Source organism: Chelonia mydas, chromosome 25 (genome assembly GCF_015237465.2).
Source record: "Chelonia mydas isolate rCheMyd1 chromosome 25, rCheMyd1.pri.v2, whole genome shotgun sequence".
NCBI lineage: Eukaryota > Metazoa > Chordata > Testudines > Cheloniidae > Chelonia > Chelonia mydas.
This window is the reverse complement of record NC_057858.1, coordinates 10589167-10848297: the sequence shown is the minus strand read 5'-3', so window position 1 is coordinate 10848297 and position 259131 is coordinate 10589167. Positions and strand designations below refer to the sequence as shown.

At 49.1% G+C, this 259131-nt stretch overlaps 6 protein-coding genes and 1 non-coding gene across 15 annotated transcripts; 2 read left to right on the top strand and 5 right to left on the bottom strand.

The window, feature by feature from the left end:
• Positions 1-17614: 17614 nt before the first annotated feature.
• Positions 17615-71091, bottom strand: PTBP1 (polypyrimidine tract binding protein 1). 2 transcript variants are annotated; one of them, XM_037886014.2, is made up of 15 exons: positions 70935-71091; positions 65330-65360; positions 47518-47593; positions 46317-46489; positions 44597-44743; positions 34842-35012; positions 32795-32905; positions 32215-32389; positions 31055-31129; positions 29194-29342; positions 26368-26401; positions 25777-25869; positions 25101-25317; positions 21317-21394; positions 17615-20852 (listed from the first exon to the last, which is right to left on the bottom strand). In XM_037886014.2, exons 1-15 carry the CDS (start codon positions 70940-70942, stop codon positions 20720-20722), a joined length of 1671 nt encoding a protein of 556 aa, XP_037741942.1. In that variant the 5' UTR covers positions 70943-71091; the 3' UTR covers positions 17615-20719. The 2 variants fall into 2 exon arrangements, with proteins under 2 accessions (XP_037741942.1, XP_037741943.1); XM_037886015.2 differs by lacking the exon at positions 47518-47593 and having other exon boundaries at positions 70935-71055.
• LOC114022461 lies at positions 57406-57512 on the bottom strand. Its single transcript, XR_003566554.1, has one exon. It is a non-coding gene; the product is annotated as a U6 spliceosomal RNA (small nuclear RNA).
• On the top strand, positions 70584-103143 carry LOC102931274 (uncharacterized protein KIAA1958). 3 transcript variants are annotated; one of them, XM_037885983.2, is made up of 4 exons: positions 70584-70783; positions 95457-95548; positions 96211-97432; positions 101471-103143. In XM_037885983.2, the coding sequence occupies exons 2-4, from the start codon at positions 95546-95548 to the stop codon at positions 102316-102318; spliced, it is 2073 nt and encodes a 690-aa protein (XP_037741911.1). In that variant the 5' UTR covers positions 70584-70783; positions 95457-95545; the 3' UTR covers positions 102319-103143. The 3 variants fall into 3 exon arrangements, with proteins under 3 accessions (XP_037741911.1, XP_043391831.1, XP_043391830.1); XM_043535896.1 differs by lacking the exon at positions 70584-70783 and adding an exon at positions 71220-71553; XM_043535895.1 differs by lacking the exon at positions 70584-70783 and adding an exon at positions 78518-79965.
• A 4771-nt stretch (positions 103144-107914) lies between these two features.
• LOC102944255 (mitotic spindle positioning) lies at positions 107915-126660 on the bottom strand. Of its 2 annotated transcripts, none has more exons than XM_043535893.1 (5): positions 126586-126660; positions 113726-115970; positions 112137-112354; positions 111124-111162; positions 107915-108687 (listed from the first exon to the last, which is right to left on the bottom strand). In XM_043535893.1, the coding sequence occupies exons 1-5, from the start codon at positions 126643-126645 to the stop codon at positions 108598-108600; spliced, it is 2652 nt and encodes an 883-aa protein (XP_043391828.1). In that variant the 5' UTR covers positions 126646-126660; the 3' UTR covers positions 107915-108597. The 2 variants fall into 2 exon arrangements, with proteins under 2 accessions (XP_043391828.1, XP_043391829.1); XM_043535894.1 differs by lacking the exon at positions 126586-126660 and adding an exon at positions 116200-116338.
• A 7513-nt stretch (positions 126661-134173) lies between these two features.
• PALM (paralemmin) lies at positions 134174-202801 on the bottom strand. 4 transcript variants are annotated; one of them, XM_037885868.2, is made up of 9 exons: positions 202506-202801; positions 171781-171829; positions 165855-165935; positions 163108-163238; positions 152020-152137; positions 150426-150447; positions 149514-149576; positions 144215-144346; positions 134174-140914 (listed from the first exon to the last, which is right to left on the bottom strand). In XM_037885868.2, exons 1-9 carry the CDS (start codon positions 202508-202510, stop codon positions 140295-140297), a joined length of 1221 nt encoding a protein of 406 aa, XP_037741796.1. In that variant the 5' UTR covers positions 202511-202801; the 3' UTR covers positions 134174-140294. The 4 variants fall into 4 exon arrangements, with proteins under 4 accessions (XP_037741796.1, XP_037741797.1, XP_043391826.1 ...); XM_037885869.2 differs by lacking the exon at positions 144215-144346 and having other exon boundaries at positions 202506-202800; XM_043535891.1 differs by lacking the exons at positions 152020-152137; positions 163108-163238; positions 165855-165935; positions 171781-171829; positions 202506-202801 and adding an exon at positions 150857-151977.
• An 8149-nt stretch (positions 202802-210950) lies between these two features.
• PRSS57 (serine protease 57) lies at positions 210951-215815 on the top strand. Of its 2 annotated transcripts, none has more exons than XM_043536066.1 (5): positions 210951-211149; positions 211978-212149; positions 212527-212671; positions 213981-214241; positions 214916-215815. In XM_043536066.1, exons 1-5 carry the CDS (start codon positions 211107-211109, stop codon positions 215066-215068), a joined length of 774 nt encoding a protein of 257 aa, XP_043392001.1. In that variant the 5' UTR covers positions 210951-211106; the 3' UTR covers positions 215069-215815. The 2 variants fall into 2 exon arrangements, with proteins under 2 accessions (XP_043392001.1, XP_007072254.2); XM_007072192.3 differs by having other exon boundaries at positions 210952-211149; positions 211996-212149.
• A 15920-nt stretch (positions 215816-231735) lies between these two features.
• FSTL3 (follistatin like 3) lies at positions 231736-256616 on the bottom strand. Its single transcript, XM_007072083.4, has 5 exons — positions 256043-256616; positions 246517-246702; positions 240069-240284; positions 235202-235429; positions 231736-234283 (listed from the first exon to the last, which is right to left on the bottom strand). The coding sequence occupies exons 1-5, from the start codon at positions 256116-256118 to the stop codon at positions 234231-234233; spliced, it is 759 nt and encodes a 252-aa protein (XP_007072145.1). The 5' UTR covers positions 256119-256616; the 3' UTR covers positions 231736-234230.
• Positions 256617-259131: the final 2515 nt, after the last annotated feature.

The following is a 259131-nucleotide window of genomic DNA, read 5'->3' as shown; positions in this document are numbered from 1 at the left end:
CCAACCTAGGACAGTTAGGAGCTGAAAATCCTTTGTGGATCTGGGCCTAAGAAGTCCTACAGGGGGAAGCAACAAGAGATTCAAACCTCTGCAGACCAGGCACTAGAGGGGGACAGAGAGCACACGTACGGTGGTGTCCTTTCGACACTGCCGATGGTTTTACGTCTTGTGAGTACGGCAGTGGCTAAAAAGGCGGATGCGTGCGTGCCGGTCCTTTCCACCTGACACGCGTCGCTCACTCGCTCCGGAGGAAGGGATTACCGCCTGCGCCCGCTGAGCCTGCTGCGGTTTACAACTCAGCCACTGTGCCTCAAGATCCAGACGGGGATTGATCTCGCAATGGGCAACCCCGCTTCCGGCCACCTCCTTTCCAGTTATTCTTGCCCGCTTTCACTTGGCCATCTCTCGCCAAATGGCGTTCCGGCGTCATCCATCCTCAGTACATGACCCGCCCCATGTAACTGTGATGGGCTAAGCCTGGCTTCAGTCCCCGTGGCGTGACTACGGTCCAGAACCTCGTTAGTGGTAACTTTTTCCTGCCATCTGATGCAGAGTATGGCACCCAGATCCCGCAAATGGAACGTAGCCAGAAGCTTAGCAGGATGCCTGTAGCAGGTCCAGGTCTCACACCCATACAACCAGTTTACAGGTTTTTAGCTTGGTTTGAAGCTTAACACCACCTCGCTGCCAGGGTCTGCCTGCTAGGTGGCCGGATGATGAACTGGCTTCGTTGATACGACTTGTCAGCCCCTTGTCTAGGGTGAGTTCCTTTGACAATATACCACAAAGGCAGCAGAAGTCTGCACCAGCATTGCGCTGAGTGTTGCTGATTGCGACGTTCGGTTTCGTTTCGGGTGTCCTGGGAGCTGGTTGATACACGACCTCTGTCTTTCCCAGATTGTCAGCCCGTACTTTTCTGCAGACCCTGCAAATCTGTCCCTAATCAATTGTATCTCGTCTAGAGTATGTGCCTGGAGCGGGCAGGTATCGGCATAGGGCAGCTCATGAGCACTAGCTTCAGAGACCTTCGTGGAAGAGAGCAGCCTGCGCAGTTTAAATCATTTTCCAGAGGATCGGAAACATATCCTGACACCAGCATTCGGGCCTCTTGGAGCATCATGGAGCACTGCTGCTCAGGGCTAGGTCGAAGAGATTATACGAGGGTGGACCAGTTACGCAGTCCTGCTTTAGACCGTTAGTGACAGGAAACGGGTCAGACAGGACACGCATAGCCCAAGGTCAGACAGGAAGTCTGTGGCCGAGCAGGGAAGTGAACCTGGATCCCTGGCTAGTGTCCTATCCACTGGACCAGTCTTCCTCTCTAATGATAACAATGTTCACCTACTTCCCAAGGCCTGCTGCAATGCTTAATCCATGGATGTGGTCGCGGCTTCAATGTAGGTACTATACAAGTGCAAGTGATGATTTCTCTCTCTGTCTCTCTCTCTCACACAGACACACAACCATTCCATATGTTCACAAAAGGCATATACATCTGAAGTCCCCTCTGTTGTCTGACAGGCCAAAGTATTCATCTCTATCTGTTTAAACTCTTGTGTAGCGCTGCTGGACACTGTTAAACAGCTGCTGTGTTTTACCCCAGAGGTGGCTGCATTTCAGCAGTGAGCCAAGACGCTCATAGCACTAGGAGTTTGTAAAGCACCTGAGGATGAAAGAAATGCTGGAAATACAAGGTCACAGAGGGCAGCAAGCTCCCCCAAGGTGATCTGACGCTGCGCTGTCTGGCAGTCTGCAGCCCCAGAGGCCGTGCTCCTCAAAGGCATTTTAGTTTCTAACTTCCATTTAAATCAATGAAAGTTAGGAGCCTACGTACCTTTGTGGATCTGGGCCATAGAAACCATGGCAGTGGTTCTGAGAGAGGCGTGAAGTGTCTGCTTTCGTGGGTGTTAACTCTGAAGCTTAATGATGACACAACAGCCACACACACCCCCATCCTGCAGACACATACACAGAAACAGCACGCTAGCAGCACACTGGTAGGCACGCAGTCCATACGGGCACAAACAGCTGCATGTGGCCTATGTTTATTTGTATTATAGCAGACCCCAGCTGAGATGAGGGCCCCGTTGTGCTAGGCACTGCACAAAGTGTAAGACGCAGCCCGTAGCCATCTAACAAGGCAACGGCAAGGAAGTATCAGCACCTCCAGTATACGAATGAAGAACTGAGCAAGAGTCTAAGTGACTTGTCCACCCCACGCGGTGCGCAGGGCAGGGCAGGTAATTGAGCTGCAAGCTGTTGAGTCAGACCAGTGCCTTAGCTACAAGACCAGCCTTTGGCACGGTAGAGCTGTGGCTGCATGCAGTGGTCAAGTCTGCCTTGCCTGCTGCTGCGGTTACTCTCTGCTGCTCCTTCTCCTGGGCCCGCAAGCCTCCACCCCCACTGTTTCCATTCAGTGTCCCACAGGCTGGGCTCAGAGAAAGAATTTCCCAGAGACGAATTTGAATTCCACGCAGGCTACCTCCATTTCCCTAAAGCGCCTCTCGAAACCGGGGCTGAAAAACTGAGTCAGACCCCAGCCCCGACACACTGGAGCATCTGCTCCCATTTGCCGCAGTTTGTAATTCCGCCCAGGGGGCACGGGCTGTTCCGCACAATATCCAGCGTCGTCCTTGGGGCTTTGCAAACAGGGAATGAGACGAGCCAGGAAATGAAGGGAGTGGAAAACCAGCCCATGACACTGGGGAGTAGAGCCAAATTGCGATTTATTCTGGGTCCCTCCCAGGGTGTGAAGCCAGATCTGATCAGATCCCAATTCTGGGCCAGCATTAATGTAGCCATATGTCTAACCAGCCTAGCGCTTGGCTATCAGAGAGTGAGACAGGAGTGATAGCTGGATGGGTGTATATGGGGATGTATAGAGGGTGTGTGTGTGTGTGTGTATATGGGGATAGAGAGACAGATAGGGGGTGTATGGTAAGAGAGCGATAACACGCAGGATAGATTTTTGTCCTCAGCCAGTGCGGCCTGGATGGGTACCAAAATGAGATGACAAATCCGGAGATCAAAGGGAATTCCAATCGTTCCGGAGTTATTGGCACATGTGAATTTTTTTAATGCCAGTCAATCCATGAGCACAGCAGCCGCCCCCTCCCTGGCATAGCTGCCCAAGTGCCTCGGTGCAGGCGGGAGAGGGGGAGTGGCGATAGAAATAAAACTAGCTTCAATTCCGTCTGGGGCGAGCTCCCCAGGGCTGCCCTTGGCCCAGTGTTCTCTCCACTTAGAACACGAGCCAACCGGCCTCCAGTGCCTGCCCCTCATGGGCCAGGCCCCACTCTGGGACCAGGGTGTTGCACCCCTACAGTGCCAGTTTCCATCAAGTCCCCTATCCTGGATGGGCGCCGATGACCCAGTCTGACTGTGGGATGCGGGTCAGCCCCCGAGCCGTGTGGTGGCTGAATGACGTGGGGTGAGCATGGGGGAAGATTATTACTGGGTATCGAGCCCCAACTATTGCTCAGCATTGTAGGAAGTGTGCAGGGCTTTAGTCTCAGTTATACCAAGCCCCTTTATGCCACTCTGGCAGTGTAAAAGGACCTTACAGGGGTGGGAATGGTGCCCTGAGCATCAACACTGACTGTGGTAGAAGTGGGATAAGGCCTCTCCTCCCAGGTCCTGGATCAGTGGGGATTGGATTGGAGGCACAGATAAAGTGCCCTACACCTGGTCTATTCTCTGCTTCCCAGGGCCCATAGCATAAGTCAGAGCAGCCCTGAGGCTGCTCTAATTTATACTAGGGTCTAGGCAGGCACCTACACAGCCCCAGAACATAGGAGCACAGAGGCAGCTCAAAGCCAGTTTCACACTCCAGCTGTTGCTCCCCAAATGTAGGGATGATGCAACTGTGAATCGGGGCCAAAAACGCAGATGGGCCATGAGCCAAAATACATAAAACCTAGGAGATCGACTGGAGGCAATGGGAGACATTTCTCCTGAGAACGGACCCCAGCCTGGTAGGGACTAAACTAATATCATACTAAGCTACTCTTGCCAATTGGCTTAGCAACAAATACCCCAAAGCTTCAGGCTTGCAAACATATGGATTAACCATCACAGCCCTGACTCTCCGCACTGGAGAAGCCGCGTAAGGACTGAGGGCGGTGCCTGATGGCGTGGGTGGGCACCAACTCGCATGGCTTTGATCTTGCCTGCTGCATGAGCCGGCTGGCTGGCTGCTAGGTGAGTTTTTTGGCAAGGGAATGGGGTGCATAGTTATGCGATGCTTCAGCTGGTGGCTGAATTGACTGGATGGCTGGGATAGCAGGTGCCTGTTTGGTGGACTTGTTTGATTAGGTGGCGGAGAGCAAGTTCTTGGCTTTGTCACTTAACTGCTGATGAGAAGAGGTGTAGCTAATACATCAGATATCAAGGCGGCCAGGAAGCTCTCTGGCCTATAGATATGTAGGTTGAACATTTCAAAAGCAGTCACTGAATCTGGGTGCCTAATTTGAGAGCCCCAAGGCTAGTAGATGCAAGAAGCTCACCCCCTGATTGTTAAGAGGTATTTAGGCATCGCTTCAGTCAGCATTGCAAGGCCTAAGTGATTTAGACACTGACTTTCAATAGGACTCAGTGCCTAAATCACTGCAGAAAATGGGGCTTAGCTTTGCAACACTGAGCAGAGCTACGTCTCACAGCCGGGCCTCAGCTCCCACGCGGGCACCCAAAGGTGCATCTACACTGGGTGCTGCCTCAGCCCGATTTTCAGCAGTGCAAGGCCCAGGGAAGCCAGCGGGAGCTCTGGGGGAGGGGCTCCGCGCTTCTGAAATATCAGGCCCCTGATGTCTCCGATCATACAACAGCTCAGATCACCCGACTGCCAACCCGACCCCGATTCTACCACCCCCCCACTACTCAGGGTGCAACTCTGGACAAGAGGGGAGTAACCCCCCCGCCCCCACGTCTTCATCTTTCACCTGGTCAAAGGTCAGGACCAAGGCGATGGAAAAAGAAACATTTCCTAAGCGAACTGGCCAGGCCACGCAGCCGCCCGTGAACATCCTGGAACAGGGAGAGGTTCTGACTCCCGCACCGCAGCTGCCCCACGGCAGCGTGTGAAACTGACAATAGCGGCTGGGGATGGGGAGGCCCACTGCTAAGCCTGGGGGCTAGGGGGGGAGAGGGGGAAGTGGGTGTGGGGTGCTTTGGGGGGTACCACACAGGGCTGGGAGCTTCCAGCTACACAGAGCGTTAGCAGCACAATCCCCCAACCCCCCGGATCCCTCCTGACGGGGGGGTGAGACACACACAGAGGCTACTTGTTTTGAATGGACTCCGGGTGTGTGGGGTAGGTGGAGGGGGATGGGATGCTGCTTCCCTCCCCCTCCACAGAACGGTTCTCACCCCTCGTTAAACTGATTAATGGTTTCACACACTGCTTCATGCTTCTCTGACCTCGCAGTTTCCATAGCAACAGCCATCCCCTGCTTTAATTCCTCCCCCCTCCTCCTCAGCGTGCTGCATGTATCCTCCTGGCCTCCCCCCAGACCCTGGGCTGCTCAGGGCGCCGGGGTCAGTGTCACACTCCGCATAGCCATGGGGGCCAGGTCAGAGTCATGCCTCGGGGGCCAGGGTGACAGTAATCCCCCTTCTGCAGAGGCCTCTTAGCGAGGCGAGTCAACCCACCCACCACGGGGGCAGGTGCCTATTCTTCACATCCCCATTTTACAGATGGGGAAACTGAGACCCAGGGAGGGGACGGGCAGAGCAAGGAGTCAAAGGGAGGAATCCTGACACCCAGCTCCTTGCTCTAGCTACAACTGCTACCAGCCCTGGAAATAGACCCAGGAGTCCAGACATCCAGTCCCCTGCTCTGACCCCACTCCGCTTCCGGAGGTGGGAAGAGAACCAGGAGTCCCCTCCCTCCTGCTTTAACCATTAGACCCCACTCCCCTCCCAGAGCTGGGAATAGAACCTGGAGTCCTGAGGCCCAGCCCCTGCTCCAACCACCAAATCACACCCACGTAGCACTCCGAGCACACAACCCAAACCGGGGAATCGTACACGACATTCTCATTACCCTTTGTCCTTGGGGGACACGTAACTTCTGCCTTCAGTCCCACCTAGAGCCGACTCCTTCCCCTAGCTGAGGGGAAGGGGCAGGTCATGCAATAAACCACCCGCTCTGCCCCTGGCCCGAGCTCCCTGCTGTTGCTGCTCCAGCCAGAGCTGTGGACCAGAGATCCCCCCCCACCCCAGGAATTATTTTAAGGACATGCTTTGGCCTGCGGTCTACACGAGATCTCGGTGGGCAGTTCTGGCCTGGGGATGTAGGACACTCAGGGCACTACACTGCAAGCAAATATGTGATTGTGACCTGCCTAGGGTAGCTCTAATGTAGTGCAGGTAATTGGCACAGCGTACGTGTTGCAGCATCAGCTTCAGCACACGCTAGCAACCAGACCACCCAGCCAGGACCCCGGGTGAGCTGGTCCTCTGGTTTCTAGCGCATGCTGAAGGCCCTGCCATCTCACCGACACTGCTATTGTTACCGGGCGAGCTAAAGGAGAGAGAGCCAGTGATGCTTTGCTTGCACTGCAGACATACCCACCGGGCACCAGCTCCCCTGGTTAGTTAGGGTGAAACGGAGCGTCAGCTGCGAGACACACATGGTCCCTTGCAAGGAGCGCCACCCTGCGAGGGGAGTGGATCCATCTCCATTTATTCAAAGTAGAGTTCACCTGTGAACGTGGACGCTTCCCCCTCTCTTTAGCCCCCTTTGGCTGAGGCAGGGAAGGTAATGAAGACAACCTCCTCGGGGCATTGATCAACCCGGACGTTCTTATTAACCCCGAGCGGAGGAGCGCTGCTCCGGCTGCCAGGGGGGTTGGAGCGGACAGGGCTGGAAAGAGCCGAGTGGAGGAGCCGGCACAAGGGACTTGCTCTGTGCTCAGTAAATGGTTTCGACTGAAATGCCAAGAGCCCTTTAAGAGCATCACAGAGCGAGAACGGATTGAAGGAGACCACAATGAGGGGGTAAAAGGATGGAAGGGGCCAGATTCCTTTGGGCCTGGGCCCTGAGCCACGTCCAGTGTTCCTGCTTATGTGGGTAGGGAAGTCTGAGCTGGGAGCATTTTGTATCCACTTTGCCCAGGTGTAGTCGCTAAAAGCAAAGCCCCAGGGAAGACAGGCCCTCAGACTTCCCCATGTGTGACAGGAATCACACCTGAGCTTTAGCACCTGTATAATCCACCGGCTTTCGACCCCATCAGCACCGTAGACTGGATCGGGGCAAACATTTTAGAACAGCTGTTGCTGGCTGGACTGGGATGAGAGAGACCTCCGGGCTCTATTCCTCGCTACAGCCTGGGCCAAGTCCCTGTGTCTGCCCATTGTGCTTGGGTCCCCTCCCACCGTTTAGCTGTCTTGCCCCCACAGATTCTACAGTCAACCCAACAAGGACCATCTCACTCTGTAGATACACACTGGGGCCCTCTTCTTGCCTTGTCTAAGTCTTATTTAGCTGGGGATTGGTCCTGCTTTGAACACGGGGTGGGACTAGACGACCTCCTGAGGTCCCTTCCAACCCTGATATTCTATGATCGTACAAATAAATGATCAAAAAGTGCCCATAAACCCACCCGTAACCACATGCCACTGCCGATGTAATGACCTTTTCCCCCCCAGCTCCATTTGCTGGCTAGAACACATCTGCAGTAAGACCGCAAACTCCTCACAGGAGGTCTCTCTTTGGGAAGCAACCAGTATATTTTAACAGCCCCCCCGCCGGTAGGATTCACGTCAAGAAACAAATTGGTTTGTTCTTGTAGACACAAAATTTTTGTGAACATTGCAGACAAATCACACCTGCCCTGTGGCTTCCTAAAGCATTTCAAAGGCTGCTGCAGCCTAACTGGGTTGTTCCATGTTGCACTAGTTTATTCTTACAGTTAGTGGCTAGAGCCCCCGGAGCCAGACCCCTTTGTGACAGCCCCTGCCACCAGAGAGCTCAATCTAGACTCCGGCTGTACTTCAACACAACAGGTGGAGAGTCAGCCCGGGCTGGGGTGGAGAACAGGGACCAGTAAAACAAAGGTCCCAGTTCTCCTTTAACCTGACCCTCATGCACCCACTTACAGCAGGGCAAAGTGGGTAGAAAATGCAATCAGCCCAGGATGATAGCAGCATTTACACCCACTTTACCTTGGTGAGAAATGATTACAAGGTGTAGGACAATGGAAAATCCAGCTCTGTGTCAACAAACCATGTTATGACCAAAATGAAGCCCTTGGCAGCATAGAGCGTGGATTATCCAGGCTACCTTCCAGGTAGGGGGTGGATCAACTAGCAACAGGGGATGGATCACTTGCCGATCCCCTGTTCTGTTTATTCCTTCTGGGGCACCTGGCACTGGCCACTGTCAGAAGACAGGACACTGGGCTAGACGGACCTTTGATCTGACCCAGTCTGGCCGCTCTTATGTAGGTAGTGTCTGGTCTATACCAGAAAAGTAACATGGTTGCAAACTCCCAATGCAGATGAGCTTCAATTGGTTTAAACCTCACTTCTGTTGATTTAGTTTAAAGCAAGAAGATACATCTACTGAGGTCAGCAAAATTAATGAGGTATAAACTAGTTGAAGTCTGCTTGTGTTAGGGGGTTGTGTCTATGACCCTGGAGCAGCTAGCCTGTGCCATGGCTTTGGTCCTATTGTTAGTTGTTTGAAGTCGCTAGATCAAAGCTGGCTTGCCTTTGTCCATAAATGCTGCATTCACCCCTCTGATTGCACGGCCGACACACCCATAGTGACAGTCACAGCCGTGAAACGCTCACAATCGAAAGACAGATCAAGGATGGGTGGGGAAAGAGGCACAGAGCAAGGTGATTTCCCCAAGGTGACACAGCAGGTCAGTGACAGAGCCAGGAGCAGAACTGAGGTCCCTGCTCCCAGTGCAGTACTCCAAATCCAGCTGGGTGCATTCTGCCATATACACAGTGGCTGCAGTTGCTCTGCTGTTGGGTCTGTTCAGAAGTTCACCAGGGAGGTTCCTGTCACCTGAATCCTACTGTCAGACCCTACTGTTGCCAGCTGCGATTTTCAAAGGAGCCCAAGGGATGAGGCCCATCCCCTCACATGTCTCTCTCTCCAGTGCTTAAACTCAAAATCCAGACAGCCCATAGCTACATTACAGCATTCCACGGGAAGGGGTGAAAAGAGATAGTCATCTGGATCTCCCACAGCTTTCTCCAACCCCCTTCCTGTCCCCCTGCCTTTAAGATTCTACAGTAGAACGGCCCTATTAATTCCTTTCTCAAATCACAGTGACTGTTCCTGGAGAACTTGTGGCACCTTAGAGACTAAAATTTGAGCATAAGCTTTCGTGAGCTACAGCTCACTTCATCGGATGCATTCAGCCACTGAATGCATCCGATGAAGTGAGCTGTAGCTCACGAAAGCTTATGCTCAAATAAATTTGTTAGTCTCTAAGGTACCACAAGTACTCCTGTTCTTTGTTCCTCGAGAGAACTTTTAAAGGGTTTTGTTTTCCCGCACAGAGTCAAGGCTATTGCATATACAGTCCAGTAATTCTCAAACATCATTGGTCCACACCTTCTTTAAAAATTGACATTTGAAGTCCCATTTGCAAATTTCTTTTAGTACCCAATTATTTTGAGCCTTAATAGGCTTACCTTAAGCATTTCCAGATAATTGTAAAATAGATGCTGTCAAGGTTCCTTCCCCACTCTGTACTCTAGGGTGGAGATGTGGGGACCTGCAGGAAAAGTCCCCTAAGCTTATTTTTACCAGCTTAGGTTAAAACTTCCCCAAGGTACAAATTATTTTACCTTTTGCCCCCGGACTTTATTGCTGCCACCACCAAGCATCTAACAAATATATAACAGGGAAAGTGCCCACTTGGAAATGTCTTTCCCCCCCAAATATCCTCCCAAACCCTACACCCCCTTTCCTGGGGAAGGCTTGATAAAAATCCTCACCAATTTGCATAGGTGAACGCAGACCCAAACCCTTGGATTTTAAGAATAATGAAAAAGCAATCAGGTTCTTAAACGAAGAATTTTAATAGAAGAAAAAGAATCACCTCTGTAAAATCAGGATGGTAAATACCTTACAGGGTATTCAGATTCAAAACAGAGAATCCCTCCAGGCAAAACCTTAAGTTACAAAAAGACACAAAAACAGGAATATACATTCCATTCAGCACAACTTATTTTATCAGCCATTTAAACAAAACAGAATCTAACGTACACTTAACTAGGTTGCTTATTAACCCTTTACAGGAGTTTTGACCTGCATTCCTGCTCTGGTCCCAGCAAAGGCAACACACACAGAGAGAGAGAAACCCTTTGTTTCTCCCCCCCTCCAGCTTTGAAAGTATCTTGTCTCCTCATTGGTCATTTCGGTCAGGTGCCAGCGAGGTTATCCTAGCTTCTTAACCCTTTACAGGTGAAAGGGTTTTTCCTCTGGCCAGGAGGGATTTAAAGGTGTTTACCCTTCCCTTTATGACAGTTGCTTAAGGAAGCCTAAAATGTTTGATTCTGAGCATCTCCAGTTTCTTGTAAAAGGAACAATGAAACAGCCATTGCTACTACTTAGGTCTTTTGTTGTACACAATTATTTCTTGTAATTTGAGTGTGCCATAAATGACGTCAGTATATTTCAGTGGGTGCGGCTGAACTACGTCAATGGCTTGACTTTTTACCTTCTTCAATTTAAATTCAGCATTGCTGCTAATTGTATCTCGCTTACTGCTGAATATGAGCCAGGATCTTGGCTAGAAGGGTGGAGACTTTACCTGGGCAGCCGGCAGCTTCAGATCCATGTGCCCTCTTGCTCCTTCGGTAGCTCTGGACCCTTGGATACTGGCCCTCCAGTGCTGGGCAAGCTACATTGGGGCTGACCCAGCTGGAAAGGGGTTTAAATTCCAGCAAGTGAGATTTCCTTAGTTTGTAGGCAGGCTTTTATCCAGCATTGCCAACTGTCATGAATCTTGTGAATTTTGGTGTGTTTCTTAAAGGCCCAGCTCCTGGAATCAAGGAATTTGCAGGAGGATCTCAGCTTTCATTAAGGAAGTGTGTTTCTAGCCCTCAGGGTTACAGAAAAAGCTTGAAAACATGAATTAGGGCACATGAAAGGCTCAGAAACCAAAGAAAAAAACCCAATTTTAACAATCTCATGATTAATAACCAATAATGATAATCATGATCTTTGGGGGCCTGATTCCTGATTTTTGAATGCTCCAGGTTGGCAATACAGCAAGCCTACTCCTCAACAGACACAGGAGGGAGTTCCCTATGTCCCTCCCGGCTCCCAATCTTGCAAAGGCCAGGATTCAGCCTCTGCAGGAAAGGGAGCGGAGGGGGAGCTCCTGCTCTGCAGCAACTTCCTGCATGGGTGTAGGTGTGCGCTTCATTTCAGGGCTCCCTGCAGCTGCAGGTTTTACAGCCACTCTGAACTAGCCCTGAACACACGTGCCTTGGTGCTCAGGTGACACGATATGGAACTTAGAAGCCAGCCTCAGTACTTCGAGTCACAAGGCGGCAGCAGCTCACCTTGAATGGGGTGACAGGTTTGGGGCTGGGAAAGTGCACTGAGGAACCCACTTCTGTACAATGGGCAGCAGCCCCTGCTCTGTAAGGGAAACAGCCCTCCCTCCATCCCTGGTTACGTGGCTCCACCCAGCCCAGCTCCAGCCTCTACCTCCCGGCACCCCCATTCCTCCAGCTGAGGAGTCCCGTCTACCTCATCTCACACGCTCCCTAGGTACAGTGGACATACAGCAGGGGCAGACCCCACAATATTGCTACTGTGGGGCTGTCAGTCCCTATTGCTCCCCACTCAGTTTGCATGGTGCAGCTCAGTACAAACACCTACCAGAACACTACCCACCTGCACAGCCCCCAACTCTCAACACATCACTACACAGAACGACTACGCCGGCATGTTTGGACAGTTCTGCACCACACACACACTTTCCTCTCCTCCATTTCTGATATTTGAAATCAACATGTGTTTTCGTTAACTCCCCTTCCTCAGGGGCCCAGCTTCACAGTTGTCAACCCAGGAATGTTCAATTGCTCCTGCCGAGCCAGGCAGGAGCAGGTCTTTTTTAAAAGCGGTTTCTTAACAAAGATCCCTGGTGTACTTAAGACGTGGATTTTTTTTAGGTCTCAAAAAGACCAGTGGATTAAAAACAATCCAGCTGTTTAGAATCCTGCATCCTAAAATCATAGACATTGAGATGGAAGAGACTTACTGATCCAGTTCAACTCCCGGTATAGAATTCAATAAGACTGTTGGAAGGGTCATGGAGGAAAGTATCATTTTTGAACTAATCTGGCAAATGCATTGGAATATAATCATTTTTAAACAGTTTTCTGACCTCACTATCAGAAGATTTTTATAGCCTGCACAGTAATAAGCCTGTACTGAAAGGTTAACACTGGAAATCTAGCCTATGCTTTCAATTAGCATCCTTAATTCTTTAAAACCAGCAGGAAAGGAGAGACTACAGGGCCAAAAGACAACCCAATCAAAGACTGAACCAAGAGATAAGGGGCTTGTGGCAGGAAAGGCAGAGGTGGAAGACTAACAGTAACAGATAATCCAGCGCCATTTCTACGCATTTAGAAATGCGGGGGGTGGGGGGGTGGGGTGGGTTAAATCATTGACGTCACCTTGTGGATCTCTTAGAAGGATGAAATGCTGTAAGATAGTCTAACCTCAGCACAGCACGCTGCTCAGGCCTTTCCAAGTCCACCCGGGGCACTATGGCGGAAAGGAAAGGTTACACTTCCCCTCAAGCGCTTAGGTTTCTTCTCGCTGGTGCTGCGAAGAGTTTTGTGAACAGCAGAGAGCCTGCTGAGAAACGTGCTCACTCCTGGGTCAAGGGGCTTGTAAGCCCTACAGCAGCGCTTTAGGTACATCTGCATTTAACCGCTTCTGAAGACAGAGCTCAGTGCCTCACGAAAGTTATTGATGCAGACAGGTTTATCCTTTTGTTGATATCGCAGTCTGCAATCGACGCCGGTGGGAAGAAATCTTGCTGTGAGAGGCTGCACTAGCAGCCGCCGAGGTGCCTCCATAGCCGTCACACTCCACATCGGTGTGTTAAGACAACGATACATTCCACTTTTCCATCTTCAGAGAGTTTCACAAGCAAGGCCTTGGCGACAAGCTGACCGTGGGGCATTTTGTCTTTGCCAACATGGGTTCGACTGCACTGGCATGAGCAACACTGGAAGTGCTAATGTAGAATAGGTGCCAATGTTTCAAACATTGGATCAGACAGACCTGCTCGAAGGAGGCTGAGGACACCATTTACAGCCCTGTTGATTGGTTGAAGTTTGCAGTTTCCTTACTGTAGGCTAGACATACACAGACGCTTTGGGAAGCTGAGTTTCTCACACTAGTGCTGGATTGTGAAGTTTATTCAGACTGCAGGGAGAGAGATGCCCACCAGAAGGAGGTCAGAGCAGATTGCACCTCTTGGATTGCGCAACTGGTTAGATCAAAGCTTTAGCACAAACCACACGTGTATGACAACTCTTACACACTTCCCCTCATCTCTCTCAGCCTTAGTCACACCTGGTCTTATACTTCACCTGGGCAGCATATTTGTGTTGGAGTCTCAACTGGCAGGTGCAGGGGTCTTAGCGCTCTTTGACTCTGAGCAATCTAAAAGTCGCAAGAGACGAGTGGAACTTATTGCACAATGGTACAGAGGGAGTGACGGTCCAATTACGAGCATGTGAATAGGAAAAAGAGCTAATTCTAGGGCTTAGACACAAACCTGGAATAGAAACTTCCATCATAGATACACATGGGTTTATGCCCAGACCAGAATGCACATCTGTTCTCAAGCAAATGCATTGTCCCCTTGGCCTCTCCTACCCTCCACCAGATCAGCATGCCTCAGCAAGCTAGTTTGAAGATAACACCCCTCGAGCTGGTGCCAGGTAACAGCTACAAGCTAGATAAACATCAGCCAAGGGCCCTTTAAAGAATCCTCCTCACCCAGCTCTCTGCATTGTGAAGCTGTGCATGCCCTGGGCCCCAGCCAAGGAGTTTCCATGGCAATGAGCCAGGCTGCTTAGCTGCATGTGCAGCGAGAGACAGGAAGTGTGTGTGTGGGGATGGGATGGGACGGCTGAGGGGAGCTCAGGAGCCATGCGTTCGGACAGCCGCAGCCGTCTCCATGGAGATATGGTCCCAACTGTATGCTCCTGCCTGTCCCTTCAATCGATATTTGCTTTGCCCAGAGAGGCAGATCTGGGAAGGCATAATTACTGCACCAGACAGCTGATAATTAGCAATTCATTACTGTCCAAGGCTGAGAGGGACAGGAATGCAGGACAAGCCCCGATTCCTCCCCTCCTAGGCAATCTGTCTGCTCTAGGAAGCTCGATATTTCCCTGTCTGCTCTACGAAGCTCGATATTTTCTGAAGGGGGGAGATCCCCGAACACCACAGACCTCAGACCAACAAGCCATAGCAGAATGTGGCTGGTGGGATTACAGCACAGCAGAAGGGCCCTCCAGGAATACTGACCAACTTCTCTAACTGGAAGGAAGAACTAAATGGGAAAGGAAACAACTTTTCAAGACACAGCAGGACCCCGTGGGGCTTATATGTGCCTGCTGCGCCAGAGGTTGGTCCTGGCAGAAGTCACCAGAGTCTGAGACCTCCTGGATTACGACTGGGGAGACTGGCTGGATCCCCTGATGCTCGCTCAGCGCATGGGGCTCTCCAGACCTCGTACTCTCCTGCGCGTACTTCAGGAGGTGAGGGCCACTTTGCTGCCCACTGCTCGGGTTCACCTCGACCAGGTCCTAAGAGGGCATGCCCCGCCCACCCCCCACCCAAGGCCCTCCGGACCTTTTTATCGTGTCCCTGCCCTGTGGAGCTGACTGACCCCCCTGCCCCTTCACTGTGAGCCAGCTACACGAGCTGCAGCCAGTCCATTCCTGGACCACGCCAAGAAAGCATCTATACACGCTTGTGCTCCACACCCTTCACATCCTCACCCTCACGTCCTGCCCCAACACAAAGTGGCGGGACCTCCTGCCACCTCTAGAGGGTGAGGAGCCCTGGTGGGCCGGCCTATATTCCACCCTGGTCTTGAGGCCCGCCGGGGATATCAATTGGTGGCTCTTTCACGGAGCCATGAGCATGGCCGTGTACTTGGCACGGTTCACCCTAATCCCGGACACCTGCCCCTTTTGCAGCGTGAGGGAAACCCTGGCGCATGTATACCTGGAGTGCCCCAGGCTGCAGCCCCTATTCTGGATCCTCACAAATATTTTAAGATTTTGGTTGCACTTTTCCCCTCACCTCCTTATCTATGCACTCCCTATCCATGGCCCCACTAAGTCACAGGACCTCCTGGTCAACCTCCTCCTGGCCCTGGCTAAAGTGGCCATCTATAAAACCAGGGTGAGGAGGTTGGCCAATGGAGTCTCTTGTGACTGTGGGGCCTATTTCTGATCCTCCATCCGTTTACGCCTCTGGGCAGAGTTCCTCTGGGCAGCGTCCACTGACGCCTTCGAGGAGCAGTGGGCGCTGTCCGGGGTTCTCTGCTCAGTGTCCCCATCCGGTTCCCTTCGTTTGACCCTTTGACTGCACTCCTGTCCCTGTTGTTCATTAGTTGTCCCCCGTAATTATTTGGTTTTCCAGGCCCTGTGGAGCCCCCTCTTAGGCTGGGGGTGTGTGTGGGGGGGAATCCTTTAGCAGTGGGCAGGCTTTGCCCACCCACTTCCAGGATCCCAATAAGGTGGCACAAGTGTTATCCAAGGGCCAAACGTATGTCTTTGTACCACAAACGCAATTTATTCAGCATGGGTCAGGATCATATGGGAATTACCTGGGCACAGTTGCTGTGCTCCATTTGCTATTCAGGAGCACTTTCCTCTTCTACAGGGAAGGTCAGGTCATAACAGACTTCCTGACAGTAATTAATGGCAAGGATAGAGGATCTACTCTGCCTAGAGTCAGACAAAACTATCCTTTCTAGTTAACTAAATCTTTTGACATTTGGCACTGGGCTACAGCCCTGGTAACCCCCTCATCAAAAGGAACTTCTCTTGCACACTACTTCCATGAATAATGATTAGCTCACTGGCTCTTGTGGGTGATGCTGCTTATGGCTTGCATTACATTTCCAATGCAGCATGAGCACAGGTGGGGGAAAAGAGGCTACTGCAAATCTCATGACACCTTAGGGGGGAAAAATAATCTTTTCCTTCTATTAGAAAAATGAAAAATTAGAAAAATATCAGCTTGGCAATGCTGGAGGCTGGTCTTACTGATCTGTCTACAGAACGGACACAGGCAGAGTGATGCAAATGTGCATTAAACCTCCACTAAAAAAGGTTAAAAAACTGCAGAGACCCAAATACGTATTTGAACCTAGTTCAATGAGCTTTTCTACCACCATGCTTCCTGCCCCTGGGGAACGACTAGTCAAAAGCAACTGTGTTTTCAATCATCACTTACTAGGGTCCAGTGCACAACAATGCAACCCATTGGCCTGCACTAACCCTGCCTTCCTGTTATGGACAAACTACTGTAGTGACAAGTCTCTGGCCATTTACAGCACAACCTATGAATAAAAATGACAGTGCATGTTTTTCTCAAGCATCTCTCAGTCACGGTACTGAGAGTCCAGGGATGAAAGTTTATTGTCAAAGAACTTAGGCGAGATGTATTAACGGAGCAGCCATCCTTCACACTTTCATAGAAATGAGAATACCCATTTGCCCATGATATATCAACACAGCTTTGTTGAGTACAGTCTAGTTTTAAGTGTTTAGATTACCCCAGCTTCCCTTGGGAAATTCACTAACATTTTTAATGAGATAAAAACATTTCTCTTTTGTTGGGTTTACACTTTACATCCTTAAGCCTCCAGATGAACTGGTTAATGTTTACCTTTAGTAAGCCGGAATTGTTAATTCACTGAGTTGTTCAATAAACAAATTCTTATCTGTCATTATCATAATCACCAACTCAGAGACCCAGAATTGTGTCTGTCTGTGCAGGTGCACACTGAAATCACATGCAACGATCAAGAGCACCTCTCATATTACCTCTGAAATGTGCTATACTGGTGTGACTGGAACAGGAGTCTCACTTGGTTAGAGACAAGAACATAAGCAGTGAATCACTCACTGCTTTAATACCAAGCTAACCAAAAAGTTTACAGACATCTCTAGAGCAGAATACTGCAAAGGCTATTATGTTTAACTTGAAGGTTAGGTTATTCCATGGATATTAGCTAGAGTATATGGAAAGTTTAGGAACATGAAGTAAAAAGTGTTGGAATGTGACAAAGGCAGAGCATCAGTTAAGGACCCTGTAACCTCATACCTCTGAACTTCACCCATTCAAACATGGAAGGACTGGAGTGTGAAGAGTTTGGAGTGGATTACTTAAATGTGTTATATTTTCCCTTTCTGGCTCTTAATCTGGCTCTCATCACCCTTGACTCAGTGTAGCCAAAGATGCGAATGTAAACACTCCACCAGCCCAGAGGTATGCGAAAGTCAAAGTTATATAAAATGAGGCAGCTGAAATTACATTAGAAGGAAAAATCAGAAGCAAAAACAAAAAAAGCACAATAAAAAGATAGGAAAATCAGAAGCAAAGAATACAGAAGAAATTTATTGAAAGCACAAGTACAGACTGGCCAATAACTGCTTTCTACAATCTGAACAGTAAATAATAGATCTACAGAAAGGTACAAAGTTTGTTATAAAATAGTTTTAATTTCAATTCTTTTTGCATTACAAACATTCTTTGAAAGAGGCAATGGAATTTTGATGTTGTGTGTGGTCACCCTCCCACAATACTGAACCTGTAATAGCTGTTATCAAAATATACAATACATCTGTTCACCATAAAAAACTGGGTTTTGCTGCCCCCTCATGTCTTACAACAGGTATAAAAAAATTATAAATATTTACACCCTTTTGTTACTCATTCTTTACATGCAAACATAGGGATGCAAAGGATAAACCCACAGTTTTCTGGGTTCTGGGGTCACCTCAATTCATTTGCTTGCATCTTACAAAATATATAGTCTGTTTGCTGACCGATCCATGTGAGCAGCCAGCAAACAGGTTTAATTCCAATAACCCTCTCCCCAGTTTCTTGGGTGAGGTTGATTGAATGCATTTAAAAATTAAACTGCAGCTGTTCCACTTGGGTTGCGCATGGATCTCTCTTCATGGCAGAATGCTGCTTGTGGCATGTTCAAGGGTGCACGTTCAACAGCCAGTGTCCCCTAGCTACAAGGGAAATTGTTTTACTGTTTTTGATTTGAGGGAAGGGAGATTAAGCAAATTAACTCTGGTTGATAGCAATTACGAGAATGACAGTTAATTTGCTCTATTGAGTGCAAGATGCTGGCCAAGGAAATCCGGAGCTTTTCAGATAAGGAGATCATAAGACTTTTCTGTAACAAGCTTATAAGGATCTATGGTAATTGGAGCCGGCATCTACTTGTTAGCTGAGCCCTTTTTTCAAGCTCAAAACTGTGGGCAACACTATTGTTTCATTTAAGATGGCTTCTAACTCCTTTCAGCCACAAGCAAGGAGAAGATGAAGATAAGGCAGGCCAGTACTACCAAGCTCATGCCAGCAACCCAAGCTGAACTCTCACTCAGACATCACACACTTCTCCAGCATAGTTCACAACCACAAGAGCTCAGAGAGGAACTAAGAAAGGTTAAGACTTTGCCAACCCCTCAGTGACAGGCAAGTCAGGAGCTTCCATGCTAGGCAAGGAAAACAACTTGCAACACAAAGAGAGACAATTAAAAAACAAACTTTGGTCCACTATTTGCAGAAAAACCCTGAAAAAGTATAAGATTATTGTTATTTTTGCATCCAAACAGGTTGCATGTTAAAGGGAAATGTAAGGCAACATTGGATTATACAAAATAGAAGGCAGAACGGCACGGGAAAGAGTTGTAAGCCAGAGGAATGGTGTTTCAGTTTAACAGTGGTTTTATCATTGGGAAAAAACCAACTTGCCGCATTCTTCTACTTTTAACAAATTTCCTTCCTATAACTTAAAAAGATCTGGGCTTATAGGTTTAAAAAAAAAAAAGTAAAAACTTTAGCCTGGTCCATTTACTCAATCGAAATCAGAAGTCACTGGTGCTCACTACTTTGAACACCTTTTGCTTTTTAAAAAAGCTCTGCTTAGCTTAACATGTTTTATCGGTTTCATTACATTACTCATCCTCAGTCATGACCTCAGCCTGAAACTAAATTCCTGCCCTACAGTTTCAATTACAAAAAAAGAATAAAATAAGTACAGTATACAAGGGTAATACCAACAAAAGGAGTAAATTTAGATTACGTTTATATCATCTTATTGATCTATAAAAAAGTTAAACTATTTCTTTTGCATATAAAGAGATTAGAATATTTGGTCAACTGGAAATATTGCTAGGCACAGATGACAGCAACTGCATCAAAAAGTATAATACAAGGATTAAAACAAAAGCTCAAACGCTGAAGACGTGCTACAAGAATGATGGCGGAGCTACACTGGTCTTGTTAATTGCCAAATTAGGGGCATGAAGGTGACTCAGATGAACACCTTTCTAACCATGGGATATCCAATAATTCTTCAAATCCTAGTCAAGTGTTTAGATATATGTACAATTCAGACAAGCTCATACTCATTTGTTTTCTTCACAAGTGTCCAACAGCGGTTAATTTTATAGCTTGATCAAGGCTCTTGTGAAGAGGGAGCCTGTCAGCTTGCTACCAACACTGGAATATAATGAGACCATAGGAATGTTTCCCCACGCAGACCTTTCTGCTTAGTTTGAATGAAATAATCCAAGCATTTTAATTAACTCCCACCTAGAAGAGTATACAGACGGAGATAAAACCACATGCGGACTAGAAAAGTAGCAAGAAGATACATGATACTATGCAGATTATTAGACAGTTCATGGACAGTGGGACAATCAATTGCCTAAGGAATTAAAGCCAAATATTTTCTTTATCCACTCTGCCAGCTTTACTTGTCCTTCATTACGAGTTGATCCAACAACCAGAACTCACTTGTTCTCCTCAACTCCCCCAATCTAATCCTTACAGTTCAGATGATGTTCTTTCCCAAATAAACAGAATTTAAGGCACAGGATAGCAGATGCGCAGCTTAGAAAACATTACCCTAAAACCCTTTGCACTGGGTGGGTTAGGATCTCCTGCACACCATGTACTTTGCAAGATCCTGAGTCAAAGGCGCTAATGTGAATTCACACAGTGGTTTCTGGGTCTTCCAAGGCTTGCATGGGTAAAGAAAATAAAAAAGGCATCAGTGTGAAACCTGATAAGCTTGTTAGGATCCATTTGTTTTTGTTTTTAATGGGGGGTAGGGGGAGAGACAGAGGGAGGAAGAGGAAAATTCCCAGAGCAGTTTCCAAAGTGTAAACTTTAACTTGTGATTTTTTTTGTTTGAACAGCCATCAAGATTGTTATCCCATCACCGCAAGGTTAGCAATATGAATTAGATTTAATTTTTTTAAAAACCGGTAAACTGATTTCTCTTTAAAAAAATAAAATCTCTGGTCTTTAAGGTCACTTCAGCTGCATTTTTAAAGTGGCTTTTTTTTTCTGGAATGATGGAAGTTGTCTCCTAGCATTCAGCCCTTGAAGGTCAGGGCTGAACCCATGAGGTTTTAGTCAGGTCCATTCTGTCTCATGCCTTCCAAAGCTTTAAATGGTAGACTTTGAGAAGGACACACGCAGGTGGTGATTCTCACCAAGGTCATGATTATGGAGCTCGATGAGTGACTGAATGGCTTCTTCCACAGAGCCCATCTGGATTAGAGCCATTTTACGGTCCTTCCTGCCAAGAAAAGTCAGTTAGTTATAGGACACGTTTGGTACTGTCTCTGTGTAGCCTTGCTCTTGCTGACTCAATAGAAGTTTTCTTGTCTGATGCTGAAGGCCAAACAGACATCTCAGCGGGCAAAACTGCTCATTAAAAGATTTATTCCTTTCCTCCCACACGACTGAGTAGTCTCTACGATGAAAACATGCATCCAAGCCACCAACGCAGTCATCCTAGACTAAATTTCATCTCCAGCACTCTATGTGCACTTATTATCCTTGCCCCCATTCCCTCACCCAGATATATCAAGGAATGACCGTTCCATACAACCAATAATTCAGCCAAGCTAAATTTCTGCTCTGAGACCGTCACTACCCAGCGCCTTTCGCGCCTTCAAATTTGTGGAGAACTCATCGGTAGATTTCATTTAGCTTTACCAGTTTTCCCCCAAGAGGACAGTTTTAAAATCTTAGACTTACTGGAAGAATTTGAATCCCTTCACCATCCCACCATTGCTTGAGAACAGCATCTTAAGGTCTTCTTCAGTTATCGAAGGTCTAAAAAAGTCAAGAAATTAGTCAGTTTTCTAGTCAGCTGGCATGAACTAGGAATTTATGCCTTAACTATACATTTTATGAGTTCCTTTTCTAAACTCTTTTCTACTGTCGTCCTTGCACTGGCATCTGAGATGTCAGACTGTAGAATGATGGATAAGCATTTCTTCTTGCTACACATGGAAGATCGCAATTCCCTTACTCCTCAGTGAGTGAGTTATTACTTTGTACTATGAGAAGCATTCTGGTAACATTACTGGAATTTAGATTGGGGATAGGTTTCAGAGAGGTAGCCGTGTTAGTCTGTATCAGCAAAAAGAATGAGTACTTGTGGCACCTTAGAGACTAACAAATGTATTTGAGCATAAGCTTTTGTGGGCTAAAAACCACTTCACTGGATGCATGCAGTGGAAAATACAGTAGGAAGTGTGACGGGGCAAAGGCCAGATGGCTATAGAAAAGTAGTGGGAGATAGATATATTAGCTCCAGGCTCCACAAATCCCTGGTACCAGGATAAGTGAAATGGCAGCTGCTCCAGGTCAATTAAGACACCTGGGGCCAATTAAGAACTTTCCAGAAGGCAGGGAGAATGCTAGGTTGATTGGGACACCTGAAGCCAATCAGGGGCTGGCTGAAACTAGTTAAAAGCCTCCCAGTTAGTCAGGTGGGTGTGCATGTCAGGAGCTGTGGGAGGAAGTTGTGCTGTTGGAGAGACTGAGCAGTACACACCATATCAGGCACAAGGAAGGAGGCCCTGAGGTAAGGGTGAAGTGGAGCTTGAGGAAGTGAGGGCTGCTGTGGGGGAAGTAGCCCAGGGAATTGTACATGTCATGTTTCTAAAAGGTCAGCTACCATAGCTGATACTATTAGGGTCCCTGGGCTGGAGCCTGGAGTAGAGGGTGGGCCCAGGCTCCCCTCCCACCCTCTGATTAATCACTGAGACTGGGAGACAACAGAAACTGTGCAAGGAAGGATAACTTCTCCTCACCTCCCTCGCTGGCTTATGATGAAAATGGCTAAGCAGACTGTGACCCTTGTCTCTAGAGAGAAGGGTTACGTGGAGGGTCACAGTGAGCCTCTGAGGCTAGCGAAATCCACCAGGAACGCGGGACCCACAGAGGCAAGGACAGAGCTTTGTCACAGAAGATACACACACACACCCCATGAAAACAATGGGTGTTACCATACCCACTATAAGGAGAGTGATCAGTTAAGGTGGGCTATTAGCAGGAGAAAAAAAGCCTTTTGTAGTGATAATCAGGATGGCCCATTTCCAACAGTTGACAAGAAGGTGTGAGTAACTGCTGGAAATGGGCCATCCTGATCACTACAAAAGGTTTTTTTCTCCTCCTGCTAATAGCTCACCTTAACTGATCACTGTATTTTCCACTGCAAGCATCCGATGAAGTGGGTTTTAGCCCACGAAAGCTTATGCTCAAATAAATTTGTTAGTCTAAGGTGCCACAAGTCCTCCTCGTTCTTTTAGTTGGGGATATAATCAGTCCAGACTCTTCAAAAACCTTAGTGACATGGGTTCAGAGAAAAGTAAGTGACTACCAAGAGGTTATAAAGCAGAGCTAGCAGCAAGCTGCACCCTGATAACTCCACTCAGTCCTTTTAGCTGTAGAGGCAGGGAACATGGCATTTGCTACTTGGGCACCTAAATAATCTCATTTATGGGGAGTGCCACCTGAGAAGGCCCCACAGATCCAAAGACATGAACTAATCTGAGCCCTCCTGAACTACTTTCAACTGTACATCTAGGGAGGAAGTCACCCTCTTTAAGAGGTCCTGATGAGCCCCGTAACAGTGGGGGAGGGAAAAGGGGGGAAGAGAGAAAACACTGCCTGCTATTGCCTCCTCAGACGGATGAGGCAGAACCCAAGAATGGCTGAGGTGGACCTCCAAAGAAGGAGTCACTAAAGCAGACTGCCCATGTTTGGTACCGAGCTTGGGAGTGACTTCCTGCAGCTCTTGCTGCAGAGCTTAGTGATATCTACTGGAGGATGTGCAGAGGATCTGGAGGCACGAGGAAACTCCCATGGGTTCCAATATGGCCACTAATATGGTGTCAGAGCCCAATTTCTTCCCAACCATGGCTCCCTACAAGCAGACTAATAGAGAGATTCTGCTGGATACCAGGGGTGAAAACCCTTGGGAGAGTGATGGCTTATGCAATGCAGCTGTGACACAAGATTCATCTTCCAACTTGAACTATGAACTGGAGTCATCTGAGCAAGGAGTGGTGCTGGCAGTCCGGAGAGGATGGCATTAAGGAAATCATAGGTGGCTTGCCATTTAACAGCACCGTACAAGAGGTACCAGAGTGGCCAGAGGTGCTCCTGGTACTTGGCACTGAACCCAAGGGGCTGGCAGATCTACGAGTGTCTGCTGGCACCATGCAAGAGGATTCTTGAACCGCTGGCAAAGCCAGTGCCAAGAGACTTAGACTGGGTGCCATAGTATGTGTCTCAGACATTGATGGCACTGGGAGATTCTCTTGCTGCTGCAGCAGCAAAGAGACAGACTATAGCACCACTCAACTGGAAGATGCTCCCTTAGAGATTGGTCTCCAAGGCATCAGTACCCATGCTGGAGTTGAAGACCCTGCCGGAGGTGCACTGATATATGCACCAGCGTCTCAGCACCAAGCACACACTACCCTCCTTTCCAGCTTGTTCACTGGACTCTGGTGCTGGGGACCTTGATTTCCTGGATGCCAAATACCAGGGTGCAATCTTCCAGTCCTCATTTTTCAGTACTGGAGAAGGAGACTGGCACTGAGACTCTGCCATGACTGGAGCAGTACTCCTAACTGAAACAGAGGCATTCCATGCCCACCCCAAAGGGAAAGGAAGTATAAGATGCAGATGTGGCACCTGCCCTGGTGTGTGCTTCTCCTAGACACTTCAGGCATCACCCTCTTGCATCTTTCAAGATTTGAAGCCTGGGGACCAAAGCATACCATGGCACATGTGTTGGTACCTTGAACGGGCAAGAACCACGAGTGTACACTAAGTACACTAGTACAAAAAGGAAACCTACTGGCGTAGAACTACAGTATGACTATAAACTATCAACTATTAACGAGTATCAATAATATACAATAGAAATGCTAAAAAAAGAGGGAAACAGAAGCAAGGTAGAACGCTCCAACAACTGTCACGTGGTAAGAAGGAACTGAGAGGGGGTCGGGGGCAGTTCTGTCTTTTATATCACCAAGCAGCAATGCGAGGCAGAAGCGGGCGCATGTGCCACTCCAAGGGTACTACTAGGGGAAAAATCTGACTCAAGTTCACTGGACGCATGCACACCTGAAGGAGAATGGACATGTGCAAATCACTCGAAGAAGTGCCACCAATATCAAATTATTTTCTAAGTGAACAACCATAGAAGCACAAACCTACTCAAGGACTGATGACTAATGGGACCAACTTAGACAGCTGGTGTCTTCAGGTTTCTGGAAGAAATGGACCTTAGAACTAGAACCGCTGTGGGGAAATCTAGATGAGTTGACATAATGCAAGTTAGCTCTTGCATGTGCACTGACAGCCCCCAGTTTAAGATGAATGCAGCCAAACTCAGCTACACCTAGAGAATGAAGATCTTAAATTAATGCTCCACAGAACCTGGTACCCAATATCCTCTCCACTTGCAAAGTGTGTCCCTTTTTCAGAGCATATGTACATTCCTTACATGGGTACTTACGGGATATTGGAGAGGTGAAGGGTAGCAGAAGGCGGGAAGATATTCTGGAAGTTTTTGGAGCCTGGTTTCTTGAAACGATGTAGAGGAGAGTTTCCATAGTCTTTAGTCAATCCTTGGTCTTCCTGTCCCTCACGGGGAAGCTGTACTGTCTGATGCTTGGACAGGGTGATACGGATGGGTTTCCCATGAAGCTTCTGACCATTTAAGTGACTCATTGCTACAACAATTAAAATATAGCGTAAGGGAACAGAAGTTGAAAGACTAGTTCAGGCGGATGTTTAACCCAAACCTAAAATTCCAATCAAATCCACTTCCCTATACAGACTGTCCAAACACCAAGACACCTATCAGTATTACTGTTTATCCTGCTCCTTTTTATATTCTTTGCCCTCTCTCATTTTACAATTAGCATACTGTCCAGCATAAGAATATCTACTTGAGTGTAACATCAAACCCCAGCCTACTACAGAGGAGCAATTCAGCGAATGGACACTTATTCTGCACCTTTTGAAGAGTAACATTAGTACTGACTATCACTCTTCCACAGAGGAGGAATTTATTGCTAACTTGACTGCCATAACAATATGATCCATAGTTGGATGTTAAACCTTTAAACAAGCAGCAGTGCTATGAAAGACTGCTATGCTACAACAGTGATGCAACAGAGCATGCTTACCAAGCTGGGCCTGGTTTCCATCAGCCATTTGAACTAAGGCATTCTCCTTCTTATTAAATAAGATCTTCACCCTTTGCACATCACCATAGACTCCTTCAGAAAGTGAGGAGACAAGGAAAAAAGTCTTTAGGCAGGAAAAGAAAAGTCTCATCTAACTTTAACAAATCAATTCAACACCAAAATCATCCACAACCAGACTGATCTCATTCCAACCAAGTTTACTTATTCTGCTCTACTTAGGGGGAGAAACTTATGCAGCAGAATAATAATGGAACAATACATTAAAGAAAACAGATACTGGGTTTCAGCAAAAAGAAAAAATCTAACTGCCAAAGGATTGAACTGGACAATATAGCATGCTACCACAAATTTTAAACTCCTATAAAAAGACATGCAAAGCAATAAACCATGCATAACTGAACATAAAAATAAAGGCAAACTAAACTAAACAGCAAACTATGTAACAATGTAAAAAAATGAAATTATGCATTCAAAAATGGCAAACTGCAAACTGTACATTTTTGAAGTATCAAAAAAGTAATCTCAAATAAATGAAAAACAAAGTAATAAAAAGTGTGAATAATAACATACCGAAAAGAATAAAGAGGCATTGGGGTGTAACTCTCTTTAGAGAACAGCAGAGCAAGGCAGCGGAGGGACAGGGAAGAGGTAAGGAATCGAAGGGGAGAGCGAGGTTGCACAAATCGTCCACAACGAGGAAGGGCAGAGTCCCCGCAGGAAATGGCGAAATTGGTTGATGGATGATGAAGTTTTCAAGATGGTTAATATTGAAGGGCAGGTTGGTTTCCGAAGAGCAGGGTTTTTTGGAGGGGGGATTTTTTTTTTTATTTTATTTTTTGTTTCAAGCAACAACAGGAAGCAGAAGTACCGTGCAGTCAGTTGGCAAAGAAATTCCGGATCAGGGGAAGAAAAAAAAATTCAGGGATGGGGAGAAAAGAAAAAGTAGCAAAAAACACAGGTCAGTAAATACATAAGGAATATGTAGTGTTCCATCAGTCAGATTTACAGATTTCTACATACAATACTTGTTTTACAAGAATAGTTAATAGGTTTTACCTAGTGGAACACAATGATAAAGAAAAGCATTTTTACTTAAGATATACATAGAAGGTAAGAGACAATATCACTGCGGAGTGACTTCTAGAGCGATAACATTAATATCCCAACTGTCCTTCTCTCAAAGCAATGGTTCAAGACTTTTTTGGCCTCTAGAAGAGGCTGAAACCTGTACTAATGGTCAAACTAAAAACAGTGTGACGACACTCTGAAGTATCTGCTTAAACACAGGAATGTTTAGTGGAGATGATTTGTGTTGCACACTTCACTGCAACTAAACTAAAGGAGTGCAGTCTCGACATGAAGCACTGCTTTCAAAGCCAAAGATTAACTAGAATAACTTCTGAACCACTGCTAACTATATATCAGAATGAATTGCTAAACGAGAAGTGTCTGCTGTAAGGGGACACTACCACAGGCACCGGAGGGGAACTGAGATTTCCACATACTCAACACATTAATGAAGCAAGTATCTTACTGCAGAGGTCAGTGTGCCAATACTAATCAGCGAGGGCAGTAAGCAGGAAGAGCCTGTCCTCCCAAGGCACAATGATAATTCAACATGCAGGCAAACACCAGCACACACAGTCTACAATAAACATTGAAAAACAATGCAAATGGAAGAAATCTGGACCTCTCCCTACCAATCCCACATTAGCTCTTAGGATTTAGAAAGAAATTTCACATATTACTAGAGGGAGAGAGAGTCACTCCAGGGAAATACAGTCTCTTAACTGTCTAGTTGTTGCATAGGTAAGTTTCTAAAATACTGATTATACAAGCAGTGAAAAAAGTTTAAGTCTGTTAGTTCACTATAGGTATCAAAGTCTCTCTAACCCAAAGACAAGCTGGATGGATAGTGAAGAGGTCATCAAAAAATGCAAGGCATGATGTAATTGCTTAATTCCTACATTCAGGCAAAAACATTTGTTCACGCTGTTCAGAAATGGTTCTTTAGAAGCCTAGTCAGCTCACAAAAAAATCAATCAGAATTCCAAATTTTAAATGCCTACACAGAAAAATGGATTATGCTGTGCCTGTCATTGACACCTGGGCATAGCACATAACATCTGGAATCAAAGTGCACCTAATTTCACAATATTGATCTGAAAATGATAATGCCAGACCTTTGCCAGTTAAGGGGCTCTCCATTTGTTTTGTTTAGGAAGTCACTGTTAACTCCTGAAGCATCATAAGAATTTCCACTCTAGGGACAAGTTCTAGCCTGTAACCAGAGCATCCTGACTGTGCCACTGGCATTATCTCATGCCCTGAAGAAAACAGTAATGATAGTCAGGTGAATAGAATAGTCTGAAATTTGATAGATTAACAAATTTAATGAATTAAATATTTTGATTCCTTATCTCATCCAGGCTTCCCTTTTGAAGCAAAAGAGGTTTTACGGGTACTTTGACACGTCTGATAAAAGTTTTATAATTACACGTAGTAGGAATTAAGTTTTATGGGCAGTCTTACCAGATACAGTAAAGCATTATTTTTCAGGCAGTATAGACTTATCTTCTAATGCACACAAACTGAAATACAGTCTACACTTTCAATCCAACAAGCAGCCAAAAGTTGACTTAATAGAAATACATTTAATTCTTAGCAAATGATCTTTTATATTTCATCCTTTTTTATTAGGAAGGATTATTCCAATTTTACTTGCCTTCATTTAAAAAAACCAAAATATTTTCAACTCTGAGAAAAGTTAAATGGAATTGAAAATGTAAATTTGAGAGTTAAAAGCATAAATAAAGAAAAACTTCAAGGAATCTTGGAAAGGAAAAAAAATACATGTGCGAGCACATGGCAGAGGAAACACTGCACAGGTACAATGAAGCTAAGCTGGCGAGGGTCAAGACATTAAACAAAGAGTAGAGGGCAGAATGAACTCTGTAGTTCTGAATTAATGTATAAAATTAGAACATGCCAAGGAAGGAAGGGAGGAACTTTGCTATTCTGTGACCCAAATTACATGAGATCCATGGGAGTGAGTGGGAGATTGTAAAATAAATAAATAAAAACACAAGGGAGGGACACACTGTAGCTTTATGGGACAAGAGCAGACAGGCAACACCCTTGGCTATCAACCAAGGAAGAGCAAAGATTTCAATTTAAAAGATAGACCTTCCCATTTCCCTTTAGTGGCTAGAGTATTGATCTGCTTTGAGATTTAGGACTGGCACAGCACATTTCATCTGCTTTTCTAGTTTTGCCGTTTCCGTTAGGACACAGTAAGATTTCACTTTCAGTAAGTTCCACCACAATCTTAGTGTTCAGAAAGTGAAAGCAGAGGTAACTGGAAGGAGAAAAAAGTGAAATTACAACTCCACTAACCTCAGGGTTCAGATTGCTAACCAGCAGAACGGAGTTCCCTGCCCCAGTGAGGCCGGGAATGCCCATCCGTCCTGCTGCAGCCGCTGCAGCTGCTGCTGATGGGATAGCCAAAGGAGCAAGTGCTCCGTGAACATTTGGAACTGACAAGCCTGGAAATTAAAGAATATTAGCCAGTAAAGAAATTAACAGCATGTACTCTAATGTGTCTGCTGCACTAGAATGGAGTGCTTCAAACCCCACCAATCACAGTCCAAAAGCATTTACTCTAATAATGACAAGTGCCTCCAATTCTGGTACTACTAAGAAGGAAATAGTCATCGGTTCTTCTAACAGTGTATTTCGCTCTCTTGCGGTGCCGGCTGCATGACAGATGTCTCTGGATGCGATCTGGCTGGTTTTAATCTTTCACATGATCCACACGCTGCAAAATTGTATGAGCGCAAAGCCTCAATTCTGTGGGTTCAGGAAGGGTACTACAAGCAGTGCATTTGTAACACTATTCCAAACAATGCATGCTACAAGTGCTTCACTCTGTTACCATGCATGTAATGAAAACAATTACACACTCCTACCAGTTATTCACTACTAAATCTGAGAAAGGATTAGTAGTATGTACAGGCATTTCTATGGGGCTCATTGTAGGTACGCGATGCTCACAATATCAAACATCCATCACAAAGTCTCTAAAGGTACATCTATGCTGAAAAAACCTGTGTAGGAGCAAGTCTCAGTGTCTGGGTCAACTGACTTGGGCTTGTCCTAAAAGGCTAAAAATAGCAGAGATGTTCTCCCTCAGGCTGGAGCCTGAGCTCTGAGAGACACCCCCCTCACCAGATTTTGGAGCCAAGGACAGCTGACCCAGGCTCTGAGACTCTGTCGAGGTGTTTTTTTTTTTTTTTTTTTTCAGCATAGACACCTTTCAATTTAGAGCTTTCAATCTTTAAGTACTGATAGAGCAACTGGTTAATTTCTTTCATAAATGATTCACAACATTTAAGGGGCATATGTACAACCTCCTTAGAGGGATGTGACATTAAAGAGGAATTGATGGTCAGACAGACCACCTGGCTCATGACTAAATTATCCCATAGACATCTTAAATTCTACTTAGCTAAGCAGTTTCTACAGTTTATTGGTAACTTATTCCAAAGTTTACTATAGTAAAAAGGAGCCAACCTAGTACTTAGCCTACTAATTGAAGTTGAATACAAGTATTTACTACCCAAGGGTTTGAGAATGACATTTATTAAAACTGGCACTTCAGTCATATATGCATCATTTTGATATCTGCAGTGAGCCCTGAACTTCATAGGGCTGTCTATTTACCACACTTAAGTTTAAATATTAACTTTATTCAATTAAGTAGTATTAAAACAGAATGGAAAGTGGTTTCCAGTTTCAGAAGAAGCTTCCATAAGTGCCATAAAGTTAAAATTCCAGTGCCACTAACATACCAAATGTTCTATGCTTGGTCGAGAGTTCAGAAACAGATGCAATTCTTTATTTTCAAAATACTACTCAACTATTATTTGCGTCTTGCCTTCTTTCCCCTCCCACTATGTTGATTACTTCATTTACTACAGTCACACTTGCCCGTGAAGATGGCTTCAAGGACTTCAGTATCTTCCATTTCCCCATTTTGTCTACTTATTACAAAACCATCTCATTCTATACCCTGTAGTCAGCACACAGACTTAACAGTTCAGAGGGAATAAATATTTTTTTAACCTAATGATTTTAAGACAACTTGGGTTAAAGTGGCTGTCCAGTGACGGAACGTTTAAAAAGGCACTGCTCTAGTAATGGCCAGGAACTGGAAGGCAACCTAAGGAATTCAAGTTTAATGTTTGAAATACAGTACCTGCTTGAGGAATTGCAAAGGCAGGAGGGAAGCCAGCTCCTGCATATGGAGAGGCAGAAATTATTCCTGGAGCTCCTGTGAAAGAAAAAGTAAGACAGTATGTCTATGAATCTAATTCCAATAGACAAGACAACCCCACTTCAGACAGCCAGTTTGTCTCGTCACATCTTGAAATGCATGTAACTGAGGACAGAAAGGATATAGACTAAGCTCCTAGACACATCACAACATTAGAACAGTCTCAAACCCAACAAAGTTACTAAAAGTTTCTTTTGAGTGTCACCGCTGAATGCCAAGAACCAGTTTCCTATTCCAAGTTTAGCTTTAAAGACACTTTCCTGCTTTGAAGCAGCAATTAAAAACTGTTTTCTCTATCTTTGCACTTTTGAAAAGCCTGTTACTTTGTCCTAGGTCATGTCAGTTTCAGTATAACACCATTCTCAAAGAGCCAGGGGTAGAACTAGTAACTCCAGCCACTCCATATCATTGGCAGAACAGCAGGTGGCACTAACAGCACAGCAAATAGACAAGCATCTGCACGTGTTCTTGGTAAAGGGAAGCGAGATGGCTTATCAAAGATGCACGTTAATTTTTTTTTTGGTACAACCATATTAGTGTTCCATGTTATTAGCTTAAGCCTTATATGCCACCAAAGAGACTAAATGGAGATTAAACTGACTGATCCAATACAGCATAATCTGTTGGTTAAGCAGTAAATCCAACTTTGGACACAAGAGGTCTTGGTTACCACGCAAATCAAACCAGCAGAAAAGAGACTCAAATACTATCTATGGGGGTAACTTCTGAATGGAGGTAAGGAGCTGTTGCTAAAAATGCATTAATGGGTTAATGCCAACATTCCACTTTGCAAAATGCGGTTTCAGAGGTAACAGTTAATTTCACTAGAGGGGGTCATTACGAAATGAAAAGGAGGAACCAGATGTACTCCACTAAAAACTGATACTTAGTATTGTTCAGGGAACAACAAAACATCTCATTCTGTACAGAAAGTGGTCTGAATCAACAGTGCAATGAGCAACTATGGTCTGTGAGGTGTCACTCAGATTTCTTCACTACTCGACTCAAGTTCTGAATGTTGAAGCCCACAATACACAGACTTTTAGGAAGAAGTCAATATATTCTTAGAGGGGCTTTCTTACCAAAAGCAGCTGCCATGGTTTGATCGAGAGAGGGCTGGCTATCCCCAGAAGGTAAATCTGGCCGTGTGTAATCTCTGCTCTTATCGTTGTTGTATTTAACATTGAGGCTTGTGAGTTTGGAGAAGTCGATGCGCAATGTGCAACAGGCATTGTAGATATTCTGCCCATCTAAAGACTGCAGAAAAACAAACCAGAGCTCTTTTACCTTGTCAAAGGTACCTTTATGCTAAAGAACAAATCTGACTAACCTGGAAAGTTATTCTGACATCTTAAAGCTGTGAGAATAAGTGCAAATAGCTTGCTTAGATAACATGCTATAAAATTATTTAACAATATCCTGACAGACTGTTAAAATTTCACTTTCAATGCACTTTTATTGGTGAAATTCTCTCCCAATTACACACAGAAACCTCAGTGAAACAGTCGCACATGTGTAACTAAAGGGCAGGATTTGACCCTGTACTATTATAAACATTTCCAGCGTGACAGAAGCAAGAAACCCAGCTGTTCCTGTTGAACCCCTTTCTTTACAAGTCATCCCTTAACAAGTTCAGGTGTGTGGATCTGCCAGTGTACTCACCAGTTTGGCATGCTGAGCACTCATAGGGTCAGCATATTGTAACAGGGCCTGGAACTGGTTGTTCTTGGTGAATGTAATTATTTTCAGCACTGTGCCAAACTTGGAAAAAATCTGCAAGATAAAGTTTGCATACCATGTCATCTGATGTTTCTAATAGTTTTTTTTCTCTTTGCATCTCCACTTTTCACAGTAAGAAACTGCAAATAAAGCCACTTTCATCTTATTTTTATACAATGGAATTATAAGGACTACATTTCAATCGTTTTCCTTTTCTAACTTTAAACTTAACCGAGTTTATAAACAGTATTAGAGGCACTCATTTTTTATAGTGCTCACACAATATCTAAAATTAAAGATCAGAATGGAAAAGTAACATAGGAAATAGGGTGTTATAACATATTTCTCAACTATGTTCTGATTGTGTTTAATGAATGGCTTGTGGATCTCTGTAAAGGCTTACTGAATTTGAATGTCCAAAGCTGTATTATGCATGATTTTAGCTTTCCCGTGTAAAAAACTTTAGTACGACAATGCTGAAACCCTACTAAGAGAAATACTTTAGTAGTTTCCCTGAAGAGTTACTTACTTCCACTGGAGTTAAAGATGTTTAAGCAAAGGCACTTGCCTGTTTTGTCAGATTAAAAAACTGGTAACTTTTTAATTTGCATCTTTGTCTTGCAGTCAAGGTGACTAATACCATGTATGACAAACAGTTTAATATGGATTCTTCACAAAGAGACCTGAATGTTTCCTCCAATGAATAGAAACATCAATGGCAGTTTTAATAATGAGGAGTTCTTGTGGCACCTTAGAGACTAACAAATTTATTTGTGCATAAGCTTTTATGGGTGCCACTGCACACATTCTTACCAGCATGAGAAAAATATAGTGCATGCATAACTAGCTACCTGTTAAAAGATACAATTAGGTCCTTTCCCTTTCTGTCTGAAACATGACCCGCTACTATTCTGAAGTGTGCACATCTGATGGCACTTCTCAAAATTACTTTAAACTCAACTTCTAGCTGGATAACTTGTACTGTTAAAGCATGTGTTGTAGCATTTGCACTTAGTGCATTTTGAAATGAGGGTCTGAAGGAAGAGGATGCTTCACATACAAAAATCAAACTTTGCATTTTAAACTGAAAAGACACTGAACATAGCAAAATTATTGTCCCTGGTGCCCTTTGCAACTAAAGAAATTAGCCTGGTTTAGTTGCACAAGAGTAAAAATTAAAGTTTCTATTTTAAATGTATGCTTTTGTTGCACTTGTGCTAAACTAGTTTTTTTGTAACGGTTGACAGCATCTATAAGAATTTAAATGTGGCACATTTTACTAGCATTATATGTAATGCCCATCAACTAAAGTTTCCTGGTTTAAGCCATGACACTATTTCATTGACACAAACTCCCTAACTTCACCAGTAGTCTCACTGAGACAGTTTTGCCCAGTGTAGTCTGCCTTACTGCTGCCTACACTTCAAAGTTTTCCTAGACAGAATTTTCGACCTATTCTGTAGTCATTTTTTGCTTCACTGCCACACATCTTGAACGCCTATCACCGCAATAGGCTTCACAGAACTAGATTTCAGATGGGGAGTGAACACTAACAAACGAATGCAATGCAGTCCAATATTGTGAATGTAACTTGGCAATTAAAAATGAGGAAATACTACAGGAAGTGTTATTAACTGAAATGCCTCTATATTTAATATCTATCAAATACTTCTTCATTGCCAGCTGTTTTTAAAGCTGAATAGTCAATGTGAAAATTTTGATGTGCCAGCCAATAGTTTATACGGATTCTCTGAGATGCTTCTGTGTTTTACATTGCTAAAACACATTTATGTATCACTGTAAAGCACCATGTACATTTACAGTCGTAAACATTCCTGGATGCAAGGACTTAACCTAAGACAAAGGAGAAAAACATTGAAGGGATGATCACATGAAGGTGGTTTTGGATAAAGCAACACTGCTCCATGCAAACTGCTGTTGCCATTTCTTCCATATTGATCTGCACGAGGCAATTTGAGCATGATCTCACCTGATGCAGGACATCCAGAGTGACAGGATAGAAGAGATTTTCCACAATGATCCTCAAGACAGGGCTCTGACCAGCCATTGCCATTCCTGCATCCACTGCAGCAGCAGAGGCTGACAGTGCCAGGTTTCCAGACTGAACAGAGTTCACTGCTTGCAGAGCTGCCTGGGCCCGCTGTGGAAACAAACATCCTCTCAGGTTAATAATACTGCAGGTAGAAGTACTCAAGGTTAATTTTTTTGTTGTTGCAAGTTTCCCACTTGGAAACTACCACAGAACACAACACTGATCGCCACCACTGGAGATTAGGAGTCTGTATAAGGAAATTTACAACTAAGAGCCTGTTCACGTAACAGTACATTTCAAAGTTTCTGGCAGTGGTTGCACACTTCAGAGCCAACAAGAGCATTGCAACATGAAAATGCGAACTGGAAGTTCACATGCATTAATTGCTTACAGGAAAAGACAGCTAGAGTTCATACGTGCTACGATCCAGTTACTAGTGATTGCTTCCCCTCCACCCACCCTCCCAAAAGCCTGAATTGAGTGATCTTGTTCAACATTTGTTGATGCAAGGTCTGTGTCATTCCATAATAAAAAACTTCAGGCAGAGCACACCCACACCCTAGATGGAGTCTGGATTACTAGTCTCATTACTTGGATCCATGCCAAACAGGCAGCACTAGTAACATTACACATTTCATTTTATAACTGTTATTAGGGTCATGCTAGAAACATATGGAACAGGAGTGAGGAAAACAAACGGCATGGAGACAGAACTATCCTAAAAATAACACCACGACATACTGGGGCTTCACCCTTCTAAATGTGCAAATACTCCCTCATCCCCAGGACTGAGAATTAAACTAGAATTAAGGCTCTTTAGTTATGGTGCTTGCAAGTGTCTTCTGCTGTAAAGTAATGCTGCAACTGGCAAGTCAGAGCTGAACTTCTGACAAGCCACAGAAACTGACAAAACAATGATTAATGAGCAACTTTTTAAAAAAACTATTTAGGAATTTTAAACAAGTTTACAAATCCTTGATGTTTTAAGGACAGTGAAGTTAAAACAAACTTGAAAAAAATATTTTCATAAAATGGAGACAGTCTCCCTTTGTGAGGTTCCTGTTCTGAGCCTGTTTATAGAACACACTGGAAATTGGAAAATGCACCAACATTACTATTTATCAGATACCCGGGCTCTCAGAATCATATCTATGTTCACTTTACTTAAGAACATAAGAACGGCCATATTGAGTCAGACCAATGGTGCATCTAGCCCAATATCCTGGCTTCTGACAGTAGTCCATGCCAGATGCTTCAGAGGGAATGACCAGAACAGGGCAATTTCAAATGATCCATTCCCTGTCATCCAGTCCCAGCTTCTGGCAGTCAGAGATTTAGGGACACCTAGAAATTGGATTACATCTCTGACCATTTTGGCTAATAACCATTGATGGATTTATCCTCCAGGAATTTATCTAATTCTTTTTTGAATTAAGTGATCATTTTGGCCTTCACAACATCCCCTGGCAACGAGATTCACATTGTGCAAAGGAATATTTCCCTATGTTTGTTTTAAACCTGCAGTCTATTACTGTCATCGGGTGACCTCTGGTTCTTGCATTACATGAAGGGGTAAATAGCACTTCCTTATTCACTTTCTCCACCCCAGTCACAATTTTATAGACCTCGCTCATATCCCCACCAATAATGTCTTTTCCATGCTGAACAGTCCTACTCTCTTAATCTCTCCTCAAATGGAAGCTGTTCCTCACCCTAAATCATTTTTGTTGCGCTTCTCTGCATTTTCCAGTTCTAATATATCTTTTTTTTTTTTTTTTTGAGATGGGCGACTAGAACTGCATGCAGTATTCAGGGTGCGGACATACCGTGGATTTATAGAGTGATATTATGATGCTTATTGCCTTATCTATCCCTTTCCTAACCGTTCTTAACATTGTTCGTTATTTTGACTGCAGCTGCAGCCTCAGCAGATAGGTTGAGAACTATCCACAACGACTCCAAGATCCTTCTTGAGTGATAACAGGTAACAGACTCCATCCTTTGGTATAATTGGGATTATGTTTTCCAGTGTGCATTACTCTGCATTTATCAATGCGGAATTTCATCTGCCATTCTGTTACCAGGCATCCAGTTTTGTGAGATCCCTTTGTAACTCTTCATAATCAGCTTTGGATTTAACTATCTTGAGACATTTTGTATCTGTAAGCTTTGCCACCTCAGTTTACCCCTTTTTCCAGATCATGTTGAACAGCCCTGGTCCCAGTACAAATTCTTGAAGAAAGCTACTATTTACCTCTCTCCATTGTGAAAACAGATCACTTATTCTTCCTCTTTGTTTCCTGTCTTTTAACCAGCTACTGATCCATGAGAGGACCTTCCCTCTTACCCCATGACTGCTTACTCTGTTTAAAAACCTTTGGTGAGGAATTTGACAAATCCAAGTACACTATGTCCACGGGATCACTCTTCTCCACATGCCTGACAAGAGCCTCAAAGAACTAATAGTTTGGTGAGGCATGATTATCCTTTAAAGAAAGCAGTATTGACTCTTCCAACATATTGTGTTCATCTATGTATGATAATTCTTTACTTCAGTTTCAACCAATTTCCTGGTACTGAAAATAGGCTTACCGGCCTGTAATTGCCATGACTGCCTCTGAAGCCTTCTAAAAAAAATTCCATGTTACATTAGCTATCCTCTAGTCATCTGGTACAGAGGCTGATTTAAGCAACATTACATACCACAGTTGTTAGTTCTGCTATTTCATATCTGAGTTCCTTCAGAACTCTTGGGTGAATACCATCTGGTCCTGGTGACTTAACTGTTTAATTTGCCAATTTTTTCCAAAACCTCCGACACCTGTTTAGGACTCTTCCTCAGACCGGTCTCCTAAAAATTATGGCTGGGTGTGGAATCTCCCTCCCTCACATTCTCGGCAGTGAAGTTCAATGCAAATAATTCATTTGGCTTCTCCTCAAGAGCCTTGTCTTCCTCGAGTGCTCCTTTAGACCTCAATCACTCAGTGGTCCCACTGATTGTTTGGCAGGCTTCCTGCTTCTGATGTTCTTAAAAAAATTTCCTGTTAGTTTGTGTGTCTTTTGCTAAATGCTCTTCAAATTCTTTTTTGGCCGATCTAATTATAGGTTTACACTTGATTTGCTGGAGTTTATGTTCCTTTCTATACTCCTCAGTAGGATCTGACTTCCAATTTTTTAAAGGAAGACTGTCTCTCTAACCTCCTCTTTTACTCTATTGCTTAGCCATGGTGGCATTTGTTTGGTCCTCTTGCTTTTTTATACTTGGGGGGGAGGGGAAATACATTTAGTTTAAGCTTCTATTATGGTGCTTAAAAAGTTTCCATGCAGCTTGCAGGCACTTCATTTGTGACTGTTCCTTTTAACTTCCATTTAACTAACTTTTCCTCATTTTTGTGTAGTTCCCCTTTTTTGAAGTTAAAAGCTTCTTTGATGTTTTCCACTCTACCAGGAAGTTTAAATTTAATTACATTATGGTTGGAATTACTGAGCAGTTCAGCTATATTCATATCTTGGGCCAGATCCTGTGTGCCACTTAGGACTAAACCAAGAATTACCTCCCCGCTTGTGGGTTCCAGGATTAGCTGCTCCAAGAAGTAGACGTTAATGTGGTCTAGAAATTGCGTGTCTGCATCCCATCCTGATGTGACATGTACCCAGTCAATATGGGGATAGCTGAACCCCCCATTATTGTTTTTTCTCTTTTTGTAGCCTCTCTAACACCCCTGAGCATTTCTCAATCACTATCACCATCCTGGTCAGGTGGTTGGTCCTCTACTCCTATTGCTATACTCTTAAATTAAATCAAGCATAGAACTTCTATCCAGAGAGTCTATGGTACAATTTGATTCATTTAAGATTTTTACTATATTTCCACTCCCCCACCAGCATGACCTACTCTGTCATTCCTATATATTTTTTACCCTGATATTACCAGGTCATGTTGAATATCATTGTTCTGAGTTTTTGTGATGTCTATTATATCAATATCCTCATTTAGTATCAGGTACTCAAGTTCACCCATCTTAGTATTTAGACTTCTGTTTGTATACAAGCACTTAAATTTGTCAATATTTAGGTATCCGTCTTTATGTGATATAACTGAACAGGACTCATTTGACTGTTTCTCTTCAGTTCCTACCTGTACTCTATCAACTTCTATCATCTTCTCTTTACTAGGATACAGACTGTCCCCTTTAATAAATCCTCACCTAAGGGATGACTGTGCACCTCCACACCTGTCTGTTTCCCTGAGCCCTTAGTTTAAAGTCTCCTCTATGATTGGTGGCACATAAAATTAGAACAATCTGGTTCTGTTTTGGTTTAGCCTTGCTGTAAAGGCACCTCCTTTCCCCAAAGTTCCCCAGTTGCTAATAAACCTAAATCTCTCCTTTTAGCATCATCTCATCTATGCATTGAGGCCCTGAAGTTCTGCTTGTCTAACTGGCCCGGAATGTGGAATGGGAAGCATTTCAGAAAATGCTACCATGTTCTTCACCCCCTATCATTTCAACTGATAATTTTAGCAGTTCATCTCCCAGAGAATGCAGAAATGAACAGCATTAGCTATCTGAGAGCTGCACCCCCAAGCTTTCTAGATTGCAAAAGCTGTTAATTTCTAGCTCTATCGGTTTAAGTTAGCCACTTAAAATTATCAGAAAGTGGAGGAAAAAGCAAGAGGGCAATCAAAAACGTGATTCTAAGGTCCAATTTCTTGCAAAATCTACCAGGACTAGAAGTGATTATGTAAGACTACTGGAGACCTGTCCTGTTTATTCAAGTTATCATGCCTTGGAGGCTGCCATGTCAGCCTCAGTCTAGGGTCTTGTCCACAGTAGGATATAAAGGTGGGATAGCATGTTAGTAGAGAAGGACTGGCAGTGCTTTAGCATTAATCCAGGACTAAATTTATCCAGCCTGAGCCTCAGACCAGCATAATTTTCAAACCCTTTCCCATATAATAGTGCTTAAATAATACACAGTATAAAATTCATAAATTTAGCCCTTGCAGATCCTTGAGCCACAGCATTAGCGGCGCATCAGGACCAACAATGAAACCAAATGGATAGTTAAGAATGGCCATAGTGGGTCACACTAATGGTCCATCTAGCTTTCTACCCTGTCTGACAGTGGCCAATGCCTGATGATTTAAAACAGTGGTCTCCCACCTTTTTTAGGCCCAAGATCACTTTGAATTTAAGGGCAACCCAGCATCTACCCTGCCCCTTCCCCAAAACCCCACTCACTCATCCTCCCTCTCTCCATCGGTCGCTCTCCCCCACCCTCACTCACTTTCACTGGGCTGGGGCCGGGGTGTTGGTGGACGTTCTGGGCAGAGCCTGGGGCAAGGTGTTGGGGTGCACTATGGGGCTCTGGGCTGGGGCTTGGGGTGCTGGCTCCAGGCAGGGGTGTGGCCCCCCACCGGGTGGTGCTTACCGTGGGCAGGCTAATGCAGGCTTCCTGCCTGCCCCATGCTGCTCCCAGAAGGGGCCAATGTGCCCTTGTGGCCTGGGGGAAGGGGAGGACAGCATGTGGCTCTGCACAGTGGCCCTCTCTGCAGGCACTGCCCCTGCAGCTCCCATTGGCCACATATATAATACGCCCTGAATTCCTTTTTGCTACCCTCTGGGTAGCAATAACAGTGTCTTTTGATCTGTCTGCGAACAAAACAAAGCCTATGGGATTTACTAAATGGTTTAGTCCTATTATATATATATTAGAAAGATAATGGCCTTCTGATATCTAGAGTATGGAGCACTGTCTTCATGTTGGATTTGTGAAGTTTTTGGAAAGAAAACTGGCAGGTAAATGATCTGATTCAAATGAAACTCAAGACACTTTAGGAAGGTCCCCAGGATGCAGGTAAGGACACTAGCCACATAGAAAATTGTGAAAGGAGGGTCTGCCATGAAGGCCCCAATCTTTCTGAATCTACGGGGTGAAGGTAATAGCCACTAGGAAAGCTAGTTTAAGAAAAGGAACCTCTGCCCCTACACTGCGAAGAACCATCCACCAGTCTAGGGAACGCTTCACCAGCTGGGAAACTGACACCTGTTTCTCTAGGCTGTGTTTGTTTGGTGAATAAATTGATCCAAGCCACCCCTGGAAACAGCAAAAGGTGTAACCTCACCTGTTCTGTCTTAGTGGTATAAACTACCACATGACTGAAGTCTGGGGACTCCCTTGAATAATTCTGACAAGGTCGGATAATGTCACAAGCCTGTCCATGGGAAGGAAGGCCCGGTCTGCTAAAGAATCCACGAATATCCCTATAAATTGTATGTTCTGAAGGGGTGTCAGTGTGGATTTTTCCACATTCAACTGCAGACCCAAGTCTAAGAACAAGAAAAGTGTTTTTGCTATGGCAGATGACACCTCTTGGTATGACCAACCCCTTGCACAGCCAGTCATCAAGGCACAAATACTATGACCACCTGATGATGCAGGTAGGCAGCCACCATGAAGAGAACCTTTCGAAACACCAATGGAGCTAAGGAGAGATTGAGCAGGAGCACCGATACCAAATATGAACCTGGCCTACGACAAGGTGAAGGAACCGTCTGTGAGACAGGTATATCACAATATGGAATTATGCATCTTGAAGATCAATGGCTGAAAATCAAACCCCTGAATTTAAAGAAGGAATTATAGCTCCCCGAGTCACTATCCTGAACTTTTTAGGTTTCACAAATTTGTTTGTGCCTTAGATTTAAGATGGGTCTCCACCCTCTGTTTTTCTTTGGTTCAAGGAAATATCATCAGTAGAAGCCCTTCCCCCTGTGCTGAGCAGGGCCCTGACTATCGCTCCTAAACAAAGGAGAGAGTTTATTTCCTGTCCTAATAGGGATTTGTGAGAGGGGTCCATGAAGGACAGAAAAGGGGAATGAGGCAGCGGGAGGGAGGTAAAATGTGTGGTGCTGCCAGATATTACATCCATCATCCATTTGTCCGAGGTGATTCCCATTTCCAACAAGCCTAGGAGTGTGAGTGTCTCCAAAGGGGGAAATGGGGAAAACACTGAAGTTGACAAGTGAATGGAAGTCTGAGGTTTGAACCCTCAACCACCCGGTCAAAATGGATGCTTTGATGAAAGACTGCTGCACAGATGCATCAGATAGGTTCCAGAGAAAAAGATCTAACCTGTGTCTTTCAAGAGGTTCCCTCAGCCTCTGAAATGGAAAGAATTGCATCACAAGAACTTTGAGCCATTTGTGATCTAAACTTCCTTTTGTTTGTAGGAGTGTAGATACCTAACAAGTGTAATGTGGCCCTGGAATCCGTAAGGGTATGCAAAAACTCATCAGTATTTTCCGCAAACAGCTGCAGTCCATCAAATGGAAAGTCCACCACCATATTCTAGACTTCTCTGGGGAAGCTGTAAGCATGAAGCCTTGAGCATCACCACTGCCACAGAGCTGAAGTGGGCTACAGTATCTGCAGCACCCAGAGCTGCTTGAAGAGACGTCCTGGCCAGTAATTGTCTGTCAGCAACAGTAGCCTGCAATTGTCCCCTTTGGTTTGAAGGAAGGTGTTCAATAAACTATACATGTATTTGTATTTTGCCATCAGTACCCAGTAATTTGCAATATGGATCTGTAGGGTTGCTGATGAATAGGATTCTCTGCCCAGCAGGGCCAGGCACTTCTGGTCTCCATCATATGGGGAGGACTTACAACAGTGTTGCTTGCCCTGTTCATTAACTATATCAACCACCAAGCGTTAGGTGGAGGGTGGGAGAATAAGACCTCCAAGTCCTCTGACATGTGGGCATTACTGTAGCCGGGGTTTGCCAAAAGGTTTTAGAAGGTTCCAGGAGAGCCTTGTTGAGAGGAAGGGCAACTCTGGATTGTGCTGCAAAGCACAGAATATCCAGCAGCTTGTGTTTGGATTCTCTGACCTCCTCAACGAGGTATCTAAGGATTCTGTCACCCACCTAACAAGATCCTGGAACTGCCAAAAGCTATCCAGCATAGATGGAGGAGGCATTACAGATTCATCTGGTGAGGATGGTACAAAACTATAAAGTGGCAGCTTAAGGACTGGCTTCATCTGCCCTAGTTTCTTGGGATTCATATGTTTCTTCCTCTTGCTGGAGAGAAGCTTGAGTCTCCCTTTCATTCCGATGGAGAGGGCTGGGGGCCTGGAAACTGTGATAAAGTGCCCAAGGATTCCATCACCACCACTGAGAGGAAGAATAGAGGAAGAGATGGCACCCAGGGTTGCTCCCACCAGGAGTTGTGAGGTCCTTGAGTTCCGCTCCTACCCCTCTGAGAAAGGAGGTCCATATACGGGTACCACAAGGCAACCCTGTACAGCAATCGATGCTGAAGGGAAATAATCATCCTCTTCTTTTATTGTTAGATATTCAACTGAAAAGGGGGTGAAAGTACTGGAAATGTCTGGAGCTCTGAAGACTGAGTGACTCGCAGTACCAAAAGGCACTCTAACCACCAGCAATGAGGACTCTGGTTCAGCAGTCACTGATAAGTCCTTTGTGTAACTAAAAATCTTGCAGTTCTGAATGTTGCTACAGCATAAATAGATCAGTATGCTTGTCCATGCTAGTCAGTACCGATTGTTTAGAATGCTGATGTGGCTGGAGGCTTACAAGGTACTGAAGAACTCCATAGGGGAATGGGGAAAGGAGTTAAGTCCACCAGTTCTGTTCCTCTGTGTTTGGTCTGTGCATCTCCAGTAGATAGTACTGGGGCCTTCAGAGAACCATGACGGGACTTAAACTGGATTTCCTGCTTACCAGCACTGGAAGTTATTTTTGCCTCCACGGTACGGAGCCTCAAAGACATTGTCTCTGAGATCATCGACCTGGTGAGGGAATGAGATCTCTGAGGAGGGTTCTTTGGGAGGGAATTAGCGCTCCTCCTCTTAGGATGTTTAGAAGAGGACTCTGAGGATCTCCCCTTTCTGGAAGAGTGCTGTGCCGAAGGTGAAGGGGCGCCAGAGGCCCCCAGGGAGTGATGTACATGGGAGTTCACCCTGATTTGGAGCCAGATCAGGAGAAGGGAACGCTCCACCATCAGTAGTCACAGCCTCCTTTCCGAGTTCTTCCAAACCCTACATTAGAGGGCCAACCAGAAGTGACACTTCTGAGGAACACGCGACTCTCCCAGGCAGCAAATGCACTTTGATCTCCAGCACTGATCGGAATAGCTTCCCTCTACATGAGGTGTAACATTTAAATCCCAGTAAACCGGTCATGCCCCACACAGGTAGGATTTCCCAAGAGGAAAAGAAAAAAACTCCTCCCCTCCCAGCAAGAAACTACAAGTTATGATTACAAATTAAGAACTAACTAGGCTAGCTAAGCTGGGATAAACAAGCACTGCAAAAGCAAAGGCAAACACGCCAAGCTCCACCTCAGGTGAAGATGGCTGAAAAGGAATTGAAGGCAGTTCACTTGCACAGCCTGACATACCCTCAGTGCAAGACATGAGGATATTAATGGCACATGTGCAGGCTGGACAAACAATACTAATTAAAGTCTCCAATCAAAAGCACATGGGGCACATGTGCACATGAGGCGGAGCACCCATAGGGACACTACTCAAAGATCAAGGCAATTTTGAATGATTTGTCTTGTCATCCAGACCCAGCTTTTGGCAATTGGAGGTTTAAGGGTACTCAGTGAAGTGCTAGGCAATTGTTATTGAAGGACAATGTAAAGAATTACTACTCACTGCTTGGTTTGGAGAGTTGTCTGTTTTGAGTTCCTTGTGGTTGGAGAACTGAATGTAGATGGGCTGGCTTCGAAGGACTGGAGTGACTGTGGTGTAGTAACTTACCATGGTGTTTGCTGCTTCCTCAGTGTTCATTTCTATGAAAGCCTGCATAAGATCACAAACGCGACATGTTCCGGTTATTACCAGAGCCGCTTACATTAAGGTGGCAATTTGAATGTTGGATGGTACCATGATGTGAACGATGGAAGGTCTTCTGTACAGGATATTAAGTGAGATTCAGCAAGATGTACAGCAGTAGTGTGTTCTGAGTCTCTGTTTACATGCAAAAAGAAAAGGAGTACTTGTGGCACCTTAGAGACCAACAAATTTATTTGAGCATAAGCTTTCGTGAGCTACAGCTCGCTTCATCGGATGCATCCGACGAAGTGAGCTGTAGCTCACTGAATGCATCCGACGAAGTGAGCTGTAGCTCACTAAAGCTTATGCTCAAATAAATTGGTTAGTCTCTAAGGTGCCACAAATCCTCCTTTTCTTTTTGCGAATACAGACTAACACGGCTGCTACTCTGAAACATGTTTACATGCCAGCTTTCAAGGCCACATGCTTGTACAACAGAATTGCAAGAAGTTTTCATCTAAGTCTTGTTTTTAGAAGGGACTAACCATATTGAAAACAAGTGAGAGTTTTCACTGGGCAGTTATAAATACCAGGTTTATTTGCTTGGGTCTCATTTTTAGGACTTCAGATCGCAATTTTTGGCAACAGATCAGTTATAAAAACAGTTTGCAAAAGAATTTCAATAATCAGACTGAAGAGACCATCAATTGACAGTGCCAAAGTGACAGTGACACTAGCGCAGACTGAAGTGTTATCCCAGATTTCAGCCTACTTTCACCTTTTGCAGATATAAATCAGGCCTTAATCTTGAATATTTTAAATTTACTAGCTAAAATCTCCCACTTTTTTACAATAGCATTTTAAAAAACTGCAAACAATAATTGAGTGCATGAAACCACATGAACACATGTAACGTAGAACCTCACTAATTCTCTGCTAATCTTCAAATCTGCTTATTCTTATGATCTCATACTACTTCTAACAAAGATGCAAATGTGCTGCAGTGAGTCATTACTTTTAGGATACACTGCATAAATACAATTTATGTACTATGAAATATCAAATCAAAAGAGCTACTACACACTTTCATACTTGCAAAAAATCAGAGAATAAACTGTAAAACTGTTTGCTTCTTTGCTTTCCAATTTATAATCCACAATGGATTTCCTAGTCACCATGAATTTGTGCTAACCTACTATATTGTCCAACTGGGTTTTGGCTTTGACTACTTGTTAAATTTTTAGGCATCCCTTAACTTCAAAAGTTAGAAGACCAAACAGGCTACTAGGCCAGCATGACTAAGAGCTAGTTCATCAGTCTTGTGTAAACTACTCTCCTGCTCTGTAGTTTACAATCAATTATAACAGAAAAGTGACTGCATGCAAGCAGTGTTTGAAGCCCCTGAAGTCAGAAAAGAGGGTGTTTTTGAATAGCTCTTACATTTTCTGTTGTTCAAGATGACTTTATCTGGAAGTTATTAACTACTATATGGCAGTTGTGAAAGTTATGTGAGCAACGTACATCTTATTTGCTGATGCCATGACAATGGTTTCAATCAAATCTCCCATAAAATCCCCCCTTTCAATTGGTGGGACAGTACCTGATTTTTCCCTTTCAGCATTAGAAGGTTGGTGACTTTGCCAAAAGGTAATCCCAAAGAAATGACTTCTGCCTCCGTGACGTCACTGGGGAGTTTGCGGACGTGGATTACTCGCGAAGGGACCCCTGCACTTCTACTGTCACCTTTGAATTTTTTGCTGTCGTTTCCATTAGCTGAAAAGAATGAACAAGCATTGTTGGTTGTTACAGTTCCAATTGATCTGAGACAGGGCATCAGGTTACCACTTTGTCTTGCACTTTGCCTCCCACATTCAGTTTCCAACTCCCCAAATTATAGAGAAATTCCATGCTCTAAGGCAACCCAAATAAGACACATGGTTCTACTCATTTTTTCTAAGTGAGCCAAGTGACATAGTAGCAATGGAATCACAAGTTAACTCTCAAGTGGCCATTTTACCATTTATGTTTACAGTATGTCACAGCCCATATTTCTACTCTGAGGTTTGAGACATTTTTAGTCTGCTTTTTCCTTTTCACTTTGACTAGTATTATTGGAGTGAAGTTGCTTTTTGAGGGGGCTCACACCTTAAATAGGCAATATCAAACAGAAAACATGGCAACTCTAGACTTCATCTTAGCTCAGCTGGATTCTGCATCATCCGATTGCTAGCCATACATTGTTGGCAGTATACTAACATACACTAGATGATATAGCTTGGCAGAAAGGCCGGAAGTTAAGGAGAACATAAGATAACTGGAGGATTGTGTTAGCTCAAAGCTGCAGAATTTGAGGCAAATAAAGCAAACCATGAAATGCAGCATTCTGCACTCAAATACTAATGAGTTTATCTAGAGCAGGATTATGAACTCACCTCCATACTGCGTAAGACTGTTTCAATAATACCCATCATGGTGACTACATATGTCCGAAATCAACCTAAGCATCAATTTATGCTTAACTGCAGAGGTTTATAGTATGAACTATGGGGTCTAATCTCTTAAAGGGCCATTTTAGTAGTTGTCCTGTGATACCAATTTTGTTCAAGCTCCTAGGCCTTTTTAGGATGTAGGACAGCAGCTAGTCAGATATTTTGTATGGTCTTACACAAACCCTAACCAGAACAAGCAGTGAGAATGAAAGCAGAGATTTTAAACCAAGAGCAAGTGGAATAAAGTAGCCCTGCTAATTGTACCTTCAACACTCATCATGGGTTGCTATACTTTTTTGCTAGCAATTTTACCTGCAGAAGCAGAGTTGCTGCTCATGATAAAGGGTCCGTTAGTAACACAAGTAGAGAAAAGCTCGTCAGATCCCCGCTGGAAGAGAAAAAGATGGAAAAGGGTAAATTGACAGCATTTTTCTAAATTCTGCTCAGGTACTTTGAGGACAGGAGGACAATTCAGAAATTAAGATGGTAGAGAAACTGAGCAGAAGTGTGTAAGGAAAAATACTTTGACAGTAGATCTACTTGGCCTTTCATTCACCTGTATGTAATTTTAAATCAGGCAAATGTGTAGAGCTACATAAATTTGGTGGTGGTGGGGGGGGGGGGGGGGAGAGTAAAGTGTGAAGATCATCAGGAACAAAAACCTCTGGACTCCATACCTTCCTGAACTATTAGGATAACAGGCACTGAAAATATAGTGGCAGAATTACCTATACCAGACAAGATATCATCCACTCTTCAGTTTAAAAAAAAAACCAAAAAACAATACTCCAGTCACACTGGCAGCAACATTAAACCAACCCACCCTTCTAAATATTTGCCTTAGGTTATAAAGAACAAGTCAAAAAGCTCTAAATGCTACTGCTAGTTAAACCTTTGCTTATAAGGTCTAAAACCACGCCATCTAAAAACAGTGTGTGACTTAATGTCATACAATAATGTGAGGTGCTGCTAAACAAGACATATGATGCATGTTTTTCAGTGGCAAGGAGAAGACGCAGGTTACAAAGACAGATCAGGAACTGAAAATGCAATGCTACAAGTCTTTCCCCAGATAGTTTTTGTCAATTATTTGATATTGTCCTATTATAAACCTAAGGGATGTTCCACATTATTTTATTAAAGTATCTCCACATATCTGAGTCCAAGTATACACTTCCAGCAAAAAGTATTGTGGCCATTTGTCTGCCATCTTACAAATTAAAGGACTTAAAAGTATCTTAGGAGCTAGAGTCTAAAGAGTAACAAAGAGCACCCTAATTTCCATATAAAATAAGTGCCCTGGAGAACTAGACTCGAAACACTTGGATAATGTATAAGTTTATTCTAATAAAAATGCTGAACAGACTAAACTATTCTGAAATACAGACAATATTTATTACCAAAGCACTGAGCCAGACTGTGATACTATCACTTTGCACAGTACCTTATGCCATGAGTAGTCCCACTGAAATCAGCAGGGCTACTTGTTGAGCAAGTAACTATCCAATGAACACAAAGGTAGCAGAACCTGCAGCCTCTGAGTAACTCATTGTAAAGTTACATTTCTATATGGGACAACATATAAATTTATTTCTATAGCAGATTTTTAAAATCAGTTTGGATACAAACTATTGTTGCTTTCATTAACAGAAATTGTGTTTCTACCAGTGAGACTACATAGACAAACTTCTGATTGCTACTCTAAATTTAACAGAGACAGTTAAAAATGCCACACTTTTCACGTATCACAACTATGACAATTCTGACCCTTGACTCTAATGCAATTATAATACTGAACAGTCTGGTACTTCATCTCCCAATACCCTGCAATCCACAGTCAAAAGAACATCGCAAGAGAAACCAGACAGATCTGTGAAACAGTTGGCAGTGACTGATGTAAGTATTCAACTGATTCAACCACCTAGTTTAGTTCTCTTGATCAAGGCCAATCTTACTTAAACAGCATTAGCGGCTCACATTTTTTACTAAGAAAAAAGCAAAACTGCATATAACCTCAAACTCATTAACTATCAGCATGGCTTATATTCATATTGGTGTATGAAGTTTTAGAACAAGCTAATCATCTCCCTAATTTTAATTTAAGTTAGTGCTACACAGCAAAACAGTCTCAACGCTGAAGTCTAAAATAATTATGGAGAAGATTTGAAAACTCAGAATAAGTAAGCTGGGTATTATCAAAAAGGGCATTTTTTAAAGCTGTAGGTCAATTATAGTTTTATCTTGATCCGCACATGAAATTACTGCACAACAAAGACTTCCCCTGGTAACTGAGAACTTGGTTTATCTACTTCTATAGCCTCTGACTCAATCAAATGGGAAGTTGTTCTGTTTTCCAACATCTTGATGAAACCATACTCCTTTATCATCACACTCCAATTACTGGAAACACTATCTCTTACCATGGCAGCTATCTAGTGACAACTGAAGCAGTAACAGTATCTGTGTAAAGACAAAAGCACTCTGCTCACTGCATCTATGAGCAGGTTAAAAAAAAGTAGGTCATACAAGCAGCTCAAAATGAACTGGAGTTATATTCTAAACATATTTTATCTATTTGCATCTTGCATTTGGCTTTGGAAAGTAGTTAGCAAGTCGCCCAACAGGATATTCAACACTGGTGCACACCACAAGATAACTTGGGAACCTGATCTAGTTTGTGGTCTGTGGGTCACTGGTCATCTGCAAAGCATTTGCTGGGGTCTGCAGAGAGTGGACTGGGCACACAACGTTGTCTCTCCTTGTTTCCAACCAATAAACTGCATTAAGAGAACGTCACTATTAAGATGCAGTCCATCTTGCGAAAGTTTGTGAACCCCTGCACTACAGCAATTGGAACTGAAGTATTACACCATTTTAAATTTAGAGGTTTCTTTTTAAAAAAATGAAAATAAGCTTTTGTAAAACCTAAGAAAGTTGTTCCATGAAATTCCTCTGCTGTACCTAAACCCTGCAACATTGCTAGTGTATGAGAAACTAGGAGTCAAATTGCAACTGGTTATTAAGAAGTGCACCTAATTAGTCTCTTTTCATTGTTCAAACAGTGAAATACAAGCTAAAGCAGCATAATCTTGGTTCACATTTCACTGTTTAAGTGTCCATCTACTATGGCATTCATAAGATTTATTTATTTAAAAAGAAAAAAGAATTTTGGTTGGGATTTTCAAAATCTAAGGGAGGTTGACTGCCTCACTCCATGAGATGCTCTTGCAAATCCCAGCTTTTAACCCAAGTATCTTTTAAAAAAATCACCATGATTGCTAAATTTTCTATTTAAACACCAGGCAAGGTTTTATGGAATCAGAAGTCTCCAGTATCAATCTGATGGCATGCGGAGACTGGTTCTGCTCACACAGTAAGTCCTCATGATATATCTATAGAAACACTAGAAGAATAAGCCACTTATTTGCCCTCTGTGGGAGGTAAGGTTAGGAAACTATCAACTGGAAAAACAAACATTCGTTCTATGTCAGAAAGAATTTGGCTCCTCCAAATCTGCCAGATTGAATGATGCTTTTGTAGTACTTTGAAGAGTTACACCATTTTCTTCTTACACTTAATATGTCAAGTGTATATAAAGCAAGAAATGCTTACTGCTGCTAGTTTTCTACACTTCAGGGTTTCTTTAATCAACGTGTAACTTCACAAATCCACACCCCTCTTATCTTCAAGACATTCTAAATGCCTGTTGTGACAAGAGCCAGAAGGTAGAGGGGGAAGACTGTTTTACACGGAAAGAAGCAGCAGTCTATTTGTAAGCTTCCCAGCTGGAAACGTGAGCTAATGAAGAGGGAGAATTGAAGAGACTGGAAAACCACAATTACACTGTCTTGCCTACATGGGGAATTTACAGAATTACTGTACAAGTATAACTCTGTGTATACACTCGTTCAGAATAATAGTGGCCTTTTTCAATTTAGCGTAAGCTATACCAGCATAAACTTCACGTTGTACTAGTAATTTTATTCCACAAAAAGCAACTTCAGGAAGCCAGACAACCAATTTGCTGCTCTTTATAGTCTCCTGCCATCAAAAGACACAAGGAAAGGTTCACCCATTTCTTACGTTTTGGGACCAAGGAATGCAGTTTATAGTTAAAGAGCAAGTATTAAGAATCACTCAATGCTGGATGTCTGAAGACTCAGAAGTCTACATGTGTTTTAAAAAACTAAAAAGCTTTGTAAACTGATTCCCCTTTTACTTCCTGTTAGGGGTGTCAAGAGATTTAAAAAATTGCAATTAATCGTGCAATTAATTTTTTCACGCTGTTAAACAATAGAATACCATTTAAATATTTTTGGATCTTTTCTACATTTTCAAATATATTGATTTCAATGACACAGAATACCAAGTGTACAGTGCTCACTTTATATTTATTACAAATATTTGCACTGTAAAAAACAAGAAATTTTTTTCAATTCACCTCATACAAGTATTGCAGTGCAATCTCTATCATGGAAGGTGAACTTACAAATGTACAATTATGTACAAAAAAACTGCAATCAAAAATAAAACCATGTAAAACTTTAGAGCCTAAAAGGCCAATCAGTCCTACTTGGTCAGTCAATTGCTCAGACAAACAAGTTTGTTTACACTTGCAGAAGGTAATGCTGACTGCTTCTTGTTTACATCACCTGAAAGTGAGAAAAGGTGTTTGCACAGCACTGTTGTAGCCGCATCGCAAGATATTAAGATGTGCTAAAGATTTAGATGTCCCTTCACGCTCCAGCCACCATTCCAGAGGACATGCATCCATGCTGATGACTGGTTCTGCTTGATAACAATCCAAAGCAGTGTGAACCGACTCATGTTCATTTTCGTCATCTGAGTCAGATGCCACCAGCAGAAGGCTGATTTTCTTTTTTGGTGGTTTGGGTTCTCTAGTTTCCACATCAAAGTGTTACTCTTTTAAGACTTCTGAAAGCATGTGTGACACCTCACCCCTCTCAGATTTCAGAAGGCACTCAAGATTCTTAAATCTTGGGTTGAGTGCTGTAGTTATCTCTAGAAATCTCACAATTGGTACCTTCTGTGTGTTTTGTCAAATCTGCAGTGAAAGTGTTCTTAAAACGAACAACATGCTGGGTCATCCGAGACTGCTATAACATTAAATATATGGCAGAATACAGGTAAAACACAGAACAGGAGACCTACAATTCTCCCCCAAGAAGTCCAGTCACAAATTTAAATAACACGTTTTTTTAGAGGAGCATCATCAGCATGGAAGCATGTCCTTTGGAACGATGGCCGAAGCATGAAGAGGCCTATGAATCTTTAGCACATCTGGCAGGTAAATATCTTGCCATGCCAGCTACAACAGTGTCATAGGAAAGCCTGTTCTCACTTTCAGGTGACACTAATTAAGAAGTGGGCAGCATTATCTCCTGTAAATGTAAACAAACTTGTATCTCTTAGCGACTGGCTGAACAAGAAGTAGGACTGAGTGGACTTGCAGTTTTACATTTTGTTTTTTATTGCAGTTATGTAGCAAAAATAAACTTGTAAGTTGCACTTTCATGATAAAGAGATTGCACTACAGTACTTGTAGGTGAACTGAAAAACACAAATATTTGCAGTGTAAAAATGAGTAATAAAAATATAAAGTGAGCATAGTACAGAAAAACATCCAAAAATATTTAATAAATTTCAATTGGTATTCTATTAACAGTGCGATTAATCATGATTAATTTTTTTTTCAGTTAACTGCGTAAGTTAACTGTGATTAAGCAACAACCCTACTTCTTGTAGATCTTATACCATAGTGCATTCTTCCCCTTCTAATTGCTGCATTATCACTTTTTACAAGAATATTGCAATTTTGTTCCCAGACTACTGTCCCAAAGGCCCAGGATTATACTCTATCTCTGCACAAATAGCTCTTCAGATACTGAAGTTAACATTTATGATGACAGGTAACACCACATTATTCATCTTGCAGTGCAATTTCTGAAAGCCATCTCCCTTACGCACCTGCTATTTCAGAAAAGAGTAACCAAACTGCCAATATGAGGAATGGTGTTAATGTTCGTGTAAGAACCCTATTAATTTGTATTTTTTATTATAGCTACTGAAATATTACTTTTCTTGTTGTTTGCAGAAAACAAAGCATAGCAAGTGCATTTAAATATAACGACAAGTCTTGTCCAGGGTAGCTATATACCTTGTCTTTGTAGTCCAAAAAAAAAAAAATCACTGATTAGCTACATCATAAAATATTAACAGGTTAAATACTGACTGTGGGTGTTTCTATGGCAGCAGCCTGCTTTTTGTCTACCACACACAGCACTACCGGTTTGTTGCTCTAGCAGCATAAATCTAATAAAATTCACCTATACACCATGTAGTCTAGCTGTACAATATTAACTTCAAATAATTCCTTCCTCAAAATATTCCAAAAGGAAGGTTTATACTCCCAAAAGTGGAAGTTGCTGTGAGATTATATAAACATTCACACACGTTTTCTAAATTATAGTTTTGAATTCTCAAATGCCAGCTCCCATTTCCCCTTCTTGTAAAATAAAGACAGCCTTGTCTTCACTAAGAAAAAAGTGTGTGTTAACTCAAGGTAAAAGACAAGGCAGTTGGCATTTTTCACATAAGTTAGTGGGTCAAGTTAAACACCATGGTGGAAACCCAATCTAATTCAACCTGCTAACTCATGTGAAAATTACAGACTGCCTTGTCTTCATTAGAATTTTACTTCCAATTAGCTAGCTTGAGTTTCTGAGCAAAGAGAGTGCTTGCATGAATACAAACATCTTAGGGTAGGGCCTTGTCATGTGTCTCAAAGCACACCTATGGAACTCCATAAATTTTCAGTTGATCTGTATAATCCTTCATCTACTTAAAAACTAGTCACCCATAAAAAATAAATTAGTTGCATTCTGTCTGAGCTAATGGCTAGAAAGCAATCCAAGCTAGATAGACTGTTTAGTCATGAATAATTTAAAGACTAAACCTAGTGATGTTACATGGTGGCAGCTAATTGAAAACCTGAATTCCAATGTGCTCTGCATCAAAGCTACTAATGAGAGAAAACTAATAAAGCTTTAGCAAGCATTTAGACAGGACATGAAATTGTGGGACTCCTCCACATTTTCAAGTTATTACACAGAATTAAACCCATACTTCCAGAATACTGCATTACACGGCCTGTCAGTGGGGGCAGAGGGAACATTTAAGCTATGACAAGAATTCGAAAAAAGACTACTCTGCTGGTTTACTGGCAGTATAAAATACAGATATACAAACTCAATTTAACTCTGGGTCAAACAGTGGTAAATACTGTAAAGCAGCCGTACACCCAGCCCTTGGATATGAAGTGCCTCCCACTGCTCCATCAACTCCATGTGAAGATGGAAGGAACAGCATCTGTTAACCTGCCTCTCTTTAGGATCCCAGGGGGAAAATGTTCAAAGGCACAAAAAAGCAGGTAAGTGCTTAATTCCTATTGACTTTCAATGGGAGTTGGGCACCTAACTCATTTGCACCTCTGAACACCACCCCCCCACACACACAGACGAAACTGTCAGCTGGTAAAGTCAACATGTTTGACTGGATAACATTTAACAATCAGACAAGAGAATCCCTGATTAAGGTTTTTGTCCTTTACCACTGTGACCAACCACAACTTGGATATTTTCATACTCCATTTCCCTTCCATAAATGTCTGAAGTCAAAGTTGTACACAATATGAAGAATGGTTTCAGAGTAACAGCCGTGTTAGTCTGTATTCGCAAAAAGAAAAGGAGTACTTGTGGCACCTTAGAGACTAACCAATTTATTTGAGCATGAGCTTTCATGAGCTGTAGCTCACGAAAGCTCATGCTCAAATAAATTGGTTAGTCTCTAAGGTGCCACAAGTACTCCTTTTCTTTTTGCGAATATGAAGAATGTGTCCTTTTATACAAGTATGCCGCTCTCAACCCCTATGTTGTTTATGCCAATGAGACAGTACTGACACCAATTTAAAAGGGCACAGTAAGATGGTTTGCTACTGCACCACAATGCTTTACCTTCCTATGAAAGTTACCCCAAAACTCCTGAATTGATAGAGACATCAAGGCCAGGTCTACACTATAAATTTATATCAGCATAACTACATCGCTCAGCGGTGTGAAAACTCCTCACCCCGAGTGAACAGTTATACTGACCAACTCCCTTCTCCTCCCAACCCCCAAAGGATAGACAGCACTATGTCGACGGGAGGGCTTCTCCCATTGACATAGCTACCACTTCACACAGAGGTGGATTAACGACACCAACGGGAAACACTATCCCATTGGCATAGTAGCATCTTTGCACAGCTGCACCAGCTTTTTAAGTGCAGACCTGCTGCAAGGCTTGCACTGAAACTGCCATCCAACTGTGGTACTGAGATCCAGAATTACTGCTGTGAGAACAAGGGAGACAGACTAAGTCAATGCCTCTCCAACAGCTTCCTCATATGTCACATACACTAAAATGAATCATACTTAGATCTTAAGCTTTCTGGGGCCATCCTTTTGTTCTCTCTACAGCACTTAGCACAATGGAGTTCTGGTCCACGACTAGGGCTCCTGTGCACTAAGGTAGTACAAACAAAAATAGTTAAAAAAAATCAGATGCCCCCTGCCCAATGTAAAAAGTTTGAGCTGATAGCGCAGGCTGAAACAATGTTACAAAAACCACGACAGAGACCATGCTCCACCATCTTCCACATTCTGTAACACACTGGATATCTATGCTAGCTAAACAGCTTTCAACACTAACTGACGGGGTCCCTGGGGAGACTGTAGCGGACAGCCATTGTCAACAGGTCATTTTCCTTGCACAGATAGGAATTTTGTCTATAGGCCCTGTGAAATTAACTGATTTATCTGGTTTTTGAAGGGTTAAGTTAGACTTTCAAGATAAGAGGGATCCATGTCAGTAAAATGAGACACTAAATTTAAATTGTAATAGCTCCCATAGCTTCAGGTGATCTAGTACATAGCACACAAAACAGTGAGCTCTTCAAAACTGTTTATCACTGTGGGAACTTTCGAAGCAATCTACCAAGAACAAATGTTGAAACACTTGCTGGATATACATGCTGTTTAATGGGTATTTTTAGAAGCTTCTTTATGAGGTAGGAAGGACAATTCAAGGGTTGTCTCAGCTAGCTAAACATTTTTCTTCCAACAGGGATGATTCACCCCCTCCTCTTCCCCCCTAAAAAAACACTCCACCCTCAAAAAGATCACTGCTAGAGTTTTTTCATTAGACAATTCAAGCGAATGTGCATCTGAGACTTGATTTCACATATCAGATATATTAGAATGGAAGTTGACAGGACAAATGAATTCTTAATGCCATGAACATGAATTATGATGCTGTTATATGCCAATACTCTTTTTGTGGAGTTAGATTCAAGAGTGAGTTCACCCAGAAAAAGGAAGTGTCTGAATTATTAGGGTAAATCTCATGTCTGTTTTCCTCATTTCATACAGGAGATTGCCTCTAGTAAGGGACTGGCTCCTATTCCCATAGTCTTTCCCTCCTACCTCCCACTAATCTACAGGCAGGTTGATCAATGTCCCAGGAAATTAGAACAGTCTGGGTCACATTGAAGCAGCAATGTTAACTGATTTATGTGAAAATGCACCAGAAGAACAACTGGAATATAGAATTACATCCTCCCTGAGCTCAAAATTGAAAGAGACGCAGACCTTAACATTAAGAACATCAGAATGGCCACACTGGGTCAGACTAACAGTCCACCCAGCCCAGTATCCAATCTTCCAACAGTGGCCAGATGCTTCAGAGAGAACGGGCAAAACAGGGCCACTACTGAGTGATCAACCCTGTTGGACAGTCCCAGCTTCTGACAAAGTGGTGCAAGATGATCTTGCGCCAAGCCTAAAGATTGGAATCTCAGCATTGGATGAGTTCACCTATCAGTGTGGCATCAGATTTTACAAATGAACTGTGATGATAGTACAGGTTGAACACCTCTAATCCAGCACACCCTGATCCAGCATAGGTGCTGACTCTGTGGATGCTCTCCCCTCAGACTCATAGACTATCAGAGTTGGAAGGGACCTCAGGAGATCATCTTGTCCAACCCCCTGCTCAAGATCCCTAAACGGCCCCCTCAAGGACTGAACTCACAACCCTGGCTTTAGCAGGCCAATGCTCAAACCACTGAGCTATCCCTCCCCCCAAAATATGGAACGCTTCACGAATTTGCATGTCATCCTTGCGCAGAGGCCATGCTAATCTTCTCTGTATCATTCCAATTTTAGTGTATGTGCTGCCGAAGCGAGCACTACAAGAGTATCTTGGGCATCAGCAGCCTCGCTGCTTACCAACTCCTCCTCCTCCCTCCCAGTGCTTCCGGAGCACCGTAATCACAGCATTCAAGCTCCAAGAGGGAGGAGGAGGAACTGGAGCCAGCAGTTGGGACCCTGGGCGAGGGGCCGGCGGCCACGATTCCGGTCGACAGCGGGGCCCCTGGATAGCGCGCCATGCTGGGCACAAAGCCTGGGGCAGCTGCAGCACCCCCTGCATCCCTACTCCCCATGCCTATGGAGACCTGCTGGCACTCTGCATTGACCTCCTGTGGTTTGGCACAATCTCTGGTTCGGCACTGGTCAGGTCCTGGGGGTGCAGGATTAGAAAGGTTCAACCTGTACATGAAAGTTGTCTATTTAAAACTTTAGACCAGTAGTTTTAAAACTGGTTTGCTGCCACGATTGCAAAGCATGTGTCAGTCTTCAAACAGTCAAACATCTAAACTTCAGCTCAGATGTTTCTGGAGGCTCTTCTGACCAACTGAACTCAAAACAAGTGCTTGGCACTCTCTGTAGCTGCTCCGGTGATCTTCAAATTCATCCATGATCATGTGTGTATCGTAACTCAAAGCAAGCCTAAACCAATGGTGGTTGTAATGCCTCTTCACTGTTGGCTGCTCGCATGACAGATGTTATTGGCATACAAGTGGTACCACATGGACCTTATTCTTTTAGGCAAAAAAGATTTTTAAAAAATGCTCACTAGTCCTATTTGAAACACTAGTTAATACTACCCTAAGGCATATGTAGATTAGGATAAAAGGTTGGGGTTTTTTTTTAAAAAAAACTGTAGCTAAAACATTAACACATTTTTAAGACTTGTACCTTTGTCTAGAGAAACCCTTACTGTAGATACAGTTTAACATTAAAAATGGAGTCTAACTCTAGGCTACCTCTAGGGTCCTCTCTGATCAGGCTAGCCCAATTTTGAAGAGATTAAACCACCTATATTAGGTTTTAAGATATATAAATATTTATAAATTATTTAGCTAGTAATTTTAAATACATCCTTTTCATAGTTTAGGCACTGCTATGGTGGTTAGAGCATCAAATTTCTCTAGTGAAGGTCTTAGAGTTCCTTGAGTTTCTACTTTAGTCACTTTTAAAAAATTACTTCAGATGACATCTTGCAATTGCTCAAACAAGCTGACCTGAGGTCCTGAATGCAAAACAGTATATAGTTAACAAGTAAACCAAAGCTTTAAAGGGTTTCTGCTTAAAATCTGTTACAAGATTAAGTACACACAGCAACTTGTACAGCTATTAGGGTTTTTTTGTTGGTAGTATCAAAGTATACCTTTTGTCATGCTCTTTACAGTGGTACCACGGCTACTTGCTGCTTCTGCCCCCTTTTAAAATTTAAGCCCCTATTCTATTCCTGTCTCAGTGCAGAAAGTCTTTAGCTTATCACTGAGCTAACAGGAAGTCCCTGCTCCTCAACCCTCTCATCTAGTCTGCCTCTCCCTAACCTTCGTTCTCACAAAAAATAGTCTCGACACCTACTATGGAGACACCCTGCAAAACAAACCTGCCCTTTGAGCAAATAAAAGGTGTGGCCATTTTAACTGGCCCAAAATTCCTGTGCTAAAAGTAGCTATGTAAGGTAGTCATTTCTTGCTCTATAGGGTAGTACACACCCCAGCTAATAGCCTTCAGCTATTATATCATGTTCCAGACCACCTACCTAATTTAACCACTTAGTCTTTAAACATCTTGTTGGTCACAATTTGAGAGTGCTTAAAACCAAAAGGTTGTGTTTTATATAGCATTAATAGTACACGCTTAGTACAATTAGTGCTTTTCTACGTGCCAGAAAATAATTGTTAACTGAATGATTCACCTTGCTTAGCAAAAATAAGGAATCACTTGGGAGAGCTTTAACATCTTGTGACTACATGAATTACTCTATAAAATGTCACCGTGTACATACAGTTTAAGGAATGCCTACACAGTTTAGATCAAAGACTAACTTAAAAAGTGCAATTACAAAATAGTGAGAAGGTGTGTCAAAAACATGCTTTGGTAAATACTAGGCAACCGTTAGGTCAGAATTTCTATAAACAAAACATTGTTATGTTAGAGATGAAGATCAACTTCAAATCAGATTGTGATTATGAAGCTGGAAAAGAAGCTGATCACTTTGGGTATCTGTTAACTTAAAATTAGATAAAGCCCCTTTATCCTGGTCTAAGTACACTGATCACAGAACTAGGAGCCAGGAAAACTCATTACTTCTCATTCTACCACAGACACTGACTCCTTTTGTAGCCTTTGGTGAGTCACTGAATATCTCCTCCTCTGTTTCCCTACCTATTAGTGAAAATGATAAATCACAGGAGTGAGGAGAATTACTCAATGTCTGTGAAATACTGTCTCAAGTATTTCTAACTATAATCGCTAGTCTACAAAATAAAATTCAAGTTTCAGATCTGGAGAGAAATGTTTTCATTTCACCATTTCATCACACGGGGTTTTCTTAAGAATCTCCTTATGGAAAAATAAAGTTAAAGTAGGAACCAGAGCAGGAGCTTAAGCAAGCTATGGATCAAGTCATTCTAATTAATTTCTACATAAGAATGAATGAGTAATTGAGTGTAAACTAAGGTTTAGATGGGATTCAAGGCACTTCACAATGATTCACTGGCAGATGAATATGTGCTACCTGGAATCTCTTGCTTACAACCCATAATGCAGGTTGAAGGAATATGTGCAATTGATTGTTGCAAATAAAGCAACAATGTTTGAGTTCATATACTCTATTAGAGAGAGTTTTCCATTTGCTCATAAAGATGAATAATCTATCCATAAATTGAAGTAGCTGTACATAAAAATTGTATCAGATGACATTCGATTCCTTATGTTCCTTCCACAAAACATGTTACCATTCCTGTTACATACAGCTATTTCCCCTCAATTTCTGATCACCATGCCATTGGGATACTGCTTTTCCTGTGTCCATATTAAACACATGTGGCTTACATGTGTGATCACGCCTGTAACAGCAAGTCCACAAGAGCCAGCTTGATGCAGCCTTTGAACTAGAGCCATAAGAGGGGACTGGAATTTCCTCACAACATTCTTGGCCTACTGCCTGAAGCCATAATTACTTGTTCCCATGGCAAAGAGCCTGGCTTGACCACAAAACCACTTCTATGCAGTCAGCCTGTATCATACTCTAACAAAAGTTGTTCTAAAATATTTTAAGAGTTAACTTTGCAGATGCCACTTTTCTGTTTTCAAACTGTATATTTATTTCTAAGGCCACGTGTCTACACTAGGGAACTTACAGTGACAGCTGTACACTGCACCACTAAGATCGCTCGTGTAGCCAGCCACTCTATGCCAACAGGACCCGGAGACATAATAAAACCACCTCAACGACTGGCAGCAGGTATGTCAGCAGGAGCAGCTCTCCTGCTGACACAGCACTATGCACATAAGCACTTATGCCAGCGAAACTTACGCTGCTGAGAGAGGTGTTTTCTCACACCCCTGAGCGACAAATGGTAGTGAGGACATGGCCTCAGGGTCTGGTACTATGGAGTTTTGTGTTTAGGCCTATCCACTATGGAGCTTTACATTTAGGATTATCCAATGGGTAGATATTTTTAAAGCAATTCATTGTTATGAAATACAATACCATTTGTTCTCTTCCCAAAGAATGGTGCATTGGCACAAAATATTAAATCGCCATCATTAATTATCTGTATTACTGTAAGGTCTAGAAATGCCAATTGAGATCGAAGTCCTACTGCACACACTTAAAACAATCTAAACAGACAAAACAGAGAGGCTATATTACCCCCATTTCACAGATGGAGAACTGAAGCACGAAGAGATTAAGTGATTCACCCAACATCGAACAGGGAGCCTTTGACATGGCCAGAAAAATAATCCAGCTTGCAGTCCAAATCTAATGTCTCAACCACAATGCCATCCCCTTCCTTTCTTTCCAGATAGCGAGTCAGTTAGGTGAAACAGGAAGTCTTAAGTAGATCACATGTTTATGGCTGCAGCACTATTTCCAGCAGGGTCTCCAATAATTGCAGGGCTTTGTGAGCAACAGAACAGTAATAAATTTCCTAAACTAGCTGTATCTGCATATTAAGATGTGAAGAAACCCAGAGTTAGGACACGTGATATGCATATTTTAAACCTCTGGACTGGCTAACTTGGACTATGATCCAGAAAATACTCAAGATTATCCAGCACCGCACTAAATCACAATAAAATTAGATTATAGGACTATTATTCTCAAGACTGAAATACTGCTTAGTGTTCTCAACAGCAAAATTACTGAAGGACAATATTTCAAAGACTTCAGAATAATGAAAAAAGAGCCCACACAAGTACCTAAAACAGATTAATTAAGGGTGAAGATGCTTATTCAATTACTGATTTCAGAGTAGCAGCCGTGTTAGTCTGTATTCGCAAAAAGAAAAGGAGTACTAGTGGCACCTTTGTCTCTAAGGTGCCACTAGTACTCCTTTTATTCAATTACTGTGTGTCTGTTGGGCTGGATGAAGCACAGCACACCAGTCTAATCAAAGCACCTGATTTAAAGAACATGAAGTGCGAACACTACAGAAGAGCTGCGTGTAAACTTCTAAAACTTTAGGACTGACAACCTAAAAGGAGTCCTTGTGGCACCTTAGAGTCTAAAATTTATTTGGGCATAAGCTTTCACGCCCAAATAAATTTATTAGTTTCTAAGGTGTCACAAGGACTCTTTTTGCTGCTACAGACTAACACAGCTACCACTGAAACCTAAAAGGAGACATCAGGAAAATAACTTGTAACATTTAATTCCCCTATTGTTTTTCCCTCCTTCCACATTAGTCTGCTGGGTTTGTCTTCACTTTTTTCCAGTATATTGACTAACAGTATAGTTCAAGAGATGTTTACCATTCTCTCTCTACAGTGCTGCTTAACAAAAGGACCAAGACTGTCTGGAAAAAAAGTCACTACAAATCTATGATCGTTCAAGCTTATAATGAACTGAAAGGAATACGGTTTCTGCCATCTCTGCTCATGCATATCCTTAACATAATTTGGGATGATGGGGAGGGAAATCATTTAATACTTCTGATTTAAAAGAAACATATGTATCTAACTCTAATACCCATGCCAATTTAAGAGCACAGCCAGCAAACAATCTCTCAGAACAGTTTTCAGGAATGGATGCTAGTGGTGTAGCTTCTTTCATTCCCAAGTGAATCTTATTCCTATTTTAATCTTTTACAGATTCAATAGTGGTAAATGTCTCAACTGCTGTTCAATTTTATAATTATCCAGTAACTTACAGTAATAAAGAACATCTGTTTTTGAAAGGAGGAAAAAAATGTTGTTAATAAAGTGATTGCTAACAATGGATGCCCTAAGAATCACACTTAACAGCTGCAGCAAAGAACAGAGCTTAAACGTTCAAAAAGTATTTCGACAGAAATCCTGCTGAAATGCTTCCAGACTGTATAGAAAGTTTCCTCTGCACAATATTCAGTAATCCAATTACTCAAAAAAACTCACAGGAAGCTAGAATGAAGTGAGGACACTAGTAAGAGCAATTGCAAATGCTGTTGTCAGTTCTTTTAAAGGTAAGTGTGAACTTATTTTCAACTTAAACTATTCTCATACAAGGTTATATGGTTTTTGAGATCTAATGAAATGACTCATTCCTTTGGACATGCTAGTGTGGAATTAGAAGATTACCTATAATAAAGCTGGGGCAAGAGTGGCATTAGCCACAGAAGAAAAGCATTCCATTGCTCTAAAAATAAGACTTTAGAAATTAAATTTAACAGTAAATAACCAAGCACTTATTCTAAAGTCAAAGGCATATTTTGGTGTAATACTACTGAATGTATTGCATTATTTGCTGTGGAAGGTACCCTTCAGACACAACTTTAGGTATGACACTAAACTTATCCACATAGAGGGTAATTTCCAAAGATTTATGAGCAGACAACTTCCTACCCTAGCTCATGTGATTCAATCCTCTCCTCTGCTCCTGTCATCTTCTAAAACCTGAACTGGCTTTCTAAAAGTGGGGTGCCTGACTGACAAGAGGTATTATTTCTGGTGTATACATTTTCCTCTTGTTCTCATCCATCTCTCATGCCCCCTAGCACTTGCAGCATAAAAGCGACAGTAGTTCTGTCTTGTGCTAGAAGTGGAAGTGCTGACATGTGACTTCTTCCAATCCCCATTTAGATGACAAACCATACCCTCCCTCCCTCCTTAAGGAATTAAAATCATGCAACAGATAAGAACGGCATGCCCAAAATGTAACAACACATCCTGAAGTTCTTGCCATCACTGGAGCTTGAAGATCAAAAATTAACATTTCACAACCCTTCTGGGCAAACGCTTTCCCTTGCATAACTAGAGAGCTTCCTTTGGCTGGAGCATCTTAAATACATTTTAGCACTACAGTAGAATTACGGTGACATTACTAAAAGTTCTACTACATGGAAAGATCCTTCAGGGGTAAGGTAATTGACTGATTCCAGGAAGTCTAACCTATACGATTCTATTAATCTAATTATAAACCTATCTTGTTAATGTCAAAACTCAGTTTTTTCTCCCTTGCCCATAAAGCAGCATGGCAACCTATTCAAAATGTGAACTCCTCCCTGTAGCAGATAGACTGAAAGCCAGGATAAATTTGGTCACAGCAGAAACTAGACACTGCCATTTTCATACTTTTTAATAATAAAGTTTTAAATACTGTAGCACAAGTAGTAACCTCTCCCGTATAGATGTTAAACTGATCTCTTCTCCACCTGTCTGCTGCTCAGTGGAACCACACAGAACTTTAACAGACTTGCCCACAGTTATGGCATTACTAGTGTTTAGTTCTGTTCTTTGAATATGAAAGACACTACGCTTTAATAGCTTCCCTGTAGTGCTTTTAGATTTTATGTAGCAAAAATGGCCCTGTGCTTAAGGCAATATATAAAATAGAAAATGAAGTAACATAAGCTACCTGTCTCACCATGAATCTTTAGCTCAGTTTAAATTCTTAGTCCTGTCCCAAATTGAATCATTTCACCGACAGTTCAACTTTTCACATTTGCCACATCTGATGAATCCTTCCAATTTAACTCTTTAAACAATTAAGATTCTGGCAATGAACTAAGATGAGGAATTCTAGTTTATCCTGAACATTCCAGTTTAGCAGTTCTCAGGAACAAAGTTTCCTCCTTGAGCAGCAGCCTATTACCATACTCCATTGATAAGGAGGCTCCTCCTGTCAGCACTTTGAGTCTCAGGGTTAGGGCTGCACTTTCAAAACCAGACACTAGCAGGGTAAAGGTCATATTTACTGTACTCCCAAGAGATAAGAATCAGTGGGTAAAATGCTTTTTATTTTAGCAGTAAAAAGATTATTGCAACATCCAACTGAACAGGAGAGCCACAAAAACACAAAGTAAGTTGAGCGTTCTCAATCCAATGAACTGCCAGTTTCTCTTTCAAGATGTATTACCCATTATATGGATACAACACAAGTTTGTCTGAATACCAACATTATTTGTGTTTTCTGTTTTTAAACATTTCATCTGATAATTACAAGTGTCTTTCTGCCCTCCAACAGCAGAGTAAAAACAAGGCCTTGATTTGAGTAGTAAATACATATGAAAATTAAATAAGCCTTTGGTTAAAAACAATTGAGATGTAGTATAAGAAACAGACCCTTTAAAATTGAAGAGTTAACTTAGATAAGTTTACAACTAACACTAAACTAGGTCAAATACTGAGCAAGTGCAAAAAGAGAAAAAGCAAGAAGTGCCTACCTTTGTACCAACTGTTATATCTTGGACAATGCTGTGGAAAAAAGAAAGAAGAGGATTAAGTTACATAGGTTTGCCACAAATATCCAGCAGTAAGAATAAAGCTAGTCAAAATGCACCCATCTTCACAAGTGAGCCAAAGACAGTTCATACAAGAAAAAAAAATTGAAGTTGCGGTGAAGACCCAACACCCCAAAGTGTTTAGTTCTAACAGTGGAACTTTCACCTTTTTGCCAGTGAACCACAGAAAGGAGTATGCAGGTACCAAAGCCAGTATTCTTCACAGGAACATAAGAAACAGCGTATGACCAAGAGCCAAGTCACAGCAAGAGTGAAGTGTCAAAATTAATCTCCTACAGTCACTAGTATTAACCTATATAGTCCATACAATCCATATCTAGAGCATTCTTAAAACAAAACTTTATACTTAGACTATCAAGCTGGCACAAATATTCAGCAGAATAATTCAAGGGAGCTGACCCTCAGGGGGCTACCTCTACAAAGATGGGTTAGTAACGCTTCCGGAATTCGCCCAAGAATGGTGCAATACCAATGATGTGGAACTGCTTGCACAGACTAGACAGGCTTTTATACCACTGCCTCATCTAAACCTGAATAAAACAGCCTGTGCATGGTTTACAGTAGCACTTCCACCATAGTGCAGCTCCACTGGTGACTGCAATTATTAGACTAATAGCAGGACGACAGTTAAAAGTGCTTAGTGAAAACAAAACCTTGGTGACCCCCACATACACCCAAAACAGGATACATTTCCTACAATAACTTCCACCCAGCAAACAAAAACCAACAAAGGTGATTTCCCAGGGTTATATGGATATCAAGAATATTGAGTGTGATAACTGAGGGTATGTCTACACTGCCCACATTACAGCATGGCAGCACGACTAAAGTTTTAGCACTGAAAGTGGCAGTGTAGACAGCTTAAATTTTGTAAGGAACATTAAACTTCATGCATCAGGGCATAAGTTCTTTCAGTATGTTTGAGGTTCTCTAGCACAGGGCTTTTCAAACTTCATTGCACCGCAACCCCCTTCTGACAACAAAAATTACTACACGACCCCCAGAAGGGGGACCAAAGCCCAAGCCCTGCACTGCAGGGCCTGTAACCTGAGCCCCGCCATACAGGGCTGAAACCCTGGGGCTTGGGCCCCAGCAAATCTAACACCAGCCTTGGAGATCCCATTAAAATGGGGTAGTGACGCACTTTGGGATCCCGACACAGTTTGAGAACTGCTGCTGTAGAGTAACTAAGGTACTGAGCTGTAGGAAGTCCAAAATATGGTAAAGTAGTGATGTAAAGGTGGGTGGCACACGCCCACTGACTCTGTAGCCCCATGGTTCCCAAACTAGGGTTGTCGCTTGTTCAGTGAAAGCCCCTGGTGGGCTGGGCTGGTTTGTTTAGCTGCTGTGTCCGCAGGTTCAGCCGACAGCAGCTCCCAGTGGTCGCGGTTTGCCATTCTTGGCCACTGGGAGCTGCAGGAAGCAGCCTGGGCTGAGGGACGTACTGGCCAACGCTTCCTGCGGCCCCCATTGGCCTGGAGCAGTAAACCGCGGCCATTGGGAGCTGCCATCCGCCGAACCTGCAGACACAGCAGGTAAACAAACCAGCCTGGCCCTCTAGGGGCTTTCCCTAAACAAGCAGCACCCCTAGTTTGGGAACCACTGCTGCAGCCCTTCAGGGTACACATCATGCCATGAACCTTGAATTCTTGTGTCAGCCTTCCCCAGTACAGGGTACATTGTACAAATACTTGGAATGAGAGAGGATCCTGCAGACACAAGCCAATAGGTCTGCAATAACCTACTACTGAATCACAGAAAACAGCTAAAAGTTGGGTTCTACTAAGTCCTGCACAGCAATATGAAAAAACTAACCATAACTGCATAAAGAAACGTTTTACCACTCAAAGGGATTTAATTCTACCACAACCTACATTTGCTACATTTTCCCTTGCATGTTAGTAATTTTTCAGGTAATAGACACTGTTCACACTTATTACAAAACCATTCAGGTTCCACCAATTTAAACAATCCCCGGTACTAGCATAAGCCAGCTCAACTTCTCATACTTCTTCCTCAGAACCAGCCTGCCATGTCACCATAACCCAGCAATTTAAAGCTGGAGTCACAATCTACTCCAATGGCTGATGCCAGGAAACTACACTATGGTTTCTCTAGCTCAGACTGCTATTAAAAAAAAGCTCTGTATGAGACTGCAGGATTTTACAATCCCACTGGTGTTCAGAGTCACCACTGAAGACAGATAGGTTTTGTTTTATCTTGAGGGGGAGAGCTTTAAAGTGGAGTAATTAAACCCATCTGTACATCAGTGGAAAATCCAACTCAATGCTGTGCACGTAACCACTCCGAAATTATTTAACATACTGGTATTTCTTCAGTTTAAAAAAATACCATTTCTGCCATTCATTCAGAGTGCTTCTTGCACACCTGAATCAAAGAAAAACCGCCCAGAGAGGCAGAAAAATAGTGAGGAGCATCTAAAGTTTCCAAACCTCTCAAAGTTATCCTTGAGCAATTTCTTTTGCTTCCTGTTCCTCTTGAGGGCCTCACACACAGGAAATGTTTTACATAAAGTAGCCTTTACAGGGAATGGTATTTAAAATTATCCAGCAAGAACAGCTTTTTTATTTGCCAAAAACTGTTCCGTTCTGGAACATTTTTGTAAATCTGATAACTAAGGTCACATGATACACACAACATAACGACTTCTTTTAAAAAAAAATTGTCTAAAAGCTAATTTTCAGTTTGAATATACTCTTAAACAGCCATTTCTGAAGCAAGTTTCACTGATCCTGGCAACCAAGCCTAAGTTACCAAGTTTTCTCCTAGTTTTTAACAGTACAGGCCACCAATTCCAGCAAAATTTAATTTCACATAGAAAGATTAACATTTCCTTTGGAATGATGGACAGAAAACTGAAAGTAGTGATCTGGGATGACATTCTTTTGGGCCATTTTCTAATATGCAATCTTTGCCATATCAATCTCTCTTGCACGTTTAACAAGACAATTTATACCAAAAACAATTTAAGAAAAAGAATGCAACTAAGCAGGATTGTAAGCATGAGAAATACTGATGAAAGGTCATGGACAGTTAGCTATGCAGAAATGGAACAATTTCCAGAAGAAACAAACTCCCCACATCTCATCACGAACCCAGCAAACAGCAGCTAGGCTCTGAAAGGAAAGTGAACCATGTCCTGGGATCTTTAACCAACATGGAATAATTAAAATTTTAGGCTTCAGCTCATACTGCCACTTCCACTACAGGATGAAAAGCTACAATTGTCTACATAAATATTTTAATTTAGATAACCAAGCTAGTTTTGCTACGACGTACTCTGATTAGTAGAAAGAATACTCACAAAAACAATAGCATTTTTTCAAATTAGTTACAGCTGTAAATTATTAAAGTTATAGAAAAAGTTTTATCCCAACTCAACATGTTGAGCAGTTATCTGTTAAAAGTGTAACAAGCTGAACTGAAGTTCCTGAGCAAACTAACGTAGTCTTCATATAAGGAACCAGACTGTGATGCCTTTCATATACATTGTTGTGAATGAAACTTTTTACGAAGCCAGTCATTAATTCAGGCTCTCTAATTTAAGGTTTTGGGATACATAAATACTGTCTTTGGAAGTGCCAAATATTTTGGGTTGACTGACAACATTCTTCTCTTTAAAAGTCAGCACACTGCTGTAGTTACTCTTCCAGACAAGGTAAATAAGAAGGCCTCATTTCTGTTAAGTCATGTCTTCAATAAGCACCACATTTTGAAGTGCCTCTAAAATAGATGGGGTGGTCACTAGAGAGAAGCAACATTACTTGGCATTCAAAAGTTGAATCCAGCAAAACTCCAGGAGCCACATCATTAGCAAGGCAAGTTTTATCTGGGAAAAGGTTGATAGTTAAACAACAGAAGGGCAAGGAAACACTACCACAAGGCTTGTTGTGTTGTTACAGCTTAACCTGACAGGTTTCAGAGTAGCAGCCGTATTAGTCTGTATTCGCAAAAAGAAAAGGAGTACTTGTGGCACCTTAGCGACAAACCAATTTATTTGAGCATAAGCTTTCGTGAACTACAGCTCACTTCATCAGATGCATTCAGTGGAAAATACAGTGAGGAGATTTATATACACACAGAACATGAAAAAATAGGTGTTTATCATGCACACTGTAAGGAGAGTGATCACTTAAGATGAGCTATTACCAGCGGGGGGGGGGGGGGGGGGGGGGGGGGACGGGGACCTTTTGTAGTGATAATCAAGGTGGGCCATTTCCAGCAGTTAACAAGAACGTCTGGGGGGGGGGGGGGGGGGGGGGATAAACAAGGGAAAATAGTTTTACTTTGTGTAATGACTCAACCACTCCCAGTCTCTATTCAAGCCTAAGTTAATTGTATCCAATTTGCAAATTAATTCCAATTCAGCAGTCTCTTGTTGGAGTCTGTTTTTGAAGTTTTTTTGTTGAAGAATAGCCACTTTTAGGTCAGAAATCGAGTGACCAGAGAGATTGAAGCGTTCTCCGACTGGTTTATGAATTTTAAAATTCTTGACTGAGATGCCCAGGTAGCAGGGCAAGGGGAACCATACTTCCACTAAATTCCCTAACTATGCCCGAAGGCATTCAAGCTCCTCAAAGCCTAGCGTGAGCGTGTATACGCCAAATTACACTTCAAAACGCGTTTGTGAAAGGCCAGGACAATGGCAGCGTAACCCATTACTGAGGCAGCTCTGGGTGCGCCCAAAGCCACAATCTTGCCGCCTGCGAGAGTCCCCGCCCGGCACAATCTTGAGCGATTGCTACTCCTAAGGTGAGTGGGTGCATGTTGCAGCGCTTCCCAGGCACCTCCCCAAGCAGACGCTACGGCCCACACCCAGGCAATTTACAGGAAACATGGCAACCCTCCTCCCACTCCGCGACCGCACGGGGGAGTCTGGATTCTTTTGGGGAAGGGGAAGGGGGGAGAGAAGAGTCTTCCCGAGGGGCACGGAAAGGGGGTTCCACAAGGGGTGAGCGCGCGTGCCCGCCCCCAGGTGCGCGGACCAGGGCAGGGCCCAGCCACGCGCAGACGGGGAAGCCAGTATCATGCGCCTGTGTCTTCGGACGCACTGGGGGGGAGGGGGGGGGTTAACGCCCGGGCAGCTGAGCACGAGGCGGCTGGAGACACCCGGGGGCGGAGGGGGGGGGAGAGCAGGGAAGTTCCGAGCGCGCGCGGCTCCGAACGCCGGAGTGGCCGCACGAGGCCCCGCGCGCTCCCCCCGGCCTCGCCTCACTCTCGGAGCGGAGGCAGCGGGGGGGACCGCCCCACCCCCTTACTGCGGCCCCACAGGGGCCCGGGGCGGAAGTAGGAGGCGGCGGCGACGGAGGGGATCCAGCCAGGCACTCCCCCCGGGCCACAACGGACCCCTCTCAGGTAACCCTCCCCCCACACGCTCGCCGCCGCCCCCGCAGGTAACGCCCGAGCCCCCTTAGGAGGTCCCGAGTTCTCCCACGGCCCAGTGAGGGCTCAAACAACTCCCCTCCTGTCTCCGCCCGTAGCAGGGCCCGGCCCAGCGGGGACTCACCCGTCCATTGCACAGAGAGGAGACCCGCAGGGAACGGAGTGGAGGCGCCGGAATAGCAGGAACGAACCCAACGGCTCCGTGTTATAGACTCACAAAATGGCGGCGCCGTCCGGCCCGCCTCACCCGCGCCAACACCCCATTGGCTGCCGCCGTTGTCGGCCTGACGACACAGGCGGGGATCACTCGCCTCAGGGGGCGGGGCCGGGGGCGGCTGCTGCGAAGTCTATTGGCTGCAAGGGAGGCAGGGGGCGGGATGAAGAGTGGGTGCGCGGCGAGATTGGATGAACGGCCGGCATTGTGAAGGGAAGCCATTTTGAGAGCGGGTAGGAAGCCCAATGGCCACACTGAGTAGCCATCTTTAATAGGGTCAAAGAACGGAATAATCACGCTGGGCAGCCATCTTGAATATGGGCAAGATCTCCAACGCGCCTGTTGGGTTGTCATATTAAATATGGGTACGCATGCAGTGGGTGGCCATCTTAAATATGGGGAAACAGTCCAAAGACCGCGTTAGCAGCCATAGTGAATGTGGGCAAGGAAGCCCCAAAAGGCCTCACTCCCTGGACAGCCAGCCTGAGTGTGGACAGGAAGCTAGAAGGAACATGTGCTTGTTATAAAAGTACGTTGTAACTACTTAAATATTTAGCACATTTTGTCATTTGGGGATTTTTTTTTTAAATACAGTTCATTAACATTTACGAATACATCAAATTGTTTTACTTTTTAAAAATGATATAATAAAATCAACCTTATTTTAACTGGAGTTGGTGGTTTGGGCAGAAAATTATTCTGTGTGTCTGTGAGAGCACAATTATATTTAATGAAAGAGATAAAGAAGTCTATCTGCTCTGTCCAGACGTTAGGATTCTCTTCATAAGAGTCAGGATCGCACCAGCTTTCTTGACCAAAATCTCCCCTATTGTTACCCCCACCCACCCATCCATCCATCATGGGTTGCATGGATTAGTTCAGTGGTTCTCAGACTGTGGGTCAGGACCCCAAAGTGGGTCACAACCCTGTTTTAGTGGGGTCACCCGGGCTGGTGTTAGACTTGCTGGGAGCTGGGGCTAAAGCTGAATCCCAAACCTCACCGTGCAGGGCTGAAGGCCAAGGGCTTCAGTCCTGGGTGGTGGGGCTCAGATTACAGGTCCCACATCTGGGGCTGAAGCCGTTGGGCTTCGCCTTTGGTGCCCCCGCTTCGATCGGTAGGGATCAGGCTCTGGCTTAGGCCCCCCTGCCCGGGGCAGCGGGGCTCGGATGGGCTAAGGCTCGGTTCCCCTCCTGGGGTCGTTTAGTAATTTATTTTTTTGTCAGAAGGGGGTTGCGGTGCAATGAAGTTTGTGAACCCCTGAATTAGTTGATGCTTTCTGCTCCAGAGGTAGCTGTCTTTCAGTCATGCTGTGTGTATGCAGGCCCCACTCCTTCAGAGAGATTCATGCAGATAGCTGCTTGTTCCCAAATGGAGTCCCACTATAAGATTTCTAGGACAGGCATTGTATTTTTACTTTGTCCCTATGCAGCTCAAAGGGGACTCTAATCAGGTCCTCTAGTGCTTACTGTAATTCAAATAATAATAACTCCTCTTCCCCCTTACTAACCTGTTTATGGTGCACCATAGTTATTTGGTTTCCTTTCTCTAGCTTGTTTTGCTGTACAGCAGTACGCTTCCTTAGACACAATGATAATTTTCTGCTTAAAATGGATAAGGTCTGTTCATCTGGAATTCTAGCAGCAATTCACTTTCATTGTTCTTATTTGTAATAATCCCATCTCTTAACCACTGCCACATCCTTCAGTAAAGGCTCAGTGCTCACTGAAAACCCCTTTTGCAGCACTGAATGAAATGCTCCATCCACCCTGGGATCAGAGCTGCACTGGTTACAACTGTGTTTGAAAGGTTGTTGTAACTTACAAGTTTCTGATCCTGTAGACAGGATCTTTAGTATGACATGTTTCCTTCTCTTCCTGGGCCCACCATAGAAATTTTTCTTTAAAACTTCCCACCTTTGCACTTCCACCAGCATAGCTTCATTGGTGGTAGCAAAATGGAAGCACCTCGGTAAAAGAGTGCAGGTGACACAGTGGTAGAAACACCTAAACCCTGTCTACAGTAGCCATCCCATCATTGTTACCACTGGTGGATCTGTAATGACAGAAGATATATAGATATAGATATATAAAAATAATAGACTAGCATAGATTTGGAGGCAAATCCTTCAGGCTACTGATTCCACGTAGCTTCAGGCAACTTGATCAGATATACCATAAGTGCATTTCTTAGGCTAAGGCTTTACTGCTGCCAGATTGAAAGAAAGGTAAAAAAAAGTTGTGAAAGTGTTGGAACATACCATCACTTTTCCTCACACATGGATCACCGTGTTGATTGCTGCTCTTGAGGTGGGGAAAAGGTAAGTTCTTACCTTTTCATACTTATTTGTATTAAATAATGCCTAATGGCCTCAACCAAAATCAAATCCTGTTATGCTAGGTGCTAAAAATAAGAAGCACAGACTGTGCTCCGGAGAGTTTACAATCTAACATGACAAAGGCCTGATCTACATCTAAAATGTAGGTCAATCTAGGTTACTTCACTCAGAGCTGTGAAAAATTTCACGCCCTATGCAATGTAGTTAGGTCAGCCTGACCCCCACTGAAGATACAGCTACGTTGATGGAAGAATTCTTCCAACTTCCACCTCTCTAGGGTGGTGGATTTATTACAGTGACAGAAAAACCCCTTCTATCTCTGTGGTGTCTAGACTCCAACACTGCGGCTGTGCCACTGTAGTGCTTGTAGCATAGACATATCCAAGGGATGGGGGGAAAGAAAGGATTATCATCCCCATTTCACAATATGGAAAGATGTGGAAGCAACAAATTAGCAAGTGAAATTTAATTAGCACTAAATCCACTGATTAATTATAAAAAATAAACCCAATTTACTGACAACTATTAAAATTACAAATCAATTTATAGCATATGCAGATATCCCACTTATTTTGAACAGAAATAGGCACTCAACATCAAGGAACTATTGCTTGTGCAAGCCATCTTTCGTATGGTCGTGATGTGGTTTATAAAAGACAGAAAGAATGAATGAAATGTAACTGAAACTTATTATTTAATGTCATGCACACCTCTTCAGATTTCCCGTAAATATATTAGATAAACAGATTTTCAGATTGAGCAATATTTTACCAGATTTCTTCCTACAGCGCTTGATTGTGGACAACATAAAAGGACGTCTGATTTTGAAGTGTCCTAGGTTACTCAGCTACTCATTTGTTCAGTCCTGTGTGCACTGGTAAGGGTGTTGCTCAGGTAATAAAGTTACTCAGTTAATTTTTAAAAATTCTTTTTTTATCATGTCTTTTCCTTTTGACAGAGAAAATTAGTGCATTTAGTAAATATACCATCTGGCAATATACAATTTTTCTTTGGAGCGAACATGATGCATTTAAAAAAAAAATCCATTCCCTTGGAAACAATGGAAAAAGGACTTGCCTCACCTTCCTTCCACCAAAAACAAAAAACAGCCACCCAACTGAAAATGGGCTAAATTCCAGCATGATTCAGCCTCTTTTGTACAAGCTAGCAGGGAGCCCTGCCTGATTTACAGAGCCTCTCCCTGACCCCCAGCCCTGCAGTTGAAGGTTCTTTGGGAGACACACCCAGGTTTTTTTCCCCTTTTAAAACCTTTACTGTATGTCAGGTTTCAGAGTAACAGCCGTGTTAGTCTGTATCCACAAAAAGAAAAGGAGGACTTGTGGCACCTTAGAGACTAACAAACTTATTTGAGCATAAGCTTTCGTGAGCTACAGCTCACTTCATCGGAGAAACTTTCCCTGCCTCTCTCTCTGTGTATTTTTTAAAATGGTTTTCAAGCTGAAAATGCTTTGTGCAGGTAATTTTTCCATGCAGTTCTTTTCTGTGAAAACCAGCAGCCCTCATGACCTTGCTTTCCTGACAGCCTCTTCTGCTTTTCAAGATAAATGAAAACAAACAATTTTTCTCTCTCCAAGAAGGTCGTCTGTGTTCAAATATACTGTATACAATGATAATAATATGCTAAATAATTTTTTATTGAAAAAAACAGTCACTTTCTATTTTTCCTTGTTTATAATAGTTTCTTGGGTCCTGATGCTGCAAACATGTATTTGTATAACTTTACTGCTGTGACTAGTCTCATTGAAATCAATGGAACTAGTCACAGTAGTAAATGGGGGTGGGAGAGTGTGCACCAGTGCGGATGCGTGTTTGCAAGTGTTTGAAGGAATGAGGCCTTCGACTTTTTTTAAAATCATCCCCAAGGCACTTCTGTCCTTCTGCCAAATGGCAAAACATAGTCCCCTTATTTTTTAAAAGTGACCTGCAATTAACATGGCTGTTTTGTTTTAAACAAAATTTGCAACTTTTGCAGCAACTTAAGATGCCAGAACATTCTCTTGTGCATTGTTCATGATATCACAGCGCAGCTCTGGAAATCCTTAGCCTAGATAGACCTAGTGGAGAGAGCACTCCCTGTTGTATAAGTATCTTTGTATTGCTGTCAGTCCTGCTAAAATTCCCCTTGTGTTTGATTTTTTTTTTTTAACATATTTCTCAGATACGGATTCAGAAACAACCTAGGTAGTTAGAAACTGGAGGATTTTCCCCATTGGTTCAAACAGTTTGGGGATACAGAAGCATTAAAAATGAAAATAAATTCAATTAGTGGGCTTGCATTCTGTAACTGTATCTTACAAGTAGCAACAGTGTATTACTAAATAAATTGCGTTTGGAATTGAGACCTTTAAATTGATATTAAGTTTCAATGAGGAGTGAATTTTTTATAACCAGGTTAAGAACTTCCTAAAATAGACTTTTATAATGGAATTGCTTTGTTGGCACAGCCAAATGCTGGTACTTCCTGCTACTTGTCTTTCAGGGATCAGTTAATAATAGCATTGCTAAAGCCCAACTTAACTTGCAATATTGTGGAAATTGTGGATTCCGCAATATTAGGCTTCCACCGCAATTTTGACAGCAGGAGCCCCTGCCAGCTGACAGTGGGAGCCCTGGCCACCCGGAGTCTGAAAGCGGGAGCCCCTGTTGTCAACCCCAAGCCCCCACTCTCAGGCCTAGGCCCCCACTCTCAGCCCCAGGTGGCTGACAGCAGAAGTCCCCACTCAGCCCTGGCTGCCCAATCTGAGCCCTGGGCAGCCAACAGCGGGATTCCTGGCTCTCAGCCCCAAGCGGCCGACAGTAGAAAATCATAGAAAAGTAATAATAGACTTTATTACCCCAAATAATAAGGTCCATTATTACTTTTCTCCAATTTTCCAAGGTTTGTCCACAACTCAGCTGTAATTTTTTGACAATCATCTCACAATTCAAGTAGGGCCTTAAGTATTGTACTACCCAAGCACTATTCATGAAATGTCTGTCACTGTTTCCATTATAAATTTTGGTTTTTGGATTTTAATGTGATAACTGTGTCAAATCAAACCTAGATATAATTTGTATGCATAAAACTGAACGAATGAAAATTCCATGTTTAACTACAGAATTTAGTGATTATTTCTCTTTCCCTCTTTTTAATCTATAACAAACTGAGAGAGTGCTATCTGTCTAAGCCAGTAGTTTTTAACCACGTCTAAGGGGGCTATGAAAGGCTGTCATTACCACAGAACAGTGGTTTTCAATCTGTGGTATTCGCAGACTTTGTCTATGATTTCCAAAGGGGTCCGTACATTGATACAAAATATTTTAGGGGTCTGCAAATGAAAAATGGTTGAAAACCACTGGTCTATGCTATTCCAGTCTTTATCAGTTCATGTTGTTTCAGCTCTTTCCTGTCTTCATTGCTCCTCTTGGATGCATTTGGGTGACTCATTTCCTTTGCAGAATGAACCAGCCATTTCCTGGTTATTGAATTCAGGAACTTCTTCTACCACTCAGCTCTAAGTTTCTGAGTGGGTTGATCTAATGTTTGGTCAGACCCCCTCCAAGTTAGGTTGGAACTGTGAATGTTGATTTCAATGTTATGAAAGGGTAATATTGCCAGACTGTCACAATGTTGCTTTGGGATCATTAGTATGCCCTCTTCAGTCTGGGTTTCAGTATCCTTTTTTGTGTGTTGAAATTAAAATAATTCCATAGATCCAAATTTAATGGTACTATTCTTTAGTGCACTAGAACCAAAACCTTTTCTTAATTTCGTCCAGTAATTTTCAATGCATGCAAATAGGACATTTAAAAAGATATGATGTGCCAAATTCATCCACAGGATAATGGCATTGAAGAAAATGAAATTACAGGAGGTATCTGGCCCAATGACTTTTTGATTATTTTAATAAATGGCAGCAAGGTTATGTGCACAGGAATTAATTTTGTTATTGACTAGTCCAGATCATAGAGATATTGGTTTTCATATTAGATATGGACCAGTATAACTCTTCTGTTTGACATTGTTCTTTTTTTTAATTTTGTTTTCATAATTTTAACTCATCTCCATCCCCACACCCTTAATTTCCTGCAAAACTATTTCCCAGTTTTTCATCTTAGTGGAACCCTGTAACTGTGTTGTGGAAAGCTACCTTGGGCAAAAAAATGTCTTATTCTAGAGGCTGGCCTTGCGATGGTGACCCAATTTACAGTAGTGTTCTCCCCAGCCTGCAGCGTCTCCACTCTTTCAAAAAATACCTTGTTGCTACAAAGCAATTTGCTCCTATGTATCCTTCTCCCATGATTTTGTTTGAATAGTCCTGTTTACTTGCCTGTCATACATCTGTTATGTGCTGAAGGAAATTAAACAATAGGATTGTTGGGTTAGGGATATGGCCCCTTTTGAGTTTGCATATAGCACATGCTGTGTGGATTATCACTGAATAATTCATACCCTTAATGCTGGATACCTCTTCTGTGACTTTCCATTAACTGTAATAGAATATATTGTACAAGTACCCACAGCAGCCCTTGCTTTCTATTCATTAGCACTCAAAATGTGGTATATATCAAACATACTTCAGCTACTTAGAGCAGGTGTGTGTGCGCAAAACCACTCCTTTACTATTTAGTAATATTTGTACTCGGCCATGAATGGGAGCGCATTCTGCTCCAGTGCCAGACCTAACCAAAGTCAGGCCAAATAGAAGGAACTATAATATTTTTATATTATATACACTATATTCTAATTCCCGGTCTTTCTTCAGTAAGGAAGGTGGGTGGGTATTTCATCACGCCCTTCTCAATGGTATAACTGTGAAAGGTGCGCTAGTAAGGTTAGTAGAAAATCATGAACATAAAAAAAAACCTGTGGCTTCTGTGATTTTTAAATTGTGGAAATGCCTTTCAGCAGAATTAAATATTTTGTCTAAAAAAAAAAAAAATTTTTAGTTTCTGCCTTTTTCCATTCCAGAGTAACAGGTCCTAACTTGGCCAATATAAACACAGCAATGTGTTGCTTCCCAGCCTTGCAGGAAATTCTCTGATCAAATAGCAACAGCATGAACTCATCCATTCCTTGCCTTGTTCAATGCAATTGGACTACTCTTAGTAGTAGTTACTATCCCAGTAGAAAGTGTTTGCAGGATTGGGCCCTAACTCCCTAGGAATCCACTATCCCTTGCACATGATTTAGACAACGCATCTGAAGTCCATTTGTCCACGAAGCATGAGATATGAAGTTGTGCTGAAGCTAGGTTTCCCATCCCACAACCAGTACAACCACCGTTAGGTTGATCTGCATTAAGTTTCTTAATTGTTTACCCTTTAGTCCCCTGAAAAAGCATGACTTTTGTTCTTGGAATAGACCCCACAGCATAATTAAAAATGTCAAAAATGCTTGAGAAACTGTTCTAAGTTGCTAAAAATGAATGTGAATGTCTTCCCTGCAATCCCTGTGTCTTTCCCTTACCCTGGCCTCAGCTTTACAAAGTGGTTTGTTTCCAACCCCGCAGCATAGTTTGCATTCCACAGTCAAGAATGAACATTTATTTATACAAACATCCATCCTTGCAAGCACATCTCAGTGTACTATCCTAAGGCAGAGCAATAAACATCATTTTTCTTTATGTTCTCCTTTGCATAGCTGCATTGCTAGACATTTTATCAGGAGGCAATTCTTCAATTAAAGATTAGCACAGTTCAGTCACTTCCACATGGCTGCAAATCTGTTAAAAATGAAAGAGCATTCTGGTCCATTTCCCTACACCCATTATAGTTTTAGTACCCTCTAATGATGGTGCCAGTTTTTTTTTGTTTTTTTTTTAAATAAAGGAAAGTCTTGGTGCAGGTTAGGATCCCAGTGTCTCTGTGTATCTTGCAGAAACTCAAGCCCCAGAACCCTAGGCTTGTTTGTTCTCAGTCATTCTGAGAACCCAGTTTTCCCCAAACCTCTTAGCAGGCCATGGAGGTGTATTAATTATTTCAACACTTGAATGCACAAGCTGACAGTGTGAAAGTGATCAGAGTGGTAGATGAAACAGCATCTGGCCACCACTGAGAAGGATAACCCAACTCAGAGTTAAAGCTCATACATTGTTTCTTCGGGTTCTCCATCTCTCACCTGTCAGATGGCAGTATCATTCACCAAAATGCTAGCTCATCACCTGTGTGCTTGTGACAGCAGGTCAGCACCCATTGCATCTGCTGTTTAACTGGGGATTACACGGATGCTAGATGACTACAACAGGCGAATTTCAAGATCTGAATGCAGCAAATGTAAATGAAACTGGGGCCCTGTACAGAGAATTTCTTTATTTTTTGCCTTTATAGACAAACATATCTGCAAGCTACTCACTATCTTGTGTAAAGATGTCAAAATTTGCCCTGACCATGAGCCAAATTCTGCTCTTAGTTGAACTAATTAAGAGAAGAACTTGGTTCCATCTCTTTTAAATTTAAATCCTCCAACGAATTTGATCAATCATGGCTTGATTGGGAACTTTCTTATCAGCATTTCTGAAGCAGCCTTTGAAAACATTATGTATTTAGGATTTTTTAAAATGATGTCTCAAGTATGTAGGCGGAATATTGTTAAAACGCAAGAGGTAAGTGAAATTTATTTTTAAAAATACACGCTTGATACTGTCCTTTCAGAAGGAGAGTACTGGCACCTTTCTTAATATGTTTCACAACCAGAGACTGATGAACTGTTCTAATGAATGAACTCTGAGGATAAGTTTTCTCTGACTGTATTCACTGAATCATTATTGGTCTTTTTATGGATGTGATTTATTAGATTTTCAATAACTACACTGTTGCAAGGCTTGCAAATGCACATTCCATTGCTGTGGTATTAGGGCTAAATCCTGCCCTTCCTTATCCTAATTACATTTTTATCATAACTCACCCATAACACGCAAGGCTGCGTACTGTGGTCTGCAGGGGTGTGGTATGCAGGAAAACGGGTAGGCTAGGTTCTGACTGAGTAGATCATATGCTGCCATCAGCAACAACATGTGTTCGGAGACATCCTGCCCTGGTGGGGCAGAACAACTTCATGCTGAACGTGTAGCTGGCAATTCACCACTACCCCCCCTCCACCAGATTCATTCTGGGTAGGATTTAGTTCTAAGCTTGCAAGTTATAATGCACGTCCTGGAGCACACACTACATAGTTACACAGCTGTGTGAAGAGTTCTCATATGGCTATTTAATATTTGCCATGAAATTATATCAACAAAGTTACGATCAGACACTTTAGTTCCATCAAAGGAGGTCTCCCATTTATCTAAGGTACTTATATGCTCTCTCATCACCATAGTATCTAAGCACCTCATAAGTTACTGAATTATGTAATGCAAGACACTGAATCATCCTTATGTTGGGTGCAAAAACTACACTCCATCAAAATGAAGTCGGATCGCCTTTCTCTTAGGGATAAATACTGACAGCATCTTTTGCAAGAGTAAATGGCAGGGGTGCTCTGTACCCCCCCACACTGGGGCTCTGTACTGCCCTGAGTAATCCTGAGGATGGCTAGGCAGGCATAGAAAGGGCATGGAGTAGACCCATAAATTCCTGGATGGGGTGGGGAGCTCATGCCAGTGATCTCCCATGCCCACCTGATGACTGGGATCCTGGTGCCCTCTCTCTTCCTTGTACAAGTCCTATGGAGGCTGCTCTAAGCCTGAGGCTGTAGTAACCCCTGTGGAGCTGCCATGGGAGATAAAAGGAGAAATTAAGTGGTCCCCACAGGGAGTTGTGGGTGGGGTGGTCTATGCCAGCCCCCTTCATTCTGTTGTCCAGGCTACAGAGAGGTCTTCGCCCTGTTTGGAAGCAGTCAGCTGGCACTGTTGTGAGAGTTGTATAGCTCTTTTAAGCTTCCCTGCAGAGTCAGGGATGCTCAGTGCATGTGCTAATGAAACACAAAGTATTATTGTAATCATCTCTGTATTGACGTAGTAACATATATACTCAAGTATGTCCAAAAGAGTAATAGAGTTCAGACACCAAACCCTTGTGTATACCATGCCTGCCATGAGTCCTGCATTGCCACACAGGCTAATCAAGACATCATTTTCCCAGATCTGAAGCTCTATTAAACATCAAGCTCCAAGTGATTTCCTACTTGGATCAAAGATGTGTTTGTTCTAGTGCCACTTAAGTTTAAAAGGCAAGAATACCAGGAATGAATTAAACCTCCCCAGTGGCAGCTGCTGAGGTTCCATTGGTTTGTCAGTGCCATAATTATGCAGCTGGAGTCTTCTGTTTGCCGGCCCATATGTTCCTGAAGGATGTAATGTCATGGAAAAACACAGTGGTGCTTCGTTCCCAAAGCTACGCGATGTTTCTGTTGTACCGTGAGGATTTGCTTATGTTTCAGCTGAAAAATGTTGAGAACTAATGTTCCAGTCTTGGTCTGATAATTAAACTATCATTATTCTTACTTGAACTATCTACATGGAAGCGCATTAAGAGAAATGGCTTGTGTCATAAATAAATTAAACAATGGGTCTAATGCAAGAGAGGCTGACCATATATTCACATTAAATTATTTTCACATTTCCAGCTCGTCTCTGAAAGTGAATGCTGCTGCTTGCCTCATGCCAGGAATCATTGCTGTTATTTAGTTTATGTTGAATTTTCAACTCATCCAAAGTTAGTGTAGTGCATATTTCCAATTCTGCTGCCTATTAAAAACATTTAGAGCATTAAAAGAATATTGAGGACAAAAGGACTGATCCTGCAAGATGCTAAAGTCAGTGGGAACTGGGGGCACTCAGACTTCAAACAGCCAAAGGAATGACAAACAACATAATATCCTTTCAAATGTTTAAGATGCTTAGATACTATGGCAATGAGTATAATGCAAACATAAAGACAGATAGCACCATGCAGGAGGTACTTAATACCTTACAGAATTGGGCCTGAGATATCAGTCACAAGGGCTTAATCCATGTTCGCAAAACTAGGTAATTGCATCACTAAATCTGGGTACGTGTATGCACAATTGTCATTTGTAAGATCAGCTTCCTAGTTTGCATACACCATTACATGCTTGTGCATGTTCTGCAGGCACAGCATAGATCAGTGAGATTAAACTTTGAAACCATAACTAACAATTTAAACCAAAAAACCAAAATCGTATCTTTAATACAGTGTATATCTGTCTTTGACTTCATATTACCCATGTATTGCAGGTTTCTCAGAAAATGATGCCCTTGCCAATGCTACAATATTGCTACAATATTTCTCCAGGAGGATGATTTAATTTTAGTTTATTTTAAATGTAGTTTAATTGAATTTCCTTTCTTTAATGACTTTAAAATCAGACCATAAGAGTTATATTTAAATAGTGCTACATTTTATAATAGCACTACATTTACTTCTGTACTTGTAAGCTGGTCAGATACTTCAGCAACAATAAAAAGTCAGTCAGCAAGATTCTCTCTAGGCTTCATACATGAGGACTTAAGTTCACAAGTGGTCATAAAAGAAACAAAAAGGTTTAGAAGAGCATCCCTCTGATTACAATCCAGCCCCTCTAACAAATAAGGCCTGTGTTTCTAAAAGCAAATAGCCTTTTCAGCAGAGTGCCCGGGTGATTTTTGAAATTGGTTTTTAGTTGTGCCATTGTTATCGGTGAGCCTGTTGGCTGAAGCAGTCCAAGTGGAGGGTTGGGTGGGTTTGTGGGCAGAAGAATGAATGGCCAAACTGTATTTTCAGAAGGGCCTGGGACACTGAAGGGCTGGTGCAGGTGCTCAAAGGCAGTCACGTCAGAGACACAACTAAGGCCTTGTCTACATTGGAAGATTGTATCTGTTTAGCTTAAATCAGAGTTTCAAAAAGTGATTTAATTAAAGTGGTGCAAATCCCTGTATGGACATTAATTTAAGTGTTTTCAAGTTTATTTAAACCTGCTCCCAATCATCTTAAGCTAAACTGAAAAAAACCAAAACCCTCCCAAAACATTAAAACCAAAATAAGAGTGCCCACACAGGAGTTTGCACTGATTTAACTCCATTAGTTTAAATTCATCTCATGATTAAACTAGTGCAACTCTCTTCTGCAGACAAGCTCTAAATCAGGAAATGCAGGTTAAGGTTCTTGAGCAATAGTCGCTCATTGGCTACTCTGCAGTCTGTGCAAAGCTGAAAACAGACATTACAGTGAGAGGACCCTCTCCTTCGCCACCCCACCCACACAAGAGAGGGACAGACGTGAATGGACAAAGACAGACAGACTGGATTTGCTGAGGAAGTTGTAGATTAGCTCAGGGAACGAGAGGCAGAGCTGAGATTCAGATAGAGCTAGAAGAGGCAAGGGGTAGGCGGGACAGTGTCTAACCACACTGGGGCTGAGTATCATGAGACATCTCAGGGAAAGTAGATGGCAAGCAAAGGATCAGAGGTAGAAGAGTTTGTACCCTCCTAAGAAGGTCTTTCAGTTTCATAGGACATTCTTCACCCTCACTGAGGCATGGGTCATACAGATGCATAGGCTCACACGTGAAGCCATCCACCAGCACATCTGTGGTGAGCTGAAGGTGGAAGATAGAAAGGCAGATCTTCAGGAGCCTTGCTCACCACTGAAGATCCAGGCCTAATTGGCATATGTAAGGTGATTAGTTACCTAAGTGAATATGCACCTTTGGTTTGAATAGAAATGCCCCCAAGCATGGAATTTCTCAGGGTACTTTTGAAAACCGCATTCAGATTATGTACTCACAATTTTGACACTAAAAAGTCTAACTAAAATTTTAATAACTAAAAATTCCTGTTAGGGCAACTCCCCTCACACTTTTGAGAATGTTGGCCAGAGTTTGGAGAAGCTGCCTTCTTTTCTACTTCCCATTTCACTCCTGCATCATGCCAGCAGCACATGGGAAAGCTGCTGTGTCATTTTTAAAGGATAGTGACCAACCCCCACCCCCCCCTTCTTCCCTATTTATTTCAAGGCTTTCCTATCACTCCATGTGTTATGAGGCCATTGTACTGTTGTCCAAAGGCTATGGTTGCCCTGTGAGAGGGTTGCTGAAGCATCTTGGTGATCTTGGAGCAATGCCCCTCTGCCATGTACATTGGCCAAACTGGACAGTCTCTACGCAAAAGAATAAATGGACACAAATCTGACATCAGGAATCATAACAGTCAAAAACCAGTAGGAGAACAAAAAGAAAAGGAGTACTTGTGGCACCTAGAGACTAACAAATTTATTTGAGCATAAGCTTTCGTGAGCTACAGCTCGCTTCATCGGATGCATTCAGTAGAACACTTCAACCTCTCTAGTCACTCAGAACCAATTTAAAGGTGGCAATTTTGCAACAGAAAAGCTTCAAAAACAGACTCCAACCAGAAACTGCTGAACTGGAATTAATTTTCAAACTAGATACCATTAACTTGGGCTTGAATAGAGACTGGGAGTGGCTGGGTCATTACACAAATTGAATCTATTTCCCCATGTTAAGTATCCTCACACCTTCTTGTCAACTGTCTGAAATGGGCCACCTTGATTATCACTACAAAAGTGTTGTTTTTCCCCCCCTCCTGCTGATAATAGCTCATCTTAATTAATTAGCCTCTTAGAGTTGGTATAGCAACTTCCACCTTTTCATGTTCTCTGTATATCTTCTTATATATGTTCAATTCTGTGCATCTGGTGAAATGGGCTTTAGCCCATGAAAGCTTACACTCAAATACATTTGATAATCTAAGGTTCCACAAGTACTCCTGTTCTTTTTGCAGATACAGACTAACATGGCTGCTACTCTGAAAGATGTGTTTTGTATTTTACAATTTAGGTGGCAAAGTCTCACTGAAAAAACAGAGGTTTGTTACAAGGCACATCTTCCCCACTAAATAACTAACAGAACACTCTTTATTCAAAGCATCTTAAAATGGTAGGGTATCACCCACAAATTACATATAGGGAAAGTGAAGCACAGAGTGGGGTGGAGAAAAGTAAATTTGCCCAATTGCTCCCACTCTAGTCCCCTAACCACTGGAATGTGTTCTCTCCAATATAAAGCACTGTTTAATTTTTTTAATAGATTAGTAGGGAAGTGGCCTGTGTTACTTCACTATTTTTAGATGAATTTTTGAAAAAAAAAATTTGCTTAGCAATACCTGGAATTCTATATAGATTAGAGAGAGAAAGAGAGAATTATATATACACACACATACTATCCCAATTCAGAAGGGATTTTTTTAAGGGACAAAATCTGCAGCCTTAGACTGAGGAAGTTTTATGCCAAGTTTCAGCCAGATTCAAAAGAACTATGATACAAACCCATCACATACAAGGATTATAAATGGAGATGTTTCTGTATTCAGCTAAAATAACACTATTAGTCAACCTAGAATTGCACTGTAGTTTTAGCATTAAGATTGCAAGAAGCTTGCAATCTTAATGCTAAAAGTCAGCATTGCTGAGCAGCCAGGAAAGCTAAGTCTAGGACTTCATATTAATATAATGCTATTTTTGGTGTGTTTGGTACTTCATGTGTGTAGTTGGGTGGTTTTTTGCAGCTATGGAGAACAGTATTTTAGGAGGGTATTTTCACCCTTGCAAAGTTTACGTTTAGCGGAAGAGTGGACCACGGATTAGTAATAAGATTTTCTCTGAATCAGAATCAGGACATTGCTTTCCTTGTTAGGCCTATGCCAAAGGGAGATGTGTAAACACTCTTTTAAGTCAGCCTACCCTGCACAAAGGGAATGCTTTCTGTCTGGATTGAGTGAGAGACTAAAATAGGACTGAAATCAATTGGCTCTTCCTAGCCAGGTTTCACTATTATTATTAACAATGTAGCAGCCTCTGGTGGAGATCTGTTAATTTACAGGTTTCTTCAGCTGTAAATTTCAGCAAGACTTTGCCACCTAAATTGTTAAATACAAAACACACCTTTAAGTTAAATTTAAGTCAGAAAACAATTACTAAGTTAAATTTAAGTCAGAAAACAATTACTACTGCAGGATTGCCAACCCCAGTATTCAAGAATAATGAGTCAAGCCCCCAAAATGCATCATTTTTTTTAAATCGTGATTTTGGGGTTTGTTTGTTTTTTGTCTTTTGAGCTCAAGCGTTTTTCTGCAACCATAAGGACTGAAATTTATTTAAATAAATTAAAGCTGAGGACACGACTCCAGAAGCTGGTGCTTTAAGGAAGATCAAAAATATCATGAGATTTTTGAAAATTTTGAGAGTTGACAATACTGCTTTAATATCTTTGAGAAATGCACTTTGACATCCTGCATCCCTCTTCCAGTTCTTCAGTAATGGAAAATGGATTATTGCAAGTACATAAAAGGTTGTTAAAAGGCTGTTACAAGGAGGAGGGAGAAAAACTGTTCTTCTTAGCCTCTGAGGATAGGACAAGAAGCAGTGGGCTTATATTGCAGCCAGGGTGGTTTAGGTTGGACATTAGGAAAAGCTTCCTAACTGTCAGAGTGGTTAAGCACTGGAATAAATTGCCTAGGGCGGTTGTGGAATCTTCACCATTTGGAATTTTTAAGAGCAGGTTGGACAAACACCTGTCAGGGATGGTCTAGACCAGTGGTTCTCAAAGCCGGTCCGCAGCTTGTTCAGGGAAAGCCCCTGGCGGGCCGGACCGGTTTGTTTACCTGCCGCATCTGCAGGTTCGGCCGATCTTGGCTCCCACTGGCTGCGGTTCGCCGCTCCAGGCCAATGGGGGCTGCGGGAAGGGCGGCCAGCACGTCCCTTGACCTGCGGCGCTTCACGCAGCCCCCATTGGCCTGGAGTGGCGAACCGCGGCCAGTGGGAGCCAAGAGCGGCCGAACCTGCGGAAGCGGCAGGTAAACAAACCGGTCCGGCCCGCCAGGGGCTTTCCCTGAACAAGCGGCGGACCGGCTTTGAGAACCACTGGTCTAGACAATACTTAGTCCTGCCTTGAGTGCAGGGGACTGGACTATATGACCTCTCAAGGTCCCTTCCAGTTCTGTGATTCTATTTGCATATATGGGTCTGAAGAACAAAGTCAGGCCCTGATCCTGCAATGAGCTCTGCGGGGGCACACTCATGTACAGTACAGGATTGGGGCCTAACACTCCAAGAGTGATGCCCAGAGAAAATCTTATGCAAAAAAAAGGCCCCAGTTTGGCAAATTTACATAACACAAGTTGTTCCCTTGTACAACTACTCATATCCATGGAGTTACTCACATGTGTAAGTGTTTGCAGGATCAGAACTTGAAGTTATTTTCTACATTTGAGAGTTTTTAGTAAAAGTCTTTGACGAGCTGCTCCATAATTTGTTTCCCATTAACTTCTGTTTCCCTCATGCTCTTCTCAGTGTGATAAAATATGAGACTCTGTTTATATAATTGGATATTTTGTAATTAATTTTCCCCTCCCATACATCTGTTTTTAGTGTCTGATTACATTTTGTTGGATCCAGGCACTACTCTGCCAGCTCTGTCATACTTAAAAAATAAAATAAAGTAATAATAAAAAATAATAATTGCCTCAGGGAGCTTAGTCACGGTGCAAGAATAGTGGCTCTGTAACAGACACCTGAGAGAGGGGATGTAATTGAGAGCAACTGTGAGGAAGATGATCTTGGATCTGAAGGAAGTAAAAACAAAATAGTGCCCGATTCTGTGAAGATGTGATACATGAAGTCACATAATGAGGTTTCTGTGGAGTAGCACTTACCAGCAGAGTGAAAAGGAGTACTTGTGGCACCTTAAAGACGAACCAATTTATTTGAGCATAAGCTTTCGTGAGCTACAGCTCACTTCATCGGATGCATACTGTGGAAAATACAGAAGATGTTCTTATACATACAAACCATGAAAAAATGGGTGTTTACCACTACAAAAGGTTTTCTCTCCCCCCACCCCACTCTCCTGCTGGTAATAGCTTATCTAAAGTGATCACTCTCCTTACAATGTGTATGATAATCAAGGTGGGCCATTTCCAGCACAAATCCAGGTTTTTTCTCACCCCCCCCCCCCACCACACACACAAACCCACTCTCCTGCTGGTAATAGCTTATCTAAAGTGACCACTCTCCTTACAATGACAGGTTTCAGAGTAACAGCCGTGTTAGTCTGTATTTGCAAAAAGAAAAGGGGTACTTGTGGCACCTTAGAGACTAACCAATTTATTTGAGCATAAGCTTTCGTGAGCGCTGTAGCTCACGAAAGCTTATGCTTAAATAAATTGGTTAGTCTCTAAGGTGCCACAAGTACTCCTTCTCCTTACAATGTGTATGATAATCAAGGTGGGCCATTTCCAGCACAAATCCAAGGTTTAACAGGAACGTCCGGGGGGGAGGGAGGGGGGAGATAGGAAAAAACAAGGGGAAATAGGTTACCTTGCATAATGACTTAGCCACTCCCAGTCTCTATTCAAGCCTAAGTTAATTGTATCCAATTTGCAAATGAATTCCAATTCAACAGTTTCTCGCTGGAGTCTGGATTTGAAGTTTTTTTGTTTTAATATTGCGACCTTTAGGTCTGAAATCGAGTGACCAGAGAGATTGAAGTGTTCTCCGACTGGTTTATGAATGTTATAATTCTTGACATCTGATTTGTGTCCATTTATTCTTTTACGTAGAGACTGTCCAGTTTGACCAATGTACACGGCAGAGGGGCATTGCTGGCACATGATGGCATATATCACATTGGTGGATGTGCAGGTGAACGAGCCTCTGATAGTGTGGCTGATGTTATTAGGCCCTGTGATGGTGTCCCCTGAATAGATATGTGGGCACAGTTGGCAACGGGCTTTGTTGCAAGGATAGGTTCCTGGGTTAGTGGTTCTGTTGTGTGGTATGTGGTTGCTGATGAGTATTTGCTTCAGGTTGGGGGGCTGTCTGTAGGCAAGGACTGGCCTGTCTCCCAAGATTTGTGAGAGTGTATACACATTGTAAGGAGAGTGATCACTTTAGATAAGCTATTACTAGCAGGAGAGTGGGGTGGGAGGAGGTATTTTTTCATGCTTTGTGTGTATATAAAAAGATCTTCTACACTTTCCACAGTATGCATCCGATGAAGTGAGCTGTAGCTCACGAAAGCTTATGCTCAAATAAATTGGTTAGTCTCTAAGGTGCCACAAGTCCTCCTTTTCTTTTTGCGAATACAGACTAACACGGCTGTTACTCTGAAACCTACCAGCAGAGTGTCTCCCACAGCTGGCACATGCAGTGAGAACCTGCTGTCCCTCATAGGACTAAGTGGACAGTGCTCTAAATCCTGTTTTTTCTTACTCTGATTGTTCCAGTTTCCTGTTTTGTCCTGTCAGGAGGTGGAACTGCTCCCAGTCTGTGTATTTGCTTTCCTTATTCCTACCTCTTGAACTAAACCTGTGAAATAGACAATAAAAGACCAAAGAGAAACAGAACCAAGACTATTACGAAAGGAGGGAAAAAAGGAACTAACACCAAAACAAATGTCACTTAAGGCAGTTTCTAAGATCCATACAAATGCAAGAAGCATAACCAAATAAAGAAAGTACAAGTCTCTGTTATAGGAGATTTCAAGGATGTATTATGAACCATTATGACTTTGCCATCTAATTATGAAAGTGGAATAAATCACATAGTTTCACATTTTCAAAAGTGATTGATGATTTTGGGTGCCTCAGTTTTTGAGGTACCTTGCAGGAGACAGATTTTCAGAAAGCACTGAGCACCCACCCTGTGAAATTCAGGCCCCTTTGAAATGTGTTGAGTTGGTCACACATGCACACGCACACAAAATCACTAGCCATTTTTGAAAATTTAGATCAAGAAATGTTTAAGGGTGAGATTTTCAAAACTGGTACCCTAACCCTTTTGAAATTCAACAGAGGCTGGGTGCCTAGCTCATTTAGAATCATAGAATACTAGGGTTGGAAGAGACCTCAGGAGGTCATCCAGTCCAACCCCCTGCTCAAAGCAACTAACTAACCAACTAACTAACCAACACCAACTAAATCACCCCAGCCAGGGCTTTGTCAAGCCGGGCCTTAAAAACCTCTAAGGATGGAGATTCCAACATCTCCCTAGGGAACCCATTCCAGTGCTTCATCACCCTCCTTGTGAAATAGTGTTTCCTAATATCCAACCTAGACCTCCCCCACTGACAACTTGAGACCATGGCTCCTTGTTCTGTCATCTGCCACCACTGGGAACAGCCAGGCTCCCTCCTCTTTGGAACCCCCTTCAGGTAGTTGAAGGCTGCTATCAAATCCGCCCTCATTCTTCTCTTCTGCAGACTAAACAAGCCCAGTTCCCTCAGCCTCTCCTCATAAGTCATGTGCCCCAGCCCCCTGATCATTTTCGTTGCCCTCTGCTGGACTCTCTCCAATTTGTCCACATCCCTCCTGGAGTGGGGGGACCAAAACTGGATGCAATACTCCAGGTGTGGCCTCACCAGTGCCGAATAGAGGGGAATATTCACTTTCCTCGATTAGCTGGCAATGCTCCTACTAATACAGCCCAATATGCTGTTGGCCTTCTTGGCAACAAGGGCACACTGCTGACTCATATCCAGCTTCTCATCCACTGTAATCCCCAGGTCCTTTTCTGCAGAACTGCTTTTAGGCCCCTTTGAAAATGCCAAGCCTAAATTATCTTACATAAGAACAGTAATACTGGGTCAGACCAATGCCAGGTGCTTCAGATGGAATCATCAAGTGATCCATCCCATGTCATCCACTCCCAGCTGCTGGTAAACAGAGGCTAGGGACACTCAGCCATATTTAATACCGAGTGGAAAAAGTTATCAGATAAGAGACTGACATCTTGACTGTTCAATTATTCAGAGCAGGACTGTAAGAAAGCAGACTCTTATAGCCGTAAGAAGGTTCATTCTTTATGTAAATTCATTTCTTGGTGAGGGTGGGGTTTATTTAATTGTAGTTGTAACCCTTGCTCATTTCATCTGAAGAGAGCATTTACCTTAAAACTTTGGAATATCCTGTTCAGACTCAAGTCCATCATCAGATGGAAGTGCTTGCTGGAATATCATTAAAGTGCCCCAGTATTCACACAGACAGAGATACTGAAGCAGCAACTGCTATTTATAAAGATTAAAAAAAAAAAAAAAGGCACTGGGCCAGATCTGAGGTGCATTGGGGTGACTCTATTGGCTTTGATGAAGCTATGCTGATTTATACCAGGTGAGGATCTGACTCATTTAGTAAATATTTCACTGTAAAGGCAGAGCTCTCTTCTCAGTTACACTGGTGTAAATCCAGAGTAACCCCATTGACTTCTATGGAGTTACTCCAGATTGACACCAACATCAGAGCAGAACTGGACTCTGAAAGTACTATAGCTGGTCACTAGGAGCGAAGTATCAAAATAAAAGGACTTTTTAGGAGAGATCATGAAAGGGAAGACATGCTTACAGATAGAGGGAGATCAAAAGGGCCAATTTCAAGAAGGACATGATAGCAATCAAGAAGGTCAGCTGCCAAGTTATAATTCCATGCTTTATGACCAGGCAAAGCTTCTGTTTCTATTACCCTTGCTCCACAGCAATTGTAAATGCCAAAGTATTGACGTGGAAGTTCCTTTTGCTCTGTCCAGATAGTGCAGCCCTTTAGGGGGGAAACTATTCACTAAAGTCAGTGTCATAACTCCCACTGACATCCATGGGAGCAGGAACAGACCCATAGGCAAGAATGGGACAAGGATCATGGTTGGCTCATTGTAATGCCTGCCATAAATTAAGACAGGCCCTGGGTTCAGCGTACATTAGCTGAAGTGGTATGAGACTCAGTTTAAACATGGTTTCAGCTAAAATGTTTTAGGCAGTACTTTTCAAAGGAGCCAATGAATTTTCATGGGGATGGGCACCTAAACTCCCTCAAGCGCCTTTGAAAATCTTAGCCTTACATGTGGTTCAAATGCCCAGCATAGTTAGAAACAGCATTCCAGGCTAAAGCTATCCCGATCATCATTGGAAAGCCATAAACAGGAAAAGCTGGAGAGACACACTAGTGACATACATTTGTGCAAAAGAGCTTTACAAGGGACCCAGTGGGGCAATGATATAGCATTGCTAACATACGGGACTTTTCACGCCTAAGCAGGAAGAGTTCTCCTGATTATTACCTATTCCCTGTTAGGTGGTAAAATAAATTTGGCAAGAGAGAATTTGATCTGGCACTGTCTCTTTAAATGGGACACCCTGTTATGTGACCCAGTGCTGGGGAGGTGCAGACAGGCACCAGTGGCACTTTTGTTTCCCTTCCTGTTAGAACTGTCGTTACCTTGCTGAGCTGCTGCAAATTCATTCAGTGTTCCTCTCAGGTATCTGTCATTTGGTTATTAACCCTAGTCCCCCTCATCTGGAACAAGATCTCCCTCATTATTTTTGATTAATTGTTTTAGGCCATTTTTAAAGCCGGCTTCCCCCTTGTGATGATGGGCTTTCGGCACAGTATATTTAAAATTTCTCTCACTGTTTTTGATCTCTCCCTCATTTAGGCCCTGAATTCAGCAAAGCACATGCTTAATTTTTGAGTCACTGGGACTTAAGCACATGCTTAACTTTAATGTGCACTTCAGTGCCTTGCTAGTTCAGAGCCTTAGACTGCGAGAGCATCAAAACCGAGTTATTTGGAAGTTGTACATTGGTAAAGTGTGTCTCTATTACTCACTCTTTTGAGGTGCTTGGCCCCATAGGATTTGGGCAGCAATTAAAAAAAAAAAAAAATTGGTTAGGAGTTTGGTAGATCTCAGTCCAGTTCCCAGCGGGCAGGTGCCCATATATCACAGAACGCTCATCCTCGCCAGCACTAAAGCCCCTTGCTGGGCAGTCCCAAGGGACAGGCCAACGACTGAATAAGATGGAGCTACCCCCTCATCTTCCATGGGCTCCCTTCAGGTCATGCTTGAGGCACATTTGCAGGGTATTGTGGGGAAGCCTGCACTGCTGTCACTCGTGCTGGACCTGTTCCCACTCTGCGCCAAATCTCAGGCCGACAGCATGACATCCATCCCATGTGGCGGCTCCAATGGCTCCTCCCCAGAGCTTGGTGTCAGCTCGGCGCGCTCCCCCGCAGTTCCTCCTCCTGCCCGCCAGGGGCTGCTGTGACAGAGGAATCGCAAGCATCTGAGCTGGCCTCCTCGCCCCCGCTTCCCCGGGCTGGGGCCAGCCAAGCCAGCGTGGAGGTGCAGGAGGCTGGCAGGGCAGCATGTGCCCCTGTGAGGGAGGTGAGGGGCAGAGGGGAGGAGGCCGGGGCCAGGCAGCGGGGAGGGAACAGGGTGACAAGGGGGAGCAGGATCATCCAGGGTCACTCTCCCAGTAACCCTCTCGCCTCCCCCAGATGCCCCAGACTCCCTCCAGTTGTCCCTCTGTCCCCAGCTCCTCTGTCTGTCTCTGCCAACCCCACCCCACAGAGGCCCTGGCTCTCCCAGCCCCCTCCCACTACCTGCTTTTTGTGGGCACAGGATGTCACAACTACAGGGCTAGCTGCACCTCTGAACCCTCTCTGAGGGCACACCCACAGCTGTCAGGCCTCACGCCTTTCGCTTGCGCGCGGTGGAATCATGCAATTCTGCCACTCTCAGAGCAGGCCCTGGGCTACTGTACTCTGCACCTAGACCATGCTTACCCAGCAAGTCCGACTGGGTTCGGACCCCTTCAGGAGTCTGTGAGCACTGGGGAATACAGTGACCCCGCCGCATTCTTACCCCAAAGTGTGTTGTTTAATCTTCACAGAAGGAACCAAGCATCAGAGAAAGAGGCTTTGTAAAATAGTCTATACACACACCTGACTTACCATCTCCATCCTCCAAGGTGAACGTAGGACAGCTTACCCTCTTCAGCCCCCCAGCGGGTGTGTGTCTGTGCCGGTGTGTTCCCCTGAACAGCCCCCAAAACCTTTATCCAGCCAACACCCCTTGGTGTCAGTTTTCCAGCTCTGTTTGCCCTGCTGCCCAAAATCAGGCCAGTGAGTTCAGCAAGGGGCCAGAGGTAGAACATCAAAGCAAATGGCTCGTTTCCCCCCCAGGCGTTGGTAGATGGGTGGCTGTCTGAAGCCATTGTAGAGACAAGGTGGGTAAGGTAATATTGTTTATTGAACCAACTTCTGTTGGTGGGAGAGACAAGTGTACATAGAGCTCTTCTTCAGGTCTGGGAGGGCCATTGTAGGCAAGACAGAGTACATGAAGACAGGCTCTTCCTGAATAAACTCTCTTGACCAGGGGTTCTCGAACTTCATTGCACCGCAACCCCCTTCTGACAACAAAAATTACTACATGACTCCAGGAGGAGGGAGTGATGCCTGAGCCCGCCCAAGCCTCACAGCCCTGGGCGCGAGGGAGGGGCCGAAGCCCAACGACTTCAGCCCCAAGTGGGGGGCCATATAGCCTGAGCCCCGCTGCCCAGGGCTGAAACCTCAGTGGTAGGGCTCGGGTTTCAGCTTTGGCTCTGAGCAGTGAGGCCAGGACTTTGGCTTTAGCCCCAGGCCCAGGCAAGTCTAACACCTGCCCTGGCGACCCCTTTATAACGGGGTCGCGACCCACTTTGGGGTCCTGACCCAGAGAGTTTGAGAACCACTGCTCTTGACTCTACAACCACATACATACTAACAGTAACTTTGACTGATTCTCTTCTCCATCCCACCACACAGGTGTTAATTAATTAAGGCTAGGATTTTCAAAAGAGCCTATGTATAGACAGAAGAATCTTTTAAAATTTGTACCTAAGTCTATTGAGATAAATAGGAATTACACAGAAAATTGCTCACTTGTGTAGCTAGCAACTTTAAATGTTAATTATTTAACTTTTAATAATTTGCTTTTCACTGTTTATATTTCTTTTTCTGCTTTTTCCTCAGCTTGAAGAATTAAACAAGACCCATCACAGTGCTATTATGTTCAGGTTTCCAGTAGTACAGAGGAACATTTAAATTTTAAAAATTCTGTTTTCATAATTAATATTTTGTTTCCCTTTAAACTGGCATGAAAAACTCCTCCTGTGTGTAGTCCCATTAAGCTCAATGGTACTGCTCACATAAGTGAAGTATTTGCAGCCTGGGACCATTTAGTTTGTGCTCAGTGAATATTGAAAAGTTTAGTGGAATGGAACTTGCCTCCAAAAATAAAAAAGTAAAAATCTATATGATACTTATTTTAGGTTCTGTGAAAGAAAGGACTACTTAAATAAAAGGAGACATTTATCCTTTGAACCCCCATTGAAAGCATATTCCAAATAAAAACAGCAGCATGGTGAGTACACTTTAAATCACATCATAGATAACTGGACATTGAACTGTGTTTGCTTAAATATATATTTATGTGAATGCAAAATGAACTCAAAACTACTTACAAGGATAAACAGCAGGGAATTTTTACGTAAGAAAACGGGCAAAGGATTTTTGTTTATTAGATACATATTATATAAAACAATTATGAAGTTATGGTACAGGGCCACTGAACACCTTGGTGCATGGGGGATGATTTATAAATTAAGTTATTTTTTAGTTTTGAATGGGTATAATTATTTTCAGAATGGCAAATTGGCTGAATGCTATCCTGAATGGTTTCACCCAATACATGCATGTTTGGAAACAGAGTCTTCCATTCATAAGATAGCAAGCTTACAGCTGAGGGTCAGATCATAGGATACACGTGCAAGCTGTATGTTGTGTCTATTGTGAAATTCATCAAATAAGTTAATAAATACATCCACAAATTCCCTTCCATCTCTTATAGCTGAGCAAAGAAACTGTTCAAACAAATCATTTGAAAAGTTTCACAAGTTTTATCAAGCTAATTATTCTAATATTTAAAAATTTAAATAGATGGGATTGAGAACAGCTCCCACTAACTGTTGCTAAAATCATCCTGTTTTTCTTACGTGTCTTAAGATAATTCTAACCCTTTTGCAGAACGAGAACATTTGTGATGACATGTACAACAATGTCAGCTCAGTTGCCATGGATCTATCTAATTTAGTGACTTGGGCACATACTCATGGAACTATCTGCAGTCAAATCCCAAGCTTGGAAATTATACAGAATATGGGACATCCCACCAGGGACAATTCTGTTTTGTGGATATGTGAATCTGGACATGCATATCACTGGCCCTGTGGGGCATTATACTTCAGAAGCCAGGAGGAAAGGGAGGAAGCTGCAGAACGGAAAAAGAGGTCCAGAAGCTATGACTCCTGGTCAGTGGAACATAATTTAAGTGAAAAGAGATACAGGGTAGCCTCACCTTTTGAAAAAAAGAAAGCTGACTCAGTTAACATGGGATCATGTAGCAGATCCCCCGAAATAATGCAAAAGAAAGAGGACACATTTTGTGTAATGTCTGATATAACAATGACAAAAGAAAAGCAGAGTGGAGTAGTTCCTCAGAAAGACAGCTACTCCATGAGGTCATGCTTTGCTGCAGAGCTGAGTCTTCCATCAGCTGACTATCATGCCAAAACTGACCATGGTAACGAAGAGGCAGAAAGCAGGGAGGACCTGCAAGACATCTCTGATGAAGAAGAATTTGAAACAGATACAGGAGACCAAATATGCAGAAGTAATTGTGATTCTGAAAGAGTATTCCAGAATAAAGAAGGATCTGCTGAGGAAGAACTGCAAATGCACGGAGATAGTAAGGTCATTAGCAAACGAGCAGCCAACCAGACATCAGTTTCTGTCTTTAAAGAAAAGGCTGCAGTAATTCCCTGTTTACAGGAGACTTTAGAAGACAGCCATCATAGGAGCCTGGAAAGCAACTGCTTGAAGTTAACAGCTCTTCATCCTACAAAGTCCAAAAGCAAAACCTCTAAAGCAGGGAATTCCTGTGAATCAACAGCATCCAAAGAACAGTTAAAGCCCTTTCCTGCCTCCAACAGGGAAACAAAGGCCCAGTTGGAGCCACCCTCATTCCTGGCTTTCTATGACACTGCATTCGCTGGAGCTGTCCATCAGCAGCTCCAGCTGTGCCCATCTGTGTGTGCCACATCAGGAATGGGACTAGCTGGGAACCGTGCTGAAATACCTACTGAGGAGAGCAAACAGCCAGGACCACCGAATGCTGCAATTTCTTTAGCCCTGCCTACTCTGGAGAATGAAAACTCTGAGGACAATCTGCCTGTGTCTTCAAACAAAAGTAAGGATTTCTGGAGTTTTATTCCTGGGTGGTTTTTTTTTTTGGTATGTGTCTCTTTTAGCCAGAATATTACAGTTTGGGTGGCTCCATTTAGCCACCTAAATCCATATCTGAGCACCTAAATAAAAGCACCAGATTGCCAGAGATCCTGAACACCCTAATCTCCCACTGACATAATAGGAGCCTTAAGCAATCAGCGCTTCCGAAGATCAAGCCACTTATTTAGGTGCCCTATAATATACATTTGGGTGGCTAAAGCCAACTACCTAAATTGGAACATTTTAGACTTTGATTTTACCACAATAGCACCACACACTGTACCTCTTAATATGTGGTCCCTGCAATAAACTGTAACCAGGGTTATGAACTCAGGTCTCCCCAGGAAAGAGAAAGAGGAACTGATCTTTAAAACAATTTAGTGCAGTTAACTGCAGGGGAATTCTGGTTCCATTGAAGTAAGTAGCAAAATTCCCATTGACTTCAATGAGCCCAGAATTTCACCCCTTTTCTTAAAAGCACTAAAGATATTAAAGCAATTTGTTAAAAAAGTCTATGTCTTGTGTATCCTGTTATGATTTGGGATCTTAAAAATTTTTGGTAACTAAAAATAGACAGACTTTTTTATTTGTAAAATAAATTCACTTCTTGCCATTCATGCCATGTGTCAGCATAGAGCACATTTTTACATGAGAATGTCATAAGATTCCTCATTAGAATATGCTCTTTGATGAATAACTAAAGTGTGGCATGTGATTATAGTAGCTTTTAAAACAGTTCCTGCCTTGTGCACTGTACATCATCCATTTTCTTCTTGTATGTACTAACTGTTAAACTATCCTTCTTGCCAAATATTGGGAACCATTAGTGACTGGATCTGCTTCATTTTAGAAGTGATGTGGAGCACAATTATGATTTTAGCATAGGTGTGGCTAATGGATTTTTAGTGCCAGTTACCTACATACTGATTTAATTTAGTGATTAAAACCATCAAGTAAGCAGCAAAGGGCCAAGTTTTTAAAGAGGATTCAGTAGAGCAAATACATTTGCATCTGATTTTCCTTTGCTTGCAAGCGGTGCTTCATATAAATATCAGGCAGCTGGATGTCTACCTGATCTGTATGCAAAAGATTTTTATGCATGCAAAAATGCAGGTGCAAATATAGAGCCATCTTTTGAAAGTTCAGGCAAACAGTCCCAAAATTTGGGATTGTAGGTTTAATTAATTTTCCACAATTGTTTGGTGTGATGACTCCTTCTATCTGACTGATGGCTCTCCAGAGACATGTGAAAATTCAGGGTGGTGCTTACTAAATGTATATCTAGATTTTGTGGCAGATCCAGAGCCCCTTAGGATTTCATGGTTGCCAGTAAACTGCACATTGTGACTGTTGAGATATCACAGTGACAGCAAGCCATGATAGAACATGGATAGTTCTTGAGTTACAGATCCCCAGCCACCTGAGCTAAAAGAAATATAGTCTTTAGCTCTGCCATTGTTAGGGCTTATGACATGACTGAATGATTCTCAGTTCATCCAGTAGAGGGTAGATGTCCATACTGCTAAATTAGCTAGTACATCAAAGACAGAAAAAACCTGCTGTTAGATTCTGTGATGCAGAAGATTGGATACAATTCTTCCTTGACTGAACAGAGTACTGGAATAGTGTTTTAAGGCTTGTCTACTCCTGAGAGTGAATTTGGATTAAGGTCGGGTGTTTGTTCAGACAAGCCTTTACACAACTAAAAATCTGCAGCATGACTACACTTGGTGAATACATTGTTAGAGTACTTTTGAAATTGACTTGATAGTGTATCTCATCAAGAGTCACTGTGAATTCACCTGGGGACATTTATGCAAGAATTGTTTTTGCTGAACAATGAGTCATAAGCCATTTTATCTTAATCTCAGGCTTCGCTTGCAGTCTCAGTGCTTTTTGATTTACAAACCATTTCTTTTTTCAAGTAGACCACGCAATAGTTTTCATAAAAAAGGAGCAGCCACATTTAGGTTTGTAGATCCATACTCTCTGTGCAGAAACAATAGTAATTAAACCAAAAATCATGTACCAAATGACTCAGTGCCAACAAGAGACATTCACAGCCATCAGCTCCAGAACCCCGCTCAGCACCCACATCTTCACACCTGGAAAAAACCCACAGGAGAGCACATGGACCTTTGCAGCATACCCTGAAGGCAATCAAACATAGCCTGTGGGAAGTGAAGTCATAGGAGGAGAGAGAAAGGTGGGTGGGAGCACAAACCATTTAAGGGCTGCCCAGGTTTGAAAACCCACCTTAAACTTCACCTGGAAACCACTGTGGCCAGTGTAGTCAATGGGGCTGAGGTGTAGTGTGCTACTTATGAGAAATCCCACTCAGTAGGTGGGCATATACATTCTGCACTAGCTGCTGTTCCCAAATGGTCTTAAACAAAGGGTCATCCTCAGAGCACATTACAGTAATCCAGCTTGAAGTTAGCAAAGGTGAGGATGACTGTGGTGAGGTCCACATCTGAAAGAAAAGACCTCCTTGCCAAGTGCTACCTAAGGATCCAGCAGCAGCGGAATTCCAATAAGCCCCCTAGGATGTATGCCTGTGTAACTGATGGCAGGCATTCTCTCTCCCTACTCTTCAAGCCATTTACATCCCACCTTGAGGGGTTAGGCCAGTGGTTCTCAAACTTTTGTACTGGTGACCCCTTTCACATAGCAAGACTGAGTGTGACCCCCCCTTAAATATATAAAAAAAGTGTTTTTAATTTATAACACCATTATAAATGCTGGAGGCAAAGTGGGGTTTGGGGTTGAGGGTGACAGCTCGTAACCCCCCCATGTAATAACCTCACGACCCCCTGTTCGAGAACCCCTGGGTTAGGCAATGGGACCTTGGGATGGCCCTCTGCATAGGGGTGAATTTCACCATAAGTGATTCTCTTCCTAGGCTACATGGAACTATATAGATGTGACAACTCTATAACAATTTGAGAAATAAACCCCGCTGGAATCCTAGCACTCCTTTTTAAGAGATATTTTTACTTGTTCCATTTTAAACAGAGTGGGCTTTTCCTGATTCTCAGCCCCTAGAACAAACTTTCAGCTGACATTTGTGTTCCATGACTAGAGCGCTCCTTTTTAATAAAGAAGCGTCGGTGCTGGAGACCACTTTGAAGTATATTCTGTTTAATGGCTTGTGCAGCACATCAAACATGTAAAATAAATGCAGCTTAATATTGGGCCACGTCCTGAGATCTGCACACAGGCCAGCTCCTGTTGATTTCCCGGGGACTGCCTGAGCATAACAGAACAAAATTTGACTCATTACTGTGCCTTATTTAACTATGAAATATACGCATGACCATAGTTGCAATCTGAGGAATTTTTATATGCACTATCCCTTTTTGGATTGCTCAAGTTTCAGAGTCCACATTTCAGGTCCAATCATGCAATCCTTAGTGACGTGACTAGTTCCATAAGGAAGAGCTGCAGATTGTGTCCTTAGATCTAAATTTTTAGATGATACAGGGTGAAATTCACCCCCTTCCCAACACACAAGTTAAAGTCCCACCTTAAGCCCTATTTTGAGGTCTTAAGTGTGGCATATAACTTAAGATGTCTCTCTGTATAGGGATGAATTTCATAATTTCAGTGAGTGGTATAAAATTTCATTAACGCCTAAGCCTGCTCCCCTTGAATTATGAGCTTTTAAATATTTGATATGTTATCACCTAGGAATGCCAGTTAAGATCAGGACCCCACTGTGCTAGGCACTGCACAGAAAAATAACAAAGATGACAGTTCCCTGCACCAGAGAACTTATAGCGGAGGCATCAGACAGGATGCAACAGGTGGAAAAACAGTGGGATGGGTGGGAGAATGCGATCACAAAAGCAAAACAAAAAACAAAGGGAGCAGGATTATAGTAGTCCCAGAATGTTTGAATGCTTTAAAAAGGAAGGTGAACATGGTTCTGCATCACCTTACATGCCTTTGATAGCCTCTGTAGTTCTTTCTATCCACAGAGTTGTCTCTTATCTTTTAGAGACATTGAAGAAGTCGGAGAGTAAGAGAATTCGTAATATTGGTGATATAAAAATGTTCAGAGACTGGTTGGCTTCACATTATCCTTCTGAAACGCGTGAGATCTTCACACTGCCACCTCCAGACCTTGATAATTACCTAGCCTCCTTCTATACTAGAGTGAGGAAGCAGAATGGCACAGAGTTTTCCGCCAACTCTTTATTCTTCTTTCAGAGCAGTATAGACAGATACCTCAAGGAACACAAGTACGAGTATAGTGTGATTAAAGGGTCTGAGTTCACAGCATCTCAGGAAGCTTTAAAAGTAAAATGCCAGCATCTAGCACGGAAGGAGAGGGAGAGAGATTGGAATATTTTGGAAAACCTGACAGATAAAGATGTAGAGGATCTTCGTAAAAAGGGCATACTGAGTCGAATGCATCCCGAAGGATTTCTGCACCTAATGCTTGTAAACATCATCCGAGGCTTTGGGACAAACACACACAGTCAGACTCCAAATCTGTGGTGGGGGCAGATTGTGTTAAAAGAGAATGAGGAGGGATTAGAGTACTTGGAGTGGAAAGATGATCTGAACACACAGGCAAGCACAGAAGAGTCAGTTCTATGTATTTATGCCAAACCTGATAATCCAGGCAACTGTCCAGTCAGGGACTATAAGGAGTATGCTAAGAGAAGGCCATTGGATATGCATCATGACCGCGATCCATTTTACTTATCTCCTAAACCTTTGTGCTGCATATGGGACCAAATATGGTACTGTAGAAAATCACTGACAAAAACCAAAATGGAGAAAATGATGAAAGTCATTGTCCAGCAAGTTAAAGGATCTGAAAAAAGGTCCATGAAATAAGAGTTACCAGTTTGATTTCTGCTGTGCCTATTTTGGTATAAGTATGATTTAAATCAGTTTTGGAGTTGTTTAAAATGACAGCAGTTAGTATAGGTAGCGAGGGAACCCCTCTTTCTCAGCAGATTGCCGGAAGTACTTACAAAGTTTTGTTGTGAAATTGACTACCACCTTCATTTTCAACATGGAAGACAATAAAAAGACCAAGGATAAAATTCATTCTTACATTCTATTTACTGAATTAAATCTAAATCCTGGATTTAAAACATTGTTGATGTTCTATTGAATTAGCTCAGTAATGTTAATGTTGAAAGGACCTGTGTTTGAATACCCTGGCTGAGAATTACAGGTACGTTCAGTGGGGGTGGGGAGGGGAGAAATTGATCTGGTTGTAAACCAAGCTTGTGGTCTAATGTGTAATTTATCTGTATCTTTTCATTGTAAAGAGAGAAACAGGTGGAGCTGGCTTTGGGAATAAAGAAGAATGATGAAAGATCACCAGTAGTTGCCAGCTACTAATCCATAGCTAATCAGAATGTTTTATACATAAGTGTTTAGATCAATTCTTGTTTTTCTAAATGAGGAAGAAATTCTTACATTTGAGACATTCTGAATGTGTTTTAGTAAGTTACCAACTCCCCAAATGCAGTTAATAGCATTGAAAAGTTTTATAGCAGCTATTTTCCTCTGTGCGATAACCATAGTCTGTAGAGGATTAGAGTCACTAGTCAAATTCTGTAATTCAGTTCAACAGTTGTTTAACAGATGTATTTTCTTAATGTCCAGTCGTAATTGTTGACATTTCATAATAAACAAAATTTTACTTCATTACTGTCAGTCTGTTCCAAGAAGGTGAAACCAGTAACCCAGAACAGGTATCATTTCATTTCTATTGTTCAAATCGCTATGATATACTATGATTATACTATTATCAATATATAATAGTATAATCAGATATTGACTTTTCTTCAAGTGACTAACAATTATTTGTACTCTGGAGCTGATGCTGCTAACGAATCTAGCCACATGAAGTTCATCTGACTGCAGTGGGATTCCACACAGGCATGAGGATCTGTGTCGGTGAATCCCATTGTAGGACCCAGTCCTGTACATAGCAGTTTTTAATCCATAGATCTCAAAGTAGTTTACAAAGCGGAGTAAGAATTTTTCTTCCCTTTCTACAGGGGTTGAAAGAGAGGACTAAACTAACTTGCGCAAAGGTACATAACTAACCAGTGGCAGAGCTTGGGGGTATATCCCATATTTCCTGACTTTCCTACGCTATAGAGCTTAGCCTGCAGTATTGATGGGAGAGTCATTATGGCAGAATCTCCACCCCTTTAGTTTTGAAAAAAAGAGTGTGGAGCATTTTTAGTATAATTGACATAAGTGTTTATATATAGATTCTGTAGAAGTGACAGCATGACCAGGGACCTTTGCCAAACTCCTCTGCAATCACAGTGTGAAAGCCAAACTCCCCCGTTTTTCAGGGGAATTTGGCTTTATTAATAAAGTAAAGCCAACAACAAGATAAAGAGCATCTCAAAACTTTTCCCCAGGCTCCATAGCCACGCCCTAGAGAGTGGAGCCACTCCTACCTCCATTATATCTAGGTGGGGCAATGAGTCATGAGAACCCACTTAACCCTTTCTCAGCCAAATCAATACTTAACAGTGTAGGCTGTTACAAGTCAAAACACTGCCAGCCTGTACAGGTAACCGACTAGCAGATTTATTTGGGCATAAGCTTTCGTGGGTAAAAAACCCACTCCTTCAGATGCATGGAGTCATCTGAAGTGGGTTTTTTACCCACAAAAGCTTATACCCAAATAAATCTGTTAGTCTTTAAGGTGCCACCAGACTCCTCTTTGTTTTTGTGGATACAGACTAACACGGCTACCCCTCTGATAATGAATTCCAAGTCACTCTTCTAGCTGTTTTGGCTCTGCAGGCTAAAGGGAGTAAGAAGTTAAGCAAAAGGAATGCATTTGTCTATGTAAATACATCCAATTCTGAATACACAGAGGGACCAAAATAACATCATTCCTGTGTAGATTGTTGCACAGATGTTCTCAATTACTCTATCCAGAGTAAATCAAGTCAGATACTGTATCTCATACCTAAGAAACCATTATGCTGTTCAAACCATCTCTTACCTCCAGACTTTCCACCACACTACTCTTTAGGGCATGATATTCTACCCTTAGTCCATTGACATCAAGGGGATTTCTGTGCACACAAGATAGAATGTTTACAAATGGTTACCTGCATTGGAAAGTAACATCAGTTGTCCCCATATTGGTTTCCTAAAGCTTTTGAGGGGAGGGGGGAAATATCAGACACCAGGCAGTCAGGAGAGGTAGCCTCTGAGCTATACACAATATGTGGGAAGAGCTGTCCTCATGGCAAGAATCAGAATACTTGGATAACAGGTGATTTGGGTATCCTTGTGATCCACTAACAGGATTGCTAGAGGAATTCCAGGAGGAAATTTAATTTATTACAGGGGATTTTTTTTCCTGTTTCATTGGTGGATGAAAGTTCATCTTTTTGAGGGGAACAACGAGGATGCAGGTTTAAAGGGACTCACAGAGGGTTATGAGGCCCAGAATTAAATTTACCTTCCTTATTTTCATTTAAAAAGTCTGTGTAATTGCTTCTAGTTCATGTGTGTTTAAAGAAACAAAACACAAGTCACGGAAATGCTCTCATCTAAATGACAAGAGGCAATACTGCTTGTGTGCCAAGTTGTACCCAGTTGCCAATTAAGGTGGCTGAATTACAAATGTCTCAAAAAATATTTTTAGGGCACTGACTCCCTAAATACGAATAGTGGGCCGTCCTACTAATAGTGCCAAAGAAAACCTTTGTTGTGTTGCCGCTTTCTAGTATTTCCACCTCTGATCTGCAAATGAGCCAGTCATCCACATACTGGAAGGCTGTGATCTAGTCATTTCTCTCTCAGGATACACTGTGATCCCACATGAACTGATAGGCTTACAGACAAACAAGCTGCACCTGTTAGCTGCCCACCTACTAAACAGAGCAGATTAGAGATTTGTAGTGATACACGGTTCTGAGGAATTGTCACTACTTCCGGTCTGTATAATCACATATCCAAAAAGGAAACAAGTGTTATAATATTGGACTGTAAAGGAAATTGGGAATGTTTACAGTAAATTAGCTTTTATATGGTGCTTTGTCATACAGAGATCTCAAAGCACAGTCAGTGTCATTCTCCCCATTTTACAAATGTGGAAACTGAGGCACAGAGAGGGGAAGTGACTTGCCCAAGGTGACAGCATGTCAGTAGTAGACCCAGAACGAGACCCCAAGTCTTGTGATTCCCCAGCTAGTTCCCTAGCCACTGGACTGTGCTCCCTCCCAATCACATGGCTCAACAATGTGGTGGAGAAAAGATCTGTGTCACAGAGCCTCCTGCACACATGGCAGAGCAGGACTCACACAGTGCTTTCCTAGCTGCTGCGTGGAGAACAGTAGGTGGTGGCGCAAGATATAAACAAGGCTCGACACCCCCTGCTGGTCACGTATTCCTGGCTCAGAGGAGAGGCGAGCCCTGCTGAGTTTAACATTGGCAGAATGGAGACAGCAATTTCACTCTTTGCAGCAGAACACCCAGAAGTTCAGGCAAAACTCAGCTTCCCTTCCTCTTTTTGTGTGTGCAGCTTTTAATAAAACAATGCCTCCGTGGCACCACTTTTAAGTCTTGCAAAAAGAAAAGGAGTACTTATGGCATCTTAGAGACTAACTAATTTATTTGAGCATAAGCTTTCGTGAGCTACAGCTCACTTCATCGGATGTAGCTCACGAAAGCTTATGCTCAAATAAATTGGTTAGTCTCTAAGGTGCCACAAGTACTCCTTTTCTTTTTGCGAATACAGACTAACACAGCTGTTACTCTGAAACCTGTCATTTTAAGACTTGAGAAGCAGAAGAGGAAGTGAAAGAAGGGAATGTTTGCCCTCAGTGGTTACACAAAGTAACCCAGCTACATGAGTCTGTTCTTCCCTGTCACATTTCTGCTTGACTTCAGAGCTGAGGTTGATAGCGCTGGCTTAGACCAGGGCTCGTCCAAGCAGATGGTGTGCTGGCGTCCCCCGCCATTCGTTTCTACTGTTGACCTCCAAGGAGCTCCATCCAGAGCCTGGGCTTTTCTTAAATAGAGACAGCGTCGTGCTGCATGGTGGGTTTGAGAGAATGGAGCAACATTGATTTGAATGAGAACTTCACGCTCATTTCACTTGTGATGTACGGTAAGATGAGCCTAAGTCCCATGTTCAAAAGCTGCATAGGCTCTTAGAGGGTATTAGGCAGCGACGTCCCATTGACTTCAGTGGGAGCTGGCGCCACAAATACCTTTGAGGATCTGGGCCCTAGGAGCCCAAATCTCATTGAAAACCAATGGGATTTAGGCTCCTAAATCACACAGGTGCTTTTGAAACTGTTACCGCTAGTCAGAATTTGGATGTAGATCTCTAGCGGCGACAAGCCGGTGCTTCAGTAGGAGTTCTCTTGAATTCTCCTGCCTGTTCCACCCTCTCCCTTCCCTGGTGAGACAATTTGGCGGAAGCTCCACAGGCCCCATTTTCCATTACTCTCAGCCTTGCGTAGTCATTTACATCAGCTCCAAGTGAGAGATTGAGTCTGTCACTGGGCCCTCTCCACCGAGGTGAATTTCAACCTAAGGAAGGGTACTTTTGACTATTGCCCTTCAGTTCCCTATTGTGGCTGCTTCAAGAAATGTATCCTCCTTCCTGAAAATCCTGCTTTTGCTGCTGCTCTGGAGCCCCCTAGTGGAACGTTCATAACACGGACTGGACCACCAGACTCGGATCCTTCTTCTGGAAGATAGACGTGCCGGGGGGTTATGTTAGTATTAGGGCTGTCGATTAATCATGGTTTACTCATGCAATGAACGCAAAAAAATTAATCACAATTCATCGCACTGTTAAACAATAGAATACTACTTGAAATGTATTAAATATTTATGGATGTTCTTCTGCATTTTCAAATATATCGATTTCTAATGCTACACAGAATACAAAGTGCATAATATTATTTTTGAGTACAAATATTTGCACTGTAAAAATGATCAACAAAAGAAACAGTATTTTTCAATTCACCTCAGACAAGTACTGTAGTGCAATCTCTTTAACATAGTCAAAAATAAATAGAAAGTGAGCACTTACACTTTGTATTCTGTGTTGTAATTGAAATCAATACATTTGAAAATGTAGAAAACACCCACAAATATTATTGTTTAGTCGTGCGATTAATTGCGCAATTAATTTTTTTAATCGCTTGACAGCCCTAGTTAGTACCCTGAAATTTGCTTATATTTTCCCGCTCCTGTGAGCGGGGTAGCCCCTCCGCTTTTTGAATGCCTGGGGCCAGACATAAAAAGACCTCCTGGGAATTCCTACTTTCCCCTTCCTCCAGGAAAGCTTGTCTCTGCAGTTCAAGGGTTCTTTCCCCTACTTTTCCCTCCCCTCCCCCCCTTCTCCCTAAACACGCACACTTTCAAATCCCCAACACAACCTCACCTGAACATCTCTACTGACAAGACAGGCTGGAACGAATGAGGGGAGCAGGTATGACTCTTTAATAAATTATTAGCAAAATAAACAATAGCATTAATATATATATTTTATATACCACTGCATCTCTGCAGATCATATTGACTTCTTCTGCATCCAGTGAAGTGAGCTGTAGCTCACGAAAGCTTACGCTCAAATAAATTGGTTAGTCTCTAAGGTGCCACAAGTCCTCCTTTTTGCGAATACAGACTAACACGGCTGCTACTCTGAAACCTGACTTCTTCTCTGTTTCCCATTTCGATGCTTGTGAAGATCCAAAGACATCTGTATATCAAGGGAAATTCTAATGGTGTGGCAGGTAAGCACCTAAGACAGCTTCAGAAATAACTCCTTTTGCCAGCTACAGGGACACAGCTCGGAGTTAAATTACAGTCCATGTTTCATTTTATCTAGCCATCTGCTTGCAGAGAAGATTAAAATAAAGTGATCCATTTTTCCACCTTAAAAATATTCCTTTGGCGGGTGGCGGTACAAGCCCAAGCTAAAATTTTTAAACAGTTGCCTTTTGAGATTTAAACATATACAATTTGCAAAAGTCCGTGATTCTTACAATCATCACGTGGAGAAACAATTGGATGATTTGTACTTAGCGTAGATTGAATCCAAAGCGGAGTAAATGTAAATACAAAGCAAAGTCTGCTCTTTCCTTGGCTGCTAGAGCTTCGTCAGGCATTATCTTTGTTGAAGAACTGTCCTGATTCCCAGCGTTCGGCCATGGCATTCTTGTGGCGAGTCACTCGGGTGCTTTCTAAAATCTAAAATTAAACACAAAATTATAAACAGATTCCTATGCACTGGCTTTTTATTTTTACAAGATTGTGTTTGTTCCTTGACCTTGCCTTCCTCCCACTGTCCCCACGCTCCCCCTAAATCTTAGGCGTAAAATTTTCAGCAGCAGCCACTGATCTGAATTGTCTTAAGTTCTGAGTGCCCAATTTGACAGGTTTCTGTCTTGATTTCAGAAAAATTGACCACCCGCAGCTCATGGAAAATTTGAGTCGTGGTGACTCAAGTTGGGCACCTGAGAATTAAGTTGGAGGCCACTTCTTAAAAATCAGGCCCTTACAGAGGGAGGTGGTGATAAGGTACCAGGCCTGCTCTCATTGAAATCGGTGGGAGTTTTTCTTTTGAACCAGGCACATCTGCCAGACTGACCCGCTAGTTACACATTTCTACATGCACAGGGTTAATCCCAATAATTTTCCACCCTGCTATTAACTGTCACTGCACAGGACAGATGGACTGACAGCAAGCAAGTGAAATCAGAATCACTGTGACCGCATCTATAAACCTCTGGACACAGGAAGTTCCACTGATCAGAGACAGATGTTGCAGGGAAAGTGCCTTAAACAAGCACTGAGTAGGGCCGGGCTGCTGATACACCTGTTCAGCCAAATCCTGCCCCCCTGTGCAGAACGAGAAAGCAGGATCTATCTATTATACTTACATGGCTCCCATTACTGTAATGTCTAAGCTTTTCACACTCTTTAACGTATTTATCATCCCAACACCCCCTATGAGACAGGGCAGTGCCATTATCCCTATTTTACAGATGTGGAACTGAGGCAAAGAAAGACTAAGTGACTTGCCCACGGTCATGCAGGAAGGCTGTGGCAGAGAAGGAAATTGAACCTGAGTCTCACTTAATTATTTCCCTGCCATTGTGAGGGCCTCAGGCTCCTCCTTCTCTGTTATGGCACATAACATCTAATCTCCTATAAGCTCTAATAGTTTGTTCTCATTTCGATTGTTGGGTTAGTGAGCGAGTGCTGGGTGGTGTTGCCCTGTGATATACAGGAGTTCAGACCAGTTGATTTAGTGGTCCCCTCTGGCTTTAAACTCCATGACTCCCAGGTTGCAGGCTACTAAGCACCAGACTGTCCTTCCTCTTCTTTTCCAGGAGCGTTCACTCTTGGAGGTGTCTCTGGCAGCCCACTCCTCTCTCCCATGAGGCCCCGCTCTCATGCTTGGAGACATCTTTGTTGCCTAAGTGCTGTGTTTAGTCAGCCCAATTCAGCTGTTTGACACTGAAGATGCTCTTTATTAATACATGAAGTTTGGAGAAGAATTTTCTATCCCCAGCAGAGACCAGCTCTCTGCAACGTTCCAGCGTATGCCAGGCCTAAGCCATTGTGTGGACAGGCACTGAACACTACAGGCCTGGTTCACTGCTGCCCATCACCTTATGCCATCTGCGCCAGATGGGTGTAATCTGCTACCATTCCGGCTCAGTAGCCTTTTACATCCCTTTGGCACTAGGGTGACCAGACAGCAAGTGTGAAAAATTGGGACAGGGGGTGGGGGGCAATAGGTGCTTGTATAAGACAAAGCCCCAAATATCAGGACTGCCCCTATAAAATCGGGACATCTGGTCACCCCTATTTGGCACAGATGTCAACGACAACACAAGGTGCAGAGTAGCAGAGAGTCAAGGCCCTGTCCGTTTCAGGTATATTTTAGTAACGTTCCTTTTCCATCGGATGACTTGAAACTTTAGGAATTTAACATGGTGCATTTGGGATGTGTGCCCAAGAGGATGAATAAATGAAGGCTCCCCACAGCCTGAGCTCACAAAACTAAACATAGAGTTGGCTTGAGACTCAAATCAGGACTTCCCAAAGTTGTTCCAAGACCCAGGCTCAGCCAAGAAGTGTCTCAGCCTCCGGGAGCTGGATTCCCATCTGATCTTCCCCAGTGCTGGAGGGTGTTTGGATCAGGCCCATTCCTAATGAACTCACTACTAGTATTAACCCCCTGGAGTGTCCCTTCACCCCGCTGAGGTTGGCTCCTAGCACAGTCTGACCTTGGAGTGAGAGACTGTTTAGAAAAAAAACTTCTATTCCTCTCACAATGGAATAACTTCCTCCATGCAAAGCCAGACAAAGCAGCTTCACTGTGCAAGGATAGGCTTGTTATCCCTCTCCCTGCCAACCACCACGCCCTGTGCATTCCACAGCCACACATACAGGTGCCCTCCCAGTTCTCTTTCATGAAGTGCCTGTTGGAATGGGACTTGACATTCGGAGCCCTGCTCAGTGATTGAAATCTTTCTGGCTAGAAGGGGCCATGGAAATGGGTGCCAGCGAAATGCAGACGTAGTCTGAACCCTGTGGGTATTTGCAGGGAGGGAGGTGGGTCAGAGAAGACAGAGGAAGTCCAGAGGCAGCGCTGAAGAGTCTGATGTACTTTACCTCTGTGTTGACGTCATCGCTTGCTTCAATGCTTGCATACTGCAAGAGGGGGAAATAAAAGGTCAGATGACAGGAACCTGGCAGAGAAACAGGGTGGGTGATCAAGAGAAACCAGGCACGAGGGGCAGACCCCCTACAGAGGTGGATTGTGCTGGCTCTGCATAAAGTGTGTGTGGAGGGGAAGGTTCAAGGAGGCGAGGCACGATGGGGCTGTGGAGCACAGACCCCACACACTGCCAGCCGTCCCAGAGTGGGTGGGGAGGAACATGGCACAGGCATAGCTCCCGCTGCAGAGCTCGCTGGGTGCGGAGGGGAACCCACACCTCCGCAGTGGCGAAGGGCACGTCAACGCTGCCATCGGAGGCGTGAGGGCAGCATGCGTGGCCGTGGCCAAGCTAGCACTGATCTACCTAGTTCCCAGAACAATAGCAGTGAGGTGGCAGCATGGGTCCAAGCCCACCCGGCCCCTTGGGGACGTATTCAAGCGGCTAGCCACAGCTTCACTGCTATTGCTAGCGAAATCCAGGCTTGCGTGGGGAGAGCGACATGTGCAGTCGCCCTCTGATTGCGGCACAGGCAGCCCCTCAGTCAGTGCAGCTGCTGCACCATCCGGCCAGCCTCCCTCCCTGCAGGACCTGGGCACCTGCTGACGAATGTATCCTCCCCACAGGCCCAGGAAATAGGCAGGTTTCACAGGCGGGGAGCTGAGCTGAGTCACACCCGGGGAATCTGCGGCAGAGCCCGGAATAGACCCCAGGTTGCCTAAGCCCTGGCCAGGTGCCTTAACCTACAGCTTTGCCAACCATCCAAGTGGCAGGGCTTCCAAATGACACAGGGCAGCATGGGAGGCTCAGCCTCTCCTCTCACAGCCAGCACCACCCGCAACATCGACAACAGTTCATTGCCTTTTATACCTGAGCAACTGCACGGCCATGCTTCCCACCCCCCAGCCTGCTGCTAGAAAGTGACTGTGATCCAGGCCGGCCCCAAGGCTGCCAGACTGGAGCACTCACCTTCCTGTCTTCCTTCAGCTTCCTCTTCTTCTTCTCATCCCACGGGGGCCCCGTGGGACTGTCAGGGGCTGTTTCAGAGGCGTGTCTGCCTGTGTAGCCCTGATAGGGACTGGGCACATTAGGTGGAGGGGCTGACCCCAGCGTCCCTGACTGGTGCGAGGCAGGAGCAAAGACGGGAGATTTGGTCACCCAGTAGCTGTCAGTGGTGCCCGAGGTAGCTTAAAGAGAAAGATACACGTGCAAAGGGAGCCGGTACCAGGGATGTGTTTTCACAGGTCATTGGGCCCATAGGATATAAAAACAGGTGCAAGGTCTCAGGAGTTTTGCTTTGGCCTGGGCCCAGAGTTCCGACCCGCAGCTGAGCACCCCCAGAATCCAGAGGTGTCTTGGGTCTGCTGTCCCTGTTCTGACCCATCCCTAATTCTATTAAGACCATCCTCTATGCTTTCTCCACCCCAACACTGCCTCCACCCAGGCAATCTGGGTTGGAACCAAAGCCCAGGGAAATCGACGGAAAGACTCCCAGGGATGTCAGTGGGCTCTGGATCGAGCCGCTCTGTGCTCCAGTAATGGAATCCCTGCCTAATGAGGATTAAATGTAGTAGAGACACCAGGCATTGTTTGCTAACAGATTCAGGCATCCTACTGGAGAGCTGAGCAAGTCCTTGCAGGGAGGAGTTTCTTTGCCCCCGCACCAGCACCCAGTCCTGCCTCCAGAGATGTTTGCCCCAGAGGTGTGGAGGGGATGTGGCATTTTTAACCTTTACTCTGTTTGTTTGGTTGCAGCTGGGCAGCTTGCAAGACGAGACTGGATTCCAAGGGGTGTGGGAGGCTGATACGGGAGAGGAATGAGCAAACAGGGGAAGGTGCGCTGGCGTGGCATCGGCCTGAGTCAGACCGGGAGGCGCTCCTTGGGGAGATGCTTGTTCGCTGGAGATGGGGCTTGAGCCATGAACTCTGGATCTGGATTTGAATTCAAACGTGGGAAGCGGCAGGGTGGGGTAGGGGAGCACGGATTTGGGGGCCCAGCACTTAACCCCCTTGTGAGCCCTTCTCTTAGGCTGCAGGCTCCTTGGATATCCATTGAAGGCAAAACTCCCCTCTGCTCAGAGGCCAGCACCAACTTTGTGCACCATCTAAAGCCTAAAGGCCTGGTTCTCAATTACTCCATTCCTGGGCTTAGGACAAGCATGGGGGGAAGGTGAGGTAGGCTGGTTGTGCTCCCCCAATTCTGGGCCTGTGCAGGGACCTGCCCAATGGTTCCCATGGTCCCCTAGGGACCTTTGGAAGCACAGAATAGCTCTTGGCCATGGCTCCAACCCATCTGCTATACTGGGAACTGGGCCAGCCGGGGAGGCTGCCTGAGTGTGTTCAGGGGAGAGGGGGGCAAACATTGTCCCGGGGCTGTTTCCACTCACTCTAAGGTCCCCCTTTATGCAGCCAGGGCAGATAAAAGGGGCCCTGCTGTCACCAAGAATCCCGGGGCATAAGGACATTGGTGATGCATAGGACTCCTGCTGGCCCTCTGCAGGGGGCTGAATGTCACCCCAAGGGAGTGAAGCCCCATAGTTCTGTCTCTCTCTCCTCACCTGAACTCTGAGATGGAAGCTGAGACCGGAAGCCCTTCTCCCGGGCAGAGCCGTCATCGCTGGCTGGAGAGGAGCTGTCAGTCAGCAGCCTATGCCTCCACTGCTCCTGCAGCTCCTGTTCCCTCTGCAGAGCCCTCCGGATCTCCTCCTCGATCAGCCAAGACGTCTGGGGCTTGCCCTTCTTTAGGGTGTACTGGTCCTCCTGGGTGCCCACTGGCTCCAGCATCTTTTCCTTTCCGAGCAGGCCCTGCGTCCCCTGGTCACTCACAAAGGAGATCTTGGGTTTCCAGAACGGAGTGGCGAAGTATTCCTTGTGCACCCTGACCCTCTCCTCCGGACTTGCTGTGGAATCTGTCCTTTCTGTAGGGCTGGGGCGCCTTGCCCCAAAGGAATCCTCATCCACCAATTTGCTGCAGCTGCCGGAGGGCTGATTGCATGACAGCAGCCCATCCACCGTGCTTCTCTTACTAGTGTTTAGCGTGGAATGTGGCTGATAAGCCTGGAAGCTTATTAGATTCACGTTGTGGTTAGGGACTCTCTTTCCATCTGTGGTGCTCTCCGTGGGACCGAAGCTGCCATCCACGGCTTGCTGTAGTGGAAATTTGCTGTTCAGGGTCCCCCTTAGGTCCTCTGATTTCTTTGCAAACGCTGGTTTGTGTGGGGCCGGGAAGGCATCCTCCTGCTCAAATACTTTCTTGCGCTCACCCAGTTCCTGCTGCGTCCCCTTGTCGTACATCCCCAGTAGCCTCCCTTCCTTCTTCAGATCTTCTTCCCGCTTGGTTTCCTGCTCGATCTCCCTCTGGACGTAAAAGGAAACACGGCCTTTGTCTTTTGCTTTCCTGGAGGAAGATAAAGAGAGAGAAGTGGAGAGGAGGGGCTTGGTCTGGATTTCCACCAGCTCATTGCTGCTCCTCAGTCTCTGGATCCCTCTCTCTTTCCATAGGCTTTCCTCCCTCTCCATTGCCAAGCGGATTTCCCGTTCAATGGGCGTCTCATCCCTGGCCTTCAGCTCTTTGGCAGGATCCTGGTTGCCGGCCTTCAAATCCAGCTGAGTGTCGAAGATCTCATTGGACATGCTTCCATCGCTAATGTAACCCACGCTGGACTCATTGGACATTTCACCCAAGCCGGAGTCCAGGTCATCTCTGAAAGAGGCTTTGGTCAAGCTGGCCGTTCTCCCATTGGGATCTTCCCTTTCTATACCAGTCTTTTTGGGAGCATACAGCTCCTCCGCCATGGGTGTCTCGTATGCCACATCATACCCGTTGATCTCTCTCTGGCTGGGTGCGTCAGCATCGTCATAGCCCATAAACATCTTCAACACGCCCTCAGCGCAGTGCCACTCTCCCTCAGAGGTGTTCTGAGCTGGTTCTGGCTTTGGAGACATAACTTTCTGCCTCGGGCTGAAGACCGTGCTTGGGTTAGTCTTTTCCAGTGTGAGGAACTGTTGCCGGGCAGCAGCAAAGTTGATCTGCTCCCTGTCTATGTTTTCAGGGTCGACGGGTGTCCTCACTTGCTCTGGGGAACGGCTATAAAAGCAAAGGGCAAAGCTGGTGGCATAGCCTCCTCCCTGCTTCGCCTCACCTCTACCGGCTGAGCCCGTGCTTAGAGAATCCAGCTCCTCTATGGAGTTCCACTTCTCAGCCATGGTGGAGCTTCTCCTCACCACCTGGCTTTGGATTACCTCTTTCCTCTCCTCTTCAAGCTCTTTTGCTTTCTCGGGCGAGATGTCCAAACGGGTGAGGGGGTAATTCAGCTCTTCCTCATCACCCGAGTACAGCTTGGATGGCTTCCTCTCCTCTTTATAAGCCCTGACATCATACAACATCCCTGATGACACGACCTCTAGCTTGGACTCTCTGTCTGGAGGTGGAGTCCAGAGATCCCTTCCAGCATCCAGGGAGTTTGTTGCAAATTCAGATCTGTCTTCTGGCAGATAACTGGGTCTCCAGTCGTGGCCATTTTCAGCCTTCCAGTTGCCCTGGCTGTAGGGAGCAAACACATCATCGCTGCTCTCGGCTCTCAGTTCTGCAGACAAGCTGCCTTGGTGAGTGTTGTATTCAGGAGTCTTGTGAGGGAGATGGAAGATCAGGTTTCTGGTGACTCTGTCCATTTCCTGGGGCGATTCCTCAGGCAGCTCTTCAGAAGCGTCTTCCTGGCCTCTGAGCTGCTGTTCAGCTGTGGGATTAATCGCAGGTTCCTCGTACACCTGAAGGCCTTCTGCATGAAAGATGTTTTGCTGTCCCTAAAGGGGGAGAGAAGTCACATGTTAGAGAGAAACACAAGAAGCAGAAGTCACAAATGAGTCTGAGAATGCTGCTCATTCTCCTGACCCTAGTGTTTCATTCTGACCCTCTGCCGATCAGTAGCTGATGTCCAGGGCCCTGCAAGTCAGCTTCCTAGTGAAGGAAAAATCAGCGATGCAGAATATGGATATATTCTAAGTGTAACTTGTTTTATTTACACATATATACCAGTTCTGGAGCAGAGGTGGTCAAAGAGCATGCAGGGCAATCCTCCAGGAATCTCAGCCCAACACTAATGTCTGCTTCCCCGGGAGAAACTCTGCATCAAGAATTGCCTCAAATCAGAGTCCATGGCAGGCAGTAAATTCTCGTGCTGCTCTCACGGCCCCTCCTGAAGCGGCCCCTACACAAAAACCTTGCATAAGCCACAACTAACAACAACACTGCATGTCTTCTTAAGAATCAAAACTTGCTCACACGCTCAGAACTTGGAACAGCGCCACCTGGTGACAGCTGCCATAACCCACATAATGCTGTGGAAGCTGTGGGTGGCACCACACCTGGGTGCTGTACACATTTTGGGGCAGCATATGATGAAAACATATTGAGGCAGTGGCTGCTGTGTATGTAACATCACTGCCTTCTACTGGAGAGAATCAGGACTGCTCAACTGTGTGTCATAGGCCTTATATTGCTGGCACAAGGGATTCTCCTTTAACTCAGTGCTACACACCTGTGTGCCTGGAGCAGGAGGATCTGAGTGCTACTGCTATAAGTGGTATATGGCTTGTGAGAGACCCAGGCCAGTCGGGTTCAGCAGAGGAGCAGAAAGCAGATATACTGGCCACTGGAGAAGCAGTTTTCTGTTCCCTGACTGAGCAGAGCAGGGGCTGCTCCAGGCTAATGAGAACACCTGACTCCAATTAACCTGCAGAATCAGGTGAGGCCATTCATCTAATGTGACTACCTGACTCTAATGAACGCCCCTCTGATAATATAAAAGGGCTCGCTCCAGTCAGGCAGAGAGGAGCGGAAGTGTGGCTGAAGGGCTGGTTAATGAAGACACCCTCAGGTCATTAGTAAGGGGGGGGAGAAGCAGGAGAACTGCAGGGAAATGGACCAGGGAAATGTAGCAACTCTGGCAGTAAAAGGTTGGCTGCCAACAGCTGCTACCATTAGGGTCCCTGGGCCGGGACCCGGAGTAGAGAGCGGGCCCGGGTTCCCCCCAACCCACCACTACAGAAACACCTCCTGGGAGGGGAAAACAGGCCCCCGTCAGGACAGGAGGCTAAACTGTTTTGGCATGAGGCTGTAGGAGTAACAGAGACTGTGGGAGTTCTCTCACCAACCTCCATCGCTGGCTTATGATGAAAAGGGCTCAGTAGACTGTATCCCTGGCCTTAGAGAGAGAAGGGCTACGTGGAGGGTTGCAGTGAGCCTTTGAAGCTAGCATAAACCTCCTGGAAGCGCGGGACCCATGTGGACAAGGTCGGAGCTCTGCCTCAGGCTATAAGGCTGCGGTGCATAGCACAATGATTATGTTAGCCCATGGGTGCGTTATGGAACAGGATGTTCAGAAATGAAGGGAGTGGGATCATATTTAGAGAAGGCCTAGGCAGGGAAAGACAACCAAGCTCAGACAGAAAAGGGGAATGAAACTGTAGCTGGAAAAAGAATGTCATTTAGCAGTCACATTTTATAGCCCTTGCAGATTTCCCCCTCTCGAGCCGGGGAAAGATAAGCGCCAGCAACTAGGACATATATTTGAAATGACCGAAAGGGTGTGGATCATAAACGTAGTTTCATGGCTCATAAAATGCAGCAAACTTTAACCCAAGTATCGTGCAAAACCGAAATAAATTCCAGCCCTTGACCTTGGCTTTTATGCCTTCTCATGCCAATTGTTCATTATGAAACCTGCTGAGGGTGGTGATGGCAGGAGGAGGATCTATGCTAATCCTCCGGTGACTATAAACCAGTTACCTCCTGTGTTTTTTCAGGAGCTATATTGCATCCTGGGTCGATCAGTGGAGCACACAATTCTCAGGGATGGGGTGCTCCATAGAGATCTACGCAGTGGATTCATTTATGTATTGGGGCGTGGCTGGGATGCCGATGTACCTATGTAATAATCGTTGCCACACACGTCAGCAGGAATTGAACCTTTCAACACCAAAACCAGAGTTCTCTGTTTGAACTAAAGGGGACGCACCATCCAGGGGTCGTAAGTAGCCACGTGTTATAGTAGCTGGGGACACTAGAAGGAGACTTGATTACACATAACAAGTAAGAGCCTGATCCAAAGCTCACTGAAGTTAATAGAAATAGCTTTAGGAGGTTTTGCATCAGGCTCAAAGTAAGTATATTGCACCTTGAACATAAGAGCGGCCAGACTGGGTCAGACCAAAGGTCCGTCTAGCCCAGTGTCCTGTCTTCCGACAGCGTCCAATGCCAGGTGCCCCGGAGAGAATGAACAGAACAGGGAATCATCCAGTGATCCATCTCCTGTTGCTCATTCCCAGCTTCTGGCACACAGAGACTAGGGACACCATCCCTGCCCATCCTGGCTAATAGCCACTGATGGACCTATCCTCCATGAACTTATCTAGTTCTTTTTTGAACCCCGTTATAGTCTTGGCCTTCACAACATCTCTTCACAACCTTGACTATAGGTTCACAGGCTCTTGACACCATCAGGCTCTTGACACCCTTACGATCATCTAGTCTGACCAGCTGTATAACTCAAGACAGAGAAACTCACCCACGATTCCTGGATCAAGCCCATAGCTTCTGTTTGAGGAAATCATTTACAAAGATACCCAGTCTCGCTGTAAAGACGTCAAGCGCTTAAGGATCCCCCAGCACCCTAGATCAGTTGTTTCAATGATTAATGCCCCTCACTTTTAAATATTTGCACCTTATTTCTAGCCTGCAGCTTCAGCTGCCAACCACTGGATCTTGTAATGCCTTGTACAGCTCAATGAAAGGGCCGCTCTGATGCAGCTGCATCTCTCCCAGCTGTGATGTTGCTGCGGTCAGTAACCTGGTGTCACCTGCTAAGGCTAGACATTGCATGGGGTTTAAACGCATCCGGCACGAAGAAGTGACAAGCCCCATGTTTGAGTTATGTGAGGGACAGCTCTGCCAGCCACTAGAGAACTTTGCACAGCTGTTCCTCCTTTGCAAATACAGTTAATTCAGCCTCCCAGCTGGAGATTAGGTAAATATTATGACACCCCATTTTATAGTGGGGGAAACTGATTGACAGATTAGCGCAAGAGACTAGGGTGTAGAATGGAACTCGTCTCCCAGAGCTGAGAGTAGGGGCCAGGAGTCCCGAGTCCCGCTCCTAATCACGACCCACCATTCCCTTCCCTGAATGAGAACCCAGGAGTCCTGACTCCCCATCCCCTACTCTAACTGCAACACCCACTCTCTGGCAATGGTATCTGCAGCCCTTCCTACTGCGTGACTGGTGCAGAACATCTGCTCCAAGCAAAAGAGTCCCCTGGAGCTATTTCAGACTCGTTCGGAAGCCGGTTCTGCAGACCTTCTGGGCAGAAAACTGCCCCCAGCTGAAAGGGTCAAATTCACACCTGGAGACAGCAGGTGCAAAGCCACTGGCACTGAAGCCATCTCTGCTCATAGCAGGTCTGAGTGGCTCCCATAGGCTTTTCACTGCACGGACACTGACCTGCTTAGAGAGAGTCACTGGGTCAGCAGGTGTAAGGTGATTGACTCCAGGGATGGATTGGGCCCGTTGCACACTGGCAACCGAAATCCAATGCAGCTGCAGTTCCCAAGGGTTTATACTCAGCTGAATTCTTATGACTCTCTCATTTCATACTGGTGGGTAATTATCCTTCCTTTATAGCTCCTGACTACACAGAGATTGGAAATTTATCACCCTCCTGCAGCTTATCTCCTGTCCAGGAGTCGAAAGTCCCTGCTGGGAGTGGCTGTTGTGGAATGTGGGTGGGTCACAAGCGGTGAGCACTGCACACGTCAGTGTGCCCCAATGTGCCCTCCACGTTACTCCGACGGCTCTGCCATGGAGTGAGCCGCCAGCTGGAGCAGGCTCCTGGCACTGGATCGGAGTGGGAACGTTTTCCAAAGCCCAGAGCCTCAATAGGAAGTGCGTGGGAGTCAGGCACTTCAACCCTTTTGAGGATCTGCACTTCCGGGGGTAAAGTTCTGTTGAAAGTCAACGGGACTTAGACTCCGAAGTGGGCCTTTGAAAACATTCCCCTATGTCTGTGACGCTGCCCCCTGCACTGTTGCAATGTAGTGTCGGATGGGAAAGGACCCTAGGGACTAGCGATTTGGGTTGACTCCATTTTTGGGGTGCTCAGCATGAGACACACTAAAGGAGCCCGATTGGCAGACAGCGCTCAGCAGATCAGGCCCCTGTGAGGTGTCAGAAGCTGGGCACTCGGAGACCAGAGTCACTTTTGGAAGTCTTGGCCCCGGGGGCAGCGTGGCCAAGTGGGTGAGACATGGGAGGGGCAGGCAGGAAATACATTCTGCCCAGTTCTACCACAGACCAGCTGGCAGCGCACAAGTGACGTCCCAGCTCAGTGCCTCAGTCTCCCCATCTGTAAATTGGGGATAATGATACTTCCCCACCTCTCCAAAGTGCTGTGAAGTCTACAAAGTGAAGCCTCAACAAAGAGCATGAGAGTTTTATGCTGCTTCTGGCTCCCTGCTTCTGGCTTTTGTGCAGTGGGGCGGGCAGGCAGGAAATATGTCCCTGGATGATCCCCCGCCCAGGATTCACGCACAACTCCCCGTACGTCACACGTGCACGGGATCCACACACGCAGCACTCCGTGCTTTGAGAGGGGACAATGTCACAACCATACTCCTGATCTGCGCCCTCTAAGACCCCTGAATGAATGGTCAGGTTCCTAAACTTCCTGCCCCACTCCCAGGGAGCCCGGGGAGCGGAGCATGAGAAGAAGCCCTAACTCCTGGATGGCCATGATCCAGTACCTACATCCAAGTAAGGCCCACACCCACTTCCATTGTCTTTGGAAGCGACAGGTTCTTTGTTAGTCAATTTCATGCCAGATTTCTCAATTACAGAGGGAGGAAGGTTGTGAGGGGAGCTGGTCAAGCAGAGGATCAGGGGGAGGGGGCTGAGGGAGGGATATGGGTTAGTGCTGACAGTAAGGGACAGTGGCACCAGGACTCCTGGGTTCTATTCTCGGCTCTTCCTATGAGAAAAGGGCCATGGGGAAGGGGACAGACAGCGAATGGGGCGTGTGTAAATGTGAAGGGGAGTTTGGTGATGCTGAGTGGCTCAGCGGATGGTGGGATTCCCCAAGGAAGGTCCCCCACCCTGGGGATTCCCATAGTGGTCACTGGGTAGCATTGTGGCTCCAAACAGAGCTGGAAGAGGATTCTCTATGGGGAGCAGTAAAGCAGGTGGCCGGGGAAGGGAAGGTTTGGGGCAAGCCTCTGCCAGTTGTGGGGTTCACTGCCCTGGAGTTTGGGGGTGAGAATGAGCAGAGCACTGGCGGCCTAGGAGTGGAGGAGGGAGGGGATGAGAGACCAGGGACAGCCCCCACACTCAGCCCACAGCAACCCGCACTCTCTGTAATAATTTCCTCAGCAGTGTATTGTTGCCAGCAACATGGACAATAAAAACAGGACCTGAATTACTGCTTCCCAAGCCTGGGAGAGAAGCCAAGGAAGCAATGGGGCACCACACCAACCCTCCCCAGACCCTGCTCCCTGCTCCTTACTTCCCCCTGCCCTCCAGTTCGTGGCCGGTAGCACGACTGCAGGGAGAGGCCAGAAGTAGCCCCGTCACCTCGTTACTGTGAGAGGAACGAGCAGGGAGCGACCCGGCAGGGCGCTGGCATTTCTGTAGCATTCATGGACTGCTCAGGGTCTGCACCGCGAATCTTAAAAAGGGCACCGAAGTCCCTGGGGCCATTGCCCAGAGCAAGCGCCGCACACGCTAGTACCCAGCAGCCCCTGGGGCCTTTGCCTAGACCCAACATCGCCTCCTCTATTCCCCAGAAGCCCCTGGGGCTTTCCCCAGACCAAGCACCACAACCTCTATTACCCAGCAGCCCCCGGACTTTCCCCAGACTTGACACCACATACTCTACGCAAACACAGCGGGCTTGGTTCTTGCTCCTTTTATGCTTGAATCCTGACCAAAACATACACACCGAGCACCCACAGGCAGCCGCACGCAGACACGCACTCCCACAGGTGCACACACACACAAACACGCACGCAGACCCATTCACACACATGTGAGCATGTTCACACTCGCGGGACTGGCGTACAGACGACGCATCCAGTGCAGGGTAAGCGTTTGAGAGTCCTGGCTACACGCGCTATAGAAGAGCTAGGCTTATTATTAGTAGCAGTAGAAAGTTATACAGGAGCGGCAAAGGCTAACGAGGCCCCACCCCTGATGCTGCCCTCCCACCCCACCCCGAGCACAATGCACGTACTGTCAAAGGGACCCTCCAGCGTGGGCGTTCCGGTTCCCCATGGCCATGGAGACCTCTTAGGGGGCATTCGGCTGGGCTGGTGTTGGTGAGCGAGCGTGTTTTTGAACTACGCAAGTGGCGGGCTGGGGGCAGGGAGGGGTGACGCTGCCGGAGCAGCCAGGAGACCACGGGCTGCATTGCCCTGATAAGCTCCTGGCCCCAGGTCAGTGGAGGAATTCCAAGAATTCGCCTGGGCTCGCTGTTGGAGGCCAACGGTTGTTGAACCCGAGTGTAGTGCCCTGCTCCCTCCCCCAGCGTGCACCTCATGATGACCTGCCCTTTGCAGCACCCTGGAACTATCCAGCACCACCCACAGGCCTCAGCGGAAGGGAGCCCAGGCAACAGACCTGGCCCTTCCCTGGCAGGCCTAGCACTGGCTGCATCGAGAGGTGGCTTTTGATCCTTTGTCCTGCAGCTTGGAATGCACTGAGACATCTGCTGGGACGCTACTCACTGCCCTGGCAGAGTCACGGGCTCCACGATTTAATACATTTTACGCCATCCCCTACCATCCGTCACCTTCTCTGTCGGCATCAAACTAGACCCTCTTAGATCCCGACACGAGGGAAGCCCTAGATCTGAACCATCCTGAAATTTGAAGGAAATCTTGTGGCTAAAATACTTTTCCTACCTCTGCCACAGGTTTGCCTTGTGACTTTGGGCTTGTCACCTCCCCTCTCTGGGCCTCAGTTTCCCCATCTGTATAAAAGGGATGATCCATCGCACGAGTAGGGTTATGAGGGTGAGTTCATCAGTGCAGAGCAGCGCATTGCCCAAACCAAGCGCTACATTCTCTAGTACCCAGCAGCCCCTGGGGCCTCTGCCCAGCCAAGTGCTACATCTCTCTATGTAAAGTGCTTGCCCATGTAAAATGCTTGGAGCTTCTCCGACACACGGCACCGAAGGGCGATGGTTGTCTGGATCCAAAGCTGGATCTGAAATTTGCCACCTGCACCTTTGTAACTGTCACCCCTGTAATATAAATTGCCCAAGGGCTGGGGAGATCATACAAGCTCATTGCAACATCAGCCGGTGCGTGGGAGACACTGGATTAGTGACTGTCAAGTAGAGATGCTAGAACAAAGCCCCGATACCTGAGTGTGGTAGTCAGAGCTCTTTGCCTGTGGCTTATTGCTGAGGAGGAAGCAAATTCCTGGAAAGAGCAGGAAAATGCCCAAGAGCCCTTGCAGGGTACCAAGCAGGCCTCACTCAGCAAACACTTCAGGAGGAGGAGGTGGGTTCAGGCACACGCACGGTCCTGTTTACATTATGGGCGCCTCTCCCCAGCCAGGATTCCTCCTGTCCCAGCTGTGTATGGTGTCTGATAACCCGAGAGTTTGCTCTTGCATAGCTGGGATGGGAGCTCTCGCCAACCTCTTGGTACCCTAGCCCCTGAACACTCAGCTCTGCAGCTGCAAAGCCTCCTGGGAGAGGGCTTATCCCTCGGGAGTCTCTCATTGGCTGCCCTGGTGCTTCCAGCCCATGCCATCCTGGGGATCTTGGGAACCAAGCTCTGGCCTCTCTTGCCTCCCCGAAGGATGTTGCGCTAACTCGGAAGCCTCCCCCGGGGACTGGCGCCGTCACATCACCCTACTCTGCCAAGGACCAGTTGGCGGGAGGTGCTTCTGGGCTGCTCTTATGAAACCTCAGCAACAAATCACATCTCCTGGAGGCAAGACCAACAAGGGGAAAGGGGACGTCGGACTAAAGGGAGAGGCCTGCCCTTTCCATGGGCATGCTGAGGCAATCAATGCCTCTCTGCTCATCCGCTGCAGAGGACCCCTGTGCATCCTCCATCTAACAAGCCAGCAGCGGGGGCAGGAGAGGGGGTCCTTTAAGTTCACCGGGTGGGGGAAAGCCTGACGACGCTCACAGCACCACCTTCTGGAAGTGCCGCCCAGTGTGAGCAACTGGGAAACAGCAGCACCCCACGCCACCTGCCAATGGACAGTGGCACCGGACAATAGCGCCCCCGGATACATAGCGCTGCCTCCAGATAGTGCCATCCGGGGCCCCCTCCCAACAACGGCACGCTGCTTCGACCCCCTTTAAGGCCAGTCCCACCACTGTGCTTCTCCCAGGCCAAAGGGGCCTCCAGAGAAGCCCCACGTTCCAATCCCTTGAGGGCCAAGGGGTGCCCGGGTGGCTTGCTGTTTCTTAGCAGCTGACCCATGGTGGTTCCGTGGCCTCTTCCGCTGTTTTATAATTATTAATTATTATTACTTAGTATTTGTATTACGCCGGCACCTGGGAGCCCCAGTCAGAGCCCAGGTACCAGGCGCTGCACAAACACGGAACAAAAATCCTGTCCCTGTTTTGATTTCCTGCCCCATTTGGAAGCTGAACAAGAGAGGGGAAAACCCGCTTCCCATGGGGGCATGGCAGAGGAAAGGGAAAACAGCAAGTTCAGACCAGTGCCCGACACACCTGACCCTCTGCCGGGCCCTGGCCTCTCCCCCAGCCAGGCCAGGGAGCCTCTGCTGAGCATCAACGTGGCCTCTCAGCAGAGGGACAGGGCCAAAGCGCTTCTGAGTGTGTGTAAATGAGAGCGACTGAGAGCGAGAGAGCGACACAGCAATGCCCCCCTCCCAGCCAACCCCCCCATCACTCAGACTTCCGACAACGCGCCCAGAGCGCCCGGCCCCGATGCCGGCGTCAGATTTAGGCATCGCTCCCGGGCTAGGATCCAGCAGAATCCAGCCTCTCCTTTTCATCTGAAAGCGTTTTGCCTGGGAGAAGCAAATGCTGAAACCCTAGATCAGGGTTTGTTTACTAAGCTGTAGTTGAAAATCCAGGTGCTCTAGGCAAGCTCACGCCCTCTGATTGACCAGCTCTGCTGCGAGCCCAGTGACAAAACGCTCCCCTCCCCGGCCTTTCAGTTGCTCTCCTGGTGCCTCACCCAGCTCGGGCAGGGGTTTTTTTTTTTGTGAATGTCGCTCTTGTTTTTCACTGCCCAGCTGTGCAGAGGCAGATGTGTTCTGGGCAGGGAGCACGGGGTTTAGTTCCCCATGGATCTGAAACTAAGCCCGCTGTCTGTTAACGTGGGTAAGAAAGATTCCCCACGCGGAGAACGAGGGTGTGTCTAGTTCAAAATCTGGGGCTGGGATTTCTGGTACCCCTTGGCAGGTGTCACGGATGCTCGAGCTCTGGGTCTCAGAGCCCTGGGGCGTGTCACAGAACACGGACATTTCAGGCAGCTTTAAGTGGCGTGCAGCTACTTAACGCAGCAGGTGAGTGCAAACAGAGGACACCTCCCAGCTGCTGAGGGTTTCACAGAAGGTACCTGGTGTGTGGCTGAATATAGCACGTCCCTGAGCGGACCAGCTGCGTCTGCGTAGAACACACCTGCAGCAGGTAAGTCCAGGAAGGACGCTCCCATTTCGCTGCAATGCTCCAGGTAGGCGATTTAGGCTCTCACTTCCCCCTGATGTGAATGGGATGTTGATGTTTGCATAGTCCTGATCCCAGGAGGGCTCCCTGCACGGAGCTCTCCTCTTACACCGGTGAGCGCCAGGCAGCTGTTAAAAAGCCAGCAGCTTCCAGGGGAGCGGTGAACTTATCAGTCTGTCTGGTGACAGCCAGGGTCACTTGGAGGTAACAACAGCTGATGTGGAATGTAGCCAAGCACTGAAATCCTGATTTCCAGTCCCCTGCTTAGCCTGCTAGAGAACACTCGCCAAGAATAGAACCCAGGAGTCCTAGCTCCCAGACTCATCTACTCTAACCACTGGACCATACCCCAAACCAAACCCAGGAATAGAACCCAGGAGTCCTGACTCCCAGTCTGAACCCCGTAGGGCACACTCCTTCCCCGAGCTGGGACTAGAAAACACAGGCATCCTGGCTTCCATTTCCCCGCTTTTCTAATCACTAAACTATACACTGTACTCAAGGCATGAACAGAACCCAGGAGTCCGGATCCCCAGCCTAATGCTAGGACACTCTCCAGCCCAGGGATGGAAAGGCTGTAGGACCCAGGAGTCCTGGCTCACAATTCCAGCTCCCCCCTGCTCTAATCACTAGGTCACGCAGCCTTCTCTTAGTGCCGGGGTGAAGATTCACATGAAGAAACAGCCGAAGAATGTGTCACCTTTGCTCTTACCTGTGCCCTGGGCTCCAGGGAGGCACAGAGGACCTGCCACGGCGGGGTGTATTTGAACATCTTCTCTCGGCCCCTGGAATCACAGCTGGTGCCAGGAAGGCTGCCCCGCAGCACACAATGCTGGGTCCTAGGCGAAAGAGCCGCAATCCAGGGCAGACCCGCGTCCGTCAGTCTGTCTGTGATGAGGCTCCTAGCCTCTGCAGGTTACCGCAATCCATCAGTGCGTAGGACTGATTGGAGCAGAAAGAGAAAGGGGATTTAGTCTATTTACACCTGGCATGGGAGCGACCAGTTATTCTGGAGCCAATCCCAGCTGGCGAGCACTCCTCCTTCCACTTCCTCTCTGGGCGCTGCAGGGAGCTGGCTGCACCCTCTTAAGCAAGAGCCACACGACACGCAGCAGGAATGGGGAAGGCAGCCCAGCCAAGGACCCTGCAGGTGTGGGTCACGGGGGGTGGGGAGGAGAGGAAAAGCCAGGTGAACCTCATCGCTGCTCCCTTCCCTTGTGCGTCTGAGCTCCTAGCCAACCCTCGGAGCCCCTGCTGTCCTGGTTGGGGGTCCCCACCACTTTGTCTGCTTTAGGTTGTGTGTGTGTGTCTCTCTCTCTCTCTCTCTCACACACACACACCACACACTCCCTTGGGCTCACACAGCTCCCTGGGAAACCTGGACCCCAGACTGTCATCTCCAAAGGCAGCAGGCGGGCAGCTCTAAAGCCCCAGCACCCCACCTGTCCCCTGAAGGAGCCCGGGATGATCAGAAAGGAGCGAGTGTCCCTGGGAGAGGTGAACTGGCTGCAGGGGGCGGGTGGGAAAGGGGCGGGCGGGACAGGGAAACAGAGGGAAAAGCTGGGCCTGCCTCATCTGCATGCCCGGGGGTCAGGGGACAACGGGCTCCAGGCATCAGCCCTGAAGGAGGCGTCACTTACACCTGTTTCTTGTGCATGGTTCTGGGACCGGCCATGTTGAGTGCGAGCCCCCAGGCCCCTGGAGGGATGGGCGGGCAGCTGGGCTCCCGGGCGGCTGTGTATAACAGGGGGCTGCTGTGATCCTATGAGCCAGACACATACATGTGCTTGGCGTGCGTCTGTGAACATGTATGATGCCTGAGTGTGCGAGAGACAGGCTGAGGTTGTCTGATTACACGGCTTTCCCTGCCTCCTGCACGTGTCTGCGTCGTGTGTGTCCCTACGACACACAGAGCTGGATCTGGCCCCTGGTTCAGGGATAGAAATTGAGAAGAAAGCCCCAGAATTCCTGGGTCACTGGGATCCAATGATCTGAAACACCTGGTGGCCTGTCTGACATTCCTACTGATCAGATCTAATTTACCTTAATGTTGCTTCCTCAACAGCAGAGAGGTCCAGTGGCATCCGGAAATGAACCCTTCGGAAAATCACCTTCATTCATTCAGCCCTGGAAATCAGCTCCTTTCCCTGCGTCTGCAAGGAATGGGGGCTCCCCTGGTGGCTCAATGTCCCTTTCCTTGTTTCCCAGCCTGGCCCCGTCCCCGTCCCGTCCTGCCCCAGCCACGCCCTACAGCGCAGAATGTGGCGCTTGATCATGTCTTGTTTGCCAGGGCCAGGGAGAAATTGTTTCCTGGTGTTGGGAGAACGAAACAATCTTGGACGGTTGCCCTGAGTGATGGATTTGCTCCCGCCACCTCAGGCACATGGAGGAGTCTCTTCTTTCTTCCTTTGTCTGACATGCACAAGAAAAAAACCGGGGCAAGCCCTGGAACACACAGGCGCCCACGCATTGCTCCTGCATCCCGGTTGTGGCTGAAGTTAGCTTAGCTGAGGGGATATCCCCTCCGACTACTCCGGAAGGCTGATGGCCTTTCTCCTTAGGCTCATGCTCGTCTGCTATGTGACAGCTGCTCCCCACCCCACTAACACCCGAGACTCCTCTGCCCCGTGGCCACACTTGTAAGAAGAGATGGTGCCGAAGCGCAAGGATGAAATGAAGGGAGATGCCACTGATGGATTGCAGATGGCGCCTGGGAGTAAAGCAGTAGCCAGCATCTCCGGTGGCATTGCACTTTGGGTTTGGTCAATCAGCTGAGCACAAAGAGGATAATGACCTACTACTGCTACCAGCCAAGGGGGTAACTCTTGTAGCTCAGCTACAATCACATTATCCTAGTTCCAATCACATGGAAACCAGTGGGTAGACAGGATGGGAAAGCTCTGAATGGGAGCAGAGTCGCTCTGTCGGGGAGCAAAGGATCATGAGACCCTTAAAGGCTTGGTTACAACCAGCGGCCTTCTCTAGATGGCCCAGCAGGCAGACGGCGCTTGGATCGTGCAGCAGCAAGAAACAACTGGACGCGCTGTCACGCTTTGCCGTCATGTGATTTCGCCTGGCTGGAAACAAACGGACGAACGGCGAAAGAAGAGGGTGGGAGCAGCTGGGACTTTCTCATCCTCAAGCCAGTGGACGTCTGTTGACACCATAAAGCCACAGCAGAGCCAAGAGCGTCTGGCTCCAAAGTCCAGGGCTGGAATGGCCAGGGGGCCTGCTGGTCAGGACCGAGGTACGTTGGCAGAGCGGGACATGAGGAGCCCAGGACAATGTTGGGGTGGGGGTGGGAAGGGGCGTGAAGTTCAGGAGGATTGAGGGAGCTCTAGGGAGCCTCTGACCCTAGCTGAGAGGGGCCTTTACTCCTGGGGTCAGGGGCCGGACAGCAGGCCGAGCCGGCTCAGTACAAGGTACGTGCTGGACCCTTGGCTGTTTGCAGCCTTGCTGGTGCGGAGCGAAACCCAGAGATTGCACCCCTGACCTTTGCTCTGGGTCTGTCGAGTTACGGGGAATGCAAAGGCCTCTGGAAAGGGGTTGCAAAGCGAACCTGAAAGTGCTGGTGAGCAGCAGCTGGGCCTCTGGGGCCCGGGGGGGTCACTGGTAGGCCAGCCGTCCAGGGCGAGAAGGGAATAGAACTGAATGGAGCATGGCAAAGGCCGGGTCTAGAATCCAGCCAATCGCTCTCCCAGGCTGTTCACACGGGACTCCTATCACGGCTGCAGCCCGGCACCTAGAAACGGGCTGGGGTTTATTTGAGCTGTTTTTTCCCCTGATCATGAACCCAGACTCAGTAACAATGAGGAGGCCTCGTCTGTCATCCCTGTCACAGCGTGGTCGCCGGAGGGGCTTTTCCGGCCTCACCACCCACACCTCTGCTCTCCTTCCCCTCCACCGTGTTTTATTGTATTCTTCCAGCAGGTCCCAGCCTGTAGTGGGCTTACATCATGTGACAGGGCCCAGCCAGCTTCCCCACGTGCTTCGAGCCCAGGGCACAGTCCAAACTGCATCTGCTCTTACCTGCTTCATCCCATCAGTTTATATTCAGCCGTAGCCCTGCTTGGTTCATTGACACCCTCGGTCAGCTGCCTGGCCTCCCGTTAGAGCCTAATGAATAGACACTGGTGGGTGTGGGTGCTGAATAAGCTCCTGGTTCAGTACACCTTCCCCTGGCCTCAACGTGCTGCAGAGGGGCAGTTGCATTAGCCCATCCTGTAACTGGGGAAACCGAGGCACAGAGCGGGGCAGCGCATGTCCAAGGTCACCTGGCGGAAGTGCAGTGGATTGGCAGCGCTGCGCCCCACCCCATAGGCTGCTGGGGCTTGTGCAGTGCTCTGGAGACTGCTCTGGGATCGCCGATATCACGGCTGGCCCGTGCCACCAGCCATGTTGCTTTCCGGCTAGCCAGAGGCCCTCTTAGGCTCCAACAGGGGCAGGGGCCAGCTCTGGCTTTTGAACCCCCCTGATGTTTTCAGAATTGGGTTTGGCTTCTGAAGACAAGGGGCCATTTGCAAAAGGTGAAACTGGATTTGGGGTTCAATCTCCCCTCCCAAACCTGGGTTTGGATTTGGGCCATTGGGAAAGTCAGCGTTGGGGTGTTGCACACCCCCAGAGTTTGGGGTGAGGGGCTGGTCCGGGTTTGGCTCCAGGCTGCTCCCTGCTTAGCGAGGGTGACCACAGCTAAAAGCTGGGCTCCCCAGAACGCCCCTCTTCCCAGCCAGGCTAGGGCAGCCCCCTTCCCAGTAGCGCCCCTAGGAGCCCGGTGTCCTCGTTCAGTCCTGGCAGCGTCTCCTGCTGGCAGGGATCAGCCTGTGCGAAGAGGCGGCCGAGCTCCCCGGGCTGCCCACCCCAACAGCGCAGCTCAATCCTGTGGGGGTGCTGAGCGCCCTGTCGGTGCCCAGCCCCCTGCGGGATCAGGCTCCATGGACAGCTGCCTTCTGCAGTCCCTGGTGCATCTGGGGAACTCCAGCTCTTGCCGGACGATGCAGGAGCCCGGCGGAACTAGCCAAGGACGGAGGCGTCTCCCGTGCTGGGACAGAGGGGCTCTGACAACGCCCTGCAATGAAGACAGGAGCCAGGTCTCCCGGGCCAGGAGGTGGCAGAAGCCAAATGGAAGAGCTACTCACATACTTCTGCCCGCTCCCCCCGCATCCCCACCCCTGCGACCCAGGAGCAGCCCAGCCCAGCCGGATGGACACACCGGATCTTAAACATTTCAGAGAAGCGATAGCTCCCCCGCCCCGCCCTGCTGCACCGGGTAGTCACTCACCTGCTGTGGGTGCATCTCTGGAGATTCCCACGGGGGGGCAGGGGGTCGGGTGCCTCCAGGATCACAGCCCAGCGGCCCTCAGTCCACAGCTGCAGGACTCGGCAGGCCTGAGGTTCTGGAGCATCTGTCGGCTAAAGCCGGGCTTTACCGGGATTTGCAGGCAACAATGGCTGAGGGCTGGGCAGAGACCCAGGAGCTGACAGTGGAAATGCCAGCCCGGGTGCTGTAGGGAAGGGCAGACAATGGGGCAGAGGGGTGCTGACAGTGAGACCACGGGAATGTTGCTGACCAAAGGAAGGGCTTTAGCACTGACAACAACCCCCCGCCTCCCCCCCCCGGCTGGAACAAACAAAATCATCAGGATAAAAAGGGATGCAGGAAAGTTCTGCATCAGGGCAGGAAGAGCCAGAGTCCGGCACATCCTCCTTCACCCCGACCCCCCAAGGGCAGGGAAGAGCAGGAGAAGCTGGACAGGATGCCCCAGCCTAGATCACCCAAGGGAAATGATAATAATGTGCGTCATGAAGTGGCTAGCGCGTAGGTGGCACCATTGCCCTCTACTGGACAGAATCAGGGCTGCTTAACTCTTGGTGTGTGTCATACACCCTATACTGCTAGCAGCAATTAGGGATTCTCCTTGAGCTCAGACTGATGGGGGCCTAGTGCCTTCATAAGAGAAGGAGCCACGGTCAAGCCCCACTGTGATACACAGCGTAGTGAGAGCCTGGGAGCCCATGGACTTGTCACCACGCTTAGCATCTTTCTAGCGCCCTCCAGCCATGGAGCTCAAGTCATGGTCACGCTATAGAATATACCAGTGAAGCCTCACAGACCCTATCATGGCCATCCTCAGGAAGCAACAGATGGGGTTAACTTCACCAACCTCTGACATGCAGCCACCTCTGGGGTGGAGTGCAGCGGCCGTTGACCAGCTCAGCACAGGTGAGGGAGCAGCAAGCGATGTGGTGGGGAAACGCTTCCCTTCCTCTACCCAAAGCCTCAGCCCAGACAACCCCCCCCAGGGTCCAAGCCAGCAAGCCCCACCCTGCCAAGAAAGCTCCCCACAGAGCATGCTAAGGGCTTGCGGGATCTTGCAGATGCTTATCCTCCTTTGTCCTGAGCTCCCAGTTTATTCTGCTCCCCATTTCACAAGAGCGCGGACTGTCCCCCTCCCTTCATTTTTAACCAGAGCCCGTGCACAAGCGGCTGGAAATACCAGGATCGCTCCAGCAGAACTGCCCTCAGCGCTAATGGGGCTGTGGGGCGGCTGTCACTGCCAGCAGCCACATCCTGCAGCGATAATGGATAATGGCTGGTCAGTGCAGTTCCCCTTCTCCTGTGCCTAGATCGTTATCTGCACAGACAGGAGATTAAGGTCTGTATTATCCTTCCCCTCCTGGTGCCCACTTCCTTGACTCTCCCTTGTTAGAGGCTTTGGCACAATCACAGGGCTCGCTCAGGCTGGGGATCCCCAGGCTGGGCTAGCTCAGGCCTCTCATGAAGGTGCCGGGGAAGGCCCAGTGCTCCATGCGAGACCAGCCACGGTCCTTAGCAGGAGACCATCATGCGGAGACCCTCCAGGAGTCAGAGGAGGGGAACCAACAGGCCATTTCCACCTCAATGATCTGAGAAGGGGACGTTAGCTTGGGAAAGGGTCTGATCCATGGCATGAACCTCCCACCCCCGCGGGATTTGAACCCAGGTGCTTCAGCATGCCCCTCTGCCAGCTGAGCTACAAGAGTTACCCCCTTGGCTGGTAGCAGTAGTAGGTCATTATCCTCTTTGTGGCTCAGGATGCGGTGAGGTGTGTAATGGCCTGCACCAAAATCCTGATCCGAAGGAGGGGGCATGGTTTGAAATCCCCCCCCCACCCCTTTATCGAATCTATCTCCATAGACATCCCTCTATCTATCCATCCATCCACCCATCCCCATATGCACCCCTCTGTCAATCCACTCATCCATCCCCATACACGCCCCATCTATCCATCCATCCCCATACACGCCCCATCTATCCATCCATCCATCTCCATACACACCTAACTATCCATCCCCATATGCACCCCTCTATCAATCCAGCCCCATACATTACCCATCTATCTATCCATCCCCATACACACCTGTTCGGAGTGTTAGTATTCAGGCCTCTATATTTGCCGGAGAGAGAATTTTGGGTCTTGTTTGCCTTTTGATATTTTTATAGTCTTACTAATGTGTGTGAACCAGGACACTGGGCAGACGTGTTACATCTACCCACAAGCAGATGAGGGGAACAGAGATAAGAGACAGAGCTAAAGTGTTCCTTGGCAGAGTGGGAGGGTAATATACGAGCATACACTTGAAGGACAGTCCTGCCTCAAACTCCTCTCCCGAGATAAGGTCAAGCAGCCAGTCGGGCGGGGCGGGGGGAAGGTATAAGAAACGCTAATGGGCCAAAGAAAGGCCTGTCCCTGACCGAAGCACAACCTCACTCTTTACCCCTCCCGTGGGATCCAAAAGAGGTGGCGCGAAGCCCCCAGACTCACGACGCTCCAAAATGGCACAGGACCGTAAATGGTAAGGGGTGGGACCGAGGGCGGACACTCCAGGTGTAGTTATGCCTGCTAAGGAGGGGGGACCCTGGGGAAAAGGCTCTGGGTTGTCGTCAGAGCTATGCGTATGCTTGCTTGAAACTAACCCCAATGAACATCGCATTGCCTGCACTTGGACTTCTGGTCTTCTGCTTCCTGTCTGCGTGACAAGAACCAGGGAAAGGGAAAAGCCCCCAATCACACCCATCTATCAATCCATCCATCCCCATACACGCCCCTCGATCTAGAATACTTATATGGCCCCCCCTTTACCGCAGCATCTGTGCCCCTCTCAGCCTTTGATGCAAATCCCGAGATCGAGCCATCGGACGTGTCCGTGCACGGACCAGGGTGGCAAAGAATCCAGATGCTGCGCGGAGGAGCTGGGGTGATGCCCCATCTCCCCGCGTGGGCCTGTGGGGCTGGCCCCAAAGCAGAGGGCGGAGGCATCCACCTGATTAGTCACACAGTTTATTGGCTTAGTTCGGGTGTATTACAAACAATGGGGGCTGTAACGTCAAATGGCTCGTCACAATTAAAAAGCACAGGAGAGCGGGAAGTGCACTTCAGCCGAGTCACGCAGCAGGGTGGGGGCAGGGAGGAATGGCGGGGTGGTGGGGGTGGACTCACAGAGGGACCGCCCTGTACATACACCGGCTGGGAAGGGGCCAGGCAGATGGGGGGGAAGGGGCTATAAGAGGGGGCCAGACACCAGTCTCCCGTTCAGAATGTGCTGGGCTCCTGCTTTCTCCCCCTCAAGCCACCCCCACCCTGATCCGGTTGAGGAATCAAGGGCCCGATCCTGAGTCCATTAACAGCAGCAGCGGAAAACCCATCAGGAGCAGACTCGGGCCCTATGTGGCTAGACTCTGGACCCAAGTCAGGCTTAAACTGGAACCTGGGGGAGGTCTGCCCCGTAGCGTAACTCCCCATATGACCCATGCGTGGACTGGGGGACGGGGCTGCCCCCAGAACAGCAAGAGCTCCCGGGGCTGGACTAAGGCCGGATCCGTGGAACCCTAGGAGCCAGATCCCCGCCCAGCAGGTGACATGAAGCTGGCTGATTCTCAGCAGCCACCGGCCGTGGAGGAGAGGACACCGTCTGGCCCCACCCCAGGTTGGCATGGGACCAAGGAAGGGGCTACGGGAGGACAATGGCCACCTGGCAAGGGCAGCCAACATCACTCTTTGTACAGCCGGGTCACTCTCCCACCACCCCGCCACACCCCTCTTCACCCCCTTGAGAACCTCACAGCCAGCGAGCCACTTGTGGCCTCCCACTACGGCCCTCCCACCCGCGCCCTGTTTCATAGCCACGATTACAGAGAAAGCCCCAGGGTCCTTAACGTTATTCTTTGGCAAAGTTCTCAGCCATGTGGGCGAAGACCATCGGTTAAATGAAATAATTGAGGGGTGTGGAATCAGCTCCGGGCGAAGCTTTGTCAGCGTCCATCCTGGATTGCGCCAAACCCAATGCTGGGCAGTCGGGTGCCTCTTCCAGGGGCCACAAGGGGAAGCTAGTCTACACCCCAATCCCAGGGGAGAAGCGTGTGTGATGCTGCTGTGTTCGAAGGCCAAGGGTCGGAGGCTGAGCGCTTAGAGGAAAGCGTCGGCCTCCGTCGGCCCCTGGGGAAATGATTGTCACAGCCTGAAGAGAACTGGCCAGCCTAGTGGAAAAAATACAAGTGACTAACCAGGATCTGCTTCTCTGGGCCCGGCCCTCCACCCGCTACGAGAACCTTTGAACGGGAACTTGAGGAGACTGGAAACGGAACTGGGTGCAAAGAGGCGAGGGATCCCTGGTCCAGCAAAGAACACGCTCAGAGTTACACGCGGGCTTTCGTGCTTTGCTGGATCGGCGCTAGACGTGACAATAACAATTTGATTGTAAAATGTATTCCCTGTTGATCAAGGCTTCAGGGCGTGAGGTCTCTCTCTGCGTGCAGGCGTGTGGGCACATAGAAACCAAGAGGTTAAAAAGTATTTGGGTGCCAACTTCACTCCTGCCTCCCATTGGGCCCCTCTCAAAGTCAGTGGAGTGAGGGGGAAGAATGGGTCTGGCCCTGGGTGGGTTATTTCCATGGGCACGCAGGCGGCCCATGTGTTGTAGTCCAGAAGCTTTGCCACGATCCCGATTCCTCTCAGGGTGACTGACCAAACAAGGACTAACGCCAGGGATGAGAACCACCGGCACGGAGTGGAAGGGTGCGAAAACCGCAGCTGGGTGTGGCAGGGAGTAGCCACCGGGGCAACACCGAGCACAGGAACCTTTCAAGCTGCACAGCAGGGGAAATGCTCTAACAGCGAATGCTACACAAATTGCAAGGGGAGGGAGAAGGAGGGAGACCATTATGTGCAGTCAGGGGCCTGATCTTTGGTTAATCCTTGAGACATCACATTAGGGTGAAATTTACCCCTCTGCAGAGAAACAGCAAGTAGCCTTGGCATCAGCTGAGTCCAGTTAAGCCCACAGGGCACATGCTGTTAATCTTGCCCAGCGGTAATTTTCACATAACAGAGAAGCAAGGAGGACGTCCCCCTTCAGGACCAGCACGCCTGGGTAGAAGCGGCAGTTGTCAGTGGGCAACACCTGTGTGAGCTCAACCTCTAAGGATGACGTGAGAGAACAGGGTGAAAACCAAAGTTGCATGGCACCACCTCCCCACACTTATCACCTAGCCATTAACTGGCCAACCTGGAACCCGCTTTCCTACATCCTGGCGGAAAGATGGCGGTGATGGCCCCAATGTACCACACAGCTGGCGTCAACTGGCATAACGCCATTGGGCTTCCCATTTACACCAGGTGAGGATCTGGCCCCATAGCCTCTAGTGCCGGGCAAACATTTTCAACAAATAAAAAGCATTCATCCACTCCCGGGGCCAGGCCCTCCGAAGGCATAAATCCACTGGAGTCAATGGAACTGGGCTGACTTACACAAGATGGGGATCTGACCCAGTGACTCCAATGGAACCAAGTCGAGTCACCCCAGCTGGAGATCTGGCGCCCAGATTGACCTTGAGGGCATTAGGCGTGATTACCGCCAACATGCCCAAAAGCTTTCGTGTTCCTTTGTCTGCAAGAACGTTCCTGGGAAGCTCACAGCTCGCTCACGTGCGTGCAAACATGTGCTCCGTGCAGGAAGCGTTCCCGGGGCACCTCCTCAAATCTCTTCCCTCGTCCCCACTCGGAACAAATTTCAACACTCCAGCTGGAAAGCCGAGGCGATACCAACAACTCAGGTCCGCAACCTGATGCCCCGCTTAATGCCAAGCTCCCGGAGAGAGTGGTCTGCCAACATCTCGCTGGCGGAAGCTCGTTTTCACTGAGCATTCGTCGACTTGTTTCCAGTAACGAGCAAATTTGCAATCAGCATCAAAGTCTGTCTGCGGAGTGGGAAAAAGGTCTAAAGTCGTATCGATAAATGATTCACTGCAGATGAATGACCCAGCTCCAATGCATCCCTGACTCTGCCATCCCGAACCAAACACGAAGTGAGCGCTAGCTTCTCCTTGCGCAATGAGCGCTACACAAGCTCCAATCTCTAGACTGATCACCAACCCGACAGCATGTCCTATTTCAGCCCGTCACAGCAAAGGAGACCCGAGACCCGCATGCAGTAGCCCTAGGACACGATCCATGTGGTCTCACCTCTAGCTCCGAGCCTGCATTCAACTGGCACCACTGGGTCGTGGCCCATTGCTTGATTTGTTCTGCTGGATGGGGTTTATCCTGAACTCCCATTGCCTCCCCTATGGAACCCACTCTGCAGGAAAGGGCCGCCCACTTGGATGCGGGCCCAAAGGCAGCCAGCCAACAAGCTGCCTTTGGGGGACCTGCAGCATCCTTGCCAATCTGGCTGTGCCTCCCGGGTCATGCTCTGCTGCAGAACCTGGGGTAGATCCTCAGCTGGTGTCAGTGGGCTGGCGTCGCTTCACTGAAGTTGACGGCGCTCCGGCAATTTACACCAGCTGGGGTCTGGCCTGCAATTCATCGGGCGTGATCAGGGGAGCGAGTGCCTGGTCTTGCCACGCCCACAGCTCTGCGCTGCAGGGAAAGTGGGTGCAAGGAAAACGATTAGGGATCAGGGAGGCATCTGTTCTGAAGAGCTCCCGCGAGGTGTTCCCGAGAACAGACGTCAGCCTGGAGAAGAACCGGAAGCTCCCTGGAGGTGGCTGGGGCCCAGCGGCCAGCTACAAACTTGAACCAGGAGCAGCAAAAGAACTAAAGTTTCCCCTGCTCTGAGCCGAGCAAAGCATCGCCACTCACTTAGCTGCTTAAAAAACCAGGTACCCTCCTTCAGCATAACAGCATTAAAGAATAAACATATTCTGAGGGGGGGAACCTCTGTGAGTGACCCCCAGAGGAGTCCCCAAGCTCTGGGGCAGACCCACAGCAGTCAGCGGGTAGCCGAGAGGAGAATCCGGCCCCATCTCTTTACGTGGGAGTGGGGGTGGTTCTGCTTTCAGGTGCAGCTGGTACAACCCCATTAGTGTCAGCAGGCCTGCACAGGTATCAAGGAGGGCAGGATTGGGGCCTGGTTTAGGGGCGTCTCCAAGCAATTGTGGCAGCTGCCCAATTATGCACCCCTTCAAAGCCATTTGCTGGGCTCCTTGGCCACAAAGTGAAAACCCTTTTGCTTTGCCAGGGCCGAATATGCTGAACGAGCAACTGGCTCGAGGGGACCCATCAATGCCACTAGGTGATGCCAAAGGCAAATCATAATCCCCCCACCCAAGCAGCAATAAGGCACCTGGCTCACTGGCTCGAGTGAGGACAAGCCAAGGGACTGGAGGGCTCAGACTTTGTCCACACGAGCGTGTTGCGTGGGAGGGCTGCCCTGGACTGAGAAGGCGACAGCATTGATGCCAGGGGGCTGCCGGTGCTGAGTGGGTGGAGGTGCTGACAGGGCCCTACCTGTGGCTAACCAGGGCTCCAAAGGTTAATGACCACAAGCATGTTCAGAACAACCCTCCAGAACTCCCGACGAGCCGTCCCTTCTCCCGCTGGCCATGACTTGGGCCAACCTCCTCCAATTTCACCCACTGTCCAGAACTGGGAGCATCTCTGGTCATCAGCTCAGTGGCCGATGTCCTTACTGGCGTGGCATCTACAAGGGAAAAGTTAATGCCAGGGGAGACGCAGTCAACGTCCTTCCAACCACCTTGCCCCCTCACGGCCTTGTCATTCCAGCAGAGAAAAGCCAGCTAAGAAATGAAGGAGCCGCTCTTCTGTAGAAACCAGCAGAGGACATGACATCACAGGGGTGTGGGAGCTGATAGGCCCCGGTTCCGGCATTCAAACCAGCGGGGTCAATAAAGTACCTTAAGGCTTGTGGTCACCACTGTGAGTGATGGACTGAGAAGTTCCTTCAGAGAAGGAGTGACTCCGGAATGACTAATTCTGCTGCCTGGAAATCCAGCAGGGACCTGTTTATTTTTCACACTGCTACATTTTTCTGGAGCTGCACGTTGCACCTGGAACGGTCAACTTTAGGTGTTGAAACAACAGGTCCATCTCACAGACCACCCCCATGGACCTTGGCCAAGCTGTGTTGGAACGTCACACGCGCCTTGCAGAGGTCTCATCTCCAGGGAGTGTCCTTTTCCTTTTGCCGTGGAAACAGTTCATCTTGCAGCTGGTTTGAAGGCTCAGGTCAGTGCTTAAAAACTCTAAGCAGCAAGATCAGGCCAAATTTAAGTTCGGCCCAGCAGCTCACGTGCTGGCCGAAACCTCTGCTTCAAACTTCTTGTGGAGCTGTGGTTTGGGGCGCTGGGTCTGTGACACGTCGGGTTTCCCGAGACCCGTGGTCGAAACGAACCCGGGGTGTGGGGGATAGTCAAGCTGCCACTGGACAGGAGCTTCTGTCTTGCTCGAGCAGGTGGCCTGGGTGTTTCTAAACCGTGGCCCGTTGACGCCAGGGCGTGTGGAGAAAGAGCTGGGATGTGAGTGGTCTCCCTCCTTCCCCTTCCATAAGGCCGGAAAGAAAGTCCTAACAGCAGCCAGTTTTTGAAGAACCATCTAAGGAGGCTTCTTAGTCCGATGACCCTCTGCTGAGCCCCTCCCCCCACATCCGTGAGATCAGCTCCAGCATCCTTCGGATAACAGCGGAGGGTGTCATTTAACGAGGGGAAAAGCCATCAGTAAAATAAAAAAAACGGGAGCCCTACAGGCGGGAGAGTTCCATGATGGCCATCCCTGGTGGGCTGAGGATCTCTGAGAGACCCCACCATGGCACGGGGGAGCAGGGGGGAGAGACAAAGGCAGGGGGGAAAAAATAAGCGTGTGTAATACATATAATATTCAGTGCCAGTGGCATATTGCATGGAAGCGGACGTCAGACGAGCGATGCCGCGGCCGGGAGATGGTGCTGCCTATTATACACTTTACAAACACTGCATTTGATTCCCCAGTCTCTTAAGAAAAAGAAGTTGTGTCTGGTAAGTAAATAAAATACGGTGTCACTTGGAGTTTGTGGAACCTAGGGAACTAAGAGGGATGGGGTAACAGAAGGTGGGGGGCAGTCCTTTTTGGCTGTACAATGAGGAGAGGTCAGAAGGAGCTGGCGGACGTTTCACATCACCGTGCAGCATTTGCAACGGTGTTTCTTCATGTCTAGGTCCTGATCGGCTCCCTTGGGATCCGTGTCGTTGGCCCCTGGCTTCTCCCCGACCTGGCTGTCTTCCTTCTGCGGCAGGGCGGCCACGGGCTCCACGGTGCTGCCGTTGGGTGGGGCGTGGTCCTTGCCCGTGCAGTCTGCCGCTCCAGCTGCTGCTGGCTTGGTGTCAGCATCGTCAATCACCACCAGCTCGGCCTTGATGGTGCCCCCCAGACCCAGGACCTTTTTGGTCTCGTTCTCGTCCTCCACGTTCTGGTAGCCCATGAAGATCATGGTGACCGGCTGCTCTTTGCTAGGCTCTGCCCCTTCGCCGGAGGCCAAGATTCTTGGGCTGTCCACTGGCTTGGCTTGCACCCCAGTGATCTCCTTCCGGGGCGTGGTCTTCTGGCTGGGCAGGTTGCTCTCAGGACCCCCCTTCTTGGCCTCTTCACGCTCCTTGGTCTTGGAGTCCCTCTGGGAGACCTCGCCCAGGTTCGCCTCATCTGCCTTGTGGATCAGCTCGTCCACCTCAGAGGAGCTGAGAGGGTGGACCCCGTTCTCGATGGCTCCATCCTCCATGTGGACCGCGTGCACCACTGTGGGAGAGACAGAGAAGACAGTGAGGGCTCAGAGGAAGGCCAAGGGGGCATGTGACAGGCTGGTCTAGAGATGAGAGGTGGTGCCTAGATCTGGGATAGGGTGAGACTAAGGCTTGGAACCAAGCCAGGTCTGGGGGTTTAGGATTCAGACAGCAGGAATCTACGGAGCTAATCTCACATTATCGTTCCCATCTGGAGCTGGATATATCTTGGTTTAGGATCTGACCCACACCCAGAACTCCCCTTCTGGGTCAGGCAGCTTTTGAGCTCTTCAAAGCGGCAGACACGCCCCAGACTCCGCTGTTTGCTGGACCCTTGACCCAATCACCAGAAACAGCGGTTGTCATCCAGCGACACTCCCAGATCAGCACTTGCTACTGTCCAGGGAATTATTCCTTGGGCGATCCACAGCAAACCCCCATCTACAGCCAGGCGAAGAGAACCAATCACTTCTAAAGCAGTGCTTGGGATGGATCACACTGGGTACCCACAAAGGAAAAAACCTTTTAAATAGGAAACCAGTCCTAGAATTGGTCAGCTAGGATACATCCACAGGCATAATCTAGATCATCCTCAGTACAGGGATGACGACCTGGGACATCTGTAAGAAAGAATCCCCACCCCTGAGATAAGCATACACAGCCGCTAGGTGGCTCTCCTGCTCCAGGCGAAGGCATTTGGGTTTGATTTCCCCAGGATGGTGATGACATGTTATCCCTAGGGAAGGTGGCTCTGCTCTTCATTACGTGGTTAGTTCGGTGCATCTTTTTCTACGTAGCCAACTGCTGTCCTGAATAATGGGAGGCAGCGGAATACTGCAACCCCCACACAGAGCATGGGATAGGCCAGGAGAGAAACCCAAAGCACCTGACCAGAGCAAACTTGGCAGCCTACATACCAGGGGAGCCCCAAGCTCAGAGCTCCTGTCGGCACCCCGTGGACACGCTGTTACAAACCTATCTAAGCAGAACACACATCCAAGCCCAATGTGTGGAGTAGCTGTGGGCCGGCGTCGGTTACCCGTGGACCGGGGAAGGTCGCAGCCCACCCTCGATAAGAGCCAGTCACGGGGACTGATGGTCACTGAAAACGGGGTTGTGTTTGCCCCTTGTTTGCAAAGCGATCCCCCCAACATCTGCAGAACGCTACATGGGGTGAGGCAACCTTTAAAGGTGCCTTCGCTCGTTGCAGCCCCAACACCTCCCTGCACCCGCCGGGCGGCAACCAAGGCCACAGCTGCACTAGACCGAAAGAGCCTGAACTCATTTGGATCCCTCCCATCACACCTCAGCTGCCATGTCCAGCAACGCATGCAGCTTCTGCCACGCTGGGGCAGGTGTCCCAGCAGCCGGTGCGGATTGTTGCTTTGGGAAGGGGTGAGGGGAAGGTTGCAGCAAATCACTACGGAGTTCAGATAGTTAGCACCCCACCCCCCATCGCTATCCGCTCCCCACAGCCGTCGCTCACGGTCCCGGGAAGCGGCTGTCAGCTGGTGCGGTGGCCCAACACAAAAGCCAAAAGATAGCTGCAGTCATCGAGCCTCTTAACAAGAGCGCAAGCTAACACAGACCCCAAAGCGTTTTAGGAAGTCAGGTCTTATTATCCCCTGTTTCACATACTAGGGAAACTGAGGCACAGGGCAGGGAAAGCAACTTGCTCAAGGTCACACAAATTAAGTAGCAGAGCCAGGGACTGAACCGGACCCGGAGTCCAGCATCCAAGTCATGGCACCACACAGCCTCGACCGAAACAACGTTACCTCCCACACACATCTATGCATCGACTCTAGACTAGGTCATGCACCCTGTGCATCTTTCCTCCATTTCCTGGGGCCGCCCTGGGACATGAAAGAGCTCATCGAACATCCTCCAACAAGAGAGAGAATCAGAGCAATGAAGGGCTGGAAGGGACCTCGAGAGGTCATCAAGTCAGGCCCTCTGCGCTGAGGGACAGGCCCTCTGCGCAGGACCAAGCAAAGCTGTACAGGGGCTCCTCCAACCTGTTCTTAAAAACCTCCAATAACGGTGATTTGAGTCTCCCTTGGAAGCCTGGTCCAGAGCTTAACTCCCCTTAGAGTTCGAAAATTTTTCCTATTACCGAACCTAAATCTCCCTTGCTGACGATTAAGCCCATTGCTTCTTGTCCTATCTTCAGGGGACATGGAAAAGAACTGATGACCACCCTCTGTATACCAACCCTTTACATATTTGAAGACCGGTATCAGATCCTCTCTCTGTCGTCTTTTCTCAAGACTAAATGTGCCCAGTTTCATGAACCTTTCCCCATAGGGCAGGTTTTCTGAACCTTTCATCATTTTTGTTGCTCTCCTCTGGACTCTCTCCAATTTGTCCACAGCTTTCCTAAAATGGGGTGCCCAGAATTGGACACAGAATTCTAAATGAAGCCTCACCAGCGCCAAGGGGAGCAGGACCATCACCTCCCGTGTCCTACATCCGACACTCCGGTTAACACACCCCAGAACGATAACCGCCTTTTTCACAGCAGCATCACACTGTTGACTCTCATTCAGCGTGTGATCCACTAGGCCCCCTAGATCCCTTTCAGCAGTACTGTCGCCTTCCCCATTGTGTAGGTGTGCATTTGATTTTTCCTTCCAAAGTGAAGCACTTTGCACTTGTCTTTGCTGAATTTCATCCTGTTGAATTCAGAGCAACTCTCCTATTTCTCAAGGTCATTTCGAATGCTAATCCTGGCCTCCAAAGTGCTTGCAACCCCTCCCACCTTGGTGTCATCTGCATATTTCATCAGCAGGCCCTCCGCTCCCTTACCCGAGGCATGAATGAAAATATTGCCTAGTGCCAGACCCAGAGCTGGCCCCTGCAGGATGCCACTAGAGACGCCCTCCCAGTTGGACAGCAAACCATTGAGCACGCCTCTCTGAGCACAGGTTTTCAAGCACTTGTGCACCCACCTTGGTGTGGCATGATTTGTTCTTGACAAATCCATGCTGGCTGTTCCTTGGAACACTACTGTTCTCCAGGTTCTCCTGGTTCGGTGAAAGCAACATCGCGCTGGGTATTGAGCGGGGACTCAGGATCTGGTCGCTGTTAGCTGCTAACCCTGAGTAGTTAGTGCCAATGATCCACCCCAGCCAGGGCAGGGGCCCGTCTGCCAGTCCCCAGGAAAGCCGGAGAGCGGTAGACGGCAGTGACCGGTCACTGGCCCTGCCACCGACAGTGATGCTCCTCTGGCAATGCCTACAGTCACCTTCTCCCTTCACCTCCCTCTTGGCCTCCAGGATGCCTGGGGAGGGAGGGATGCTTTTTGGGCCCGTACCTTTCATCTCATCCTCGTACACCTTGACCCCCTGCAGGCAATGATTCTTGGGGAGCAGGGTGGTGCTGGATAGGACTTTGGTCTCGCCAGTTACTCTGTCCTTCTCCACTGTGATCTCCACTGAGTACATGGCTGGGATACAAACAGGACAGTGAGAGTTAAACCAGCCCCCGGCTCCCACCCCGCTACGAGGCTCCAGCGCTCAGAAGCAGGCAGCTAGCACGTGGGGGGGGGGGGAGGGGGAAGGGGGCGCAAGATGGAGAGGTGCGGGTGCCAGTGGGAGAGCTCGGAGCTGTTAGGTGGGGAGAGGCGGCAGTGTGCGCTCCAGCAAGGAGTGCATGGCAGGCAGTCCCTACGTCCCAAGCACTGCCTTCCCAGCAGGATGTACGTTACCTTCCAGCATCCTTAGTGCCCGGCCCATCCCAGTGCTGCCGTGAGCTCCCTTACCTCTGGGGCTGTTCGGGCTCCCCTCTTGGTAGCTGATGTGATGTTGTGGGCAGAGAACTGCTTCCATTGTCACCTATCTGTCCAGAGAGCTGAGGGATGGGTCTAGCTTGCCCCTCTCCACTGAGCAGCTGGTCAGCAGGATCAGGCCCCGCTGAGGACTCTGAGCAGGGATCTGACCCTCACTCCGGTTTTGCACATTTAGTAAAAAACCCCAATTTTCAAATTCAATTGTAGTAAGAACGGCAGGAAAGCACCTGCTCTCGGATTCTCTCAGCTGGATGCAGGAGGCAGAAGAAATCTAGGATTTGTTTTCGTCAGTCCACTGAGCTGATATGAATCAAAGACACATCGGGCTCGGCTTCTCCAGTGAACAGCTAGCCCCACGAGCCCACCTGCCCTCTGTCCTGTGCTCTGTGGCATTGCTCCCCTCTGTGCAAAGTGGGTGCAAAACACTCCCCCAGCTGGAATTCCCCACTCCCGCGGCTGGGGGCGTGTCCCCCCCTGCTTTGCGCAGGGGCCCGTGACAACGCAAGGCGCAGGGTGGTGGAGAATCAGGCCCGGGGACAGATTCTCAGCTGGCATCAAATGGCGTAGCTCTGCTGGCATCTGTGCAGCGCTTCCTGGCTTTGGGCTCGTCTGATCTCCTCTGGCGCTTCGACCGCTGGATCCCCGTCGCTGGGAACACCTCGGACCCCGCTCTAGTACATTACACCTGGACCCGGAGGCCTGCTATGTCCCCTTGGCTTGGTAGCTCCTCGATGGAGCCGTGGACTCGAACGTAGCTGAGGCTGAATCCGTACTCACCTGGCTAAAGCAAATCATTTGCCACAGGAATGTAGCTTCCCTGCAGTCTCGCAGCCTCACCACTGTCATGCAACATTGCTAAGCCCCACTGCACTTCACCTGCAAACACCAGAGCTCCAGCAGAATGGCTACATGTACCTACGGAGATCTGTACTGCCAAGCACTCCTAGCTGAGCTGGGCTGGCTTGCAAGCGGCCTTTAGTTTAGCCAGCTGGCTTTATCTAAGCAGCCAGGCTGCAGTGCTGCGTTGGGGGGTTAGACGAGCCATGCTAGGAGGCAACGTGTCCTTCCCTCTGAGCCAGCAAGCCACAAGGAGCGGGAGGCAAAGAAAGAAAGAAATCAACCCAAGGGAAAGTAAGGTGGTTTCTATCAACAGGCAACCCAAACGAGTGCAGCTGCAGCATGATTTCAAAAAATAAGAGGGTAAAAGGGTAAGGCCAGAAACAGCATCTAAGATTATATAAATAACGTTTCCGCCTGGGGCTTGGAAACCAATTGAGCTGTATGGATCGCTCTTGACATTAACTGGGTTTACATGTATGTAACAAGCGTGTAGTTAATGAGTATCTCCACTTCGGAAGGCCAAGGTTCTGCGGCTGTAGCGTGGATTGTTCTTGGCATTAGCTCGACCTTACTGTGTTGTAGGACTCAAGGCGTAGCTCATTCACGCAACCGTTCGCCGCGCAACTCTGGCAAAGCAGGGCTGGGGTTGGCCTGGTAGTTACACGTGGTCGGTGCCCACTCAGTGTGAAATGGCCCCACTGGATGCAGTTGAGAAATAGCCATGCCGTCTTTATGTCTGGTCAGTGTCGGGAATCGAAATTCACAGCAATGCTTTTGGAGCTAGGGCACAGCGTGAGCCTTGGAGTGGCCTGTCCTTTGCCCATCACATGGGCAGCTGCCTATCCACCTGCCTCTTGGAGACACAAACTCGCTGAAGTTCTGAGTTCCACCTTCCTGGCGCCCTGGGAGGGTAACTGCCATATGGTAGAGACATACAACTGAAAGCTTGAGCCAATCCTGCAGGGAAGGAACTGTGGGTAGGACTTCTCATAGTTATTAGAGATGGGCTCAAAGTCTGGATTCACAGTTAGGACTGGGCAAATAACTGATTTTTCGGTTTGGTGGCTGAACTGAGTAATCTCCCCAAATAATTGTTCCTAGATTGCAAGGCCAGCAGGGAGCATTGTGATTATGTAGTCTGACCAGGCCCAAGACCTGCCCCCAAACAATTCCTAGAGTGGAGCTTTCCGAAAAACCAGCCAAGCTTGATTTAACAATTGCTTTGGATTGAACCAAAGTGAAAAAAGTTCAGTTTTTCTTGATGCAACAGAGAAACAAAAAACCCATTTCATTTCAGATGGAACAAACCAGTTTGGATCGACCCTAAATGAAGTTTTTTTGTTTCGCTTTTGGGGTTTTTGGAAATGTTTGTAAATTTTCTTAAAAATACATTTAAGTAAATTCTGAAAGGAAACATCTCTCTGAAACAAAAACTGGAAGCATTTTGACATTTCCAATTTGGGGGGGGGGGGAGGGGAGGAGCAAAATTATTCACATGAAAAATGTCACCCAGCTCTATCCAGCGCCAGCATTCCCAAAGGCTGAAGGGTTTCCGATTTGAGCCAGTTGCTAATTACTGGTAAAGAGAACCCGGTGAGCAGCATCATTTGCTGCGTCTCTAGTACACGCATGCACTGCAAGGCAACAGGAGGGTTGGGAAAGCCCCTTTTCTCTCTCATAGGGTGGCTGACAGTTTTTGCCCCTCCATTTTTTTTCATTGAAAAATGGCATTTTTTTTTAAACTGAAATTTTTGAAAAAAAAAAAATAAAAATCAAAACTCTCTGTCTTGCACAAAATTCTCTGGGGGTGTTTTTAATGGAAATTTTTAAGCCTGATCATGATTGACGTTTTTCATTTACCCAAAACCTGGTTTTCAGTTAAAAAAGAAAAGCCACCAAGGTCAAGTTTTTTTGATAAACAACATATTCGGGTGACCGTTCTGAATTCTGGTGAAAAAGCACCAAAAATTTTGGTGGCAAATGGATCCCTTTCAAGCCCTGCAAAATGGAAACAGCCCCAACACTTTGAATTTTCTGTGTGTGGAACGGTGTCTTCATTTCCTGAGTCAACCATCTTCCCAAGGGGACATCACAGATCCACCTCCACTAGAGAACAGAACGAGACTACCGGCTCAGATCCGCATAGGTCTCGTGACACCAAACTCCCATTGATTTCAATGGAAGTTCGGCACCTCCGCACCTTTGAGGGTCTGGGCCACAGAACCTGCTCACGCTGTTCCGTTGGGCTTGGTTTGATTCAGTCAGACCCACCTGCGGAGCTCACCTTTGCTACGTGACAATACAGCACAGCTTGGAAAAGTGCGGGGTCTGCTTTAGGAGAGTGGGACAGGGTGAGCTGGCCCTTTAAAAGGTCGGGGCTCAGCCTGGCCTCTGCCAGGTGTAACCACCATCCCCAGGTGACAGGAACGGGGGGGCAGGGGATCAGGTGGTGGGAGCAGGGGACTTAGATCTTCCAGCAGACCTAGTTCTAAGTGGCAGCCTGAGTGTAGTGGGGGGGAGTCCTAGGATAGGCCCAAAGGAACTGGAGGGCTGGATGAGCTACCGGGGAGAGGGCCTGGGGATGGAGCCGGCTGGGACAAGGGCAGGTGACAGCTCTCCAGAGCTCCCAGGCAGGAGGCCTCAAAGAGATCCCTGCAGGGAGCAGGAGCCTGCTGGATAAGGGGCCCCAGGGAGGCAAAGCCCTCATAAAGGTCTATGGGTCTGGAGGGAGGGGAAACTGAGGCAGAGCCTGCTATGGGTTTTGAGCAGCACAGTCCTTAGAGACTGAAATGCCCTAATAGGGCCACAGTCCTGCCAGGTGCTGAGCAGGGGCATCATGTGGTATTGGGCAAGGGGGGGCAATTTGCGAGACCTTGGTTTGCCCCTCCCCCAACTTTTCATAGGTCTATAGGCTCCATTCTGTCTTCCACTCCCCCTCCCAGAATGACAATCACAGATAATGGCCTATATGCCGATACAGTTTTGCCCCTTGACTCCCCTGAATTTTTCTGAAATGACACCCCTGGGGCGGAGTCGCCTCAGCCTCTGTTGACCTCAAAGGGAGCCAGCACGTCATGGGCCGGGGCCCATGATCCCCTAGTCTATAGGCATGCAAAGGCAGAGGCCAAAGGTGCAATGCACAGGGTGTGTGTATGTGTCCCCACAGATTGGTCCCTGCAGGATTGGACACAAGAGGCTGGATTGGCAGCTGCACTAGATCTCGTATAAAACTCAAGAAGCCACAACAAGAGGGCCTGAATCAAATAAAGATTCAGCCAGCCAACTGGCTTTGATTGGCGAGGTTATGCGTGGAAGGTAACTCTCCCCGGCAACTCAAGTGCCACACCAGATACAGAGCCAGGAAACGGGCTAAGAGGGAAACTCCTCCAGCACATCCTTAACGCACGGGGCTGTGTACTCAGCACTGCATCGGGCGACCCCGTGTCTCATGTTAGACGTGTGTGACTCGCGTTTCCCTGGGGCACAGCCCTTTGGATGCGCCAGACGCTGGGTACCCAGCTCGGGAAGATCCAAGTGCTGACTTCCTGGTACAAGGCGGATTTCAGCCTGCCCCTAATAGGATGTGTCTGGTATCAGGGGGCTTCGCATGCCGCTCCCCCGGGGAACGGTTCCACGTGCAGAGCGTACGACTTGTATTGAAGGACCATCACATTAATGGATATCTGCGATTCTAACTCCGGGTGATGGATACCAATAACCTCAACCCACCTGGGCTGAAAACTCCGACCCCACCCTGCACGTTCCTAACCCGAACCCTATTCCTGACCCCCGTGCCATGCACCCCTGTCCCCAACTCACGCTGATAGACACCTGCAGCCCTGGTCTGAGAACTACAGCTTTGCTGCGATTTTCTCTTCCAAGACAACACAACCCTGGTGAAGCCCCACGGCATCCTGCCCCCACCCAGCGCTAAGTACCAGCGGGACTCGAGCATCCTCCCTGGGACAAGAGGCGACGTACATACCTGCCTTCATCATGTCAGTGGCCTCCACCAACTTCAAGGGGCTGTTGGAGATCTTCTGCTCCGCTTTGGGGAAGAAGAGGAAAAGCAATTGACTTCCCAAGCTGGAAATTTCTCCATCCAGCTGACCTGCCATAGCAGGGGACACGCCCTGTTCCCACCATGCCCTGCTCCCAGCCATGCCCCATGACGTCCACCACAATAGGGGAGGTGCCAGGACTGTTCCACGGGTGCTCAGAGCGACCGCTGCATGCCCCGGGCTTGCAACAGTAACGATCATCCAGCTCGCCTCTTCGACCCCGCGCCCTGGGGAGCTGGGGGGAGGCCCTTCCCACCACCTGGGAGGCTGCTGCCCCCTGCAAATGGGCTTTCATGCCTTAGGTTAGCTCCTAGTTCACCCTGCAGAAAGCGGGCGCAGTCGGAGAAGGCTGATAGCTGGTGCCCCTGGGTTTAATGGAGAGAGGAGAAGGGGGTTATGAAAGGGGATGCTGGAGGAAAGGAAGGGGTTGGTAAGGTGGGTGACTCCAGCAACCCACCCTGAGCTGTGGCTGGCGGCATTTCCAGGGCCGGGATGGCACTGGGTGGCACCCAAGCAAAGGGGAATCTACTGACTGAAGGAGCCGTTCCTGCTCCTGGGGATCCACTCCCTGCAGAGCGAGGCGACTGGGAGCTCAGCACCGACTGGCATCCAGCGGCCAAGCCTGTCCGAGTGCTGCCCAGCCGTGCAGCGTGACCACGGACTGCGAGGCCAGGGCACGGCCCAGCAGAAGGCATCTCGTTCTGCTTCTCCTGCCTAGGAAGCCCACCGCTCCGAGCAGGAGCGCTGGGGAGCTCGCTCTTAAATGAGGGGAGCATGGGTTGTGCCCACGAAGGAAGGAAAATTAGATCCCATGGATGAGACAGGAGAGAACCCACCTTTAGCTGTCCCCAGCGGAGTCTGCAAGACAGAACACAGAGAGGTTACAGGTAGCCCTGCTAACTCCGAGCCCTCCTACGGCACCCGAGGCCTCCACACAGCCGAGCATGCATTAGCTGCTCCAACCAGGAGAACAGCAAATGGCTCCCCTGCTCGCTCCTGCAGGCTTGCCTGCCAGCGCGGAGCATCGGGGACGTCTCATTCTCACCATGTGGCTTGAGATTCGTTAGCTCAAATCACAGGACGTGGGGTCTGTGCAAGCAGAGACAATGGAGCGCCCAGAATCGGCGCACTTCGAATGGGGAATACGGGGCGGAACTGGCCAGCGTGTACGTGCACGGAGGGGATCAGGGCCGTTCAGCTGCTGTGTCATAGACCCTTTAGGGCTAACGGCAGTGAGTCCCCTTTAGATTGAGTCCTTGTCCCTCACCTGGGGGTCGAGCTTCCCAGCCAGGCGGTGAATGGGTTTGCAGAACTCAGTCATGCGGATTCCAGCTTCTTTCCAGCGTTCTCGGCCTTCATCAGCACAATTATTTCCACCCAGTGACAAACACCAGCCAATCACCGGCCTTTTAATTCCCCGCGAAGCCCGACATCCCCATAAACCGGGCTGGGCGTGCGGAGGGCCCTGAGTGTCCACTCTGATCCAGCAGGGGGCGTGGCTGAGCACGGCCGCTGACGACAGCTGCCCCCCCACCCCCGGCAAACAACCGTCTGCTCCCCCGCCCGGCTGGGCCATGCGGCTGATTAACCGCGCAAACGGGCAGCTCGCCAGCGTGCCGTGGCCTTGCTGAGCTCTGCGATGGCAAGGCGGGGGTGCACCGGGCAGGGCTGTGGGGCTGGCCCGAGCGCAGTGGCTGAGGCGTGAGGATTTTCTCGGGGGGCGGATGTGGGCTGGGGGCAAAGCTCTGCCCTGGGGACGACAGGGGCTTGGTTTTCAGGGGAAGAGGCGCTGGTTGTCGCCGGTTTCGATCGCGCCTGTTAATAAAGCCACGCAGCACGGTATACTCTATGCCCGAGTCACCCCTGCCTCGCTTCTGTGCCACGGCTTGCACCGGTGCGCGTGCAAAATACTCCTGAGCGGAACCGCCCCCGAGCCCTGCGCCGAGTGGATACCCAACGCTGCCCCTCCGATCTGGCGGCATTTTACCCGCAGGCAGCCGGGAAACCGGGGCCTCGTGTGCGGGGTGCAGACATTTCTGACAGCAGCTCGGGCAGCCGCCGTTACACGCACACACCACGCGACGGCAGAGGAACCGATTCCAGGCCCGTTTCCCCGAAGGCCTGGACTCGAGGCCATTTGGTGCATTACAGCAACGGAAGCCCTGCCCTGGGCAAGGGTGGCTGAGGGTAAACGGAGGCAGCTGGTTCTGTCCCTGCTGCTCCTTCACAGCTGTCTCAAGGGAATAGCCAGAGATGCTTTCGCGGGGCACCCCTTTAACCCCCCCAGCCCCTCCATGACAACCTGTGCACGGAGATACCATTGCGATTCTGGGCTCCACGGTACTCTAGGGGGTTAATGGCATTGACCTCTTTAAGGGAAGGTTTTGAGGCCAGCCAGGGCTAAGCTTCCCCTTCTCCCCCTCTCCTGACCTTCTGTGCGTTTGCTGCTTTCTCCTCCTTTGCTGTCACTGCTGCCTCCTTCCCCAGCTTCTCCTTGGTGGAAGGCGCCGAGTCCCCGTTCTCCAGAATCTCCAGCTCCTTCTCTAACCTGGAAGACAGAGTGAGGGTGCTGAGCAGCGTGGGATGGGAGGGGGCAGCAGGTGCTTTCCCTCCACCGCCCCCAGTGTCAGCCCAACTAGTCACAAAGGAGCCAAGTACAAGAGAGACCCCCGGGGAACCTGAGAGCAAAATGCTTGGTTATGTTATCCAGGCCAAGATCAGCCCGCCCACCCCCACAGGTCCCGCCCCACCAGCTTGTCCTGGGAGCAAAGGGAGGTGGAAGGACAGAACCAAAGAGTTCACAATTAAACCTCCCGACTCTCAGCCCCCTCTGCTCCACCCACTAGATCCCACCCGCACCCAGCACTGGGGATAGGAGCCAGGAGTTCTGGCTCCCAGCCCCCTCGGCTCTACCCACTTACACCCCACCAGCACCCAGCCCTGGGGATAGGAGACAGGAGTTCTGGCTCCCAGCCCCCTCGGCTCTACCTACTAGATCGCACTGCCTTCTCAGAGCTCCCAACATACACTTCGATCTTGACCTACGGCACCCTTGCTCTTCCCTCGAGTGCCCACAATGCCCTGTCACTGTACCCCCCTCCCACCAAGGCCTGATTCTGATCTCATACATGGCCTGAGCCAAAGCTTATTGAAGCCACGGGGAACTCTTTCGTTGGCTTTCAATGGGGCCCTTACTCTGTTGCAAACCAGCTGTAATTCATGGAAGCCAAAGGACGGACGCTGGTGGACATGCAAGGAGAATCAGGCTCAGGATACAAAGCAGAGGGCACCAATCTTGCCCATCTGACGACTGTACGACGCAGCCGGAGCTCAGCCAACCCCAAACCTGCCTGCACCCACGGATTTAAACCGACCCAGCCGGGTTCTGTTGTCGCTAATTTCCTTGGCTTCGCGCAAGGGCCTGTTTTCACCATTGCATTAAGCACGCCTTGCTAAACCCCCCGGTGCATGGAACAGGGCCAATCGGTACGATGCAACCCCCCGGCAAAACAGGAAGGCCTAAAGGCTGCAGGTGGGATCTAGAGCTGGCGAGCTCCTCCAATGGGCAGATTATTATTTATAACGCCCTAATATTCAAATGGGGCTGTGGGTGTGGGAGAGAGAGGGGTGGAAAAGACCCCACCGCCTGCTTTTAACTGGTAGAACCCAGATATGGCTGAAGGAGCTAGAAAGACAGATGGGAGTGTACGGTGACTGACAAACAGACAGACGGGATTGTACGGAGACCATCGGATAGATGTTTCATGGGCCAGATACTCAACTGGTATAACCCAAATACTCGGTATAACTAGCTCCACTGAAGTCAATGGACCGATGCCGATTTACACCACCTGAGAATATGGCTCTCCACGGTGTCATTTTGCAAAGCAAATTCCCCAAGGGAGAGACTCCCATCCAACTCCTTAAATCCTCGAAGGGGGGCATCATCTCCTGCCCCCTCCACTCCAGCCACAATGTCCCATTTCTCCTACAACTACCTCCGCGACTTCTTCCCCATCACTCCCATGGCACGGAGCACCCTCCTAGCTCTGGACCGCCAAGCCACCCCTCTCCTTCCTCATTCAGATTCTTCCCCAGGATCTGTTCCTGCCACATTGCCCGCAGGAAGTGAATCAATAAAGTGAATCAATAAAGGAGCGAGCACAAGGCCGAGGTGCCATTTAAGTTCTATTTTGAGGGCTTCTGTGGTGCCTACCCCTTTTCGCCGGCCCTCCTAGTTCACCCGTGCCCCTTGAAGCCGATGGGATCTAAGCACGTGCTGAAGGCCTGGCTGAATCAGGGCCCTTACGTGACAACCAATGAGAATTGCTTTACCCCCACGTTCATTTTATGGTGCAGCGGTGGCCATCGTGGCCACCGTCAGGGTCTGAACTGGGGATCTCCGGAGCTCAACGCACGAATTCTGCCGCTTGAGCTAAAAAGCTCGGTTCTAAGAGCTGTGACAGACCCATATCCTCTGTGGGTCAGGCGCAGGGAGGGACAGTGACACACACCAGCCAGTGGGTAACAACAGCAATTTAAGTATCCAGTGGCGAGGATCGGAGGGCCTGACTTTCAGAGGAGCCGAATCCGCCCTCATTTCCATTGACTTCAGCAGCAGCTGCTGGCGCTCACCAGTCCTGAACTGCAAGAGACAGTGGCATGGCTGTTGATTGCACTTGTTTCCCTTCAGGATTTCACTAGGTCCACGAGCTTTTCACTCCCTCCACCGAATGTTTATAACAGCTAGGGGAGGACAACGGCCACCGACAAATCAGAGCTACCCGTGCAAAGCCTTGAACTAATGAGCCAACAATGCACGACCCTTTCCAAGGCAGGACGTTGGCTGTGGATGGAAGAAGGCAAAAGGAGCTGCAGATTTCCTGTCCACATGCCACACGCTCTCTGCCAATACCCAGGGCTCGGAGAGTGGACTCTCTAATCCATTGGGCTGGCAGCACCCAAGATTGTTTTTTAAGTGGCTAGTGATTTGGGGTGTTTCCATTTCTGGAGACCCAACCGAAGCACCTTCAATGGCCGGGATTTTCAGAGCGGCTCAGGGGCTTGGCCCTTTCTGAAGATCAGGCTAGAGACTTCGGAATCCCTCGTCTCATGCCCTGGGGTGGAGCATGTTGGAGCAGAGATGCGTACATTTGGGAGTGGATTGTGTACAATGCTGAACTTAAGCTACGATCTGCCAAAGGGATCCCAGGCAGGCGGACCCTTCTGTCTGCTGACCCACTGTGGATGGATCTGTCCACACGGATGCCTTTGCAGCATCGGGGCCCTCGGTCACTGCATCCTGTGGGCCACTTATTTCAAGGCTTTGCACCTCACCATACTTACCATTCACACAGCGCTGCCACCGGGACAACAGCATCTCCTGCTGCTTATAAAAAAAAAAGGACAAAAATACCATCCCGGTTTGGAAAAGGGCCACCCTAGTCTGGGCTACTCAGCGACATCTGGCTGCGGGAGCTCAGTGGGATCGAGAGCGTGCAGGAGGAGGGAAGCTATAGAGCTGGTAGGAGAAAGGGGAAGGGGCAGGATGGGCAGAGGGTGACGTGTCAGAACCAGGACAATCCCTGCTGCAGTTTTTTTGTGTGAGGTGACTGTTTGCTGGGGCTTACAGTATAGGAGTGAGGGTCAGACTCCTGGGTTCTAGCCCCAGCTTGGGAAGCGGAGTGCGGTCTAGTGGTCAGAGTAGAGGAACAGGAGTCAAGACACCTGGGTTCTAGTCTTAACTTTGGGAGGAGGAGTGTAGTCAAGTGAGTCAAGCAGGCAACTGGGAGTCAGGATACACAGCGCGGATTCCTGGCTCCATACGTGGCCTTGGACAAGTCACGTCACTGCTCTGTGCCTCAGTTTACCTACCAGTAAATAGAGATACCTACCGCACAGGGGAGCTGTGCGCTAATCCATTAGCTGCAAATCCCTTGGTCACCCTCTGACCATAGGTGTTTCAGGAAAGACAAAATGCTAGCATCACTGAGAGTTTCATTTTTCAACGGAAAATGCCAAAGCAGTGGAATTACACTGGGTAGCGTTAACCAGTGCTCGCACTTGGTCTCTCCCTAAGCACCTGCGGTCAGAGGATTCACGAGTGTTTGCCGCAGTTTTGCCTTTTTATCACCAAACAACTTAGCGGCAAACCCCATTTTCCCCTCCCTTCTCTACAGATGGTTGACTCATAATCAGGAAAATAAGGCAGCCGTTTACAGAGCTGGCGCGACGACAAAAAACCATTTATTGTGGGAAGATCATTCATCTACCTTAAAAGGCTGAAATTTGGCAGCTACAGAATCTGATCAATTCTGGTGACAGTACGAGGGCTGCACAGAGTAGAAGAAAATGTAGCTTCGGACAAAAACCATTCACTGGAACTTTAAAGTGCGTAAAATCATTGGGGCAGGGACAGTGTTTGTACAGCGCCTAGCACTCTGGGTCCATGATGGCAGCTCCTAGGTATTCCTGCAATAGAAATAAATACCTAGCTCTTATAGAGCGCTTTTCAGGAGATCTCCAAGCATTTGACCATCTTTAATGTATTCCTCCTCACAGCACCCCTGTCAGGCAGGGCAGGGCTTTAATCCCCACTGGACAGATGGGGAATAAGGCACACAGAGGCTAAGTGTCTTGCCCTAAGTCACAGAGGAAGTTGAACCAGGTCTCAAGTTCTAGGCTAATGACCTGACCACTGGACCATCGATTGAGTTGAGGATTTTATAACTCCCGAGCTTGGCTCGCCTCTCTGTTACACCACTTCTGCCAGGATAACTCAACAGATCACAGATAACTGTTCTTGTTATCTGTATAAAACAGCACATGGAGGCCACAGCCAGACCAGGACACCATCGTGCCAGGCGCTGTACAAACAAGGCGGCATACACTCATAGATCATAAGGCTAGAAGGGACCTCTCCGGTCATCCAGCCTGAACCCCTGCACGGCACTGGCCAGAGAACGTCCCTGGGCTGATTCCTGTTTGAACTCAAAGTTAAACCTGGCAGAATTAACTCGAGTGTTGCCCCAGTTTGATCCTGTCCACACGCAAAGCCCCTTAACTTGAGGTTGGGGGTGTGTCTAGCTCAAGTTGGCTGGCCCGCCAGGGGATCTAGGCGACAGCTGGCGTAAGCATAACTCGTCCGCCGCTAACACGACCACTCTGTGTAGCTAGTGTAATTTTGCAGTGTGGACGCTCTCACTTGAGTGAGGCTATAGCTCAAGTTAACTCTGCAGTGATGGGCCCACACCTCCCAAGAGAAAATCCCTGCACTGAGAGCTTATAGTCTGCACAGTCAAAGGGTGGGAGAAAGGGAGTTTTATTAGCTACATTTTACAGAGGGAGAAACCAACACAGCCAACCCCAAATGTTCAGAACTCCTGAGTTAAGTCCCCGAAACTCAGGAGACCGGCTTAAAAATGAGGAGGTTTTTAAAAGTGCCCCAGGATTCTTTTGTTTGCCTTATTCGCTTTTGAACCTTGCCGGGGTCACAAGGGCTAGAACGGTAGGGGTTTGTCTACACAGCTGTCGGCGGTGTGGCTGCAGTGCGGGTCAGCATGCCCGTGTGACTAGCTGTGAAGATGGGGCCGCTTGGGCTGTACAAGCCCATCCAGAACTCTGGATACATACTCACGTCCCTCCCCTCTCGCAGGGTCCCAGCGCTCAGACTCCAGCCCACATCCAAACATCTACACCATAATTTTACAGCCCTGCAGCTCAAGCCCCGTGAGCTTGAGTCAGTGGACGTGGGCCAGCCATGGGTATTTCATTGCAGTGTAGACGCACCTGTAAGCCCAGGGTTCAAACTCAGGCTCATGCCAACCCCTCTTCTATCGATACACAAATCGTGCTAAACCAGGGCTCAAATCCAGGCTCCCATGGGGTGGAGGGTCTGAGTGCCTCAGTCAAGCCAGAACCCAGAGTTCAAGGCCTATTGCCTTGCAGTGTAGATGCAGCCCCACTGGACTGGTACTCTGGGAATCTGCCAGAAGTATCCAACAATCCCATGGGTCGACATTCTCAGCCTTCTGGACAGTCAAATTTGGTGGATAATAATGTTTTCCAACACTGCACCATGAACAAAGTGCGAGAATGGCCACATTTTGGGAGGGCACTAGGAAGTCTGGGATATGGGTGGTTGGATTTGGGCCTGCATAAGGCAGCGTAGAGGCTGGATCCCGGGGTTTAATAATTCCTAACCTGGGATTACAAATGAGTGTAAACACTAAGCCCTTGGTTCGCAAAGCTGGGATCTGCTCATTCGAGTTCTACTAACCCTGGGCTTACATTACAATGTAGACATACCCTAAGGGACTTGGCCAGGGTCGCACACTGAGTTGGTGGCAGAGTTGAGAATTAACCCAGATCTCCTGCGTCCCTGTCCAGTGCTTTCCCTCTCCTTACTCACAGATGAAAATATACCTGGTGTAAATGTGATGAAACTGAACCACTCCAGGACTCCCCTACCTTTGCAAAGCACTGAGCCGGACATGAAAATGTTTAAAACAAGCATCAGTTTTGCAAACAGCTTCTTGGGGAGGCTTAGAACATCCCAGCCTGCAGCAACTGTCTCCTGATCACAAAAGCATCGCATGGTGAAAACTAGGAAATGAAACCAATGAGACTAGTTTTGCTACCTGAGTGAATGCAAAAGAACAAAAACAAAAAAAAATCCTCCATAAACAAACAGTATCAGCAGTGAGAATGAAATCAGATTTTTAAAACTGCAGAATTGCTAGGCTCAAGCATTCAAGGATCAGGAGTCCAGCCCCATAAAAATCACAATATTGGCTTAAAATCATGAGATAATAATATAGCTTGGGTATTTGCTTTCTGGTTTTGGAGCCTTTAAGTCACACACAGGTCATTAATGGCTATTAGCCAGGATGGGTAAGGAATGGTGTCCCTAGCCTCTGTTTGTCAGAGGGTGGAGATGGATGGCAGGAGAGAGATCACTTGATCATTACCTGTTAGGTTCATTCCCTCTGGGGCACCTGGCATTGGCCACTGTCAGCAGACAGGATACTGGGCTGGATGGAGCTTTAGTCTCACTCAATATGGCCATTCTTATGTTCATGCTTTCAAACTTTTCTCTGCAACCGTGAAGGGCAGAAACTTTTTAAAAATAAAAGCCAAGATTTTTCTACATTCACATGACTCCGGGAGCTGGCAATTTAAGAAAAGCTCCAAACATCATGAGACTCGCAATAAAATTAAATTAAAATTAGATCGCAAGAGTTGGCAAAGTGGACGTGGGGCAAATGTAATCCTTGTTACAACTGAGCAGCCTCACTGAAACCAACGTGGTGCAAGGTTTCGATCCCAAAACAATCAGAGTGAATACAAAGACTCTCATCGACATCCACAGGCTTTGGATCAGACTAAAATCACGCTCCTTGGGTTTCCGGGGTTACTAGTCAGCTGAAATATTTGTTATGTTATTAGGTGAATGAAATATTTCAATTTTTGCTGAGCTTCTTGCCCCCAAAAGCTTCACAATTTCTCATAAAAACCTGTCCTCATTTCCCAACTGGTTGTGGTTATTAGCCATTCAGGCAGGGAATTTTTAACCAAAGAGGCCTCGTTCTGACCTCACTTCTGCTGGTATGGAACCAGGGTGTCAGTGAACTTCCTCCAGATTTGTACTTACAGCTGAGATCACCATCCGGACTGGACATTCACAATTTTTATTTTGACAGTGTCCCCTTCAGCAGATTTTTATTTTGGTCTCCTGTTTGTAAAGCGTCCTTCCCCGCTCTAGTCTCTGAAAAATCCATTGTGCCATTAAACAGGCACAATGGCCTCTTTGGATCTGACCTATATCTGCACTGATTCTCTGTAATTAATGGCCAGCATGACAGAGAGGGAGTAATTTACTGCATTCTGGCTGCTGGGATACCTCTCCTAGCAAGGCTTCTTTGCTGCTGGCTTTTTCTTTCTGCTCTTTGGCAGCTGAATGAACAAGAAGGAGGTTAGTGGGAGAGGGTAAAAGTTTCTCGTTTTTCCTTCTAACTCATCGGAGTCTCCTAAGATATATGACTGCAAAGCCAGCACTCCAGATCTGGTTGCTGCCGTGGTTCAATATCCACTGGAAGGCTAAATAGCAGTCCGACTCCTTCCCGACTAGCCAGCCAATGCCACCTACCAAATAACAATAAATATCTGATACCACGTGCGCACTGCTATGTACAGGAGACAAATCCCAGATCACAGCGGTCTGAAAACAGCCATGTGAGGGAATCCATACCTTCCTCCCCAGAAATCAGTGCTATCCAGGCCATTAGCCAATCACATCGCATACATGCTTAAGTGTACTCTGATTGGCGACAGAGTTCTAACGAGTCTGAAAGTGACCGCTCCCATCCCCGAGACCTCTTAAAGGGTCATCTAGTCTGAGCCCCCTGCCAAAATGCAGGATTTGTTGTATCTAACCCATCCAAGGCAGATGGCTGTCCAGCCTCCTTTAGAAAGCCCTCAGTGGAGGAACTTTCACAGCCTCCCGAGGCGTCAGTTCCATCGTCCTACTGTTCTTACAGCCAGGAAGTTTTTCCTGAGATTTAATCTAAATCTGCTGTGCTGTCGTTTGAACCCCTGGCCTCTTGCCCTGCCCTCTCTGGCAAGAGAGAACAACTTTTCTCCATCTTTTTTATGGCAGCCTTTCAACTATTTGAAGACCGCGCTCATGTCCCCGCTTAATCTCCGAATTGCGAAGGGGAAACGGTTGCACTTTTTGAAATAGGCGAGACTTCCCACTGCTTCTAACGAGGACCTTGAGCACGTATGTAACAATGCGCAGACTGGGTTCACTTCTGCTCTCGGTCACATCCCACTGAAACTGCAGGGTGGATTGGTGCTCGCCGTGAAATGTGGAGTCCAATTTGTCTGCGGATGGTGGTGCAGCCATGCAAAAAGCAGCTGTGACTGGCCTCCTTGGGGGCGTCCCCTTTGTCATCCGTGGAGGGGAAGGGAAAGGCAGAGCCCAGGTGGTGAGGGGGCAGGCGTTCGGCTCTGATCAATTTCAGGAACACAGATCAGCTGAGACGATATAAACCCACTTTGCCCCTGAGACTGAGAAAGCAAAATGGGTCTAGACGGATGCGAGACACAGACTCATAGGAGCTACGAGCTAGAGATGGGAAAGGCCCAGCTAATGTACCCCTCCCTCCCGCAGCCAACATTAGGATCATCCCTCCACTGTATATCGTCAGGGAGCTTTGTCCATGGCACCAAGTGCTCCTTGCCCCTCAGCTCTGAGTTTGTGTGTCTAGCTGGGAAGCTTTCGGCAGCCTCCAGCAACGTGAAAAGCACAAATGCCATTAGGGAGAGAGCTGGGGGAGCGAATCCATCTGTGTCGAGGCACACCGCCCCGGGGGCAGCATTACAGTGTCACAGGTTCCTGACGAATTCAATTTCCCTCCTTTCCCCCTCCCAATCTCGATTGGATTTTCACTTTAAATAATGTCGTCTCCTAATTGCTGCTGATGGCTGCTCGAGGGTTCTGGGCGCGTGGCTGTCGGACTCTCCCCACAAGGACAAAGCAAGTGCGTTCTGAAATCCCCTCTGTATGAGGAGAAAATTACAGGGGGAAAACCAAACTGCTTGGCCTTTGAACCGGGAGGGAATTTAGCACTTAAGAAACGGAGGGGACGAACTAACAGTACTGGCTGGAGATGGCCAGTGTTAGCAAGGCCGGATGTCATACAACCGTCTCCACTGCAGCTCAGTCCTGACCCATCGCCCCCGGCTCTTCCAACCCCAGACGCTCTAAATCCAGCTCTGCCGATGCCCCTCCATGATCCCAACCCGTCACCGGCTGCTATTCCAAACCCCGGCTCATTTTGGTGCGGGGAGGGAGTTATACATCCACGATGCCTCAGGGGAGGGGAAGTTTGGATGAGTTTCCCACATAGCCGAATGGGAGCCCAAACTGCAACTCCTCCGAGGCACCGGGGCAGCATTTTGAAATTTCCTGCAGAAACTTTTTGGGAAAATCCCATTTACTTGAACTCCCTGATTTCCAGCCAAAAACAGATTAGATGGAAAATTTCCCACCGGCCCTAGCTGCCAGCACACCATAGTCAAAAGGTCAAGGCTGCTGGACGGGTTGCGGGAGGCTTTAAAGTGACAGAGGAGGAGGACGGCTCTGGAAAAAAACCTCAGGACTTCGAAAGGGATGCAGAGCCAACAGAGTCCCCGGTGCCCCGCTCTGCAGCCCAGCCCAGGCTCTGCCCCGGATGCACAGACAGTGACTTCGCTCCACACGGCTTGGGGAGAGGACGGGAAAAATGCCTCTGTCAGCAGCTCCTGGACGGAGGGAGCTTGGAATGCTGAGCTGTGTGTGTCGGACGCTCTCCCGTGTGGGAACGGGGAGCTCAAGCCCGTTGTATTTCCTGGTAACACCCAGCCGGCTGGATGCGCCTGAAGAAGTTGAGCTGCCCCTCCTACATAATCCTTCACTCCCCTCCACCCTATTCCCCGCCAAAGCCCCCCACCGCTGTGCACAGCTCTCCCCCTGACACCCGGCCCCAGTTACAGCAGAGCGGGAGACACTCCAGGACTGGAGAAGCCAAAATAGCACGAGGTGTCTTCAGGGCTTCAACATGAACTCACTGCCAGCAGGAGTACGAATCCGGCGGTCCTCGCTCAGGCAACATGCCCAGTGATTGCCACAGGGGCTTTGCTTGACAAAGATCTGAGTCAAGAGCTCAGGATTTAGCCCCACTTATAAGAATAGCTTATATTTACCACCTCTTATGAGAGAATCTCAAAGCCCTACGTACAAACCTCACGGTGAGGTAGGGATGGACCAGTTCTCCATTTCACAGACAATCAGGGAGATTAGATGACTTGCCCGAGGTCACACAAATAAAATCAGTGGCAGGGCCAGGAATAGAGTCCAGGAGTCCTGGTGCCTCACCCCCACTTTAACCGCTAGATCACACTGCCTCCCCAAATCAGGCCTAGCACTCCAGCATCCTGACTCAAAGGCACCTGCTCAAACCACGCTACCTCAGACCCCAGACGAACGCTCCAGAATCGTGTGTTCTGTGCGGTCTGAGGCCTGTGCCGTGAACCTGGGGTTCACCATGGGTCCCTTTCCAGGTGGCTGTTTCTCCGAGCAGGAGCCAGCTAGTCCACGTGCAAAGGGAACTGGGTCTCCTGTGCGTGATAGTCCCATCAGCCCTGAAGAACATGGCTTCTTCCAGCTGATCTGCATGGCACTCACAAGTGGGGCTACAAATGTCCGTGACATCCCAGAGACAGGCCAGGGAAGGGGCACGTAGGGAGACCAGGGTGGGGTGAAGGGTGTAGGGAAGTGAGTTGTTAGTGCAAAGCCAACAAGCACCTTCATTTGCCTCCAACCTCTTAGTGTAGCTGTTGGCATCCTGCTACTTTCTTCTCGGGACCAGCTCCCACCTACCCTGTGCGCTCTTTTCTGCACCCACCAGTGGCCTCCCGCTCCCCTCACCTCCGGGGCGGTGCCCTCCCTCCCTCCATATACTCCTTCGCCATTACCTCTGGATGGTTTCTTCCAGCTCCTTGGTCTTCACTTCGTCTTCCTGCATCTGCTTCTTCATGGCCTCGTCTTCCTCGGAGGCGGACGACGGAGCTCCTTCCAGCAGCCACCTCTCCCTCAGAGCCTTGGACTAGGTAGGGTTGGGAAGGGAATACAGAGAGACCGGTTACTTTCCTCCCACCTCATCCTCTGCACTAGGGACACTGGTGTGAGCATCTGGGGTACAATCCTGTGCCACCAACATATCAGGGAGGAGGCTGAGCATTGGGGTCTCCCCTAATGGGCCTCCTGGAGCGGTACCATGAAACCTCCTACCGGAGGAGCCGCTGGGTGCTGGTGGCGTTCCCAGGAACACACATTAGCAAGGGGATGATGGCCCTGCAGAACATTAGCAAGGACATCACTCTGCATCCTGGGGCTGAATCTATCTATCTATACTGCTGTCCATCATCATTGCATCTGAGCGTGAATCCTCAGGTGTCTTCATCAAGCTTAAGGCCAGAAGGGACCATTAGAACAGCTAGTCTGACCTCCTGTATCCCGCAGGCCAGAGAATTTCACCCAGTCACTCCCGTATCGAGCCCAATCATGTTGGCTAAAGCCACTTCCAAGAAGGCATCTAATTTTGATCTGAAGACATCCAGAGATGGCGAATTCACCACTTCCCTCTCACTCGGGTCAAACTCCCAGCGGATGCTTCATTCAGGGTCTGGCTCCATTAACTCCTTCCCTCCCACCTAGGAAAACCAAACCACCCACTTGAGCTGGCTAACATTTTTTCATCCAAAAGCACTTTGCCAGGAATGAAGGAGTCGCTCCTTTAGCTCAAGCAGTAGCAGCATAGGCTTTGGGTCCTCGTGGTTGCATGTTCAAGTCCCAACCGTGACCATGCTGTCTCTGTACACAGCCATGGCCTGCTACGCTGGTGTGGTTTCAAACCTTGTGCAGTCTGGGGCTCATCAGAAAAGCGATTAACCCTCCCAGCCCATGTCAGAGGTCCTCAGGCACAGCCTAGCAGTCCCGGGGAGGAGCGAGGCACGTTCTTTGTGCTGGGGAAATGCTGCTTTTCCCTCTCCAGAGACACACTCAGAGCCAGGCCCTGGCCTAGCCATGCTGTTCAGATCAGGCCTTCGGGGAAACCCAAAGCCCAGTGGGTTTGTCTCTAGGTGATCGCAGCTGTTTCTAGCAAGTGGGCTGTCTCGTGCCATGGCACGTTTCTGAGGGCGAGTGAGTCATTAGGGTCAGCCCCCAGACTTTGCCACCTGGCTCAAGTGAGCAGGGGATGGCTGCTCTCCAAGCTGCTCGTTCCGCTATGGAAACTTGTCAGAGGAAGCCCTTCAAAGCGGCATGTCCGCATCCCAGATCTTTCCCTGCTACCCCCGATCTGTAAAGCTCCAGCAACGCAGCTTCTCATGGCCTCTTCCCAGACGTGGCAATATTAATTGCTCACCCTCCAGTCCGGCGAGTCTCAAACTTTAGCAACCCGAGGACCCCCATTTTCATTTAAAAATTTTTGGGGACCCCCCAAGCCACCCCACTCAGCCCTTGCCCCGCCCCCTCCCCGAGGCCACGCCCCCTCACTCACTTTCACCAGGCTGGGGCAGGGGGTGGGGGGGCAGGAGGAGGGGCAGGCTCTGGGCTGGGAGTTTGGGTGTGGGAGAGGGTGTGGGAAGGAGTTTGGGTGCTGGAGGAGGCTCAGGGCTAGAACAGGAGGGTGAGGAGCAGGAGGGGGTGAGGGCTCTGGGAGGGAGTTTGGGTGCAGGCTCTGGGCTGGGGCAGGGGGTTGGGGTACGGGAGGGGTGAGGGGGGGCAGCATTTACCTTGGGCGGCTCCCGAAAGCGACCAGCACATCCCTCTGGCAGCGGCTCCTAGACGGGGGCCCAGGGGGTCTCCACGTACTGCCCCTGCCTGCCGGCACCACCCCTGCAGCTCCCATTGGCTACAGTTCCCAGCCAATAGGAGCTGCGGAGTTGGTGCTTGGGCTGAGGGCAGCGCACGGAGACCCCCTGCTCTCGCCCTGGGCCGCAGGGACGTGCTGGCCGCTTCCAGGAGTGGCGCGGACCCAGAGTTCCCCGTTCCTCCCCCTTCCTCCCAGCACCTCCTTCACGCCGGGGATGGGAGAGGAGTTGATCAGCGGGACCCGCGGACCCCCTGGAATACCCTCAGGGAGCCCAGTTTGAGAAACGCTGCTCGAGTCCATCATACCTGCCCCTGGAAGGTGACCATGCAATGAAACACTGAACTGAATACCTGGGTGCAGAGGGGAAGGTGGAGAAAGGATAAAGCACATTTGAAGGGTCGCACAGTTTGGGGGGAATGGTTCCCCCACCCCACTAACCATGTGAAAAGTGTCCATCACTGTGCTCTACCGAGCACCCCACAGTCTTTATTCACCCCCCAACAGCCTGGGAGGTAGGGCAGTAGCATCACCCCTCTTCACAGATAGCACCAGAGGCCTAGAGAAGCTCCAGGCCAGATTTGTAAACATATTTCGGTGCCTAACCCCTGAAATGAGGAGTTAGGCACCCAAATACCTTGACCAATCTGGTGCTAAGTGATTTGCCCAAGGCTGGACAGGGAGTCTGTGACGGAGCCGGGAACTGACCCCGCGTCTCGTAAGCCCCAGGCGAACCCCTGAACCCTCTTTCTCAGCGACACTGGGCTGAGGTTCTGGGCACGCTTTGGGGTTGGCTCGGGTCCCGCTCAGGTTCAGCCCTGCGGCACGGGCCCAGAGCCGCGTCGCTACCTTTAGGTGCTGTAACTGGCGCCTGTCGTCCTCGAGCTGCCGCCTTTTATTTTCGATCTCGATCTGACGTTTCCTCTTCTCCTGAGAGTCGAAGGAGAAGAAAGAGAAGGGGGAAAGAAAAGGATGAATTCATGATTAATCACGTTTGTTAGGACAGCCGTGCCAGGATTTAGCTTTAAGAAGGTGGGGCGTCCCGTTGACTTCAGGGGGGCTGGCTCACCCATTTAAAGCCAGGCGTGCGCTTAAACACGGGCCCTCGAGCAGGTCTCCAGCCATTTCCCCAGTGGGTCAGTGATTCAGTCAGCCCCTCCTGGAACCTGCAAAGTTGCCGAGCTCCCGGACTAATGGGGAGTCGCCGGCGGGACTGGTTTCCCTTACCCAGTGGGGGCAGGTGTCGGGCTAGGTCCTTAGCAGGTGCAGATCGGTACGGCCCCATCTACGCCAATGGGAGCGAGGCTGATCTACACCCGCCGGGGATCTGGCCTGACGTTTTCAGAGTCAATTTTAACTAGATTGACCTTTCTCACTGACTCAGGAAATTGCTCCCTCCCGCCCCCAAGTTAGTCAGCTCAACAGCTGAGATTTCTCCAGTCTCAGCCCTTGCTGCGGCTCCATCACTGTGGTATGCAGGAGGCGTGGATGGGGCAGGTCAGGGAGGATTCCCCCCCCCCCCAACATTCTTCTCCTTTAGGGTTTGTTCCTTCCACTCCCGCCCCCCGCCCCACTTCTTCCTCATTTTTATCTTACCCAGAAATTGTAGCTACACAATACACGGCAAATACACACACACACTACACACCTACAAAAACAACGCTTCTCAACTACCCGGGCCTGGACAGCTACGCAAACGCTCCCCATGCTCGCCACCGCCACAATGCACGACTGCTACACTAACCGGCAATGCTTGACCACTGCCCCATCCACAACCGGTGCTCAGCGGCGACCTGCACAACGCACAGCTACGCAAAGAACGCACGACCCCTAAACAAACCACACACCACAGCTACACCACGCACGGCCCAACCAACACACCACAGCTACAGTTCCAATAAACCGCTGCACCACCAACGCCTGGCAGCTACCCAGCCAATGCCCCACAGCCCGTGGTGGAGAGAATGCATCCTAAATCCCATTGTTGGGGGATGAAAGGAGAATTGCTGCCTGGAGAAAGGGGAATTGCTGCCTGGCTCGACGGCCTGGATTTCCAAGCAGCTGCCTGGGATTGCCCCACTGCCTGGGACTGGCGGTTATGCCTAGATCAATTCTCTGCACTTAGCCTTTGAGCGACAGCGACGGACCTGGAGACCCTGGACAGAGGGGAGAGAGCTGGGCAGGAGCCAGGTTCATTCTAACAGCTGATATCAAGGCAGCTATTGTGTCTTACTCCATGCACTGAGACCAAACATGCCGCTTTCCCTGGCTCGAGGTTTTCCCTTTCAGATTAAGGAGGACGACAACAAAAGAACAAATATCGCGGCCCAAGCCCTCCAGCGGTGACTGGAATTCCCCATTCCCCTTCAGCTCACCCCGCACCTGCCGTGTGTTCGGTCTCGCTCCCGCTGCGACAGGCCCAGCTGGGACACCGCTAGGCCCTGCTGATCCACAGTTAGGGGCCAGCTGCTAGCAGCTCGTATAAAGTAGAACAGCCCTGAGACTGCCCTCAGCAGCTCTGAAAATCAGTTCTCGGCTGTCCCAGTTTGGGCCCCAGCAGGGAAAAAAAGGGATGGTCTAGAGAGGGACTCTGGAAAGCTGGGCTCTGCCACAGACTTCCCCTGCCCTTAGACAAGTCACGTCACTGCTTTGTGCCTCAGTTCGCCCATCTGTAAAATGGGGAGAATAATCCTTTGTCTATTCAGATTGTGAGCTCTTTGGGGAGGGGACTGTCTCACACTACGTGCATGTACAGCACCTGGCACAACAGGGCCTTGGTCTCAACGAGGCTCTCTACAAATTGCTGTCGGAGTATTAGCTTTACAGCCACTTGGAGTCCCCGCTGGAAGGGCCAAGAGGGGTGGGCGAACATGCTGCAGCCCCGGGTTTCATCGGACATCTGCAATGTATTTGCGTTATGTATCGGGTTTTCATGAAATATATTTGCCCTTCACTTACCCCCGTGTTCTCCCAGGAGAATTTTAATTTAATTACACTGGCTGAAGCACGTGTATTTCAGACTAAATGGGAGTCTGTGCTACTCAGACAATAACGTCTCTTGTTTGCAATTGATGCCTGCCCTGATTTGAAGGGAACAACATTCACACACATGCCCAGAATTCTTGTTTTCCCAGAGCCAAAGCGAACTTGGACCTCAAGTATTATCACGATGAACTATTTCTACTGCAATAAAGCCAAGAAGCCCAGCGGAGATCAGGGCCCCATTGTGCCTGGCGCTGCACAGAGCCACGCTGAGAGACAGTCCCTGTCCCAAAGAGCTTATACATGAAACAGAGGCAGACAAAGGGTGGGAGGGGAAACCGAGGCACAGGCAGGGGGCATGACTCACCCAGCAGGTGAGTGGCAGAATGGACAATAGAGCCCAGGGCTCCTGACTCCCAATCTGGTGCCCTATCCACTAGATAACACTGCATTTCTATCATGCCTTCTTCACACCCCTTACTACCACAAATGAATCAAGCCTCCTAAACTGTGCAGGGAGACAGGGAAATCTCATTATCCCCCTTTTACAGCTAAGGGGAACTGAGGCCCAGACGGGGGAAGGGACTTGGCCAAGCATACACAATGAGGCAGCGGCAGAGCTGAAAATGGATCCCAGAAGTCCTGACTCATAATTCCCTGCTCTAACCACTAGATCTTACTGTCTCCACAGCTGGAAAAAGAACCCAGTCACCTCGACTCCCAGTTCTGGGTCATTAAGAACATAAGAGCGGCCATACTGGGTCAGACCAAAGGGCCATCTAGCCCCGTATCCTGTCTTCCAACAGTGGCCAATGATAGGTGCCCCAGAGGGAATGAACAGAACAGGGAATCATCAAGTGATTCATCCCCTGTCACCCATTCCCAGCTTCTGGCACACAGAGGCTAGGGACACCATCCCTGCCCATCCTGGCTCATAGCCATTGATGGACCTATCCTCCATGAACTTATCTAGTTCTTTTTGAACCTTGTTATAGTCTTGGCCTTCACAACATCCTCTGGCAAGGAGTTCCACAGGTTGACTGTGCAGTGTGTGAAGAAATACTTCTTTTTGTTTGTTTTAAACCTGCTGCCTGTTAATTTCATCTGGTGACCCCTAGTTCTTGTGTTATGAGAAGGAGTAAATAACACTTCCTTGTTTACTTTCTCCACACCAGTCATGATTTTATAGACCTCTCTCATATCCCTCCTTAGTCGTCTCTTTTCCAAAAGTCCCAGTCTTATTAATCTCTCCTCATACAGAAGCCAGTCTATACCCCTAATCATTTTTGTTGCCCTTTTCTGTTCCTTTCCCAATTCCAATGTATCTTTTTTGAGATGGGGTGACCACATCTGCACGCAGTATTCAAGATGTAGGCGTACCATGGATTTACATAGAGGCAATATGATATTTTCTGTCTTATTATCTATCCCTTTCTTAATGATTCCCAAGTCTTTAACCCCAAGACTGCTCTTCCTGCTAGAGGGTTGCTCTAACCCATCAATACTGGGACACAGAGGGCTAGACCAGTCAGAATAACCTCCCACAAGGGTGATTACTCCCAGTCCACAGATGGGGAGCTGAAGTAACTTGCTCGAGGTCACGCAGCAGATCAGTGGGAGGGCCTGGAATAGAAACCCGATCTCCTGGGTGCTAATCTAGTGCCTCTGTCCACTAGTCCTCACTGCCTCATAGGCTGGGCCTTGCTTTTTCCAAAAGCCCCCACCTGGAAACAAGACGAGAACTGGATTTCCCCAGCCCTCGGAGAAGATCCGAGCCACCTCCAGTCCCTGCACCATTGTTGGGATTGGTCCTGATTAATTTCATCCGAGTCAGTTCAGCCACGTCCCGATCCTGGGAAGCGTCACACGTTTTCTTCCCCGGCCCAGAACAATTTGCCCTTTGTGTGGCAGCGACCGGCTCGATTGCAAGCGGGGCCTGGAAAGCTGGCAGGCAAGGCGGCCACACAAAGGTGCGGGCTGGGAGCCAACATGCGGCCGCGGGGAGAGGACCCCGCTTGGCTCCGTCTCAAAGGAGGACCAGGCAGAGACTGCACCGTCCAGCAGTTACACACCTCCGGGCTGGTTCTCCACATCTGCATCCTCATCCACCCGGAGCTGGGGAGCTCCCGTTACAAGCCACCTTATGTCTGTGGGCCTGATCCTTTGGGAGTGGAGGGCGCTTGGCGTCTTGCAGGGGGCACTCAGCTCCTTGCTGGATGACACTTCCTGTTCTCTTGACAATAATACCCCTTTCTGCTCCCTTACACAGCCTGTTTCTCCCCGGGCTTTAGAAGTCAGGCCCCCACCAGTAAACCATGGCCCTGACCGGATGCCTCTGCACACTTGCGAAAGCCCCATAGAAACGGACTCCACCATCCGCCAGATCTCCAGGCAGCTGGGAAGGAGTCAGCTAGCCAGCAAGCCCCATCCGCTCTCACTGGCCAACAGGCAGGGGAATCTCGCCTCACCCATAGCCCGGCTGGCACCAGATGCGAGCGCCCTGGAAATCAGCTGCTTGGATTCAGACCCACAGGAGGAGCCCGGTTACGGCTTACTCAGCCTGCGTTTTTCTTGGTCCTAGACGGTGAGCGAGTCAGCCCCTGCCAAAATCTCCATCCGCTGAGCGGGCACGGGGATCTTGTTTGCAAGCAAGAAATCGCCCTCCTGTGGGGCCTGATCCAAAGGGCCCCAGACCCCAGAAGTCAGGAGCCTCAATACCTTTGAGGATCTGGCCCTGGGTGTCTTTCCATTGCGCTGGCTGGGGAACTAGTAATAGCAACGAATAATCAGACATTCTTTTGCCTTTCACCCCAGCCTCTCGGAGGCCGTTCGTTAATTCAGCCATGAAGCCCCACCGCTGCCCAGACAAGTAGCTATCGCTTGGGGATACCAAGGCCTGGCGATTTCCCCACGCTCATGCGGGAAGCGGTGGCAGAACCTGGAAAAGAGCCCAGGAATCCTGACTCCCATTCCTCTGCTCCAAAAACCAGCCCAGCATTGTTCCAGAGCAGGTAACTGTGACACCAGCTCCTGGCGGTTTGTATTATTTTTCTTTGCGTTAGTTATCCACAATTTCCCTGGAGTCTCAAGGATACCTTTTTTGGAAGGGTCGTGGGGCGGCGGAACGGATTGTCAGGATTAATCTTCTGAGTCTCTTTGTGTTCTTTCTGCCCATGGTTCCCTGGGGACTACACCTCCCCTTTCCTCCGGGGCGCTGGTCTCTGGGATGGCCATGCTTAGCTATCAAACAGCAATGCCAGTGTGAAGAAATGGGGAAATAACTAGACCCCTGAGGAGGGGCAGCGATCGGAAAGACTGGGAGCCTGCTGCTCCTGCATGTAAGGCAGAGACAGTGGGAGGAAGAGGGGGATTAAGTTGACCTTTGCATTCCCCGTATTCTGAGCCAGTTCAGGGCCCTGTCTGGCCTCCTAGGAGAGCAGCCTCGGGGTTACTCTAATGTACGCTCCATGGCCTCCGACAGTGTGCTTAGATCAGAACTAACGGACCATTGCCCTGGGGTCACAGAGAGAGCTACTCACCCTGAAGAAAGGGATCCCACTGGCATTATAAGGCTGCTGCACGAATACGTTCTATTTATCCCTCATTCCAGCCAAGTGTGACGCCCTGCATCCCAGATCTGGGCCTTGGCATATTGACATTACCACCCCCTGGTCAGGAGGGGGGCCAGCCATGTTGCCACGAAATGCCACTTGCAGCCAGACCCGCTGCTCGAGGCCCAGTGTATTTGTTGTACTATATCGAAGACGGAAGGAGATGGGACGGGACCACTTACCGCTATGGCCTGCAGCCTCTCCTGCTGAATGGCGCCAGTCTCCGTGATCCTGCAACGAGAGCAAACGAACGCAGGGAGTGTCAGAGCACAGGAGAAGAGACGAGCTGGGGAAGGGGAGACTCTCGCATGCTGTGGGTGCATGTCTGTGAATAGAATCATTGTGGCCCGCAGCAAACCGGACACAGCACCCAGACAATGGCTGAACTTTCCCCTTCCTTTGCAGCCCTCCCTTTGTCCCTTTGTGTATCCTGTCTGTGCACTTGTTGCTAAAACAGAGCGCTCCTTGGCCCGGCAGCCTGTGAATGGGGGTCTCCCAGCGTCTCCACCGGATCCCACGCGGCCTTTTGGATTTCACGGTCACTGCGGGCTCAGTGTCCCTGAGCCAGACTTGAACCAGACAAATGGAGTTTTGTGGACAAGCTAACTCCCTGCCTGCTCCCGAGTACGGCGGACAGCCTCGCTCCAGCTGTGAGAGGAGCTGTCCGAAGGCGAGGAATCCTCCCAACTGCCAAGGTGCTGCTTCAGCACCAGTGAAAGTCAGAGGAGCTGGGGTAGGGAGGTGGGAGGGTTTGGGCGTGAAATCAGTGGGGAGGGAGAAGATCCAGTTAGGAAAATAGAAACCTGCTGCACTCCCCAAATCACTGCATCCTAATTAGAAGGCAGCATACTCCAGAGGTCTGGAACTTCAGTCCTAGTCCTTGCTCAGCCGTGTGACCATGGGCATGTCACTTAGCCTGCAGCTGTGTCTACACTAGGGCCCTTACAGTGGCGCACCTGTACCCATGCAGCTACGCGGCTGTAAGATCTCTCGTGCTCTATGCGGATGGGAGAGAGCTCTCCCGTTGGCATAATTAATCCACCTCCAACAAGGGGCAATAGCTATATTGGTGGGACATAGCGCTGTCCACACCTGGGCTTATGTCGGTGTGAGTGACGTTGCTCGGGGGGGAGGTTTATTCACACCCCTGAGTGACATAAGCTGTACCGACCTAAGCGGTAGTGTAGACATGGCCTCGGCAAGGGACGAAGACATGATTTTTCAATTTGGTGGCCGAATGGAAAAATTTGAGAACAATTTTGGGGGGTGGGGGTGGGGGTGGGGGGGAAGGGTCAAACAAAACATTTCATTTGACTCCAAACAAAACATTTCATTTGACTCCAAACGATTGGGGTTTTTTTGCTTGTTTCATTTAGCGCTTGGGTGTTTATTTTACCCTTCTTTTGAAAGGAACGAACTAACTAACCTTCTAAACAAAAACCTTGGCGTGAAACGAAAAGTGGAAACAGTTTGACTTTCAAAAGAAATAATAAAAAAATTTTCTCAGTCAAAACTATTTGCCAGATTTGACCCGAATTTGCAGAAGGTTCCAGCGTCCTCAAAATGCATTTTTTGGCAAATCAGTTATTCATCTGAAAACTTCACCCAGCTTGCCTTAGCTTCTCTGTGTCTCGGTTTTCCCACCCACATTTGTCTGTTGGCCGAAGATCACACCTCTGCACCTCCACACACACACACACAGAGCTGTGTTGGCAAACATTTGTCGTGTAGATCTGGGCTTATTCTTGTAGAACAGTGGCTTCTTTTTCCAGTTTAGCTTAAACCCCTTCCCAAGCAACATAATCTCACCTGAAAAAAGGTCATGTTTACCCTGGGGCAGGAGTCTACCTGGAGGATTATACTGGTACAACTAGATGGATTTATTCACACCTTAGGTTAGACCCCCCTCCCCAAAATTTCCCTTTGTTGCCCAGGACTAAGCTATATGGGTGTAAGCACCTTTGGACTAGTGTAACTGACCACTCGAGGGGTTTGCACCAATTTAACTATACCAGGTTCAAACTGATCTAGTTAAAAAGGGTACAGATGAGCCTTGATCCCGGCAAATAATTTGGCAACAGCTAGGCCTCGTGTGTATGGAGCCCATTAACTGTTATTGCAGGGCCTGTTCCCATGGCTCTTGCTGTCATATTAGGGCCAAATTGTGTAGCTCAAGTTAAAGGAGGGGAAAGAGGCCTAATGCTTAGGGCAGTAGCAGGGAACTTGGGAATCGAACCCCTGTCTGTCTGTTCTGCCATGGGCTTCCTGCATTCCTTAGTCTCTCTTGGCCCCTGTTCCCTGGTGCTGCAGTGGGGACCGAGCACTGTCCCCTTTCGGGGGTTTGTGAGGATACATTGAGTAGGATTGTGAGGCATTCAGACACAATGGTAATATGGGCAGGGGGTGGGCTGCAGAAGGGCCTGTTGTGGGGACAGTTTCCATTCACTCCCCGAAGCTAGAAGTGCCAATGTAACACTTGCAAAGCGGCCCCTGGGAGCTTCCCAGCACTCTGGAGGTCGGTGGCAGCTCAAACAGCCTCTGGGCAGACGTGATCCAGAAGAACCTAAACTTCAGACCTACAGAGCTTCCCCCGGGGTGGGGGGGGTGTTAGTCTGGAATCAAGAAGAGACCCTCGGGTGTATAAAGACACCAGTCCCAGAGCTCGGACCGTCACTGCCCCTGGACAATTCATTCCTCCTGCTGCCCTCTCTGCTGAGTGTGGGCCTGAGCCACCGTGCTGAGGGAAGGATCCGAGCGTTTCTCTCGCCGAGTGCTGGGAGCAGGCCTGTCGCTGTCTCCGAACAAGGACAACCAAGGGCAGGCAGAGAGGACACCAGGCAGGTGGCTGCGGCCTGCGTTTGCCGCAGCTCCAGAATAAGCGATGCTGCGGGCTGAGAGACCCCCGTGGCTGGCCTTGGGGTTCTGCCGGGGGCTGTGTCTCAAGACAGAGACAGGCCCAGCACACACAGCCCGGGGTTTCGGGTCAGAACCAAATCCGAACACTCCCTACAGAAAGGTTGCTTTTGTGGCTAAGGCCCTGGAGTGGGAGGCAGGAGATCTTGGTTTCATTCCCTGCCCTGACATGGGAACCCCAGTGGGGCTCAGCTCCAGGATGGGGAAAGCCCTCTCGTCTATTCAGCTTGCAAGCTGTGGGGTGCGGGGGAGCATGCAGTGGCCCTATGTTGCTGTGCGTCTGGGCCCCATTGTGCTAGGTGCTGCATGGATCTCAGCTGGGATCTCAAACCCCCACTGTCATACACACAGCAACAGGATCTGGCATGGTGGAACGCGCCCCTGCACCCCTTTGTGGTTCGAGGATGCCCATCCGAGGAGCGAGCCCAACCCTGCTCAGCCGTGCGCTGGGACAGTGTCACAGCCTGGGAGCAGAGCAGCTGCAGGCTCCGTGGGGGGCAGGGCAGCCTTTCTAGTGAGGACTCAGAAATCGGTGTCAAACAGCTTGAAATTGCTGCTCTGACCCACCTAAAGCTCCCCGTCGCCTCGCTGTGACTGTGATTTGCGTAAGGCTCGGGGCCCTGCTCATAAGCACTCCAGTAACACACCACTTAGCCAGCCTCCCTGGGCTCACTCTGCTGCCAAAGTCAGACACGCAGCCAGGGGCGTTGCACCTGCAGGAAGCCAGCTGGCTCCCACCCCTCCATAAACATGCCCCAGCCCAAACAGTTCAACAGCAATGAAAGGTGTGTCCCTGTTCTATCTATACATAGCCCCGGCGAACGCGGCCAGGTCCAGGAGAAGGTAACGACACACAGACCCCAGGACTTTCTGTTGCAGCTTCTCCCGTTGGTTGGTCATTGACAGGAACATACAATTGCCCCAGCTGTGCAGGTTCATTGCTCCCGTAAAAGCTGGGACAGCAGCTGGCAGGCTTTTGTGGTTGGAATTTTTATTTTTTTTGGCCCCCCCCAAAAATTCAGATTTAGGTCAAGAAACTTTGAGTTTGCTGAATTGTGGTGGTCGCGGGAGGGAAGGGAAACCCTAAAAAGAAATAGACTTTAAAAAATGAAAATGTTTGGGGGCGGTTTGTTTTTCTTTTGTTTTTTTACTCAAAGTGACTTGGTCGAGAAATTCACTTCAATTTAAAAAAAAGAAAAAGAGAAAGCTCAAACCAGAAAGGTTTTGCTTCCCCTCCGGTTTTTAACTTCTCTGTTTGCCAAAAAAAAACCAAACTTTTCATCGGAGGTTGACCCAAAGTGACTGTTTTTATGTTTTTGGTCCGGCCAGTGACCCCAAAAACGAGTTCTTTGCACAGCTCCTTTAGGGAGCAGATGTTTGCTTGGCCATGGCAAAAGGTGCAGAGAAGAGACAGGGCTCAGCTCTAGGGAATATAAAGGGGATTCTTTAGTGAGGCTGCCGGACACGGACAGACCCTGGGGGTTTTCTCAGGTTATGGCTATCATCCGTGAGATCTCCCAGGCCGGCTCCCTCGCGCACTGAAAATAGCGGCGTGGAGGTTGCCGTTCAGGGGCTCAAGCCTAACCTCAAAGCAACGTTTACACAGATTTTTTTTTTAGCCCGCTCCCACAAGGCCCCGGACTTGGGCTGGGAGGTTCACTCACAGTACAGTGTAGACACACCCTCCGGCCCTCGAGTCCCAGCCCGTACTGCCTCTTGTCACCACACGGGGTCACACTCGGTCCTGGACTTAGCCGTCATGGGCGGGGCTGCAGATTGCACTTTGGGGCTGGGGGAGGCGTGTGGGCGGGTGCCCCATGCCGGCGGCAGCCACCAGAGGCTCTGTGCCCGAAGCAGGGGAGCCAGGACTGCGGCTGCTGCTGCATCTTTAACAGTGGTGGAGCCGGCTGAGGTGGCCGAGGCCCCGATGGTTTATGCCTCCCTGTGGGAGGGAGGGGGAGAGAGTCTGACTTTCAGACATGCCTGGAAAGCTCAGCGAGGTTTCCAAAGCGCCTCTGAATCAGGAAACACCCCCCCTGGCCTGGGGGGTTTTCGCCAAAGGCCCAGGGCCATTCGCATTACCGGCGCGGGAGGCAGACTTGTGGCAAAACGGTGCGGTTACGGACAGTGCCCCCGGCACTTTAGTGCCACACAGAGTACATAGGGCTGAGAACTTTCATAGTGTTGGGGTGGGGGGAGGAAGTTCCCCAAATCCCAGAATTTAACACCCTTCCACTTTATATGACTGTGCCCCCCTCACACTGAGCTCAGGACCGCACTGCGTCGAGTAAGAGAGAGTCTTTCCCCAACAAGCTCACTCTTGAAACAGAAAAGGCAGGTGAAGGAAGGATTTTTTGTACAGACAGGGAAAACCAGAGCAATGAAGTGACTTGCTCAGGGTCAAACAGGGAGTCGGTGGCGGAGCGGAGAATTGCACCCACATCTTCCAAGGGCTCCAGCTGCCCTCCTGCCTCACGTGCACTGCTGCAGCTGCGGGGTCCTGTCAGCCCAGGGCCCTGGCAGGAGGGATGTTCTGGCCCAGAACCAGACTTGTGGCTGTGGGGAACATTGGCACCCACCCCGCTGGGGGGCAATAAAGGAAGCGGCAGGGAAAGGGACCCCTGGTTCTTGTGCAGCGCGCCCTCCCCACCCCCAAAGCTAGCTCACAGGACCTGCTTTGAAATCACGGCCTTGCATATTTATCAGCTGGTGGATGCCCCAGGGCCCAGCTAGTTCCGGATCAGGGAGAGGGAGAGAGACCACGTGTGTGTGTTGGTGGGTGGGTGGGTGGGGGCGGGGAGCTTCTGTAGTCTTAATTTATGCCACTGGTGAAGGGCAAATACATTAACGTGCGTCCCAGGAGCTCCTGCCCTGGACGTGAGCCCTGGTGCCAGGCCAGCTGAAGGACAGGGGATCATGTGACATCCACCCACCGTTCACCTTCCAGAGTGACTCAGGAGCAGCTGCCTGGCTCCCACCCCGCTAGGGCTGGGAGAGACTGGCCGGCTTTTAAGGTTTAATCAAAATGGGCCATGCACAGTTATTCCCCATGGACCACAGGGGAAGGAGAAATGCACCCAGCAAGGCTCGCTGGAAGAACAGGCTGCTGCTGTAGACAGCACCAGCCTGCAAGAGGCGCTAGTGTTGCTCCCGGCACCCCAGAGGGGAGAAGGAGACCGGTGGCCTGTAAGGTCTAGGGGCTAAGGCTTACTGCAGCCGGGCTTCAAAAATCCGTCGGGAGAAGAAGGGGATTTCCTGGCTGCTGGGACAACACCCATCCCTCCTGCCCACCATCGCCGCCACACACCTGCCTGTTAGGTTACCAGGCCTCTTTCCCTCGTAACCAGCTTCCTCACCTCTGATCTAGGGCTCCAGGCGGCTTACTCCATCCCCTACAGAGGGGACCCCGCCAGCTAAGAGGTGAAGGGAGCCTCTGCAGCCATTGTCTATGCTGTACCTATTCTTACCGAAAACCTCTACTCCCAGATTAGGTGTTCCAGGGTGGAGAGGAAGGATGGTGCCGTGGTTACAGCTCTGTGGTGGGAGCCTGGAGATGGGGGTTCCTTTCCCAGCCCTGCTCTCGCCACCTTTGGAGAAGGTTGCTCTGTGCCTCGGTTTCCCTTCTGTAAATTGGGGGGTAATAATCCTTCCGTTGTGGTGAGCTCTTTGGGGCTGCCTGTGCAGCGCCTGGGAGGATGGAACCACCAGGTGCTGCTGTATTGCTAATAAGTAATCAAACTACCCGGCAGTGGAGTGTAGTTATGTGTTTAATAGGCCTGGGGGCTGAACTGGTCCCAGGGGAGAGGGTGGGGAATACAATGAGCATTTATTCTCTATCCCCATTATGAGATACAGAAGGAAAACCCATTACAGGGAAGTGAACTACGGAAAACAGTGACCCACACCCTACCTCACCCTAATATGGTTCCAGGGGAAGAGAATCGTGCAGCCAGCCGGCTCCCTCTTGCAGAGTTCAGTTTACAAAGCCAGCAGCCCAGTTCCTAGAAGGGGCTACTGATCCCGGGTGTCTAGTCTGTGATGCCTTGGGCTGCCGCCCCAGCTCCGCTACACACAACAGCAAGCACAGCTGGAAGATACTTCAATCAAACGCAAGTCACTGGGCTCAGCACAGGAGTAACTGGATGAAATTCTCTGGCCTGCTCCTCAAAGTGCAAAGCATCACAGAGTCCCATCACAATGAACGGGAGCCACTGGCCGCCAATCTTCCTCCACATTTTCCAGTCTTCTCACAGCCCTGAGAAGGGCACCATCCCACATCCCAGCCACATCCCCACACCACGCTCGCCGCACGCGCCCCCTAACCCCAGCACCACTCCCTGCCAAAAAACTTGCTTTGGCAATTTTCCTCCGCTCGTCTCACTCACACGTCCCACAAACTCAAGTTTGCTTCGTCTGATCTTCTGGACACTGTCAGGGATCAGACCAGATGATCATAACAGTCCCTTCTGGCCTTAAATTCGATGAATCTATTCATCAAGTCAGCGTGATTAAGTTACGTCCTGGTTCAAAGCTGTAATGTAGACAGGACGGAACCATCATCCCAGAATAGAGTTAAAACCAGAGGCGGGTGAAAACTGTCCCTTGATACTTGTTTAGGCAACTCAATGAACATTTTCATTGCCTACGACATTTGCCTGGTTTTTAGTGAAAGCCTGGAAACAAAAAATGATTGCACTTTCCCAGCACTGAAGATGCAAAATTGTTTGGCTTTGGGAAACATTTGTCAGAAAAATTGAACATTTCTTCGTTGAAAAGACTAAGCAGGAAAGACCTGTGCCAAGATTGCAAATCGATTTTTTCCTGCTTCTTTTGAAATTTTTCATGAAAAAATAGTTATTTTCCAACCACCTCCAGTGAAAACCCTGGACGGTCCAAGGCCTTAGCACAGTTACCGCCCATCTACATACCCTTCTACCACGTGCAACCTGATCCCCTGATTCAGCTGTAGTTTTATACAGGGCCCTAGGCCACTTTTTGCTGTGCTTTGGGATTGCGGGAATGGGATCAAATCCCCTGTGTCGTTAGTTTGCATGGCTGTGCAAACTGCAAGCCAGGGGTGCTGAAAGCCACTGAACTAAACTGTAAACCCTGTCTATGATGGAAACCACTTCAAGCCAGGGGGTGCAGCAGCACCCCTAGTTCCAGCACCTCTGCTGCAAGCCTTCTGCTTGTGTGTTAAATCTCTTTCCCCTTGTCCATTCAAACTGTCAGCTCTTTGGGACATGGACTGCTACCATGCCATGTTTGTACAGCACCTTGCACAACAGGACCCTGATCTTGGTTGAGCTCTACGTGCTACCATAATCATCCAGATTAATAAGAGGGGCCCATATTACAGGTACGGTCTGAAAGGATTCCAGTTCCTGATGTCATTACAAACTAACTTGATGCCTTCAGCACACGGAGATCATATTAGCTGCACAATCACTTCTCCATCCTTGTCAGTTACAAATCTAGCCAGCTCCCAGCCTGTATTTCCAGCAGTGGCTCCCCACAGAACTCCCAGCCCAGTTGCTAACCCCCTTATCTGGTCCTTAGAGGGGAAAAATATATAATGACCCTCTCCCCCCAGTAGCGTGCTTTTGGCAACAGTGTGATCTGGGTCCAGGACTGAGAAACCCCTTCTGGACGGATCACGGCCTCTGCTGGCACTGGGAATGGCCAGGCCTGCGTGGCCCTTAAGTTCCCTCCAGATGTCAGCGATACACAGAGCTGAGGCAGTGCAGAATGGATAAAGCAGCCAGGTCTCAGGAGCATAAAGATTTCCCTGCTCTTTCTCTAATGCAAGTAAAATGTTTCTCTTTCTTCCACTACATTGGCATCAAACATTAAACAGCCTGCAATGCAATGACTTGGCTACATCTGCGACCCCACTACCATGCCTAGTGTGTTTGCTGGCTGATGCCCTCCAACGTCTGCAAGGCAGCACCTGCCCGTGAGGGTCTTTCTACAGCTAATCGTGCCACCGGTTTCTGGATCCCAGCTCAGCCGCGCTTGCACAGGGAGACGCTGACTCCTTGCTATTCATATTTACAAGGCACGTCTTGGCATCAAATGCGATACAGTCGCTGTGTCTCTGCCAAGGTCTTCCTGGGGCCGGACTCGCAGCCGGGTAGTCAAGGGAGAAGTCTCTGAAGACTCACACGTGTGTGTTGATAGTGAATGTGTGACTGTGGTCTGACCCATTATACAGACAGGCCCAAGCTGCTGGATCATAACTTCCCCGCGGCGGGCAAAGGAAGAGGGTCAGTCTGGGCCAGAATTAGGCTACTGGGGGATAGAGACAGGCAGGCTGATGAATTTCAGAAGCCCTAACTTACATCCACCTGTTTGCAAGCCAGGATGCAGAGCTGAGCTAGGGTTAACTGGCTGCTGGCTGGAACGGCCAGAGCAGTGGCCAGAAGGCAGAAATTTGGCTCAGTCCAATCTCCGCAGCGTGACTGCTGCAGGGCAGCGATGCAGATGGCGAAAGATGTGCCGGGGGAGCCCACAGTTAGAAGACTGGAGGGGGAGGCCTGTGTAACCCACGCACCTCTTGGGTGTGGTGTTCTGTCCCATGTAGCCGCCCCGAGACCACTTACAGAGAGAGATGAAGGAGTCTGCTCTACAGCCTTAGATAAGAGGCAGCTGGCTTTTAGCTTCTGCAGCAGGGGGTCATGCACTCAGCTCCCCGGTTCGATCCCGAGGACTGGGGTCTGTCGGCGTTACACCTGCAACACCTTGCGCCCCCTTGGGGAGGCAGCAGTTTGCTGAACGGTGACGCATACAAGAGAAGGATCCCCCCCTACTTCTGTAGAGATCCACACCCCCGGGAGAGTCCCCGTCCAGAAGAGCTTGCAATCACTGTTACAAGGCCAGGGGCCGGGGGAATGACACAGAGAAGGGTCAAGTGAGGCAAGTGGGGTGGATCCATTAATTAAGCCCTTCGCAGACGAAAAGCCCCGTCCCAGTGCTAGGGATTTAGCTGGGACTATTGTTCAGCAGATGCCGGGAAGCTCCATCCCGTTTCTGGGAAACCTAGACGTTGCTGTTACTTTGGGCGCAGGGACTGAAAATATCTGCTTCCTCTCCACTCAGCTAAGGGCCCGATCCTGGACGGCTCGGACCACTCTCAGCTCCTGCTGGGGAGCACCTCAAAGGAGGGGGTCCTGGGAGCCCAATCCTGTGCTGAGCACCCTCAGCTCCTACTGGGCATCACCCAGAGATGATGGAACTGGGGGAAATGGGGGTAGCGCCTCTACACGCCCCCTTAAACTCACACATGCCGAGGTGGGTTGGACGGGAAAGTGGGACCCAGCGGGGCTGGGGTTGGCGCATCCAGGATTGAGCAGAGAGCGGGATCCAGAGAGGCTGGAATGGGCCTGGAAGCAGGTAGGAACACCTGGGACCCTCCTTCCCAGTCTGTAGCTGGCTGCTTGTCCCATCCCAGCATCTCAGTTCCTCCCCTCCCCTCCCCTCTTTCTTCCCCCCCATTCGCAAGGAGCATTCACCCCCCAGCCTCATCCCAAGAGAGCTCAGGATCTTGCTGGACAACTCGCTCTCTTTCATATTTGCCACACGCCCAACACGGTAGCCTCCAGCCCCAGCCCCACACCCATCACCGTAGCCTCCAGCCCCAGCTCATACAACTTGGCTCTGATCCCATCGCCTTGAGAGGGGAATTTCCAGGGGTCCACTGTTGCTGGTTCTTCCCCTGCTGCTGCTCTCCCCCGCCCCACTTCCTTTCCGTTCTTTCAGCTGGCTAGCTCGAGAATTCAGGTTATGCTCTCAGCTGATGGGTTTTGCGAGAGGGGTGGGGGTTGGGAATGGGAAGAAGTCTCATTAAAGAATGTGTGTGCGTGTGTTTGTTTTGCAAACACATTTTTACACACATGCATACACACACATCCCCGTGGGAGGAAAAGAATGACAAATGTGCTGTAGGAGGGAAGGGCGTGAGGGAGAGAGAGAGAGAGAGAGGATATATTGGGAATGGAGGGATGTGCCTGCACGTATGTTTGTCTGTGTGTGTGTGTGTTGGGGGGGGGCACGTATTGGGGATGCGTGTGCAGTGGGGGAGATTTGCAGTGAAGTCACCAGACTCAGCAAACAGGGAAAAAGAAGGAGTTGTTCAAAAAAAAAAAAAAAAAAAAAAAAACGCTCCTTAATCTCTCCCTTCTTAGGGATGCTTAAAGGGCACAAAATCAACGCAAAACACAACAAAAATCATAGAAGGTTTAATTTTTGTATTGTTTAATTGTGTGAGACTTGAAGGAATGCTGTGATTGTGTTGGGGAAGTGTGTACACACACACACACACGCCCTCTCTCTAGCCAGCCTATCCTGTTCGGCATGCTTGGCAACCCGCCTTCTGTTCCAAGGCTGCTACATGAGTAACTTCAAAATTTCAATCATTTTAAATACAAACAAAACAAAACAAAAAAAAAAACCCCACACATCCCCGGCTCCGAGGCCCGGACAGAACCCTTCCCTTTCCCCATTGTTTCTTGCTGAACTCTGACTAGTTGAGATCATGGGAGGGGAGCGGTGTCCAAGTATCGGGGCTTACCGAGCCAAGGCCAGCGTTTGTGTAGAGGAGCAGAAGCTACAGAACATAAATAACAGGGGTGGAGAACAGCTGATCTCTACCCCCCACCCCCCTGGGGGACTTTCTGGGTTGCATCCCCCTCCCCCGTCTTCTACACAACTTGCAGTACAGCTTACGGTGTCTGAACATACATAAATCCTGATGCAAGCTTACAAACGCTTCCTTTGGATAGGAGCTGTTGCCTGGCACAGAGCAGGGAGAAAGGTCAGCGCAGCAATCTTAGCCAGTAATTGTAACAGCCTAGGAGAGAAAATTTCCTGCAATCCAAGGCAAAGAAATCCCACTATTCCCCTCCCCCCCCCCCCCCGCCCCCAAACTAGAGTAAATGTTGGGTTCTTTGTATTTGCCTTCTGGTGTTTGAGCCGGGTGCGTCTACACTGCACACTAGGCCTGGCCGACCACCCATGTTTGAACCCAACCCCCCTTCTTCTCCCCACACACAAGTCAGTCTGACACAGGGTCAGCCAGCACTCAGGAGCTGGGTCCTAGCAACCGGTTCCAGAGGTGGGTCAGAGCCCACGTTCCACTGCAACTTGGCTCCATGCCCTGTCAGTTTGCAGTGTGGACGCATCAGAACGTCGGCGTAGCGCAGCGTGGACGCGGTAAGCACAGCCGTGAGACCCAGCTCCAGCAATTGTAAATCCAGGTTTACAATGCAGTGCTGAGGCTCGAGCATAGGCTTGGAAATACCAAGTCAGCCAGCCCAGGCCCCACAGACCCAGGCTGAAGTGTGCGCAGTGTAGACACTTATTGGTGCACAGGTTTCTCCACCACCACTAGGGAGAGAAACTCAGCTTTTGTTTCAAACGAAAGAAAAGTGAACTTTTCCCCCCATCATGACAAGACTCCAGGAGCTGGGGCTTTCCGAAAAAACACCCAATATTGCAAGACTCGAGAATTGACACCTCTGAAATCCAGAATCAGGGGCTGGTACAGCTCACGGGTTTTACTATATTACCTTTATACTGGGCTTTCCATCCTGGGATCGGCACACATTTTACAGAGGTGGAGCAGTACGGTTATACTTCACTGCGCAGGCCCCTGCCAGCAGCCTGCTAGGCTACACTGCTTCACCCACGTACACCTTCCAGCTTTGCTCCCTGGCTCCCCATCACAATCCACTTAGCCAGCACTTTTTTTCCCCTCTTCAAACTGATCTCTGCCATGGCGTCAGCAAAGAAAACCTTGTAGCTACTAGCAGCTGGGTAGGTGACGAGCCGAAACCGATGCCCAGCAGTGTAAAATCGGACTCGGCAGATTGTAGCTGATGCAGGACAAGATGCGATGAGTCAGTTCAACGTAGCACTGACTGGGTTTACCGTGCGGTTACAGATTTATTCACAGATCATACGAGGCGGGTCCATTTACGGCATTGCTGATTATTATGGTGTGTATTGCGGTCGCACCTAGAGCCCAAGTCGTGGCCCAGGACCCCACTGCTAGGCGCTGTACAGACAAAACAAAAACGTTACTTCCCAAAAGAGGGTACAAGCTAAGGCAAGAGAATGTATTAAAAAAAAAAAAAAAAAAAAAAAAAATCACACAAGCAGGAAAAACCATGAAAACAAACATTTTTCAGGATCTTTTTTCTGCAGAAAGGAGCCAGCCACCAATTATTTTTGGCTCTTTTGCAGGTCACCTTTAAGCCCAGACCCATACGGCAGTCTGGGGGACAGATGTGATCCTGCCAAGTCTCTCCAATTGAGAGGGAGTCTCCCTAACTCAGGATTCGAGTTAAGGCCACTTGTAAAGTATCCACCCGCCCTGTAGGAAAGATGTGGCTGCCTGGGATTCAAATGGGATGCTAGGAAATCTCCCTCCACACTTTATTTGGACGCCTCCCTCTCGCACTAGAGTCTGAGTGACAGCACCGCCTGTCTGTCAGGAGAACAGGTCTTAGGCGGGCAGGCCTCAGGGTCACAGCAGGAGTCAGGCCTAGTGGCCAGAGCCCAAATGCCAGCTCCCAGGATAAAGGGAGAGTCAGAGCCAGGGATCAGAGCCCACCTTTAGAACTAACATCAGAGTCCAAAAGCCAGAGCCCAGGATCGAGACAGAGCCAGAACCAGGGCCAAAGGTCAGAACTGGATTACCTGGAGTCAGGGAAGGCAGGAGCAGGGCTTGGAGTAAGGGGAGTACAGGGCTGGCAAAGAACCCACAGGCACATGCATTGAGCCTCCCCTCATCCTCTGCAGCTGCTGGGCTTAAGAGGCAGCTGCGGATCCCCTTAGTCCGGTGGTTCTGCTGTGGCCCAGCTGCACTCATTGGATGCCTGACAGCTGGGCAGGGACAGCTGCAGGCCCTCATGGCTTGTCTCCTTGCACTGTATCCACCTGTAATCTCTTGCCTTACATTGTCAGCTCTTTGGGGCAGGGATCATCTTTCTGTTCTGGGTTTGCTAGACAAGGTCTCTGTGCAGGGCCAGGCCCAGGCAGAAAAGAAGATGCTTTTGCTTAGAAAGAACATTTACAAAGTGGCGAATATAGGAAAGTGACAAGTAAAACTGAAATGCTGGGTGGAAAAGGATAACTTCCCCGCGGCCCCCTTCCCTGAACCAGCACTCCGTCGGAGCTGCAGGGTTTGGGGCCAAACTTCCCCAGAGCTCCGGAGCATTTGGATCCAGAATTTTGCTTCAAACCCTTTACAGCAAGGGAGGCACATGCCAAGTCCAGATCACTGCAGGGCATTTGGGCCATGCCCACAGTCCACCCCATACATGGAGGTCTGAGAGCAAGGCCACTGCAGAGCTCTTACATCAGCCCGATACCAGCTGGGGAGACCCCCTGCGTGGGGAGGCAGGGAGGGGATTCCCAGGGGGCCATTTCCACCCACTTTCAGGGTTTTTTATGGGGTCTGAGCAGCATAAAAGCTCCTTGAGAATCACACCTGTTAAGCATGAAGAACTTGCTATGAACATTGTCAAACCTTGGGCAATTCTGCAAGCGCCCCACCCCACATCTCTGGGGGGCAGGGGGGTGGGGATGGAGGGCAAAGTTCATTGCTGCTTTCTGGGTGAGATGTATAACCAAGGGCCGACCTGCTTCTCGCCATTAAAGAGCCCACAGCCGTTTCAGAAGTCTTGGGCAATTGGGTAATTTCTTTCCACCTACCCGCCCCCTAACCAAACCGCCCCCCAGGATACAGTATTCTTGTGCCTTTCCTGTCCTGAATTTGGCAGTGGCAAATTACACACCCGCCGTGCTCCACCCCAGGGGCAGCGACATTTTAGTGGTATGTGAAGTGGGGCGACTGTGAAATGATGGGCATCTTTCAAGAAGAAAGGTGCTCTCTACATCAGCGGTTCTCAACCAGGGGTACACGTACCCCTGGGGGTTCGCAGAGATCTTCCGGGGGGAGGGGGCATCAACTCATCTGGACAGTTGTCTCGTTTTCATAGAATCATAGAATCATAGAATATCGGGGTTGGAAGGGACCTCAGGAGGTCATCTAGTCCAACCCCCTGCTCAAAGCAGGACCAATTCCCAGTTAAATCATCCCAGCCAGGGCTTTGTCAATCCTGACCTTAAAAACCTCTAAGGAAGGAGATTCTACCACCTCCCTAGGTAACGCATTCCAGTGTTTCACCACCCTCTTAGTGAAAAAGTTTTTCCTAAAGTTTTTCCTTTTACAACAGGCTACATAAAAAGCACTAGCGAAGTCAGGACAAACTACAATTTCATCCAGCCAATGGCTTGGTTATACTGCTCGATGTACTATACACGGAAATGTAAGTGCCGTATGGATATTCCAGCTGATTTATTTTATAACTATATGGTAGAAATGAGAGAGTCAGCAGGTTTTCTGTAACCGTGTGCGGTGCCACTTTTATGCCTGGTTTTGTAAGCAAGTAGTTTTTAAGTGAGGTGACACTTGGGGTACACAAGACAGTCCAGACTCATGAAAGAGTACAGCTGTCCGGGAAGGTTGAGAGCCCCTGGTCTAGATACGATTCCAGTAATGTCACTCTGTGTGCCCGCCGAAGCCTAGAATGCCTGTTGAGTCAGTGTGAGGTGATGAAAACCAGCCCGGCTGAGGGCTTTTGGGTTAGAATCCCACTGGGTCCAGTCATCACTGGGATTTGCCATCTGTTCCCATCCAATAATTAAGTTTTCAGCCATTTCAGCTTTTTTACACCCAAGACTTTAACAATCAGACCCAGGCAATATAAAATGGAACAAGCTACTATGTGTGCGTACTTGCTATAAAAACTCCACAGCCCCCCCCCCCCCCCCCCCCGCCACAATAACTGGTTTCTGCATACAAAAGCCAGGGCCGGCGTTAGGGGGCAGCAAGCAAGGCAGCTGCCCGGCGCCCCATGCCACAGGGCCCCCTGCAAAGCTAAGTTGCTCAGTCTTCAGCCCCAGGTGGCAGGGCTCAGGGCCCTGGGCTTCAGCCCCATGTGGTGGGGCTTCAGCTTTCTGCCCTGGGTCCCAGCATATCTAATGCCAGCCACACTTGGCGGCCCCCCCTGAGACCTGCTCGCAGTCCCCCAAGGGGCCCCGGACTCCTGGTTGAGAATCACTGCTCTAGTAGGTGTAATCAGAACTGCTTAGCTGTGTGTCATAGGTCCTGTACTGCTAACACCTCAGGGAGATTCCCCTTTCATTCAGCCAAGTAGGAGCCTGCAACATGGGAGCAGGCAGATCTGGGTTCTCTCCCCCATGCAGGATAGTGACTGTTGCGAAGCCCTAGGGTCCAAGAACCTCTTCGTGCTGTTTTGTGTTGGAACTTTGTTAATTAAAGTTAATGAGAATCTGGGAACTTTTCTACTGCTCAGGAAAGGTGGTAATGAAACCCCTGGGTGAATGTGTATTTCAGGGGGCCTCTGTGCCAGCACTAGTTAGGATTTTAGCTCAAGCTGTAACCGCTCATGCTTTTAGCTCTGAAGGTTCCCAGTTCAGTCCCCCATTGGTCTGTCAAGATGGCAGCTGCCAACCCCCAACTTCACAGTTGCTGGGTTTTTAATTTGGATCGAAATGTATTCAGTCAAAATAGAATCCACCGCTATTAGAAACCTTGCCAAGATATTCCCTTCCCTTCCCTTCCGCTCGCTGGAGCGGCTGGATTGGATCTGTGGCTGGCAGAGATGAACGGAGGGTTGGCACCTCTACGTCTGCTGGCATCTGCAGCCTGCACTTAGGATCCTCTCAATTCTCATCATGCAGCAAGCGTGGCCGGGTGTCGTGGGAGGCTGGGAAGCAAGTACCACGGAGCGTGAAGCAAAACAGGGAGAAGGATCCCAGACACACACATTCACACCCCATGGACCAAAGCTGCCATGTTTGACAGTAAAGCCAGCCAACACCCTTCCGAACAAAACCACCCCACAGAGGGGACAACCCCTCTGTCTCCGTATCAGCTGTTTCGTAGGCTGGGCACCCAGCCCTAGGCAAATCCATCAACGTCCTCCCTATGGACGTTGCTGGCCCCATGTGGACATGGCCTGGAGGAGCAGGACCAGAAGCTGAAGGGCTGGGAGTGTCTGGTGAAGGAGAAGCAATTAGCCAAGCAGGGAGGCTTTGCTCTGTTCTCCAGCCAGCTGCTGGCTGGTTAAGTTAATTAAGGTTTTATTATAAGAGAGGCGGGTTACTGGAAGTGCTTTGTCAGGGCTGGGGTGGTACCTGGCCTCTGCTTCCCATCAATCTCCCTGTAGCCTGGCAGGAAACCCACCCAGCCTGCTGAGATGGGGAGAAACAGAGTCACCCAGTGACACGTTCTTGGCTGCCAGCTCCCCAGCCCGTCCCCAGCAGGGTGGGGTGGCGATGGGGACGACATGTCTGTAGCTAAGGGGACGACATGTCTGTAGCTAAGGGCGTCCCCGATGGACACGCTGTTTGATGCGATTCCTGGGGCAATTTTCTATCTTGGGGCAGAAGCAGCAGGAGGAGGGGGGATGGGGCAGGATGCTGGAAGAGAGGAGAGGGCAGGTGGGGAAGCAGTGGATGGGGGAAGAGTCTGGGAAGGAGGTGAGGGAGAGGGGGTGCTGGAGAAGGAGAAGGGAAGGGTGTGGGGAGTCTAGGAAGGAGAGAGGCATCTGAGCAGGGAGGGGAGGTAGCTGGGGAAGAGGAGGACACCAGGAGGCGCCGTCTGGAGCTGGCTCAGGTGCATGGGGGAGCATGGGTCTGTCTCGGCAGCCGGTCCCTGTGCTGCCCCCCCACTCCCCTGCCATCGCTCCCCTGCAGGGAGAAGAGCTCCATTCCTGACGTTTTATCGATGGCAAATCGGAGCTGGGGGAAGAGAGGAGGGAAACGATAGCGCAAATCGCTAATCACCTTTGGGCTCCAGGACTGGGCTCTCTCCCCACACATCTCAGCCCCTCTGATAGGCCTGGAATCTGGGCCAGGGCTGGTATTGGTCCCCCAGCCCCACTGGAGCAGATTGTGGGGGGGGGCCTCCGTGGTTCTGGTTCTCCCCATTAGGAAGCCACTTACTGGTGATTTATAGCTTACACCACTGGGAGGCGGGTGCCCTGGCAACATCGTCATGGTAACGGAGCTTAACCAGGCACCAAGGGACCCGGCTGATGCGCAGAAGGGGAGGCAGGTGGATCTGCGGCTGAGCGATGGATCTGCTACGGAAACAAATATACCCAGAGGTGCCCAGGGCACGGCTCCACCCAGCCGCCTGCCCGGGAACTGCCGGGCTGTGCTACAGGGGACAGGGCGTGTGTACACCCTACGTCCCTCCCAGCTCCTACACTCACACCCCACAGTGTCACCCACCCCTCTGTCTCCCCACCAAGCCTGGTACACACACGGGCTCACCCGCTGGAGACCCCACACACCCAGTCTCATCCACACCTGTCCATGCAGCCTCAGCCCCACAATCTCACCCGGTGTCCCACCCCCCTCCAAGTTTCACCTGCCTCTCCAGCCCACATCATCCCATCCCCCTTCTTTCACACCCCCGCAGTCAGTCTCCTGCTGCATGTGCAGACACAAACACACAGGCCACAGGCTTTCCTTTCTCACACAAACACAAACACACACACACACACACACACACACAGAGTGCACTGGCCCAGCGTTCTCACCCATGCTGACCATGCCTTTTTTCCACGCTCAGAAGGAAAATCGATGACCTTTTGTCTCGTTCCCCGTGACATGGAACAATAATGTTTATTTGCCTTCCTCTGGTTTTTCCCTTTATAGCGTCCAAATGTGCAAAGAGCTGTTTCAAGTTTCTCGCCCGGCTCCCTTTCCCCGCATTCCAGCCCTGCCCCAACCAATTGCTGTCTGTACCCAGGGGCAGGCAGGAAGGGGCTGGTGGCCAGTTGTGGTCCCACAAAGGGAAACTTTGCCAAAAGCCGCCATTCTTGCGAACACCGGTTTGGCTCCATGGGTATTTGCAAGGTTGCAAGCCCTAATGTAGGTGGCCCCGGACAGCAGCTGATGGTTTAAGTGTAATAGACCAGATCCTCAGCTAGGGTAAATCAGTATAGCAAAATGGAAGGGGTTACAGCTACCCCGACTTTCACCAGCTGAGGATCTGGCCCCATGCCCTCTAACTCTGCCGAGAGCTAAACCCGCTTTTGCTGCTGGGGTGGAGCAAACCGCAGTTGCTTTTCAACACCATAACGGGTCTGTCTGCAGAGCAGTCTACAAAATCCACCTTGACGAGCTGGTGATTAGCACTGCTTCGATTCAGTGCCTTTGATCCACAGATGGGGGGGGGGGGGGGGGAGAGGGGGCCAGGAGGCCGTGTGGAGAGGCGAGTAATTAACAATAATCAACAACAAAAGCAAACAAATCAACAATCAGCAGGGCCAGGCGAGAGGAGAGGTCCCAGTTCATGGGAAGGCGCAGCAGCGCAGAGAGGGGTCAAGAGAGGACCGGTTCCTCCCAAACCCCAACTCCCAAAAGTGCAGATAACATGGGGCCTGGAGCCAAGGTTTTCCACAGCTTCCTTTGCTCCACGGGGGGCTGCCTGCAGCAGTGATGGGGGCCATGGAACAGACAGGTCTCCAGGGTGGCAGGTGGGTTAAAATGCTGAAGAAATGAAGAGGGGAGCCGGACTAGTTCCCAGGAGCATGCTGGGGCCCCGGAAGAATGGATCGCAGGGGGAACAGTGGACAGCATCGCTCCCTCTGCTCCAGCGGACAGACGGGACTCAGGTGGCATGGATCTGTCTCGGGGGGGGGGATGGAATCGGATCCTCAGCACTGTCCCCACCCTGGCACCCCAGAGAAACTCCTTTTGTGGGCCTCAGAAGGGTTCCCGACCATCTCTGGGGCACCTCTCTCTGGGGCACCATTGGCCGTGGATGGACTCCATGCAGAAGTCCCATTGTGAGTTAACGTGGCTTGAAGCTGCATTGACCCCACTGGGTCCCCGCCGGCCGGGAGCCCTGGAAGAGCTCAGCAGGGGCAGGGGCAGCTGGTTGGGATGAAGACTCCGGGACAGGCAGAGGATGAAAAAGCCACTGGGACACAGAGGCGACACATCCCAGAGACGCTGCCCCCGCAGTGGGCCCTGACCAATGTCCTGCCCCTCCCCGAGGCTGATGACAGCTCAGATCCTCAGCGCGATGTCACGGCAGGCGCCGTATCGTGGTGATGAGCTGAAGCCCCAGCTCCGACACCTCCCTGCCCCAATACTTGGTGCCCCGTCTCTCATTTATAGGCCCCGTTTGTCATCCACCAACAGTCCTGCATAGAGGAACTGGTCACCCCGGTCTCTGGCGCTGTAACACTGGGCTAAGCATGCCCGGGGCACTGGGAGAGTTAGCGCTGCCCAGTTTGTCACAGTCAACATAAAGGATTGTCCCACCCCAATGTGCAGGCCCCATGCAGAGATTCTCAAACTTCTCCCATCCCCGTGGCCCTGTCACGTGTGCCTAGCATCGCACCGTATTCCACGCCCACCCCCTCCCCATGGCCCTGTCACGTGTACCCAGCATCACACCGTATCCAGCGCCCACCCCGTCCCCGTGGCCCTGTCACGTGTACCCAGCATCGCACCGTATCCCGCGCCCACCCCGTCCCCGTGGCCCTGTCACGTGTGCCCAGCATCGCACCGTATCCAGCGCCCACCCTGTCCCCATGGCCCTGTCACGTGTGCCCAGCATCGCACCGTATCCCGCGCCCACCCCGTCCCCGTGGCCCTGTCACGTGTGCCCAGCATCACACCGTATCCTGCACCCACCCCGTGCCCGTGGTCCTGTCATGTGTGCCCAGCATCGCACCGTATCCCGCGCCCACCCCGTCCCCGTGGCCCTGTCACGTATGCCCAGCATTGCACCATATCCCACGCTCACCCCGTGCCCGTGGCCCTTCATGTGGCCTGTGCCCAGGATCATGCCACAGCCAGTGATCACTCCTGTCCCATCACATTCGGAAATCCAGCATCGTTTTATGGCATGCAGCGAAATGACTCCCCAAGGGTCAAACCCACTGGAGGATAAGAGACGGGCCAGTCTGGCGTTTGGCCAACCCATTGGGGCTGGAGCAAGAGGATGGGCTAGTTCTTTGGGGCACTAGCCTACACCATGGGAGACACTTACCCGCTCTCTGTCTGACCTTGGGTAAGTCCCTTAGCCTCTCTGGGCCCACACCCCCCATCTGTACACTGGGGACAATTGGACCACTTTGCCCGACGGGGGCGCTATGAACATCAATCTGGTAACAACTGCAAGGGGCTCACATACCACGGTGATGGGGACCATATAAGTAGCTAAACGGGACAGCAGGGGGCTTATGCCTGCAGAATCCAGCACTGCTACCGACGGGGCCCAGAACGGCTCCTCTTGCTGGAGCCTGGACAAATTCCCATAGCGGAAACATCTAATCAATAACCCCGCCATGAGACCCTGCGTTGGCAATAGGGGGACTCCTCTGATCTGTTTGCTGCTTTCCCTCCTCTGTTCCCTGCCTCCACTGCTCACACACCTCCGGGCCAGACATTCACGAGTGGGGGGCTAGCCCGGTCCTGAGCTCTTTTGAAAATCCAGGATCAGATTTTCAGTGGAGCCTCAGGGAACGAGGCACCCAAATCTCAGTGCAGTTCACCCAGGGTGGCGGGAGGGGAGTGCCTAACTCCCTTGGGTCCTTTGAAAATCCCAAAGCTGGGCCTAACTGGGAGCTGAGCTCGTCCGAAAGTCTGGCAAGCTGAGCACCCAGGAAATGTGGCCCTTAGTGCTCACAGGATCAGCTCTGCAGCGAGACTCCGGGGGTTCAAAGCCCAGCAGGGTCAACTCAGCCCCTCCTCAGCTGGGTCCTGACAATGAGAAACCACCACTCGGTCCACTCTGCATAGACACTAATGAGCCTGGTACCAAAGCCATTTGAGCACCGTGTGAAATGGGGTGCATTCTGTGCTGTCTGCCCTCTGCCCCAGAGGTGGCTGCATCCCAGTGGCAATTATTTATATAGACACCTGGGGATGAAGGATGCTACTGAAATGCAGCTTACCTCCCTCCTTCCTCTCCCATCAGCTGCTCCTGCTACTCACTCGTTCGCTGCTTTCCCTTCCCTTTACCACAACCTAGAAGGGCTCAGCATCCCTGATCCCCAAGCACCTGCCTTTCGGGGTGGGGGGGGGGAGGAGCGGGGGAGGGAGAGGAGATGGCCCCAGGATCCTGAAAGTGCAGGATGCATTAGAACAGAGCAGAGTTGCCTGATGGATTCTCCAGCTCAGACGTGGGCTGGGCGTGCCAGGAGAAAATGGAGTCTTTGAATATTTGATGCCAGACGCTCTGGGAGCCAGTTTGATTGGGAAATTATAGCTATTTCCAAATGGTTTCAAGGGCCTTGAGACACGGTGGTTTCCAGCTCCTCTCTGGTAAGAGAAGCCCCGCTCAGGCGAGGCCCTGCCTAGAAACACCCACGGTGTTTATGGATGAGACGAACTGCAGCTGCGAGCTCTTAACCCTGTCACCACCTCATTCAAGAACTCCAGTCATGGAGATTAAGGAGGGCCCAATGTAGGGTGCTCGCCTCGGAGACAGGAGACCTGAGTTCAGATCCCTGCTCTGGCCCAGCTCGTGTGACCTTAGACAAGTCACTTAGCTGCTCCATGCCTCAGTTTCCCATCTGTACAATGGGGATAATTTCCCTGCCCCACCTCCCAGGAGAGGAGCTTTGGTGCTGTGGTAATGGGAGTGAGGTGTGTACCTTGGGATAGCACAGAGTGTGAGTGCATGCATGTATACACCCCTGAGCCAGCTTTAATCTCACTAACTTGGGTCCTGGAGCAGTGAAGCCGAGGCAGTATGGGCTAGCCAGGGAAGTAATCAGGAAGGGATCTGGGTGGGCTCGCACAGTCTGTGCTGCCGTGGGTATGTCTACACACGGTGCAATCCCACCCTGGCATGGCAGCGGGGATGGATCCTTGGAGCGAGGTAGCCCTGCCTGAGTTTAAGACCAAGATGGGTGCTGATTTTTGGCAGAGCGTCTTGTTGTTGGGGAGCCCAACCAGAGACACCTGGGTGTGATTAGACGTGACAAGCTCCTCGTGACTTCCACTGGAATTTCAGTTCTTCTGAACATGGGGATGGCCAGACGGGATCAGAATCACGGCCCGTCTAGTCCCTACAGGGGCCAGTGCCCACTGCTACAGAGGAAGGAGCAAGAAACTTCCTGATCCCTAGTATTTAGAGATTGGCTTATGCCCTGAAGCATGAGGTTTCATACGTCTTCCAATTTTTACGCTAGCTCTAACTAGGATAAACTCTGAAAATGAACCCCTCCCCCACAACCGGAGGCCACGGTGGGCTGTTTGCCTGCAGTTCCTTTCCCTAGTATTGCTTCACTTCTTGGTCTGGGGTGGTTGCTCCAGCTCAGACAAAACCCCGGGTTCCAGAAAGCTCAGATCCCTGTACCCACGGCAGCTCTTGCTTCTGGCTGGCCCTGCAGCCAACAGAGATGGAACCAGATCAAAACCGCCCAGCTCGGGACTCCCTGACGAAGTTTAGATCCAGTGAGCTCGACCACACCGATCCATCCCCCAGACGGCTACTCCCCACCAGGCCCAGAAGGGGCAGTGCCAGCCTTTTCCCAAGAGGGCCTGTGCTCCTTCGAGCTCTTTGAGGTTTGGGCTGCTCCGCTTCAGAGAAACATCCCGTCTCCCGGGTGAGCATATGAACTCTGAACCTTCCGTGAGCCGTCCGATGCCTTGAGCCACCACCACGCACTTCCCAGGGGGAGGGAGAAACGTCCATCTGGAGGGACGGGGACTTGTCCGTGGCGGGGGGTTTACAGCTTCCCCTGGAAGCAGCTTGGGTCCAAACTCCTACCCAGTTATCCAAAGCTAGCGCCTGGAGAGGCCGCGTGGGCTAAGGGCCAGAGCACTGGGCTGGGAATCTGGAGAACCAGGTTCTATTCCTAAATGTGCCCCTGCTGCTACGTGACCTGGGGTGAGGCACCCTAGCTCCTCTGCCTGCCTTTCTCCTCCCACCCTTTGTCAGTTGAGTCCTGTAAACCCTGGGGGGCAGGGACTGACTCCCACGGTACGTACAATGCCTGGCATGACAAAGGCCCTGGTCTCATCTGGGGGGTGAGGTCTAGGTGTTACTGTAATACAAACACAGCAACCCCCAGTGCTGAGCCTTTAGCTTGATCAAGATTTCCAGTTAGGAGATGGGATCAACCCTCCCCACCCCCACCCCCCCGAGAACCCAAATCCTCAGACTCTGGGACCCACCGTTGGATCAGTCCCTCTCCACATCAGATGGACAGTGTCAGTTTCACTCAGCTTCTTAAAGCCTGGGTTAATGAATTAAATAAATAACCCACCAAATGTGACATTCAAATAAAAACAGGCTGGAAATGAGTGAAATGCAAAATACGCCACCGGCTCTGTTCAGAGGCAGGCAGGGGCTGTGCCAGGAGGTGCTGATCTGCCCGCTGGGCCCCCTCCCTCTGGGGCTCTGAATACAATTCACGGCTGGCCCATCTCCCTGCTGCTCTGCTCGGGCTCTGGATCCCCATCCAGCTCTCACAGTTCCTCCTCCATCCACCACTTGTGTGCTGGGCGGGAAGCCATCCATCCAGTTGTCACATCCGTCCTCGGCATAACTCCTACACCTGTCTGTCTGTGTCTCAGCAGGACTGGGTCATGAAATGGGGACCCCGCTAGAGGTCACAACCTCTCCAGAGGTTCATTGCTCCCCTGACTTCAGTAAAGGCTTGTCCATTTGGATCCAATGGATGATCCTGGTGCAGGAGACTCTAGACTCCATTGAAAAACCACAACCTCCCCGCATAGTTTCCAAGCCTTCGACGTCAAAAATCGCACCCCTCTCCCCCATATTAAAAAATGACTCTCTGCTCTGGAGTCACCAGTGGAGAAGGCGCAGGGAATATGATTCTAACGAGACGCATCGGTGCAGATGAGGTCAGAAAGGCGGAGCAGGGGACAAATCAGAGCAGTTAGAGGGGGAAAAATAAAATCTCCATTTACTTAACAGCACAAATGGTGCTATGAGGAGGAAAGAAAATACGGCATTGAGAAGCGCTCTCCAGGCCTTTGAGTGAGTGATGGAAAATTTTAACCAACCCCTCCCTGTGGTTCAAATAAACTAGGACCCAAATCCCAAACAACTGCCATGGCTTTACAAAACCGGCATGAAACCTTCCTTCTAAAAGTCCCCAGAATAACCCCAGGCCCCAGCTACAAATCCAGACCCCAAATTCAGGAAAAAGCCCTTAAGGACGTGCTTAATTTTAGGCTTCTGCTGGAAAGCTAACAAAACCGGGCATGTTTAGTCTTGAGACAAGAAGGCTGAGCGGGGACCTGAGAATAGTCCTCCAATCTGTCAGGGGCTGTTCTAAAGAGGGCAGGAGTCAATTGCTCTCCATGTCCACTGAAGGTAGGATGGAGAAGTAATGGGCTTAGTCTGCAGCCGGGGAGATTTAGGATTGATAGGAGGAAAACCTTTCTAACTTTGAGGATAGCTAAGCTCTGGACCAGGCTTCCAAGGGAGGCTGAAATCCCCGTCACTGGAGGCTTTTAAGAACAGGTTGGAGGAACCCCAGTCAGGGATGGTCTAGCTTTACCTGCTCTCGACACAGCGCAGGGGACTGGCCTTGGTGACCTCTTGATGATCCACATGGGAAAGTCCCTTCCAGCCCAACATTTGACGATTCTAAATGTCACTGACTTCAATGCTTAAGTGCTTCCTTGCGTTAGGGCTCCAAGACCATGTGCTCCATGGTTCGAGAAACAAGCCTGGGCCTGATTGTGAGGAACAGTGGGGAGGCTGGGTCTGTGCAGCTTTGTGGCAAAGCCAGATGGAACATGGAGGCATCAAGGGAACCTGCCTGCAAGTTTTGGGGTTTACTCAAACTGAGAATGAACCTCAGGCTGAAGCGGGGCTCAAACCTCATGTGGCTCTAAGCCAAAAAAAGGCTTTGTCCAAAACCTCGCCCCAAACCACTGTGCTTTGTGGAACTTTGCTTTTCAGTGAATCCACCTGTAAAGTGGCACAAAACTTAGAAATGGGCGTCTCCATGCCCTTTCGAGTGTGTGCCCGGCGGGGAAGGGGGAACTGCGTCACCTCAAATTTAGGTTTGGTTTTGCTTTTTAAAAAGACCAGAAAACATTCCCATCAAATTAAAAATAAATAAATCCAGAGACCACAAGTGACAAACAACCCCCCCAAACACATCCCCCTGTACGCTCTGTAGCTCACACATTGTAGTGCTGCATTAGGGTAGGACAGCCAGAGAGCAAAACTGATTAGGAATTTAAATGACCCCAGCCAGGCTATTTTCATTGCAGTGGGTCAGTTCGGGAGCGCTGACTCCATTTCTACGCAAGTCCCGGCTCCTTTTGGAGTCAGTGGCAGTTTTGCAAAGTTGAGAACTTCCAGATTTGGCCTAAAGTTTGTGCAGGTTTTTAGAAGGCGCATCAGGTACCCGATGGGCCAGGGCAGTCCTTTGCCCCACACAATATGAAAAGCAAAATAGATCCCATTAGAGACCAAGTGATGGGGAAGACATGGCATCTGATGTGAATTCTGCTGGCACTCGGCACGGGGCAAGAGAGGAAGCAGGAGCATCCTAACATAGGTCTCATTGCTGTGCTGATTGTGCTCCTCTTAGCTTCAGTGGGTGCTTTGCCCCTGACTTCCAGTAGGCTCAAGCCTGCTAGCATCTGTTGTCAGAGGAGGGCGCTGGGGATAACGGCAGAAGCAGAGAGAGCAGCCGAATGCCTGTATAACATACTTGCAAAGTATGCATCCCCTACACAGAGGATAAGAGCCTGCTATTGCTACCAGCCAAGAGAGAGAGGTTAACGTTTAGCTCATGTGGTAGAGGTCTGGACTCTGGGTTCTAGGTTCAAGCCCTGCTGATAACCGGGTAGTGGGAGTTACCACTGCTCTTTCCTGCTCCCAGGAAGGCCAGACTAAGCTCCAGACAGCCACTTGTAACTTTCCCTCTCAGATACTAGAAGCTGGTACATTTATAATCTACCTGCAGAGGCAGCCATCCCCAGGTGGAAACATCTATCAACGCACTTGCATGACCCCTGTCATCAGAGTATCTGAGCCCCTCACAGTCCAGTGTGTATTTATGCTCACAGCACCACTGGGGGGTTGAGCGAAGCTACTGCCCCAATTGTACAGCTGGGGAACTGAGTCACAGAGAGGCTAAGAGACTTGCCCACGGTCACCCAATATGCCTGTGGCAGAGCTGGGGAATGAGCTCTCCCATATCCCCAGCCAGGGAACTAATCACTCCACCATCCTTCCTGCCTCAGGAAAAGCAGGGCAATTTCTCCCTTCCTGCCGCAGGCCCGATTCCCCTCTCACACACAGCAATGCAAACCAGGAGCAACTCCCCTGTCAATGACACAGTTACAGTGGTGTGAGGTCAGGCCCGGTCTCTCTGAGTGTAGGCATGTATCAACACCTGTGTGTGCAGATAATGCCTGGAGGAGCGTCCTCCGTACACCCAGGCGTATCATGCACGAGTTGACTCTCAAGACCCAACTGAGTCAGCCTGGTTGGCTTTAATAATAATTTAATCTGAATAATGCAAAGTACTCCATGTAGGAAGGAAAGTACTCCAAAGGACTCCACTTAGGAAGGAACAATCAGTTGCACACATACAAAATGGGAAATGACTGCCTAGGAAGGAGCACCGCGGAAAGGGATCTGGGGGTCATAGTGGATCACAAGCTAAATATGAGCCAACAGGGGAACGCTGTTGCTAAAAAAGCAAACATCATTCTGGGCTGTATTAGCAGGAGTGTTGTAAGCAAGACACGAGAAGTGATTCTTCCGCTCTACTTTGCGCTGATTAGGCCTCAACTGGAGTATCGTGTCCAGTTCAGAGCGCCATGTTTCAGGAAAGATGTGGACAAATTGGAAAAAGTCCAGAGAAGAGCCACACAAATGATTAAAGGTCTAGAAAACATGACCTATGAGGGAAGATTGAAAAAACTGGGTTTGTTTAGTCTGGAGAAGAGAAGACTGAGAGGGGACATGAGAACAGTTTTCAAGTACATAAAAGGTTGTTACAAGGAGGAGGGAGAAAAATGGTTCTTCTTATCCTCTGAGGATAGGACAAGAAGCAATGGGCTTAATTTGCAGCAAGGGTGGTTTAGGTTGTACATTAGGAAAAACTTCCTGTCAGAGTGGTTAAGCACGGGAATAAATTGCCTACGGAGGTTGTGGAATCTCCATCATTGGAGATTTTTAAGAGCAGGTTGGACAAACACCTGTCAGGGATGGTCTAGATAATACTTAGTCCTGCCTTGAGTGCAGGGGGCCGGACTAGATGACTTCTCGAGGTCCCTTCCAGTTCTATGATTCTAATCCCTGTCATCCTTCTCTAGCATCACAGGATCTCACAGCCCTTTACAAATATTACTGACTTAATCTACATAGCTGTGCCACAAGGCTGGACTGTATTAGCCTCATTTTACAGGTGGGGAAACTGAGGCAGAAACTTAGCCCCAGAAGCCCTGGTTGGTTCCCAGTCTCCTGTTCTAACCACTGGACCCTACAGCCCTTCCCAAGCTGTAAATAGAACCCAGTAGTCCTAATTTCAGGCCCCTTGCTCTAATCACTGACCCCACTCCCTGACCTAAGCTGGGAATCGAACTCAGGAATCCTGGTTCCGAGCCTGCTATCCAGCCCACTAGACAATGCTCCCTCCTACCACGGGTGCTGTCTGCAATGGTGGGGTTTTGCAGCCTACGTGCTAGTTTTTCTTGCTGAAAGAGAAACCACTTTAGACACGCCAAGGAGTTTTCCCAAAGCATCAAGCTTGGATTTGCCGAGGCCTCCTGTGGTCAGGTATCCAGCCCACAGCAACCCTCGAAAACAGGGGCTTCTAGCCCATTGGCTACTCAGCGGGCTGACGCTCCTCCGCCAGCTGGAACAGGGGGCTCTCACGTTAACAGGCATTAAAGCCAACTGGAGCTGCAGGTGCTTATGGCCTGGCGCCAAGATCTTGGGCCGTGGAAATGCTCCCAGGACATTCTTAGCCCGGGCATGGCTGGGATCTGAGGAATCCATGGGTATCAGAGTTTACAGTCTGTCCACACACTCCCCCCAGCCCAGTCTGGCTTCCAGCCATTTCCTGCAGCAACTCCTGCTCCGGGAGGCTGGGACTAAAATCACCATCAACTCCTGCCATCCAGCGCTCGGACCCCACTCCCTGCAGTGAACCTCCGCGGCCCTGCAGATGTTGCCAACTCCCTATAGCTAGTGCTCCTGCCCCACTGCATGAGGTGCCTCCTGGTAGAAGGTGTCAAGACTGGGGTAGCTTGGAGCGCCTCCGGCAGCTAATTAACCTGTCCTGCTCCTGACAGTGCCTCCTACTAGCAGAGGCTGAGAGTGGAGAATCTGGGAGCTCCTGCCCCATGCCACACAGCGCCTCCTGTTGGGAGAGGCTGGGAATGGAGTAGCTGGGGGCTCCCCATGCAGCCAGCTCTCCTGCCTCCACCCCTGCAGAGAATCTGTGTTCAGGCCTCAGAGATGCATCTCAAATGCCTCCCCAGGATCCAGCTTTCCTCCCCGCCACCAGCCACTGACCAGATGAGCCGCCTCCCGGTTCCTTTGATAGCTCCGAGGGAAGAATCAAAGGCTGACAGCAGAGGGAGGGTGGCCAGAGGAAGCCCCGGGACACCCCCTCTTGCTGCAGGCCTGGCGGGAGCCACCCGAACGGCAAGCAGACGGCTGGGACCTGTTGAGCACCTGGCATCTGGCTCCCAGATGGTCAGTCACCAGTGCTGAGGCAGGGGCCGCCCCGGAGGAGCCAGGAACCCAGCAGAATTCCACCGGTGAGCTGGGCGCTGCTCGCCAAGGGCTGCCAGCGCCTGACGGTGAACCACGGCAGAAGGGGGCAGACCGGGCACTGATCCTCCACTGCCACAGGAAACCCTGTTGCTCGTCCTGCCCAGGGCTGAGACCTGAGCAGCTGAGGCAGGGGAGGTGGGTGCTAGTTAGAACAGACACACCAGCACCAGCCACTCCGGCCGGTTACCCGGAGCGCACCGAGCCGCGGCAAGCCCGCTGCGTCCCCTCCCAGGTGATTACGCCTGGAGCCAGCGGTTCCGAGGGGACGATGCTGCTGGAGTCCTGCGGGGGAAACACAATTCCCAGGCCCATTCGGGGCCGCCAAGCCATGTCCCTCCATTGCCTGATCTCGCTGCTTCTCCCCCCTCCCTCCACCTGTTGTCTTTCTAAACACGAAGCTCTTTGCAGCAGGCACCCACATCTCCTATGGGACTGCCCAGCCCCCGACTCAGCACGGCCCTGATCCTGAGCCTGGTTCTCCGGGCCCTGCGTCCATACGCAAACAATAAGGTCAGCATCGCTACACCACAGAGGCCCTGTCTATGGAGAGGCACAGCACGCTCGGATTTCTGAGTCACTGCAAAAATATCCAGGCAAGGGCGGGGGGGGGGGGGCATCTGCACCCTTACATACGCCAACCCCCACCCACCCGTGATCACGCCGACCGGTGGCAACACGTCAGACAGGCCCTCCCGCTCCTTCTCCCCAACCCGCAAATGCCCAGGGCCGTGGTTAGAGAGGAAGATCCCGCCACGCTCCCCACCTCCCCCAGCACGCAGCCCCCTGGCTCCCCGGCCTCGTGGAGCACAAGCTGTCACCTTGGCCGGCAGGACCAGCAGGGGCAAGGGGGAGGTTGTATCCAGGTGAAGGGAGAAGCCAGCCCCGATAGGCCAGCTCCTGAGAAGAGGCCGGGGCATCGTCAGCAGGAGATGAGCCCTGAATCCAACCTCAGCAGGCTTTGACGGATGGATGCGGGGGGACAGGGTGGTTGGCTTAGTGGGGAGGGGAGATGCTATATAAGGCTATATAAGCAGAAGGCTATATAAGTACCTAGACAGACAGACAGATGGCTGGATGCACCCGGTCTCCCCATAGCCTCCAACACATGCCCGGGGCCGGAGCAGGGGGAAAAGCGGTACTTACTCCATTTTCCCAGCCTCTGCAATCCCCCGGCTGCCTCACCCTCTGGCTCGCAGCCCTGCGCGGATCCAGGCGAAGCTCTGGAGGGAAAGGCAAACGCCAGCCCTGGGCGAGTCCCCCCCTTGCTGTCTCTCCGCTCACAGGCAGCAGGCTGTGGGAGAGGTGGCAAGCGGCTGGTGGCCGTTCAGCATCCCCAGCTGTGTTATTGTCCTGAGTGCGGCTGGCTGGCGGTGGATGGCTGAGCTGGGGATGTGAAGGGATTTTTTTTTTCCCTCCCCTTCCCCTTCTCCAGCATCCTAACAGCACCTTCTGCTGGGCGTCGCCTGTCACTGCCGCTGCTCGGAGAGTCTCCAGGAACATAAGGCTCAGTGGAGACCTTGAGCAGCGCCTGGACATGTTCAATAAGGAGGTTGCATCCCTTCCAAGTGCCTGACAGCTTGTGAGCACCAACCCAGACCTGGCTCCCCTGCATCCTGCAACCTGCCGGGGCAGGGATGGACTCACTGAGCTAGTAGGACTTATTTCTCGCCCCGCCTCCCCCTCGATCCCATTTCCTTAACATCCGTGTGTCTCCAAATTCCTAAGCAAGCTTCACTTGACAGCCTGCAGGTCCGGCCTTGACTCAGCATGGTGCAAAAACAGCCTGCTCGGTCTTACCCGCTGCAGGGAGAGAGGACGGAAGGAGGGACTGGGGCATTTCGATTTCTTTACAATGACCGCAGCCGCCGTTCTGAGCTCACCTGGGAAATGTGGTGGTGTTGTTCTGAAATGAAAGTACAGGGCTCCTTGCATCCCCAGCATGCTTTACCAGCCCTATCCGGACAGTGCTAGAAATGCAGCCAGCTCTGGGGTGGAGAAACAGGAGCTGAGAAGGAACCCAGCGTGCTGCATCATATCCGTACAAAGTCAGAAATGCAGCCAGCTCTGGGGTGGCAGTGAGGTAGCCAAAACCATGCACAACAGAGGGGGCAGGTGAGGGGAAATTTTGGTTAAGCAAATAGGGCAAAGCTCAGCTCTCCCGCAAGTCACCATCAGAACGTTATATTCTTCACTGCTGAGCTCTGGCCTGGGGCTCAGAAGAGCTGGGCTGCATTTCTGACCTTGCTAGTTTCCCTGCATGGCCTTGAGGAAGGCTCTTCCCTTTTCCGGGCCTCAGCTTCTCTGTGTGGAACCCAGGGATAATAATCAGGGCCTAGCACAACGTGGCTCTGATCTCAGTTTGGGTCTCTAGGCACAGCTATTATACCAATAATCATCCAAAAAACCATTCCACAGGAGGGAGGAGTTGACCCTTTTGGGATGTGAACCATGGGCAACTGAAAAAAAATGCTTAGACCATAAAGCCACCTGCAATGAGTAAGGGAAGCAGTGTGGCCTAGTGGACAGAATACTGGGCTGGGACTCAAGAAATGGAGGGTTTATTCCCTGCTCTGCTACTGAAGACCTCAAGGGCTGAAATGTAGAGCAGGCTTTGGAATTTCTTCAACTATACAAAAAGGATCTGAAATTTGCATCCCACACGAGGGGCAAAAATGGTAGGGAAATTCTCCAGACCCAGCTGGATGAAGAACCGCAGTAAAAAGGTTATTAGGAGTAAGCAGAGAGCCTGTAGGGAATGGAAGAAAAGATTGATCAGCAAAGAAAGTGACATTTTGGAGTTAGAAAATGTAGGGATGACGTGTGAATTGCTAGAAGTCAAGCTGAATTAGTGCTTGCCAATGAAATGAAAAGAGATAAGAAGAGGTTTTTTAGTTATAGAAATATAAAGAGAATAAGGAAGGCTGAGGCTGGGCCCTAGGCAGTGTGGATGGGAAGGAGATTAAAGATAATCTAGGTATGGCCTCAACACTAAAATGAATACTCTGCCTTGGTTTTCAAAAAGGATGATAACATGGAACACAGGCATGAAGGCAGGACAGTTTATGGAAATGAGTGTACAAAAATTGAAATGACCTCCTGAGGTGAAAGAAAAACTTAAAGCACTTAATGAACTCCAATCAGGGCAAGGCAGATCATTTCCTTCCCAGAATACTGACAGAACTGGAGCACGAGATTGCTTGTCCGATAGTAAGGATTCTTAATAAATCTACCTATTTGCAGGTAGTACCACATGACTGGAGAATCGCTAATGTCAGACCTAAATTTAAGAAAGGGGGAAAAAAATAAATCAGGCAACTACAAACCTGTTAGTCTGACCTCAGTAGTATCCAAGTCTTTGGGACAAAATTTTAAAGGAAAAAATGATTAAAGAGATGGAGGTAAACAGGAAAGGGGATGGAATACAACCTGGGTTTATCAAAGGTAGATCATGCCAGCCTAACCTGATTCCCTTCTTTGGGAAAAAAGCTGATTTTTTAGATAAGGGAAAGGCAGCAGATCTAATATACTTGGCCTTTAGTAAAGCATTTGACTTGATACCAAATGGGAAATTTTTCAAAGTGGAGAAGAGGGGGATTAATATCAGAATTGTAAACTTCATAAGAAACTGGCAAAAGGGGAGAAAGTAACAAGTTGCTCTGAAAGATGAATTGTCAGACTAGAGGAGTTCCTCCAGGATCGGTCTGGGGACCAATTCTATTCAATATTTTTATTATTTACATCGGCATAAAAAGTAGGAGTGTGCTACTAACATGTATTGCCAATACAGAGCTGGGAGGCATCGTCAATACAGGGGAGGATCGGAATATTATACAGGAAGATCTGGATGACCCTGAAGACTGGAGAGACAATGGTATGAAATTCAACAGTACCAAGTGCAAGGTCTAATAGACTTAGGGTCTAATAAGAAGAATTTCTGCTACAAACTGGGGCTCATCGGTTGGAAGCAACAGAAGAGAGAGAGACCTGGGTGGGTGAGTTGATCACAGGACAACTATGAGCTAGCAAATGAGATGTGGCTGTGAAAAAGGCAGATGCAATCCTAGGATGTATCAGGCAAGGCATTTCCAGTAGAGATGGAGAAGTATTAATGCCATTGTACAAGGCCCAGGTAAGACCTTGTTTGAAATATTGTGCACAGTTCTCGTCATCTATGTTCAAGAAAGATGAATTCAAACTGAAACAGATGTGGAGACAAGCTACTAGCATGATCAGGGACAGAGCGGGAGGGAGGTCCTATCTTACGAGAGGAGCCAGAAAGAGCTTGGCATGTTTAGCATAGCAAATTGAAGGCTGAAAGGGGATGTGATCACTCTATAAATACATCAGGGAGGTACATACCAGGGCCAACGAAGAGCTATTGCTGTTACAGGACAATGGTGGCACAAGAACAAATGGGTATAAATGGGCCACGAACAAATTCAGGTTTTCCAACCATCGGAGAAGGGAGTTTCTGGAACAACCTCCCAATGGGAGTTGTGGGGGCAAACAACGTAATCAGTTCTGAGAGAGAGCTGGATACATTGGTGAGTGTGACTGTATGATGGATTTGCTTGAGATGGTGGGGGGTAGGGCTCAGCAACCCTGGGGGGTCCCCTTCTGGTTTATGACTTGAGTTCCTAAAGCTCATGCTTCAGGGCTTTAGTTGGCCACTTGCAGGGGTCAGGAAGGGAATTCCCCTTCCCCATGTATGGGGGGTGGGGGTTGGTCTCCTTCCTCTGAAGCATCAGGGGTGGCCACGGCTGGAGGTGGGACACGAGATGGGGAGGGCCAGGGCTCTGAGGTGGAACCAAGCCTTCTCTCTCCCCTGTGTGATGCTGGCTGGGTCTTGCTCACATGCTCAGAATCTAACTGATCACCATAAGTGGGGTCAGGAAAGAATTTTCACCCAGGCCAGATTGGCAGCGACCTGGCGTTTTTTTCCCCACCTTCCTCCGTGGAGCAGAGTGGCAGGTCACTTGCTGGGATTACCTGGGTACACCTCCCTTAACCAATTCCCTGCCATTGCAGGGACCTCGGGCATTGGTGCTTGTCGCTCTTCCTGGGGCACGGAATAGTCTAGTCTCTGGTGGGCCGTAATACTTTGGTCTAACTCCTGTTGTTGGGTTTAGTGTGTGGGCAGGTAGCTGGGTGGATGCTGGTGGCCTGTGATAACACAGGAGATTCTGCTAGATGATCTGGTGCTCCCTTCTGGCCTTAAATTCTAGGACAAGCTGGGTGAGGGGCACTTCAGAATGGCTTCCGGCTTTCTTACAACCCTGGCTCTCTCTTGGGTTGGGTTTTTTTTAGCCTGACTGCCAGTGCATCTCGTTCAAATAAACTGGCCAGTTCGAAAGGCCATTCCTTGTTTCCACTTTTGGCCACCATTTGGAGGAGGGCAAGAGGGATAAGAGGGGAGATTAATGTTCGGGGCCCATAAAGAAAGTTTTTGCTGTTTTTTATTTTAAAAAGCCAGGAAAGAAAATAGCTCCCTGAGCTCCCTTGTCCTTCCTCAGTGGGTTCCTCCTCTGGGCCAGGGCCGGCTGGCTCTCAAAGAGGGTCTGCATCCTCCATGCAGCCCTCCTCAGCGAGTTTTGTCACTGGCAGCTGCCGGGGGTCCCCAGCAAGTGCAACCACGAGCTCCGTACAGAGGCAGCAAGGCTGGAGGGTGAGGTCTCAGGTTTTTTGGGGCTCTCCCTTGCTTTCTGGAAGGACTGCCCGAGTTCCTTCCCTTGCACCAGGCATTGCTGCTCATTCCAGTTGTGCCCCGGTTGCTGCATGCCCTCTGCAGCGTCTGGCTTTATGTCTTTCATCCTGTGTTTATTACACCGCTGTTTGCACTGCCCCTTCCCCCCACAGGCCGAGGAGGGCCAGGATTTCTTTCCTGGGCCAGGCAGCTGTAGCTTTACGCCGACCCATGGGCTAGCAGGGAGAAAGGCCTTTCAAAAACACGCAGGCAATTTTAACTTCTGCTCCCTGGGACCCAAGCAGTCGTTGTCAGAGGGATGGAGCATTGTGGCTCTGCTCCTGGAGGGTTGTTTTTGCCACGACAGGTAACGCTGCATCCACCAGGGCCTTCTACCGGTGGGACTGCACCGAGAGAGGCGAGTTCGGCCACAAACAGAGAGTTGGGGCCCCAAACTGGCCACGGCTGGCGGGCGCACCCAAAGAGGTGCTGAAATAAGGCAAGTTTCACCCGGAAAACGTTGACGTTTTAGTAGTAATCAGCAGAGAGCACATGAAGTCTGATCAAAACTGCAGCAAGTTCTCCGAATGGTCGATGGGCCCCTGCTAGGCCTGCTTCTGCTCCAGCTGTCTGGAGTCCCTGGCTCCCTCCTCTCCGTTTTCCTCCCCTCAAAGCCACGTGGTGGAGAAGGGAGGCACGACCTGGATCCTACTGCCCCTACAACAGGGTTGGGTGGCTAATGCTCTGGGTGGTCCCAGCTGGGCCCCATTTGACGTCCCCAGGGTAGCAGTCCCTGCTTTGGCTGCTTCTTTTCCTCCTGGAGGGACGATGGCCACGAAGAGACAATGGCCCAGGGTAAGTCAGGTGCCGATGGCTCTCAGGTGATTACTAGCCAGCACTGGGGCTCAGCCGACAACCTGGCGGTAGACAGACTCTTCCAAGTTTTTCTGCTGGACCCTCCCCTGTGCTGACTGGGTGTTTACCCCTCTACCCTTCGCCTGCCAAGTGCCCTGGGGCAAGGCAAGGCCTTTATTTCCTCTCCCACTCCTGTCAATTTAGACTGCAAGCCCTCTGGGGCAGGCACTGTACTCGCTAGGGTTATACAGAGCACCACGGACAGTGGGGCCCTAACCTCAGCAGGGGCATCCAGCTGCTCCCGTGACATAAGCATTATAAGGCTACTGGATGTCCGCTCTCTCCCCCATTGAAGACTGCACCTACAACAGTGCCCAGCTACAAATCACAGCCCCACCTTGGCTTGCAATGCTAAGGTCCGTCCCCGCCTCCACCACTGTGAGAGCTCTCCTGTCCCCCAGTAGCCACCCATCTCCCCAGGGCTGCTTGGGGGCGCTTTAGTTTCCTCCCCCAGAGGACAGCCCTTAGCAGGTGCCGGTGGCTCCTTGGGAACTAAAACCACTTAAGGTTTGAGGAATGGAGGGTGCGTTTGTATGTGGCACCCCTGGCCTCTACTGGAGGGAATCAGAACTGCTCAGCGGCCTGCAAAAACCGGCAGACCTGAGTTCTGTCCCCACCGGCACCGGGGTGGCCCCGCAGACTGCAATCCGACTTGGCTGTGGGTGCGTTTATAGCACCTAAACAAACCGCTTTGGCTGAGCGCGTACTAAGCAGTGGTGTCTCTGCCAGCGGGAAGCTGAGCCAAGATGCTCTACTGAGCGCCTGGATCTAGTTTATGACCCTGCTGGCTGGATATTGTGTGAACCCAGGGGAAGTGGCGGCCGCGGGAGAAGAGAGAAATTTTGGGTGCCAGGAAAGTCTGGGCTTTTTTTTCCCCCCTCAGCACAACGGTTTCCTTTAAGAAACTGTCTCAGGAAGCAAAGATGGTGAATCTAAAACCACTACTAGGGTTGGGAAATCCATATGGTGAAAGATTCAAGCCTTAAGTCCAGAGCAGGAGCCTGAATTACTCCACTTTTACAGGCCTAAGAACACTGGATGAATTTGAATCCAATTAGCAGAGATAGGATCAGCGCTCCAAATCGCAAACCCCTTCCTAAACACTGGCAGGAAAATCCTTTGCACACTTCTCCTGTCTCTATAGTGGGCTGATCCAAACACCTGGATCTGCATGTGAGTTTCGAATCAGGATCCAAATCTCACAGCTGACCCTTATCGCTAGAATGGGCTGGACCAAACCCTTACATCAATGGGTGGGGTTGGAATCTGGAGCCAAATTTCACAGCTGGCCCTTATCTCTCTAATGAGTTGAGCCAAGCTGTCAGATCTGCAGGTGCATTTGAACAGGGAATCTAAATTCACACCAGTCCCTGATCTCTCTCATGGAAATAAAATTCTGGGTCTGATCTTCTTGGGGAGGATTTGAAATTTGGATCTCAGGTTTGTCCTGGGGGCCAAACATAAAATTCTTCCACTGTAAGAGCCAGGAGAGCATCTGTGTAAAACCGGCCTCTTTGTACCCCTCCCACCTGCTCTCTGAGGTCCCCGATTCCCAGGTGCACACTTTATCATGTGTGCAAATACAGGGCTCCTCCCCTTAGCTTGCAGCCTGTGTGCAGCTCTGGCAGAGCGAGCCGGACTCTGTCCTGCATCACGCTTGAGGCCAAGTTCTGACTGTAGAAGGTTTGGTGCTGGGGAGGTGAAGCTGGCAGGATGACTGTCCACTTCCAGCTGACACGTGCAGAAGTCACCCACTGACTAGATCTCTTGGAAGCTCCATGGGTGTGGCTGGCTGGGGTCCATGGCAATCTTGTCTCCCTAGTTTTGATCCCTGTGGTCTTATTCCCCATTTTTATCCCAGCCCCTACATTTTGTTTGGAGTGGGTTTTTTTTTTTTTTTAAAGTAAAACTGAGCCAAACCCACCAAGTCTCCCCTGAGTTTGGGGGGGAAATGCACAGTATTGTTGAGCTGTGGTACTGCAGTGCTATGGAAAGTCTTAAGAGGTCTGTTCTAGCATCTCAGAGGGGCATAAGTACCAGGGCCTAGATCCTGAGAAGTATTTAGGCACCTAACTCCCAATGCGAGTTAGGTGCCTAAATACCTTTGAGGCACTGGGCCTATGATCTTAATTTTACAGATGGGGAAACTGAGGCATAGAGAAGGGAAATGACTTGGCAAAGCTCACACAGCAGGTAAGTAGCTGAGGTCAAACAAGAACTCAGGCATCTTGTGCCCCAGACTAGGACCCTAACTACTAGGCAATGTGGCCTCCCATAGTCACATGCTTTTTAATCATTATTTATTTGTATTACAGCAGCAGCCAGAGAGCTCAGGGCCTTGTTGCGCTAGGCGCTGTACAGACATGCAGGAAGAGACAGTCCCTCCCTCCAAGTGCTTAGAGAGGTTGTTTTCCACCCATACACTGGGCCAGGCTCACTTGACACACAACCAGGGTTGTCTTGAAACTCAACCCGGCCTCTCTCCGTCCCAGGGGCTGTCCACTAGAAAATAGGCCTAAAGCAGCCCTCCCCACCTGGGCTCAGGGTTCAATTCCTGGCAGCCCCCGGCTCTCCTTGGGACAGTCCCACTCGGGGTCTCAGTCCCCATGTGTAAAATGCGGATAAGAATCCTATGTCTGTCCTGTCTGTTTCGATTGCGAGCACTTTGGGGTGGGGACCGTTCCTTGCTGTGCATGTGGGCAGGACCCGGTGCAATAGGACCTTGACTTTTCCGCCATTCCAAGGGCAGAGGGGATCCCTGTGGTCAGCTAGCTCCTAAATAACATATCTGCAGGACCCCTTTGCTGGGGCCTCTGCGCTGCCTGATAACACATCCACTCCCTGCAAAGGCGCAGAGTCCGTGCCCTCTTTGTGTGTCTAAATTGCCCCCCTGAAGTTGCATGAACCCTGAGGTTTCTCCCTTTTGGCTGTTACCGCAGGGGCTGGGGAGAAGGGATTGCACAAGCCCGCAAACTGAAGAGGAACCAAGTCCAGCAGGGCAGGCCGAGAGCCTAGCAGCAACCTGGCTATGTGGGATAGTGGCACCGCAAGACCCTCCCACGCCCTCCGGGCTTACTTAACCCCCAGAGCCTCAGCCATCAGCACTCACCATCCTCCCCCAGCGTGAAGGAGCAAAGAGAGCCATCATGGGGAGCACCAGCCTGCTGCTCCTTGTGCTCATCCCGGCAGGTAAAGGAAAACAGACTATGATGCCCCTGCAGGGGAGTAGGGGCTCGGTGGGGGGGAACCCAGGAGGCGAGGGTGTCTGAGCACAGACGCTCCTGGGCTGAGCAAGTAGATGCTGAGAAGCGGCAGGGCATAGGGTCTTGAGACAGCTGCGGTGGGTGGCTATGTACAGAAAGAGGAAGTATGGCCTAGTGGTTAGTAAGTATGGCCATGCTGGGGCTTGGCAGAGCTGGGTTCAATTCCCAGCACTGTCCCAGATGTGCTGGGTGACCTTGGGCAAGTTGCTTCAGTTCTATGCCTCAGTTTCCCCTGTGTAAAGGGAGGGATGAGAGCCCTGCCGCCCAAGGGGGTGTGAAGAGAAATGCTTCAAACGTCAAGCAGCGTTCTGACAATGGCCATTGACTTCAGTGGGGCCAGGATTTCCCCCCATGCTCCTGAGCGTAAGTACCTCAAGAGAGGTCTGATCTACTGCCCTCCGTCTGGGAGCCAGGCAGGGCTGAGCTTTAATCCCAGCATCTTCCCCATGACCTTGGGTGTACTTAGGGCCTGTGCCTCAGGCTGGGGGAGAGATGTCACCTCCCGGCCTGTGGGCACAGCCCCTGTGGAAGTGAATGGAGCTGCGTCCAGTCGGATTTGACCCCGAGGGGGCGACTCGTCTGAGTCAGGGTTGCATAATCCAGCCCCTGGTGCATCTCCCCAGTGCTCTGACACAGCCATTCCCAGAGCCCCGTGGTTCCCTGCCCCTTTGGGAATCCTTGCTTTGCCCCCCCATCCCCCAAGATCATCCATTTTCGACGGTGGATTCTTCCTCCCGCCCCCTCACCCAAACAGCTGTTTGGTTTGGGACAGGTGCCCTGGGGAGCTGGATTATTGGGGGGAATGAAGTCAAGCCCCATTCCCGGCCCTACATTGCTTCCATCCAGCTGGATGGCCAGCACGTCTGCGGGGGATTCCTGGTTTGGCACAAGTGGGTGATGACGGCGGCTCACTGTGTGCTTCCCAGGTAAGTCACGGCGCTTTGGGGGACCCCATTTGGCCATGATGGCTGCATTCCCCTAGGATGTGAAATAAACCCTGCTCCCCTGACATTCACTGCAAGGGGTGGAGGAGATCCTGCCCCACTGCTCAGCTCAGGGACCTTTCCAGGAGCCCTCAGCCCAGCCCAACAAAGCCTAAGCACCTAGTTGAAATCTCTACCCTTGCTGGGGACACAGGTTCAAATCCCAGCAGGGGCAGCTCAGCCCCTGCCCCTTTCAGGTGGGCATGCCCCCCATTTCGTGCTCCCATCCCCTTATTTTCTCTGGCCTGCTCCTGGCTACAGCCCTGTGCCAGGCAGGCCAGCCCCGGGCTGATTTCAATCCCTCTTGCTGTGCGTTTCAGACACTCCCCCTCCTTGCGTGTCGTGCTGGGGGCTCACTCCCTGAAACACCAGGAGGCCTCTCAGCAGATCTTCAGCATCCGGGAGTCCATCATGCACCCACACTTCAACGCCCGGACGGTCCACAATGACATCCGCATGCTGGAAGTGAGTTGCTCTGGTCACAACACGAGTTTCCTTAGATCCCTGGTGGAAACAGAGAAGCTCACAACCTTGATGGAAACCTTCAGCGGCTCCAAAATTCTCAGAGTTTAGAAGAATTTTCTTTTGGGGGGCGGGGAATCAAACTCCCATCTTCTGCTCCTTACCCTTCCATCCTCCACCCCCACTGGGAAATCAGGCTCAAATTTCCCCCGGGTCTGATCACCATATTAAAGTCAGCAGAGGTCACAACAGGGCTGAATTGGACCCACTGCAGCAAACGCCAACCAGAGGGCTAAATGACTAATCTGTTGATGTCACGTTCACATTAAGAGTGCAGCCCACAGAGCTGGGAGGCAGGTATTTGTGTGGGGCGCAGATCAAAGCCGCTCAAAGCTGGTGGGTTCAAAGGAACGTGAGTGGTTTGCATTGGCCTTAGGTGAGACTGTGGAGGAGGAGGTGAAATACAGGGACAAAAATGAAGTCGGTTTCACTGTCATGTTGCAATCCCGGCTGTCCCCAGCCAGGGCCTGGGGCTCCCTGGGACGCAGCAAGGGGCATTGCTGATAGCAGCCGCGGGACAGCCCGACATAGTTCGGCGGCAGCAGGACAGAAGCAGCCCCAGTACCAGCCCCTGTCTCCTGTCTGAAGGTGGCACAGGACTCGGGATGTGGGTCAGAACAGGAAACGCAGCCCTGGGCGGAATGGAAAAATCTCTCCCCGCCACCTTTGCAGTGGAATGAGGGAGTCTCTGGAGGGGAATAACTGAATCAGCCACTAGGTGGCCTTACAGCTCTGAAAAAAAAATAAATTCAGCCCTCTGCAAGTCTGGGGGCTTTAGTGGAGTTGCACCCGCTTTCCAGCCAGGCTGGATCTGGCTCCTGGAGTGTGGAGGAAGGCAGGGAGCAGAGGCTCTGAAGGATGGATGGCTGCACCATCGCTGGCTTGGCCCGAACCCTGCAGCGATCACATTCGACTTTGCGAGTCAGCAACTTTAGTAAATGGGAGCCGCTGGGTTGCTGCTTTCAACAGCGTGTGATGCTGAGACAGGCTCCTGTGCATTCGAAGAGGCAAAACCAGAGCTGGGTGTGTGGGTGTGGGTGTGTGTGTGTGTGGATAAACCAAGAAATGGGACTGTATTTGTATCACAGCCCCCCAGCAGTGATTGAACCCAGGGCCGCGCCTGTCCTGCCAGCTCCACGGGCTAGGCGGGGCAGCTATAGGCTCGTGAACCTCTTTACACGATTCAGCCACGAGCACGAGACAGACGCCCCCCGAGTATTAACATGGGTCACGTTTGCTCTCGTCTCCCCAGCTGAACAAGTCGGCCATCTTTACCCAGTTTGTGAAGCGGATCAGGCTCCCCCGACCCAACATCGACCTCTCTCCCGGGGTCGTCTGCAGAGTGCTGGGCTGGGGCGACACCTCCAATTTTGGCACCATCCCCACCGAGCTCAGGGAGACCAAGACGACCATCGTGGACAGGAAGATCTGCAAAGCACTGTGGGTGGGTCACGTCAACGACAACATGCTGTGTGCGGCCAGCCTCAACAGCACCCTCCAGGGGGTCTGCTCGGTAAGTGCCTTCTCCTCCTCCAGGCGCCCCTGCGGAGCCCACGCTGCCAAACCCAGTTTTGGAGGGAAGCCTGAAGCTGCTTCCGGCGCCAGTCCATAGCTGGTGCTGTGATCTTCCCCACCGTAGTGCCTTGTCCGTGCCAGCCATGACACCTGCAGGATCAGAACCATGCCCGCTCCGATTCCAGCACTGAAGTTTTCCACCTGGTTTGGTCAGTTCCAGCCAGAACTCCGAGTTTCCTTCCAGTGCCCAGTCACCCAAGTGGTTTTTAGACTTCAGTGTTGTGGGATAGTGCCCTGTAGGACCCCAGCAGTGTGGCCTTTCACATCCAGCACAACACCCATCCATGCTTGGTAAGGCTACTGCCACAGAAACTTTCCCCACACTGGTGGCTTGCTATTTGGAGTGCAGGCAGCAGCGCTGTGCCTCTCGAGGCCAGGCCAGGAGTCAGGGGAATAGGGAGCCAGGGAGAACCCCAGGGTCTGTCTGCATCCAGCAGCCTCCTTCAGTAAAAATTCCCTTTATATTCACTGCAGTCCAGACCTGACCCTTCTCTTCTGCCTAGGGTGATACAGGGCCAGCTCCAGGCTTAGTTTTGATTTCCTAAGACTTTCCTCTTCCTCCAGACTTAGCTAGTCTCGTCCTTTACTAACAGGTTTCCTCTTGCATTGTAGGGTGATTCCGGGGGTCCCCTCGTCTGTGGGGGCAGGGTACATGGCATAGTCTCCTTCTCCGGGCAGAGGTGTGGGAATCGCAGGTACCCAGACATCTACACTCGGATTTCCAAGTACATCTCCTGGGTCCAGGATGTGCTGAAGCGCTTTTAATACTGGAGACGAGAGCTGTGGGGGCTCCTTGTGTGACAGACATTCTGAAGAGGGGGGCAGTTGGGACTGAGAAAAAGAGGGAGGGATCTTTCTCTATTGGGCAGTTAACATGCATTTCACTATAAAGTCTATGGGGTCTGGTGTTCAGGATGGGGGGAATGTGCATCAGGACTCCTGCGTTCTATTCCCAGCTCTGTGAGGGGCACGTGGTCTAGTGGCAACTAGCAGTCAGGGCTTCTGTGTTTTAGTCCCACTTGCCCACTGACAGCTCTTGGGGTGAGTCCCTTCCTCACACTGTGCCTCAGTTTCCCCAATCTGTAACATGGGGAGAAAGGTACCTACCTCACAGGGCTGTTGGGCGCCTCATGAGTTAGTATCTGTGAAGTGCTTGGAGATGCTCAGGTGAAAGGGGTAGACAGGTGATGCCCATGATCTTGCCTGAGATATTTCAGGACAAGCCTAGCTCTCTGGGCCCACAGTTCCCTGTCCTACGCAGCCTCACGAAATGGGTGTACAGAAGGATACATGCCTTTCCCAGACTGCCTGGAGGATCATCACCTAATCCACGTATGCTGCTTGATGTAATACAACAGCTCAGCTGCACCAGGATTGAACCTGCAACCTTTGGATCTAAGCACACAGGCCTCTATGGACTGAGCTAGAAAAGCCACCTCTGTGTCCACTTCACAAACCTCTATGTAGCCCAGCCACCCCATTGTTGGCCTGAGTTACACCTAAACCCTTTTCACTGTGCTGTCCCAGACAGCCACCCCAAGGCAGCGTGGGCCCCACTCTCACGCTGATCAGTGTCAAAGCCTCTGGGCCCGCAATGCTGGAGCGTTCCACTTACACACCTCCGCCCAGCTGGCACCTGAAAACCTGGCAGAGGCTGATCCATCCCGTTACCTCCATTGACACCTGCCCTGTGGTCTAGTATCCCTCCAGCCATCACCCTGCAGGGACAGAAACGCTTCGCTGGGAGAAGCTGGAATGGCCGTCACTGCTCGCGCCTCAAAAAAGGGCTCCTCCCTGAGCTCGGGCCCCGTTTGTTTGCCTCTGCTGCCTTTGGAGATTTCCAGCCTCAGGAGGCAGCGGGGTGGAGCTACAAACAAGGAGCCTGCCCAGGCCTCTCCCCAGCCCTGTGTGCAAGAGGCAGCCACATGCTTGGTCCTTGCAGCCCTGGCATGCATGGGGTGAGCCCTCTGCACTGGTAGGAATTGAGGGGAAGGGGTTCATTGCACCAGGATAGCTGGGACACCCAGGCTGGGCCTGTAGCTGGGGCAAGCCTTGGAGCAGATCCTCAGGAGCAGTGGCTCTCCAACTGCAATCCGTGTTAGGGGGTGGGTGCACCTGAGCCGGGCAGGGGGTCAGTGGATCAAGGGGGCAGGTCTCACCTCTGGAGCCAGAGTAAGAGCCCATTGGTATGCCCGTAGCGCAAGAAGGGACCTGCTGCTCTCTGGTCTGCCAGCAGGGGGCGTATTTGGCTGCATTACTTACAGCCCGATCCAAAGCCCACAGAACTCAGCGGAAAGAGCCCCAGCGCACATCTACCCTGCAAAGAAAGGGGCCGGGATGGAGACAGCCTCGCGGCATCAATGACGAGCACGGGCACAGCCTGTGAATACGACAACGTAACATTTGTCTGGCTGCGGCTAGGGGGCGCTACGCTGCTAGAGACACTATTTCAGAGGGGACTGACGCCCCGTCCCTTTGTAACCCTTAAATAACCTCTGGCAACAGTCAGGGTGTCAGGTTAACCGCTAGCCCCTACCCCCCTTCCACAGCTAGGTATAGAGCCAGCAATCCTGCCCCCCCACCCCCAAATCCTGCTGCAACCACTAGATCACACTGCCTCCCCCAGAACTAGCAACAGCTGGAGACTATACACCTGCAGCTATTTATCCCTCAGAGGACCCAAACATGAGAGGATACTTGGCCCGGGGAGGATAAGTTGGTGTGTCAAATTCTTGCCTTCTGTCCCGCCCCTCTCAACTTCTCTCTGCAGTTTCTGTTGCTTTCTCCTTCACTTCTTGACTTAAACTGTTGGGTAGTGTTCCGGCAAGACGGTTAAACAGCTGCCACCTTCCACCCCAGAGGTGGGTGCATCCCAGTGGCGGACAAAATGATCAGTATTTCTTACCTCTCCCAGGGTGGGGGTGTGCAAGTTAATGGGCTCATGGCTGTAAAATGCTTGGAAATAAAGAGCACTGAGGGGATACAGCCTGTCTGCAACGATTGACAGGCCTGCAGTCCTTGGGGAGGGTGGTTGTGGCTTGCAGGTGTGGCTGGTGTCCCATTAGGCCTAGACTTAGTCCCCCTGCCGTGCAAGGTATCGTACTCCACATATTATTTACAGGCATTTCTATGGGCACCTTGTGGATACTAACAAAATTAGGCCTCCCAGAAGGATTATTTACTCCTGGGGGAGTTCTGTGCCACTGTGCATGCACAGAATTTATGTCCCCCGCAGATTTATTTGCTTCCCTGTAGAACAATGACTTTCTGATGAGGAAGCAAAGGGAAGCCACAAGAACGGTCATGCGACCCTCCCCAGCAGTATGTTTTGGGTGACCAGGGCAAGTGGCAGAGAGGTAAATCACTGTGGGGCAGGAGGCGGAACTGGGGGAGACCCGGCTGGTGGCTCCTACCCTGCGCCAGGCTCAGCTGCTAGTCCAGGCTGGGCTGGGGAGGACAGGACTTTCTCTTCCCCTGCAAGGCAACCAGGGCCGGGTCAGACCTACCCCCAGATTTCTCCCCCGGCTGCAGGAAGCTCTGCAAACTTGCCCCCCCACCCCCCCCGACAAACATACTTCCTGCACCCATCGTTCCTCAGCTGCAGGGGGAAGGATCCCTGTACAGGGAGCTGCTCCCCGATCTGCCCAAACCCCGTGCAACCAGATCCCCTCATATCCGGACCCTCCTGCCAAGCCTCACCCCAGCACACTCAGAAACTTCCTTATGAGCCCCACTCACCCTGCACTTGGATCACCCCAACAAGCCACACCCAGATCCCCACCCCACCAAGCCCCAACCTGTTGCACCTGGGTCCCCACCCCACCGAGCCCGCCACACCCAGACTCCCCTGCTGAGCCCCAACCACCTTCACCTGGACCCCCCTGCACAGTCCCATTACCACTGCACCCACAACAAGCCCCTGTGCATCCAGATTCCCCACACACACCGGGATCCCCCATTGAACCGCCTGCACCCAGACTGCCCACACAGAACCCTCTCAACCCAAATCTGGATCCCCCCACACTAAGCCCCTCCACACTTGGATCCTGCCTTGCTGAGCCTGCCTGGCACGGAGGGGCAGGGCCCTGGGGTGTTTCTGGGGCAGGCCCGGGCATTGCGCTGTGTCAGGGTTGGGTGCAGCCTCACCGCTGAGTCCGTGTCTGAGGGGGAGCGGAGGGGAGGGGAGCTGCACAGTGACCTCCCACCTCTGTGCAGCCAGTGGCCTGTGCTCCCCAGTGCCATGCTGGAGCCTCCACATTTATTTGACAAATAAAATTTGCCAAATTTTAAAATATTGTGCACAGAATTTTAATTTTTTTGGTGCAGAATATTTAATTTTTTGGCGCAGAATGCCCTCAGGAGTAATTATCCTCTCCATTTTACAGATGGGGAAACTGAGGCACAGCTTGGGGCAGAGACTTGCTTAAGATCACTAAGTGAGTCAGGTGCAGAGCTGGGAACAGAACCCAGGAGTCCTGACTCCAAGACTCTGCTCTTGCCACTGGGCAGAGTGGGCCTGATTCTGTGACACCACTTTTTCCCGTTGCATGTACGGGTCATTACGATCATAGACCAGGCACAGTACAAACACTGGGGCTACTCCTGATTTACACCGGGGTGAGCGAGATGAGAATCAGACCCAACGCCTCTTCCAGAAGCCTTTCATCCCTGCCTCGGCGTATCCAGCGGCCCCTGCCTCCGCTATTCCCCCCCAGACAGAGAGAAGGGAAGGGGGCTGGTGCCTTCAGCCCCGCAGGAGGAGTTGTACCTTGGTGGCCGGCGGTGTCGTGTGCTGGGGCAGGCTTTGGCATCACCCATCGCACAAGCTGCACCGCCGGGGGCTTGTTTCCACCTCCCCCTCCATTTCTCAATCCCCCCTGCAATGACGCAACTGGCGACAGTGGTCAAACGAGCCGAGACTCCTTCTGGGACCTGGCTGGCCACCAGCACAGGCCACACACAATGCGGGTGGAAAGGGAGCCGCTGCTGGGGGCTGATGTTGCTTTCCTGTTGGACGTGTGGTTGGGCTGATGAGCCTGGGGATGTTACCTGCCCAGTGGGGGGGCTACCCAGTGGCCTCTGGTTCTTGAGTCACACAGAACAAAGCCCTCGGGGCTCATTCCTGAGCCCCAGCCAGCTGGGTCAGTGCCCCTACCCCAATCCCCAGCCAGACCCTGTAGCTGACAATTTCCCTAGGGGTGGAATTAGATGTCTATTAGCTTGGCCCCAGAACAGCTGGGGGGGGGGGAGGGGGCGGGGAGGGGGGAAAGCAGCCAGCTTGTAAAGCTAATGCAGGGAAACTGGAGCTGAACGCCTTGCTCCGCCTTCAAGCAGCCAACCAGTCACCTGGGCTGGGAGTGCTACTTCCAGGAGACCACGCAAGAGGAGGTGATGGGCGCATGGGCATCAATGGCTATTAGCCAGGATGGGCAGGGATGGTGTCTCTAGACTCGGTTTGCCAGAAGCTGGGAATGGGCGACAGGGGATGGATCACTGGATGATTCCCTGTTCTGTTCGTTCCCTCTGAGGCACCTGGCATTGGGCACTGCTGGAAGACAGAATACTGGTCTAGATGGACCTTTGGTCTGACCCAGTTTGGCCGTTCTTATGTTCTTAACCAGTTGGGATGCATCATCCCCAAGCAGGCTTGGCTTGCAATAGGCCCCAGGCATGTTAAAAAAACCCAGAGAGCATCCCGTGGATACAGAGACCCGCACCCTTTACCCCCTGCTGTCTTACTCTGTTCCTGGGGAGGGGATGGAGTAGGTAAGGTAAAGGTAGCTTTAAGTCATCTTTATGCTCCCCATCGTCCGAGGCTCCCTGCCCAGTGCTTGGTGTAAATTAGAGCAGCCTCAGGAATAGAACCAGGACTCCTAGCTCCCAGTCCGCTGCAGTAGCTACTAAACAAGAGCTGGGGAAAGACACCTTTGCTGCAGTCCTTTGCTGCAAGGACTAGTCAACACTGCCTCTCCCAAGCCACCCCACACTGACACACTGCCTACTATGATCTGCATCGGGAGGCCCATCCTGTTAAAGTCACAGCTTCTAATCCTGGCTACCTCTGGGCCTTGCGCTGAGGCTGGGACTGCCAGCCCCACGGCTCCTTTCATAGGTGCAGACTGAATGCAGAATGCTGATTCAATGACCACGTGGCCAGGTGCCCCCTGGTCAATGACAGACCATGCCCAACGTTGCATACAGCTCAGACACTCCTCAATAGCCCATGAGCTATAGGATGGGGATAGCATGGGGTTAGCCAACACCATCATGATCTAGAGAGGCCTGAGAAGAGGCAGAAGGCGGCGCAGACTGGAGATAATGATGTCTTCGCCTTTTGAAGTCTGGAGGGAAACTGTGATTCTTCAGGACAGAGACTGATCGGGGAGACGGTGTCTAGTTTGGGAGGCCTCCCATCGTTGCAGTGGCCCACGCCCACCTGTCTTGCCTCGCTGCCTGGAGCTCAGCTGGAGTTTGCCTTTCACTTGCCTGCAAAGCCATCGTACCTCCTTGTGGAACAAGTGACCCTATTCTAGATACACTGAGATTTCTCTGCTCCCGCCCTCCTGGCCACACCGAACCAGGAAGCAGGGTCTGAGCGGGAGGCAGCTGCACCCACCTCTCGAGGCGCGAGCTGTAGACCCCCCAAGGCTGGCGGTTCCGTGGCGGGGACGAACGGGGGCCCCACGCTCCAAGAGCGGCCTGGCCCAGCCGAGTGACCCGTGTGCAGGAATCCCAGCTGAGTCATCCACTCCCGGCCAGGACTGGAGCCAGCCAGCTTCCACTGGGGCCCTAAACCTTGCAGCTCGTAAACAGCACTTCTCCGGCACGTGTGCGGCAGCTGCTGTGCCGTGCTGGGTCCAGTGCAGCATAGGGCTGGGAAGCCCCAGTTAATTGCATCAAGCGACACCTCTGGGAATCAGGCCCTACAGCTCTCAAGCTGGACACCCACAATCAGGGGCCACTTCTGAAAATCTTCGCCCCAGCGAATGCCCCATACAAGCCTATCAACCCTGCAGATGGTCTTGTGTGGTTAAGGCACTGGGATGGGAGGCAGGAGAACTGAGTTCGCTGCCCCGCCACCGACACAGTGAGTGACCTCAGGTAAGTCACTTCATCTCTCTGGGCTTCAGTGCCCTGGGGATAAATTGGGGAGTATAATCCCTCCTTTGTCTATCGACACTCAGCTCCTTGGGGCAGGGCCTATCTCTTACACCGTACCACACCTATGAGGCCTTGGTTGGGGCCTCTAAGTATTATGGTGATACATACAATAAAAATGTCTCTGGCTCGTGAGCTGGGGGAGAATGGATGACTTGGAAGGGGTTTAATGGGCCCAGCCCATGCTGTCAATGACAAAGGTGTTGCATCCTGGTGACTGTTTGCCATTCTAGGTGACATGAGTTTGGCAGGTCTCAGTCAAGTTTCCAATAGACAAGTGCCCCCATCACAGCTGCATGAGGGAACAATTAGCACTTGCAACAGAGAGAGGCCCAAGACTGAATGGGCGCTGGAAAGCAATCCCTCCTCCCCCAGGCCAGGGGCCAGCAGAGGCCCTTTACAGGAGAGGTGTTGCCCTGGCACGGTCTGTGCTGCGGATTAGCAGAGGTCTCCAGCCTCCCAAGGCTGTCAAAACCCAGCAGTAAATTCACACCCAGCAGGCTGACCGGAAAAGGAATGGGAGTCTGGAGCGGGCCTCGAGGAAAAGAACAAAGGCCTCTCTTGTGAAACCACAGCCCCTCTGCCCCTGGCTCCTGCACCCACCCCCCACCAGCAGACAGAGGAGAGAGCCAGCGATCCCCGGGCTGGCAGCGAGGCGAGCGCTGCAGTGACATACTGTATTTACGCAGGTGGACGTGGGGTGAGCTCTCGGCCCTGCCCCTGAGCCAGCCACTGTCTCATCATCGCTCTCTGCGCAGGCCTGGCTTTCCAGGGGCAGAGAGGGAGGATGCTACGCAGAAAAGACACAAGGGCAGGCTAGCCAAAGCACCTAAGGGACTGAGGAGCATGAATGCTATCACTGGCACGTAGGCGCCTAAGTCACTTTTGAAAATCTCCACTGCCAGCACACGTAGCTCTTTCAGCTGTAGATCTCAGAGCACTTTCCAGGGTCATGATCCTCCCTCTAGAGAGGGGGAAGTGACTTCCCCAAGGTCACGCAGCAGAGCGATGGCAGAGTCAAGAATAGATCTTCTAGTACAGAGCCCTAGCCATTAGATAACACTGCCTCCCAAAAAAACCACGGGGCAACCTCTGGTTCTACAGCCCAGCTGCAAACTCCCGAGTCCCCTTCAGTCTGTTCTTCCCCCACCTATCGTTTGTGTAGAGCAGGATGCCTCACCCCTGGAGCCAAAGGCTGGAGCATTTCTCCTCCTCCCCCTCTGCCACAGGGCGTTGGTAAACGCTTCCCAACCTTACCGTGGGGCTGCACTAGACAGCCATTAATGAAAGTCCTGGAGGATTCAGGTTTAGACCCAGATTCCAATCCTCCATGCTTGGAAGGGGTGGGGCATGGGGTTGTATGGCGTGTGCATCTAGCGTCTAGGTCCAGGGTTCTAGTCCAGGCCCATCCCAAGAAACCAATGGGAGTTAGGAACCTAACATGCAGAGGCATTTTGACAATCCTCCTAGGCACCTACCTGTATCATTAGGCACCTAAATACCTTTGGAAATCTAGCCCTTCATCTCTCTGTCTCAGGTGCCCGTCTGTAGATATTCTGCTCCCCTCTTGAGTCTGTCTTGTGTACTTAGACTGTCAGCTCTCTGGGGCAGGGACTGGCTCTCACTACGTGTACATACAGCACCTAGCCCAACAGGGCACTGACCCTGGCATGGGCATCTAGCACTACTGGAATACAAACACCTCATAAGAGTGCTTCTGATGGCAACACACTGGGCTGCAAAGGATTGAGACACTGATCCCTGAGCAGCGAGGGCATTTCTGCCTGGGAAGAGCTCCCTGTAAAAAAAGCAATAAAGGCCCAGATCCCCACAGGTATGGGAGTCCAAAGGCCCTACGTTCTCCTCCCTCAGAATCCCCTCTGCCTTGATGCCTACAGAACACAAGGCGATGGGCGTGTTTAGTCCACTGCTTATTCTACTCACCACGGTCAGTACGCTTTTGCCTTGCCATGGGCATCCATTTGTTCCACATGGTCTCTTGTCGCACGTTAGCTTTGCTAAATCTTTGGGGCAGGGACTGTCCTGTTTTTCAAACTGCATTTCCACCATGTAATCATTCAATTACAAATGAATTAATTACGCTGCCAGCAGCCAGCCAGGGGAGAAGCTTGTATTTTTCACCAGGATTTCATTCTCAGTATTGTTACTAAAGGAACAAGGGAAAGCTCCAGATCCGTGGGCAAAGGTGCTGCCAGACAGGATGGATTAATCAAAGGAGGAAAGAGCTAGCCACACACAATACACACTGTAAGGTAAAGTTAGATCCAGCCCGGCCCTGACATGCACCTCCCTGGTGAGCTGAAAGCATTTGGATTTAATCAGAGAGAGAACAGAAATAACAACAGCAAAACAAGCCACAGGCCCCAGACGCAAGTTCCAAGAGATTCTACTTCTCTAAGGAGCCAGCTGCCTTTTGGGAACATCTTGTGATTTATACTTGGATTGTAAGCTCTTTGGAGTAGGGACTGTTTTTGTTCTGTTTGTACAGCGCCTACTGGAATACGAATAATGGTTATATTATGGTAGCATTCTAGATCAGGGACCCTGATGCAAAGAAGAGCTGGGCAGGGAATGTATTTCCTGTCCAGCAAAATTTGTCAAGATTTCAAAAAACTTTCTTATCCCGAATCAGGATGAGAAGTGGAAATCTCAAAAATTTGGCAAACTGAAAATCTGGAAAAAAGTCACTTTGAGTCCATTGAAATGTTTCAGTTGATCATTCAAAATGCTTATTTCAGTTTCAACATTTTTTATTTTAAAAAGCCTTTGACTATACATTCACTTACGTTTTAAAAGAAAAAGTTGTTTTGAACTAAGAAAAGGAGTACTTGTGGCACCTTAGAGACTAACCAATTTATTTGAGCATAGGCTTTCATGAGCTTATGCTCAAATAAATTGGTTAGTCTCTAAGGTGCCACAAGTACTCCTTTTCTTTTTGCGAATACAGACTAACACGGCTGTTACTCTGAAACTTGTTTTGAACTGAAATTGGATCTTTTCATTTCAAAACCATCCAAAATGGGACACTGACAATTTCTAAACCTTTTTTTATATTTCCAAATTTTTTCAGAATGGGAAATGTGTCGAAATCAACCCTTTCCCCTGAAAAATTTCCCAACCAGCTCGATCGCTAAGCATTTGTACAGTTCCCTGTCCCTGCCAGATAAGGAAACCAAGACACAGAGAGACTGAGTGAGCTACAGTCAGAGAGTTTAAGGCCAGAAGAGACTACCCAAGCATCAGAGTAACAGCCGTGTTAGTCTGTATTTGCAAAAAGAACAGGAGGACTTGTGGCACCTTAGAGACTAACCAATTTATTTGAGCATAAGCTTTCGTGAGCTTATGCTCAAATAAATTGGTTAGTCTCTAAGGTGCCACAAGTACTCCTTTTCTTTTTACCCAAGCATCGCATCTGATCTCCTGTGTCTCACAGGCCACCCACACCCACACACTAACCCAACGACTAAAATTAGACTAAACTCTTACAGCCCACAAGAGACTAGACGAGACTTGCACCGTTCACCTGGCAAGTCAATGGAAGAGCCAGGAACAGAGTTTTTGTTGGTGGGACACCGGACTAGGCCGTTCTTCCTTCGCACACACCCTTCCCTCCTCCGCCCCTCGCTGATCGACCCTTTTGGGAACCCACAGGACTAACCAGAGGTGCAGTCCCACTCCCACTGAAGCCAGGGGAGCAGCAGTGTCGGGACATCTTCAGAATGAGAGAGGAGCTCTAGTGCAGAGGGGGCTTCAATTTCCCAGTCTCCATTAGGCCATGCTGAGACGCTGACCCCAGCTCCGAGGTTGAAGCCCTCAGAATATCCGGGGAGGTTGTTTCACGTAGAAACAGTTGGTCAGGTTTGAATTCAGCTGGTCTTGCTCCACGGTCCCTTTTAACCATCTAAGGAGGACAGTCTGAGAACCATGTGGGTGGTATCCAAGCCCCCAACCAGCTTGGTGCCGCGTTCAAAACAGGAATCTTTTAATGCAGCCATAGGCGCTGGGGGCAATAAAAGTTTATGAGGCTTAGCTTGGGAAGGATAGGAAGGGAATCGCTATCATCCTGAGGGAGTTACGGGCCCCTGGCAAATCGTGGGCTCCTCTCTCAATGAGCTCAGGGCCTTGGATGTGTGTTTCACATGGATGTTAATGGGACGTGTTACTTGAAAGCCAGCAGATAATTAAAAACACATTGCCTGGGGCTTTATGCCGATTCAATAATTCAGCAGCCGTTTAACTTTAACACGTTTTTAAGACATCGGTATCTAGTTGCCCTGCAGTCTGGGCCATGCAAATACCTGCATGAAATGCAGCACTAGGCAGTTTTTAGTGGCGTCATTTAAAGTCATCAGGTAACAAGAGGGGACCAGACTTACAGGTATGTTCCAACTGCTTTGCACAGCTCTGGCAATGCAATCAACCCTACAGAACTGGCCAGTGAAACTGGGCTCATGCTGGGAGTGAACTGGTGAATCTGGCCGTGGATTTGAAACGGCAGGTTCCCTTTGGAAGCTGCAAGGCTAGTGATGAAACCAGGAGACCCAGTTTAGTACATTTAAAAGGTATCTCAGAGTGATAGCAAGGGACCATGGGTTATTGGACTCCTGGCTCTGCTATGACTCTGTGATCTGAGGCAGGGCATTTAGGTCCCAATCCCTCACGGTGCTGAATGCCCTCATGTCCCATTGACTTCACTGAGGGCAGTGGGTACCGCTCAGCACCTCATGGGATCAGGCCTTTCACTTCACCATGCCTCAGTTTCCCCATCTGTACATTAGGTATATTGACACATAGTGGACAAAGCACTGGACTGAGACTTTGGAGACTTGGATTCTATTCCCGGCTCTGCCACTGGCCTTCTGAGTGACCATGGGGGAGCCACGCCCCCTCTCTGCACCTCAGTTTCCCCATCTGTAAAATGGGGATAAGGATCCTGACCTCCTTTGTAAAGCGCTTGGACATCTCTGGATGATAACAGCTAGAGGTTGTTGTTATAACTACTACTTCCCACAGGGTGTAGGGAGGGGTATGGGATGTGATGACCATGGATCCTACCCACAACAGTGAGATATATGACCCATCTCTCTGCGACAGCCTTCAGACAAAGCGGGAAAGTTGTGTCCGCACTCAGATACCTCACTGAGAGGACCCTCATAAATACTTAGCCAGACAGAGGCGGGGTACCAGGGCTACTACTGCAGCTGCCTTTGGGCTATACAGGTGGGTATGGACTCACCAGGTCGACATATTCCTGGAGCCATCAGCCCCCTCCTCATCCCCCACCCTCTTCATGCTGACACAGAGCGTGGCTGCAGATTGTGGATACCCTCTACTTGGCCTCCCGACCTTCCCAAACCGTAGCAGTTCAGTGGCATCTCGTGTCTATGCTCGGTGGGGAGCACAATCTGACCCAACGTCAATAAGCAAGGGCGGAACGTGGGACCTGGACAGGTTTGAGTTAGGAACGGAGAAATCTGAAATTCACCCCTGTTTAGAGAGCCCAGCAGAAGGCATGATCCCCCGTTAAGTCCCACACAGAATACTGCCAGCCTCAAGAGATCAAAAAATAAATGAGTTGGATGCCAAAAAATCAGGAAATTGGCCCCCCAAAACGTGTCTATTTACAAAGAGATTATGTGGGGGGTTTTCAGTCTGCCCAACAATTGGTGAACTGCCCCTGCCCAGACTGAGACAGAAAGTGTGTTAATGCTGCCCATGCTCCCAGACATATTGGGTAGGAGGATTTTGGCCCCTGCTGCAGGAGTTTTCACCCCCCGGCAATGAATTCTGTCCCCCAACGATCAAATCAACCCTGTGCCCCTCGTCTCCAAATCAGTTCTGCCCCCCAGACGCCCATCAGTTCTGCCCTCACCTTCCACTAGTCCAGCCCCCACCTCACCCCAATTCTGCCCCACCCCACCCAGCCCCCACCAGTTCTGCCCCCAGCTCCTCCACCCCCACCCAGCCCCCATCTCACTCCAGTTCTGTCCTCACCCCACCCAGCCCCCACCAGTTTTGCCCCCCAGCTCCTCCACCCCCACCCCACCCCACTTCTGCCCCACCCCACCCAGCCCCCACCAGTTCTGCCACAGCAGCTCCCCAGCCCCCATTTCAGCACCTCACCTCCATGCCCCCTGCGGTTCTTCACCCCTCCCAAGCCAGGGGGGCAGCTCCAGGGACAGGGACAGGGAGAGGAGCCCACGCGGTGCTCACAGGAGGGGAGGGGGCAGGACAGGGAGATAGAGCTCTGATTGGTTGCTCTGCCCCTGGAGGAGGCGGGCAGAGAGGCAGACAGCCAATAAGAAGGGGGCTTTTCCCCCTTCCTTCCCCCCCCACCCGCTCAGCGGGGCTCAAATTTGCATGAGGCCGGGAGTGACACCAGCTCCGCTGAAATCCTGCCAGTGGCAAACCATGGTGGGAGTTGGGCGCTACTAAGGTCCCACATCCACCCATAGGGCTAAAGTAGGACTTAAGTGGTGCTGATGGCTGGTGCCTAGGCCACGTGCTAGGTCCGTGAGGCCCAGGGGGCGGGGCCTGTGCTAGGTCCGTGAGGCCCAGGGGGCGGGGCCTGTGCTAGATCCGTGAGGCCCAGGGGGCGGGGCCTGTGCTAGTTCCGTGAGGCCCAGGGGGCGGGGCCTGTGCTAGGTCTGTGAGGCCCAGGGGGCGGGGCCTGTGCTAGTTCCGTGAGGCCCAGGGGGCGGGGCCTGTGCTAGGTCCGTGAGGCCCAGGGGGCGGGGCCTGTGCTAGATCCGTGAGGCCCAGGGGGCGGGGCCTGTGCTAGGTCTGTGAGGCCCAGGGGGCGGGGCGCGTACTAGTTCTGTGAGGCCCAGGGGGCGGGGCGCGTGCTAGGTCCCTGCGGCCCAGGGGGCGGGGCCTGTGCTAGGTCTGCTCTGTGCCTAGGTCTTGTGCTAGGTCTCTGCACTGCGGTCAGTTATGACCCCTTGAGAGCAAACTCCTTGAGTAGACTCGTGTGTTCCCCCCACCCCAAACACACACACAGCGACTGTGGTGAAGATCCCCAGCCATCGCCACAGCCGGTCTTAGACTGCGGCTCCTGCGATTTCGCAAAGGATGAGGTTGTGTGGGGGTGTCGGAGGAGTCACACATCGGGTCTCAATTGCCGGAGTTGTGTTGTGAAATACCAAACCTTTATGGCACATGCTGATATTAGGAACATATTTGAGGGAGTTTTTTTCTTTCTTTCTTCTGCATAGAGAGGAGACTTCGCCAGGCTGGAAAAAACCCAACACAAAGTCGAAACAGATGCTTGCCGTGGGCTTGGCTCGTTCCAATCTCAACCGTGCACAGTGCATTCTTCACCTGCTAGCCCCGAGGGGCCCCTCCAAGCCCACCGGGGCCAGCTGGGGCGCATGATGATATGTCTGCAGCAGGGGCAGTGTTGATGTTAGCCCTATTCATAAGAGAAATCTGGGCGGCCAGATTCCAAGTCGGGATGTGTGTTCACTTAAGGAAGAAAGCTCCTTTAAAGGAACAAGGGGCACTGTTCTACCCCGGAAGACCAATGTCCCAGGCACTCCGCTGATCAAGCTAATCTGTCTGTAAATCCTTTACTCACTGTGGTAAACATATGCTCATGTGGGAAGCCGTGTGGCTTAGTGGATAGGGAGCTGGCATTGGCATCCGCTCACCCACAGCCCTGCTGTATGAGGTTGGGCAAGTTGCTCTTTGGGGCCTGAACGATGTCTCGTTCAGCGATCTCAGTCAGTGCTATTCTATTCCAAACAATAGTAAGGAAAAGCACCAGTCAGAGAGGTCATTGCTCGCCCATGTGAAGAAGAGGTTTACCAGTCTGTCGGGCCTTTGCCTCGCGATCGTGTGGGCCAGGCTTTCAAACACCGGCTCCTCTTTACAAACAGAGTTTTCTGGTGCAGTTTTGCACCCCCAGTTATTTGCAAGGGCATGTTTGGCGGAAGCAGCTGGTTGCACCTGCATGCGTTTTGGGGGTGCAAAACCAGAGGCTTGGTTAATGCTGGAATGAAATCTGGCTCTATCTATGTAGCTGATCGTCTCGGCTACTATAAATGCTTTGTGCCAAGCAAGCTTAGAGACAGGGCTCCCATGCACCTGCCCAGAGCTGTGGGCGTGGCCTGACTGCCGTGGGTCTGCTCGCACATATGTACAAAGAGGCACATGCTAACACAGGCGCACACCCATGCGCTTAATAGAGACTCACGTGTGGCCCCAAAGACCCACAAATGCATAATCACAGACACAGATACTTTGTACACACATTGTACACACACACTCTTTCATGGACACACATACACTTGCAGAGACTTGTGTACACTCACACACAGGGACATGCACTCACACACACTCAAACACACCCTCTGGCTCAGCCTGCACCAGCCAGACTGATGCCTGTGCAAAGCCTCTAGGAATTTGCTTTTCTGTCCTGCTCTTTTAGCCAGTGCTCTGTGCTGTTGTTTTAAGCTAATCTGTGCTTCAATCTCAGCTATGGGAGCAGAAGTTTCTCAGGAAAAAGTAGAAACTGAGAAACAACTTCATGCAGCTCAGTTATTCTTTCTTCAAAGTATCCTCACTTGTAAGTGACCCCGGGATCTGGCCCCATACCCTTCTCTCAGTCTCATTGAATTCAGCAAGGGGCATGAGAGAAAACCAGAGACAGGATCTAATGTGTCCATGGACGAAGTAAACGTGCCGGCCCCAGCTCCACAGACCAGCTCAAAGATCATGAATGCGGTGATATTCCCCAGCCATTTTGGGGGGGGAACTAAAGTGACTCTGGTCCAACTTTGCAGCAATATGGCTTGAATGTATACAATTGCATTAAGGGCATTTGAGCTGCACAGTGGGAAGTTGCGTGCTGTTCAAGGGGCCACTGGAGCGTGCGATCACGCTGGAGATCTCAAAGAGCTGTACAAAGTTGGGCAAGTCTCATTATCCCTGTCTTACGGGGAAGGAAACCAAGAAGAAGTGACTTGCCCAAGGTCACACACCAGGTCACTGGCGGAGCCAGGAACAGAACCAAGGCCTGGCACCCAGGCCAGTGCCCAGGCTACAAGTCCGTACTGCCTCGACATTGGGATGTACCAATAGCCACCTTCAAATATGACCCGGGGCAGTAGGTGGAGAAAGGACTGATGGGCTCACCCGGTCTGATCAAAGGCATTTTGCATGATTAACCCCTGTGTAATTTCCCTGAACGGGTTACGCTACTTGCCCTTGAGTATCTGCAGTGATCTCACCTGAAGATCACTTCCTTAAGGACTCCTCCAAAATGCCCTGATTCACTACCAACTTTAACAAGCTGTCTGCTAACAAAAAGAAGTGGACTGGATTGACCGTGGATTGGGAATGGAGTCTGAAACATTTCCTCTCCAGGGTCTGATCCAAAGCCTATTGAGATTAACAGGGAGGAAGGATGGTCCAGTGGTTAGGGTGCTAGCCTGGGACTATACAGCCACGGATCCAATTCCCCGTTTTGCGACAGACGCTCTGCCTGCCCTTGGGCTAGTCACCCCGTTGTTCCATGCCTCAGTTTCCGATCTGTAAAATGGAGCTAACAGCACTGCCGCACCTCCCAGCAGTGTTGTGAGGCTAAATACATTAAAGACTGATACTATGGTAATGAGGGCCATAGAAAGGCTTCCCCTGATTTCAGAGGTCTCCGTTACAGTGGAGAAGCTCCATTTAGTGTTACGTGCTGGTGAAAATTGGCCCGTAGGGCCGGATACAGCTCTGGTCAGTGATGCCCAGATGGCTTTACCACATGATGGCTGTTTGGCAGCCTACGTGAAATGAGTTTGGCAGGTCTCAATCAACCCCCCATCTGGGACAAGAGACCATAAAAACACCACCTCCATTGCTACTAACTGCTCCCCGTTGCTGTCAATCTCAGCGGAGAGGCCAAGGTCAGGGCTGAGATACAATGCTGGGGAAGTTGGTGCAGTTCCTACCCAGGATGCACCTGACGACAGAAGACTCTTGTCTCCAGGGCTGTCATTCAGACTGGAAAAAAAGATCCACTGGAATTGTTGAGCATTCGCCATCTTTCAATCAAATTAAATGTCTCTTTCCTAAAGACATACTCTAGCTTGACCACAAATTACTGTGTCTTGCTGCAGGAATCCCTGGTTGCAATTCTCTGCCCTGTGGTATGCAAGAAGTCAGACTAGTTCATCAGACTGGCCCCTTCTGGCTTTCAGCTCTATGAATCTGGGCACGGCCTCCACTTTAGAAATTACTAAAAGAAAACAACGACGTGGAACTAGTTTTATTCCTTTTAATTATAACCCAAAATGTAACATAGCAGTAAAATGCCCCCAAACAATATGGAATAGGAAACTTACATGTTACATGGCATACATAAAGGATTGGGACACAACCATACAAAAATAGAAGAGAGGGGATTTTTTAATATATATAATAATAAAAAGGCCATAGTTTCTGAGCCACGTGGTTGTTGGAGACGATACGCTATTTACACAGGTCACAACACACACAATGTCACAAGGGATGTGAAAAATAAATACCGGGGATGCGATCAGAGGAAGCTGAGCTGAGGCTCCAGAGGGGGACGGGGCAGTTGCCCTGCCCCCTTTTTGAATGTGTCCATGAGGTTCTTGTGATGTGTTTGATAAGGGACAGCTATAACGTAACAAGGTTCAAGAAACCAACCTGCTGGAGAGGGGGCAGCTTGGGTGGGTCACAAAGGAGCCAGGCACCGCCTCCAGGACACCACAGGCCAATGCAATGTAATAGCAACTAGAGACTCCTGCTGCCATCAGGACTCCTGTGGGCAGGGCTCTGTTAATACACATAGGGAGAGAGAGAGCGGCAGGAGTTTGGAGGAGATGCTAACTAGACTAGACAGACAACAGAAGAACTCCCACTCCCATTTTTACAGGTGGGGAACTGAGGCACAGGGTCCCCAAAGTCACATACAGAAGCGGTAGCAGGGCTGAGAATTAAACGCAGATCTCCTGAGCCTCAGGGCTTGACCACGCAGCCAACCTTCGTCTCACAATGCTTCCCTGTTTGCCAAGCACTCATCACCTCTCTTCCCGACTGCCCTCCCCGCTGTCTAGTGAGTGACTCTCTTTGGGATTCCTCCCCTGTTTGGGTCCCAGACTGGTGACCAGTGTCAGCAGCCGGGGGAAGGGGGCCAGTCTGGAAACAGAGTTTGCAGTCAACCCGCAGCATGTTCCGTAGCTAGCAGTGGCCTTTCAGCGTGGGCCTGATGGCGACCAGGGGTTTAACTATCGAGGGACTGATTTGAAAACCCCAGAATGATATTTAAAACCCAAAAGGCACTGGGCCGGGTTCTCCTCTAACTTACACTGGTGTCAATCAAAGTAACTCCCTTAAAGCTGGGGCAAAGCTGATGTGGGTGAGATCAGGTTTGTAATGATGTTAGGAGAGGTCAGAGTTGGGAACTAAGCTGCCTGCCAGTCTCTTTAACTCACATCCCCTTGGGGCACTAGTCTCAGATATCTTGGCCTTTGCACAGCCTCCGAACGAGTGCAAAGTGCTACCATGCATACTTGCTTTGCACCAGCATCAACGGCTCTGCAAAGGTGCAGGCCAATGAAAAATGAAGCCCAGAGTCATTACCGAGATGGGCCTGAACTAAAACCCCAGAGACCAACACCACTGAATTCTAGGTAAATTTGGCTTTGAATCCAAACTTGGTATCTGGAGCCCTTTGCAGTTGCAATGATCTGGGCTGGTGTAACCCACTCATGTGGCACACTGTCCCTGTCTAGTGGTGAGCAGTCTGCAGCTAGAAGTCAATGAGCCTGCCACAGCACTGGCTAACAGAGCTGATGCTTTTAGCTCCAGAGGTCTCAGGTTCTATCCCTGCTGCCAATGACCCACCCAGGGGCATGGCATTATAATGGCAAAGGTTTGCCCAGCCTTGTCCATTGTGTAAAACCCGCCCTCGAGGGTAGTGTGCGAGGTTGTGTTACCTTTGCATCCTCACTGACGTTGCTTATTACACGGGAACCTGGACTGGACAAGATTAGGAAAACAAAAGATGCAACAACCACAGCTTTGAACTGAGTTTCCTGCCGTCGGGAGCTGTCCATCCCCACAGCTGAACCCCGAGGACAGAAAGTCCCTCAAGGGAAGGCTCAACCTCAGATTCCCGCTGGACAGGTCCAGGAACTTCTGCAAATGGAGGCACCAAGAATTAAAACAAAAAAATAAATACGCCCGGGAGTGCTATCTTGGGGCTAGTATACAGTGTGGGCCCAATTCTCAGGGACACTAAGGCCCTCTGGCAGCATAAAGGGGCCTTAAGAAAGGTGGAAATGGCCCCCAGAGAATCATCCTACACATGGGGGCCTCCCCAGCCAGTGTAGAGCTGGTGTAAAGATTGTACAATGGTCCTGCTCCCAGCCCACAGAACAGAGGGCAAACTGAAGACATGGTTGGAGTGCCCTGTGCTACAGCTATTCACTGCTTCCCATGGGGCGCGGAGCATAAGTTAGAGCATCCCAGAGGCTGCTCTAACTTACACAGGCTCTGATCCACCCTGGACAATGAAGAGCAGAAAGGTGGTTTAAAGCCACCCTAATCTCCCTCCCGTGCCCCAGATGCAGGAACGGAGTAATGAGAATCGGGCCCTATGCGTCTGCATAACATAAACAGATATAAATAAGGATCTTTTATCTTAATAAATATCAGGTATATGGTTTGTACAATATACACATAATGCCCCTGTCTCCTGGGTTCGGTCTCTTGGCAGAGAAGGAATGGTTCACACATAGTTTTCTTCGGCATCGCCCACATCGAGGGGGAACTTGGCCAGAGCTGTAAATGGAGCCATAGAAGAAAATGAGCTGCAGGGAAATATTAAACACCACAGTCTGGAGGGCTCAGGGGACTTGGCCTGGGCCATGGAGACTTTCATCTCTAGGTCGCCGGTGTAACGCGGCCCATCACAAGAGCGGCCAAAAGCCATCCCTCGCTCTTGGAACAGTTCTCAGACCAGTCCCCAGCAGGCCAGTCTCTGGATCAAGGGAAGCCGAGAATCTGGAATCTATTCCCAGCTCTCCTCCAGGCTCAGTAGGTGACCTTGAGCAAGTTGTTTACAGTGCGACCTCATCATCTAAAGTAGCCTGGATAATTTGGGGTGCCTGAATCTGGGGGTTCCACTTCCAGTCCACCACAGGTCAGACTCCCAAGCACTCACCATCCACAAAATGGGCCAGATTTTCAGAAGAGCTCGCCTCCCCTTTCAGACACCAAAACAAGGAACGGATTTTCCCTAATGCCCAGCACCCAACACCCGGAGCCCGTCTGAGAATCCAGCCCCTTTTTCCCCAAGGCCTAATTGGGAGCCGAGCTCCCTTGAAAATAGTAGGTCCTGAATTTCCAGAAGAGCTGAGCTCAGGCTGCCCCCATTGACCTCAGCCAGAGTAGTGAGTGCCCGGTAACATTGAAAATCAGGTCCCATCTCTTTAAGCTGAACAGTAACAGTCAGAAGAAGAAATTGGACTCTTGCAAATGGAGGCACTAAAATTAGAGGGCACGGGACTGACAGGAAAGAGCCATCAGGCTAGGGAAATCGCTATCCACTCTCAAGAGCCCCCTACAAGTGTTTCCTGCAAGGTCTGGTTTTATGCAAGGTCTGATCGTGTGGAAGCCAACTCTACCAGCCAACTCTGAATCATGCCCCCATCCACTGGACCCACGTGAATGTTCTCCAGGTCAAGAAGTGAAACATACCTAAGCAGCTTCCGTAGTGACGGACTCCGATAGATTTGCCCAAGAAGCAGGTTGCCCGCCGTAGATGGCAGGCAGACGGGTAGGTGATGTTGTTGTTGCCGCAGAGAGTGTGGTCCAGGGTGGAGGGATCAGGGCAGGGGGCCGTCCTGCACATCACACAGTGAGCGCTGCCCGTCTGGTCCACAACGCAGGTGTGAGTCCCGGGGCACACCACGCTGGAGCAGGACTCTAAGGGAAGCAGTCACAAGCCAGAGAGTGAGCTCAGCCACTTGGTCGGAGCACGGGTGTGCGTGCTTCAAGCTCCATCAACAGGAAGTTCTAGAGCTGCTTTTCTACAGGGGGAGCATTCAAAGGATCTTTGTGGACCAAATACTGCTCTCAGTTTCAGCAGATTAACTCCAAAATAACCCCACACTGGTCTCAGTGAGGTTTCCCCAGCTCTACACTGAGGTAACTGGGAGCAGGATTTAGCAACAAGTATCCCTGGGAAAATGTGCTTCCCCTCTTTTATTCAGCACAAATCCAGATATCTGGCTACTGTCAAACACTTGCTTCTCTTCGCCAGCAGAAGGAAGAAGTCTATGTGGTTTTAGATGGTGCTGTGCATCTGATGGCTACTTGTTTGCACCTCTGTAGATCTGGGTACAGGAGCAAATCGGATCATACGTGCAATGAATCTCATGGTCTCATTTGCCCCCGGCATGACACTTGCACACCTGAGCAAACCTCAGCTGATGTAAATCGGGGACCCTTCGTTTGGTCCCTCACCACTGCCCGACTGATGGTCTGTGCTCAGAAGAGAGCAGAGGGATATGCAGGCCAGAATTTAGGTGCAACAGCAGAGCAGAGCAACACTGGGGCCCAGGTTTAGACCAGCAAAGGTGCTGGAAGTCAGAATAGAGGTGCATTGGCAGAGCTGTCTGCACGATACCTAATGCCAGGGTCCCTTGACCTGGGTACTACAATTCACTCCAAATTAAAATAAGAAGCGAATAGTGGCTTTACCATCCCTAGGCACTGCCCAGCCAAAGCCAAACAGAACCGGCAAATTGCTGGGTTCTCAACGCCCTGAGCAGTCACAAGAGTGCTAACCCGCACGCCAAGCTAGCCAGAACACATGGAGCAACAGCTGATTTCTGCTCTGACAACCCGCCTGCGTCCCATCTCTGCTGTGTACACACATACGCTCACACACGCCAGCAGACAGGGGCATTCCATGGCAAGCGTGCGTCATCACTTACTGTATATTATAAACACTCTTTCACAGGGGTTTAAAACTTCAGCTCTTTTTGAAGCTGGATCAGGCAGTGACTCGGCATCCCAGCTCCCAACTCCCCAGATTTGGCTTTTAAGATGATTTCGACAGGAAGGAATTTCAGAGAGGGGGCTGGCAAAAATAATAAAGCTGCCAGACCTTGGCAGGTTTGGGATGTTTTTCTGGTCTGCTTTTTTTAAAAACAATAGCTCGATGTGTCTAAGTGACATGTTATGGGCTGCTGTTCTTTAGTCGGTGATGTATTTAAACCCCCCATTAAATCCAGAGCTGTTTACGCAGCAGAAGATGCTATTCCAGTGTAGAATATACAGCGCCTTCAATACTGTGCATCGTATTTCAGAGAGTACATAGGGCTTTATGCAGGCTTAAAAATCCCATTACTCAATGAGACTTTGGGGCTGGGCCCGTCACCCTGTCCCCTGTGCAGTCATTTCCGAAAGAGGATCCCTTATGAAGGAAAAGGGCAGCATTTTATACCTACTTCATGCGGGTGTGATTGCAAAAAGTGCAGGGGAATGGAGAATCGAGCCTTTAGAGTCATACAGTTCCTATTCCAATGGGCCATTTGGAGCAAATGTGAGGATATACGTTACTGTGCACGGTTAAACATCTGCCACTTATCAACCAGAGGTGGCTGCATTTCAGCGAGGGATAAAGTAACCCCCACAGCAGTAGATCAGGTTGCAAATTCCTTTGGGATGGTTCAGGGTATCTAAATGGAAGGCGTTATTTTTATTCTTTATCACCGTAACGCCTCAGCTTCCGTTGAACCTAGTCAGCTTAGTACCTTGGGGGCCACACCCACAGCTGGTGTAAATGGTCATTGTTCTGTTTATGACAGTTTGCAGCAGCTGAGACTCTGCCCTCTGGTACATGAGGAGGGTGTGTCTACACTGCACACTAAGCCCAGGCTCTGACCCAGGTTTGAACCCCAGCCCCACTTCTGTCCACACACAAATCAATCTGACTCGGGTCAGCAAGCACTCAGGGCCTGGATCCTCGGACTCTGGTGGGCTCCAACCCAGCTTCCTAAGTCCCACTGCGACTCAGGTCCAACCCCTGCCATTTTGCAGTGTGGACACAGCACACGTTGCGCAGTGCAGTGTGGTCGCATTAGCACGGCTGTGAGCCTCTGGTCCAGCAAATGTAAACCCAGGTTTACAATGCAGTGGAACGCTAAGACGCAGACTTAGAAACACCAAGTCCACAAATCCGGGTCCCCCAGATCCAGGTTTACAACGCAGTGGAGACAGAGTCTCCCTACAACTCTTAGATGCAGCAGGGTGAGATAAACACAGGGGGCCTAAATCCTCATCTCACTTACACCAATGTACATCAGAGGAAAACCCATGGAAGCCAGTGGAATTATACCAGTGTAAACGAGATCAGAATCAGGGACTGAGTTTCAACAGGTTCTTCATCAAAAGCTCAAAGATTTGAGGCTGCCACCTGTACCCATGCTGAGTGGTACCTTGCTAGGCAAGGAACCCCCCTGGGGACTTGCTAGGCAATGAGAGTGGCAGAATCGGGCTATTCAGTATTAGAAGATTCTGGTTCTTACTCATAATTTGCTACATTTATCCCAGCTGCTGGACACATGCAGATCCCCTGGTTCTCTCTGGCTCAGGTCCCAGGCAGTGCTGCACGTTATGATCATGGGGCTTCCCTAAATCCTGGCACCCATGCAGCTCTGCCCAGGCAAGCAACCAAAGCAGGATCACTACTGCAGACCTGGTGCTGGGGGTTTTACAGTGAGGTGTCTCATCCTGCTCAGGGCTCGCACCGCTGGTGCTGCACTGGGGCTAGACCAATAGTGGGAGAACGGCTGAAAGGCTCTAGCCTCAGGGGGACACGGGAGACAGTGTTGCCGAGGGAATACAGCACTGGACTGGGATTCAGGATTTCTTGGTTCTAGTCTGCCAATGACTTGCTGGGTGACCTTGGGCAAGTCACTTCACTGCCCTGTGCCTCAGTTGCCCCATGGGTTATCATGCCACTGGCCTCCTTTGTAAAGAGCCTTAAGCTCTACTGGAGAAAAGTGCTAGATAGGAGCTTGCTATTGTTATTTAGGAGGATGAAATAACGCAACATCTGCTCTCCGCATGGCATTTCCACCACCTGGGGACAGAAACAGCCGGGAGAAAGGCCGATCTCTCATGCGGGCACCCTGTGACTTTAAAATAACCCATGAAAAGACATACAGTAAAACTGGAGCTAGACCTGAACCAGATAATAGATCGGCCCCGCCTTGGCCCTTAGTAGGGTGACCAGATGTCCCAGTTTTATAGGGACGGTCCCGATATTTGGGGCTTTGTCTTATATAGGCACCTATTACCCCCCAACCCCCATCCCGATTTTTCACTCTTGCTGCCTGGTCACCCTAGCCCTTAGAGAAGCTCAGATTTGAACTCCACCTCTCTGGCCCAGCTCTGCCCCTAGACCCCCAGAGCACCCCTAGAGTGATTGGCTGGATAGGTCAGAGGCCCTGCAGGAGACAGGAGCCTGTGCTCCCACCGCAGCCCTTGGCGTTGGAAGCTGAGCTATGGAAAGTGAACGCTGGCCGGGACGCAGGGATGATCCCCCCCCGTTGCAAACGGAGCAGCAGGGATCTGCTGAGTGGAGCCTGCTCAGCCTTGGAACCCGCTGCCACGTCTCAGCCTGGGCGTGGCCGAAGGGATTCACATGTCTCCAGATTGGAAAGGGTTTGGGGATCCTCAGGGATGGATTAACCTCTCTCTTGATGGCCCCAGAGCATAGTCAGGAGAGGCCTCAACTTAACAGCCCAGCTGGAAGACCATGCCTCAAACAGGGCAACCCCCCTTCGGGCCTTGGCTTGGAGCATGAGTCATGGCAGGGGGACTTCTCGGACCCTAAAGCTTCTGGCTCAGAGGCAAGAAGGCGGGGGGAGGGCCTGTAGGTCAAACCCAGCTCCGGCCTGCCAGCCCATGTGCCACTGAACCACATGCTGCAGTCCAGAGCTTTCCTCCCAGCTCCACTCTTGCCTTGCTGATTCTGACCAGGCGTAAATGCATGCGGCTCCATTGGGGTTCATGGGTTTCCTCCCACTAACAGTCGACTCTAAATAGGACCCTGCTCTTCCACAGTGAATTCCCATTTCCGCTGCAGTCAGGGGAACGGCCCTAGGCTCCTTGCCCAGTATAGAAATCTCCTGTGCCAGAGGGATATGCCAGGTACCTCAGTAGGGAAATCGCTGCAAAGTCACCTCCAAGGGGCAGGAGTCTAAAACTCTGCCTCAAAGGTGCCAGACCTGGGGAGTGGGGGGATGCCTGTACTAAGCCTTGAATGTGCTAGGGCTGCAAGTGCCAGCTACTGGGGACGCTGCCCTCGGTTAGGATCAGCTGCTTTGGTGGAAAGGGTGAACCGTGAGGACATCCAGCTTGACGGCACCGGAGAAGTAAGGACAATCTGAAATTACTGAGCACCATTTCCTCCAGTTACCAAGGGAACTCGAAACACACTCGCTTTGGGGATTTTTAGGACAGTTCCACTCAGGCTGTTATTAGGCCCAGCCCGTCGCGTGCAGGGAGAGGGCCAGGAAGCGGAAAGAGCAAGGGGGAGCCCCCGACGTACTTTTGCATTTGCCCTGGTACATCACTTCCAGGTCGGGGTGGTCTCTGCACTTAGCTGTCAGCAGCTCGCACTCGTCGCGGTAAGTGTAGCCGTCCGAGCCGCACACTTGCAGCTTCCTGGGCAGGCTGGAGCAATCTGGGGCGCAGGCGCAGTGGGGACGGCCGTGTTTCATCTTGCAGACTTTGCCAGGGCCACACTCCACCCCCTCACAGGTCTCTGGGGGTAAAGGAAAGAGGAGTTAGCACCAGGGAGCCTCCACTCGTTTTGCACCAGGGCCGCGTCCTTTCCCTCTGCAGAGAGATCAAAGGCTGCCAGGGGACGCAGAGACACAGGAGCAGGCCAAGAACCAGTTGTGGTTCAAATCTTGCTCACCAGCCCCGCTGGTGTGAGGCACGGATGAATTAACCCCCTCACGCCCACAGGGACTGAAATCCTTTCTTTATCACAGGACAGGAGGAAGCAGCCCAAGCTTCCCCACAGCACCTCCTCTTATGAGAGTGCTCTATCAAGGAGAGGTGGCTGCGCATATCTTAATAGCGGGTCCAGTGATGTTGCCAGTAGGGGGCGCTCAAGACAATGCAATATTGGTCCTGGGTTCAAACAGACCAGTGACGCCTCTTGTTGAGCTCTGTCAAAGGCTTCTTGAATGCTGCTCTTTATATGCCAGCTGCTCTTAACAGCCCCCAGCTTGGCCACAGACTCGGGGAGAGAGAGGATACAGCCCCATGGCCTGCTCAGTCCTTGGACTCTGCTGGGGCCACCACTGAGAGTGCTCACCGCCGTGCTGGCTTTTGGGACGTGCGTGCCCATCTCCTAGGAACCACCCCCGCCCCCCAGACCTGCCCAACTCATTACACAAACAGATGGTAACAGCTACCAGTTCTCGCTGGGGTTAGCCCTGGGGGATTGGATGTGGAGAGCTCCCCGGGCTTTGTCTAGACAAGGGGTTGTTCCGTCCAGCTTGAATGCAACTTGCCCTCCAGCTGGATGCAGAACTTCCTTGATTGATCGTTCAGTTTCAGATCATGCCCGGTAGCCCAGGCTTTACCCTGCATTACCTCAATCCTGCTAGTACCTGTGTAACTATAGGGTAATGAGACACAGTCCTGAGCCACCCAGCCCCATAATGGTCTGGTTCCCGGCCATTGGAAGCTGCAGAGCTGGCACTTGGGGCGGGGGCAGCGTGCAGAGCCCCCTGGCTGCCTCTATGCATAGGAGCCGGAAGGGGGACATGCCGCTGCTTCCGGGAGCCGCGCAGAGCCACGGCAGGCAGGGCACCTGCCTTAGCCCCACCGATCAGACTTTTAATGGCCCAGTCAACAGTGCTGACCGGAGCTGCCAGGGTCCCTTTTCAACCAGGCGTTCTGGTCAAAACCCGGACACCTGGCAACCCTAATAACGGAGCAGATCTGCAGCTGGAAAAGTCGCTCCATTCATCAGCGAAGTCATACCGGTTTACAGCAGTTGAGGGGCTGGCCCCTATGTTCAACTGCCAGTTGATTTTTTTTTTAAGAGACATTTCTTTCTCTCGTGCAACAGAGAACCCTGCTCTGTTGTGCACTACACCCTCCAGAACACCCAGCCGGTGCAAGCGTCTGTGTGATCAACAAGTTCTCTTTCCCAAACAATACCCAGCCCTGTTTCACTCCAGGCCTCCGTGACTTGAAAACGAGAATGGGCAACAGCGAGGGGGGAAATCTGTCTGGGACGCCTCTTTCCCCACAGGCAGGGGAGGAAGAAACAGATGGCTGCATTGTCGCACTGGGTCGCCTCCTAGCAAAAACAGTCTGCGCGGGTTCAGCGGGGCCGTTGAACTCATGTGCGTGTGTGGCAAGCTGCGGAATTTCCCCCAAACACGGGAGACATTTGGGAAGTGTGCAGCGCTAGCCGGGGGGCGGTGACATTGGCTCCTACAAGTGGCTAGTTATCATGTCTCCAGAGGTTGGAGGTGTGTGACCGGGGGGGGGTTGGAAGAATCAGGTTGCCCCAGTGGGAGCGTTTACACCATGTTTCCACAAGTGTGACTCAGACCCATTGCCCCTGCTTTGCAGGACTGCTCCCTTCCCCATTATCTTCTCTAGCCTGCCGGCTGCGGGGTCACTTTTACTGCCCCGTTTGGATCAGGGGAACACGGACACCCACCAGGGTATTATTGGAAATGTGTCTCTTTGGACCTAGAAGAAAAGGAGTATTTGTGGCACCTTAGAGACTAACAAATTTATTTGAGCATAAGCTTTTGTGAGCTACAGCTCACTTCACCTTAGAGAGACTAAGGCATTTATTTGAGCATAAGCTTTCGTGAGCTCACGAAAGCTTATGCTCAAATAAATTTGTTAGTCTCTAAGGTGCCACAAATACTCCTTTTCTTTTTGCGAATACAGACTAACACGGCTGCTACTCTGAAACCTGTCATTATGCAAGTCTTTGGACCTAGAGAATCCTTCCCCTGTGGAGTCATTCCTTCACTGAGGTGGGGGCGTAGGAAAGGTTACCACAGGAGACGGTGGGGAGGAGGACGTGACCCCATCCAATAAGGGGAACGGATTGACCATGGGACGTGGTGTGGTGCAGTTTCCCTAGAAGATCACATAGGGAGGAAGGTGGAATTCCCCCAGGAGTTTGCCCCTATTTTGCAGAGGGGAAATCCCCTGGCAGGGGACCAGCTGCTTTTCCTGTTCGCACCCAGAGCTCCATATCTAAGTAGCCATTGCCTGGAACAGGGCCCATCTTGTGAGTCAGAGTCCCTAGATCTGCCGGGGCTGAGTAAATGAACTATGTGGGGCTAGCTCCTGCGGGAAAGCAGCTCTTTCACATGCACGAGCCTCGGCTGAACTCGCCTGGCGTGGTCCATGATCCAAACAGGCCACGCCCTTCAGCGAGCCGGGCTGGGCGATTCCAGCACACACAGGGCTCTCTCTGCACCGGGAGTTGCAGTGGGGAGGGCTGTTAGACAGATAAAGCACTAGCCTGGGGGGTTTTGCCACTGCTCCATTCCCAGCAGCCCCAACCCTTCGCCCGGGTTAGCTCTGCAGCGCCCTCAACTGAGGCTCAGTTAAATGGACCCAGAATGCCCCAGGAGGAACATAACCTGCCTCTGGCATGGAACCCTGGCACCCTCCTCCATTCGGGAGCCCTGGGGGTGCTTTCTGTCACCCTCCAGCTGACCTGGCTGCAGAGCAGGGGGAGACACTGTGCTAGGGGCTGAGACACAGAGGCAGGAGCTGGATCACAGATACACGTCGTCCCTCCTGCCCTTTTCCAAGGACTCCTGCTCATCGGCTAGCTCTGGGGGAGGTTCCTTTCCGGCACACTGGGGAATGGGCAGGATCAGATTGGACTCTATGCAGGTTTCTGCTGTGTGGGGAGTTTGTTCCTCCTCTTGCTCTGGGATCCTCTCATCTTTGGGGTCGTGAAGCTCTGATAAATCCTGTGCAGCGGACTGGTGACTGGCTATAGCAGCAGAGCTAAACGTCTAAGCAGAAGCCAAGTAGATCAAGGAGCTTGGTTACCTCCTCCTGGAGCATGCTTATGGGATGAGTGGCTAAGGCCTCTGGCCATGACGCAGGAGAGCTGGGTTTAATTTCTGGCTTGGCCACTGATTCATCACGTGACCTTTTGCAAGTTGCTTAGGATTTTCAGAAGGGCTCAGAAGCAGCCAGGCTGTCGAAAGCCCCTGGCACTCACATCTCTCTGTGCCTCAGTTCCTCCACTGCAAAATGGGGAGAATAATCTTTCCCTTGCCTGCCTCGTGCATGTCAATTGTAAGCTCTCTGGGGGAAGGGCTGGCTCTTGCTCTGCAGCATGCCTTGCACAATGGGGTCCCAATCTCAGCCTCGCAGTGCAGGCTGAGGTGCAGTGAACAGTAATCATTGACCTGGAGACTGATTCTGCAAGGTGAAGATTTCCATCAACACCCATTAAATCAGGGCCCCTACTTCCGTTCTCTCCCAGCGCTGCCTGCCACTCAGTGGCGAGCCGAGCAACGTGAGACATCAGAAGCAGACCTGATCCCAAGAATCTTAAATTGGGGGAAAGTTTCAAGTCTGAATCCTGCAGCCTGGGCCTGGTCTCTATACAGAATCAAGGACTGGGATGGCAGTTTCAGTTTTACCTCTAGCCTCTCTCACTACCTGTCATGTTGTTCCCCTTCTGGGGACCTCTCCAAGGTTGAATTAAGGGCAGGGAGGCAGCAGTGATCTGTGATCAGGCAGGAGAGGGGTGCATATGGGCGGGGGAAGGCTGTTCCGTTAATGGCCTTTGTAAAACAAATGACTCAATGAACCATGTGACCTTTCCAACCCACTCCCTTACTACTGCGGTCAGCAGGTCTTCTGGCCTGTCCTCACATGGCCATGCAAGCGTGACGCGAGGATCCGTGCCTCTGGCTCGCTCCGAAACATCTGGATGGCTTGGAACGCACAAACTGGAGTGTTTCCATTTTTGGAACTAGCCCATTCTATAAAGACATTTGGAGATGTTGAAAGGGGAGAGCCTTAAATAAATAAATAAAAATCCCCCCTCGGGGTAATCTGCAGCGGGCAGCTGGAAAGGGAGGATCTGGCAAGAGGAAACTGTTATTTCACCGGGAACGAGCCGCCGCAAGCTGACTGAGCGCACTCGGATCTCTGCTCCTCCCTGCCCCAGCAGTGGTGTCCAGGGCTGGAACCGCGTTCCAACGGGACTGGGGGGAAAACTCCCCTGGAGCAGGCACAGTGTGGGGCGGCAGTCGATTGTCCTACGCTGCCCCCTTGCAAGCCCTATGCAGGGGGCGGGGCCAGTAGTGGGAGGAGGAGTCTCCACAGTGCACATCATGGACACGCAAGGCTCCTCTGGAATGCAGGGCAACCCATAGGCAGCTGTAACAACGCACGCCTGGCGTTATTCTGATTGATGTCAGGGGCCGTTCCAGTCCTCGGTGCCACCCAGAATCCTGAGGGCATGATGCCAACTTTGCCCCCTTGGGCTCTTGCCTCTAGTTGGGGATCTTGCTGCTCGAGGGAAAGTGGCTTGTGAAACAGACTTTCTCCAGGTGCCCTGCTACCCCGACCAGCGCTTCTGCTCCTGTTGCTCTAGGATTTGGCTGGGAATGGCAGGGCAGGGAATAAACCCCCGTACCTCCTGATCCTGATGTAACGTATAATCATGGGCCACGACAGTGGGAACCTCCAGGTCGCTCCTCCCCCACATGCAGGAGGAGGGAGAAACAAGGTCCCACACTTCGGTCCTAACCCCGCCCTGTTCCATGGAGGATCAGTTTACACCCCCTTTGCACTGGTGTAAACAACTGCACGCCACACACAGCAGTGACTTGGCTCAGAACCAACTCTGCTGGTTCCATGTCGGACCCCAACCCAAAGAGGGGCCTGTTTGTCTAGGTCCACTGTGGCCCGTCTCCTGAGCTACCAGGCCAAGATGGTGGAAATGCTGCAAGAACAGACAATGGCTGGAGATTTCTGCTTTGTAGGACTAAAGTCCACCCCCCCGGGCGATGCCGGAGTTGATGCCATTTTAAATGTGAACCCAAACCTCTGCTCCTAGTGGCTGTTTGTGATCTAGTAGCTATGACAACACCCTAAGACTCAGGCCATGTGTGCTCTTGTCCTAGCTCGGACCTGCCGTGTGACTTTGGTCAAATCACTTCCCCTGTTTCACTTCGCATCCTTGACCTGCTCTCTCTATTTAAGCGACTATCTTTGGGTCAGGGACAGTCTCACTCTGGGTATTGCTGCATCTAAAGCGCCAAAGCAGAGACACGTCCCATGTTGACGGAAGTTTTCTCTATCCAGGTAATTAATCCATCTCTCCAAGAGGCAGTAGCTAGGTTGATGGAAGAATTCATCCGTCGACCTAGCCACGTCTACACTAGGGGTTAGCTCGCCCTAACTACACAGCACAAGGCGTGATGGTTTTCACTGCCCTGAGCCATGTAGCTGGGTTGATCTAATTTTTAAGCGTAGACCAGGCCTTTGTGGGTATCTCCGCACTGCAGAAAAACCCCACGGCAACAAGTCTCCGAGCCCAGGTCAGTTGACTCGGGCTCACGCTATAGGGCTAAAAATAGCAGCGTAGATGTTCCTGCTTAGGCTGGAGCCTGGGGTCTGGGATACAGCGTGGGGAGAGGGTCTCAGGGCCCGGGTGGGAACGTTTACACGGCTATTTTTAGCCCTGTAGCACAAGCCCGAGTCAGTTAACCCGGGCTCGGAGACTTGCAGCCACAGGGTGGTTTTTTGCAGTGTAGACGTCCTGTGTCCATACAGCACCCAGCACCGTGGGGCCCTGATCTCAGCTGAGGCCTCTAGATGGTCCCATAACACTAAGCAGTATTTATCATAAAACACAGTAGGCTCAGGCCTCCAGCCCCTGGGCAGGCCAGGCTTCCGCGGACACTTTGCCTACCTAAGGACAGCAGGGTGGCTACATTATTTCAGCCGTCAGCAAGCACATTTACCTTTGCAAGGATGGCAGGTCACCAGCCCCAGGAACCCCAAGAGGCTGATCTTATTGCCTGGCTGGGTGTAGTTGGACCAAGCTACGTCAACGTTGCTGTTACCGCAGCATTCCTCCCAGGTCACGCCGGTCTTTAGGATCATGGTGCATTTCGCTTCCTTCCCCTGCTGCAGCCAGCAGATCCCACCTGCCAGGAGAAAGCCGACCGTGAGAACCACCCTTGGGAGGCTGCGTCCTTAAGATGAAGCTACTGCGTTTAGTGGGTACGGCTACCCCCCGGACAGAGAGCCAGCCCGAAGCCTCCTCACCACTAGAGCGGTGCATGATGTGTGAGAATTAGTTCCCCACCTATTGGTGCTTCTAGATGCTTGCACTTCACAAGCTGGCCGTCGCCCCTCTTCAGAGACACAGCAGAGCTCAGCCTCGGGGGTGGGGTAGGAGGGAGGAAATAAACGAATATTTACCACTGGATTTGCAAAATGTGTGTCAGCCTGCTATGGCATGTGCATTCAATGCAGCTGCATTTCCACGTGCCGTTGCCCAATATGCATGCAAACGCAGGGCGTTGCACAGGTGCGCACAGATATTTGTGCAGGTGCATGCATTGCGCCTGGCTTGGGAAATTGGGGTGGGGGGGTGCTGAGTAGCACGGTCTGCAAAGTGACGGTTTGCAAATGGCAAACTGTCTGCAAATTGCTGTGTTTGAGGCAGGCTGGCTCTCTCCCCTCACCCCCTTCTCGTGCCTTGGCTGAGCCAGACCTGATTGACCCTCACCCATCTCTGGCATTAGGCTCTGGAAAACAGACACAGGGTCATTGTTAGAGAGAACAGCACCAAGAACCTGAACTGGCAGTCCCCAAACCCCTTCATTTTCATCTGTAGGGCTGCATTAGGGGGACCAGCAGGCAAGTGTGAAAAATCAGGACAGGGGCGGAGGGTAATAGGTGCCTATATAAGAAAGCCCCCAAAATCGGGACTGTCCCTGTAAAAATTGGGACAGCTGGTCACCCTAGGCTGGATACTCCTGAATCTAGTTCTACAGATGGGGCCCAAGCTATAGTCCTGGGCTCCCGACAGCAAAGACCCCAAAACTGAAAGAGGCTTTTAGTTCTGTCAACTCCAAGCATTCAAAAATCATGAGTTGGGACCCAAAAATCCATCAGATTCGTGGCTTAAAAGCCATGAGACTTTTCAAAAGTACTAACTTCGGGACGCTTTTCATTTGCCTTCTAGTTTCGTAGTCTCTAGCGGGTCACATTTTCAAGCTTTTCTCTGCAACCACAAGGGCTAGAATCTTTTTTTTTTTTTTAAATGAAAGTTGAGTTTTTCTCTTATTCACATGAATCCAGGATCTGGGGCTTTAAGAAAGGCACTGAACAGCATGAGGCTTGCAGTTCAATCACAGTTCTCTCCTAACAGTGGATTTGCAGAAATGGGTTTAAATCTGGGTTTAGATTTCAAAGCGTTCAGGGACATTTGGCTCTGGAGATTCCAAGCCCTCCCTTGTTACTTCCCCAGAGCATTCAAGCAAGACTACCAGGTGTAGTGGTGGACCAGACGTGTGGGACCATGAGTGGTATGGCACTTAGGATCAATCCTTCTAGTATGCAGCCATGTCTTGACCATTGGGCACTGGAGACAGCCCCTTGGGACACAGCCAACCCACTGGCATCTGATCTCACTGAGTCAAAAGCCTGTTTGTTTCTTAATCTCATGAGCAAATCGTTTCTTTTTTCCCCCTCTCTCTTTTGTGAGTGATTCCTTTGCCATTTCCTTCCTTGTAAGCCAGCCGCTTCTGACGCTGGTTGGTTTGTTTTCTCATTAGCTCGACTTGGGGTTTGTTAAGTGGCTAAAGATGTGGGGGCCAGTTTCCCCCCTCAGATATGCCGGGGTAAATCTGGAGTGACTCTACAGTAATCAGTGGAGTTACTTGGGGAGTCACCCCAGTGCACGCTGAGGTCAGAGTCTGGTCTGAGATTGCCCAGCCGCAATTAACCTGACTTTGGTTGGGTTGCAGCAGCTCTTTGCCCTGGGCAATTGGAAGCTCCCAGGGAAGATTTCCCACTGCTGCCCAGCCTTCTCTGTTCTACAGAGGAGAAGATAATAACAGGCTCTGTGTCTGGGCCCTCTCTGATTAAAAGCACAGGACACGAGGCCGCTAACTGAGGAACAGAAGGTTCCTAGTCTCCCCTTCTCGCCCCCGGTCACTAATCTAGACGGGTGGGGTGTCTGAGGGAAACAATGGGAAGAGGGAGCCCGCTGTCTCATTCAGGAGGGTTTCTCCCACCCTGGCCTCATGCAGGGTTAATCCTGAACAAACCCACCGAGTTCTGATCATTCTGTGTGACTAACTGCTGGGCCCCACTCCCTTTCTCCCAACCTCACAATGCTGCAGCCAAGGGCAACCCCACAGAGATGACCCCCAGGCATCCTAACATTTGGAGTATACCCCCTCTGTCCTCACCTCTCCACCCCCATTGGTCATAGACAGGGGCTGTCACAGCTCTTGCCAGCAGTGTTTCTTTGCATACAGACCAGGACTTTGGAGTCTGCTCTTAATCTCACCCATGTTAAATGCATCACAAAGGGTGTAAACCAGAGCAGGATTCAACCCCGAACACTGACGTGGCTCTTTGTAAATAGCACCGCATACATATTAGTGAGTTAATCCTCACAGCGCCCCCTGGGGGATGAGTGAGGATCACGCCCCTGATGGGGAAATTGAGGCATGGAGTGATTTAATGGGTTGTCTATATGGGTATAATGCCCCCGTGGACATTCTTATTCCAGCATGAGTGGCTTTTTTCAGTTTAGCACAATAAACTAACCCCCCCAAAAAGGTACTTAATATCTTTGTCTCCACATGCAGCTATTCCAGAATAACGATTCCTGAGTAACTCCATATGTGGACACTCTTGTTCGGAGTGCCTTGTTCTGGTTTAACTTAATCTATTTGTGAATTAAGCTAAACAGGAACATTTTATTCTAGAATAGAGCATCCACACATGGAGTTATTCAGAAATGGCTATTCCACTTTAACTTCGCATCCCACCTTTATCCAAAATAAGTTCCAAATCTAGATGAATCCTAGTGGTCATGCAAGGAACTGTAACCACCATATAACTGGTTTCAATTCACACCTTAGCTTATACCGGTATCTCTTTCCTATGTAGACAACCCCTACTACGAAGCTTGCCCAAGGTCAATAACAATGCCATACCACAGCAGGAAATAGAACCCAGGAGTCCTGACTCCTGGTCCTCTGCTCTAACCTCCAGACCACACTTCCTCCTAGAGGCAGGACTAGAAGGCCAAGTCCCAGTGTTTGATCTAACCACTAGACAACACTGCCTCCTTCAGAACTGTACATTGGGATGACATGGTTGTCAATGAGCCTGGAATCTGGCCCTGAATTGCTTATTCATCTGTTAAATAATATTAATTGGGCTAGACTCCGCTCTGTTACCCGGTACAAATCCCAGCGACATCCATTCTGGAGTCATACCAGTGTGAAAGTGGGGTAAGTCACATCAGTATCTGATGGTTTGTCTACACTTAGAGCGCTGCCGGGGCTGTAGCGCTTCGTGCGGATGCTACCTACAAGAGCTTGTCCCGTTGGCGTAGGAACTCCACCTCCCCGAGAGGCAGTAGCTGTCGACTGGAGAAGCCCTCCCGTCAACACACTGCTGTCTACGCCAGGGGTTAGGTCAGCACAGCTACATCGCTTTTCCACACCCCTGAGCGAGGTAGTTATCCCGACGTCGGCTGGTAGTGTAGACCCCCAAGCCTCACTCGTGTACTCTGCATGTCACAGCGTTAGCCAGAGCCAGATCTTTGTCCCATCTTGGTAAAAAATGGGTTTTTTTTTCTTTAAAGCAAATAAACATCCTCTGCAGCATTTGCAACCCAAACATTGCAACATTCTGCTGGTGCAACTGACTGGAAACTGTGAAACTGACCAGCCTGTTGTCTTTGTCCAGGCTGAGAGCAATGTAAAAGGTAAACAAAGCGCAACAAGTGCAAGCTAGATGCTGCCGTTACTCCTGAGTGTAGGAATTACTACCCCGAGTAGTCCCACTGATCCTGCGGACAGGGACCTTGTTCTGAAGTGTTTGCAGGATCAAATCCTCTCAAATAGATTGTTAAAATTCTTTTAGTTTTAAGTACCTGCGGCATTATAGGGAGAGGAATGTGTTTGCTTTTAAAGTATGCCGGCAACCGGTGTAAATCCACATCACTGCACTGAATTCAATGGCGTTACCATGATGTACACCAGCTGAGGATCTGGCCCATGTTTTTTAGTTTAGCACATGATAAGGGGCTCGAAGCAAACTCCAAGTTCACCCCTGCTCTCCCCCCAAAAAAGTTGGAAAGTGTTTGGATCCACGATTTTTCACCCATCTCTAAGTCCAGATGATAATTCTGGGCCTGATCCCAAGAAGCGCTGAGTTCCCATCGAAGTAAATGGGAGTGGCAGGTACTAAGGCCCAGATCCCCAAAGGTATTTAGGCGCCTAACTCCCATGGGAGTCAGCCACCTAAATACCTTTGAGGATCTGGGCCTCTGCCCTTGTCTGCCACCTCTTCTTTCAGTCCTGTTTGTCACCGCCACAGCCCCGTGTGATTCCTTATTGCTTGCTGCAGAAACTGCATTGCCTTCTCCCGAACGTAACTCACCAAGTGGAAATCTCCATAACTGGCTGGGTACTAAGCTCTGATGCAAAGTGTGGGGAGCCTTGGCCCCCCTCACGGCTCTGCCAAACCTCCTCATTCCCGACTCGCAGCCTGCCCAGCTGTTCCAGTCCTAGACAACCCACACACAGCTCTGTCAGTCCTCCCCAATCCTGGCCCCAGCAGACCCAACTCCATCAATTCCAATCCCGGCATTCCACACAGCTCTGCTGCAACTCGGCCAGCCGTTCCAGTGCTGGTCTCCCCACACAGCTCTCGGTCATTCCTCCTCAATTGTAACCTGCAGCTGCCCCACTCCTGCTGTTCCAGTCCTGGGCTCCCCACCCACAGCTCAGCTGATGCACCTCGATCTTGACCCATTAATTTCTCTATAGCATTTCCACTAGTCATAGATATTTAAAGTGCCTCCAGCACCTTAGAAATAAATTAGGTTAGAGCCAGGAAATTAATTAAAATTACCCAAAGACCTCCCGATCTCATGACATCTCAGTCCCACGAATGTCCGTTCCCACCACACACCCCCAAAAGCTAGTGAAAAATGTAAGCACAAGTATTAGAAGTGGGCCAAACCCCTCCCCAGGAGCCTCCTTAGTGAAGCAAGGTCATCCTTCCAGTAGGATTTAAATTCAGCTCAGGCTGAGAGATGACACACGGATATCATCTAAAGTGCTCAGCTACCGTGGAGGGGAGAATTTCTAAATTTGGATATAATCCGAACAAGGTTTTCTGGAATCTGGCTATTTTAGAATAGTTTAGTTGACAAAATAATTTGCAAGCGAAAAGGGGGTCAGTTATCCTGAGCCTTTTGAGAAAAAAAACAAGTGTTTTAAGATTATCACTAACATTTACTCTGTGTCATTACTTTTTAAAAAAACAAAAACAAAACATCCATTAATCCCATTGCTACTACATAGAACAACCTCTTGCATTTCTAACAGTGCCTAGGTACTATGCTGATGGCACTCTTTAGGGTCCTTCAATATCTAGTACAGACTAACACAGCTGCTACTCTGAAATCTTCAATATCTAGTGCTGTTCAACCTGAAGAAACCCCAAAGATCTGTGTAAACTTAATGGTTGGGAGAATTTATACGCAAGTAACACTTAAGCTACTGCGGAAATACAGCTAGGGAGGAGCACAGAATCAGTTTAGCAATGCCCAACAACGCTACACAGCAGTTCAGGGAAGAAAGAGAGCAAATTAGAGTCCCATATCCAATTGCATGCTGCAGAGGAGAATTGGAGGGAGACAGAACGCAACTCTCTGAACTGCAATTTGGCCTGGACCTCAGGGCAAACACCTGTATACTCGTCCTGGGTTCTTTAATGAGGAGGAGTGTTCACAGCTTGGTTTTACAATCCCTGGGGAGGAGTTAATTCCCCAGGTTCCTACTCAGGCAAAGTTCCTGTTGACTCCTAGGGTGAAAAGCTGGAAATAGGAGTTGTGCCACTGATTTCAATGGAACCAGGATTTCACCCCTTGATTGGTGCCTCAGCAAGGACTGAATCCATCTATGGTATTTCTCTAGCCCCACTGCTGGGGTACCTGAGCTCCTTACAAGCTTTAATGCATTTGGGCTCACAGCACTGCTGTGAGGTGGGGAAAGTGCTGTTAAAGGGAGAACTCAGGCACAGAGGCTCAGATATGGAGGAACCCAAGTCTCTGAAGTCCCAGGATAGTGCATAGAGGAAGGATGATCCGGTGGCTATGAGAATAAGAACTCATTAAGGACGCCAGGGTTTTGACCCAGGGACTGTACGTGTGGCACTGTTAGTGCACCTAATCCCCATGATTTAACTGGATCTTGGCTGATATTTGTAACAATTCTTTTGATTTCAGCAAGGGTCCGAATTGCCTGTGCTCCTATTGCCAGTCAGGAGCAGTATCTCATACTGCAGTAATTGTATTCATATTAGACCAGGTTCAGAGGTCCACAGAGTATCAGTGGAAACATTACAGTGCAGGCAATGTCACAGATTTGTTTTGTGGCAAAGGCATGAGGCTGGGATCTAGGTCCAATTCCCAGATCTGCCCTGCGGCCCTTGGGTAAATCACATTAAAGTCGGTGTCTGTAAATCAGGCATCCTACCTCCAAAGGATGCTGCAAGCATAAAATCTATTAGTATTTGCAGCATGCTAAGATGATCCCCTAGCTAAGCTGATGGGGACCATACTTCAGAAATATTTCCAATCTACCTCGCTGTATCACTCAAGGAAGAAGCAAAAATCCACTGCCTGGCAGAATTCGAGGCTGAGCAAAACTGCAGTGGGAACTTGGATGCTTTAAAATGGTCTCATAAGATAGGGATTTGTTGGCTGGCTAGAGTCTCCGAGGCAGGTTCCCCGGTAGACGCCCGTTACCAAAATTCCATAGGCAAACCCCATGCTTAGTGTTATTTTACCGTAATGTTCTTAACAGAAAGGGGCTCAAGCAGCAAACTCTGCACCTGGCTTTGGAACGCTCCAGTTCGGAGTCAGATGGATCTGGGGTTTGGGGATGGCCCCTTTATAAAGCCAAGGGGCCTGATTCTCCATTACCTTCCATCTTCAGCAGCAATTTGCAATGGTGCAAAGTGAATGTAAAATGTTACCGGAACAGAATGATAGAACAGATGGTACACCCTTGGCCCGGGGGTAAATGACTGCATGAAGCAATGGAAATTCAGGCCCACGGGACGCTGCTAAATTCAAGTTGGTTCCCAGGTTTGGATTCTGAACGCCCAGTGTTTCAGGAATGTTTCAAGCTGGCATTTGGAAACCGTTTCTAGTTTTTAACAGATGAAACTCAGCATTATGGCTGCCCTAGGAAGCACATGCATTCTCTTGCTTTTGAGATCCTTAGGCATGGATCCTAACGGGAAGAGAACACCTGTGGACTTCAGTGGGAGTTATGGGTACACAGCACCTCTTACACAACTGACCCCAATGGGTGACTTTTATACTAACGCCAACTTGATGAAACAGAGCAGCCGCAGTATACTGAGATAGCAGGGGATTTGGCTAACATTTGCCCGTGATCTCTTTGCTTTTACTATTGCTACTGGTGTTCTCCCACGGAACAAAGGGCTTCCCTCCACAATGAAATCACAGCTCTGATGACACTGCAGTCTAGATCAGTGTGATCATGATCGTGGGACTTCATCCTTATGTCTTCACACAGGACCAAACGGGGCAGGGAGAGGAGCTATGGGGGAGGGCTGAGGAGGCTCAAAACCACAGAGGATTGGGCCCTTAGCAAGCCTGGTGAGACAGAACACAAGCATGGAAGAAATGCCCCTGTGAAACACACCAATAGCTACAAAAACAATGAGGAGTCCAGTGGCACCTCAAAGACTAACAGATTTATTTGGCATAAGCTTTTCTGGGTTAAAAACGCGCTTCTTCAGATGCATTGTTTTGTGATTTTTTACTCATGAAAACTTATGCTCAAATAAACCTGTTAGTCTTTAAGGTGCCACCGGACTCCTCATTGTTTTTGTGGATACAGACTAACACAGCGCCCCTCTGATACTTGATGCCAATAGCTAGTCTCCAGTAGTGGCCAGGGGTGAACGAGCATAATGCTAGATTTATAGCAGTTCTCAACTTTTCCTGTACTGGGACCCCCCCACCCCCCGTGCTGGCCTGGGATCTCTCTCCCATTTAGCTGGGAAACCCCTTCCCATTTAGCAATCTGAGAAGGGGGAAAGTGCTCACAAATCCTCCCCCTCTCCCCACACACCCTTTTGTGACCACTCCTAGGGGATTGCTCCCCTGAGGTTGACACCTGCTGAATTACAACACAGGGAGGTTTCAGAGTAACAGCCGTGTTAGTCTGTATTCGCAAAAAGAAAAGGAGGACTTGTGGCACCTTAGAGACTAACCAATTTATTTGAGCATGAGCTTTCAGGACTTGTGGCACCTTAGAGACTAACCAATTTATTTGAGCATGAGCTTTCGCTCACGAAAGCTCATGCTCAAATAAATTGGTTAGTCTCTAAGGTGCCACAAGTCCTCCTTTTCTTTTTGCGAACACAGGGAGGCAATTTCTTCCTAAGCTCAGCTGGGGAAAGGTAAGAAACATGTGGCAGGTAAATAGATGGGTGTTTGTCTGGCATCTCCCACAGTCTGCCCGAAAGCAGTTGTCTGGACTATACATGGATTTGCAACAGCAAATGTCCCAGATCCAAAGTTGCAACCAACCCATCCCATAGACCATTTGTTTTAAAAGTTACTAAACTCCGAGTGCAAACGAGCTGAAGAAGCACTTAAGAGCCTCCCTGGAGCTCCAGCGGGGGACTAGCCCAGTTCTCCAGAGCAGGGACTGCAAGTCTGAGCCAGAGCTCTGGGCAGACCGTCCGGAGGACAGGTAGCTTCTGCGGCCCGTCAGGGGCACCCCACTCCGCGGCAGCTCCCACATGAATGGCCGCGTTATGGCCCGACGAGGCGTGCGCTTCTAGGAAGTTCATCCAAAACAAAACACAAACCAACGGGGCACCTTGCATGGGTGCTGAGCGGGGAAGGTGGCAAGCGGGGATCCTGATCCGGATTGGTTCGGGACAAGGTCCGATCTGAGATCAGAACCGGCTTTGAACTACTTGAGACCTTAGCTCTGCAGAATAGCAAGGTTCAACTTCAAAATGAGAAAGGGTTTTATTTTGGAGGGGGGATTCCTCGCCCAACTTCTGCCCAGCGAGGTTTGCAACGCTCACCTGCAAACACTCGTCCGCAGCTGCCTGCCCTTCCCTAACTCCGGGCAGTTTGTTTCAGGGAAGCATCGGGTGGCGCGGTTTTTGGCCGGGGTTGTTGCGTTATGGTTCAGAGCTGCCCCGGAGCAGCCTGTGAGAATCACTTACCCTGAACGGAGTCCTCTTCCCCTCCAGCGACGGGACACCAAGTCACAGCCAACAGCAGCGCCAGCCAGGGCTTCATGTTGAGCCGAGACGAGCGATCAAAAACCAGCCAGGCAGCCCCAAAACTTGAAAAGTTTGCTAGTCAATTTCACACCCCCGCCCAGTCCTCTCCTTTGCCCCCCAGGGGCGTGCGGCTCCCGCAGATCTGCGAGGGCGAGACACGGGGCGAGGCTGGGCTGGCCCTCCTGTACCTTCGCCTAGTCCTGGGCTGACCTGTTGCCTTTCGAGTTACAAATCTCAGTTTCACACTGGCTATATAAAGATTTTTTTTCGTGCAGGGTTGAATCATGCTGCTGGGGTGGGCGGTGCCCGCGCAGCAGCCAGTGAAGTGCCGGGAAGAGCAGAGTGTGTGTGTGCGGGGGGGGGGGGACACGCATGTATGTTTGCAGGCTTGATTGTCTGAGGTTACAAATCACCCCACTCCCCCCCGCCCCCACTTTCATCAATAACGTACACACAAGTTGACAGGAGGAGGGATGGGGAGAAAACTCTCGAGTGTAGCTGGCTGCCAGCTTCTGGGGTTTTTTTCTTTCTTTTCTCCACTCCTTATTCTTTTCCGCCAAAATAATGCTCCCTTCCTGACCCTTTAAACACATGTCTCTGGTATGTGGAGTAGATCTCTCCCTAGTTCTGTTTACTCCTGCCAGCCCCAGCTTAGAATAATCACTCATGGGTCCAGGCTGGATGGCAAACTGCTTAAGTTTGTATTTGTTGCTTAGCTGTGGGGAATAATTATAGCTGTTTATACATCACAGTTGGTTCAAAAAAGAAGTAGAAGGGGAAAAAAATCAAGCCGAGCCCCGCAGAATTAATATGAGGCTGTTGGAAATTTGTTGTTGAAGTCATTGGTGCAATGCAGGTTTGTTGGGAGGGTCAGCTCAAGTGTTATTCCCCAGAGATTTTTCTTGGAACTTCAGGGATGTGTGTATGTCTGTGTGTAAATGAAGTAACTAATGTGGAGTGGGGCAAATAATTTGCCTCAGGGGAAGAATGGGACCAGACTGCAAAGAGTCCGCACTAGTGTAAATGTCTGCATGGGTCGTAGGGCAACGAATAACCCAGACCCCTGATTTGAATTTTGCCAAAGTTCAGGCGTGCTTGGGGCTAGGGTTTTCTTTCAGGTTAATTCTCTCTAGCTGTCTAGTGACCTAGGTTTTATAACACCCCCTCAATCATGGTACCAGAGTGCTCAGTAACTTCAGATAATATTAATACTACTTTGCTGTTATGCAGCCGTTTTCATCTTCAGAGCACTTTGTAAAGCTTAATTAATTCAAGTTCCCAGCCTCTCTCGTAGAAGGGCGCTCGCCACATTTGTAGAGGGGGAAACTGAGACACAGACAGGCCTTGTCAGTCCTCATAGAGCAATTCAGCATCAGAGGGAGGGTTAGAAGTCCTGGGGCCATGTCTGTGAGGCCAAGGAGAGTCTGGAAATTAAATGTTGCCAGGCTTTCAATGGATATTACACAGGAGTGGGAGGGCCGGAATGGGGAAGGGGCGCGGCTTCCAAAACCCACAGATCCAGAGAAAATACAGGGAAATGAAGTTCTAGCTGCTTCAAAAAAGATTCTGCCTGGCTCCCTTCCCTCTGTTAGCATCACTCCTCAGGGGCCACTGACTCATCTGCCCAGGCCTGTGCAACACCAGTGCTGGGGTGGAGTGGAAGTTAAGGGAACCTGGAATGGTATCACTTCCATGTGAATATCATTCTGCATAGCTACAGGGTTCCGATCATGCCCCAGTCCAACCATGCTTGTTCCCAGCCTCCCTGAGGCTGGGTAGAGCGGAGATGCAGGCTGTATTATCTCTGCCTCTTCCTGCAGCTGTTTTGGAGGTCTTTTCTAACCCGTGTAACCTTTATTTTTTGTCCCTCTGTACTTCACAGCTGAGGAGAACATCAGACCCTTAACACTGGCCTCTGCTGAGGTCACTCACTCTGCAAAACTGATCCAGGGTCTTTCAGAAGGGAGGCCCCTTCCAGATGACATAGGGGACCTCCCTTGCTTCACATTGCCTCTCTCTTAAATTCTGCCTTACGGAGCAGTGATCAGAGCATGTCATCTCAGAGCTGATGATGCTATCCCAGAGTTATCCTTGAATCCTAGTTTGGTGGGGGATTAGTTCAGATCCAGCCAGGGCTAGATGTCATGTGGAGGGAGCAACTCTCTCCAGACAGCTAGAATCGTAAGAAACGGGAAAGGCCAGCCATGCACAGAACCAGATTCTCCATTACCCTGCACCTTGTGCAGTCGTTGCACCTATACATAGCACATGTCAAATGCTACCAAATCAAAATGCTCCAACCTTTGTGCAGAGACCACCTCAGTAAAAATAGCAGCGAAGGGGCAGCAGCATGGGCAGGGGCAGAGGCTAGTTGCCTGCAGTCAAGCCTGCCTTGTACCTTTCTGTTGCAACACGTGGACATTTGCTGTGTTCTTGCTGAGCAATTGCCCATGGAAGGTCAGGGGGTAATAGAGTCAAATTCTGTGGCTGGCTTTAAATCAGCAAGAATAAGTATGCAGCACAATGGAGGGATCATTAATCCACCCGCTTCGAGGCATGAGCGGCTCATTGCAGTGGCCAAGATGGGATTTTCCCTGGCATTGCACAATGGATCAGGTGCATTATGGAGAGGAGGTTACCTTTCTCAGCAACATCAAGTATTGGCCACATCTGGAGGCAGGCTGCCAGAACTGCTGGTCAGACGCCCTATGGCATTGTGCTGGGGAGGAAAAGGTCAAAGCATGGCATATTTTCTTCCTCTCAGAACATAGTTCTGTAGTGTCCCTTCAAGGATTGCAAAGCATGGGGGAAGGGGGATACTCAGCTAATTTAAATTATCATAGCTTTGCTATTGTAGTCAATGAAGATATGACACTTTACACCAGCTGAGGATCTGTCCCTTTCTAAGCATTAATGAATTTAGCTTCAGCATCCCTGGATGCAGGGAAGTATCATTATCCCATTTTACAGCTGGGGAAACTGAGGCACAGCGAGATGAAGTGGCTTGCCTAAGGTCATGCTGGGAGGGG

Coding starts and splice junctions, on each gene's coding strand:
- PTBP1 (XM_037886014.2), bottom strand. Junction 29,343..31,054: donor CTTTGCAATTCCTCAAGCAG/GTACTGTATTTC, acceptor TTTAATTTCCAG/GCTTGTCAGTTCCAAATGTT. Junction 21,395..25,100: donor CTTCACCTCTCCAATATCCC/GTAAGTACCCAT, acceptor TGACTTTTTTAG/ACCTTCGATAACTGAAGAAG.
- LOC102931274 (XM_037885983.2), top strand. Junction 97,433..101,470: donor GCCTGTGTCTTCAAACAAAA/GTAAGGATTTCT, acceptor CTTATCTTTTAG/AGACATTGAAGAAGTCGGAG.
- LOC102944255 (XM_043535893.1), bottom strand. CDS start 126,645: ATGTTCAAATACACCCCGCCGTGGCAGGTCCTCTGTGCCTCCCTGGAG. Junction 115,971..126,585: donor CCCTGGAGCCCAGGGCACAG/GTAAGAGCAAAG, acceptor CTCCCCCTTTAG/GGACAGCAAAACATCTTTCA. Junction 111,163..112,136: donor AGCTGAAGGAAGACAGGAAG/GTGAGTGCTCCA, acceptor CCCCTCTTGCAG/TATGCAAGCATTGAAGCAAG.
- PALM (XM_037885868.2), bottom strand. Junction 165,936..171,780: donor AGAGGCTGCAGGCCATAGCG/GTAAGTGGTCCC, acceptor TTCGACTCTCAG/GAGAAGAGGAAACGTCAGAT. Junction 163,239..165,854: donor GCCAGTTACAGCACCTAAAG/GTAGCGACGCGG, acceptor AACCCTACCTAG/TCCAAGGCTCTGAGGGAGAG.
- PRSS57 (XM_043536066.1), top strand. CDS start 211,107: ATGGGGAGCACCAGCCTGCTGCTCCTTGTGCTCATCCCGGCAG. Junction 212,672..213,980: donor ATGACATCCGCATGCTGGAA/GTGAGTTGCTCT, acceptor TCGTCTCCCCAG/CTGAACAAGTCGGCCATCTT. Junction 214,242..214,915: donor CCCTCCAGGGGGTCTGCTCG/GTAAGTGCCTTC, acceptor CTTGCATTGTAG/GGTGATTCCGGGGGTCCCCT.
- FSTL3 (XM_007072083.4), bottom strand. CDS start 256,118: ATGAAGCCCTGGCTGGCGCTGCTGTTGGCTGTGACTTGGTGTCCCGTC. Junction 246,703..256,042: donor GGAAGAGGACTCCGTTCAGG/GTAAGTGATTCT, acceptor TTCTCCTGGCAG/GTGGGATCTGCTGGCTGCAG. Junction 235,430..240,068: donor GTACCAGGGCAAATGCAAAA/GTACGTCGGGGG, acceptor TGCTTCCCTTAG/AGTCCTGCTCCAGCGTGGTG.